General features: G+C 39.5%; 1 protein-coding gene and 1 long non-coding RNA gene across 3 annotated transcripts; one reads left to right on the top strand and one right to left on the bottom strand.

The window, feature by feature from the left end:
• The first annotated feature begins 60,276 nt into the window (after positions 1-60,276).
• On the top strand, positions 60,277-265,898 carry tox2 (TOX high mobility group box family member 2). Of its 2 annotated transcripts, XM_088338842.1 has the most exons (10): positions 60,277-60,492; positions 118,325-118,417; positions 147,534-147,593; positions 184,036-184,362; positions 226,649-226,936; positions 228,354-228,584; positions 251,480-251,560; positions 260,728-261,138; positions 261,928-262,079; positions 262,441-265,898. In XM_088338842.1, exons 1-10 carry the CDS (start codon positions 60,400-60,402, stop codon positions 262,481-262,483), a joined length of 1,779 nt encoding a protein of 592 aa, XP_088194968.1. In that variant the 5' UTR covers positions 60,277-60,399; the 3' UTR covers positions 262,484-265,898. The 2 variants fall into 2 exon arrangements, with proteins under 2 accessions (XP_088194968.1, XP_088194969.1); XM_088338843.1 differs by lacking the exon at positions 226,649-226,936 and having other exon boundaries at positions 60,280-60,492.
• On the bottom strand, positions 259,790-278,865 carry LOC148364662 (uncharacterized). The gene is made up of 3 exons (XR_015850774.1): positions 278,818-278,865; positions 260,219-260,337; positions 259,790-260,119 (listed from the first exon to the last, which is right to left on the bottom strand). It is a non-coding gene; the product is annotated as an uncharacterized LOC148364662 (long non-coding RNA).
• Positions 278,866-288,358: the final 9,493 nt, after the last annotated feature.

Below are 288,358 nucleotides of genomic sequence, written 5' to 3'. Positions count from 1 at the left end.
TATCCTTAGCAATTACGCCTAGCACACATCCAAAATACATTTCACCCCATCCATCAAACCATATTTAGGCCTTCCTCTCATTCTATGTACAAAACATAATTAGGAGTTGCAAATTGTTACATAATGCTGGTTAAAAATTTTTTTTACTCCTTTAAGCTCCAAAAGGTATAGGTTTAGTAACAAGTCCATGATTTATGATCCCACTTTTGTGTAACACAAAAGCTTCACAAGCACACGCACTAACACACGCACATGTGCAAATGCACACAGATGCACACACGAACACAACCTCCATACCTGGCTGCAGATATAGTACTGTTCAAAAGGCAACCATCCACATCCATCATGAAAAACACAAACATTGCACCTCGGTGATTGATGAGCCACGAACACACGCGTGACTCAGACGCCACACAAGATTTATAGCCTGCACGTGAAAAAAAAATTACAATCTAAGGGATTTTAACCTATGTAATCATACCTGCAGGTGCTAACAAGAATGTTGCAGTTGTAAGTCATGAATTTTATTGTGAACATATGCACTTGAGAATATTTCCCCAATATTGGAAAAGCAGTGAATAAAATTTGTTAACCACATGCGAAAAAGGTATTACTGACAATAATTGTTTTTTGATAGAAAGGCTAAAAACTGTGTAATTTTGAAAACAATAGTTGTACTTCTCTGTAATTAGTGAAATGAAATGAAATGATCTGCATTTATATAGCGCTTTTCAAGTCAATGACTTCCCAAAGCGCTTTACAGTGTGCTTCACATTTCCCAACAGCGGCCTTGTATTGCAGCCATGTAAGACGCTAACCTGCTTATTGGGGGTATTACGGGTTCAGTGTCTTACCCAAGGACACTTCGACATGTAACACGGACGAGCCGGGATTCGAACTGGGACCCCTTGATCCCAAGACGAGCGCTCTACCTCCTGAGCTACTGCCGCCCCGCATCGTTGAAACAATCGCTAATTTTGCAAATAATTAATTAGAACATTTTTCCGTGCAGTGGTGGCCTTACTGTATACAGATTTATCAATGGTCTGCAATAATGGCCCTGCCAACATCTGATGAATTTGTAGTAAACATTGACGAAAAAATACTGGCTGTCCACATGATATCTTGTGCAATAATGGACTTTCAGTACGCGCAGCACGGTTATTATTGCATTCTAGTTATATAAGCAGTTAAAGTCATCATCGCATACCAACAGTGTGTAAAATTTGGATTATTAATCATTTAGAAATATAACGAGGTCTAAATATAATGGAAGCTAGAGCTCTTTTTGGTGATAGAAAGGAGTGGAGAGGTGTTGTGAAAGATGAGTGGGATTGTGGACGCGTTCTTAAGGATGGGCTGGGCACCCGTATGATGCGGCAGGGGTAAACCAGTGAAAGCTGTCGGGCCCTGCTGTTGAACAAAAGAGTGTGTTGTGTCACCCTGACCCGAGTGACATGGCCGCTTTCTGGTGTCCCATTTAATCTGGAGGGACGAAAGCATGACCAACTTGGGTGCGGAGGTGTCTAACTTGTTTGGGCAATTGGGTTGGCCATGGTCCAAAAATTTTTGTGTGTTTTTTTGTTGTTGCTATTTATTTCCCTTTTATTTTCTTTGTTATTGTATGTGTGTGTCTTGCTGTCGGTCACCCCTCTTGAGGGATATGACCTAGGTAGATAGATAGATAGATAGATAGATAGATAGATAGATAGATAGATAGATAGATAGATAGATAGATAGATAGATAGATAGATAGATAGATAGATAGATAGATAGATAGATAGATAGATAGATAGATAGATAGATAGATAGATAGATAGATAGATAGATAGATAGATAGATAGATAGATAGATAGATAGATAGATAGATAGATAGATAGATAGATAGATAGATAGATGGATAGAAATATAACACTGTATTGAAAAATTTAATCCAGAGGAGTTTTCTCTTTTCTAAATAGAAAAAGAACGAATCCAAAATCTTTGAGAAGTAAAAAAAAAAAGAAAATCCAGCAAAAATACATTTCAAAAAGAACAAATGAGCTAAGGAAAACAATAAAAAAACAGCCTCAGGTCGTTAACAGAATCGTTGGCATTTCGGTTTCTAGCTAGCCAAGAGCACAATACTATTTGTTTTGAAGAAAAGATATATATTTGTGAAAAAGGTTGGAGGAGACACAACAGAATTAAACCAGTGACGTGCAGTTAGGGGTGAGAGGTTAGGCACCTTGTTGAAATATAATATGAGGCATGCAGTTCTCTTGCCTTGTGACAGAGTGCAGTAGTGAGACCAACAATTCTGATTTGGTGCACATCTCAGCCCCCAAAATAGAATTATTAAAAGTATTAACAAGCTAACAGCAAGCTAAGCCATCCAGATTTTTTGGGGTTCTTGTTGCATGGATTTATTTTTTCATAATCGATAAATACCTATTCATTGATACTTTTATTTAAAAGGAGCAACGCATAGACTTCATTTATAAATCAAGACAGTTAAAAAAAATTCTATGCTATTGCTTTTTTACCCTTCAATCGAATTACATAAAAATGTAGGTTCATTTATTTGTAAATATGACTTGGCCTCACCAGACCTAAACCTCACTGCACGTCATTGAATTACACAGATTTTTCCAGAGCATGATGTTACACATTATAATTGTATGTTCTTTGAATAGAAAATGGCCTTAATCTCACTAACTCACAAGGCGTATATACATTACAGTATATACTTATAGTATATGCTGTATTTAACAATCGGTTTATTCGCTGGATCCTGGAAAATATCTCTTTGACTTTGTTAAATCATGTGTGTCAAACAAAAGTAGTGATCTTTGTAAAAAAAAAGAAAAATGCCCAGTAATTATTATTGAATTCAATCACAAGTGCAATATGGACAGTAATTACAACACACAATTGAGAAGTACATGATTAAAATCATGATTGTTAATTTGCCAACAACAGCATACTTTTACCATACTAACATTGCAGTCATTTGATGGCATGTATTTATTCAATATGAGTAATCCAAACACTATTCATGTAACTTTAGCCTTTGTCGCTAATTCATGACACAGATCAACACTAGTTTCCCCCAATAAACAATGGAATTGATTAGTTATAATTAGTCATAATTTCATAATTAGAGTGCATTCTTATTTATTTATCTGATATTCTTATTTACCATATTTTCCGCACTATAAGGCGCACCTAAAAGCATTTATTTTTTTCAAAAGCTGACCATGCGCCTTATAATACAGTGCGCCTTATATATAGATCAATATTAAGTCGCAAAGTCTTGCAACTAAGGCAAACAGCCGCCGGCTAGATTTTCCCCCGAAGGCGAAGTAGTCCGCGGTGTATGCTGGGATTTATATACCGCCGTTTCATTTCCTAACCATTGTGTCAATCATCATTTGAATCAGTCACTATTGGCTAAAGTTATTCGGAGGTAAAGGGGGCGGATCCTTTTTATCATTTACAGGCTCGCACAGGCTAAAGGGGCGAAACAAAGCCTGTAATTGGCTGAAAAAGGTGAATGTGAATCACACGTTGGGTTGCACTACGGCATAGAGAAAACATTTTTTTACTATTCTGTATTGGTAAATATTTTACTCTCCTGGATTTACTACACTCACGGTTGTAAGAAGACCATGGTTACATATCATTATTGAACGTGATGGCTGCAAGAGAACTTAGGTGAGCTATGCGGCTTTATATTTTCCCGGTATCTTGTTTTAGAACGATCTTGATGTTTCTGTGATGAGTCTATTTTTAAACTAAATTCAATTCAAAGTGATTATTGTCATATGCACAGTAAAGGACCCAGTTTCCCTGCACAATAAAATTCTTACTTTGCTGTTCACACAGTTGCCAGCAAAAAATAAAATGGAAACTAAGAAATGTTTGCCATTTCTTGAATCCCAAGACTTTTACCTTCCGAATGATGTGGAACGATGCATTTGAGTGATTGGTGACATCGTACAGACACTGTTTCTGTACATGTCTGAGACACCTATTTGCTTCTTTGCAAGCTTTCGGAATGTTAAGGGGGTAATACGTTTGACTGAACTATCTGACTGTTTTGTCGACGTTCCCATTGTAGCGCCTTATAATCCGGTGCCCCTTATGTATGGAAAATATAGGACTAAAAACTATTTTTTGGGTGTGCGCCCTAAAACCCGGTGCGCCTTATAGCTCGGAAATTACGGTACCTTTAAACAGAAATCATGTTTTTGAAACAGCTGTTGTTTTAACGTGGAGCTGCTCACTGTTTCTAGCATGTCAGGAGCTGTCTGTTAAAGGAGCTTCCATTAGGGCCAGCCTGGACTGCAAGGATGTCTGTTGCAGTTAGATCATCAGTGAGGTCAGTCCAGTGAACATTACTGCATGGCTGAGTGACATCCCCTCATCAGTGCACAACCAACTAACTGTGCTCTGACACTAATGTGTGTGCAGACACGGACAATAAATCCTTATTTCAATAGAAGTGGGCTTGCTGATCCGAAGAAAGAAAAAACCTCAAGTGATCTCATTGTATTCCACAGGGGGATTTTCTTTTTTTCATATTTACGACATACGCATGAGGGTTTTTCAACTCAACTATGACTAAGTATGTCTACTTGTCAAAAATTGTCAATGGCAAGACAATACATAAGATGATTATGTTTTTTTGAAGGATTAATAACGGTGTCAGTCATGTATCTCAGAGTTAAAATACGCTTGAACACACTCTTGTTCACTGCTGCTGTTAACCACTGCCCATTCCTAGAGAATCAAATGCTGACCTGCCAACACCACACAATGATTAAACCTCCAAACCACGGTTGTCCAACCTTTTTCAAGCCGAGAATACCTTTTTGTAACTAATTAGCGCAAAGGGCACCCAGTTTGATATACATTACTAAAATAACAACCCATCATGGTATTTTTATGTTATTACTGTGTTATTACCAGTTTAATTATTAGAAGTAGGGTTGAATAAATTCAGTCAACTATTACAAACAAAAAAAAACATTTTACCAGAAAATAACAATGACCAAGCACTGTTGAGCTATTTTCTGAAGAGGTCCATGTGCAAGTTAGCTTTCCTTGGGGCACACCCTGGTGCCTGAGGGCAGCTTGCTGAAGACCCCTGCTTTTAACAATGATTAACAATGATTATTTAAGTGAAATGAGTTAAAACTGAAAATGGGCAGCACGGCTTGGCAGTGGTTAGGTCGTGCACGACAGTTCTGAAGTCATGGGATCAAACCTTCCTGTGTGGAGTTTGTATGTTCTCCCCGTGCTTGCGTGGGTTCCCTCCGGGCTCTCCGGTTTCCTCCCACATTGCAAAAATATGCATGGCAGGTTAATCGGCTGGTCCAAATTGTCCCTAGGTGTGAATCAGCGAGTGAGTTGTCTGTCTCTGTGTGTCCTGCGACTGGTTGGCAACCAGTTCAGGGTGTCCAGTTCAATTTATTGAGCAATATCAAGGTCCAATTTACAAGAAGAGAAGAAGAAGAAGAGAAGAATTTACTTTTATTGTCATTCTTTGTAACAATGCACACAGAACGAAATGTCGATACACCTGACCCGTACAGTTAAACTGTAGCGAGCCGACGCTGCCGCAGCCAAACAGGGCGCCGCCATTTTAGACCCAACTGCTGTGTTGGGAGTCATTAGGTGACCAAACCCCCCAATTCCAACCCTTAATGCTGAGCGCCAAGCAGGGAGGTAATGAGTACCAATGTTGTAAGTCTTAGGTATGACTCGGCCTGGCTTGAACCAGCGACCGCCCAGTCTCAGAGCGGGCACCCTACCATCTAGGCTACTGAGCTACAAGACAGAAACTTAAAATAATATAGGTTAACAAAAACAACAGTTACTTTGTGGAGAATGAATATGTATCTGTAGCAATGTAGCAATCAGTCATATTTTGTCAGAGAATCACGATCAGGAAAGCTGGTAGCTGGATTTGAACCCACAACCATCTAGCGAAAAAAGTTTTTGCAAAACTGTCTATTGTAGTGATTCATTTTGTATTAATATTCACAGCTGTTTTTTGCTATCAAACTGTTGCTAGGCAGCACATTTATCACGCCATAAACCATGTGACCTTTGCTCCAATATCCCAATACTATAGGAAACGTGCACAAACTAATGTACAATTTGGACTTTTTCCAAACTACACCTCATTTATGCATAGAAAAACAATATGCATGCCCTATGGTTGCCACACATGTACTGACCTATACACTCTAAACAAAAACCCTGGTGCGTTTGCGTGTGTATTTGAGTGTGCCGCAAGTGCACGATTGGATGGAATGGATTTTATTTATCATCATCACCCAACAGATCTTATGTTAAATAAGTCACACACTGGACGAATGTTGGGACTTGTACTCGCAAGTTTAGTAATCACTTTGTCTCAATCCGTTTTTGAGATTACATTTAAAAGACACTACCTGAGTTTATGATAATTGCCCGTTTTATTCAGGAAGGAATATGCATAAATAAGAAATTCATCTTTATTTGTGTTTGAATACAAAACAGACAAACAGTCTGATTCATTCGATATTTTGTGAGAGTGACTATCAGGAGACCAGAACAAACCCGGATACCCCAGAGCATTTGTTTCAGTTATTTATTTAGGGAAGCGATCGGGGCTTGCGGGAGACGAGATGGCTGTCAGTCGTCAACAGAGGAGCTGGAAAGAAGGCTTCGGATCGGGTGGCCAATCGGAGGGCGGAAGTCAAGCAGGTCGAGTTTACCGGGACTGGAGAGAGATCGTAGCGTGGGACGGAAGCAGGTCGGTTCGGAGGCAGGCAGAAACAGATAAACAGAGTTCTAGACGAAACGGGCAATCAGGAGAGTCACACAGAGTTACAATCGTAATACTGTGACGAAGAGGTCTGGGCGCAGCGCGCTAAAGAACGAAGCGTCAGCCAATCAGAAGGCGCCCACATGATTGCTCCAGGTGACCAGAGTTAGCAATAATGACAGTGACAGCAAATGAATGGAGTTCACTGCTAACAAAGACAGACAAAAAAAATATTACAAGATATTCTGCAGATTCATCAGTTTTTGTTTGTTTGTTTGTTTTAGATTATATTTCCATTCATCCATTATCTGCACCGCTTATCCTCAGTAGGGTCACGGGGGTGCTGGAGCCCATCCCAGCTATCTTCCGGCAGTGGGCAGGGGACACCCTGAACTGGTTGCCAGTCAGTCGCAAGGCACAGACAGAGACAGACAACTCACTCGCTCAATCACACCTAGGGACAATTTGAACCGGCCAATGAACCTGACAGGAAGGTTTGATCCCATGACCTTAGAGCTGTGCCGCACACGCGCTGCCGTGCTACTCTTAGATTATCTTTAAATTACAAAATCAATTCAAGTCACATTTATTTGAATAGCCTTTAAAGGGTTGTACAAGCCCCCAGCCAAGGCAGGTACAACATCCGCTACATGAGTTAAAAAAAAATAGAGAAAAAGTAGAAATGAGAAATTTTGAGAAGGGACCACACATGCAGTAATCTTCTCTCCAGGACAACAAGGATGCAATGGATGTTGGATGGACACACATAAAAAACACAAAATCAATACCAACAAAAAAAAGACAATGACTCAAGTTGTCCAAAAGTCCAGGACATCAACCATCTAAACCAGCTGGTTTATGCAGAAGGCTCCAGGTGATGGTATATATTTGGCCCAGATACTCATCTGTTGACTCTGAGGATACACAGTTAGCAGCATCCTAACTCATTCAACTAACTCAATACTAAGATGTCAACATAAATCATAAGCTATAGAATATACAGGTGCAGTAAATTTGTCTTAAATCTGGATTTAAACACTTTCATTGAGGTTGCAGAGTTTATCTCTGAGGCTCTCATAAAATATTTCTTCCTGGCTCTTGGAATCAGGATCATTTAGCAATTTGCGAGTGGTCGAAACATGCCGGAAAATTAAGTCAGAGACATAAGAGGGAGCAAGATTATGCAGCCTTGTGTATGTTAGTAACAAAACCTAAAGTCTCATTTTAAGTAGAGAATAGAGAAGTCAGTGCAGGTCAGCTAAGATAGGCCTTATTCTATCAAACTTTCTTGCTGCAGCATAATGCTAAACTGCAAAACTTGCTAGATATAATAATCTCAGAGAGCAATACAGACAGTAGTCAAGGCCAGACGTAGCAAATGCATGGATTATAGTTTCAGCATCGGTTTGAGAATATACCCGGCAAATCTTTAAAATATTGCGGAGCTGGACAAAAAGCTATTCTAGTAATACATTTCCCATGCAACTGAAAGCACAGACAAAATGTGTTGCTCGGTGACATAATACAGAGCAGTAGTTAAAGCAATCTCAGTGGCATTTATCTAAGTCAGTAACCTCAGCAAAGTAGTCAGCATACTCCCGCCTTGACTCGCAAGGATCAAGTGAACCGGTGGCTGGGAGGAAGTCATGCGGCCTCAGACATGTAAGAGATGTATCAAGTGAAAACACCAAACATTGCGGCGGCCTGACCTCAAACGAAGAGGAAAGTTTCAACCACATTCTAAATGTCATCTTGTGACAATTACAGCAGATTTAAGGTAACATTACCATCCGCGTAAGTACTAATATAATCCAATGCCAGAGTTGCCTCAGGCGCCGAAATGAAGGCCGCTCAAGCAAAGTTAAACATTTTTGACGTTTTTTTCCTTCGTCCTGAACGAATTGTCATAGCGGAGGGAGGAAAACAACCATCTTGTCACATTGACTTTATCTCAGGATTGTCCTGTCCTATTCATGTCTGCAAAGGCTCCTCGCCATTATTTATCGACTTTCGTATTTCAGGATTAGTGTGTGAAACCTTGGAAAGTAAGACAGATTGGCGATCTACTCGCTGTGGTCTATAGTGTTAGCAGATCAACTGTTAGCATGTTATAACATCCTGTTTTCCAGGCAGCCTGACAAAACTAGCCAACTACGTGTTGATAATGAGGCAAGTTAAGTCATGTTTATTTGTATAGCGCTTAATCACAAAGAGTCTCAAATGGCTGCACAGACCACAGATTATTGCAAACCACAAACTATCATGACACCATCACCTGATCTAAAACCTACATGAGGGCAAATAATACACTGATATTGTCAACTTAAAATATATTGTATGCTATAGAATAGAAGTGTGTTTTAAGCTTAGATTTAAACAGTTCCACTGAGGTTGCAGATCGGATCTTAGGAGGAAGAGCATTCCACAGCACCGGGGCCTGAATGGAGAATGCTCTCGAACCTCCGGTTCTCTTCTTGGATCTTGGGATCACTAGTAGACCAGCATTTTCAGAAGGTTTTGTTTTCATGTTTAAAATGCTGAAATGAATGCAAATAAATACAACAGGTGAAATGATTCTTGTCAATATTAACTGTTCATAAAGGATATAGAGAAAAATTTGGTTTAATTTTCTGCACTAGCCACGTTGGCATGAGACTCCAAAAATACATATTAATGGTTTTTTAATTTTAAGGGTTATACTTTCTTTGAAATAGTAATAGTCCCTCAGAGTACAATGCAGTTATTATTAGGCTCCTTGGTATTTTTGTCTTTAATATTTAAATACTGGCATAAAAACTGTTCCAAATTTTTGCATATTTACATATCATATACATACATACATACATACATACATACATACATATATATATATATATATATATATATATATATATATATATATATATATATATATATATATATATATATATATATATATATATATATATATATATATATATATATATATATATAGTTTATACTATTGCATATCTGTTTTCCGTATTCAGACTCTTATGATCAATTATTTGGCATAGCTTTTTAATGAGACTGATTCGATCCAAGTAAACACAAGGTAGGGTCGATCAATACCACTCCGATACTAATAAATTTTGCTCGGAAATGTCATGATCATTGAATAATTGATCCTCTCTTCTCATGAGTTACTTTGTAATTATCATCAAATCTGCACAGAGATTTTCGGCACTTAAAATGTTTTATTTTGTAATAAATAACTACAATTCAAACTTTGAATGTGTATTAAAAAAAGAGTTTCTATTAACTCTGTTTCAAAATAACAAAGTCAAAATGACAGCTATATCTTCCATTGCACAATATTTTGAAAATAAAGTCAAATTGCCAATAATGAAAACAATACAATGTAAAAACTTTAACAGTGTAACAAAATACCATTTCTTCTTTATCAACTGCTTCAGAACAAAAGTCAAGAGATTCAAATAAAAGAGCAGCATTGTAATAAAATTACATTTACTGTATAACAATGTCACAAGACCTTCCGTAACACAATATTTTGAAATACAATCAGTAGTGAAAATAAGGTGTAAATGAAATTAGATGCACTACTCTCCGGTCTCCCGAAGTCCAGTATCAAGAGTCTTCAGCTGGTACAAAATGCTGCAGCGAGGCTTTTAACTAGGACAAAAAAGTCCGATCACATCACGCCGACTTTGGCTAACCTGCATTGGCTCCCTGTTAGCCTAGTTCAAGGTTCTCTTAGTATTATACAAAAACATACATAGACTTGCTCCCTCATATCTTTCAGATCTGATTTCCCCCTATGTTCCGGTCTGAAGCCTTCGTTCTGAGAGCGCCGGTCTTCTGGTGATCCCAAGAGCCAAAAAGTGTTCCGCTGGTTCGAGAGTGTTCTCCATCCGGGCACCGGTGCTGTGGAATGCTCTCCCCCCTGAGATCCGATCTGCAACCTCAGTGGAAATGTTTAAATCTAAGCTTAAAACACACTTCTACTCTATAGCATATGAATAACCTATACTTTTCGTGGACAATATCTGTGTATTATTTGTGATTGCAACATTCTTTGCTGTCTGGTAATCCCGAAAGAGGGATGCTACATGTGTGGTCCCTTCTCAAGGTTTCTTCATTTTCCTCATGTTAAGTTCTTTTGAGTTTTTCCTTGCCCTCATGTTGGTTCCAGATCAGGGGATGATGTAATGATAGTCTGAAAAATAGTCTGTGTAATAACCTGTGCAGCCCTTTGAGACTCTTTGTGATTAAGGGCGATACAAAAATGACTTGACTTGACTTGACTAGATCAAATTTGAAAGTTGTAATTAATGTATAATCTTACACCCCACTAAAACATGATTATAGTGATAGTTAAAATTGGAAGACTGTATCGATCCCAAGACAATAGTATTGATCCGATCCATGTACTTGCTTAGTATCGATAATATCAATAGTGTTTTAAAATCAATCCACCCACCTTTACTCAGCATAGTTTTCAGCTTTCCAGCTTTTACAAGCTTCATACAGATTGCAAGGATGTTGCATATATTAACTTCCTTTGTAGCTTTAACAGCACGTGGCAGAATTCATCTGACTTTGCTTCATGTTAGCAAACCTGGTGACTTTTGGATGAGCATGCCGCATTCCTAACAAATAGGTAAGCTTGTTAGGATTTTACAGTTTTCAGTTTAACTCTGTTCCTAACAAGCAAGAGAAGATACAAATGAAAAATGTATAAATGTCATTAATCTGAATTAAAGCTGAGTCTTCAGGTAGGCCTCTTGTTGCAGTAACTTTAGCAACTGTTACCATTGTGTGATTAGATTTATCCCCTTTCAAAATAAACCATGTTAACCAGACTTGATCTAAAATTGTGGTAAGGGGGTAAGTGATAGAACAACAAATACATTTGTGACATCAATCTGCAGTTGGTAGTGTTTTGGTGATGTCATCAGTCTATGTTACTTCGCTAATTTGATTCCCTGCTCATCCCCAGTCTGGACCTCATGTAATAGTATTATGTCTTTCATAGGATACCATTTTAACTGGAATTTGACCTTTTTCTGGGGAGAGATAATGTAGCACAAATGCAATATAATACCAGGCATACATTTGCAAGGTACCCTTGCTTCCTCCAGCGTGCATGTTATTTGTTTCTTTATTTTTAGCATACATCCCAATTCACACCAGAAAAAGTAGCATAGATATTACCTTGTGTCATCAAACCAGAACACTTCATAAAGCTTCTAGTACTCACTTATTTTACCATATTTTATATACTGTGTTGAGAGATATATGGAAACGCCTAACCCACAACCAATGCCGGAGTGAAAAATCGGGAAGAACGGGAAATTTCTCAAAAGGCCTGCTCATGTCAAGGTGGAGTTTGGGCTGGCTGGATGAGAAAAATAATTGAAACATGTATCTCTATCCTTACTCGTGTGTTCATTCTCTGGTCAGCTATTTTTCCACGCGCACAAAACAACGTATACAGCGCAAAAAAAGGGCTTGAAAGTGCAAATTCAGTACCAAATTCATCCAAAATTACAGTGCATGCAGGCAAAAACAACACAAATTACCTTGGTGGTGTGTTTTAAATGTGATATTTTGAAGTCTCACCAAGTTCAGTAAAGTCAGTAAAGTTTTTTCGAAAACGTCTCTTCAGGCTCGGCTCATCATTAAACGCCGGCTCTTCAGTGTCATGTTTGCCGATTGAGCGCAGCTGCGGCGGCTTAATTGGCGCCAACAGCCCGAACAGCTGATTGGTGGACACTCTCTTTTTAAACCCCCGGCTTCTTGGAAGCTGTGAGATCGTTATGTGAACTGTTGCCTTCAGCCCAGTAAGCCTTTTCGTCCGACTCCATTCCTGCCCTGCTTTTTTCTGCCTGATCTTTGTTGCCAACCTGTTTCCGGACCTGAGTATGCCCCGTTCTGCCTGCATGTTACCTGACCTGTTTCGCCCCGTTACCTGCCTGCCTCCTGCTACCGACCTCGCTTACGAACTCGACACCGCCTTTGATCTCCAGTCCTGGCCAACGACTTTCTATTCCCGCCTGTCTCCGATCCTCCTCGCTAGACACGGAAGTGCCACTTCCGCACCGCTCCCTCTTTTTGTCCGTCAGCCATCGGATCGTTGAAGCAAGCCTTTCTCTCCCTCTTTATCAATAAAAACTGAGAAAACGAGCGCCATTGGGTCCTGTGTCCGATTCTGGTCTGTGACATTCAGATTGTTTTTGTTGCTTTAATCCATATAATAAAAATTGTTATGTAACATTATGCACACAATTACCTTTTGGAGACAAATAAAGCTTAAAAAAAAACAAATACAAAAAAAAAAAGAAACAACAGAATAAAAAACAAAATGAATGAAAAAAGAGAACAAATAAAAAATAATAACACAGGAAGGAAAAAAATAAAAGGCTAGAAGAATCAAGACGAGAAAAAGGGATGGAAAGCAGAAAGAAAAAGAAAAAGGGGGGAAATGCTCGGAGACAAAAGTAAAAAAAGGCTCGGGGAAAGGGAAACGGAAAAAAAAGCAAGAACAAAAGGAAGGTCCTGTTGCAATACAACCTCCTCATAGAGGTCTACCATGTTATTGGGCTGGCATATATGTTCCTGTAGACCCTTTCCTGTACTTGGTTCCATATGACCGGAGCTTCTCTGCCTTAGAATGTGTGAAAACTAGGCCATGAAGCTCACTGTATTCATCCTGATGTAGCCTGAAAAGGAAATTCTCATGTCTATAGACAATGACATTGTCATCAACAAAGTTGCACAGACCAGTGCTTTGCTTAGGAGGATTTTGATGTTCTAAAGTACCACCAGAGGAAACCACAGTTAAGCCATTTGGCTGTGGTACCTCTGGCGCTACAACATAAAATTACAAAAAAACATCCAACTGACTGAATTAGTTTCACCATTGATCTGCAAATGAGGCAAACTCTGGTGAACAACACAACTCAGAAAGGACCCTTTGCGTACTAATGTGAAGAAAAAAATGTTTGGGTGGGGCGTATTTTGTAGAATTACTCTAGTTGTTTTTTGCAGTCTGATTTTTCTAATATTTCTGTACTCGGGGCGGCAGTGGTTTAGGAGGTAGAGCTCTCGTCTTGGGATCAAGAGATCGCAGTTCGAATCCCGGCTCCTCCGTGTTACATGTCGAAATGTCCTTGGGTAAGACACTGAACCCCTAATGCCCCCAATAAGCAGGTTAACGCCTTACATGGCTGCACGGCCGCTATTGGGAAATATGAAGCACACTTTAAAGCGCTTTGGGAAGTCTTGACTTGAAAAGCGCTATATAAATGCAGATCATTTTTATTTGTAGTTTTTTTATATTATTACTGTACTTTTTTGTAGTTTTTTGTAGTATTTCTACAGTGTTTTTTGTAATAATTCCATAGGATACTTTTTGTAGTGTGTCAGTAGTATTTTTGTAGTATTACCGTTGTGGTATTTTCATAGTATTTCTGCAGTTTTTTTTAAGTATTTCCATACTAAAGTCTTTGCAATATTTCTTTGATATTTTTACTTTTACTGCAGTTGAATTTTTATCGTATTTCTGTTGTTGTCAGGAACCAGAACAGACTCTCGGATCCAATAGCGTTAGTTTCAGAATAGTTTTTATTTGAAAGAGTTGTTGGAGCTGGCTTGGGATGTCGGCGCTTGTTGGTCGTCAGCCTCTTTGGGCGGACTGGCAGCTCCGTGACGGATAGACGGAAGGTGCAGCTTAGCGGGTAAGTCGATGGCCGGGGCGGGAGAGTAGGTCGAAAAAGTGGAACGGAAACAGGTCAAAAACGGGAGGCAGGCATGAATCAGGCAAGAGAAGTCGTGGGTACCTTGTAGTCTAGAGAAACACTCAGGGATACGAAGAGTACACTCGAACGTCCATCTCTGGATGCAGACCGCTTCAGTGGAGAACGTCAGCCAATCAGGAAGTGCGCTACAGCGCGCCAAACGATTGCCCCAGGTGACTTCACTTAGGCAATCACGACAGTTGGAATATTTTTGTAATAGCTTTTATTTATGATAGTAATATTTTTGTAGTATTTCGATAGGGTTTTGTTCTTATCAGAATGAAGACAAATAATATATCAGGTCCCTGTTTTAGAACACTAAATGTGATATCTTCACTTCTTTGTTGAGTGAGTTATTGAACAATGGTCCTGTGCACAAGCTCTTTATGCATCTATCAACACCACACCCACCACATTTCATTTGAACAAACACACTTTGTAACATTTACAGAACAATGGTGACAAGATGGGCCATTGAGTTGTTAGTTTCAAATAACATAGCCTTTTGGCTATCCGATGGTCATTCGGGAGGAGTAATAAAATTCCTGGGACTTTTAGTGTCAGGTAGCCTACTTAAAATGTGTGTCGTGAACAGGGTTGGGTAGGGTTACTTTAACTGGATTACTTTCAATTACTTTTGGATTACTCCAATACCAAATATGCTAAAAAAAGACAAAAGAAACTAAATATGAATAAAATTACTAAATTTTGTGCAGGCTTGGGGAGTAACGGAATACATGGAACGGCAAAAATGATGTTGGCAAGCTGTTTGGATTTATTTTCATTTGTTTCTGTCGCATTTTATGTTAGTTTTGCCGGAGATCAAAGAGATCAAAGCCAGGAGAGAAAGCTTACCACGTGTTGTGAGTCATAATTTTATTCATTTTTAGTTTCTTTTGTCTTTTATTAGCATATTTGGTATTGGAGTAATCCAAAAGTAATTGTAAGTAATCCAGTTAAAGTAACCCCACCCAACCCTGGTCGTGAATCTGCTTCATAAGAGTTTAGTGTAAAGCCTAACAACAGGTTGGGAAGCCAGATGCAATTTTGATGTCAAATGACCGATATTTTTGGTAGATATTTTTTCATCTATATCAGAGTCATTATATAATCTGCCTTTGAAATAAAATGGTTAAGTGTTTTCTGTTACCTTATCAACATCTACCTTTTTTCATACCGATAAAAATGCATCAGGGGAGCTTGTTGCTGTTCCATTCATTCAAATTCCTCCTCCATAGCTGAGTGGGCCGGCTTTGGGTAGAAAACTCCCAGGCGAAAAAGGGGCCAGCTGCGACCGTGCCTACATCTCTACAAATTCTATTACTACAACAAAAAAAGCAATCAGAATCATTATCAAAAATCTATTACTCAGCACACACAACCTCTTCAAGTTTCATGTTCATGTTTGCTTTTTTTTTTAATTCTCTTAGTAGCAAAAGAAGGTAGACGGCAAGGGATGACAGAGAGAATGTTTTATCCATGTATCCAAATTATTCAGGGAGTTTGATCTTTTCTCATAGATATATGTATGGTGATTGAGTAGAAATAAATCTAATGAGTTTATTTTACAAAAAATGTTAATAAGATGTGATTAGTTTATTAATGTAATACTCTGTTATGAAAAATTTGATTTTTAGCTATATTTATGTGAAAAGTAAGGGGACCAATACAGGTATTCCTGTGTCTGCAGTTAGAACCACCCGTGAAAAGTGAAAATCCGTGAAGTAGCGTCACACCTCCATAAAAGCCCCAAAGGGTCAAACTTACCTCGAATGTCGTCATTACCAAATAAAATAACAACTACAGATCTACTAACAGGGTTGGGTAGGGTTACTTTAACTGGATTACTTTCAATTACATTTGGATTACTCCAATACCAAATATGCTAATAAAAGACAAAATAAACTAAATATGAATAAAATGATGACTCACAACACGTGGTAAGCTTTCTCTCCTGGCTTTGATCTCTTTGATTTCTGGCAAAACTAACATAAAATGCGACAGAAACAAAATGAAAATAAATCCAAACAGCTTGCCAACATCATTTTTGCCGTTCCATGTATTCCGTTACTCCCCAAGCCTGCACAAAATTTAGTAATTTTATTCATATTTAGTTTCTTTTGTCTTTTATTAGCATATTTGGTATTGGAGTAATCCAAAAGTAATTGAAAGTAATCCAGTTAAAGTAACCCTACCCAACCCTGTCTACTAACAATAACAAACAACACATAACTGCAGTTAAAAGGATAGTTTTATTGTCATTATACAAAAGTAAAATGAAATTGGAGGGCTTCGCCTTTCAGAGTGAGGAAGCAATTTAGATAGCAGCTGGGTAGCTGCACACTAGCATCAGGTGTCTTCGATTTGAGCAAAGTCTCCGCGACAATTAAAATAAAAGAGCCCCAAATGTAGATGTTTCTTACGTGTAGTAGCTCTAGATCAGGGGTCGGCAACCTATGACACGCGTGCCACTGCTGGCACGCAAGGGGTTAACCAGTGACACGTGAGCGCACGGCAAAGTAATAATGATTATATTTTAAAAATGCGCATTTTTAACTGGAATGTAGTCATTTTCAGTTGCAAGTGTCATGGTTGCCATGGCGTCCAATTGACCGCGAACGTGTTGGTCACGGTTGCCATGGTGCCCAATTGTCCCCACCCGTGTGGCGCCAGCTGCGGCTCGTTGAGAGATTGGCTTTCTGTCTATATTAAGCTCAGCGCTCTCTTGCTTGCTTTGTCAGGCCGTCAAACGAACTTCTGCCCCACAAGACGTGGGTTCTGACTCTGTCCTGTTTTCCTGTTGATATCTCCAGTCCGGTATTGTTCCCGTTTATTTTTGTCCTGTTTAATTTTGGGTTCCAGTTTGGTTTCCGTCTGTTTTTGTCCTGTTGTTAGTTTCTCCAGTTTTTGTTCCCGTCTAGTTTCTCCTGTTTATTTTCGATATCCTGATTTGTTATCTATCTTGTCTGTCCTGTCCATTATCAACCCCATCTGTCCGGTATCAACTCGGGCAATTGGAATCGATCTCGTCTGTCTCTGGCTTCCTGTCTTTCAACACCAGACCGGCTGTCTAACGTGCATGACTCCCTATTTCCCGTAAAATAAAGGCTTGTGTGAGAACGTCATGCGATTGGGTCCTGATCCTGTTCTGGTTCTTGACAGCGCGCCGTGTTATTTAGAAGCTTTACGTTAGGAGATATCCATGTTTTAACCAAGCCAACGAAACACAAGCGCGCGACATATGAACGAATCATGACGGCTCCTCGAGCGAAAACATCTCGTTCTTTCCAGCAAGCTTGGACAGACGAATGAGGCTTTGTGCAAAAAATAACCGTGCTGTTTTGTGCATTATGCCTCGAGAGCGTTGTACCTCGCACAGCAAGTGTTAAACGTCATTATGAGACAAAACATAAACATTAATTCAAGCGTAAGTCTGACAAGGCGGAGACATTAAAACACGCAGTGTCCAGGTACGGAAAACAAACAGAGACCCTGAAAACCTTTGTCACTGCGGAAAACACCACCGCTGAAGCAAGGTATCACATTGCTCACTGCATAGCAAAGCACAGAAAACCATTTACTGATGGCGAATATTTTAAAGACGTGTGTGTGTGTGTGTGTGTGTGTGTGTGTGTATGCGTGTGTGCGCGTGCGTGCCTTCTGCTTTGCTGCTGTTACTTCAAGTTTTGATATTTTCTTCAACAAAATATAATCGATGAATGGTATGGTAGCTCCCTGCGACCCTAATAAGGATAAGCGGTACAGCTAATGAGATGAGATGAGATGGTAGCTGTCCATAGCACTTGTTTTTTGATTGTAGTTCATTGTTAATGAAGAATGGTTGATTCTGGTTAATTCTTGTGGCATAAAGTTGAATTCTTGGATGGCTACAGGCCTTTCCACTTGTTATTCACATTCATTTTTTAGTTGATTGATGAACAAGAATAGTGGAAGATAAACTGGTCATTTATACCAGTGTTTTTCAACCAGTGTGCCAGGGCACACTAGTGTTCCGTGAGACCCTGTCTAGTGTGCCGCTGGACTTTGCCCAATTCTATCTCTCCAAAAAATCAGGCCATTATTCAGTATTTTTGCAATCTTCAGAGGAAAAACTATAATAGTCATCCATATCAGTAGGTGGCAGTAGATTTTTATATACTTTTTATGTACTAATTATCTGCTCTTGAGGTAGCACAGTACATTTAATAACTTAATTTGTTTAACAAAGCGGTTTAAGATTGCACTGTAAAAAAATAAAAACATAAAGCACATCATTCTTTTTTATTTTAAGTATTATTTTCTTCTTTTTGTATACTGATTATCTGTTTATGAGGTAGTACTGTGAAATATTTGACATAACTTCATTTTCAAACATTTTCGACGGACGGTGTGCCTCGGAACTTTTTTATAAATAAAAGCGTACTTTGGTTCAAAAAGGGTTGAAAAACACTGAGTTATACGATTAAAATGTCTATCCATGTTGTATATTTGGACTGTTGTAAAATGACAGCTCTGTTGGATATTAAAAAATGTTGTGCGAGTCATTAATCTTGGTGTGGCACACTGATTTACAAGAATATTTGAAAGTGGCACTCCACACCAAAAAGCTTGCTGACCCCTGCTGTAGATCATTTAAAACTTGAACTGCGAGACCAAAACAACAATGGCGGATCTGCCTGAAGAAAAGTTTGGAGTGCAGTAAATCTTTGTTAAAAAAAAGTAATCCGGTAATAATGACAATTTTGTGGCAAAAAGGTTGCGTCCCGGGGACGCACGTTGATTTGAGACTATGCGTCCACAGCAAAAATGATGCGTCTAGGATGCAGGGACGCGGGCAAACGAGAACACTGTAGTATGTTGGGTAATTATTTCGAAATTTTAAATGACAAACCTGTCAAAGCGCACAAAATATAAGAAATTACTATTTAAGATCCAAAATTTAATACAAAGCACTGTTAAGAGTCTGGATTGTTGGTAGGGGCTTGCAATTGGAATTCATATAAATGCAGAGTACGGTTACCGTGACGACTGGACAGCAACTAGACCACTTTTGCAAACCCTCAATGCAGGGGTCACCAACCTTTGGAACTGAGAGCTACTTCTTAGTACTGATTGAAGTAAAGTGCTACCTGTTGAGTACCCATTTCTGAAACAACACATTCTTTTAAATACCCTTTGATAAAGCTTTTGTATAATGTTTTCGAAATGTAGTGGCGTTCTGTGAATTTTACCCTTGGGTCTTCACTCCAGTCTGGATTAGTGATGTGTCGTTTGCAAACACATTTTTCAGGGATTCTGTTTTGTTGACTCTAAATTTGTTGATTTGAGCTTTCCCCCATTACTTCAGCAATAGCAGTGATCATGTTTTTTTGTATTTTACCCGACACCCCCGCGAAAACCTGTGAGCAATGAGGGAAAGAAGCTCATCATAGTTACCCTTTGTATGATGTGCTACTCGTTGTTCGTGGGCTGAAAGTGGCAGAAAAAAAAACATTCTCCCTGTTGCGATTGTCCAGCTTTTCTCAAAAGGTCCATCTTGAAAATGGCTTTGACAGTATATCTGTGACCAAATCCATTTGTTTTATTCTTTGAGCCATTGTGGGTTGACAAAAATGCTATTTAATCAACACAGAGGGTTAACGGCGTGCTATTGTTTTGGTGAATTACTGCCCTCTAGCTTTGTGAAAGTGGTAACATTTCTCTAGGCCCTAAAGCAGGCCCATTTGAACTGATTTAAAATTTGATTGGCCAAACCTGCAGCGATCACGGCTATGCTACACTGCAGGATGCCTGCACATAAAATATTGAACGCGTCTGGGCCTATTCTTGAGCCTGGCAACAAGTAATCTTGAAATGTGCTTGGTTCAATGCTTAAATATGAAAGCACAAAAACAGCACTAATAATGAATTAAAAACAAAATAATAATTCTGTCAGAGACCAGAAACAGAGACAGGACCCACTTGCTGTGGGTAGGCAGGTCCAGTAGCATTCAGCCACCCACTCCAGAACCTCCCCCGTCTGCCAGTCGAAGCGAGGGTTGTGCAAAACCAATCACGTGTGTCCCAGGACGAGCAGTTGATCGGGGGAATGTAGCAGGTGGAAACGTATCCGCTCGCTGTGGTTCCCGGACAGTCTCATTTCCACTGGCTCTGTAATTTGCATTACCGTGCCCAATAGAGCTTGGGCAGGAACTGGGGTTGGAAGGGGAACAAGCTTCAACCCCATTCCCTGGGCTAAGGCCGTGTCCAGGTTGTTGACCTCTGCGCCCGAATCCACAAGGGTGGACAGGAACTGGGTGGACCTGGAGCACTGGCCCTCCGGTCTGGGAGATCGAGGTGTGGACGGAACTCAGTCGGACGACTTCAACCGTACGGTAAGATCCCCCTTTTGACGGGTAAGAGGATACCCGGTGTCCTTGCCCGCCACAGTACAGACAGAGGATCTCGGAGAATCGCCGCTGACGCTCCTCTAGAGACAGCGACACGCGATCCACTTCCATTGCCTCCGGTGGGTCTAGTAGGATCACGGGTGGTTGCTGGAACTCCGAAGTCGGGCCACTACATTTGGGCGAGCAGGAAAGTGGGTGACTCTGGCAATCCCTGTCACGGCATCGTCCCTGGACCCGACGATCAATCCGCGCCTCGTCGAGACTGGTCAGCGGAGAGTGGGACACCAACTCGTCCTTCATATAGTCGGCCAAGCTGTGGAGGTAGGCGTCCACTAACCCCTCCGCGTTCCAGTTACTATGGTTTGTTAGGGTCCAAAAGTCGATCGAAAAATCGGCGATCGTGCGTTCTCCCTGCTGTATGTTCATCAGCGATCTCGACATGTTGAATGATGAGGATCCCGTGTCGAACACCTTGAGGATCTCCTGAGCCAGGAGATCGAACGAGGAACACGCCAACGATCCCCGTTCAAATTCTGCCCTTGCCCAGGGTCGAGTCCTCCCGGACAGGTAGTTAATGGTAAAGGCCACCTTGGCCGCTTCTGATGCAAAGTTGCAGGTCGAAAATTAGTCGTCAGTTTATGAGGAATGCTCGTACCTGAGCGGCATCGCCACAAAACTTCTCCGGAGCGCCCACCCGCGGCTCCGCCGCTTCGATGGCGGACCCGTTCATGAACGGCACAGGCGGGGTGTGCGACGGCACGACAGGCGGAGAATTCCCAGGGCGCAGGGCCGATGCGTGCAGCAGACTGGCAAGAACATCCGGGAGCGCGTCAAGCCATTGTTGCTGGCGCTGAAGCAACTGTTGTTGCTGCCGAACAAGCCTAAGAATGGCGGACACTTCGCTCGACATCCGTCGGATCTCCCTCTCAGTCCGACGTGACCACTGCATTGCGAAGGGAGTTTCCGTTTTTCTTCGATTGGCGCTTGTGAGAGTATTCACTGTGTCCTTTGCTGGTCAGTCCGTACTGTCAGAGACCAGAAACGGAGACAGGACCCACTTGCGTTCGTTTTACTCAGCTTTATCTAGAAGGAGGAAAGGGCTTGCGCCGGTCACCGGTAGCAGATCGCTTGGAATGCGGAAGTGGCACCTCCGTGGCGAGCAAAGGCAGTGTCGAGAGCGGGGGAAGAACAGGTCGACGGCCGGGGTGGTGGAGCAGAAACGTAATCAAGTTCAGGGAATCAAACGGGAATCAGGACAGGATAAAGTCAGGGTCAAAAAGGGCTTGCCTAGCATGGGGCTGTGGTTCGCAAACGGACTGACAACGGGTGACAGGAAGACGGGGGTTTAAAAAGAGGTTAGCAGCCAATCGGCGTCCGAGGCAGTTGGCGCCAAAGGAGCAGACCCAGCTGCCTTGCATCAGCAATCATGACAAATTCATAATATCACATGATTCAGATGTTTTTTAGGCCACCAGAAAAAGGCCTTGCAGGCCTTCATGCCCTATCACTGTTGAAATGTCAAAAGAATAATAATTTCTCTCATGAATTGAGAACAAGAATATTAGCAATATGTGTTTCTTTTTTCTATAAACCTTGTCTTCTGTTTACATTTTAAAATCACGGGACCATAAATGCAGCATATAATGTTACAAGCCCATGGACACGTTGTTGGAAGAGGACCCAAATGCAGGGAAGCCAGAATGGAGGCAGTTGTACCCAACAAAAGATGGGATTTCTTTTACCAAAAACCAAGAGCAACAAAATATCCAAACTAGAGACAAAAACAGCAACTTTTCTATGAGTCTGTAAAATACCTTGATAAGCATAAAATTGGTTGCTGTTTTTGTTCAGTCCCCTCATTTGAAGGCTACTTTTATCACTTTTTTTACACATTTGCATATGAGTGAGTTGGGATTAATAATGCTGTATTTTCTGTTTCAAACTTATTTTACCTACAAACCTTATTTTCACTAAACAGTAACTTCCTCATCCTCTACGTCACAGGTGCCAAACAGGCGGCCCGTGGGCCGAATCAGGACCGCTAAGGGATTGAATCCGGCCCGCCAGACAACACTCAGAGAAGCGCAAGAGAAAAACAAGCTTCAGGTTGAAATATGTCAACTTGATGTTGCCAAAGCCAGGTCCCTCTCACAAAGACACTGTACTTATTTCTCTCTCTCTCTCTCTCTCCCTCTTGCTCTCTCTCTCTCTCTCTCTCTCTCTCTCTCTCTTTCTTTTCCACCCCTTTTCTTCCACTCTGTCTCTGTCTCTTTCACTCTCTGTGTCTCTCTTTTTCTCTTCCTTTGTTGCTCTTTGTGTCTTTCTCTGTGTATTTTAACCTCTTTTGCTCTAACTTCCCTCTTTTCTTTTCTCTCTTCATACCCTTCGCGCTTTCTTTTCTCTTTTCTCTCCTTCTGTCTTTCAATTTCTCTTTGGATTTCTTTCTTCCTCTCCCTTTCTTTTCCCCCTTCTCTCACGACTTTTTTATCTTTTGTTTCTCACGCTCTCTCCCTCTCTCTCTTATTCTTTCTTTGTCCCGCCCTCTCTCCTTTTCCCTCCCTCTTTCTCTTATTTCTTTATCTCTCCTTTTCTTTCTCTTTAATCTAGTCCGGCCCCCGACAGAATGTTTGTTCTATCGTGTGGTCCCCGAGTTAAAATGAGTTTGACACCCCTGCTCTACGTTATGGTCAGGGTTGGGTAGGGTTACTTTAACTGGATTACTTTCAATTACTTTTGGATTACTCCAATACCAAATATGCTAATAAAAGACAAAAGAAACAAAATATGAATAAAATTACTAAATTATGTGCAGGATTGGGGAGTGACAGAATACATGGAACGGCAATAATAATGTTGACAAGCTGTTTAGATTTATTTCCATTTTGTTTCTGTCGCATTTCATGTTAGTTTTGCCGGAGATCAAAGCGATCAAAGCCAGGAGAGAAAGCTTACCACGTGTTGTGAGTCATAATTATTTTCAGATTTAGTTTATTTTGTCTTTTATTAGCATATTTGGCATTGGAGTAATCCAAAAGTAATTGAAAGTAATCCAGTTAAAGTAACCCTACCCAACCCTGATTATGGTTAACTAGTAACCTTTACATTTGTTCTGTCACCCTGACATGCTAGATGCAAAAGCCTGTGAGGAGAAAGAAAACATGTCAATTGCGTTGCTCCTCTTTCAATGGGGCTATAGTCCGACACCATGAGCTACCACAGTCAACCGTTTTCATTCACTTGTGAAGGAAGTGAGTGATAATCCGGTCCCACTGACTAAATGATAACGATCACAAACAAAAAAGTCTTAAAGTATTTTTGGAAAATGTGCCGCAAGAAAGACGAAATTCAATGATGTTTACAGAGCAATACTCATTTACGGGGTAAATAATGTTAAACAACCAAGACAATGTGCAAGGTAGTTGTAACCATGGCAACAAGCAGAAGAATTGTGTACGGTTGCAGTCACGGAAACCATTTGAATTGAGCTGCACCTGTACGCATTGTATGGGAAAATAATGGGCTGGAAGCGGCTGGCTCTCGGTGAAAGGAAACACACTGTTAAAATACTAATTATAGCAGCTCAAAACAAAAAAAAAGGCAGAATGGACTTCTTAGTTTACAAAACACTTATAATAACTTTGCTTTATTCATTTAAACCAAGCATGTCCAAAGATTGGCGCTCGGGCCAGTTACGGCCCGTGATCAAATTTTTGATAATATGTAGCTCACCAGTAATGCTGACCGCAATATAAAATAAATTTATACCAAGACTAAAATAACCATTTCACCAGATGATGGCAGTTTAAAAAAAAAAAAAAAAGGAAAGTTGATTGTGCTCTGCGATTGGCTAGCAACCAGTTCAGGGTGTCCCCTGCCCACTGCCCGGAGATGGCTGGGATGGGCTCCAGCACCCCTGCGACCCTACTGAGGATAAGCAGTGCAGATAATGGATGGATGGATGGAAAGTTGATTGTAATGGCTGTCGGTTCTAGGACGAGTAGAAATTAAATCCAAAACAACTGCGTCTGCCCGGTTTGCCAAAAGAATGTGGCTGTTTTTAAAGAATATACCATCAAAAGATACTGCCAGACAAAACATCCTGACTACAAAAAGCTAACTGGAAAAGTATGCTGTGAAAAGGAGAAGCAACCGGAAGCTGTTTTAACGGCACAGCTATGCTTTTTCCCATGGGAGTCAAATGAAAACTACAAAAGCAAGCTACGAGGTTGCGATGATGATTGCCACGCGCTGCAAACTTTTTACAGAAGGTGAATTTATCAGAGACTGTTCCAGGAATGCCAAGCTGAATCGTCGGCCCTCACACATTTTCAGCTTACCAAATATGGTCTGCTTTCTTAAATGTTTGGACACCTATGATTTAAAGTCAAGTCACATTTATTTATATAGCCCCATATCACAAAAATGTCTCAAAGGACTGCACAGGATTATAATGACACAATCACCTGATCTTAAACCAATATGCGGGCAAGGAACAACTCAAAACCTCAGCGGAAGGAAAAAGCGAAACCCTGAGAAAGGACCTCAAAAGTGGAAATCCCCCTTCCAGGATGACCAGGGTGAATCACAATTAGCATTACTATACACAAGCATAGTAAACACTAGGTAACATGTTGAAAATGTGTCCGGAAAGTGCAGGACAGCAACGGCCCCCAGCCTGTAAACTAGTCCAGAAAGTCTATGACGGCCACGACGCAGTTTCCCATCTCTGCCAGCTGGTCCATGCAGGCGTTCACATGCTTCAGGTCAAACGCTGGTCCGCTGACTCATCTCCAAATCATCCTTCTCCTTCGTATCACCACCAGGCAGGCATTCGGAAAAAGACTAAACTATAACACTAGACCAATGTGTTTTATTATCATTTAAATAATGAAATGTAATCAGAAATAAATCATCCCCCAAGAAGAAATGCTGTTGCACAATGAATGAATAAACTGAACAAAAAAGCAAGGATTTCGTTTTTATCTATCGTTATAAACAGTATATTGTTGACAAATTGCTATATCAATACAGTATAATATAAAGGTTCAAATCATATGACCCCAAACTTCTGATTTTCGAAAAAAAAACCTGTCTTCATTCAAAAATTTTCGGTGTTTCTTTAAAAAACAAGTAAAGGGAAAATCAAACTAAAATATTAGCATGAGACGAAATCATCAATTGTGAGTTATACATCAACACATATAAAATATCCACCAAAGTTATATTTCCAATGGATACTACCCATTCTCATAAACTGATGATTTTATAGTGTAGTAGATGCTTAAAATAAGGAGAGACAACATCGATGGATTTTAAACCCAAAACTCAGACAAGAAATCCCAACCAGTTTTAAAAGCTCTCCTTTGGGCCATTTATAAAATTAAATCTCCCAGAATCTAGGTTTACAGAGCAGCTCTGCCCTATAGGGTGCAGGTATCATAGAACAGACACATGATTGGCTGATAGCGACAATTACACGCGCAGTGCATAATAACGGACAACAGAAAAGTGTTATATTCAAAATAGCTAACTGGTACCCCAATGCAAATTTGTTTCCAGGTGCCCAAAAACAGAATAAAGTTCCTGTTTATTATTAGAAAACAATAAATGGGCTGTTTATTACTCACAAAAGGTTGGAGGTCTGTTTAATTTAATTTATGTATGTATTGGCTTTTTATTTTATGGGTAGAGCTGTAAGTGGCTGTGTTTTTTTCCTAAAACATTTTCGGTGAGTTATTGTTTTCACTAGACAGGTACTGTCATTGAGAGCACAGCGGCGCAGTGGTTAGCGCGTGTGTGTCATGAACCAGGACGGACTCTCGGATCCAATAGCGTTTGTTTCAAAGGAGTTTTTATTGGAAAGAGTTGTTGGAGCAGGCTCGTGACGCCGGCGCTTGTCGGTCAGCAACCTCTTTGGGCGGAATGGCCGCTCCGTGACAGGTAATTGGAAGGTACAGCTTAGCAGGTAAGTCGATGGCCAGGGCGGGAGAGCAGGTCGAAAAACTTGGGACGGAAACAGGTCAAAAACGGAAGGCAGGCATGAATCAGGCAAGTGGAGTCGTAGGTACTTTGTAGTCTGGAGAAACACACAGGGATACAAAAAGTACGGTCTGACGTCCATCTCTGGACGCAGACCTCTTAAGAGGAGAACGTCAGTCAATCAGGAAGTGCGCTCCAGCGCGCCAAACGATTGCCTCAGGTGACTGCAATTAGGCAATCACGACAGTGTGTGGCACAGTTCTGAGGTCATGAGATCGAACCTCCTGTATGGAGTTTGCATGTTCTTCCCGTGCTTGCGTGGGTTTCCTCCGTGCACCCCGGATTCCTGCCACATTCCAAAAACATGCGTGTTAGGTTAATTGGCCGGTCCAAATTGTCAATAGGTGTGAATGAGCGAGCGAACTGTCTGTCCCTGTGTGCCCTGCGACTGGCTGGCAACCAGTTCAGGGTGTCCCCTGCCCACTGCCCGACGGGACCCCCGCGACCCTTCTGAGGATAAGCGGTGCAGATAATGGATGGATGGATGTACTTTCATTGCATACAGATCACACCAAAAGATATGAAATGAATAGTAGTTCTTTTATGTATCAGACAAACTATAAACCAGAGGTGTCCCGATCAGATAAATAAACAATTGAGTTGCCGAATCATGATGGCAATTGTATTAACTCAAAATGAGCCTAGTCGAGGAATTAAATTCATAAAACAGTTATTACAATCAATTCAGTGGTCATCAATCCCTGCACAGTATTCGAAATAATGTGCAAAGTTTGTACTCAAAGTGTAAGTACATTTTACTGTAGCCAGTGACATCCACATTTTTCTTGTGTAATGTTTTCCTTTCAGTTTTTGTGTTCTCAAGGAAGGTTATGCCCTTTTGGTCTCCTCAAAAGAAGGAAATCTTCATGCACCGTAGAGTTTAAATTTTGAGTTTCCGGATAAGGAAAGAAAAATGTCATCATGTTTTCCCATTCCTGTAAAAAAGTGTGTGATGTACTCTAGTCGACCTTTTAAACACACCAAACACAAACAAACTATCACACACACACCTCTTATTTTGTACCATTTATGGGCCAGAAAGTTGTCTGGACGGATAAGGACTGAAAAGTAAATTGAAAAGATTCCACACAACAGACTAATCGCTTTGGGTAAATTCTTATAAGACAACCAAATGTCAGTCTTTTGCACTCTCTAAGCATTTAAACATAGCACTTAGCATGCATATAAGGCAGGGGTGTCCAAACTTTTGAGAAAGTGGGCCGGATTTGGTAAACTGCAAAAGTGTGAGAGCCGACTATTCAGCCTGGCATTCTATCAAGAGTTTCTATTGAATTCACCCTCCTGAAAGGTTTGCAGTGCTTGGTGATCAGCGTTGCGGTCACAAGCCAGAAACGGTGACAGGACCCAATAGCGTTCATTTTTACTCAGTTTTATTGAGAAAGAGAGCAGTTCTTGCCTCCACGATCCGATGATTGTCGGACACGGGTAGCTGATGGCAGGAATGCGGAAGTGGCACTTCCGTGTCGAGCGAAGATAGTTGTAGGCAGTGGGAAAACTGGTCGAGGGGGTGAGGGTCAAACAGAGTTGCTGGATACAACCGGAATGTTTGATGTTTGATCTTACATTACACATAGTCCAGTGGTTTTTCCGAATTGCTCAGTCCACAATTGAATGGATTTGGGAGTACAGTCCATAAACATGCCCGATTAAAGTCGCTGTCGACGATAAAGCTCCGTTGGGGTGTGCAAGCTGCTGTTTATTGATAGCAGCGGGCAGAAGATTTAGCGCAAAACAGGTCGAAGGACGGGACGGAAGAGCAGGGCAGAAACGGGTCCAGAAACAGGTCGGCAACAGGTATCAGGCAGGAGAAAACAGGGCAGGAGAATGTCAGAAGGTACAGAGCTTGCCTAGCTGGAAGCATAGTTTCGCAGTCGGTCTGACAGCTTCCTCTTGGAGTTTAAAAAGAGTCACGGAACCAATCAGCGCTCAGGGCTGTTGGCGCCAATGGGGAAGTTGCAGGTTCCCCAAATCAGCAATCATGACAGTTGCGACCTCGCAGCTCCCCTTTGTAGCATTTTCATTGGACTCACAGGGTTTCGTGAAAAAGCGCTGCTGTGCCGTTAGTAAAGCTTCCAGTTGCTTTACATTTCACACCGTTCTCTCTCCGTTAGCTTTTTCTGGTAGCATGTTTCGTCTGGCTATGCCTCTTGATATTATATGCATTAAAAACAGTCAAAGTCTCTTAACAATTAACGCAGACGCAGTTTCAGATTTGAGTGGAAAAAAAAATACTCCACTATCCACCTGTCTTGGAAAAGACGGCCCTTACAGTCTACAGTCCTTTTTTTATTTACAGTCGCAATGTCAGAAATGGGGTGGGCCAAAATTTTAACAGAAAGCCAAGGGCAAGGTGGCCAAAGGGCTACTGCCATTATTTGGTGAAATGTATTTTACACTGTCAACATTACTGGCGGGCCACATGTTATTAGTTTTATGACAGAGGCCGGGTGCCAGTAATAATGTCATCACAGGCCGTAACTGTCCCCCTGGCCAGACTTTGGACATAGCTGACATAAGGTTTTGTGGTTTAAAATTTTCAACGAGTTGACCATTTAGATTTCTTGAACTGAACTGTTTTCTCGGGAAGGTAAAGTACTCTGGTCAGAATGCTCAAAACACAACGGTGTGTTGATATGCCTATCACCGCTTTTTTGTTTTTTGATTTTTGATAATGACAAAACTGTCATGTTCTGCACGGTTGCCCAGCTGGCCCCGCCCCTTGACACCGGCTGAGACGCATTGGACTGATGGCTTTTGGAGTACTTAAACCAGGGGTCGGGAACCTTTTTAACTCAAAGAGCCATAAAAGCAAAATATATTAATTTTATTTTGGGAAAGAGACATATATTATGAGACAAATTTACTAAAATGCTAAACACGCGCCCCAGACAAAAACTTAGTCTTCAGCACATTTATTTTTGATGATTTGATAAAAATTATTAAAAGAGAATAATGCCAGAGCCCGTGTCCCAAAATCAACAAACATACCAAATTAAACTTGTGTCTTTCTTGCAATTACTCAAGATCGGTTAAACTCACTTTGACCCTTTTTTTCATACATATTGGTTTCAAAACCAGATGAAAGCAGTTATTTTGTAAAAACGTCACAACATTCTGCAAAAAGGGAGCCTGATGTGCTTATCTATGGTGCAGACGGCGTAGGGCGAGAGATGGGAGGGAGTGCTTGCACTTTTTGCATAGCTCCACCCATCCCTCCCACTCACCCAATCAAAAAACTTTAAATTCTCTTCCGGTGTTTTGGCGTATTTACAGTGTGTTCTGTGGATTCATCATAAGGTATCTGAACACTGAAGACAGATAATATAGTGAGATTTTATATAACGGATTCTTTAGCGATGTACAGCCAGAACGAGTTTTTTTTTTTTTTTTTTCGTGTGACACCTTGACTGTAAATTGTAGTGAAAAATGTGCCCTATATATTCTGCCAAGCACTATTCCGAAACCAGCTTTGGTGTGGCTTTGTGTGTACCTGAACAGGATTAGTAGTTTACGTTTTGGACGAGATGGAGAAAATTAGCATGCAATCAAATTTGTCTCTGAGCCACAGGTACTCATAGAAAGAGCCATATATGGCTCGCGAGCCATAGGTTCCCGACCCCTGACTTAAACGCTCCCTTTGGGACTGCCTGTTGCCAGACCATTGCTTTACCTTGTTGAAGACCTGTTCATGCCTGTTTGATCTGAGTAATGCCTAGATTGTAATTTTGCCTGCCTTTGAACCTGCTTTGTTTTGTTTCTGGTCCGTTTGTGTGTTGGACAACTTTTATTTCTCAATTAAAGTGACAGATCGTCTACGCATATAAGTTCCGACTTCCTGCTTCCCAGTCCGTTTCGTGACAAAAACACACTAAAGGAATTGATATCTTGAAAAGTAATACTGCATATGCTCGCATACTTTGCATATAAACACGCTCACAAACTTTAGAAGACATTCTCAAGGTAACTTTTAGAGATCCTGTTTCTAAAAAGATATTCTTTGCTGAATAGGATCTGAAAATGCTGTAATTCACCGCAATTATCGATATACGGGTACCAGTGAGGGCAGCACAGCAGTGGTTAGTGTGTCTGCCGCACAGTTCTGTGGTCATGAGATCGAACCTCCTGTGTGGAGTTTGCATGTTCTCCCGTGCTTGCGTGGGTTTCTTCCGGGCACTCCGGTTTCCTCCCACATTCCAAAAACATGCATGTCAGGTTAATTGCCCTGTCCAAATTGTCCCTAGGTGTGAGTGAGCGAGTGAGTTATCTGTCTCTGTGTGCCCTGTGACTGGCTGGCGACCAGTTCAGGGTGTTCCCTGCCCACTGCCCGAGGATGGCTGGGATGGGCTCCAGCAACCCCGCGACCCTACTGAGGATAATGAATAATAGATGGAAGGATGAGTACCAGTGATGGACCAACGTCATTGTGGCCCCCGGCCTAGCAGTAGAATGAGAAGGTAGAGTTAAAAGCAAAAGCCTGTAATGCGGTTTGACACAAGGCTTTACATGTACAGTCTAGGAAAGTCATTTTAAAAACAATCTTGCTCTGATAAAAAAAAAAAAAAATCTATGTTGGCTGTCAAATATTAATGACCCTATAAAAGGCTTTGCAGAACGTCTGAATTTATAAACAGAAAAGGCGCCAAATTACTTTCCCATCTACTTAAGACCACACCCGAGATCACACACACTTATCCACGCACGCCTGGACAAGCACACGCTCACGTGCACGCAAAAACTGTTTATGTTCAGAAAGTATGTACGTGCGTGTGACCGTGTACGGTTTTGTGTTTGTGCAGCGCTTATTATTCGCTTTTCCACTTCCTTCCATGAGTCACCATCAGTGAAGGAAATTCTTTACAGCTGTACCTTTATGGTTTAAACACACAAACCCACACGCATGCACACACAAACACACACACTTATTTGAAAAATGATATCATCATGCATTTTTAGAACAAAAGCAGGAATCAGTGTGTGCGTTTTGTTTTCTGTTTTTGCCCGACTGGTAGATTCCTTGGTTTGTTTTCATTTCTTAACCTGAATTATGGAGCGGTTACATAAACCGCTGGCTTGTTGAAGTGTGTCATGAGTGGAGAGTGCCTTATGCAACGTTACAAGACGGTGATCAAATGTGACGCGCTTTTGTTGCCGCTTATCTTCAAATCCAAGATGCGTTTCTGCTGATGAAAATTGCTCTTGGTGGGGGAGGGTCTTAAGCGACTCTCCGTGATTGCTGCGCATAAGAAGTAGATCTCATCTTATCACACAGTTTACATATTTATTTAGTTATTTTGGATATATATGCAGTATATACTGGATGTGTTAAAGTTATAATATAGTAGAAACTCAAAATAAGAAGAGAAGACATAAATGACTGTACAAAAAACCCCTAAGATGCAAACATCCCAATCTGGTCTAAACGGCCTCCCCTGAGCCCTTTCATTTTTATTAAATCTCCTTTAATACAAAAAGCAGATCCGCCCTAAGATTCTAGAAATCAAAGATCAGCCACATGATTGGCCAATAGTGACACAGATGTAAACAGTGCATAGTCAAAATAATAATCAACGGAGAGAAATGAGTACAGAGCATCAAACAACCCGCAGGGGGCCAATAGCAAAAAGAGAACCACCGTAAATTCCGGACTATAAGCAGCTTCCCAAACGTTCAACCCTGCGGCTTATTCAGTGATGCGGCCAATTTATGTAATTTTTCTAACGGCCGCCAGCGGCGCTCAAGGACAAAAGGTAAGATTTAGACTGGTGGAATATATGCGCAGAGGAAGACTGCAACTTCTTCGCTTGTGCATAAATTAAATTAGCGTAAATATACCCTCATCATGCAAAATGCAAAAAGAAAGGCATATGACACAGCTTTCAAGCTAAAAGCAATCAAGCAGTCCGATAAAGAAGGAGCGAGCGTGTTGCTAGCGTGTTGCTAGCGTGTTTTGGAATAAGGGAGCGTGGGACGACGTCTATAAGACAAAGTTTCTTTACGTCAATGAGGAAGACGACTTTGATGGCTTCAGTTCTAAGGAGGAAGATGAGGACGGTTTACCGTGATTTTTACAAGTACGGTATGTTTTTTTTAACAGACCCGTTTACTGTGTCGCGAGCATGTTGCTAGCGTGTTGCTACCATTAACTGCCCTGTCACAGGCACCGTTTGGGATGAACGTTATATTATTATTATTAAAGCTTTGAAAACTCTCTCGGTGTACCGTCTTTCTTTGTAAATATGTGTAACCATGTATAATATGTATTTGCAACTGTATATTTTTGTAATGCATTTATTTCAGACACTTATTCTGATATGTTCTGCGCCGGCGAATCAAAAAGAAGGGGCGAAACAAATGCGGGGTGACGGGAAGTGGGGACCGGTAAAGGTGAGTGTTTGTGGACGCGGCAGACAATAGTGGATATATTATTTTCCCACCCTTACCTTTGGAAATATACACTTTTTTTCCTTGGATTACTTTCAACGGGACCCGGACTCTGCAGGTCTGCATCAAACCTTAAGTACCAGTATCATTTTCCGTTCATTTTGTCGGCTGTGATTTTTGGATTGTGGACTTTTATGAAGGACCTTCGGTTTCAATCGCGGGACCGTTTCAATCAGTTATCACTTCAAGATTTTTCAGTTCACAACAATATTGTACATTATACAAAATATTATTGCTGAAATAATTATATTAATCTATATTTTCACTTAGTTTTAATCATCACAGTTAACTGGTAATACAAAGCAGTTATCACTTCAGATTTTTCGGTTCACAATATTGTACACTATACAAAATAGTATTGCTGAATATTATATATTCTTGCAGTTTTAATCATCACAGTTAATTGGTAATACAAAGCAGTTATCACTTTAAATTTTTCAGTTCATATTTTCTTTGTGATTTGCTGTCCCGCCGCAGTTGTGATGCCTTCTCAAGGTCCAATCTATTATCATCCTCCCCATAGCGTAACCAGGAATATAATTCTGTCCATTTTTGCAGAAAAGTCCTTTTCTTGCTAGGAGTATTCTTTTGTTTATTTTCTTTCGTCGAATCGTTCGCTTTAACACACGTGTTTTCCTAGCCTCCGCGATCTTCCGAAGAATTTCTCCGCCGTTTTTTCGTGCCGGAATTATTGCCGTTGTTATCACTTTCTGCATTATGTTTCGACCTATTACTGAGATTGAAGAAATGACCAATTTTGTGTTGATTTTCACCTTCCCTCGACGACAACCACCACAACAATGACTTAATCTCGAAGCAACGAGATCTCGTTGGCGGAGATCCGTGTGCAGACAAAAACTCGGACCGCGAGACCAAAACAACAACGGCGGATCTGCCTGACGAAAAGTTTGGAGTGCGGTAAATCTTTGTTTAAAAAAAAGTAATCAGTTAATAATGACAATTTTGTGTCCAAAAAGTTGCGTCCCGGGGACGCACGTTGATTTGACACTATGCGTCCCCAGCAAAAATGATGCGTCTAGGACGCAGGGATGCGGGCATACGAGAACACTGTATATATATATATGTACCGGTATATATATATGTGTGTGAGAAAGAGAGAGATAGATATGTATGTCTGTCTGTGTGTGTCTGTGTGTGTTTAGAAAAACAACAGATTTTGGCAGATAATGACCTTTGACACCCATATGACCTCTGCATGTACGCTGCAGTACAATCAGACCCGTCACGACACCCCTGATGTTATTCTTCCTTTATGCAAATGTAACAGTCAAGAAATACTCAAAGAATCCTGACCTGCTTGCTTTTTTGCCTACTTTTGCGCTCAACCATATGAGTAGGCCAGTCAGGGCATCTCTCGTTTTCAGCCAGCACTGTGCGAGAGCAAACTTTTACGAGAAGAACTTCCACAAACTTAGCCATGCATTTAAAAAAAATACTGTAATAGTGTAACTATTTGTAGCATGATATCATACACAGCTCATCTATTCATTAAAAAGCTGCTAATTTTATTGCAAATGTCTAATGGGAAAAAAAGAGTTTTAGCCATTGAGCAAGAAATATAGAAGAAAGTGGGTGTTGCACAAGAGTCAAAGGTAAATATTGCAATGACTCATTCATCCATTCACACTCACATTCATACACTGATTACAGAGTGAGCAGTTCCCACCCATCTCCAAAGCCGACCTGAAAATAGTCATCCATGTCCAAGTGCAGTGCCAAATTACCAAAGCTTTGACAAACTCACTTTTGAATGTACCGCAACAGAAGCAATAACATAATGAAGGACTCCTCTCACTTCGGCCACCAACTTTCTCTTTGACCCGTTGCCCTCATGTAGGCGCTATAGGTTCCTTAAAAGAGGAACAGATGGCTTAAAGACAGTTCCCCAGGGCCATCACCAACCTAAACAAGCTTGCAAAACTGTAAAAATCAGTTCTATTGAAAATAGGTGTTGTATCGACATATAGGTATTCATATTGTATTTATTTACCAGCTCGGTGGCCTTGGGGGTAAGGGCACCCGCCCCGAGACTGGGAGGTTGTGGTTCAAGCCTCGACTGAGTCATATCTAAGACTTATAACATTGGTACTCATTGCCTCCCTGCTTGGCACTTGGCATTAGGGGTTGGAATTGGGGGGTTTGGTCACCTAATTGTCATGTCCAGCATGGTTGACGTGGCGACCGGCTGGCCCCGCCCCCTGGGCACCGGCTGTAGCAGATCGCCTAATTTGCGTGTGTGCTTCTTAAGGGGGGTTTTGGGTATTGCCGGTGGCTGGTTCATTGCGTTTTCTGTTCTGCATTAATCTGTTCTGTTTGACGTGAAGAAACCTGTGTTTGCCCGTTCTGAGTAAAAGCCTGTTTTGTGAGTATTCCTAGTCTGAGTTCCTGTTTGCCTGTAAGCCTGTTTTTGTTTTGTTTTGTCCCTGAGTGTTGGACAACTTTTATTTTGCTAAATAAAAGCAACTGGTCGTTACGCGATTGAGTTCATCCTTCCTGCCTCCGATCTGGTCCGGTCTCATGACACTAATTACTCCCAACACATCAGTTGGGTTGAGTGAGGGGGCTGGGAATCCCCTCCTCTGTATCAATCTCCCAGAAAGAGTGCACTAGGGGGATATGACTCCGGTATATATTTTTCTATATAGTACTCTTTGCCTTATTTCATGAAATTTGTTGCCTCTAAATGTCATTGCTGCACTTTTCATTGAACTATTGTGACAATACAAAATTTTTGATTGAACTATTATCACAAAAGAAAATTGCACTTACAACATACGTCAGTTCCCAAGCACGACCTAGTAAATATTTTTGCCTATTTGCCTGTTTATCTATTTTTTCTATTATGTCTTTGTTCCGTGTTTATTTTTTCACTACATTGTTATACATGACAATAAACACAATTATATTCGATTATGTTGTCTTGTATTCTGGAGTTTACATCAAATTTATTTGAACATGACGAAAGAATTACAACAATTTGTAAAGTCATATTTATTTGTAAAGCTCTAAATCACAGAGTCTCAAAAGGCTGCACAGACCACAGACTATTGCAAACTACAGACTTTTATTACACTATTTGATGAATAAGTGGTTATTTAATTGAATCAGCTAATTTGTTGAAATTTATAGTCTGTGATGCAAACGCACTGCCATGGGTTGAACCAGGACGTGTCTAGCAAATGAAATTGCAGGCCTAAATCCATCTCAGATATTAGCCAGTGAATTTTGAATCCCGCCTAACTGATTAATACTGAGGAAACATCATTTTTAAGATTTCATATTATGACTGGGGCCCAAAACTGTTTTCTTGCAGGCCACAAGTTTGAGATCCTGCATTTATTATAACCAAACCATGAGTTGTGTATGTATTTTTTATTATATCATATTTCCAAGTTAACTTTTGTTTATTTTCAATTTTCTATTTACAATGGTTTCAATAAAATAGGAAAAAAATACAGTTAGCGACTCTTTAATAAGGAATCCTATCACTGTTTTTCCTATATTCTAAATCATTATGTGTGCATGTGCATGTTCTCAGGAGTTAATTATTAAAAAGTACCGGTTACCAAATTGTTCGAATTAGTCATCTCATCTCATCAGCTGTACCGCTTATCCTCATTAGGGTCGCGGGGGGGCTGGAGCCCATCCCAGCCATCTCCGGGCAGTGGGCAGGGGACACCCTGAACTGGTTGCCAGCCAATCGCAGGGCACACAGGGACAGACAACTCATTCGCTCATTCACACCTAGGGACAATTTGGACCGGCCAATTCACCTGAAATGCATGTTTTTGGAATGTGGGAGGAAACCGGAGTGCCCGGAGGAAACCCACGCAAGCACGGGGAGAACATACAAACTCCGCACAGGAAGTCTGGAGCTGGATTTGAACCCACGACAGGTTCCCATGACATGAACTGTGCCGCACAAGCGCTAACCACTATCTGACTCCATTAACCAAACACAACCAACATTCACTTAACAATGCGTGCTAGTTTCTTGATTGAAAATGAACAAGAAACCATTTGGTGGCATTTCCACACGGGGGCAGATTTAATTTCTTAAACAATTTAACTAAGTGAACTCCATCAAATGTGGCCGAATTAGCCGAATTAGTGTCGCTCGAGTCTCTGTCAAGCCTTCTCTCAATCTTCTGCTTCCCTCTCTCGGCCTAAGTTATTTCCACAAGCTGGTGTGCCGGCTCCTCCCATGGGCATGCCAGGAAAGCCCCCACGTGGGGTCCATCCCCTCGCCTTGATTTCTGGAGAAACTCAAAACAGCAGAGCGTTTTTCAAAACAATGCCTGCCATCCTTCGTCAGAGTCCTGAGTTTCCCAGCCAAAACATTCCTCATTTGGAACAGCGTGACCTGAAGCCCACTCAGTGAAAATCTTCATTGCACTCGATAAATGTAACTTGTATTTAATCGTATAAGATCCTTTATAGTAAAATGTATAAAATCCTTCAATGTGTATGAGTTTTTTTGGGTTGTCGGGGCGGGTTTTTTTATATTAGTGTGGATTTTACTGTATTGTTTGTTTTTATACGTCACTTTGAGCGGCAATTTTCTACCTTAAACGTGTATTACAAATAAATGTACATTTGAATTTGGATCATAGAATAAAAGTAGAATGTAAGAAAAAGAAAAATGACAAAAGTACAGAACAGTATATTTTAAACACAACATTCTTAGCTGTCAGACAAGATTAAACAGAAGTACGGTAAACATTCATGAAAAATGATTTAAATCCACATACTGTTTTTCTTGTTCTGTTTAAAACATGCTTAAGAAATGTATTCTGGTATTGTGAAGCCTAACTATTCACATTGGCACGTGAATTTGATGAAAGGAAAATCCATATAAACACACAAGAGCACAAAATATCAATATTATAAAAAGGCAGAAACTGGAGGTCCACTTCATTTTCAATATCCTGTTTGCAAAACATCAGTTGAGTCATGAACTGGCCCATGACACATTCAAACGATGGCTTTAGCAATCGGAATGGAATTTAACCACAAACAAAGACCACCTCTGCAAGCGATTCCTCCTAATAGATGCCGTGTACATGTCGTCCACAGCGGACCCTGGTTTGCTCCATTCCGCCATGAATATGACCTTTTCGATTTCAAGCGACATGTCTGAAAAAAGGTCACTACTGTTTTTGTGATTGGAAACTATTTCTATGCTTTCCTTGAGACGGGTACAGTTGAAAACAAACACAAATATTCATTCAAATGTGACGAAGAACAAAACACGGCTCGGATGGATTGCAACTGAACCCGGCTGGACATCTTTTTTGGTATAAGCAAGCTCAGTATTGTTGCGTTAGTATTAAAAGTTAAAATGATAAAATACGCATTATTCTGGAGCTCAGTCACCAACATAGTGGACAAAGATTGATTGCGCGTAGGAAACAGTAGTATTACGCTTCCTGCGGGGAGAACACACGCACCGGTGTAGACGTGGGACGGACCTGCGATTATCATTAGCAATCGTTGGCAAGAAATTTCTTGGAAAACCAAATCTCTCTTTTTTTCAAACAAAACCTTCGTTTTGACTCCATCCGGTGACGGTGTGATTGACAAAGGACCAAAAACCTGAACTAGGTGAATTTTGTTGAATTTGTTTTTGGTTATGATTGTAGTGATGCACTAAGAAAACATTGCTCGTGGTGACAAATTGTAACATTTAAACAAAATTTGATATCTCTTTTTAATATTTGATGTCTCTGTCTTTTATATTGTTACCTGTCTATATAGCAGTGTTCTTGTTTGCCCGTGTCCCTGAGTCCTAGACGCATTATTTTTGCTGGGGACGCATCGTGTCAATCAACGTACGTCCCCGGGATGCAACTTTTTTGACACGAAATTGTCATTATTATTTTTTAACAAAGATTTACCGCACTCCAAACTTTTCGTGAGGCAGATCCGCCATTGTTGTTTTGGTCTCGCGGTTCGAGTTTTTGTCTGCACGCCGATCTCCAGTTCGAGTTGTGGAGTGAAAGTCCGTTTCTTTTTAGAGAACCGGCTTTTTCGGCTCAACTCATTAAAGAGAGCCGGCTCTCAAACGGCTCACTTGCTTTGATTCAGATTCAGATTCAGATCTACTTTATTGTCATTCTAGTACACGTGTATACAGAACGAAATGTCGATACATCTGACCCGCACAGTTTCCTCGAATGTACAGATATAAGTAAAAGTTGTATTGTATTATGGCTACGTATAGTATTTTACCATAGTGCCGATAGTGCAAGAGGAGTAGCTAACCAGATGTGCAATTAATTTAGATTTTTGTGTATCCTTTATTAATTTTACCACTCACCAAAACTAAAACTAGTCCAATAGCTTTTCTTCCCTCTGCTTAACAACATAGGTAGTATAACAGCTACAGGTCACTGATTTCCATTGTTAAGGTAGAACTTAAATGGCAATTCGTTTTATTTTTAAAGCTGATAGGGAACAGAAAACTCATACTTTTATCAACAAGATTAGTGCTAAGGTCTTTTTTAGCCAAATGCCTAATTTTTGAGACCCACATAGTGATTTACGATATCTAGTGAATAGGTTTGATAGGAAAATGAATCACTCATTCTGCAGTTGGATTCACTGGAGGAAAACATATTATAATCTTGCTTTTTTTAAAGTCTATTTTTTAATTGTACTGTTTTTAACTAGTTTTTCTAGTCAGACACATGATAGATAAATTATATCATGGTGCATTAAAAAAAAAAGAAAAAAAAATTGCATTTTATGCATTGTAATATATTTGTTTTACCGTTACTGCTATAAGAAGACTTTTGCATTTTTTTCTTTCTTGCATGAATGGAATATTTAAAATGAAAAAAGGTAAAAAGAAAAAAAAGACCTGCAGATGCATCTTTTGATAATCCTTTATTATTATTATTATCTCATCTCATCTCATTAGCCGTACTGCTTATCCTCATTAGGGTCGTGGGGGGGCTGGAGCCCATCCCAGCCATCTCCGGGCAGTGGGCAGGGGACACCCTGAACTGGTTGCCAGCCAATCGCAGGGCACACAGGGACAGACAACTCACTCGCTCATTCACACCTAGGGACAATTTGGACCGGCCAATTCACCTGAAATGTATGTTTTTGGAACGTGGGAGGAAACCGGAGTGCCCGGAGGAAACCCACGCAAGCACGGGGAGAACATACAAACTCTGCACAGGAAGTCTGGAGCTGGATTTGAACCCACGACAGGTTCCCATGACATGAACTGTGCCGCACAAGCGCTAACCACTGCGCCGCTGTGCTGCCCTATTATTATTATTATTATTATTATTATTATTATTATTATTATTATTATTATCATCTCATCTCATCTCATCTCATCTCATCTCATTAGCTACACCGCTTATCCTCAGTAGGGTCACGGGGGTGCTGGAGCCTATCCCAGCAATCATCGGGCAGTGGGCAGGGGACACCCTGAACTGGTTGCCAGCCAATCGCAGGGCACACGGGGACAGACGACTCACTCGCTCATTCACACCTGGGGACAATTTGGGCCAATTCACCTGAAATGCATGTTTTTGGAATGTGGGAGGAAACCGGAGTGCCCGGAGGAAACCCACGCAAGCACAGGGAGAACATACAAACTCCGCACAGGAAGTCTGGAGCTGGATTTGAACCCACGCAGAAGGTTCCCAAGACATGAACTGTTATCATTATTATTTTTATTATTATTGTTATTGTTATTATTGTTATTATTATTATTATTAGTCAAGTCATGTTCATTTGTATAGCCCTTAATCACAAGGAGTCTCAAAGACCAAAGATTATTGCAAACCACAGACTATTATTACACCATCCCCTGATCTAAAACCTACACGAGGGCAAAGAAAAATTTAAAAAGGAAATTGAAGAAACCTTGAAACGGTACTGTACATAAGGTAATCCCCCTTCCACGATGACCAGGCTGCAACTGATGTTGATGCAACAGATATTGCCCATGTGAAATAGAGGTAATTCATAAGCTATAGAATAGAAGTGTGTTTTAAGCCTAGATTTAAACAGTTCCACTGAGGTTCCAGATCAAATCTCAGGAGGCAGAGCATTCCACAACATCGGGGCCTGAAAGTAGAACGCTCTCAAACCTGTGGTTCTCTTCTTGGCTCTTGGATCACTAGTAGATCAATATTTTCAGAGCCAAGGCTCCGGACCGGAACATAGGGGGAAATTAAATCTGAGGGAGCAAGTCCATGCATGATTTTGTATGATTCCAACAGAATCAAACTTTCTTGTCTGAGTTAAAAGTCTCGCTGCAGCATTTTGTACCAGCTGCAGGCTCTTGATTTTGGACTTCGGGAGACCGGAGAGAAGAACATTACAGTAATCGAAACGCATGAATTATGATCTCCGCATCGTACTGGGAATTTTAGCAATGTTGCGAAGATGGAAAAAAGCTGTTCGAGTAATACTCTTAACGTATGTTTGGAAGGACAGATTGGGGTCAAATGTGACTCCTAAACTGTTGATTGAGTCACTCAGGGGGATTATTGCTATTATTATTATCATCGTTATACTGTGATTATTATTGCAGTGGTTGTCATAGTCATATGTAGTTAGTAGTTATTGATATTGATTATTGGAGTTAGTAGTAGTAGTAGTAGTAGTAGTAGTAGTGGTAGTAATAGTTGTGGTTCTAATAGTCTTTATAGTAGCACTTTTTATTACATATTTTTATCTACTTCTTCTGGTAAAATGCAAAAAAATCACACTTAAAATAAGCAAAACTGTCAAACATGGCAGATGGAAGATTGTTTTACTCCTTTATTATGATTATGTTTCACTGTTGGGTTTATTTCTCTCAAAAGAAAAATATCCACCCTAACTAATTCAATGTTTTGTTTTTATTAAAGATGAACGAATAAACTCACATTTACAATGAAAAAAAATCCTTAAAACTAGCAACATTTCCTTCAAATTGGGTAAGAATTCAACCTTTTCGTTGTTGGGATTGCTGATTAGCATGTGCGCAGCCAGCTTTGGTAATGATTTCATCACTTTTGTTTTTCATTTGAATGATCTGTGACCTTCAACTGATTCATTCAATTTACTGCAATATTAGGACTTTATTTCATTTCATTATATCCCGTTTTCCATTCTGTCATATCTTTCTGAGTGTGCAAGGCTTCTCTTTTTAAGTCTTGGGCAAAAGGGAATGAGAAAAGACTGCGGTTAAGCTGCCCTCCCCCACTCACAATGAGATGGAAACATTAATCAATTAGGTAGCTCTGAAAGGAGATGAAGCTGCCTCTGCTCTCAAAATGAAATGTTGGAGACTTCTAAATCCAGTCATAGGGCGTCCCCTTCACTCACCAGCCCACCCCCAAAACACTATGTACTCCTTTTTTGAGCCACTCTGCTTTTCCTTCTCCTGTTCCTTGCAAGTATGTGGTACAACGAGTATCTATCGTGTTTTCTGGACTATAAGGTGCACCTAATAAGCCCGATTTAACACAGTCCACCTTATATATCGCAGAATGAAGTGGATAAGATTAGAACTGCACACAGTTATTATAAATACGCGTTAACCTAGTTAAGTGCCCACTTGTTAATTTGCTTCGTAAGTCAAGTCATTTTTATTTGCATAGCAAATCAAAAAGGTCTCAAAGGGCTGCACAGGTTATTGCACAGGCTATTATTTCAGACTATTATTACACCATCCCCTGATCTGGAACCAACACGAGGGCAAGGAAAAACTCAAAAACCTCAACATGAGGAAAATGAAGAAACCTTGAGAAGGGACCGCACATGTGGTATCCCCCTTTCAGGATTACCAGACAGCAAAGGATGTTGCAATTGCAAATAATACAGATATGTTTACTGTCCAGATGGTTTGTTTTAGGGTTGCAAAAAACAAAAATTTTAACATTAGAAAAATTATCTGATTATTTTGTTAATGGTGATTTGTTTGAGATATACCCAAATTGTTCATATTTCACCATTAAAGGTGTATACATCCATCCATCCATTATCTTGTCCACAAAAAGTATAGGTTATTCATATGCTATAGAGTAGAAATGTGTTTTAAGCTTAGATATAAACATTTCCACATTTCCACTTTGTCCCCTGCATTTTCCATTTTTGGTTTCGGTTTTTGTTTCTGGTTTGGACTTGTCCAGGTTTGATTTTGGTTTTGTCAATAAATACCCTCTTGATTTTGAGAACACCTGCTTCAGTTCCATCCTTCCCGCATTTGGGTCCACCCCCCCAAAAAACCTGATCAATTTCATTAATATATGCCGAATACACACAGTAACTTTTACTTTAGTCTCTATTTTATGTGCCTTAAGTCTGCACCATATGTATGAAGAAATATGACAAAATATTATCCTTGGGGGTGCGTCTCAAAATTCCGTGTGCCTTATAGTGTGTAAAATGCAGTATTTAAGATTAGTTTATTTATCTAGGGGTAGATTACAAGCAATGTTCCCTCTGATTTTCCACGGGTCTGAGCGTTCACACAAAGTCGATGAGCAACGCTTGAAACAACAGTGAGCAACAGCAATCCCAAGTGTGGCAACTAAGTCATTATCAAACATGTCCAAAACTTGACATCAAGTTATATTTTGCTGAGTCTCCGGCAATGCAAAAAAAAAAATTTCACTTTTGAATGAATTGACTAATGTATTATTGCAAAGGTTGTACGGCCTACAAACGTCATTTATTTTTACAACACTTCTTTCACAGGTTTTCCATTTTTTTTCCTGGTATCTTTTGTCGCATAATATTAACTTTTTGGGGGGCTTATTTAGTCGGTTGCATGATACACAACTTTATTTAATCACATTTTTTAGTGGAAGTACAATGTTGGCAACAAGATTGACTTGGTATAATTGGAAGTTATTTGAATGCAACACAAACTTTTTCTTCTTTTTCCCCTTTTTTTTTCTACTTCCTTTAAAAAAAAACTCATTGTGTTTATTTTTTCCGAGCTGTTACTTTTTCTTTTTGTTCTCTATTTCCTTTTTTTCCTTTGGCTTTTTCTGAATTTTTCCTTCTTTTTTCTAGCTCAGGAGGTAGAGCGCTCGTCTTGGGATCAAGGGATCCCAGTTCGAATCCCGGCTCTTCTGTGTTACATGTCGAAGTGTCCTTGGGTAAGACACTGAACCCCTAATACCCCCAATAAGCAGGTTAGCGCCTTACATGGCTGCAAGGCCGCTATTGGGAAATGTGGAGCACATTGTAAAGCGCTTTGAGAAGTCATTGACTTGAAAAGCGCTATATAAAATGCAGATCATTTCATTTCATTTCATTTTCCTTTTGTTTCTTTTTTTCTCAGCTTTTCACTACTTTTTCATTTTTGTTTTATTCCCCGTTCCTTTAAGTCATTTTGTGCATAATTTTACATAATATTTGGTCATATAGGGATGAAAGAAGCAAAAACAACCTGAAGCGCCGTTCAGGACCCAATAGAGCCGGTTCCTTTTAGTGAGCCGAGCCGAAGAAGCCGGTTATCGAAAAACTGCGCTGGATAGATTTCCCTGTGCGCTGAGAATGTGCGGGCAGTGCGCGATTGCACACGCGCGCAGTTTAGAGGGAACATTGATTACAAGTGACCTTGAGTAAAAAAAAAAAAAAAACATTTAAAAAAATGGAAGTTGTTGATATTTTCTCTTAGGTAAAAATGACTTTATCGGTCCACTTGTGCATGTCTATAACCTGAACAAACATACGTAGTGTTGGTGGCAATGCAGCTCATTGACAGCAGCGACTCTGGGTTCAGAGGAACAGGGAGGGCACTTGTTTGAAAAGGCTATTGTGCAGTGGAACAAGAAGCATCATGGTATCATTATGGGAGGTCAGCAGCTAGCAAAGGTTGGTGAAGGTTCACCACTGAGCTTGCGGTGCTCACTGAAGCTCTGTTAGAAAATAATTTATGTATCATTGTTCAGTACATACTCATTGCAATTATAACATGGTCAGTATGCTGAACAGGGTTGGGTAGGGTTACTTTAACTGGATTACTTTCTATTACTTTTGGATTACTCCAATACCAAATACGCCAATAAAAGACAAAAGAAACTAAATATGAATAAAATTATGACTCACAACAGGTGGTAAGCTTTCTCTCCTGGCTTTGATCTTTTTGATCTCCGGCAAAACGAACATAAAATGCGACAGAAACAAAATGAAAATAAATCCAAACAGCTTGCCGACATCATTTTTGCCGTTCCATGTATTCCGTTACTCCCCAAGCCTGCACAAAATTTAGTAATTTTATTCATATTTAGTTTCTTTTGTCTTTTATTAGCATATTTGGTATTGGAGTAATCCAAAAGTTATTGAAAGTAATCAAGTTAAAGTAACCCTACGCAACCCTGATGCTGAACAAAATGAATCTTGCTTTCATACTTGTCAACCTCAGACAATAGCAAACACAACGTGGCACCTACTTACTCACAGCAAGACAGACTATGTTGAAGTTTAGCAACTTGTCGTCTGTTACCATTGGCCGAGGCGATTGAGATTATAGCCCAAATGGGCCAGACGAGATCTGTATTTTTCCAAAAAGGATTTTCAATTAAAAATTGTTCTACGGCGTACACAATTTGAAATAATAAAAAAGAGCGTATATAATACAGAGAAAATGTCATGGTTGCCATGGCGCTCAATTGGTCCCCGCCAGGTTCTGTCACGGTTGCCAAGGCGCCCAATTGGCCCCGCTCATGGACACCGGCTGAAACGCTTTGACAGATTGCTCCCTGGAAGTACTTAAACGCTGTTCTTCGAGCCATTTGTTGTCAGAGCGTCTGCAAGACTCCTGTTAAACTCTGTGTGAAATGCCAAGTCCTGTGAATTTGCCAGTGTTTGATCCTGCTTTATTTTTGGCTTGATCTGTTTGATTTCGACCACTCTTTTGTTCGGATTTCAATCCACTTCCGAGACCATCGATCCCTGGATCGAGTGTGCGTGCATTCCTCTTCTCCCTAATAAACTGTGAGTACGTTATGCGATTGGGTTCTCCATTCCTGTTTTGACAGGCACGAAACTTGAAGTGGTCACAAGAGTATTAAAAACACAAATTAAGACTTCTAGAACAACCACCCTAAAAGACTAACACTTCCACACACAAACAAGTTAAAAGTGCAACAACCTATCAATTAATCAGCATCTATCGTGTATGAAAAAGGTTGGAATTCTTTTTCTATTCTGTTTATAATGAATATACATTATGGACTAGAAAATAAAAATATCCTAAATTATCAGCTTCTCAAGATCATTCAATTTCATAGCCCCCATGTTAAAACATTTTTTTTTGTGATGAATAAAATAATGACATTGGAATAGTGGATCTCACAGGTAAAAAACATGATGTTTGACAAACATATTATAATTGTGTGTTGGTATATTTTTTGTATGTTTGTAATAAAACATATTGATCAATCTTAAGCAGAGGTCATCAACCTTTTGGAAGCTGAGAGTTATTTTTTGTTTGTTTTGATTAATGTGAAGGTCCTACATACCTCACCTCACCTCACCTCATTAGCTGCACAGCTTATCCTCAGTAGGGTCGCGGGGTGCTGGAGCTCATCCCAGCAATTATCGGGCAGTGGGCAGGGGACACCCTGAACTGGTTGGCAGCCAATCGCAGGGCACACGGGGACAGACAACTCACTCGCTCAGTCACACCTAGGGACAATTTGGACCGGCCAATTCACCTGAAATGTATGTTTTTGGAATGTGGGAGGAAACCGGAGTGCCCGGAGGAAACCCACGCGAGCACGGGGAGAACATACAAACTCCGAACAGTAAGGTCTGGATTTGAACCCACGCAAGACGTTCCCAAGACCTCAGAACTGTGCCGCACACGCGCTAACCACTGCGCCGCCGTGCTGCCTGGGTCTACATACATTCCTCAGATAACAACTTACATCATTACTTTGTTGTTAATCCCTTATTACGCAGTTGCAATTAATGATGTTCAGTCAACCACTAAAACAACATGTCAGTTAGAAATCAAATTTACTTAAAAATCGCAATAAAGTTATTTTCAGAACCTGTCCACGAACTGTTCAAGGTTTTTTAAGGGGCTACCTGATGCCCACTGGCACCACATTGGCCTTAGAATTAAATCTGTTGCTCATTTTCTCACACATCAAGTAATTAATTCTTACCTAAATAGTAATGTCATCAATACAAGCTGTATACACTGTGGCGGCACGGCGGATGGGTGGCTAGCGCGCCGACCCACGGTGCGGAGGTTCAGGGTTCAAGTCCAGCTAGTTTGCATGTTCTCCCCGTGTCTTTGTGAGTTTCCTCCCACATTCTCAAATTGTCCCAAGGTGTGAATTAGCATGTGAGTTGTCTGTCTTTTGTGTGCCCTACGATTGGCTGAAAACCAGTTCAGGGTGTCCCCTGCCCACTGCCCGAAGACCAGGGTTTGGTAGGGTTACTTTAACTGGATTACTTTTAATTACTTTTGGATTACTCCAATACCAAATATGCGAATAAAAGACAAAAGAAACTAAATATGAATAAAATGACTAAATTTTGTGCAGGGTGGGGAGTAACGGAACACATGGAATGGCAAAAATGATGTTGGCAAGCTGTTTGGATTTATTTTCATTTTGTTTCTGTCGCATTTTATGTTAGTTTTGCCGGAGATCAAAGAGATCAAAGAGATCAAAGCCAGGAGAGAAAGCTTACCACGTGTTGTGAGTCATAATTTTATTCATATTTAGTTTATTTTGTCTTTTATTAGCATATTTGGTATTGGAGTAATCCAAAAGTAATTGTAAGTAATCCAATTAAAGTAACCCTACCCAACCCTGTTTGTGCATGAGTAGATCAGCAGTTACTGAGATACTCAAACCAGTTTTTCTGGCACCAACAATCATGCCATGTTCAAAGTCAAATGTAAAATTTTTAGTTTTTTTGCAACCCTAAAACAAACCATCTGGACAGTAAACGAATAGTTTCCATTGTAAGCTGTAATTTCAGATTCTGTCAATTGCTGATAAGGTTGCCAAAAATTGTTTTTTACTATACAATACATGCTATAAAAAATGGAGTCCTAGCTTAAATCTAAATCGTAACATTAGCTGCTCTAATGTTCTATTTCTGGTCCACCCAAATCGTAGTCTAGTGCAGGAGGAGAGTGCTAAAAACATTAAACCTGTTGTTTCCTTTTAATAAAAGCAAATATAGTAGACATATATATTTAAAATCTTTCTAAGACTAGACACGTAGTTTTCGGGGTTTCTAACAAGTTCTGTACATGCCAAGTGATATTGTTGACCAAATCAGCCATGTTGAAAGAGGGCAACCTTGAAGACAGGCAGCGTTGGGTTTTTCAAGAAATGTTTTTGTACAGGCATGTGTATTTTTACAACATTGAGTCAAATTCAACAGGAAACAGAGGTTATTAAAGAGATTACTCATTCAAACATATAAACATAAAAAACAATCAATGTTTTTCAAATTGTGTCCCTAAAGACTCACCTTCTGTCTTTCTGTTGCCACATAAGGGTCTAATGAGGATTCATTTAGGATTTCCTTTCTCTTTTTTTTCCACGAACGACTTTGCTTTTGACTTTCCCAATAATTTGCGCTTTATTTCCATTCAAGCTTAATCAGAATGCCATTCAAGGCTCTTTAACTTTTCTTTTTCGTATTTCCCGGTGACTCCAGCGAGCTAAACGAAAAGCACTTTGACTCTATGAGGCCACTCATTTTATTCTCAATGCGGCATTTTCTCTTATTTTGACTTTAAAATTCAATGCGATGACAAACGGGAAAGACAAAGTGGATTTAAATAATAAGAGCATTCTGCAAAGACCAATGAAATGAAAGTGACCTATTCGGGTATGTAATGACTTTTCTTTCCAGGTTACCAGGAAGCAGAGAGGTTACTTCTTTGTAATGCCAAAAATAGACACACAACAAGTACACTTATAGCATTTAATTGCATGCTTTGTGTTTTTCACCACTCCGCAGCTGAAACTCACAAACAACCAGTTCTCATCGGACAAGAACAGCAAATACAGCATTTTATCAAGTCAAGTCAAGTCACATTTATTTTTATATCCCTTAATCACAAGATGTCTCAAAGGACTGCACAGGTACACCATCCCCTCATCTTAAACCAACAGGCGGGCAAGGAAAAACTCAAAATCTCAGCACGAGGAAAATAAGAAGCCTGGATGAAGGGCCTTACAAGTGGTTTTCCCCCTTCCTGGATGACCAGGGTGCAAAAGATTTATCACTGGATAACAGTACACAAAACATAAAGAAGATCAATAAAAGAAAACAATAGTTAATGTGTTGAAATGTTTCCAAAAAGTGCATGAGAGCAACGACGCTTCTGGTCGGTACAGTCGTTGGCATGCTTCAGGTCCAGATGCTGGTCAGCTGACTCATCTCAAATCGTCCTTCTCACTCGTATCACCACAAATCTGGCAGTCGGGAAAAGACAGGAAAAGAAAAGTATGAGGTGGGCATCAATCATATGTTATTGGATAGAAATGGGTCTTAAGTCTAGATTTAAAAACTTCCACTGAGGTTGCAGATCTTATCTCCAGAGGCAGAGCATTCCAGAGCACCGGGGCCCAGATGGAGAACGTTCTCGAGCCTGCAGACTTCTTCTTGGCTCTTGGAGTCACAAGTAGAGGGAGGACAATTTGAGATGAGAAGCTGCGTCGTTGCTATTATGGACTTTTTGAACTATTTTACACGCTTGGGGCATCGTTGCTTTGATGCACTTTCCGGACAAATTTCAACATGTTACCTAGTGTTCTCTTTTATTGATGTTTACTATGTTTGTGTACTGTTACTCAATGCTAAATCTATTCCACCCTGGTCATCCTGGAAGGAGTATTACCACTTGTGAGGCCCCTTCTCAAGGTTTTTTTTTCCTCACGCTGAGGTTCTGAGTTTTTCCTTGCCCGCATGTTGGTTTAAGATCAAGTGTTGGTATAATTGTAATCCTGTGCAGTCCTTTGAGACATTTTTGTGATTAAGGGCTATATCGATAAATGTGACTTAACTTGTAAATAAAATATACATTTCTCGACCTATGAATAATCATAAAAATTAACAATGTGATATATTTTTGCCCATTATTTAAATCAATGTTTATTTTATTGAATTAATTCCTTTTTTCTACTGCTAGAAAGTCCTGAATCTTATACATTGTCCCTTTAAAGGAAAAAACAAAATGGTTAAAATGTGCTACTTCCTAAAGTAAACCTGATAAAATAATTCTATAATTAATATTACTTTGAAGAAAAAACATGCATTTAATTTGTAATTATTTTTGAGTTTTGAGTTTTTTCTTGCCCTCATGTAGGTTTAAGATGAGTGGATGGTGTAATAATCACTGAAAAAGCTGCGGTCGATCATGGACAATTCATCACATCCACTACACAGCATCATCTCCAAACGGAAGAGCAGCTTCAGCGACAGACTGCTGTCACAGCCTTGTTTCACGGACAGACGGAGATCATTTCTCCCTCATGCCATGAGGCTCTTTAACTCCACCCGGGGGAGTAAAAGCCCACATTAAACCCCACCCCCACATTTGCATATTACCCTATCTTTATTACAGTGTGTATTTTGTGTAGCACTATTTAAATACTCTATATCAACACGTTACATTGGGTATTTATGTATTATATTCCTTTGACTTTATTATTGTTTTATTTTCAACACAAGGATGCTGCTGTGTGAATTTCCCTATGGGGATGAATAAAGTATCTATCTATCTATCTATCAATCTATCTATCTATCTATCTATCTATCTATCTATCTATCTATCTATCTATCTATCTGTCTATCTGTCTGTCTGTCTGTCTGTCTGTCTGTCTGTCTGTCTGTCTGTCTGTCTGTCTGTCTGTCTGTCTGTCTGTCTGTCTGTCTGTCTGTCTGTCTGTCTATCTGTCTATCTATCTATTCGTCTGTAGTTTGCAAAATAATCTGAGGTCTGTGCAGCCCTTTAAGACCCCTTGTGATTTAGGGCTGTACAAACAAACATGACTTGACTTGACTTAAAATTTACCAGAAATATCAAAAAGTATACAAAAGTAATCTTGTGACACGTAAGAAATAAATGTAGAAAATGTTTAATGGATCACAAAGCAAGTACTTTCCAGAATTTTGTTTAACTCCGCTAACGTAATTGTGGTTCATATTTTTTTTACTGCATAAAAGTCAAGCTGTCACGTGGATATAGGGAAACAGTAAAAAGTGGCTTTTCAATAACATATAAAGAATACAGGAGATTCACAGTCTCCACGCAATGAAAAGAGCTCTTTGCAAGTGTCAATCAGCCTGATGGAAAAAAAGAACTGTAAAAGGAGGACACAAACAAAGGATGAGTGGATGTTACAACTTGGAGGACACAGTCAGAAATTGACAGAAATTCTCTTCTTCCTTTTATTAAAAGTAATTTTCTTTATCTAAATGTCTTCACTCTCTCTGACTGAAAGGGTGAGTAGTATGCAAGAAAGGTTAATTACAGGACAACTAGAACGCAGCCAAAAATGCTTCCCCGTGTTTGTGGAACTTGTATGCTGTGCAAGAAAGCTGTCCTGGAAAAACATTTTGTACGCCAGCGTGTTATTTTCCACAGCGCTCGGACATTGTGTCACGGACGGGCGTGGTGGCGTGGAAGGTGACCGGACCAGAACGTAGGCAGGAGGCATGAAGGGAGAACTCAAATGCGTTGACGATCCATAGGTTTTATTTAATAAAATAAAAGTCGCCCAATACTCCGGGGCAAAACAGAACAATACAGAGTTCCTCCGGCACGAACTCAACAGGACAAGGCATAACAGACTAAAACAGGACAAGGCATAACAGAACGGGATTGTGAATAATGAGTAGTAATGAACCCGCAACCGCAGAGCCCACAATGCAGCCTTAAATCAGACACACAATTAGTGGAAACTGCTTCAGCTGTTGCCCAGAGGGCGGGGCAGACTGGTCACCAAGGCGACCGTGACAGAGCCCCCCTCTTAAGGGACAGCTCCCGAGGTCCCAAAAAAGAAAAAATTACAACCTCACGCCCCGGAATGGTTCGACGCTCACGATTGGGGCAACCCCGCTCCCTCCTCCGAACACGCAGGAACGGGGAGAGACAGGCGCCATCTGCGTCGGGCGGATCGGAATCGGCGCTCGGCAGGGGGGGGTCCGGCGGGCAAGCTGGACAGGGGATAACAGACAGGCAGAACTGACGAGAACAGGACAGGCAAAATCAGAACAGGCAAAATCAGAACGGGTAAACAGGACAGGCCTCTACAGAAGAGTCGCACTCAGGTCAGGCCTCTACAGAAGAGTCGCACTCAGGTCAGGCCTCTACAGAAGAGTCGCACTCAGGTCAGGCCGATGCAGAAGAGTCGCACTCAGGGGGTTATCAGATTCAGAAGAGTCAGACTCAGGGGGGGATCAGATTCAGAAGAGTCAGACTCAGGGGGGATCAGATTCAGAACAGACAAGACAGGACAGGAAAGACTGAACAAAATCAGTACAGGGAGAGTCAAGGCAGGCATGGGAGTCGAACAGGCAGGCATGGGAGTCGAACAGGCAGGCATGGGAGTCGAACAGGCAGGCTTGGGAGTCGAACAGGCAGGCTTGGGAGTCGAACAGGCAGGCTTGGGAGTCGAACAGGCAGGCTTGGGAGTCGGAGTCGGCCCGACGGGCAGCGGAGTCGGATTCGGACATGCACGCAGGGGAGAGGGAATAGCAGGCAATCGGCACGGGAGTCGGGCAGGCAGGCGTCAATTCTTCGTGGGACCCCATTCGAGGCACAGCAAGGGCCACGACGGGCGGGGCCGTGGTTCGAACGGGCAGGGAAGGCCAACTCAGTAGGCGCCTGCCGAACTGCGCTCTCCAGCTCTCCCCAAGTCGCGCTGGGATCGTTCGCTGAGTTCTATTTGTTGGCGGGTTCATTCTGTCACGGACGGGCGTGGTGGCGTGGAAGGTGACCGGACCAGAACGTAGGCAGGAGGCATGAAGGGAGAACTCAAATGCGTTGACGATCCATAGGTTTTATTTAATAAAATAAAAGTCGCCCAATACTCCGGGGCAAAACAGAACAATACAGAGTTCCTCCGGCACGAACTCAACAGGACAAGGCATAACAGACTAAAACAGGACAAGGCATAACAGAACGGGATTGTGAATAATGAGTAGTAATGAACCCGCAACCGCAGAGCCCACAATGCAGCCTTAAATCAGACACACAATTAGTGGAAACTGCTTCAGCTGTTGCCCAGAGGGCGGGGCAGACTGGTCACCAAGGCGACCGTGACACATTGTTCTGTACTTACATCCTGTTGTGTCCTCCGCCGTGTGTGTGAGGCTGTTTTATGAGAGTTACTGTGTGGACGTGTACGACAGAGTGGTCAAAACTCGTGGATAACATTGAAGCCACCAGAGGTCGAATGCTGCAGATTCAGATTCAGATATACTTTATTGTCATTCTTTTACACGTATATACAGAACGAAATGTCGATACATCTGACCCGCACAGTTTTCTTGAATGTACAGATATAAATAAATGTTGTACTGAGTTACAGTATTTAAGTACTGATAATATGCTAAATAATTTATAGCTATGTATAGTATTATACAGTAGTGCAAAGAGTGCAAGAGGAGCAGCTAACCAGATGTGCAAAATGGGCAGTCAGGTAAACAAGTCATTAAACAATAACAATAGCACTGGAGTACGATAGTGCAGAGGAGAACAGATGTGCAAGCGGAGCAGCTAACCAGATGTGCAAAATGCAGCGAGGCTTTTAACCAAGAAAGAAAATTATCACATTACCCTGATTTTAGCCAACCTGCATAGGCTCCCTGTTATCTTAAGATGTGATGTTAAGGTTCTGCTGGTAGTATACAAAATCATCGATGGATTTGCGCCCTCATATCAGATTTAATTTCCCCCAAAGTTCCGGCCCCGAGCCTTCGCTCTGAAAATACTGGTCTACTAGTGATCCCAAGAGCCGAGAAGAGAACAGCATCTTCGAGAGTGTTCTCCATCAGGCCCCCGGTGCTGTGGAATGCTCTGCCCTGAGATTTGAACTGCAGCCTCAGTGGAACTGTTTAATCTAGGCTTAAAACACACTTCTATTCTAGAGCTTATGAATTACCTATATTTCACATTGGCAATATCTGTTGCATCAACATCAGTTGCAGCCTGGTCATCGTGGAAGGGGGATTACCTCATGTGCAGTACCGTTTCAAGGTTTCTTCAATTTCCTCATGTTGAGGTTTTTAAATTTTTCCTTGCCCTCGTGTAGGTTTTAGATCAGGGGATGGTGTAATAATAGTCTGTGGTTTGCAATAACCTGTGGTCTGTGCAGCCCTTTGAGACTCCTTGTGATTAAGGGCTTTACAAATAAACATGACTTGATTTAACTATGAGTTTGTCAAGCACTCTACATGGTTAGTTAACTCTAATTAGCTTGGTCATCCACGTGGGCTTTTTGATTGGAACACTAACAATTCATACCATAAATTCCAGACTATGTGCTGCTATTTTTCCTTTCCTAAAACCAGCTCGGTGGCCTTAGGGGTATGGCGCCCGCCCCGAGACTGGAAGCTTGTGGTTCAAGCCTCGGCCGAGTCATACTTAAACATTGGTACCCGTTGCCTCCCTGCTTGGCATTCAGCATTAGGGGTTGGAATTGGGGGGTTTGGTCACCTAATGACTCCCAACACCTCAGTTGGGTTGAGCGAGGGGGCTGGGAATCGCCTCCTCTGAATCAATCTCCCAAAAAGAGTCAGAAATTACTCTAGCCACCTCCCACTAGGGGGATATGGCTGTGGTATATAATACATTTTTCCTTACATTTAAAACACTGTGGCTTTAAATACGGTGCGGCTTTATTTTCAGGACATGTTGCGGGCCCTTCCCAAAGATCTCTCCCGCTGCAATGCCCATCTGGCAGGTCACCTTGGTTGGCGCCTAGCAGCTGGCCTAGAACAGGTGCAGCACGTGTTTATGTAAATTGATGGTATTGCCATAATAGAGGACCACTTTACCACACAAATCACACCTGGCATTGTCCTTTTCTGTTGTTGAAAAAAAGTCCAGACCACTCAGCGCTTCCTCTTTTGTCTGTCATTTTTTTGCTTGTGTTGGGGTGGTGCATGGATTTGGCCCTGTCCCATGCCTAGCAAACAGCAGGCCACGTAGGGAGGGGTGCTAAAAGTGTCCCTGGCAGTCACACACTATGGTATACACCAAGGTTAGGTACAGACTGCAGAGTTAAATGCTCAATTCCATTGTTTTTGTGTTCACATTTCTAACTAAATGCGACTTGAATGTGATCTCTTGTGTGAACAACACAAGTGTTCTGCATGCACAGAAGAGGACAGAGAACATGCAATGTGCTCAATGTTTATGGAAGTACTCAAGGATGTTAATGGCGGAGCAAATCTAGCAATTAAAAATTATTGTGCTACTGGAAGCTAAACTATCTAACTCCAAAATGCTGGGAACTTCCACGCACGACACGGTCCCCCGCAAGTATGGTGTGGTTACATTCACAAAAGTCCAGTGAAGCCAACCTTGTTAAATATTTACTCCAAAACACACAATAATGCAGACAGATCTAAAAAAAAAAAAAAAAAAAAAAAAAATTCGCCTAAAAGCATTCCTGCCTTGTTTGACGATCTTCGTTGTATTCAATCTGTTTGGCTTCATTACTCCCTTTTAAAGATAACTAGACTCGTAAGATTATTTTCAATACTTATATCAGCTTCTGACCTTTTGATTTTGATCATTTACAAGCCTTAGCCTGTGACAGCCTATCAGAGCCTGTTTTGGAAAAAGCAGAAACAAAACAAAAAATGTCATGACCAATTCGGCTTCAAAAGTCTTTAGCCAATAGTGACCGATTCAATGTGGATTGATACTTTGGTTAGCCAATGAAATTCCCAACATAAATATGTACACATTTACACAGTGTATTCAAATCAGAGCAGAAGGAAAACGTGCGCAAAACCAATCATGATTCATTTTTACATACCATTATTACGTGCTACTTCACTAAGGCAGAGTGTTTGTTCTCGAAATGTCTCAAAACTTTTGAGTTGTTGTCACCATTGCCCTCACCTGTGCCCGCTCGTTTGGCACCATTTGGCGTTTTGCTCGTTGCCTGATTGGTTCCCCTCCGATTTAAACTCAACGCTTCCATTCACTCCTTGTCAGTCCGTCAACGAACCTCCGCACTTGCAAGGCAAGCATTTTGACTCTGGCATGCCGTATCGTGTATCCTGTATCCGGTATCGATCCCGTCTGTCCCGTATCCTGTTTCCTGTATGGATCACTGCTCACAGCCCCGTTATCCTGTATCCTGTATCCCATATCGATCCCGTCCGTCCTGTATTTAGTATCGATCCCTGATCCATGCCCCGTTATCCTGTATTCTATATGCGGTATCGATCCCTGATCCATGCCCCGTTATTCTGTATCCTGTATCTGGTAGCGATCCCGTCTGTCCCGTATCCTGTATTTTGAATCAATCCCCGATTCAAGCCCCGTCGTCCTGTATCCTGTATCCGGTATTGATCCTGTCTGTCCCGTCCTGTCTGGTATCCTGCTTGTTATCGATCCCGTCTGTCCCATATCCTGTATCGATCCCTGATCAAAGCCCCGCCATCCTGTATCCTGTATCAGGTATCGATCCCATCTGTCCCGTCCTGTCCTGTCTGGTATCCTGCTTGTTATCAATCCTGTCCGTCCTGTATCCTGTATCGATCCCTGATCCAAGCCCGCCATCCTGTATAATGTATCCGGTATCGATCCCTAAACCATGCCCCGTTATCCTGTATCCTGTATCTAGTATCGATCCCATCTGTCCCGTCCTGTCCTGTCTGGTATCCTGCTTGTTATCAATCCTGTCCGTCCTGTATCCTGTATCAATCCCTGATTCAAGCCCCGTCAGCCTGTATCCTGTATCCGGTATCGATCCCGTCAGTCCCGTCCTGTCTGGTATCCTGCTTGTTATAGATCCCGTCTGTCCCGTATCCTGTATCGATCCCTGATCCAAGCCATCCTGTATCCTGTATCCGGTATCAATCCCATCTGTCCCGTCCTGTCCGGTATACTGCTCGTCTGCCCCTGGCTTCCTGTTTTCCTGCGGCTGACAACTCTGCCCGGCTTCTTCTGCCCACCGATCGCCGATTTACCTTCCAGGCAGCGGTAAAACAAATCACGCTGGTAGTGTCCTGGAAAAACGCCGGCTGCCAGACATGAAGGACGCCAAGAATTCAAATGTGATATTTTGGGCGGTAAAAATATTAAAAAACGTTTGATTTTAATGTTACAAGTTTGGAAAAAAGCTGTTTTAGTAATACTCTTAACGTGTGTTTGGAAGGACAGAGTGGGATGAAATGAGACACCTACATTTTTGACTGAGTCACTTTGGGTGATATTACATTTGTCAGTATTCAGAGCAGTTTTTGAGAATTAGTCACGGCATTTAGACGAACCAATAATTAACATTTCGGTCTATTCAGAGTTGAGGCGCAAGAAGTTGAGTGGCATCCAATTTCCACAGTTTAGTCGGGCAGATTCCTCCATCGGAAAATATAGTTGAGTGTCATCTGCGTACAGGGTTGGGTAGGGTTACTTTAACTTGATTACTTTCAATTACTTTTGGATTACTCCAATACCAAATATGCTAATAAAAGACAAAAGAAAGTAAATATGAATAAAATTACTAACTTTTGTGCAGGCTTGGGGAGTAACGGAATACATGGAACGGCAAAAATGATGTTGGCAAGCTGTTTGGATTTATTTTCATTTTGTTTCTGTCGCATTTTATGATAGTTTTGCCGGAGATCTAAGAGATCAAAGAGATCAAAGCCAGGAGAGAAAGCTTACCACGTGTTGTGACTCATAATTTTATTCATATTTAGTTTCTTTTGTCTTTTATTAGCATATTTGGTATTGGAGTAATCCAAAAGTAATTGAAAGTAATCAAGTTAAAGTAACCCTACCCAACCCTGTCTGCGTAGCAATGGAAACTGATATTCTACTTGCGAATAATATTACCTACACAAAATGCCTCCAAATAGTTAACACTGCTCAAGACTTGAATTTTATTTCGTCCAATCGAGTCTTATTATTAACATTTAAAATATCAATCGTTGCGATTGGCTGGCAACCAGTTCAGGGTGTCCCCTGCCCACTGCCCGATGATTGCTGGGATGGGCTCCAGCACCCCCGCGACCCTACTGAGGATAAGCGGTGCAGCTGATGAGATGAGATGAGATATCAATCGTGTAACTATCTATTATAAGTGTCATCATTACATACCTGTCAACCTGTACGTTTTTGCTGTGCAAAGTACGTTTATTATGCATTTTAAGACGTGTACGACGTACAAAAAAAACTGTACGGAAAAACGCAAATTTGTCAATTATGGGTACCATCCGGTAAACACCGACTATGATGAAACGGCAAATCAATCAAGTCAAACGAGTTCGCCGCGGTAGCCTCTATCTCAGTATCTTTTTTTTTTGGTTGCAAACGAAGCGATCGGTTAGATGCTACTGCATACCTGTCAACCTGTACGGTTTTGCCGTAGAAAGTATGTTTTTTTATGCATTTTAAGACGAGTACAACGTACAAGGAAATCTGTAAGGAAAACGCAAATTTGTCAATCGCACGCGTCTGCCACTTGGGGATTTCCCATCATGCATCATTCCGGAAAAAAAAATATGGTGTACGATTATTTATTGTACGGGCATGGAGCCCTGGAGGTTGACAGGTATGCTACTGTTCACATGCATCAAACGCCTCAGATTTCATGTGGTAGTTATGTCGTGAAAGGAAGTCCGTCTCTTTTTAGAGAACCGGCTTTTTTGGCTCAACTCATTAAAGAGAGCCGGCTCCCTGACGGCTCACTTGCTTTGATGCATTATATTACAAATCAATATTGTTGTTTAAAGAAGTTAAGAAAAAAAAGGAAGTATAAAAGGAGAAAATGAAAAAAGACAGGTTTGTGGTTATCCCTTTAATCAGTATATTACCAACAATAATATAATGCAAAAAATGAATTAATAATTTGAATAAGAATATGTATTATTCTACTCAATTTTTGAACGTTTTTTTTTATATTAAACCTCATTCATGTCGAGCAACTCAGTATCTCACAACCAGGGTTGGGTTGGGTTACTTTAACTTGATTACTTTCAATTACTTTTGGATTACTCCAATACCAAATGTGCTAATAAAAGACAAAAGAAACTAAATATGAATAATATTACTAACTTTTGTGCAGGCTTGGGGAGTAACGCAATACATGGAACGGCAAAAATGATGTTGGCAAACTGTTTGGATTTATTTTCATTTTGTTTCTGTCGCATTTTATGTTAGTTTTGCCGGAGATCAAAGAGATCAAAGCCAGGAGAGAAAGCTTACCACGTGTTGTGAGTCATAATTTTATTCATATTTAGTTTCTTTTGTCTTACTAGCATATTTGGTATTGGATTAATCCAAAAGTAATTGAAAGTAATCAAGTTAAAGTAACCCTACCCAACCCTGTGTACAATATACCATGTTAAACTACATAAATAAACACGTTTGAAAAAAAAGTATGATGTAAGATTATTTTGTAAGGGAAAATACAACATTTTGTAAGGGCATGGAGCCGTGGGGCTTGACACGTATGTCATTATAGCGTTTTCCCACCCCATTTGTGATCATTTCAAAAGCGCTTCGATTGAGGAAACGACTTCCCCGTTTGGCCGCAGGGGGGCGCAGCTCGCCCATGCTCCTGGAAGGGAAAAAGTCGCAACTGCAAAACAGAAACCCAGATAGATCTCTCGCAATGAGCAGAACGAGACAGTGAAAGTGAGAGAGCGAGAGAAGCGAGTGAGAGAACAGGGCACATTCGACAGGATCGCAACTCTCGCCAGTCCCGCGGACCCTGCTATGGACGTCAGGTTCTACCCGGCTCCCCCTTCCAGCGTGGGTGCGTGCACGTTAGCGCCTGACTCCACTTTGGACTATTATCACTCCGGCAAGGTAAACAACAAAAAAACTCATTTTACTTTCCCTCGCCTTACGCGTTGCATCCTTCACAAAGCTGTCAAGTGCTTCACTTTTTTTACCATAACGAACTGCGCATGAATTGCGTTGGCGCCATAACTTTTATGTTTAGTATAATTTAAACCCAAAATCATTTGTTTTAATGCCGAATGGGTTTGATGAACTCAATTTTCCCAGACGACCTTCAAAGCATATTGTGTGACAATTTCTAGTTCTATTTTCGTGACAAAAAGTATACTATTGCTTGCTTTTGTAACAAATATTTAGCCATATATTGGCGATGCTAACTGTTTGACAGAATATGCATGCGCCATCCCAGCACCCCAGCGAGGGCAACCTTTAACTTGAAGGGTCATATACTGAATTTCCATTAAAGCACTGTGCCCCTTTATGATACGAGCAGATTTGCTTTCAAATTGTCCTTGAAGCCTTGATATCAGCATTTTCTCCCCTCATAGCTTACCATCAAACAAAGGAGAACAGAGAATTATTAAATTATTGTTACAAACAGCCAGGGTTGGGTAGGGTTACTTTAACTGGATTACTTTCAATTACTTTTGGATTACTCCAATACCAAATATGCTAATAAAAGACAAAAGAAACTAAATATGAATAAAAGTATGACTCGCAACACGTGGTAAGCTTTTTCTCCTGGCTTTGATCTCTTTGATCTCCGGCAAAACTAACATAAAATGCGACAAACAAAATGAAAATAAATCCAAACAGCTTGCCAACATCATTTTCGCCGTCCATGTATTCCGTTACTCCCTAAGCCTGCACAAAATTTACGTCATTTTATTCATATTTAGTTTCTTTTGTCTTTTATTAGCATATTTGGTATTGGTGTAATCCAAAAGTAATTGAAAGTAATCCAGTTGAAGTAACCCTACCCAACCCTGTTAAATTATTGTTACAAACAGCCAGGGTTGGGTAGGGTTACTTTAACTGGATTACTTTCAATTACTTGTGGATTACTCCAATACCAAATATGCTAATAAAAGACAAAAGAAACTAAATATGAATAAAATGATGACTCACAACACGTGGTAAGCTTTCTCTCCTGGTTTTGATCGCTTTGATCTCCGGCAAAACTAACATAAAATGCGACAGAAACAAAAAGAAAATAAATCCAAACAGCTTGCCAACCTCATTTTTGCCGTTCCATGTCATCCGTTACTCCCCAATCCTGCTCAAAATTTAGTAATTTTATTCATATTTAGTTTCTTTAGTCTTTTATTAGCATATTTGGTATTGGAGTAATCCAAAAGTCATTGAAAGTAATCCAGTTAAAGTAACCCTACCCAACCCTGCAAACAGCTGCTTAAAGAAATGTGGTGCCACTTAAAGGGACAGTGCGTATTGTTCAACCACGAGATGTCACTGTTTTGTGTCGTGCAACTTAAAATGAGTGCTAAAACTCACGAGGAAAATAATAAACTAGAGACTGAATTGGACCAACCTGAGTCATTTTCTCCTCATTTTTTTTTTGCCCAGCCTTTCACCGTTTTTTTTTCCTAATAGCAGTAAGATATTTATGTCAGCTCCCGTGAGGTGAGCTTTGTGTTATGTAAAATAAATATGAATTTCTCAACCTACGGCTGTTTAAAATTTGTATATGTATCATTGTTCATGTAACTTGGCTTGTTTTTTAATTCAATATTGTTTTTGTAATAAATGGAGTTTTATTTTTCAGACCAACACTAAATAATACACACTATCCCTTTAATGCTAGTGCTATTAAGCATTTATGCTGCAGCTTTATTATCTTTCAATCCTTGATCCCCCGCATGAAACTATTGATTTTAGTGCCGCAGAGACGAGATAGGAGATGAGTTGAAACATTTTCATAAACCACTTGTTTGGAATATTTATGGAGAAAAATAGTAGCTTTACAGTCACGCCCCGATGTAAAATAATCCTGTCTTACTTGGTGAATAAGGCAGGCTCACCAAATTCGATTTATGAGGTCATTTGTGTTTTCATTTTATGAAATATTTTCTTTTTTGTTGAAATACTCATTTCATTTCAATTTTGAAGTTGATAACTAAACATTTTATTTCGTTTGAGTTTAAGGTACCGTATTTTCCGCACTATAGGGCGCACCGGGTTATAGGGCGCACCTTCAAAAAATAGTTTTTGGTCCTATACCTTCCATAGATAAGGCACACCGGATTATAAGGCGCTACAATGGGAACGTCGACAAAACAGTCCGATGATTCAGTCCAACTGATTACCCCCTTAACATTCCCAAAGCTTGCAAAGAAGCAAACACGTGTCGTAGACACGTGCGGATGCGGTGTCCGTACGATGTCACTCAAATGCGTCATTTCAAATATCATTCGGAAGGTTAAAGTCTTGGGATTCAAGAAATGCCAACCATTCCTTAGTTTCTATTTTCTTTTTCGCTCGCAACTTTACTGTGCATATGACAATAAACACTTGGAATTGAGTTTAATTCACTCAACTCATCACAGCAACATCAAGAGCGTTCTAAAACAAGATACCGGGAAAATATAAAGCCGCATAGCTCACCTAAGTTCTCAAGTTCAATAATGATACGCAATCATTGTCTTCTTACAACCGTGAGTGTAGTAAATCCAGGAGAGTAAAATATCTACAAATACAGACTAATGAAACATGTTTCTTTATGGCGTAGTTAAGCAAGCTTGCTATTCAGTAATCTTTTTCGGCCAATTGCAGGGTTTGTTCCGGCCCTCTAGCCTATCCGAGGCTCCAAATAACTTCAGGCAATAGCGATCGATTTAACGGATGATTGACACATCTTTTTCGGCCAATTGCAGGGTTTGTTTCGGCCCTCTAGCCTATCCGAGGCTCCGAATAACTTTAGCCAATAGCGATCGATTCAAATGATGATTGACGCATTGGTTAGCCAATGAAACGCCGGTATATAAATCCCAGCATACACCGCGGACTACTCCACGTTCGGGGGAAAATCGATTCGGCGGCTGTTGCGTAAGTTGCGAGACCTTGCGATTTAATATTGATCCATATATAAGGCGCACTGTATTATAAGGCGCATGGTCAGCTTTTGAAAAAAATAAAGGCTTTTAGGTGCGCCTTATAGTGCGGAAAATACGGTAAATATTCTGTGATGCATGGTAGTAAGGGATGGAGACTAGGTATAAAATCTCATCCTTTTCATTGTCTTATTTTTATGATATTGGTATTTCTTGACGGGGTGTTTCATGTAATTTGAATTGTGTCTCCTTTATGGTATACATATTACCCGTTTTAGAAAATGTTTAGCGGTGCAACGTGAGCTCTTTTGTGACTTTCTCTTCAAACCTGCTTTCACGATCTGTGCGGCTATTGTTTATTAACGAGGCTGCGTAGTGGTTTGCGCTCTGATGAGCAATGTTCCTTAACAGCCAAAGAAATAACATGAATGCATTTTTTAAGCTCCATCGTGTTAGGCACACAACTGCATCCGCTCCTTATTCCAAGAGTTTGTTTTTAGCAGCTGATGTGACGAAGGCATCATTTTGTGTCTAAGACCCACCATTCGTCCTTTTAATTGCACAGTGTAAAAACAGATAATTGTCACGGCGTTCTTTTCGTTCAATGGCTTTGGTTAGCTACATAAGGCCGTGTACGATTACCGTTACGAAGCAAGCAGGTAGACGTCCGTGTCGTATTACATGGAGCAACAGCTGTGGCCGAGCTTACAACTGCGTAACTGTTGAATAGCCAAGTGTCCCGACTTGTTATGACCTTACTTCTGAGCGGACGATCCTTTCTATGTAACGGTGGATGATGTTGTGATAGGTTGAAGTGAGTGGAAGAAATTGATGGGATTTATGAGGAAAAACTTCGATTGGAATGGCAGATACTGTCTCTGTGGTGTACCCCATGTGGTGTATGGTGCTGTATTTAGTGCAGTGTTACCCAGCATTTTTACTGACAAGCAATGTTCCCTGTAATTTTCCACGGGTCTGAGCGTTCACACAAAGTCGGTGAGCAACGCTTCAAACAACAGTGGGCATCCATAATCCCAAGTGTGGCAAGATAATTCATTATCAAACATGTCCAAAACTTGACATCAAGTTACATACCAGCTCAGTAGCCTAGATGGTAGTGTGCCCGCTTTGAGACTGGGAGGTCGCTGGTTCGCGCCTCGACCGAGACATACCTAATTGGTATAATGGCGGCGCCCTCTGGCTGCGGCTGCATCGACTCGCTACAACGGGTCAGGTGTATCGACATTTCGTTCTGTGTACATTGTTACAAAGAATGACAATACAAAGGAAATTATTATTATTATTATTATTTTGCTGAGTTTCCGGCAATGCAAAATTATTTTTCTCTTTTGAATGAATTGACTCATGTACTATTGCAAAGGTTGTACGGCCTACAAACGTCGTTTGTTCTTACAATTCTTTCACAAGATATCCATTTCTTTTTATTTCCTGATATATTTTGTCGCATAATATTAAGATTTTTGGGGGGCTTATTTAGTCGGTTGTAAGATACAGAACTGTACTTAATCACATTTTTTAATGGAAGTACAATGTTGGCAACAAGATTCACTTGATATAATTGGAAATTATTTGAATGCAACACAAACTTTTCCTCTTTTTTTCCGTGTTTTTTTTCTACTTTTTTTTTTAAATTCCTTTAAAAAAAATCTAATTGTGTTTATTTTTTTCCGAGCTGTTGCTTTTTTCTTTTTGTTCTCTATTTACTTTTTTCCTACATTTCTTTCTTTTCTTTTTTTCTGGATTTTTAAAAAAAAAAATCCTTCTTTTTTTCTCTTCCTTTTGTTTCTTTTTTTCCTCAGCTTTTCACTACTTTTTCATTTTGGTATTTTTTTCTTTTTTGTTGTATTCCCCCCTTCTTTCAAGTCATTTTGTGCATAATTTTACATAATATTTGGTCATGTTGGGATTAAAGAAGCAAAAACAACCTGAAGAGCCGATTAGGACCCGAAGGAGCCGGTTCTTATTAGTGAGCCGAGCCGAAGAAGCCGGTTCTCGACAAACTACTAACTTTACTCAACTTCGTTATACTTCGACTCGACTTCAAAATACAGCATTTAGGACACAAGGTGAGGGGAACCCGTATATTTTTACCTTCATGCACTGTAACTTTGACTTAAGTCGCTTCTTAATTAGTAATTTTGAGCCCTCATTTTTGTGCGCTGGCTAGATTTTCTTGTGCGCTGAGAATGTGCGAGCAGTGCGCAATTGCGCATGCGCGCAGCTTAGAGGGAACACTGCTGACAAGGCTCGCCTTTTTTTCATTAAAAAACTCTCAAGGAACACCTTCCATGGAAACGCTTTCATAATTAATTCCAGGCTCCAGTTACATGTGTGTTTTCAAAGCATACACTTTTATGTTGCCCGAATTGACGGTAGAAATATTTTCTTATCATTTATGGTCATGGTTGATCAGGTGGTAAGACGGGTCAATTATTTTGGTTAATAACTTGAGATTTTACTATATTTGTAACATATTTTTCAAGTTTTAAAGGATTGTTTTCTTGATATACTAGAAAAATAATTCCTTAAGTAGCTGTATGTAATTAGGAACCTATTTAACTCATGCAGTGCTTGAAGATTTCAACATATTTAAAAGTGAATGCAGCTATCAGCAGCAGACAAATGTTTCTTTTTTTGAAGTTCTTAGGCTTTGAAAACAAAACTGGTAAACAGTAAAAGGAGGTAACCTCCAGTGTTCATTGTACCTCTGAAAAGTGATGGGTCCCGGGGACTCGCATGCTCAAAAATCTATGGGTCCCAACAAAAATCTATGGGCCCTCAAAATTTAGTGTTATCGAGGTTGAAATTGTAAATCGGTGACAAATATATAATAAAAATCTATATATTCATTCAGTTTTAATCATCAAATTATTAATTCATTTTCTGCATCAAATTAATGTTGGTCATATACCGATTAAAGGGATAACCACAAACCTGTCTTTTTTTCATTTTCTCGTTTTATACTTCCTTTTTTCTTAACTTCTTTATACAACATCATAATTTGTAATATAATGCATCAAAGCAAGTGAGCCGTTTGAGAGCCGGCTCTCTTTAATGAGTTGAGCCGAAAAAGCCGGTTCTCTAAAAAGAGACGGATTTTTTACTACACAACTCGAGATCGGCGTGCAGACGAAAACTCGAACCGCGAGACCAAAACAACATCTGCCGGATCTGCCTGACGAAAAGTTTGGAGTGCGGTAAATCTTTGTTAAAAAATGCTAATGACAGTTTCGTGTCAAAAAACTCGGGCAAACGAGAACACTGGAGGTATGTAACTAAGTAAATATAGTGTCTCTAAGAGCTTGTCAAAATAACACATTTGTACTTCTTATGCGTTGTTAACTTGACATGAATTTGTATGTGAACTTGTAAACTTAAAAGTGTTTTGCCTGGTGGGTCGTACAGCTGATCAAAGTTGTACGCTGGTTTGTCAACCGTATTGAACGGCGCCATTTCAGTAGTAACCAATCTGTTAGTGTGTGTTAGCTCCTCTGCCCTGAAACCTTGAATGAATGAATCAATGAATAAAAGAATGAATGAAACTTTTATTTCGAACAAGACAAAAGCAAACACAAAACAAAAAATCGAACAAAAAACAATGTATATGTTTGAATGGGAGTAGGCATTTGCATCCCACATCTAGATCCCCTGTGTATTTACATGTAAAAAATAATTAATGGATATATATATTTACATTGGCTCTGTGGATACACAGTCTCTTCATTTTCATCATTATCATTATCGTCACTACTTCCATCAATTTTTATATCACTTTTTTTTTAACCATCATCACTGTCATCATTGCTGTCTCCATACATTTTCAGCATATTATATAATTGAAGTATCTATTATGAAAGAATAGTTCCCTTGGGTGTTCATGGTGAAACTGACTGCTATGTGGTGTGTGGTGTCCATCATACAAGTATATTTGGACCTGCTACCTTAGGGGGCCCATCCCCAGGAAGCAGGACCACGATTCTCGAGTGTCCTGATCTTTGCATTAAAAAGACAAGGTATGGGAGTTTAAGCTTAAGCCAGAGGCCCCCAGCATCAAGCATCAAGCTCCCACCTGCCTGCCCTAACTAAGATGTGCAGGATATGTCTGTGTTCATTTTAAGTTGTAACTGATGGTATCCCCATTTATTTATTTTTATTTTTACCATCATCGCCAACATACATGTCATTATAGGTTTTCTTGAAACAAAGTTTGAAGACCACTTCTTCAGTATGTCACAATCACATGTATTGGGAACACCTGTGCTCAGGTATTTGGCGCCAACAGGCAGGACAGCTGATTGGCGCACCCTGTACATTTAAATCCCCAGCTTCTGGTAACACTTTATCCGATTGTACTATGCGATCTGTTGCCATCTGCTCAGAAAGCCCGTACCTCCGACTCTTTGCCTGCCTCCTGTTTTTCTACCTGATCTCCGTTGCCGACCCGTTTCCGAATTTGCCTACGACCTGCCCTGCCCGCCTGACTCCTGATCTCTCTTCCGAACACAACGACGCCCTTCTTCTCCAGCCCCAACCAACAACACGACGACTACGCCTGTCCGCGACCATTCCCGCCAAGCCTTCACCCGCCTGTCAAGTCTCGACAATCTGTCAAACAACGGATAGAAGATTCACGTCTTGTCATTCCTTCCTTCCAATAAAAACCAAGAAACGAGTGCAAGTGATCTCAGTTTTTCTTCCGTCCTGCCTGACAGAACAATCGGATCAAGTGTTACCAGAAGCTGGGGATTTAAATGTACAGGTTGCGCCAATCAGCTGTCCTGGCTGTTGGCGCCAAATACCTGAGCACAGGTGTTCCCAATACATGTGATTGTGACACAGTATTTTGGGGCATACCGCTGTTGCTCGGTATGAACCAAAAACGTGTCCCAAATAGTGAAGTGGTACGTGGTTTGAAACTAAAAGTAGCGCTGCTATAACAGATAGCCCATGTCATTAGCGTTGATGTCGTTTCCTCGATATTTCAGTCAAGGGTGGTCACAAAGGGGTGTGGAAAGAAAAAAAAAAAACAGTAATTGTGAATGTGAAAAATATTTGGGAATATGAAAAATATTGTATATAGATTACCGTAAATTCCGGACTATAAGCCGCTACTTTTTTCCCAAACCTTCAACCCTGCGGCTTATTCAGTGATGCGGCCAATTTATGTAATTTTTTTAACAGCTGCCAGCGGCGCTCAAGTACAATAGGTAAGATTTAGACCGGTGGAATATATGCGCCGAGGAAGACTGCAACTTCTTAGCTTGTGCACAAATTAAATTAGCGTAGACATATCCTCATCATGCAATATGCAAAAAGAAAGGCACATGACAAAGCTTTCAAGCTAAAAGTAAACTAGCAGTCCGATAAAGAAGGAAGCAGAGCTACTTCACGTGAACTTCACTTTGCGAGCGTGTGGCTAGCGTGTTTTTGAATAAGGGAGCATGGGACGACGTCTATGTGACAGTCTCTTTCCCATACTAGGGTAGACGACTTTGATGACGTCAGTTATAAGGAGGAAGATGAAGACGGTTTACCGTGGTTTCTTTAAGTACGGCATGTTTTTTTTAACATACTCATTTACTGTGTTGCGAGCGTGTTGCTAGTAGAGTTTTGCTACCCTTCACTGGCACGGTTTGGGATGAAAGTTATAATATTATAATTAAAGCTTTGAAAACTCTCTCGGTGTACTGTCTTTCTTTGTAAATATGTGTAACTGATGTATAATATGTATTTGTACCTGTATATTTTTGTAATGTATTTATTTGAGACACTTATTCTGATATGTTTTGCGAATTAAAAAAGAGGGGCGGAGCAAACGCGGGCTGACTGGAAGTGGGGTAAAGGTGAGTGAGACCTGTTGTCGCGGCGGACAATAGTGGATATATATTTTTCACACCCTTACCTTTGGAAATATAGACTTTTTTTCCTTGGATTAGTTTCAACCGGGACTCTGCAGGTCTGCATCAAATCTTAAGTACCGCTATCATTTTCAGTTCATTTAGCCGGCTGTGGTTTTTGGACTGTGTACTTTATATTCAGTTACATTTGCGGGACTTAAAGCTGGGTTTGGGCTAATTTTGTGATTATGCTATATGTTTTAATGTGGGCGCATGCGGCTTATGCACAGGTGCGGCTTGTGTAAGTACAAAATCGTTTTTCCTCTCAAAATGTGGTGGGTGCGGCTTATAATCAGGTGCGCTCTACAGTCCGGAATTTACGGCAGATGAATATGTTATATTTGTCACAGACATATTTTCCTTAGCTTTTTCGCATTTTTACATACCAGATATGACGTCACAAAAATCGATTTCAGGGAGAAACGTCGATTTTAAAAATAGCCCAAAATAGAATCACGACATATACACGAATTGATTCTTTGTCCCACCCCTAACAGGTATGCGTTTATTTATTGTTGTCATATTCCATCTTCAAAAAACCTTCTGTGTTCTTTTTGGGGAAAAAATATCCGCTCATACCGCAGTAAGGTATAAAAAGAATGAGAGTGCATGATTTTGAGATTGACAACGGATGCAATCAATATGCACTCAACCTCAGTATTTTATGCATCAGAAACGGAGTAAGAAAAACATTTTTATTTTTTCTTTATAGCCAGAGGCCATCACAAGCTCCTCTCAGTTGCATCCAACTTGTCCACCAATGCTCGCACAATCACCGTGAGTCATCTTTACATGGAGCCCCGAGATCCCTCCTAATCTTTGTGAAGCCCCCGCGCGTCCTCCCTGAGTGGGAGGCTTGTTTGCCAGCGCTGAAGGCCACTTTCTCTATATAAATGCCTGTTTTAGCAGCAGGGAGGACTATTTGTCAAATGCATTATGACTTGTGCATATACCCCCTCCACCTAGGGTACATCACTCTGCCGCGATGTGAAGTTGGATAGATTACTGGAGCTGCTCTCTTTTCCAGCTACCCTCACCCAATCCTTCTCTGTAAGCGAAAAAGTGAAGACGCCTCTAATTACTAATTAATTCTCTCCCTATATATCTAATACATATAGTAATCCCTTGCTGTATCACGGTTTACTTATTACGGTTTTGCTACTTTTTTTAATCGTACATTGTGTTCTGCATTCTGATTGGGTAAACAACCGCCCCACCCCTTTTCTGCTTCTGTCTGCCTATGTATCATTGACGGTCTGAGTTGTACACATACATAAAACCGCTTGACGAACCTACATTTTTTATATGTATATATATATATATATATATATATACCGTAAATTCCGGACTATAGAGCGCACCTGATTATAAGCTGCACCCACCACATTTTAAGAGGAAAACCGATTTTGTACATACACAAGCCGCACCTGTACACAAGCCGCATGCGCCCACATTTAAACATGTAACACAAACACAAAATTAACCCAAACCCGACTTTAAGTCCTGCGATTGAAACTAAAAGTCCTTCATTAAAGTCCACAGTCCAAAAATCACAGCCGGCGAAATGAACGGAAAATGATACCGGTACTTAAGGTTTGATGCAGACCTGTAGAGTCCAGGTCCCGTTGAAAGTAATCCAAGGAAAAAAGTGTATATTTCCAAAGGTAAGGGTGGGAAAAATATATCAGATGAACATATTTACTCACGCAACTCCTTTTTCTTAAACCAACTTTTTACCCCCTCTTCTTTCCTTTTCTGTCCCTCACCTTTAGCGGTCCCCACTTAAACTCGGCATCCCGCGTTTGTTCAGCCCCTCATTTTTCGTTCACCCGCAAAACATATCAGAATAAGTGTCTAAAATAAATACAAATAAATACATTACAAAAATATGCAGTTGCAAATACATATTATACATGGGTTACACATATTTACAAAGAAAGACAGTACACTGAGAGAGTTTTCAAAGCTTTAATAATAATAATATAGCTTTGACAGGGCAGTTAATGGTAGCAACACTCGAGCGCCGCTGGCGGCCGTTAGAAAAATTACATAAATTGGTCGCATCACTGAATAAGCCGCAGGGTTGAATGTTAGGGAAAAAAGAAGCGGCTTATAGTCCAAAATTTACAGTATATAAGCAACCTCAAGTTTCTGTCAAAGCAGTCATGTCAACAAACCGACAAAAGCACTAAAATTGATATCAAATTTGAACTTATGGACCCACTATACTTGCTCTGAAGCCACATTTGGTGCTCCCGTGGCTCTTTTTCCAAAATTTTTGATAATGGGAAAAACATATGGTTTTTAGGGCTCCAGACATATTTCTTTTGTTGTTTTATTGGTCCAAAATGGCTGTTTCAACATTTAGGGTTGCCGACCTGAAAGTAAATGCAGTTTTCAAAGTATCATGTGAAGTAAAGTGGATCGTGTCTTTAATATAGTTGTGCATTAAAGCAGCAATATCATTTTTATAATCAGTAGCTAGACAGTATAATTTTTTTAAAACAAAAATAAATTATGAAGTACTTTTATTTGATAAACAAATACTTGGGCCTGTAAATCAGGGTTGTTTTTTGGTTTCAATGTACACTGATGGCCATTTTATTAGGTTCACCATGCTAGTAATGGGTTGGACCCCCTTTTGCCTTCAGAACTGCCTCAGTTCTTCCTGGCATAGATTCAAGAAGGTTCTGGAAGCATTCCTCAGAGAGTTTGGTCCGTATTGACATGATGGCACCACACAGTTGGCGCAGATTTGTCAGCTCCACATCCATTATGCAAAACACCCTTTCCACCACATCCCATAGATGCTCTATTTGATTGAGATATGGTGACTGCGGAGGCCATTTGAGTACAGTGATCTCATTGTCATGTTCAAGAAACCAGTCTGAGATGATTCCAGCTTTATGACATGGCGCACCATCCTGCTGAAAGTAGCCATCAGAAGTTCGGCACTTTGTGGTCAAGAAGGGATGGACATGGTCAGCAACAATACTCAGGTAGGAACCAAGGGGCCCAAAGAGTTCCAAGAAAATATTCCCCACACCATTACACAACCAGCCGTTTATACAAGGCCGTTTATACAAAGCAGTGGTTTATACAAGGCAGGATGGATCCATGCGTCTATGTTGTCAACGCCCAATTCTGACCCAATGATCCGAATGTCACAGGAAAAATCGAGACTCATCAGACCAGGCAAACATTTTTCCGATCTTCTATTGTCCAATTTCATGCTCTTGTGTAAATTGTAGCCTCAGTTTCCTTATACATTTATAATGACAATGTATTCACAGTGCCCTCATTTTGTGTTTAGTAAATTGGCCAGTGCAAGATGACCGGTGTGGTCTTCTACTGCTGTAGCATATTTGGTATTGGAGTAATCCAAAAGCAATTGAAAGTAATCCAGTTAAAGTAACCCTACCCAACCCTGGTTGTGCATGAGTGGATCAGCAGTTACTGAGATACTCAAACCAGTTTTTCTGGCACCAACAATCATGCCATGTTCAAAGTCACTCTAATCACCTTTCTTCCCCATACTGATGCTCGGTTTGAAATGCAGATGATCCTGACCACCATGTCTACGTGCCCAAATGCACTGAGTTGCCGCCATGTGATTGGCTGTTCAGAAATTAGGTGTTAATGAGTAGTTGAGAGAGGTGTACCTAATAAAGAGGCAGGGGAGTATATAATAGACCAATAGAAAATTGATTAAAAAAAAAAACTCAGCGGGTTTCGACTTTTGCGATTCTTTTGGGGTCACTACCCCAATATATACCTGTAAATGTATATATATATCAGCATTTTTGTGCAAATCAAACTTGCAATATTTAGTGTACATACCTATTTGATGTCACTATAATTTAAGTTTGTGTTAGCTTGCTTCAAAATATTTTCGGGCCATGAATCAAATGGATTACCAGGGCAAGAAGGCTATACGTTCAAATGTGCTAAACCAAGTCATTGTTTGTCATGACTCCAAAACGTTAGCATTGCTGCTTAAGCCAACAGACCTTGCTCTAGCATACATAATCATTGCTAGTTTATAAACTGTGACTTCTGTATCACCACATTAGGCACATTTGGCTTGAAATTGTGCACAAAACCTTTCTATAAACACCCATTGAAGGTGTGTGTATGTTATGTTTGGAACCGAGACATGATTGAGACAAAAAAAAAGCAAAATTCCCAGCGATGCCTGGTTGTGTTCTCACAGATGAAGGAATTAATTACACGGAGGCGAGCATTCTTCCGCCAGCAGACATTTTGGGGGTTTTCACATTGTGCCCATTCACAGTATTCTGCTGACTGGCCACTACCGACTCGACTCGATGTGAACTCATGCGCGGCCGGGATACGGAAACGGCCATGCGGTGTGTTTTTGGAGGCTTATAGCGACACAGTGATTATAGCGTTTAGCGTTTGTGAATCTTTCTAGTAATGTTACCCGTTTTTTTATGATCGAGGAAATGATGTGAATAGGTCATGTGGTCAAGCTTCGTGCGTGGCCCCTGGGGTTCTTGGTGTCTGAGTTAATTAGTTGCACTTCAACACTAAGGAAACGTTGCACCATTTAGAACACGCTTTCATTTAGGATGCCTGATGGAGTGCGTTGTACTTATCATTTGTGTCCTTAAACCATACAGTAAGTATTTGTATGAAAAGTGCAAAGGTAACTTTTGATATGAGACAGCCGTGACCATCACAATTGGCTTTTTTCCATGATACTTTATTGATGTATTTGCCTTACGTACAATTGTTTAGCTTAATCCAAGGTGATATCAAGTAATTATGGTGATGCACAATGTTTTAAAAATAACATCAGAAAGTGCAAGTAGTGTAAACAATACAAGGTAATGACCTTTAATTGTACAACAAATAAAATACTACTATAACAACTGTTAACGAAACTACAAATACAGTCTAACAATGTCAACTAAAATACCTTCTATTCCGCTATATTTTGAAAATACAGACGCTGCCCTACTTACGAGCGGGATAGGTTCCGGACGATCATTCGTAAGTTTAATTTGTTTGTAAATAGGGGCGGCAGTGGCTCAGGAGGTAGAGCGCTCGTCTTGGGATCAAGAGATCGCAGTTCGAATCCCAGCTCCTCCGTGTTACATGTCGAAGTGTCCTTGGGTAAGACACTGAACCCCTAATGCCCCCAATAAGCAGGTTAGCGCCTTACATGGCTGCACGGCCGCTATTCGGAAATGTAAAGCGCTTTGGGAAGTCTTGACTTGAAAAGCGCTATATAAATGCAGATCATTTCATTTCATATCAGTGCTATATTTTGTATGTTTAAAGTTTATATAAGTATGTTTAAGACTTGTATAAGTAACCTGTATTGTATTGTACTAACAAATAAACATTTTATAAAATAATATGCTCTATAAAGATGAATTAAGTTGAGTTTAACTTACTTTTGGGAGATGCGCGTCAAAAGGTCTTCTTCTCCGTGGTAAAAAGTGGTCCAAAAAAAGCATTCCAACCATTTTCTCAACCCCATCAAGCTTTCTTATTCCACTTTCATTTCAAAACAAACGGTTCGCCCCCTCTTTACACTTTACACGAATCATATTGAATAGATGCACAAGATATTAATCAATAAAAATGTCAAAGTTCTTTGCGCACTGGTCATACAGTATAAAATGTTTACGCACAAACTGGGAAGAGGAAGCGGAGTTCTTCTTCGGGGTGTAGCCGCGGAAAGAAGCACTACAGTACGGTCCTGTACTCGGAAAAAGGTGCACACAATACAAAATCTAACTTACAGCAATGTCGGGATATTTTTCGACATCCTGAAAAAAAATGTTCGTATCTCCCGTTTTTCGTAAGTCAAATGGTCGTAAGTAGGGTAGCATCTGTAAAGTCAATAGTTTAAATAAAGTGTCAAGACAATTGGATCCAATTTAAAAGTTAGGTATATTAAATCGTACTGTCCATTAACAACATTGTCATTGTAATAGTTAAACGATCCCAAGACAATAGTATAGATCCAATACAAGTACTTGCTGGTACCGATAATAATAAAATTGGTATCGATCCACCCACCCTTACTTTGTAGTGGGTCTTGTAGCTGTTAGTTTGCTTTTAAATATTCTCAGTGACTTGCGGTCAGCATGTAAAAGGGATACGGCTGCAAACACATCCCAAGATGTCGGGAGTAATTACAGTTTTGACACTGATTTCGATTGCAAGCCCGCCCTGGCTGGCCCGACCGGTGGCCCTCATTTAATCACATTAACCCGAATTAGCTATCCCGGGCCCCTCCCCTTGAAGCCCATGCTGTACAGTCCGCCTTGAATCTTACCAACCTGGCGTCCACCATGCCCTAGTGCTCTTTCTTATACAGTAGTTTTTCGATTGGTTCTGGGGGAGAGGGTATTGAGTGGGCAGACCTGCAATGGTGTAAAATGTCATCCAGCCAAGTGGAAACCAAAAAAATATATAAAAACAAGACCGGCCGCCAGATGTGTTCTGGCCTCGATAAAGTCTTGAAAGACAGCCGTTTATTATTCTGCTGCCTTTGGTGTGGTTCAAACCCGACCTGCAGGGAACGCTGAGTGAGGCCTTTCACTTAGCTATGAAAAACAAACAGGAGAAGTACAGTGTGCATGCTACACTGGAGATAAGTGCTGCTTGGCTCTATGCAGAAAAAAGGATCTATATACATTTATAATGACAATGTATTCAAAGTGCCCTCATTTTGTGTTAAGTAAATTGGCCAGTGCAAGATGGCTGACCGCAGAGGTCATTGTTGACATTTAGCTTACTTATAGGCAAGAGACTTTATTATAATGTTTACATCAGGCTTTCCAAAGCTTTTTTTGTGTTCAAGTTAGAAATGTGTTCTTCCCTGAGGGCTGAAAGACTGTAATACCTGTTATGTACTTTACTTGAACTAATGATAAACACAGCAGGCATTACCAAATTTGGAAAGAAATAACATGTATGTTTTGTTTAAAGCAAGATGTGTCAGATGATTAATTTGATGCTTATTAGAATTGCTTAGCACATTTTTTTGGGCTGATACTAACACAAATCGGTATTCATTTGTACCACATGAACCCTTCTAGTTGTATAGATTGTTGAATTTAATTAAAATAAAATCTAATGGCATTGACAGAGATAGATGTTTCAATATGTTTAAACTGTGTGGAGTGAATACGATAATATTAAGTGTTTGATAGTTGTTATCTAATACAGTGGTTCTTAACTGGTCTGATTTATGACCCCACCACTCCCCCATAGTGAAAACCTGTGACCAAGTCATTCAAATTAATCGAGTGAAAGGATTGTGCAGTTTAAACCAGAGCTAGAGCATATAGTCTCTTTTATTTAGAAAAAAACTAAATGACCAGCAAATTCAAAATGACTTCAAGTACTGTATAATACAGGTGCTCCCCAACTTACGAACATTTGAGTTACGAAAAACGATAGATACGAACATTTTTTCTCGTGCATCCATTCAATGTGGTTGGTGTAATGTGTAAAGAAGAGGCGAGCCATTTCTTTTGAAATTAAAGTGGAACAAGAGAGCTTGATGCGGTTGAAAAAACGGTTGGCGCGTTTTTTTTTGGCCACTTTCTAACTCGGAGGAGGAAGTCGCCTAACTCTTGAAGCTCATCTTCCATAAGTACCGTATTTTCCGCACTATAGGGCGCACCGGATTATAGGGCGCACCCCCCAAAAATAGTTTTTGGTCCTATATCTTCCATACATAAGGCGCACCGGATTATAAGGCGCTACAATGGGAACGTCGACAAAACAGTCAGATAGTTCAGTCAAACTTATTACCCCCTTAACATTCCGAAAGCTTGCAAAGAAGCAAATACGTGTCGTAGACACGTGCGGATGCGGTGTCCGTACGATGTCACTCAAATGCATCGTTCCAAATATCATTTGGAAGGTTAAAGTCTTGGGATTCAAGAAATGCCAACCATTCCTTAGTTTCTATTTACTTTTTCGCTTGCAACTTTACTGTGCATATGACAATAAACACTTGGAATTGAGTTTTATTTAAAAAAAGACCCATCACAGAAACATCGAGATCACTCTGAAACAAGATACTGGCAAAATATATAGCCGGAGTAGCTCACCGAAGTCGTTGCGTTCAATAATAAAGTGCAACCATGGTCCTCTTATATCCGTGAGTGTATTAATCCAGGAGAGTAAAATATTTACAAATACAGAATGGTAAAACATGTTTCCTCTATCCCGTAGACAACCAAACTTGCTATTCACATTCATCTTTTTCGGCCAATTGCAGGCTTTGTTTTGCCCCTTTAGCCAATGCGAGCCTGTAAATGATAAAAAGGATCCGCCCCCTTTACCTCCGAATAACTTTAGCCAATTGTGATCGATTCAAATGATGATTGACACATTGGCTGGGAATTGAAACGCCGGCATATGTATCCCAGCATACACCGCGGACCACAGCGCCTACGAGGAAAAATCTAGTCTGCAGCTGCTTGCCTTTGTTGCGAGACCTTGCGACTTAATATTGATCCATATATAAGGCGCACTGTATTATAAGGCGCATGGTCAGTTTTTGAAAGAAATAAAGGCTTTTAGGTGCGCCTTATAGTGCGGAAAATACGGTAAGTTAAACTTAAGTAATAATAACTTTATTTATCTTTATAGAGCATGTTATTTTATTCAATGTTTATTTTGTAGTACAGAACAATACAGGTTACTTATACAAGCCTTAAACATATATAAACCTTAAACATACATTTCATACAAAATATAGCACTGAAGCAACTTACGAACAAATTCAACTTATGTAAGTCTACATTGCATATAAATTACCTTCTAAAACTGCTCAGTCACCTCAAACAATAGGGCAATGGATTAATTCACACTGAATTTTCTCTTTTAATGGTAACGGGGAAATTGGATTATTGGCCTTGAGAGTGCTTAAAAAGTTCTTGAATTTTGCCATGTAAAAAGTGTACGAACCCTGAAGAATGCACCACTGTGTATTAGGTGCAGCCATCGCAAGCCTGGGCAAACGCGATCAGTTGTCTTAGCGTTCTTTGGCATGTCCTATGCAAACAAAAGTGAAATGACTGCTTCACATTCACGCCGGGCATACACTCTAACTCAGTGAGGGATGCGCACACTTTCTCACAGGTGGACATAATAAAGCTAAAATATTATACCTTTTTGTAGCTGAAATGTTTAGAGGATGTTTTTTATCAGTTAATACTACAATATGTGTATTGTCATTCTTCTAGGTATTCATTCATCTATGGTCTTCATGTCTGACGATCTGAATTGGGTAAAAGTTGCATATTGGTCAATAAAAACACAATTTGTATTATTATAATACAAGCCTGGGCAAACTACAGCCAGGGGGCCACATATGAGTGTCAGTGTTTTAATCCTGCCCCCCCCCAAAAAAGGCTAAGTAATAAAAATGTGTTTTTGTTTTGGTGCCTTTTTTATTTTTAGTATTAGGGTTAGCCCTTTATGTAGCCTTATAAAAACTGTACTTATTGATTTATAGCGCTCATGACCAACATTTGAATAGCTGGCAACATTTTCCTGGTCTTGTCATTAGTTGTGATTGCTTCAGCAAGGCACAACTACATTGCCAAGTGCTGTAAGCACAGGGCAATGTAGTTGTGCCTGCCGATATCCATCACCACGACGACATAACAGACGATTCAAAAACCCAGAATTTCCCATTCATCTGAATGGGACCATCTCAAATCATCTTGCCAATACCGGGGGGTGTGGGGGTGTGAAGTAATAATGTACAAATACAGCTCTCCCAATTAAAAACTTTCCCCTCATCATCTTCCAGATCAATCACAACTCTTACAATTGCCGCGGGAATTGTCTAGTTTTTATTACGTTTTATATATTTAATTTACAAAAATGAATTCTGGACTAGCCCTGTTGCATTTTGAGTTTTTCACTTGCAAATGATAAAATTTTGTGCTTAAAAAGTGCAATGTTATATTTCTTCAATTACTTTTATTTATAGTTTTTGTTAAAAAATAATTTAACATAATTTTTGAGGGGTTCAAAATCAATTGGATTAAATGGTCCCTTTCTGAAGAAACATACAATGAAATATAACTTGTGCATGTAAATGCAAATGAGAAAGAGTGGATAGGCTTACATTAGAGGTAAGATGGGGTATAAAAGATTCAGCCCGACCCGAGTCGCAGTTAAATAAACTCGTACCCGCCCAAACCTGACAGATTTACTTGATTTGATAAGCGAGCCCGAAGCTTTACTTTGGCCGCGCTTACTTCAGTGCCGAACTGTGTGTTTCAGCTAAGCTACGCAGCTTGGGGTTCAATTGGGGTGCCTCAAATCAAGTGTGCACTGCAAGTGCAGCGCCAAAATGAACAAAGCAGTTTGGCACCAAAGTGCAGATTTTGGCTACATGCAGCGAACAAAAGTGAAAGTGAAACTGAACTAAATGGCACCGAAAAGAAAATCATATTCTGCAGATTACTAGCTGCATATATTGAAAGATTTGGCCAAAAAGCAGAAAGTAAGTTTGTAAAGGATGTAAGCTAGTGACAAGAAGCGGAAATGATGTCTGATGTGAGGGCGGTGTAAGAAGGAGGTTGCGTGTCTTTTACCCCAACACAGAGGATGAAAATTTCTTTGGATTTAGTGATTTGGAGTTAAACTGATAGTTTTGTGAACATTTTCTTTATTTAAATAATTACTTGAGTAAACGTAAATGCATGCTTTGCAGATCATCCACGAAAGGGAACAGAAAAAAACAAAACTGAGAGATAAGTCCGGCCGGCCGGGCTTAATGATTGACATTTTAAGCCCGAACCTGGCCCAAAATCCGAAATGGGCCCAAGATTTTACCTCGAGTTTATATTATCTTTTTTCCTCGGTACAGCTGAGGTCAGGTTTGAGACCATGCAGGCATACACAAAAGGTAAAACACCCCAATCAGCCATTTTTTCTCCTCCTGGCCCGGCCACCAAGCAAAATGTTTTAAACCCAATGTGGCATCAAAAAGTTTGCCCACCTCTGTTTTAATACAAGTCCCACTATACAGAAAAATTCAATATGTCAAAGTAGAAAAATCCTCCTAGTGGGTAAACATACTTTTTTAATAAATGAGTTTGTGCTTTTAGAGAGGGTTCTTCTGTAAATTGGATGTGTTGGTTGGTTGGTTTAGGTTGGTACTTGTGTGAGTGAGTGGTTGAATATCATCGCAAAGCCGCAGACCACCCACCCCTGGGCCCCTTACTGCTCGCCTTAGTCTACCCAACCTTACCGCTCTGGGCACTTAGAGGGTTTTGTTCGCAGGGTTTTTGGATGTAGCTTCGCTGTTTGACTCTGCAGGAACTCTATTTGTTGTCTGTTGACCGCCGCAGAGCCACAGAGTTCCTCTGACCTTCCGTAATAGCATCAAATGAGGGCGAGTTTAACAGTTTTTGTCTACATGGATTACACCGTCTTGGATGTGATCATCTCAAATCCTAAATTACGCTGCATAGCTTGTAAATAAATACATACTGAAAGACTGTATGTATGCTGAATACATATTTCCTGATGATTCATAAAGATGTCAGCAAAACTGCTAGAGCTGTGTTCAAAGCCACCCCCATTTCCTGTATTGATCGCGGACGCACAAAACACGCTTTGTTGGCAATAACTAACGACGTGACGTGTTTCGTGTCCTCACCGTGCAAACATAGAGTGGCATTGACACAGGCTGTGCAGGCATGTGGCCGTGTCACTTGCCTGTATACATACTCGGTTTATTGTTCGTACAATGTAGAGTGGTCCGATATTTCGCATTGCAGCTTAGTTCTCCAGGCTGGAGAGTCTCAAATTCACAACCAGTAGACTGTGTTTTTACAGTCCGATACACAGGTTTGGGTAGGGTTACTTTAACTTGATTACTTTCAATTACTTTTGGATTACTCCAATACCAAATATGCTAATAAAAGACAAAAGAAACTAAATATAAATGAAATGACTAAACTTTGCGCAGGCTTGGGGAGTAACGGAATACATGGAACGGCAAAAATGATGCTGGCAAGCTGTTTGGATTTATTTTCATTTTGTTTCTGTCCCATTTTATGTTAGTTTTGGCTCAAATAGACCAAAGCCAGGAGAGATAGCTTACCACGTGTTGTGAGTCATTATTTTATTCATAGTTTCTTTTGTCTTTTATTAGCATATTTGGTATCGGAGTAATCCAAAAGTAATTGAAAGTAATCAAGTTAAAGTAACCCTACCCAACCCTGCCGATACTAGTGAGAGAGCAAAACAAAACATTTCAAATTTAAATTTGGAACTATATTTTGAAAAGCCCCTGGGAGACACTTGTTAGCGCTAAAGGGTAAAAGCTGCATGCGGCTCCGGAGCCGCAGGTTGCCAAGCCCCCGAACTAAAACTAAAGCTGCAGTAGAGGTAGAATGATTCAAAGGAGCATTCTAAAATATACGAACTCGATTTGGGCTGGATATTTTTTTAATGTGAATTGTGTCGCTTCACTTGTCAGTCAGAGCTGCACTGTGTTTGTTTGCAAGAGTTGCAGCTAGTGTCTGTTTGCCATCCAAACTTCCATCTTGGCGCCTGACTTTCTAAAGTTTTTTGTTTTTGAGATACAAATAAACATTCTGTAAGGTATAGCATGTATGAAATAAAGCGCTTGCATATTTTTGGATTGAGGGACAAGAATCCGTTGCGGCCAATGAGCAGCATTTGTTTATTATTTGGCTCAAGTTGATTCCTTTTTTTTGGCATGCACCTCCCAATACGAATTTAATGAACTTCACAGGAAAGAGTTACAATATAGTAAAAAAGGCCGAGCTTGGCTATCAGCATGTCGGCTCTGTCATTTTTTTGGGGGGCAGTTTTCTTTAAGAAGTAGCTGAAAGCTATGGTAAAGACTTGAAATGATTTTCATTTTTTTTGTCTGACTGCCAATCATATGTTAGGCTACCTTCAGTTTACATTTGAAATATTTATAAATGGTGTACACTAATGCAGTATACAGAGACACCTTGCCACTTCGCTTATCCCTGGTTAACGATTTCACGAACTGTTGTTGTGCATTGTGTTTTGCATTCTACCTTAAATTCCGGACTATAGAGCGCACCTGATTATAAGCCGCACCCACCACATTTTAAGAGGATAACCGCTTTTGTACTCACACAAGCCGCACCTGTATATAAGCCGCATGCGCCCACATTAACCTGAACCCTACTTTGAGTCCCGCGATTTTAATTGAACATAAAACACACAGTACAAAAAAACTACAGCCGGCGAAATGAACGGAAAATGATACCGGTAGTTATGATTTGATGCAGACCTGCAGAGTCCGGCTCCCGTTAAAAGTAATCCAAGGAAAAAAAGTGTCTATTTCCAAAGGTAAGGGTGGGAAAATATATATCCACTATTGTCTGCAGTGTCCACAAACACTCACCTTTACTGGTTCCCCACTTCCCGTCATCCCCCGCGTCTGTTACGCCCCTTCTTTTTAATTGGTCAGTGAAAGACTTATCAGAATAAGTGTCCAAAATAAATACAATTAAATACATTACAAAAATATACAGTTGCAAATATATATTATACATGGTTACACATATTTACAAAGAAAGACGGTACACCGAGAGAGTTTTCAAAGCTTTAATAATAATATTATAACTTTCATCCCAAACCGTGCCTGTGAAGGGTAGCAAAACGCTACTAACAACACGCTCGCAATGCAGTCAACGGGCCTGTTAAAAAAAATATACCGTACATATTAGTGTCAATAAAATTGATCAAAAAAAATAAAATAAAAAAATCACAGTAAACCATTCTCATCTTCCTCCCTATAACTGACGTCTTCAAAGCTGTCCTCCTATAGTATGGGAAAGAGACTTTGACATATAGACGTCGTCCCATGCTCCCTTATTCAAAAACACGCTAGCAACACGCTTGCAAGGTAAAGTTTGCGTGCAGTAGCTCTGTTTCCTTCTTTATCGGACTGCTCGATTGCGTTTAGCTTGTAAGCTGCGTCATGTGCCTTGAACTCGAGCGCCGCTGGCGGCCGTTAAAAAAATTACATAAATTGGCCGCATCACTGAATAAGCCGCAGGGTTGAACGTTTGGGGAAAAAAGTAGCGGCTTATAGTCCTGAATTTACGGTAATTGGCTAAACAGAGGAAGGTGCTTTCTATTGCCAAAAGAGTTGGACGTCTCCACTCACTAAAGCTGCTCAGGAGTGGCTCTATGGCTTTTTCAAAAAATGTTTGATAATAAAAAAGATACAGTACAGTATATGGTTTCTGTAGGACAGAACCGAAAGGGAAACAGTTTTCCATAGCATCCACATGATGGGGGCAATGTATCATGTAAGTGAAGTGGATCTAGTCCTTAATTCATAAAGTTGACATTCATTCATTATCTGCACCGCTTACCCTCAGTAGGGTCGCGGGGGTGCTGGAGCCCATCCCCGCTATCTTTGGGCAGTGGGCAGGGGACACCCTGAACTGGTTGCCAGCCAATCGCAGGGCATATATATATATATATATATATATATATATATAACAATACATCTATACTGTACAACATAGGCTAGATTTAAGTCTTTATTTACAATTTAAACACAAAACCCCCCAAAACTTCAGCCCAAAATGACTCTTTTGAAACAATTGCAGTAGTCGGTGTGCCTAAATATTTTTTTCAATTAAAAAAGTCTGCTTTGTTTCACAAAAGTTGAGAAACACTGCATATGCACACAATGCACACTATCAATCCATTCTGCCATTGATTTGGTCGAATCATTTCCTCAGATTAATTTATCAATTACAAGATTTTTTTCCCCTCCTTTTTAAATCATGCTTGCCCTTACTAATGTTGTAGTTTGCAGAAATGGATTATAACATGCATGCTTGTGAAAACGAGGACCTGTTTACTGTAATGCGTACCAGAATGATGCACACGCTGTGAATTAAAATGTGTTTTAAAGGGACTTTTCTGTCGTGGTTTCCTCATGTTTGACGTTTCAAAGCCTTGCCGCTTTTTAATACTTACTGCAGGTTTTTGTTGGCTGACTGGCTGAGCAAAAGATGCTTTGCAGTAATATTTTTTAAAGAATTCTTGTTACGGCATGTACAAACTTGCACAAAGTGTAAATCGAAATGTGTGGAAAGTAAACACTTTCAAATGTTCTCGAAACAGTCGACAGCAGTGAAATCAGAGGCGCCGGTTTGCACATCAAACGTCAAGCAGAAAATGTTTTTGCACACATCAGCCAAAAATGCGCAGCAGATTTCACACCAGCTGCTTTATCACTTCACGGGCAAAATAATTACATTCAAAGAAGATGAATACGCGCGTGTTCAAAAACATTTAAAGTTTCTGCGGATGATGCATGAAAGGAGGGTCAAAATAAGATTTACATTTGACTTTTGAACACATTTTGAAATATTTAAACATACATCAAAGTAGTTTTTAAAACATGATTTGAGGGACGGATACTCCGGCGGATTGGTATTTCGGTGGAGAGACAGACGATCTTGCAACTTTTCTCTCTACTTCAAAGAATCTTCAAAGCCTCTATAGGTGGACAACTGATTTACACTAATACGTTTATTGTTTAGTAGACACTCAAAATAAGGAGAGAAGACATCAATACATTTTGAACAGGAGAGCAGGAGAAGACTTTACAAAAAAACCTTCACAGTGCTGAATTCCAAATCTGTTCTGAAGATCCTCCCTTGAGCCATTTTCTTTAATTTAATCTCCTAGGTTACGAAAATCAATGGTATGGAAATCAAAGAACAGCAACCTTATTGGCCATTAGTGACAATGATGTAAAACGTGCATTAGTCATAATAACGAACAACAGTGAGGAATAATAGTCAAAATAACAAACAGGCATCCTAGGCACTATCCTTTGCAGGTATCAAATATTACAAACAGAAACAAACAGAATAAATCTATTAAACAGATGTTTAACATGTACACAAATGTTTTCCTGAATTCCTAATGTGAAAAATACCAACTAGGGATGGCTTGCTTTTATGTTAACCTCACGCCAAAAAGGCACCACTGATCCCCTCCCCCTATTTTTGGTTTTATGCATGAGAGGTAGGAAGATTGTCTGTTATTAATATTTATATTTAATTTCCAATATTGGAGTTATTAATATTAATTTAAATGCCATAATTTAATGGTTGGCATGCCAAAATTACCTTAACTTTTTTACTAATTATGAGATCTACAGGTTCGAGAGCGTTCTCCACTCGGGCCCCGATGCTGTGGAATGCTTCCCCCTGAAATAGGATCTGCAACCTCAGTGGAAATGTTTAAATCTAAACTTAAAACACATTTCTATTCTAGAACACATGAATAACCTATATTTTATGTTGACAATAGCTGTGTATTATTTGTTATTGCAACATCCATTGTAGCCTGGTCATCCTGGAAGTGGGATTACCTCATGTGCGGTCCCTTCTCAAGGTTTCTTCATTTTCCTCATGCTGAGGTTTTTGAGTTTTTCCTTGCCCTCATGTAGGTTTTACATCAGGGGATGGTGTTATAATAGTCTGTAGTCTGCAATAATCTGTGGTCTGTGCAGCCCTTTGAGACTCCTTGTGATGAAGGGCTATAAAAATTAAATGAAATAAAATGATCTGCATTTATATAGCGCTTTTCAAGTCAATGACTTCCCAAAGCGCTTTACAATGTGCTCCACATTTCCCAATAGCAGCCTTGCAGCCATGTGAGGCGCTAACCTGCCTATTAGGGGTTCAGTGTCTTACCCAAGGACACTTCAGCATGTAACACGGACGAGCCGGGATTCGAACTGGGATCCCTTTATCCCAAAACGAGCGCTCTACCTCCTGAGCTACTGCCACCCCTAAGTCATAAACATGACTTGACTTGACTTGACTCGTTTTGACAAACTCATTATGTGGTATCAATACTAATAATTGGTAAATTCAGATAACAAGACTAATTTAATACAACCATTGTTTTCTAAATGTAAGTTTCTAGCCTTTTTCTCAAAAAACAACTATCAGACATAAAAAAATCCTAATTTTAAGGAGAAATTCACTGTTTTGAAGTAAAAAAAAAGTTGACCGACGTGAAATGTGCAAATCCAAGGAGAAAACATTTTGAGGGAGTCCGACCGGGGGTTTGTAAAACTTGTAAAACCCATATTTTTTTCACACACTAGACTGTAGAAGTGCCAGATGTCTCTCTGGGGATTATCTTAGCCTAGATGTTAGCTTCTTCGGGAGCAAACTAGACCTGTAAAGAATAAATCACCACTGTAACTGAGCCGAGCAAAATGTAACCTGCTTTCATGCAAGCGACTTGAGACTGAATTCAGCCAAGCTAATGAACTCATTATATATAACTTAATACTTTGTTGGGTTTTACAGTGTCCTGGAACATGTCTCCTCCACATGCTTCTAACCTTTTTAACTACCGACCCATTTTCAATCCTGAATTATTGTCAGTACAGTGGTATCTCTAGTTATGAAAGAAGCGTGGTACCCTGAAAACTTCGTAAGTAGAGCCGCATTTTGAATGTAAATGCGCTAATCCGTTCCAGGCCCCGCGAGAGTATGTTTTTTGATGAATCATACAGCATCAAAACATGAAAAAAAATAAATGTTAAAATTATATTACCGCACAATAACCATAAAATGAGGGGCACATAACAAAAAAAGGAAATCATAGAAAATATTAATTTACCTTTTGCCTCGCGTTTCTTGAAAAACCAATGACCTCTGCTTTGCAGGCTTTTGACAATCCCTTTGGAATACGTGAGGCAGACATCACAATGAGCAATAGCCCGACTTGTCAACACTTTTTCCGGTGGATACCTTTCTACACATTCTGAGACTTTTGCTAGAATTTTGCTAAAAGGTCTTTCATTTGGGATAGTTATTTGATAGATACGTCCTCCTCCCAGTCATTTTGCTGAAACCCCTCCTCGTCCTCGTCTCTGAACTCTGATCAGTGGGAGTTCGGCAAAGAGCATGCTGGCATAACGCATGCGCACCAGATTCTTGGTCTGTTTTTTACATTCATGAAACTCTGGGCGCGTCTAATGGAAGCGCGTACTCTCTGTATTTTTGACTTCGTATCCTGGAACGCCTTTGTAACTGTAGCCAATATTTTCTCATTCAGGTACTTCGAAAATTTTACCCTTTGTATGTAGAGACATTCTTAAGTAGAGGTACCACTGTAATGCCATTCTTGCAAGAGATTAACATTATTCTCCACAGCCTCTAGACAGGAGATGGTATCTTTAAAATGTGGTGTTTTAATTAAGATAGCTCGTAGAGCTTGTAACTTAGCAAAAACTACTGATAAATTGACAGATAATGAATACATGGAGAGTAAAAAACAAAATGGACCACAAAAAGTAAACATAAAAATCCCTTAAAGTTATTCATGGAAGCTAATTACAGCATCACATCGCCAACTTTCGGTTTGGCTAGCTAGCTACAATACCATTTCTGCGCATTCGGTCCATGGCCAATCAAAACAACAATGTGATAAAAGAATTCTAAAAATGAACGAGGAACTACGTACTGCGCGCCAAGCTCAACCAACTGGTAGATAATTACTGTTGTCTTTGCGACGGTAATGTGCCGTCAAACGCCCCTCGGAATTTCTCCGGAAACATTTGACTCCCACCCTCTTGTCACTCCTTTCTTTTCGGCCATTATCCTCCGCGAGCTGCAACTCATCAGCTCGCGTTAGTCGGTGTCGCGCAACTAAGTGGCCGTGACAACTCCCTCTGATGTTCCAGCTGCCGCAGATTTATGGCATTATTAAAAGGGCCTGTCGTGTGATTTAAAATGCTAATACTTCCCGAAAGTCGCACGCCGATTCCTCGTTTCTTCTTTTGGTTGCTTATTCAATTACACGGAATTCTAAATGAGGACTGATTCCTTAATTATTGCAGCAGATTGTTCTTTTCACTGAAACAAAACAAAACAAAAAAGCTATTTGCATTTTTTTCAGAACAGCAAACCTGTTTGAAGGGAAAGTGTGTATTATTTAGTGCCTGGTTGTAGTAAAGGAACATTCTAAAAAGAAAAACAATATTGATTTAATTAATGAGCAAACATTCATGAACTATCATATAAACATGCATTTTTCAAATACTCTGAGGACGAGAAGTTTGCAATTATCAATTTATTATTGACATAACATCTGCCTCACCTAAAGAGAGCTGACATATGTGTCTGCTGACTTGCTGCAAGGGAAACTCAAAAGTCAAGAGTAAAATGGTGTGTTTATGTCATTTTGAGTCTCCATAGTTTGTATTCATTCTTCTTTTTTTAGCACTTGTTATCGGTTACCACCAGGGGTATGCAACCTAAAATCTCCAAATAATAATAATAATAATAATAATTTCCTTTGTATTGTCATTCTTTGTAACAATGTACACAGAACGAAATGTCGATACACCTGACCCGTTGTAGCGAGCCGATGCAGCCGCAGCCAACAGAGGGCGCCACCAGCGACCTCCCAGTAGCTAAATGGTCCCCACCCCAAAAATACATATTATATATATATATATATATATATATATATATATATATATATCGGTGGTTCGCGCCCCGGCCGAGTCATTCCTAAGACTTAAAAAGTGGTCGGCGGCGCCCTCTGTTGGCTGCGGCTGCATCGGCTCGCTACAACGGGTCAGGTGCAATCGACATTTCGTTCTGTGTACATTGTTACACAGAATGACAATACAAGGAAATTATTATTATTATTATTATTATTATATACATTTGGAGCCGCAAAAAATTAAAAGCTTTCTTTAAGCATATATATCTATATATATACACACACATACACATGCTTTATATATCTATATTCATTGGAAAACGAATATTTGTGGCATTTTTTTTCCTCTTCGAGAAAACCATATCATTTTCCATTATCAAACAATTTCGATAACGCGCCAGGAATAACGCGCCAGGAAGCCACCAGGGAGCGCCAAAAAGCTGCATGCAGATCCAAATCAGCTTGTTGCTGACCCCAGCACTAAACCATACAGTAACATCTGGTGGTCAAAAAAAACCTGTAGATTTAAGAAGTAATTGATTGTGTTACCCATTACATGGATTTGATTAACTGCACCCAGAATTGGAGACAACTAGTGTTCATGTAACAATCTCAAATGAGCATCACAATTACTTCTGTAGGCTGTACATATTTTATGAAAATGCTAACATGTCATTCACCTGATAAGTGTTAAATTCCAATTATTCCACTCCTACAATCTGGTTTCACAACTAAAATTATATTATCAATTCATAAATATTCATCAAATGTAGAAGCAATTCTGTTGAAATTATACATTACTAATATTGTTTTATTGTATTTCTGATCTATAAGGTCCACCAGATTATAAGACACACATTTAAATTTCTGGCAAAATTGGTGGTTTTTAGATGCGCTTTCTCATCCGGAAAACACTGTAACTTTAAGTACGTATTTTTAGAATTAGCCAATCAAATATATATGTAATCGCACAATGCTCTTGTTCAAGGATGATGTTTTTGTGGTTAACTATTTTATGTCACTGTGTGACATTTGACGTGATAAAATCTGATATAATAATGCCAGAACCCATGTCCCCTATAAATACACCACTTAAAATTTGTTACGTAAGAATGTTAAGGCTTATTTTAACCATCATTTTTGTCATCAATAATGGTTTCAAGGTGAGAGCAAAGTTCATTTGTTAAAATGTAACCAAATTCTGCAAACAAGCATCCCGACGTATTTACCTTCGGCGCAGACGGCACTGGGCGAGAGACAGGAGCGAGTGCTACCACTCTTTGCATAGCTCCACCCATCCCTACTGCTTACCCAACCAAATTGCTCTATCTGCTTTGTTAGAGGTTTAGGGTATTTGAAAATAGTTGTGTGGCTTTTCATTATAAAGTCGTTAAGTATTCATAACTAGCACATTTGACTCTGTTTTCCCTCCTGCAAATGTAAGGTATTGTTTATTTTGATTGAAATATAATGAATGGAAATGTAAATGGTCTGCATTTATATAGCGCTTTTCAAGTCAATGAAGACCTCCCAAAGCGCTTTACAATGTGCTTCACTCTTGCCCATTCACACACACTCACATACCGATAGTAGCGTCAGCCATGCAAGGCAACTACCTGCTTATTGGGGGCATTGGGGATTCAGTGTCTTGCCCAAGGACATTTCAACATATAACACGGAGGAATCGAACCTGTGACTTCTTGATCCCAAGAAGAGCGCTTTATCTCCTGATCTACTCCCGCCCTAACAGGGTTCAAACAGTTGCTTGAAATCATTGAACATGCTAGAATTCTATTGTTGTGTATTCAAGGTTTGAAAAGTGCTTGAATTTTGGGTCAAGTCCTTGTTAATGCCTGAATTTGTTTCTCAACAAGTGTGACGCCGGCAGGGTTGGGTAGGGTTACTTTAACTGGATTACTTTTAATTACTTTTGGATTACTCCAATACCAAATATGCAAATAAAAGATAAAAGAAACTGAATATGAACAAAATTACTAAATTTTGTGCAGGCTTGGGGAGTAACGGAATACATGGAATGGCAAAAATGATGTTGGCAAGCTGTTTGGATTTATTTTCATTTTGTTTCTGTCGCATTTTATGTTAGTTTTGCCGGAGATCAAAGCCAGGAGAGAAAGCTTACTACATCTTGTGAGTCATCATTTTATTCATATTTAGTTTCTTTTGTCTTTTATTAGTATATTTGGTTTTGGAGTAATCCAAAACTAATTGAAAGTAATCCAGTTAAAGTAACCCTAGACAACCCTGGACGCCGGCACAGGGAAAAGGAGAGAGGGCGGGACAAAGTAAGAGAGAGAGGGAGAGAGCGTGAGAAACAAAAGAGATAAAAAGAGAAGTCGTGAGAGAGGGGGAAAGAATCGGAGCGGAAGAAAGAACTCCAAAGAGAAACAGAAGGAGAGAAAATAGAAAAGAAAGCGCGAAGGGTAGGAAGAGAGAAAGAGACAAAGAGCAACAAAGGAAGAGAGACACAGAGTGAAAGAGACGGAGACAGAGTGGGAGAAAAGGGGTGGAAGAGAGAGAGAGAGAGTGAGAGAAATACAAGTACAGTGTCTTTGTTCGAGGCACCTTTCTTTGGCAACATCAAGTTGACATATTTCAACCTGCAGCTTGTTTTTCTCTTGCGCTTCTCTGAGTGTTGTCTCACGGGCCGGATTCAATCCCTTAGTGGGCCTGATCTGGCCCGCGGGCCGCCTGTTTGACACCTGTGGTATAGAGAAACATCAGCCTCGTCGGAGCCGTCGCTTTTGCTAATAATGTGTTTTCTCAGATGCTTTTCTCATTCTTCACAGGCTTTTCAGTGGATCGTGCGCACTTGGCCTGAGTTGAACCTCCCTGCCTGGAAATTACTCTAGCGCAAAAGTAATTCTCATTAAAGTAATGAGAAAGAATTTTCCCCCCTCCCTTGATCTCTTGATCTTTTTGAAGAGCTCTTAAGCTTAGCTGCGTATAATATCAACTGGATGCGTTGTGATGATCAGCATGCGGTATTTTTGGTGTACGTTTGAGGGGATTATTTTTTATTAAGTATCGTATTTTAGGGATTATAAGGCGCAACCCCCCCCCCAAAAAAAAAATTAAAAAAAATCCAGAAATGTGAACGTGCGCCTTATAGTCCGGTGCGCCCTGTCTATGGAATAAAATGGTGATCTGTACAGGTGTAGTATGATATTTTGCAATTCTTATTATCAGTCAATACCTATTAATGACCACATTTAAATGACAGTAGTGGCAATGGGAATTGAACCCGGGTAGCGGGGGTAACAGCACCGAATCCTAACCACCAGCCTACTATGGATATTTATGACGTGGGAAAAGGCAGTAGGTCTTACCATATTATCACACAATTTTTTTCTAACGGTACCAGATACAGATGTCAGAAAAAAGAGGAAACAGAAAGTAAGTAAAAATCTCTATAAAATCTTGTTTCACTCTTTCTTAGCTCAAACGAAGCATTGTAAATGACAAATATTGTTTAAGACATGCGGTCATGTGTTTATTTATATATTTCCCTGGACGACCAAATTACTTCCCACAACGCCTTGCTCTTCATTAGTTTAGAATCTCATGCGCTTTGTAATATTCTCATGGCCCGGCCCAATAATAACATTAACAATGTTATACGTGACTAATTATTTTTTCTTGACTGGACAGACACACAGGCAAACAGTCAAAGTCAAGTCATGTTTATTTGTATAGCCCTTTATCACAAGTAGTCTCAAAGGGCTGCACAGACCACAGATTGTTGCAAACTACAGATATAATGCTATTTTGACAAACTCTCTGAAAAGTTACTCAAGTAAAGTATGTAGAGGCTGCCTTAAATGTATTATTTAGCCCCTCCTAGTGGTAAAAAGACTTAACTCAGTAATAAGCAAAACTCAGTGTACTATAATAAACCTGCACTATTTAAAACACTCTTAATTCGAGAAATTATTATATATTTTACATCACATAGGCCTCATGTGGTGGGAGCTGACGTAGTTTGTTGCATTCACCTAAAAAAAAAATCCACAAATTTAAAGGGGCAGTGTGTATTATTTGACTACCAACAAAATGGTGGACAATTATGTCAAATAAATAAGCAAAACAAAAAAAAGATAAACATACCTAGATCCTAAACGAAAACATTATCACCACCCTCGCTTTGCTAGCGAGTAATAAAGACCAGGGTTGGGTAACATTAACTTGATTACTTTCAATTACTTTTGGATTAATCCAATACCAAATATGCTAATAAAAGACAAAATAAACTAAATATGACTCAAATTATGACTCACAACACGTGGTAAGCTTTCTCTCCTGGCTTTGATCTCCGGCAAAACTAACATAAAATGCGACAGAAACAAAATGAAAATAAATCCAAACAGCTTGCCAACATCAGTTTTGCCGTTCCATGTAATCCGTTACTCCCCAAGCCTGCACAAAATTTCATAATTGTATTCATATTCAGTTTCTTTTATCTTTTATTTGCATATTTGGTATTGGAGTAATCCAAAAGTAATTGAAAGTAATCCAGTTAAAGTAACCCTACCCAACCCTGATAAAGACTAATACTTGGGAGCGCCTTATAATCTGGTGCACATTATAGTGCGGAAAATATGGTACGTAGCATCATATTTTTGGTAGTTCTTTCACGTTTACAATGCATTAGCCTGAGTGAGCATCCGTAGAGCTTACATCAATTTTTGGGGGTTTAGCGTGTGGCGAGTCCCAGATGTTGGCTGGTTTTAAAATGTCTGCCTTCGCAGTTATCAGCCCATCACGGCGTGCCAGGTGTCGGCCTGTAGGGCCGTGAAAAACGTGCTCTGGCGCTGTTTGCAAACATATGGACGCACGTGGCTCATGTTTGATTAAAAAACGCATTTCAATTTCAAAAAGTAGCTCTCCCCCTCCTCTCCTCGTCCTTGTTTCAGTGATGATTTTATAGCTCTGGCTCGCTTTTAAAAAGGCACAACGCAGCACAAATTTCTCAGGCAGCAGCTTTCATGAACATCTTCCTGAAGGAATGCAGCGAAGACTGATTTTCTTTTAAACTTTGATTAGGCAATACACATTCGTAAATTAGTGTGCTTTAAAGCAAGTAAACAACACGTATTACCGCTAATACTACTGAATCTCGCACTGTCAAACTAGCCATCAGAAAACCTGAAATGATGTAAACCCACATTTTCTTTACAATATGTCTGTCACGAAGCGGAACGGGACTGTCTTGAAACGGGTCGGGAAGCAGGAAGTAGGAACTCATTTGCATAGACGATCTGTCTCTTTAGTTGAAAAAGAAAAGTTGTCCAACACACAAACGGACCAAAAACAAAACAAAGCAGGCTCAAAGGCAGGCAAAATTACAATCTAGGCATTACTCAGTTCAAACAGGCATGAATAGGTTTTCAAAAAGGATAAACAATGATCTGGCAATGGGCAGTTACAAAACGCGCGTTTAAGTACCCATAGGAGTAATCAGGAAATTGCAGGTCAGCCAGTGTCAAGGGGCGGGGCCTTCTGGGCGCCATGACAACCTTGCAGGACATGACAATGTCCCATTCAGATTAAAATGTTTTTTATGGTCTACGCACAGGAACTTACCTGTTTTTATCCATCTCATGATAATGACATTACATACATGATCAATTCTTAATTATTATTATAATAGATATTAATAATGTGTAATTTGTAGTTTTTAGAATGATCAATTATATATCTGCAACCACTCAGTGCATTTACTCGAGAAAGCTGTTTTGTGGTTGGCTGGTTGACTGTTATAGCCCCACTTCCTATAGTAACCAAACTTAATAATTACCAATAGTGGGCTGTCTGGGCCTGCAAAGCCTATTCTGCTGGCCTAAAACATATCAAAATCACAGACTGATGTTTATTATATTTTGACCATGAATATTTACTATATGAGTCCAAATTCCTTGCATCGATTTTCCACTGATTGTGCTGCTTTCAGATATGTGTTTCCATATTTAAACAATTACAAAAAAGAATCACATTTCAGCCTTTTTTTGGGGGGCCAGGATCAGCCATCTAACTGAAGGTCTTCACAATGAGTTCTTCGGACCCTGTGACATAAAATAAGTGTCGCTAAAACCGTTGCCTCTAACCAATCAGATTTTGAGCTGGCGACACCAAGGCCTTCTCACCGTCGTTGGGAAAAGTCAGCTAGTTTATTCATCACATAATAATAACACTGTAATCACTTAGTAATTACACAACAGTTGTTAGTGCAGAAATGCAGCTCACAAATGTGACACGAAGATATGTCTTTAGTTTAGCTTGAGTTACTGTGATAATATAATTTTAGTTGCTAAACCTGATTGTAGGTCAAAACATATGAAAAAAATGATCACACCCAGGGATAAAAAATACAGGTAGATTGTTGCTGCCTCGCTCATTTTTTTCGTTAACACATTTTAGTTAGAATATAATAACTTATCGTAGTTAATTTAGGTGGGCATTTTAGCCAAAGCAGAGAATGAAAAGAAAACAAGAAAAAAAGAAATTAGCTGCAGGAGAAATTGCTCGGGAAACGCTGACAACTGTTGTAAGTTAGCATGTAAAAATAACCAAAATCCTGCTAGCTTCTAGAAATTTCAGGGCAATTTTATTTTTGGTAAATACTTCCAGTTTTACAGCATTCTTCTCCCTTTTCCATTTCGTGTATAAATTCAATAGGTTCGATTCCCGTTGCATATAATGTAAAGGAAATTTGTCCAGCGACCCTTTTCAACTGATCAATCAATGTACTAATATTTCCTGTAAGTGTAAAAATGAGCAATGGTTATACGCAAATAAATTCAGTAGCTTTATTGTAGTTTTAATTCCATGCGCCTTATAGTCCAGTGCGCCATATAAATGAAAAATATATGACAAAAGACTGTTTTTTAGGGGTGCGCCTCAAATCGGGTGCGCCTTACAGTGCAGAAAATACGGTACTATAAATTCAGTTTGAATATTATTATGTTTTCCTCATATGTGTGGGTGTGCTCACATTTATTAAAATAAAAACACAATAAGTATTTTCCTTACGCAATGTTGTAATGGGTGAAAAAAAAATACACAAGTCAGCACTGATTCGTAAATACTAAATACGACAGTAACCTATGTTAGCTTACAAGTTATCCCCTTACTGGAGTTAGTTATTTTCCTAATTAGGTGTTGCAAGATTTGTCTGACACTTGCCTGAGGGTTAGCAGTCAATTTTTAACCAACAGCCGAGGAACATTTAAGTGCCCGACATCGACTTTTCACTATTTCTTTTTTCAGTCGTCTGCCTTTCTGCAAAAAAGGTTGCTCATTAATGATGGGCCTCAGACAGAGCAGAGGGATGGACAAGCTTAAACTATTCATACTGAACTGATCACAATTCAATAATTAGAATGAGAGGCCAAAAAAAAAAAGCTGGATCGCATCACTGGCTGCAAGCCGAAGGGCAGCAGTCCATTAAGAGAGTGGAGGGTGATTAGACCTTGGCGACAAAGGCTGTACTTTGCCATTATTGTTCCCAAGAGGCATCAATCCACCTACTTTTGCCCATGTACAAATGTGAAGGCGAGTGCTTGTGTCGCGTCTCGGTGTTACTTACTGGCTTAACGCAGTCAATGTGTTTGCCTTGTCAATCCGGCCAATGAGGTAGGTAACACTTTGACATATTTTAGCTGTGTACTAGGGCTGCAACTAAAGATTATTTTAATAGTCGGCTAATTGCAGATTATTGCAACGGTCAGTTAAATAATCGGATAGTTATTCATTTTTACTCAAATTTAGCATGAATTTGATCTATTTATATGAAAATTTGTGATAAAAACAAGACAATGGGTACAATGAAAAATACACATTTCATTGAAGATAAGTTCTTAATCACAAGAGGTCTCAAAGGGCTGTACAGACAGGGTTGGGTAGGCTTATTTTAACTGGATTACTTCCAATTACTTTTGGATTACTCCAATACCAAATATGCTAATAAAAGACAAAATAAACTAAATATGAATAAAATGATGACTCACAACACGTGGTAAGCTTTCTCTCCTGGCTTTGATCTCTTTGATCTCCGGCAAAACTAACATAAAATGCGACAGAAAGAAAATGGAAATAAATCCAAACAGCTTGCCAACATCATTTTTGCCTTTCCATGTGTTCCGTTACTCCCCAAGCCTGCACAAAATGTAGTAATTTTATTCATTTTTAGTTTCTTTTGTCTTTCATTAGCATATTTGGTATTGGAGTAATCCAAAACTAATTGAAAGTAATCCAGTTAAAGTAACCCTACCCAACCCTGTGTACAGACTACAAACTACTATCACACCAGCCCTTTATCTACATCAATTAGGCACAGTGCTGAGTCAGTAGGGACATAAATGCGTGAATACACTTTTGTCCATTTTTAGGCAGATAAATAATACATTAAAATCAAGTTAACATTTTTTTCATCCCTTTTACTCAAAAACATGCTCATTGGGAGCAGTAATACAGTAAATCAAGATATTATGTGCATTTTGTGTAGCAACTGCAAAGCCTGTTACAAAATAACTTAACAATTCTCAACAGTTTAAAACAGAACGGTTTTAACAACTGCCATTTGTCGTTTTTAAGGTTTTATCAACTGGTGTTTGTTCTTCGAGCTGCATGCATTCATTTCATTTAACGCCAAGCTCTCTTTTATAGTGAAACATACGCGTGGGAAATGTACAATCTTGTCATTAAAGAAATATTGGCTTAAATGTTACTTGAATCTTACCATGGTGAGTTTGACTCATTTTCTTACAACTGTCCTTCGTGCTCTATAAATGTTTGTATGTCACCAATCTCCTTCCATGATATACAAAGTCTGTTATACACACGTTGAAGGAGTCTTTTTATCCGCCGTATCCAGGCTAAAGTGCTCCCAAACTTTAGAAGTTTTGGAACACATACAAGATCTTGACACTACCATTTCTGTATGTTTGTTACCGCTAGAGACAGAGACGCGATTGCGTATGTGTGACTATCAGCAGAGATTTTCTTTATGGAGAGATGCCTGAGTCTGGTGTAAAAGATGTTTGGAGACATTCCATTGTTTTCTCTTCCTATAATAGATTTATTTGACAACATCGATTGGCTATTGCAGCCCTACTGTGTACCTCTTCATTACGCAGATATGTACTAAGGAGATGGCAAAAACTGTTTTGGAATGTCCCTAGGACAGAGATTTGCAAGATTGGGTTATGAATGTAACCTGATGTTCCAGATGGTTTGTTTTAGGAATTTATGAGAAACTGTTTGGACAAGTGCTTTCAAATAAAACTTAGGAGATTGGACAAACATCCTCTTGGAATCGTGTGTTGCAAGCCTCAATTTTCCTCAAAGTACACTAGTTGGTGACTGAGTATATTAGAGATAATGGACTTGATATCCCCTCAAAATTAAGTCAATGAACCATTACATTGCACAGATTGGTATTCAACATCAGATTTACAGAACATGAAACAGTTTGGGCGGGGAGGCAAAGCACTCATCTTGGGATCAAAAGGTCGCAGGTTCAATTCACAGCTCCTCCCTGTTATATGTCGAAGTGTCCTTGGGCAAGACACTGAATCCCAACGCCCCCGATAGCAGGTAGTTGCCTTGCATGGCTGATGCTGCTATCGGTTGGTTAGTGTGTAAAAGGGAAAAGTGTGGAGCACATTGTAAAGCGCTTTGTCAGGTCTTCATTTACTTGAAAAGCGCTATAGAAACGCAGACCGATTACATTTGGTTGGCACGACTATCACAACCTGAAACATTAAGGACACGTAATCATTACTTATCAATAATTCCTCTCATTTTAATTTGAAGCAGCCAATTTTTGGGAGTATGAATTCCCTCATAAGAGACTAGGGAATGAATTAGCCTCAGAAATATGCCCTTACACTTTATATGCATGCTAGGTTGAAATGTTTATGACAATTTTAAGTCTCCTCTTTTATGGAAGCTTGATTAGTTGAAAACTGTTTTGTTGACGAATCCAGTGCACCACCCCTAAAAAAATCCATGCAAGGAAAAAGAAAAAAAGGATTTACTCTTAAATTATACAGAAGCATCTAGTTTGATTTCGATGTAAATGTATGCAAGCTAAATGTTTTTGCAAAATCTTTGTTTGAGGTGTCATAATTGCGCAATTTTTCAAACGGGTGACAATCTGAACTATGTCAGAAGTCATTTAAAGGGTTGACATTGCACTGCAAAAAAGAAAAAATCCAATTGGAGGAACATTTAGGTTATTATAGGTTTGATTTTGTCATACAATAGAGAATTCCACTTTTTAGTTTTTAATAAGAAAAGATAAGTTTGCACTACATTGCCAAAAAATAAATTATTAAATACATTTACTGTATTTAAGCATGATTTAACTAGTTCTAGTATCTTGTATAGTATATTGTATTTTACCTTGCTTTTGTAGTTAAATAAGAAAATTGTATTTGTTTAATTTGTAGTTTAGTGTCAACACCTTGAATTGCTGTAGTTAATTTTGATTAGGAAAAAATGGTACTAAAATAAGCAAAACGATCTAGTAATGGTATCAAGTATTTCACATATGGTTAACAAATAAGGGGCAGAACACAATTTAGATGATGCCCTTGCAACATCCATTGCAGCCTGTTATTCTGGAAGAGGGATTACCTCAGGTGTTTAGTTTTTCTTGCCCTCATGTAGGTTTTAGATCAGGGGGATGCTGTATTAATAATATGTACCGTATTTTCCGCACTATAAGGCGCACCTAAAAGTCTTGTTTTTTTTCAAAAGCTGACCATGCGCCTTATAACACAGTGCGCCTTATATATGGCTCAATATTAAATTCGCAAGGTCTCGCAACTACGAGAAACAGCCGCCGACTCCATTTTTAGCGCTGTGCATACTGGGAAATATTAAACGATTGGTAGTTGCCGGGGCTCGTGTTGTATTTGTTTACTATGTGGCAAAATGGCTACCCCATTAAACTGCTTAATTCATATTCAACAAATACAGTATTTGTCTGAATCCAGGGTTATGACTGGTGAAGATGTAAAGCACAATTTACCTTAAACAAACGCAGAATTATTCAGAATGTCACGTTTGAGAGAGAGAGAGAGCGAGAGAGAGAGAGAGAGAGAGAGAGATTCTCTTTCATACGTGCATTTGTATAAGAAAATGGCTCCTGTTAAGAGACACGCGTACAACGCCGAGTTTAAACTCAAAGCGATCAGTCACGCAGCACAACACGGCAATAGAGCGGCAGCGAGAGAGTTAAACTTAAATGAATCGATGGTACGGAAGTGGAGAAAGGATGAAGATAAGCTCCGCCAAGTAAGGAAAACTCAACAAAGTTTCCGTGGCAATAAAGCAAGATGGCCAGAGTTAGAGGAGACACTTGAACAGTGGGTTGTTCAACAAAGAGCGGCAAGCAGAAGTGTCAGTACGATAACTATACGTATGAAGGCAACAGCGCTGGCACAAAAACACCGGACGTGTTGGATGGCCCATTCACTGAGATATGGTCAATTCGAACACAGCAGAAGAAGAATTCGAGGGATTCGTCGATGAGGAGCTTATAGAGTGATCTTTGTTTTTCTTTTGTGTGTTTACGTTTTACATTTTACAGTTATTATGTTATTGCTTTGCACTCGTTGTTTTTGCACATTACGAGTGTCACTTTATTGCGATTGCACTAACGTTTCATTTAAAATAACAGTATCAGACGTTTTTTTCTTTGCGTGTTGACTAAATGGACACAAAATAAAATGATATGTCGATGTTGTTCAAAGATGTCAAAGATGTGTCACGAAAATGCTTTACCTCAGAGAAAATAATAAAACGGCTGTTTATTTATTTTGGGAGTGAATGGAGTTGTGGAAAGCTTGTTTGTTAATAAAGTTTGACCTTTTTGAATATTTTGTTGACATTCCCTTGAGCGTGGCAACATCTAGAGGTTGCATAAAGTAACTACATTCTCTACTGTAGTCAAGTCGTCACATTTATTTACCGTAAATAGCCCTTAATCCCAAAAATGTCTCGAAGGACTGCACAGGATTACAATTACAAAATTGCACAATTACCTGATCTTAAACCAGCATGCACTTATAGCGCCTTATAATGGGGTGCGTCTTATGTATGGCATAAGTTTTAAAATATATCATTCATTGAAGGTGCGCCTTATAACATGGTGCGCCATATAGTGCGGAAAATACGGTAGTCTGTTATAGTCTGTGCTCTGCGCAGCCCTTCGAGACTTCTTGTGATAAAGCCTTTCTAAAAATAAAAATGCCATGGCATATGTTTGTTTCTTATAACATTATTTTCAAACCGGCTTCTCTGTTAAAAAAAGAACAAATATTTGTAGATTTTTAAGGTCTGGCTAGCCTTCCTCCACCACACAGGTGTGTCCAATAGTCCCACACCCGTACCTAGTTTTAAACTCATAAGGCACCCCCTTGTGGACGGAGGTGCACCAGACCCTAACGTTAGATAAGCAAAATTATCTAAAACGACAGATTGTTTTCCTCAATTCAAGTACAATGTATGATTTGTCTTATTTTTAATCACGATTGTAAATCAGTTTCAGAGTTAAAAAAATACAATTCCAAAAGCCCATTGCTAAAATTATGTTTCATAAGTAAATTATTTTGAGGATTTGCCGTGAAAATTAGGTTTCAAGAGAGTGATATATCAGTAAATATATATATATATATATATATATATATATATATATATATATATATATATATATATATATATATATATATATATATATATATATATATATATATATATACAAATTTATTTATTATAGGTTGAACAATACGCTTTTTCTGACTTTAGACGACCTATTCAGGTCAAAACGTAACAACAGGCATGCAGACTGCTCTGCTTCGGAAAGATTTGAATATTGGCACCCCCTGATCTCAACTAGAAAGGTCATAACCCGCAAAGTGGGGGACCAACTTTGGCCAGAGGAGAAAATGTCAATGGGAGAATGGCCGGAAGCATGTTGGTGACAAGGGAAAAAGCTGCTTGTGGTATTCTAGAACTTCATCGAGTATAAATAGGGCATTGGGCAAGTAGGCAGGAAACCAGCACACTAAGGCTTCAAGTCGGAATTTCTTCTGGGGAGCAGAGATAAGGGACTTAACTCCCTCCTGTCTGGGTCGGCTAACTGCAACATGCCACATATGATCGTTCGTCATGCGTGTGGACATTGACACAGGAAGACACGATTGAGGGATTCGATACACTGATTTGAGTGAAGCCACAAGAGTATTTGAATTGTATTTTCAGGTCCACTTACTAGGACCAAAGGGACTGTGTTCCCTCTAAGCTGCGCGCATGCGCAATTGCGCACTGCTCGCACATTCTCAGCGCACAAGAAAATCTAGCCAGCGCACAAAAATGAGGGCTCAAAATTACTAATTAAGAAGCGACTTAAGTCAAAGTTACAGTGCATGAAGGTAAAAATACACGGGTTTCCCTGACGTTGTGTCCTAAATGCGGTATTTTGAAGTCGAGTCGAAGTAGAACAAAGTTGAGTAAAGTTAGTAGAGTTTGTCGAGAACCGGCTTCTTCGGCTCGGCTCATTAAAAGGAACCGGCTCTTTCGGGTCCTAAACGGCTCTTTGGGTTGTTTTTGCTTCTTTAATTCCAACATGACCAAATATTATGTAAAATTATGCGTAAAATAAATTGAAGGAAGGGGGGAATAGAACAAAAAAGAAAAAAATAGCCCAAAAAAGTAGTGAAAAGCTGAGGAAAAAAGTAACAAAAGGAAGAGAAAAAAAGGAAATATTTAAAAAAAAACAGAAAAAAAGAAAAGAAAGAAATGTAGGAAAAAAGTAAATAGAGAACAAAAAGAAAAAAAGTAACAATAAAAATAAACACAATGAGATTTTTTTTAAAGGAATTTTAAAAAAGTAGAAAAAAACACCTCGAAAAAAGAAGAAAAAGTTTGTGTTGCATTCAAATAATTTCTAATTATACGAAGTGAATCTTGTTGCCAACATTGTACTTCCACTAAAAATGTGATTAAGTACAGTTCTGTATCTTAAAACCGACTAAATAAGCCCTCAAAAATGTTAATATTATGCGACAAAATATATCAGGAAATAAAAAGAAATGGATATCTTGTGAAAGAATTGTAAGAACAAACGACGTTTGTAGGCCGTACAACCTTTGCAATAGTACATGAGTCAATTCATTCAAAAGAGAAAAATAATTTTGCATTGCCGGAAACTCAGCAAAATGTAACTTGATGTCAAGTTTTGGACATGTTTGATAATGAATTATCTTGCCACACTTGGGATTGCTGTTGCTCACTGTTGTTTTAAGCGTTGCTTACCGACTTTGTGTGCACGCTCAGACCCGTGGAAAATTACAGGGAACATTGCAACTTTACCAGCAAGTATGGTTTTAGGCCAGTAACACATTAATTGGTTTGTCAGTTATTTCGTATCGGGAACATTTGCTCGAGATACAGGGGATCCTACATATGAGCATGATCTTGGAACAAATTAATCTCAAATATAGAGGTATCACTGTATAACAAGATGCAGAATTCAAATCAAAATAACAAAATATTCTTGGACTTTTTTCGGATCATTTATTTCAATATGGAAATGCTGAGCCGTCAATTTGCGGATATCGTAGTCAACTGGTATTGGGGGGGAATTAGTTTTTGGTCAAAGCAGTCTTTTGACCCCTTTATTTTTAGACCTTCAGATATTTAAAGCTCTCACGGGCCACAGAAAATAATGCGGCGGGACACATTTGACCTGCAGCCATTAGTTTGACAGATCTAATCGATAACTCAAATGGAGGATGTTAAGATAGAGTGGCTATTCAAAGCGCTACAATAATTAAAAATTGTGAAAATGTTAAAAAAACAAAACCATTTTTGAAATTTTGCTGGTTTAGAGGATGAAATTTAGATTTTCCTTTCAGCTGTCAAACCTGACAAACTGTTTCTGACCGACATGTATTGTGGACTCGAGCGTTTTTTTTTTCTATACTCATTTAAAGAGAAACATAATAAAAGTTTCAAAAGGGAGGTGAGTCATTGCTTTCACAGGAAGTCTTGGAACTGCCAAAACATTCACTGTCAACCAGTTGCACTGAAGCAAACAAGTATCAATTCAGAGCATTTAACATGGTTGCCGAAAAATGCAAGGCCATCAGTATCGCTCCCATAAATAAATTATTTTCAAGACATTAATCAGTTTTAGCCTAATCCAATTACATTTAAAAAGTGAAAAAACATGCATGGAAAGTTCCACAAGCTATTCTGTTTTGAAATCTGTGTTTCTAAAGATGCTAGGTGCAAATAACTCAAAATTGTAGTTTTTCCGTTTATAGAGTTTTTTGTATTCCGATACTCGTTTTGAAATTGCTCTAAAAATGGTTGGGTAGACAGCAGTGTTGGTAATCTTACTGAAAAACAGTCACGAGTTACAGTTACTAGTTACTTCATTTGAAAACTAACTCAGTTACCTTCAGACTACTAATGCCAAAAAGTAGTGCGTTATTCTGAAAGTAACTACAGACACTCCCTTACTTACGACCATTCGACTTACGCAAAACGGTAGGTACGAATATTTTTTGGGGATGTCAAAAAATATACGGACATTGCTGTAACTTAGGTTTTGGATTGTGTGCACCTTTTTCCGAGTACAGGACCGGACTGTAGTGCTTCTTTCCGCGGCTACTGCCGTGTGGCGCTGTCACCCACCATACACCTCGAAGAAGAAATCCAGCTTCTACTTCCTAGTTCGTTTGTAAACATGCTGCACTGTATCTCTAGCACACTAGGAGTTTTGACGTTTTTATTGTTTAATATCTCGGGCATCCATTCGATATGGCTGGTGTAAAGTGTAAAGAAGAGGGGAGCCGTTCCATATGAAATGAAATTGGTATAAGAAAGCTTGATGCGGTTGAGAAAAAGGTTGCTCGCTTTTTTTTCGTTGTTTTTACCACGTAGGAGGAAGTCACCTAACTCGTCCAAACTTAACTTTATTTATCTTTATAGTCAAGTCGTGTTTATTTATGATGCCTTTAATCACAAGGAGTCTCAAAGGGCTTCACAGACCACAGAATGACAACGCCTAATGTGTAGCTTTGTTTTTCAGTACTATGCTTTATCATTCAGCGTGCTTTGTAAAATTCAGATTCAGATTTACTTTATTGTCATTCGTGTACACGTGTATACAGAACGAAATGTCGATACATCTGACCCGCACAGTTTCTTAGAACGTCAGCCGGGATAGATAAGATTAACCATGTCTTCGTCAGAATTTTAGCGCATTAGTTCGTCATCTCGCGGTTCGATGCCTCTTCCAGTTGTTAAATGGTCCAGTTTATTGTCCAGAGAGCGAATGTTAGAGGGGTTAGCCTTTAGCCTAGCTGTTAGCCCGGCCCGCTTCGTCGAGGGGTTAGCCTTTAGCCGAAGCGGGCCGGGCTAACAGCTAAATTACAGAGCAAACTATTTTTTTTCAGTTTCAAAACAATACAGTTTACTTGTACAAGCCTTAAACATACTTATATAAACCTTAAACATACAATACATACAAAATATAGCACTGAAGCAACTTGCGAACAAATTCAACTTACGAACGATCGTCCGGAACCTCTCGTACATAAGTAGGGCGGAGTCTGTTCGGTATGTTGAATAAAACAACTAATTTTTTCACCTTCGCTGTAACAGACAATGAATAGTCACTCAATTCCATATAATTGATTGATTTGTTTCTCATCAAACGGGCGGCAGTGGCTCAGGAGGTAAGGATCAAGAGATCGCAGTTCGAATCCCGGCTCCTCCGTGTTACATGTCGAAGTGTCCTTGGGTAAGACACTGAACGCCTATTACCCCCAATAAGCAGGTTAGCGCCTTACATGGCTGCATGGCCGGCTATTGGGAAATGTGAAGCGCTTTGTAAAGCGCTTTGGGAAGTCTTGACTTGAAAAGCGCTATATAAATGCAGATCATTTCATTTCATTTCATATGTAGTTTCAAATTCTAGTATATTATACAATTGAATTTAGAGCCACGCAGTAAAAGAAATAGAAGTTAATGCGTACACCAACCTTTAGATGGTATCCATCAACCGCCTAGTGCTAGTGTACCCTTTCAACAATTATTTTTGTATACATCTCGCTACGTAACAAACAATACTACGCATCTCTATACATTTTTTAAAAAAATTGTTGAGTAGAGAGCACAGTTTAGACCCCGTTTCAGTACTCGACTGGTTGAGTTAGTCAAATAAAAAGGAATAGGAATAAATCTGTGTGAAGACATTTATTGCTCACTTTTTCACCATTTTCTGCCACTATTTTATTCTCAGCAGTGACCACTCACCGCCTACCTAGGCCTTGGCCACTCTCTTAAGTGATTGCTACATTTCATCATCTATCGCCCCATTGAGGTATCATTATGCAAATGATAGGCAATTCAATTTCAGTTGGCCGCACGGGAGGAGGATTCTAATTAGGACTAGGCACTCAAGATGGGGAGAAACATGGCCGAGCAGAAAGAATGAGAAATTCAAATGGATGGAGGAAAAGCATAAGTGCTCCTTCAGGAATCGACTATATCAGCCGTCTTGTGTCGAATATCACACAAAACCGTTTTGTCTGTACGTTATACAGATTTAGATATATTTTAGAAAAGTTGGTACCCTGGCAGAAGGGAACGTCCCATTTGAATTTTGAGACTGTAAACTAGTTGAATAAAACAACTAATTTTTTCACCTTCGCTGCAACAGACAATGAATAGTCACTCAATTCCATATACAGTGGAACCTCGGTTTTGTCTCAGTTCGGACAAATCGGTGTTCGACCAAAAATTTTGAGAAATTCTTGCTTCGCTGTTCGGTCAAAAAATCGGAGTTCGAACGCCGGTACGCTAGGGTGCGATGCTGAGCGGCGTACGGGTGTTTTAGCCCCTAATTATGCCTCCGAAGAAGGTCGGTGCAAGCAGGACAGGTGAAAAAAGACAATTGTTCATAAAACTATTGCCTTTAAGAAAGACATAATAGCTAAATATGAAAGAGGTGTACCAATTTCCGATCTTGCTAGTGAATACAGCATGGCTAAGTCTACTATCAGTACGATAGTAAAGAATGTGAAATGGAGTGATGCGGCTAAGGAAGTTAGCGCTATAAGCAAGCAACTGCCGCAAGTGTTGGAAGAGGTTGAGAAACTTTTGATGATTTTTCTCTCCCCACCGTCCACCACAAAGGTAAGAAATCCTATTCATAATCCTTTTTTTAGAAATTTTTTTACACGTTCATGTCCGTACAAAAGATTACGCTTAAACGAACATAGGATTAGCCTGGGTTAGCTTCATGTTTTCGTTCTATCTAAATATTCAGGGTGTTGGAACGGATTAAAACGATTTTACATTACTTTTAATGGGAAAAACGATTTTCCGTGATCGACCAAATCGGTTTTCGAACAGGGTTCTGGAACGGATTATGGTCGAGAACTGAGGTTCCACTGCAATTGATTGATTTGTTTCTCATCATTTGAAAAAAAAATAAAGCCACCATGAGACTAACACAATTTTTGCAAGGTACGAAAATGTTTTTAATTTTGTGATGACATTGTAGAGATTAAAGGAAATGTTATGAGAGTAAACTAAAATGGCTGTGCGCCATTGGAGCAAAACTATTCTCGGAATATGTAATTGCCACCTTATATATTGCTTGGAAAATATTAACCTCATGATGCAAAGGATCCGAGGAGAAAACAAAATAAACCTGGAGACTGGAATATATATACATATATATAATAAAATTAATTAGAAATATTTCCAAATCAAGAGAAACTCTTTCTAGATCATTTAAATCTATAAAACTACACCCTTTTCCCTCTTTAAATTACATTTTATTTAAATGCTACAAATACAGTACATTTGAATATTATGTTTCTCTTATGGTTCTAATTTTCTAAAACATTTGTGTTTAGCTGAAACAAGGTTTTAGGATTAAGATTAAGTGTTATTAAGACAAAATGTGAGATATTGTAGCCGGTGTGTAAAAATAAGTATCTTGGGTTTTTTTTTTGTTTTTTTGGTCATTTGTTTTTATGGAATGATTACAATGTTTACAGTTTTTCCACATTTATTTTAATGTAAAAAGGCATAAAATAAAACATTAAAAAAATAGATAAAGGTTTTTTTCCACATGATTTGTAGCAAAAAGCTAAAAATAAGAGTAATTAGTTCTGTACAATTTTTTTAACAAGAGTAATTAAAAAAAAAAAACCTTTCTCTTAAAATATGAAACTACTATTTCCATTGAGTTTTTGTTGTCCTTCTGCTAACTGCTGTTTCATAAAACTTGTAAATCATGCAACACATACTCCACAAGTCTCTCTTTGAAAAACAAATAAGCTGTATGGATTTTGGAACGTTATTACTCTCTGCCGCCATATCTTTGCTTAAAGTCATGATTGCAGCCTTAGCTCATCTATGATGCTCTTGCAAGTATGGGCATTTCTGAGAAGCGCTCAAATAAACTCTTCTTTTTTATCTTCTTTGGGGTTTTTGGTTGGCGTTTGGACCCTACTTGAAGTATGCTTCTTACTACTTTCATCATTTCTTGCTTCTTTTACAAATAAAAAAATGAAAAACGCGGAGCTTGCATGACGTCAACTCTCCAGCACTATCCTCGCTTATAATATGTTCCGCCTCGGACAGCTTCGCTAAACGTACGATGAAAACAGATAGGAAAATAAAGCATCAGGGCTCTTTGAACTTCGTTGGGCGTTGTTAATACATACTTAATAGAGAAAATATTTAACCTTCAACTTTTCAAGGACACCTTAAACGGCTCACCCCACCTATAGTTCACACATTATTATTTATGTTTTACATCCGCGCATACTGCGTTAGAATATATGCAAGCATATGAAAGCTGTGCCGCGCACAGAAAGAGCGGAGAGAATTGAGCTGAGCTCAGGGCTGCCGACAAATCTCACAATTGGAGTCTTTAATTCAAAGCGGCGTAACAGACTTCTCTGAAACTGAATCAAGTGGCTGTCGTCAGCACATCAGCTCGTCCTCCTCCTTGTCGTCTCTTCCTCTGGCTTGTTATCCTCCTCTCCATCACACTGTCATGTTGCTCTCTCACTTTTTATTCGCAATGAGAATTACTAAGTCAGTCCTTTAGCAGTAACGCGAGACAATATTATAGAGAAATTATCCCGACATGTCCGTGTGCATATGTTAGTTTGTTATTCAGACGAGCTGGGACTTTTAAAGGTACCCCCAAATTCTTAAACAGACTAAATGTGAGGAAATAGTATAGTACATGGATATTGCATAAAGATCTCTATGTATTTCATTGATATATTCCAATTATTTTCCGATATAACAGCAAGTCACGCCCTGAACAGTACCATGAGCTTTTAAATGATCTCCAATTCAATTGGTAACTCCTGCTGGTGGTTCTTTGGTAACCTCCCAGCAGTTTTTTGCACTTAATGCGTTTTTATACTTCCAGTAACATTTTAGAATGCATTTCCTTTCCTCACAGTTATGTCTTGCCGCCATCACTCAGTCCAAAGGGTTCATTCTATAAAGAAAAAACTGATAATTGAGTTATCAGCTGCATTTTGTATACCTTTTTTGGGACACCATGTATAATGGTCGAAATGCACTCACAATTAGAATGTTGTGCCACTCCCGTGGACTGCGCTCAAAGCCAATGTGCAAATCAAAGGAAAGATGGGGCTTAAAAAATTTGCCCGACTCGACCCAAGTCGCGGGTGTATAAACCCGAACCCGCCAGAACCCGACGGATTAAGTTGATTTGAGCAAGAAATAAACCCGAAGTTTTTATTTGCTGCCGAAGTAAAAAGTGTTACTCCGGCCATGTGTAGATCAGTGCTGAACCGTGCGTTTCGGCTGAACTATGCAACTTGGGGTTTACTTTGGGCCGAGTCCCTCAAGTCAAGTGTGCACTGCAAGTGCAGGGCCTAGATGAACAGTTTGGCGCTGTGCAGTGGACGAAAGTGAAACCCAACAAAATGGCACCGAAAAGAAAATCATATTCTGCAGATAACAAGCTGAAAATAGTGAAAAATTTGTCCAAAAAGTAGAAAGAAAGTATGTTAAGCTTGTAAGCTGTTGGCAAGAAGCAGTAATGACATCTGACGTGGCGGAAGTGGAAGGAGGAAGCCGCGCGCCTTTTACCCCAACATCGACGAGAAACACTTCTTTTTGGATTTAGTAATTTCGAGTTTAACTGATAGTTTGGTAACCATTTTTTATCTAAATAATTATTTCAGATTCAGATTCGAGTAAAAGTAAGTGCATGCTGTGTTGATCCTCCACGAAGGGAAAAAAAACACGAGAGAAACTGGACCAGCCTGATCCAATGATTCTGGCCTGAAATGTAGGTTGGGTTCGGGCCCGGGCCCAAGATCTTACCCTTTGTGCAAATAGCTGGCTACATTTTATGTACGTGCTATTTTTTCTTAATTATTCTTTTGAAGATACCTTCATGCAACAAAAACACTTTTTTATTTGTCCGTATTGCAAGTTAAGTTTTAAAATGTATGAAAATTTAGCGCTTAAAAATGGATTTATATTACTTTATCCATCCATCCATCCATTATCTGCACCGCTTATCCTTAGTAGGGTCGCGGGGGTGCTGGAGCCCATCCCAGCTATCTTCGGGCAGTGGGCAGGGGACACCCTGAACCGGTTGCCAGCCAGTCGCAGGGCATATATTACTTTACTGATATTTTATTTATAAAATAATTTAGGAGGAAATATAACATGTAAATATAGATGTCTGCATGCATATTCATAAATTTATTTCAAAATAATTTAATAAGCCCATTTGATCTTTTTTTTTTCTTATATTCCTGAGGTATTGTCTTCCAGACTCTGTATTGGAAGATACAAAAAATCCAATTAACCTATCATTTTTTTTCCTTGTGGCCCCGCCCCTCAGATGATTTTTTTAAGTTAAAATTTTTGCCAATCCCTAAATTTAAGTGTAGCAGTTGTTACTTTCAGAACATTATATCGCCAACGTTTCTTGCCATCACACAAAAAATCGGTATGACGGCATGCAGATGGTGCGCGATGTGTTGAAGGAAACGAGATAACATTACAGTCACAGGATTTCCTATTCAAGTCGTTTTCCCAAGATTCATTCCCTCCAGATGCTGCAGGTAGTTAAAAAAGAAGAAACGTCTAAATCTCCTGGCATCCATCTGTTGTCATTTGGCGGCCGAGGTTTTGTTTGGCTGCGCTGGGCAGTTGTGGCGTTGTCGTAACGGCGTGTCGTTTTGTCGACGGCAAACCGCCTCGTGAAAAAGAGACGAGCGGTTTTCAACACCGCACATGAGTGAAAATGGAAAAAGTCTGTCTTCTTTTCTCTGGGCTGTGTGGGACACACTCGGCAAATTCACTTCCAAAAGTGGCCATTGGTTCCGCTCAAGTTGAGTTCGTGGCACAAAAGCACGTAACAAAACAAGATTTCAATTGTAAAGTTTTGCACCACTACGTGTTTTTGCTGAATTATTGGGGTCACTCGCCTAGAGGTAAGATTGGGCCTAAAACAGTTTAGCCGGACACAGCACGAGCCCGGCAGATTAACCCTGATTTGCAGGACGGAGCCCGAAGCCACACAAAAATCTATATTTTATTTGTGAGGACTCATAGAGATTAGCGGTCAAGTCAAGTCATTTTTATTTGTATAGCCCTTAATCACAAAGAGTCTCAAAGGGCTTCACTGGTTTATACACAGACTATTTTTTCAGACTAACATTACACCATCCCCAGATCTGGAGCCAACATCAGGGCAAGGAAAAACTCAAACACCTCATCATGAAAGAGGTGATTTATGATAACAAATTATAGCCTGTCTTTTGAAACAAAATCTAAGTTAGACATGACTGTATAAACATATACAGCTTTTATATTTCTGGGTTTCCAGAGGCTACATTAACTGACAATTTTTCATCATTGACGGATACTTCTAAGAGTTGACGAATACAATTTTCAGGCCCTTTGTCATTTTGACGTGTTGAAAATTGAGCTATATACCAAAGCAGGAGTACGTCTCTAAGAATCTACAGTGACAGTGAAAGAGAAAGAGGCACAGAGACAAATAAGAACAATGACAGATGGATAATTATGAGAAAAAAAAGTCAGTGAAAAGGAAGCCTGACCCTAACGTAATGATTAACATTTAAGGCCCGACCCAGGCAGAAATTCGAGTTGAGTTAGGCTCGGACTCGAGCTTCAGCTTAAGATTTTACCTCTACACTGTCCTGATGGACCCCTTAGCAAACTATTTTTTTTTAAATTATTTTTATCATCAATTTAAAAACCCATTATACTCCATTCCGTAAGATGGTCATTCTAGAACCAGCTTTAAGGCTCATTACAAAATATGGATCTATAATACAAATCAATTTACAAGATTCTGATATTTGACTGCAGTTGTTTAGGTGGGAATAGTTGTCACAGATTAGTGTTTTTTACCTCAGGCATGGCAATCTTAACTGTCACTAAACGCACGGACATCATGAGGATAAAAAAATACATACGTAAATATGACTGTTTTCTATACATTTTGTTTTTGTCTTTGGTTTAATATAGTTATCCAAGTGTAACAAATTAAGGGGTCAATAGATTATTTGTACAAATAATCGATCGACGAAATAATCTGAAGGCATGATTGTAATACTTTTATCAAGATCGTCTCACACCACATCAGTGTTTAGTTTTATAAAGAAAATGGATGATAATCAATCTCTTATTTTGTGGTTTAGCTGTATGACATTTTAAGAGAATTATTTGTACCATTTTAGAGATTCATGATATTTTAACCGACACTCAAACACTCAAGAACATGTATTTTATACTATTCTAGCAGAAGTGAAATAACAAAAAAATGAAACCCTGTACTCAATTAAAAACTCTTGGTGACAGAAAGATAGATTCCTGCCCAGTTCAACTGGAGGCGCAGTTCAACTGGAGGCTGTCCAAAAATGGCACCTTACGCAGGTAATTAGTTCTGAACTACTGGAACTAACTGGTTAGCTTCCAAATGACCAACCAACAAACTAATAGATTATTCTTTGACATTGATGTGATTAGAGGCAGTTATGAAGCTTGTTAGTTAGCTAGCTAGGTACTGTAAGTTCAGTTCGCTATTCCTTTTTAAATATATCTTGTCTAATGGAACTTGAAAATCAGGACATCCAACACTTTTGACATCAATGCAAGCGGACTAACGTCAACATTCGTCAACAAATCATATTGCTACATACAAACAAACTGTGCTATTCAACTCCAGACCTGAAGATGGCAATAGCGGAAATGACAAAATTCCATCACCGGTACACAGCAAGGTTTTTTTCACAGTAGCTCCGCTGCAATACTTGTTCAAAATGCAAGCCGACTCGATAATAAAATGTATAAGTCTTCCATATGCACTGTTACTCTTTGCCATCTTGTTAATGCACTTAAAGTGAAAGATTATGGAGGAGGCAGGACGTCTTTTCGTAATGACTTCCTGTTCAAACTGTAACACAATAGTGTCCTGTATGCTTTAATCAGGGTTGGGTAGGGTAGGGTTACTTTAACTTGATTACTTTCAATTACTTTTGGATTGCTCCAATACCAAATATGCTAATAAAAGACAAAAGAAACTAAATATGAATAAAATTATGACTCACAACACGTGGTAAGCTTTCTCTCCTGGCTTTGATCTATTTGATCTCCGGCAAAACGAACATAAAATGCGACAGAAACAAAATGAAAATAAATCCAAACAGCTTGCCAACATCATTTTTGCCGTTCCATGTATTCCGTTACTCCCCAAGCCTGCACAAAATTTAGTAATTTTATTAGTTTCTTTTGTCTTTTATTAGCATATTTGGTATTGGAGTAATCCAAAAGTCATTGAAAGTAATCAAGTTAAAGTAACCCTACCCAACCCTGGCTTTAATGGTATACATGATGGAAAACTTTTGCCTCTTTAGCACACTTCCTAACATACTATGTTGGTCATGTACAGTATGTTTTATATCATAACATTTGGATACATTGAACTTATAACACCACTGTAAATAGTAATTGCATTTAGACTGTAATTGAGTGCTTGTCTTTATGTACATACACCATATGTTCGGATGTCTATAACTACTGCACTATTCACCCAGACTCACAGGGTAATGCGATTTAGTTTCTTAAATATCAGCAGTGTTTTCCACTCCTACTTCATGTCATTCATTGGCCATGCATCACTAAGTATGTACTGTACATACAAAGCGCTCTCCATAATGTATACACACAGCATGTATACATACAATCGCTGAGTGATGGGATTTCCCCTCGTCTGGGGCAGCACATTCCTCTCATCAGTGTGATGGGATGTGTGTGAGTTTTTTTTCTTTTTTTTTTGCTATGCCAGGAAGAATGTAGCCTAAAGAAAACACATGTTTTGTATTAGGTGCAGCACATCTGCGCCCCGCGTACTATTACGTGAAATAGCTAACGTTACAGGTAACTATATCCCTCAACTGTGCCTAACGGCTTTAAAGTGCCAGGCTAAGACGTTGTTGGAATTGTAAAAATCTTATACTGCTTATGGCTTGGAGGAATTATTTGTAATGAGAAGAACCATTACTTAGAACGAAATTGCGTGAATCGATGGTGAAATTAAAAGAAATCGTCAACAATTTTCTACATGCTAACAACATTGTATCCGAAAAAAAAACACTCGGGAATCATAATCTCCCATTTTAGTACGGCATGTTAAGGGTGGATGGATTGATCCAAATATCAATATTATCGATACTGAGCATGTTTTTGGATCAGATTCAGACTATTGTCCTGGGATCAATCCCATCTTACAATTTTTAGTAGTACTATTTTAATGTTGTTTGTAGATTGTAAAATTATACATACATTATTACAAATTGGATCCAAATGTGTTTAACCTTTATTTCCACTACTGACTTTATTTTCATATTATTGTTCAATGTAAGTTATTTTAAGTCAAGTAACATTTATTGATATAGCCCTTAATCACAAAAATGTCTCAAAGGACTGCACAGGATTACAATGACACAATTACCTGATCTTAAACTAACATGCGGGCAAGGAAAAACTCAAAACCTCAGCGTGAGGAAAAAAGAAACCTTGAGAAGGGGCCTCACAAGTGGTAATCCTCCTTTCAGGATGACCAGGGTGAAATAGATTTAGCATTTTAGTTGTCTTGTTGACATTTTCAAACATTACTTGTGTTTTCCTTGCATTGCATATTTTTGGTTGATTCTGTTACCTTTTGTTGAATCATTTGTATAATACAAGTACTTTATTTATACTTAAGATTTGTATTGTAGTTATTTAATGAAAAATAAACCAGTTCCATTTCCTTAAATCTTTGTGCTGTGTTCATCATGATTATAATAAACTAGTAGTGGTTTATTTCTGATAGTGTTAAGGTTTTTTACATTGTATTGTTTACACTATTTGCACTTTCTGACTTTCTTTTCCAAATATTGTGCCCTGGAGGGATTGTAATTGTCATTAACATTGTTATATTTGAATTTTAGTTACATTGCTAGATAGTTTGACTGTCTTGACTTTTGTTCTGAAACAGTTGTTGTAGTTGAAGTATTTTATTTTCTATACTGTTTAATGTAGTAGTTGTTAGATGAAAAATAAAACATTTGTATTACATTTTTGTTCTATAACTATGATAAACTTACTAAGGGGTTAGGGGTATTCAATTATTCAGTGATTATGACATTTCCAACCAAAAGGTATCAGTATTTGATCGCAATCAATACATACTACCCGTGTATTTACAAGGATAGGATTAAACCAAAAATTGCTATTATCGCCCAACCCTTCTGCATTTTCACTTGTAGTATGCGAGGGCTGCGCTCCATTAGCTAAGCATCCATTTAATATGCACATTATTCCATCACTACTAATAGTTTACTGCATAGTGCACATAGCATACTGTTGTTTTCATCCCCTTGCCCATTATCTCCCATTCATGGCATGGGAAATAAGCTCTGGAATACATTGCTTGTGGGTTTTGCTGCACCGTAATTGCATGGTAATCACTCTACATTCACAGCAAGCCCATAAACGCAATCTGTTTTTAGCACATATAATATATACAGCGAGCAGGCTGCTTATGTTTGTGTGTGGATTTCGTTTTTCACTCGAAGGCAATTCGAACGCATGTGTGTGTGTTATACATGTATGTCCGTTTTTCACCCTTTAAACATAGTATTTTTTCTCAACGTGTAAGAATTACCGAACGTATTCACGATCACTTTACGACTGCATGTATCAATAACAAGCAGGCCGCGTCCGTGCAATAGCATGGTACAGCTTGTTTGAAATGAATGTTTGATTACACTTTCTGTTGTAGTTAGATTACTTCACTTAAACGTAAGACTGCAAAAAAAAAGCTTTCACTGACAGTTAATTTCTCTTTTATTTGATATATTTGTAAGCAGCTTTTCTGTTAAAGAAAAAAGAGTTTTTGATGTAACGAGATTATTTCAACTATCTTAACTTATTTTAAGGTAAAATAAGGAAATAATACTGTAAATAAATAGGCATCTTCGGATAAAACTTTTCCTCCCTCGGATCTAATACTAACTTTGCAGCCTACAGTATTGTCTGATACCAATTATATCCAATCAAATATTCAGAAACTCTGCTGTTATTGGCAGTTTTTTTCTAATCCAAACATGATAAATTGAGTTTACATTTGGACAACTATGGTTTTTAGGTTAATTTCGGTGATAAGTTTATAGTTTTGTAGGCACTCACAAAAAAGGAGAAAATACATCACTGGATTTTAAACTGGAAAGAAGAACAGGAGAGGACTGTACAAGAAACCTCCAAAATGTCAAAATTGAAATATCTTCTAAAAGCTGAGCCCTGAGCCCTCTCCTTTTATTAAATATCCTAGGTTACAGAAAGCAGATAGGGCATAAAAGGTGTGCAAGACAAAGAACAGCAACATTATTGGCTGATAGTAACAATGATGCATTGTCAGTGCATAATAGAAAAAAAAACATCTGTGAGGTATAATTGTCAAAATATTGCACTAGCATCCTATGCAGTCTCCTTTGCAGGTGTTCAATATTAAAAACAGAATAAACATATCATTCTCGTAACATTTATTAATTGTTAGAATATTGAAATGTGTCACTGCCTATGGTCATTATTTTGTAAGTTTTCTAGTCATACCCTTTTCCTTTTAAATAAATACATCACTATTTTAATCAAGTTAAAGTTAGTGTCTGTAACTTCAAAAATGTTTTTTTTGGTGAAATCATCATTTCAGCCCCTGTCAACCTGCCTGTGTGCCACATGCACCTATGAGTATTTTTCAGAAGCGCTTGAATAAATTCTTAGTTTTTCATCTTTTTTGGGGCTTGGGTCGGCATTTGGACTGCTTTTGAAACAGTCCATTTCTTACTTTCACCATTTTCATCGTAGAATAAATGAAAACAACCAATTAACCCCCCTGCTTCCCCTGCCTCCTTTTGTCCGGCCTAATGCGCTATGTGGCCTTGATAAAAGCAGATAGGCGCGGAATTTTTTAAAAACTTTTTAAGGACACCTCAAACTATGCACCCCACCTTTAATTATTTAGTGGTAATCAAGGCACCTTATATCTATCCATATATTGGAATGTACTTATCTACGCCTTGTTTTAGTCACTTGTCATTACAATATATCAATTTATCTAGTCGCTATACAGCTGCCATGTTCTTATCAACCACCTGCAGGATTCCGTTTGGACAAATGATGTGTGCTTTGGGAATTTTCCACTAACTCCCATGATCCTCTCCTTTCCTCTATAAATGATTGTCAGTCATTATGAATGTGCACATGCCCAGAAAATTCAGTTTTATTGACTTTTTGTAATGAAAACCTCAAACTGCTCGTTCCAGCACTTGTTTTTACCTGTCCTGTGACCCTAATGTTGATCCGAACATGCTTAGGCAGAAAAAGTATATTCCCTGTTCAGAATCCAGAAAATAGTCTGTTTTTGCAAGGGTCAAAACTAGTAACCAGACAAGTGTTTGGCCTTGAATAGGACAAGCAAGTAAAGGAAGATGGATAGACTGGTAGAAAGTGTTTTTTCAAGTTTTATCATATTCACTATTCATTATTTGAATTGATGTATTTGTTTATTTAGAGATGGGGAACAAACTTACAGCTGGTACTTTGTACTCTGGCCGGAGACTACAGAACTAAGCGCATGCACCATTGAGAGGTTCTGATAGGGATGCAATTTCTGAATCCCAATCTGTCTCTGAATCAATCCTGTTTTCTGACAAATAAGTAGTGTTTTTTGTGTGTTTGTTTTCTCAGAGCAGATACAGTGGTGCAGATCGAGGCGTGAGGCTCTATAGTTCTCTGCCCATGCGCCCCAATCCCGACGGCAAGAGACTGCCATCCTCTGGGGTAAGTCTCTTCTGGATTTTGTAAAAAATAACCGAAAGCTGAGAGTCAGTCATGCTTCATTTGTGGGCTTAATGTCTCGACACGTAACTTTAATCGACATTTTTTTCTTGTCTGAATTAGTTTTAAAATACATTTTAATCTAAATTTTGAAAACAATATGGAAAAATATTCTTGAATTTGCATTTGTAACCATCATCGTCAAGTAAAATACTATAGATCTAAAAAGCCTGTATGAAATGGAAATAAAAACTGGGTGATTAAAATCAAAATTTTGATTTGCAGATTGGGAGGAGGGTTCTGTTGCCCTCAAAATCTAATGTTAAAATCTCATTAAATAAAACATGGAAAGGTTTATATTAACTCCCAAAAAATTCCTAGGTAAACATTTATTAAAGTTTCTACAAACTCTATGAATGGATGCATACCGATAGCAAGTTCTGGAATCCTTGCCAACCTTATTCTTTTGTATTTACTTGTTTTACAATCAGGAAGGAGAGAAAAGTAAATATATAGATTTTTTTTAATTTCCAAGAAAATATACTATGTTGGGATTTATCGGTTTGTTTGTTTTTTTGTCACTTTTGGACGGAAAGGAAAGAAAATGATGTGTTAGTGGTAACATTTTGTTGTATCAGTTGATACTTGAGAGTATTGTTGGCAGGAAATACTACCCAAATAATCCCAAAACAGTTGAAAGAAAACCAAACATTCCTCCAGCCCACCAGCGCGCCATGAGTTTTGGGAAGCAAATACGTTTTTGTACGATATCACCAGTCACTGAATTAGGCCATAACACATTAATTAGAATGCTTAAAGTTACACTTAGGATTCAAGATATACTGACCGTTTACAAATATACCTACCACAGAAACACCACAATCAGTCTGAAAGAAGATACCCGAAAACAATAAAGCCTGGGAAGCTCACCAAAGACGTCGTCTTGCTGCCATCACATTCAATGATAATACGAAAATCCCCTTAAAGCATCTCTGCATTGATGGACATTCTTTGTTGTTAGCCATCTGTTTAGCCCGATAATTTTCATTACAAATAAACAGACTAGTAAATATACGTATATATTTGGGGCGGCAGTAGCTCAGGAGGTAGAGCGCTCGTCTTGGGATCAAGGGATCCCAGTTCGAATCCCGGCTCGTCCGTGTTACATTTCGAAGTGTCCTTGGGTAAGACACTGAACCCCTAATACCCCCAATAAGCAGGTTAGCGCCTTACATGGCTGCAAGGCTGCTATTGGGAAATGTGGAGCACATTGTAAAGCGCTTTGGGAAGTCATTGACTTGAAAAGCGCTACATAAAATGCAGATCATTTCATACAAAAAGTACAATCCACATCAGTCTTTACGGGTCTGTATTGCTAAAAATGACCTGCCTTCCGACCAGTACAAATGATGATTGACACATTGTTTATCCAATACAATTCTGAATAAGTCTATATGAAGATGTCCCTATTATTCACGTTAAACCCTGAAATTAGAGTGCGTAATGCTACTAGTGATCCATTTTAACGCACAATTTTTAAGTGTGCACAATCATTAATTGACTTCTACAAGAGAATTCAAACGTTTACAAATTTTCAGCAATGTATTAAAGAATTGGCCAAAATAAAATACAAATTTGCTAATATTGTAGTGTAGAAAACTTGTCGTCTCTAAATGGCCACTTTTGGAACACCTAAACCTACGCTTAGAAAGTGTGTAAACTACAATGTTTAGTTTTTATAATTGTCATTAAATTTGACAAAGGACCATGTAAGGCTTTAAGCTATGGTCTCACCTGTTTTCCAGGTAAAAGGCTCATGCTACACTCATCTTTAGGCATTTATTGGCAAAAAAAAATCAATCAGACGAGAATAAAAGCCTTTAATCTGTATGCACTAACTTAGGTTATTCAATGTTAGTAGCACTTCCAGTGATTATTTCATTTTAGGACAAAACTGAAGAGTCTTACCTTTCAAAAGAGAACAAAACCGTCCAAATGGTTCAAGGACAGCATCCAATTTACTTTGGGTGCATATTAGAATGAGATTTTAGGCACAGGAGATAAATTACTAAATTTTGTGCAGGCTTTGGGAGTAACGGAATACATGGAACGGCAAAAATGATGTTGGCAAGCTGTTTGGATTGTTTTCATTTTGTTCCTGTAAAATTTTATGTTAGTTTTGCCGGAGGTCAAAGAGATCAAAGCCAGGAGAGAAAGCTTACCACGTGTTGTGAGTCATCATTTTATTCAAATTTAGTTTCTTTTGTCTTTTTTTAGCATATTTGGTATTGGAGTAATCCAAAAGTAATTGAAAGTAATCAAGTTAAAGTAACCCTACCCAACCCTGGTTGTCACTTAGCGAAACTCTATAGAAGTGCCTGTCAATCATGTTGCCTTAAAACCTCCCGTAACCAAACAGAACTGTGTGAACTTTCACACGTGTGAACAAAAACTTCCCCCCGAAAAAAGGTGGGCCCCTGCAAGAACCCTCCTTGACGTCGCTTTGTGTGTGTCTGCCTGCTTTGCAATGTTGCAAAGGTGTGAAGCCAAAAAGGCCACTGTTACATGCCGTCCTCTTTCAATCCCAACTGTTTTGTGTTCGGCATCAAAGTGTGAAACGATTTCATGACAAAGATTTTCCGAAACAGATTGCACCGCAACTAATTGAAGTTTTAGCCATGCTGCACTTGCAAATGCTTTGACTTTGACAAAGTGCTGCAACGCTACTTTCCGCTCTAAACACCACCACTGTCTTTAGGACATCTTTTACTACTGCGTGCAAATCATAATTACCATCTAGCTTACCTTGCTTTTATGTGACAAAGGAGAGTCAACGCCAGGAACAATAGAGCAAAAAGAGACAATTTAATTTCATCTGGCGTTGCAGTCGTCGCAAGCGCTTTTTTGAATTAACTGCCAGCTGCTTCGGGGAACGTGCAGAGCTGCGAGTGCATCAATGCAGATTGTTAGTGCCCACCTTTTTTTTGTAATTACAACAGAAATTGTATTGATGTTTCTTGCCCTACATTATTTATGAAGTGAGAGGGAGAAAGAATGCTTACAAAGCATTTTTAAGTAAGCCACCTGCTTGGTATCCGACGAAAATACTGTTAGTCATTTGGTCAAAGAGAGGTAAACAAATCAAGGAAAAGACGCGCATTATGTAGTCGAGATCGATAACACCGGCAGTGGATTTGCAAATTGTCAAGTCATGCACGGATATCCGAAGAGCATGATTGGATCATAAAGCCAAGCATGTTAAAATCATAAAAATGGACAAATACAAATTTAGTACAGCTGTAAAGAGACACGATTGGTACTGCAGTGTTATCTGTGACTAAGACTTGATTTGGGCCTTTTTGTTTAACAACACTGCCCTGCGATTGGCTGGCAACCAGTTCAGGGTGTCCCCTGCCCACTGCCCGAAGATATGGGCTCCAGCACCCCCGCGACCCTACTGAGGATGAGCGGTACAGATAATGGATGGATGGATGTTTAACAATTTTATAAAGCAGGGATGTCAAACAGGCGGCCCGCGGGCCGGATCAGGCCCGCTAAGGGATTGAATCCGGCCCGAGAGACAACGCCGAAGGAAGCGCAAGAGAAAAACGAGCAGCAGATTGAAATATGTCCACTTAATGTTGCCAAAGCCAGGTGCCTCTCACAAACACTGTAATTGTATTTCTTTCTTTCTCTCTCTCTCTCTCTTTGCATCCCTTTTCCTCTCACTCTCTTTCACACTCTGTTTGTCTTTTTCTATTTCTATGTTCCTCTTTGTCTCTTTCTCTGCGTCTTTTTGCCTTCTTTTGCTCTCTCTTCCTTTTTTCCTTATCTCTTTTCTCTTTCTTGCTTTCCTCTTCTCTCTTTCTCTCCTTCTCCTTTGTCCCACCCTCTCTCTTTTTCTCTCCTTCTCTTTCTTCCCTTCTCTTTTCTCTCCTTCTCCTTTTCTTTCCATATTCTGTTTGGATTTCTTTCTTCATCTCTCTTTCTTTCCTCCTCTCTCACCATTACTCTTTTGATCACTTTTGCTTCTCGCATTCTCTCTTTCTCCCTTTCTTTGTCCCAACCTCTCTTTTTCTCTCCCTCTCTTTCTCTTCTTTCTTTCTTTTTAATCTACTATTCCGGCCCCCGAGAGAATATTTGTTTTTTTGTGTGGCCCCCGAGTTGAAATGAGATTGACACCCCTGTTATAAAGGTACTTAAATTGGCCACCAACCCCTTTGACCCCCTTGCACTCAAAACAAGGACTAACAAGACAGTTTATTCCCCAGGGCCATCACCACCCTTAACAAGCACACAAAGCTGTGAAAATTATAGATATTGCCTATGTATAGAAAAATGATATTCATATTTTCTTCTTTACTCCTATATTTTGTGCAATGTTGCTGCTATATGTCATTTTTATTGCACTAACTCACTTACAACTCTCGCCAGTGTCCAAGCACTTCCTTGTAAATACTTTTGGCTATATATCCTTCAGCGTTTACCTTTAAATTATTAGTATCTTTTTTTTCTCTTTTAAGTCTTTAATGCATGTCAGTCCTGGAGTGTCACGTTCAATCTCATAGGAAACAATGTGTTTTACCGTGTTATCAGTAACAATAAAGACAATTCTATAACTATCCAAGTGTTTTTACAGCAAAGTCGCAAAACATAATACTGGACAAACTTGCAAGTCTGTTTCACGGATTTGTGGAATCATACCCTGAAAGCAACTCCTCACTATCAGAAGACTGGGAAAAATAAAAATGATCTAAAATTGCAAGGTGGAAAAATTATTCAAAATGTATGGAATAATGCCTCAAATAACAAGTAACTTCCATTAGTCTGTTTAAGGAACAAAAATAAACCCCCATCCGAACCTGAAGTAAAATTATTCTCAAAAGTTACAAAACAGTAAACAAACTGCTTTGAAAAAACTATTAATGTCAAGGATCGTCAACCAGCATTTGCTGGATAGAAACACAATTTCAAGATACATTTTTATGAAACCAACATTGACATTGTTCACGTTACACTCAAACCTTTAACCCCGGGGGTCTCCAATTCAATTTATTTAAGGCGCTGCTGGAACAGGGGTGAGGTTGGGCCTATTGGGGTTTTCAACAAGAAAAGCTTCGAAAAAAGCATTTTACTGTTCACAAATAAAAACATTGATGATGAGTATGAAAATCAATCAGTCAGTAATATGTGAATCCATGAATCTCCCCACATTAAACTTTCCATTTAAGACAAGAGCCTCAAACTATCATCCTAATCGTGGCCCCTGGGCCGTGAATTTGAGTCCCATATTTTAACTAAACACTCACATACAAAAGATAAAAACCTAAAAATTAAAAGTACACATATAAGGAAATAAGTATTTCTTTTTAACATGTCAAAATACACCTATCTTTTAAAAATGACCTTTTCACATTAATATTTATTTTATACATATTTTCATGCTACCCTAAATTAAACAATTTCAACTCATGGTAATTTCAATAAAATGACCCAGATGTGGCAGCACGGCGGCGCAGTGGTTAGCACGTGTGCGGCACAGTTCTGAGGTCATGAGATCGAACCCCCTGTGTGGAGCTTGCATGTTCTCCCCGTGCTTGCGTGGGTTTCCTCCGCGCACTCCGGTTTCCTCCCACATTCCAAAAACAAGAATGTCAGGTTAATTGGCCGTTCCAAATTGTCCCTAGGTGGGAATGAGCGAGCGAATTGTCTGTCCCTGTGTGCCCTGGGACTGGCTGGCAACCAGTTTGAGGTTGTCCCCTGCCCACTGCCCGAAGATAGCTGGGATGGGCTCCAGAACCCCCGCGACCCTACTGAGGATAAGAGGTGCAGATAATACATGAATGAATGAATGAATGAATGAATGACCCAGATGTGAAGCCAATTCACAAACAGTCTGCTGTCTCAAATTACTGCAAAATAATGCTGTGACAGGCTCAATCATTTTGAAAAATACTTTTTAGCTTACCTATTGTGCAATTGAAAGTTACTATTTGACATTTTCCTCAATTACCTCTGCGGTGCTCCAGTTTCCTACCTATGTCAAAACTTGAACTTGAACCTGCCTAAATGAAAATATTGAAGTCTAGCACTTGTCCTTTTTAGTCTAGCTTAATTTTCTGTCATGCCCCCCGTTGGAAGAAGAAAACCTCTTTTGTCACCTCTGTCCATGCCAAATCATCACCCTTTTTAGGTATGTCTTTGCTGAAAAGAACTCAAACGTCTCAACGGCGTGATTGCACCTGATGCCTTTAATTGATGACTTAATTTATTTGGTTTCACGCTGTTTGCTGCCAACATTTTAAACATTCCAAGTGCACCCGTATTTCACCTAACACAGTGGTCACATTAAAGCTACATACGCTTATCACACTTCCTCTTCTTAGCTTTTGCGAGACTTTCGTTTTCCTCATTATCCTTGTCTCTTCTGTCCATCTCATCCTTATTAAATAAATTTTAATAGGATCACTTGATCTGCAAAACCTTCAAACTCATTCTGTTTGCTATGTACAGTATGTTCAAAGCGCTGATGCTTCACCACGAGCGCACACTCTGCCAATAAGAGCATCACGGAAGTGCAATTGAACATCATTCCAAGATAGTAAAAAGAAAGACAAACAAAAAGAAAAACACTTCTTGGTGTCAAGTGTGAACTATCAACCGGGCCTCGCGCATCCCACTATTTGAGAACCACTGGTCTATTCTGACCTGTCCTATCAGCAGACAAAGCACTTAACATGCAAAAGGAAGCACTGACGTTTTTCCATTGCCCTTATCAGTCACTAAATTGAGAGCTTGTGTCAAGATGCACTAGCTGCATGAGGTTCCTGTGCCCGCCACCTTTTCTCAGTCCTCCCTCTTACTTCCCGTTTTGCACCCCCCTGTCCTGATCTGGATCTCTGTCCGCAAGAAGTTCAGTTAAGAGTGGTTTTGGTTTTTCCGCCGCAGCCGTTTTGCAAACCTCCAACTTTGACATCTCCTCATTTCCTGTCAAGGTGCGCAAAAGAAACCCTCCCCCACTGAGTGCAGATAACTTGACCTCGATGCTTCCCCGTGAGACAATAAGAACATACTTGAGGCAATTGAATTTGTCAACTGGATACTTTCTGGGATGCTTTACCTCCTATCTGATTTAAAGCATATGTTTTTCATTGCCTTTTACAAATGTCAAAGGAAATGATTTATTCCATTTATGATTCCATTCACGTCACAACAGAACAATATTGGATTAACTTTAATAATAACCTTTTTCCAAAACCTTCAATTAGGTATCACTGTACATCTATTCACTCCAATTAAACAACTGAAATTTGAATTATTTTTATTTTTTGTAACTTAAAATATATTGTGTACTATTTAGTGGCTCCTAGTAATAAGAAAAACGTCATAAAAAACATTTTTTATCTAAATAATATGCAAAAATACATAAACTATCGTTACGTTTACATTCAAAATAAGGAGAGAAGACATCAATGGATTTTGAACTGGCAAGGAGTACAGGGAGAGAACCCTTAAGACAAGAAAGGACAACCAGTTCTAAAGGCCCTGAGCCCGTTCTTTTATATTACTTTTCCTATGTTACAAAAAGTCAATACGTCTTATAGGGTGTGGTAATCAAAGAACAGAAACATGACTGGCGGAAAGTGACAATGATGTAAACGGTGCATAATTCAGAAAATAACAACAGTGCAAAATAGTATTCAAAATAATGAACTGGAATCCAGTGAAATCCCCTTTGCAGGTGTCTAATATTAAAACAGAATACACTTATCAAATATATAAACGAGCCTTAACATAATCTTTACCTAGAACCTTTACCTAGAAGGAGCTCCTACAGTGACCCCGCCCACCCCAAAAATGGTGATAAGATGAGCAAAAATATGAGAAGTAAAACGCCTATCAGTCACTTTGAATTTCTGTGGTTTATATTATTCCTTGTGTAATTTTTGCACTCTACAATACGGCAATATTTAGTGGTGAAATGTTACACAGAGTGCCTTTAAAATAGCTGACACTCCCCCAAAAAAGATATCTTAATAATTTGAAAAAGATTTAAATAAATACACTTTAAAAAAAACATATAATTTTACATAAAATAAACGTGACCAAAGTGGATAAACTATGTTTTACCGAAGCCACAAAAATGGTCATATATGATACCATACAATATATATATATATATTTATATATATATATATATATACCACAGCCATATCCCCCTAGTGGGAGGTGGCTAGAGTAATTTCAGACTCTTTTTGAGATTGATTCCGAGGAGGGGATTCCCAGCCCCCTCGCTCAACCCAATTGAGGTGTTGGGAGTCATTAGGTGACCAAACCCCCCAATTCCGACCCTTAATGCTGAACGCCAAGCAGGGAGGCAACGGGTACCAATGTTTAAGTCTTAGGTATGACTCAGCCGAGGCTTGAACCACAACCTCCCAGTCTCGGGGCGGGCGCCATACCCCCAAGGCCACCGAGCTGGTAAATACCATACAAAACATCCCTAAATAATAGTTTACAAAAATTAAATCAATACATTTAATTTAAACCCTCAAATTTGTTTATGCTAACCCATATATTTGGTCATTTAGTGGAAAACAATCCAGAACATTGGCTCAAATTGGTCCAAGTAGTTGACTAGAAGCCTTTGCCCTACTTCATGTTAATTTTGTTTTATTGTCATGTGCGATGCAATCGACTTCAGTAGCATTTTGTCACAGTTCCCTTCGGCTATGATATAAATCACTTCAAGTACTTTGAAAGGTTCCCTCCAGTTCTTTATGAGTCTGGCAACTTGACAAGCCGCCCAGCTTTTGTTGTTCTCTGCCTTCATGCAAACGCTCTTCTCTCATCGACAAATGAACGATTATTTCTCTTCGTCATTTTACATCACATCCTGTTCTGATTCCAGAATTAGATACAGCAACCCAATGCAACCTCTTTCTTCACATTGAAAACGACTCTGATTTTCTCCACTCTCTTAATGACGACTATGTGCCCACTCATTATTATGTTTCCAGTTGATACATTTGTTTTATTATTAATATTGGACATTGCAACTGAGATTCCATTGGTTGCCAGTTGCTTCTTTTCACTCTTATTGTGCACTGTTTGTTGATTTGACTATTATGAAAGGTTTACATCATTGCCAATATCTACCTATCATGTTGCTTTAGGGTGGATCTGTTCTTGTAATCAAGGACAATGGTCTGTAACCATTGGGCCAAGGACCGTTATGGGGCCGTGTGTTGTTTGGTACTGGACGGTACAGAAAGAAATGATAAATGGTAAATGGTCTGCATTTATATAGCGCTTTTCAAGTCAATGAAGACCTCCCAAAGCACTTTACAATGTGCTTCACACTTTGTTCATTTTACCTCTGAAAAGTGATGGGTGCCGGGGACTCGCATGCTCAAATATCTATGGGTCCCAACAGAGATCCATGGGTCCCCAAAATTTAGTGTTATCTAGGTTGAAATTGTTTATCGGCGACAAATATGTAATATAAATCTATATTTTCATTCAGTTTTAATCATCACAGTTAATTGGTAATACAAAGCAGTTATCACTTCAGATTTTTCAGCTCACAAAAAATATTGTACATTATACAAAATAATATTGCTGAAATATTAGTCTATATATTCATGCAGTTTTAATCATCACAGTTAATTGGTAATACAAGGCAGTTATCACTTCAGATTTTTCAGTTCATATATTCTTCGTGGTTTGCTGTACCACCACAGTTGTAATGCCTTCTCAAGGTCGAATTGTTTGGTAAGATTCACCTTCATAAGCTGGTGTTGTGTTGCGATATTGAGGCGGTTTTGCTTTTTTGTGAGGATGCTGTTTTGGACGCTGAAACCCCTCTCACAAATTGCAGTATGTATGGCTGATGTCACTGCAAGTTGCGCCAACAGAATGAGTTTTGGAAAATCATGTAGCCTCCATTATATCCTCCTCATAGTGCAACCAGGAATATAATTTAGTTCATTTTTGCAGAAAAGTCCTTTTCTTGCTAGGAGTATTCTTATGTTTATTTTCTTTCGTCGAATCGTTCGCTTCAACACATGTGTTTTCGTTGCCTCCGCGATCTTTTGAAGAATTTCTCCGCCGTTTTTGCGTGCCGGAATTATTGCTGTTGTTATCACTCCCTATTATGTTTCGACTTATTACTGACACTAAAGAAATAACCAATTTTGTGTTGATTTGCACCTAATACGAACTGTTTTTTCGGAGGCATACTTCTCTTTCATTCGACGACAACCACCACAACAATGACGTAATCTCGAAGCAACGAGATCTCGTTTGCAGACGAAAACTTGAACCGCGAGACCAAAACAACAATGGCGGATCTGCCTGATGAAAAGTTTGGAGTGCGGTAAATCTTTGTTAAAAATAAGTAATCGGGTAATAATGACAATTTTGTGTCAAAAAAGTTGCGGCCCGGGGACGCGCGTTGATTTGACACTATGCGTCCCCAGCAAAAATGATGCGTCTAGGACGCAGGGATGCCGGCAAACGAGAACACTGCACACACACACTCACACCAAATTTTTTTTGCTTGTATTGAACTAAAATTGTTTTGCGCATTACTCTGAGGCATCATGGCAGGATATCACTACAGTTGAACAAAGAATGGTCAGTCTTCAAATATCACTGACCTCATTTGCTCAACACTAGCTGCAGTGGGAATCGAACCCGTATTACGGCGGTGAGGGCCCCGAATCCAAGCCACAGACCCAGTAGGATTGGCAATGTCAAAGCAAAGGGCATTCAATTTTATCTCATCATCACAATAGTTAGACTCACAGTGGCACATTGAACAATATTCTAATGGAGCATTATAGGAATGCGTTCAGCCAAAACAACATTGCATAACGATTGACTAATCACGTGCGCCTTCAAGATAAAAAAGGCACCGTGGGTAAAAATAGTGTGATGATAAGATCAAATATATTGCCTTTTCATACATCAACTATATCTGTAGTGATCCAGTGATCATTATAGTTTTTTATAAATATTGTTATTGTTATGAATACTGATGTTATTAGTGGACCGAGCTGCGAGAATATTGTCGGACTTGAAACAGAAAAGACCACTGACCAAAGGGATTCAATAAAAAGAAATGGCCTTTAAACATGGTTAGGATTTCATACCTGAAGTTTTATCTCTCTCATGTTCCCCTTGCAAGTTCAAAATCAATCGATGTCCTCTCTCCTTATTTTGAGTTTCTACTAAACTATAAATGTATCACAAGTCCGTCTTGTCCCTTACCACATATCACATATCTTAAACATACCTTAAATGTACCACATATAATATTTTCTGGAGCAGGGGTGAGTAACGGGGTGAGTCAAAAATGGCAAAAGGACCCGGAAAGCAAAATATATCAGTTTTTTTTTTTGCATGTACTGATACAGTCCTGAATCTGATACCTCTTCAGTACGTGTAGACCTGTTCAATTTTTTTTCCATATCTTAATAGCCATTTCAAGAAGATGAATCTCTCAGTCTGGCTTATTTTTTTTTAATTGTTGCAATTTTGGGACATTCCATTTAGGCAAACTATTGTAGAACAGTAAAGATTTAACTATATTATCCTTTTTTACTTCTCTATGAATTAAATATTTTATTAAAATGGGTTTGCAAAACGCTGAGAAATGAAGCAAAGTAACACATTAATACACAGATTGCTAGCTCATTTGATTGTTTGTTTTTCATAGAATTCGATAAATACCTTGATGAATAAAATAAACACATTACAAAAATAGTTATTTAAATTGTGGGGACACTTGGGCAAAAGTGGTACCAAATAAACATGTTTTCATTAGTTGTACTTTCTTTTTTGCCATTTTATATATATTATATATATTATTCATATTCCAGTTAACATCGGGCAGTGGGCAGGGGACACCATGAACTGATTACCAGCCAATCACAGGGCACAGTTAAATACATTTCAGCTAGATTAATTATGTGAGTATTTGTGTTTAAATTCTACAATGATACAATACATTTGTGAATAGTGCCAAGTTCCTGGGCACAAAAGCAGAACAAAAAAAACCTTGTGTTGAAATGCAAAATTAGGCTAATGCTACTTTGTTTTTGTAGTTGTATGTAGCAGAAAAACAACTGCTCTGTACACGGGCTTATTTTTTCATGTTTATCCACCACCGTTGTTGTTGTTTGGGCTTTACCCATATTTGGGGGGGTGAAAGTTCACAATGTGCTGTAGCGATAAGACAGCAGGATCATCTAAGGATTGCTTTTTTTTTTTTTGCATTGAAACTTGCATCTGCTTCTCTTGCTGTCTCTCTCCAAGATGATTTGGAGCCTTGCATAGTCAATTATGTAGAGAGAGAGAAAGCGAGAGACATTCGAGGCACCGTATTCCATATTTTGGTGAGATATTAATATTGCATGAGAACTGTTCTGTAGCGAATATCTAAGAGAGAGAGCCTATTAAGGAGGCAGGAAAAATGTGACACACATGCAGGCACGCATCCACAGACACACACACACACACACACACTTTAAGAACATTCCACTATAGCATCATGAGAAGGTTGTTTTAATTAGTGTATTGCAGATTATAATAGGACATGCCTCAATTTTCCTGTTACTGGGCCAGCACGGCTGAGTGATTTACCGCTTTAATTGTGCTAAGAATCAACTATTCCTGTCAGTCAACTGTGGAAGCAAACAAAGGAAAAACAAGACAATCTTCCTGCAACCACCCTCCCTCTAAAAATGTCACTAATACATTAGAGATACATCAAAGCCTGACAGAGGAGTTGACAGGGTATTCATTTTCTCTGCCTATTCCAAATGTCAGAGACGGGGTTGGATTTGGGTTACTGAGTGGAACTGGTCAGTGATTGAGGGCTCATTTGAGGACGGTATAAAATAGTGGAATTTGAATTAAGCATGCTTCTGCTTATGCTAAATCAAAATAGCCTTAGAAACAGGACAGCAATCTTGTGTGTTATTTGTTCATTGAATACAACTTCCCAGGGTTTCTTTAAGATAACATAAGCCAGACGGATCAACCGGTCATTAAAATCGCTGATGAATAGAATAGATCAGATCAAAATAAAATAGAATAGAATAGAATTTAGGTATTGTCATTGCAAAAAGTGAAATGCAAAACGAAATGAAAAAGTGCCATCCTGATGTCAAGTCAAGTCATTTTTATTCGTATAGCCCTTAATCACATAGAGTCTCAAAGGGCTTCACAGGTTATTGCACAGACTATTATTTCAGACTATTATTACACCATCCCCTGATCTGAGACCAACATGAGGGCAAGGAAAAATTCAAAAACCTCAACATGAGGAAAATGAAGAAACCTTGAGAAGGGACCGCACATGTGGTAAAATCCCCCTTTCAGGATGACCAGGCTGCAATGGATGTTGCAAGTACAAATGATACAGAGATATTTAAAACAAAAAAATATAGGTTATTCATATGCTATAGAGTAGAAGTGTGTTTTAAGCTTAGATTTACACACTGAGGTTGCAGATAGAAACATTTAGAACATGCGATACCACAGTTAAGATAATAACTTGAAGAAAAATAATTAATATTGAATAAAAAAATAAGCAAATAAAAACTATAAAAAAAAATGTCAGTGACAATGTTTTACATTTTTAAAATTTTTAATTAACAAAATATGCAGCACACTTAAAAACAGTCAGAAAAATTGTGTAAAATATGTAAAATCATCATATTTTAAAGTAAGATTTTCTGTTTGCTTGTTTCTGTATTATTGTGTTCATCTTGATTATTTGCAATATAGAATAAATAATCCAATCACCCAGCCATGCATGTTTTTGGTAAGCGGGAGGAAAGCAGAGTGGCTGAAGAAAACCCAGTCAGGCACAGGGAGAACATGCAAACTGGGAGGCTGGTAGTTGGAATTGAACCCAAGACCTCCACACCGTTGATCTGCACGCTAAGCACCCAACCGCCGTGCCAAACGCAAGTCAATTTTTTTGAGCAAATTTTGAATCGGAACTAAGGGCTTGTACGGCCTTTTAAGAATTTCCTGTAATTTAAAAATGTATAAAAACAAAGAAAAAAAAAACACATTTTTGTGACGCATCCTCGGTTGAGTAAACTCTCATCATCTCATCTCATCTCATCTCATCTCATCAGCCGTACCGCTTATCCTCATTAGGGTCGCGGGGGGGCTGGAGCCCATCCCAGCCATCTCCGGGCAGTGGGCAGGGGACACCCTGAATTGGTTGCCAGCCAATTGCAGGGCACACTGGGACAGACAACTCACTCGCTCATTCACACCTATGGACAATTTGGACCGGCCAATTCTCCTGAAATGCATGTTTTTGGAACGTGGGAGGAAACCGGAGTGCCCGGAGGAAACCCACGCATGCATTTAATTATTTTATTTTATTTTAAAAACGTTCTCATTAGACGGATGCAATATAACCCCATCCCCCATCCCACCCCATTCAAAAAGTGTATCCAATGGTAAAATTGTACATTCCCACCCCAACCACACAAAAGACATGCTTCTGCGCGCTTGCTTCATAAGGAACTGAAAAAGCCCCCGTGAGCCATGGCCTGAAGTCGACACAGTCAGTTAGCCCGGGCACTCGGGGGCTTCACGCTGAGCCCACCCCGACACTGAACAAGCGCGTGGTGACCTCACAGCACCAGCTGGGCCTTGAAGACTTATTTAAACGGCCAATTCTCTGCGGCAGTATCATCGGCCATGCTGCAAATAGGGCCCTGCGAAAAAAAAATGCATGGCTGATGCCAATGAGCATAGAGAGTAAAGGAAGGGAGGGCGAGCAGGGAGGAACTCAACACACACATACACACATGCCATATCAATGTAGTTGGCTCTCTCAGAAATTCAAATGGAAAGAAGCGAGTGAGCGAGGAGGAGGGGGGGGGGGGGGGGGAAGCAGCAGAAGATGATGAAAAAGCAGAAAGAAACCTCTGGCTTCGAAGGGGAGGGGCCTTCTCCAGAAAAAGAAAAGCAACCATCTATGTATTAGTGCTCTGTAAATATTACATGAGCTCTGCATTTGCTCACTTGTTTGGCATTACTTCCACTGGATGGCTATATTATTTTAGAAACCAAGCCTTGTTTATGGAGAGGCATGACCTACTTCCACGTTCTTTCTTTCTCAGTAGTGCTTTCTCTTCCTCTCGTTTGCAATCTGCAAAGATCCGCGCCTCTCGTCCCGGCTGAACAATTACAAGCCAGCGAGACTCAAACGGAGATGTTTGTAGAAAACAACATGTGTATAATTACGCTTTAATGAGATCTTGTCAGTGCCGCAGTTAGATTGGCAATATAATATTCTGGATGGATGCGAGTGTGGCAGGGGATGTAGACGTCAGATGCCTCCTGGGGGTGTCCGATGTTTCGTTGACACAACTGGACCCAAAGTTTCGAATAACTGCACATTATTAACTCACGTGCAAATGTGTAACAAAAAAGAAGATTGATCAAATTTACCAAAAGAATTGAGGACTTTCACCCAAGGATATTTAAGACTTAAAGGTGGGGTTTCTAACTTATGTGTCCTTAAAACGTTTATCATTAAATATTCACTCTACTAAGTACGTGTTAACATTGCCCAACTGAGTTCAAAGAGCCTTTTACTGTATTATTTTTTCCCCACTGCTCTTATCTTACATTTATCATCAATATTTCAGCCACGAAGCGCATTACGCTGGAGGGAAAGTGATACCACGCGCGTCATCTCATTTTTCTTTTATTTCAGGATGAAAATGGTGAAAGTAAGAAAAGGACTGTTTCAAAAAGTCCAAATGCCAACTCAAAACCCCCCAAAAAATGAAAAAGGAAGAGTTTATTCAAGCGCAACTAAGAATTTCACATACTTGCATGTGCAACAAACTGAACTGCAATGATGACAGCCAGAAGATGTGTCAGCAAGTAGAATATTTTGAAGTTAAAGACACCACCTGTAAAGTATTTAAAATGGGGCTTTTATTTTTCGTTCTAAAGTTCTATTTAATTTCTGGACCAAGTACAGGAGGGGTCACAAACCTTTTTCGAGCTGAGGCCTATTTTTTGTTACTAATTAGCGCAAAGGGTTCCCAGTTTGTCTAAAATAACAAAATATCATGTTAATACAATGTTGTACTATGTTATTACAGGTTAATATTTGGAAATAAGGTTAAATAGACTCATCCATCCATCCATTATCTGCACTGCTTATCATCAGTAGGGTCGCGGGGGTGCTGGAACCCATCTAGCTATCTTAGGGCAGTGGGCAGGGGACACCCTGAACTGGTTGCCAGACAGTTCCAGGACACACAGAGTCAGACAACTCACTTCCTCATTCCGGCCTAGGGACCATTTGGACTGGCCAATTAACCTGACATGCATGTTTTTGGAATCCGGGAGAAAACTGGAGTGCATGGAGAAAACCCATGCATGCACAGGAAGAACATGAAAACCCCGCACAGGGATCTGGTAGCTGGATTTGAACCCATGACCTCAGAACTGTCCCACGGATGCGCTAACCACTCAGTCAAGTCAAGTCAAGTTTATTTGTATGACCCTTAATCACAATAAGTCTCAACAGCTGCAGTCCTGCCCTAAATACACTTTACTAGAAAATCACAATGACCCAGCACTGGTGAGTTGTTTTCAGGGCAGGTTGTCGGACACCTCAGCATTCCGTAGGGGCACCACGCTGGAGACCCCTGAACTACAGCATCTACTTGCCAGGGATTATTATTAAACATTTTGTCAAAATACTGACTGGAAATTAGCTTGCTAAGTTGTAGCTCATAGTTAACATGAGCAGGCATGTTTGCGCTACTTTAGTTTTCAGTTTTCAATTGTATTTAGTCGGTCCCAACCTCTCGCCATGTTCTTACATATCGGCACAATGCAAACAAAAGCGCAACCTTATTTCTTCAGCAAAAAAAATCCGGTTATTAAAATTCCTTTAAAGAAATATTCAATAATGGGCTAAAACATCTATGGATTTAAATGAATGTGGAATACTTACACAGATGCAAATGTATTATACTTTACATAAAGCTGAGAAAATAACTGCTTGCTTGACAATCAATAAAACAAAATTCAGCATTTTATTCCGACAACGGACGGGCAAATAAAAAGTGACCTCGGTTTTGTGGGAAAGCGCTCATGAATAATAGAGCTCGGAGCTGGAATTCCGCGCGTGACTGTGACTTATCATTTCAATTTCTCCATCTTGTGCTCACGTGAAGACTCTAGCCCGTGTTTCATTAAATCTGTCCAATCCACTTGCATATATCAACACCCCCCCCCCCCACGCACAATTGGAACCTTTCAAGGCCCCCCGACAAAGAAACACGCCTGCACCCTCCATTTTCTTTTCCACTGTGAAGTCCACTAATTCAGCTCATTTTTTAGTTTTACTGTGTATATATTCATGAGCAATCAAGTCAGCATGTAACCAAAACAGAATAGAAGTAGAGTTATAAGGCGCACCTAAAAACCCCAAATTAGCCAGCAATTTGAAAGTGTATAATCCAGTGGACCTTATATTATATACTGGAAAATATAGTGGATACTGTACCATTTGAGCTACATGGTTACAATTAAATTATACTGCATACGGTAAAAGGTAAGATCTTAAGTCCAAAACCAACCACTTATCCCGAACGGGCCTAAAATGTCAATCATTACTCTGGGTTTGCTTTGGGCTAGGTTTATCTCTTGTTCACTTTATTTGTTCACTTTTTTTTTTTTAATTATCCACGCTCTGTTCGTGTCCGCCATTATTTTGAGTTCCTTCTTTTTGTGGTGGAAGAAAATGCCCCAAAAAAGTCAAAACTTATATATTTTCACAGTTGCGTGCAACAACATTTAGTAGTTTCAAATGGTCTTCAAGATGTGCTTGCAGTTTTTTAATGTAAAAATTCTGCGATTTTGAAAAAGAATATCAAAAAATTATGAAGTTAAATAAGAAATAACTTTAATTATGACTACCAACCTTCCTGTGCGGAGTTTGCATGGGCACTCAAGTTTCCTTCCACATTCCAAAAACATGCATGTCAGGTTAATTGGCTGGTCAAAATTGTCCCTAGGTCTGAATGAGCTAGCGAATCGTCTGTCCCTGTGTGCCCTGCAACTGGCTGGCAACCAGTTCAGGGTCGTCCCCTGCCCACTGCCCGGAGATGGCTGGGATGGGTTCCAGCACCCCCGCGACCCTACTGAGGATAAGCGGTGCAGATAATGGATGGATGGATGGATGGATATAACAATGTAATACAGTTTTAATTTGATATGTCCATGATGTTCAAACAACTTTATGAGACTAATCTAATTACAGTACCTCGGTTTTCAAACGCCTCTCAGTTCAAACAAATCGGAATCCGACCAAAATTTTCGAGAAATTCTAGCTTCGCTGTTCGGTCAAAAAATCGGAGTTCGAACGCCGGTAATGCGTGAGTGCGTACGCTAGGGTGCGATACTGCGCAGCGTACAGGTGTAGATCGCTCTTTTCGTGACCAACTGTTATCGCGTGCGGACGTGCTTCGTTCTGCTTTCACTTTTAATATAGTTGTACGAAGTGTTTTAGCCCCTAATTATATCTCCGAAGAAAGTCAGTGCAAGCAGCAAAGTTGCTACAGGTGAAAAAAGAAAAGTAGTGCGTACAACTATTGCATTTAAGAAAGAAATAATAGCAAAATATGAAGGAGGTGTGCGAGTGTCTGATCTTGCCTCTACCTTCTACTGACCACCACAAAGGTAAGAAATCCTATTCATAATTATTTTCTTTATCCTTTTTTTTATTTTTACACGTTCATGTTAGCGTAATATTTCGTACGGAAGATTACGATAACGCAAACGTACGATTAGCCTGGGTTAGCTTTAAGTTTACGTTAAACATTTAAGGTAAACATTCAGGGTGTTGGAACGGAGCCCAACATTGAGGGTGTTGGAACAAAGCCCCCTTTCCAATGAACCGCTCACCACTTGTTGTGGAGACCCGGGTGCTAAATGACTTGTAAACGACCTGATTTTTTTATTTTTACACCTTCATGTTAGCGTAATCTTTCGTACGGAAGATTACGATAACGCGAATGTATGATTAGCCTGGGTTAGCTTTAAGTTTATGTTAAACATTAAAGTTAAACTTTCAGGGTGTTGGAACGGATTAAAACGATTTACATTATTTTTAATGGGAAAAATGTTTTCGGTGATCGAACAAATCGGTTTTCGAACAGGGTTCTGGAACGGATTATGGTCGAGAACCGAGGATCCACTGTACATATAAGTATGTTTCTCTGACTCATTATTGTTCATACGACTGTCGGACTAAATATTTCACACCCCCATTATCCGAACAGTCTTTCCCATTCGTGTCCTTGCATTCATGGGGAGAACAGTAAGCATTGAGTGTTTTGAAGGTGTCATCATAATCAGAACTCATTATCAGCATTTGTTTTCCTTGCGTTTTAACAGCAGCACAATGACAGGATTGTTAAATCAGTTAAAGCAGTACATCTCGCCGGGAGGGTAGGCTTGGGGGGCGGGGGGTCTCATGCCTTTTAGTTCGAAGCAGTCAAAAAGGATCTATCAAAACAACATTTCCTATCTTAATCTGATTCATTCCCTAAATATAATCCTCCCCGACCCCTCCTTTTAGCTCAGTAACCTTCCTCATTATGTCAAGCCGTCATCCGCTGCCTCTTGAAAGGCCCCTCGGTGTGATGGACAAGACCATAAAGCCCGGCAATAAAGCTAAGACGAATGTTACATCTTAACACTGATAGAGGCAATTAAGTCCATCATAAGCAAGAGGGGAAAAACGTCTTCTCCGGGGAGTCTTTCGCTCGCTCGCTCGCCTTCTTTTCATTTCTCCTCTCAGCTCACAGCTGACAGTCCATTACAAATGGAGCTCATGTCTTCCATTTATTGTTTGATTTCCTGTTTGCTTGTGCCCCCCTCCTGCCTCCGTCTATTCTTCATTTACTTGCTGTGTCACGCGTTTGAAGCCCATTTTATTAATCGTTTTTTTTTTCTTCTGTTTTATTTTTATTATAACAAACGTTGAAACCTTCCTTTTTATGTATGCATTGAGGGAGACAAGGTTCTCCTGCCACTACTGCTACTATTACTATGACTACTACTACTACTATAGCTTATAATAATACAAATACCTGATTATAATAAAACTAATTGATGTTTTTTATTAGTATTTGCATTATCCAATATTTGGAACACTAGAACTGTATTAAAAAATGTAAATAATAATACAAAATCGCTGGCACGCTGACCACATGCAAACTCTGCACACGGAAATCAGAGCTGGAATCAAACTCGAGTCCCCTGAAGTGCAGACATGCTAACCATTATTATTTTTATCATATTACATCCACACAAGGCAGCACGGCGGCTGAGTGGTTAGCGCATCCGCGGCACAGTTCTGAGGACATGGGATCAAACCTTCCTGTGTGGAGTTTGCAGGTTCTCCCTGTGCTTGCGTGGGTTTTCCTCTGGGCACTCTGGTTTCCTTCCACATTTCAAAAACATGCATGTCAGGTTGATTGGCCCAACCAAATTGTCCCTAGGTGTGAATGGGCAAGCGGATTGTCTGTCCCTGTTTGCCCTGCGACTGGCTGGCAACCAGTTGAGGGTGTCCCCTGCCCACTGCCCGAAGATGGCTGGGATGGGCTCCAGTACCCCCGCGACCCTACTGAGGATAACTAGTCAGATAATGGATGGATTATTATAATTATTATTGAATTATCGTATGTCTTTTTGTTTTTTTCTTCAAATACTGTCATAGATAAGCTAAAAGCATTTTTTTCAATGTATATTAAATTATGCTTATTTTTTGAAAGAGGGGTATTAGATTGTAAAATATATGATTTATTTATATAAACTTGTTGAAACCCTTTTCCCCATCAAACCACTTCGCCAACCGTATTACTTTCACTATGTGTTATTTATTTTAAGTCTATTTTTATTATGCTAATGATAAAAGTATTTTGTAGTCTGCTAGTCCAAAATATATCAAATGACAAAATACACATTTTCAATGAAAACCATGAAAATTGGGGGGAATAAATCAAACCGTGCTTATTTTTCTATTGACGTTTCTTGTCGCTTGGATATTTATGGTGTTGGACAATTGCAAAAACACAGCTTTTATGTGCGGTTGCAACGTTGTCCAAGAACCACTTTCGACTTAAAATTGCTCTCCTAAATGCTACTTACAAAAAAACTTTCTGAAATATGATTTTCAATGTCCAGGCGACCATAGTGAGGGTAAGCGGCGCAGATAATGGACGGATGGATGGATTTTCAATGTTTGACAACTCTGTTATGTAGATATATAGGTAGTTGACATGATAAGTCATTTTTTCAGCTTTAAAACTACAAAAGGGAATATGTTATGTCCTCTACAGAACCTTTGGGTGTGGTTTTAGTTCTAGTGAGGGGGAAAAAATCCAAATCATAGAAAGTGTTATCTTCATCTGGCAGGGATCAACGCTGTGTATTATTGGTCAGGTTTTATTACATAAACAGTGCAGCCATGTTTGCAGAAAAGATATCACATTGAACCTGCACGTAGGCACACAACACACAGACACACAGAGGTGAAATTCAGCAATGGATAAATTCACAAAGGCAATCTATAGTGTGCATTGCACCATCCCCCCCATTACCCTCTCTGTTTGGTTATGCATCTATTTGTGTGTGTGCAGCCAGTCACTACAAGCACTCTCAGGACCACAATCCTGACACAGGTATTTGGATTGTGGGGTAGGGTTTTTGTTCCTTTTTGCAAATTTAGTCTATGAGTTCACACACCTGTAAGTAGATTCAGATTTCAATAAATCTGGCGTGCTCGTTCATAATGAGGACATACAGTCGTAGCAAGGTTATAGATTTGTTCTTGGTATTGGTGGGCATATAGCACATTTATTTAAGTGATCACATCTGATTGGTGGGGACCCAACACTGACTGCTTCATATTGGTGGGGACACATCCCCTGTGGTAATGTCAAAACTATGCCTTTGAGTCACAGTATTTTAGAATTGGCGCAAGAATTTGTGAATGACATCAAATATTTACTTTTTTAAAGCCTTCTATCACATTGGCTCCTGGACCAAGGTCACCAAACAGGTTTAGATAGAAATTTAATTTTGGCAAACTATCATTTTAGAATATTTTTTTGAGATATATTTTGACCTTAAAGCCAAGGTGTGTATTATTTGACCACTTGATTTCACTTTATTGTGTCGTGCATCTGAAAACGAGAGCTAAAAGCCACAAAGATAGACAATCCTTACTATAGAGACTCAAAATGAACAAACGGCACCATATTTCATCTCATTTATTCAGGATTTTGGTTTTCCAGGTACCCTTAAGCAGCAAGATGGTGGACAATTTTGTAGGCTTTCTCTAGGTGGGGGGTTTCTCGACTCACAAGTATATAAAAAAAAATATGCTATTCCAGGTGTTTTCGCTGATTATTTAAATAAATATATTTTTTAAAATCAACAAAGTTGTTTTTTTTTACCACCGGGAGGCACTAAACCAGGGAAAGCGCTATATAAAATGCAGATCATTTCATTTCATTTCATTTCATCAACCTTTTTGAAGCTAGGAGCTACTTTTTTGATACACATTTGTAAAATAAAATGTTATTAATATGTTGTTACTATCTTAATACTCGGTTGTAATTAAAATAAGTTAAGTCAACCACTAAAACATCATGTCAGTTATATAACACATTTAAGAGAATCGCGATGCCCCATTGTCACGGGCCACTCAGGTGTTCCCTGGTGGGGATCACATTGGAGTACCCTGCGCTAAACTATATTGTCCCGTTAAGATAGACCTCGTTAATCACATGACTTTTACTTTTTTGAATAAACTGTAAAATAGGCCAATATTTTGGGGATTTTAAAACGAGAGATCCCTAGGTTTTTGCGGTTAACGGGGACCAGAACCACTTTGGAAAAGTGAAAATCCGCAAAGTATAATCACACCTTCATAAAACCCCCCAAAGAATTAAACTTACCTCAAGATGACGTCATTAGAATATACGACTCTAACAAAATGACAAATATGGATCTGCAAATAATAACTTACAACACATAATTGCAGTTGAATGGATGGTTTTATTGTCATTATACAAAGGTAAAACATATTTGGAGAGCTTCCCCTTTAGGAGTAAGAACGCAATTTAGGGATCGGCTGGCTAGCTGCTCGGTAGCATCAGGTGTCTTCGATGTGATCCTAATGTCGCTATTATAAAAAAAAAAAAGTGTGAGTGCAAAATGGAGCGGTTTTTCACGAGCTGTAGCTCCACATAATTTATTTCATGGTTAATGGATCTGGCGTTGCTGAAATTCTGGCACTGCAAGGGAAGCTTGTGAGGGTTGTTAGCTTAGCTGTAGTAGTAGGTCAGACCTGCAGCCTCGCTATTGTTTTCATTCCTGATGCTACCTCAGTGGATACCCAGACCTGATAACAATCTCAAGAGCACCTAGTAGTGATCAACCATTACCTTGCTCTCTATTGACTTTCCTCAGAGTCCGATTTAATTAACTAATTCTTTTCAGTGTAACGACCCGCTAAAAGCGAGCAGATTTGTTTTGATTTGGAGATGTAGAGTGCGCATGCCCATCCCACCTGTTTGACTGACAGCTTACACAAACCTATCACAGTCGCACATGCAAACGGTCACGCCCACCCCAATACACAAACACAAAATCTACCCCATGCAGCACTTAGTCTGCTCTCTCTGACCACAACGAACGATATTGCACGGCAAACGGAGACGTACAACCATTCACTCACTCATTCCTCGGGACAATTTGGAGTCGCCAATCTGATCTGCAATGCATTTCTCTGGGATGTGAGAGGAAAATGGAGTGCCTGTAGGAAACACACGCAGGCACTGGGAGAACATGCAAACTCCTCATGAGGGAGGCTGGTAACTAGAATTGAATCCCGGACCTCCGGACCGCAGGGCTGTGCGCTACCCACTGTGCCGCGGTGGCGCCCTGTTTAAGATTGCACTGCCAAAAAGAAATACAGTGGAACCTCGGTTCTCGACCAAAATCCGTTCCAGAACCCTGTTCGAAAAGCGATTTGTTCGAACACCGAAATCATTTTTCCCATTACAAATAATGTAAATCCTTTTAATCCGTTCCAACACCCTGAAATTTTACCTTTGTTTACCTTTAAGACACAAATAACATAAACATAAATGTAACCCAGGCTAATCTTACGTTCGCGTTATCGTAATCTTCCGTACGAAAGATTTACGCTAACATGAACGTGTAAAAAATAAAAATAAAAGTATAAAGAAAAGAATTATGAATAGGATTTTTTTTTACCTTTGTGGTGGTCAGCCGAAGGCGCAGGTGGACGATGGAGAGGGATGGAGGAGGAAGGAAAATTATTGTTTGGAAGGAGAGTCCCCTTCCTTAAAAACTTCGGGAGCTCTTCTGTCTGAGGGGTGCTCACACGTTCAAATCTCTTTTCTACGGATGACTCGGCTACAGGATGTTCTTTTCTCTTAAAATATCTATCCAATGCCACTTGCTTCTGCCTTCTTTTTAGCACTTTACGGAAGTGGTTCATGACAGTGTCGTTAAAGTCATTAAAGACTTTGGTGGCTGCAGCTTCATGTGGATGTGGAGTTCGACGAAATTCTGTAACTCGGCCCATTTGCTACACATTTGTTTAATCTCGGACGTCCCCTAGTGTAGTGGAGGTGCAATTGCACCTGAGAAAATTAAAAGGAGTAAAAAAATGTGATGTGAAACATCCACCCCTAGACGGTACCACTGCACTACAGTTAGCCATAGCTGTATCGCGGAATACTTAATGTGCTTTTGCGACTTCTCGTATTTTCATCACCCGTACGCCGCTCAGCAATCCACCCTCGCGTACGCACTCACGCGTCGTACCGGCGTTCGAACTCCGATTTTTGTTCAAAATAAGACGCAAGAATTTCTCTAATTTTTTGTTCGGACTCCGATTTGTTCAAACTGTGAGTCGTTCAAAAACCGAGGTTCCACTGTACATCAAATTACTGATTTTACTGATTATTTTCTTGTATTACTAAAAAAACGGGAAAAAATGAAACACGTGTTTTATTGATTTCTACTTGTATAACCTTTGCTCAAGAAACAACAACAACACATACTGAAATCCTCTTATACTCATTTTGTGAGTAAAAATGCTATTTTTTTTTCAAACCCTCTGAGTATTATTAAAATATATATTGTTTTACAATACACACATGCAATTAAAACACCTTTTACAGCAATACATTTTCCTAAAATATCCCCAAATTACTAGTTCTCCTTACAAATGCTTTCCTTTTTGTCCTCTGAGTATTATTTTACTCTAATATTGCTGGAGTTTATTGAATCTGTAGAAGACGTCATCTCTTGGCCAAATCATTTTGGATTTTTTTTTCTTTTTCAGCCTGGATGTTTACCTAAGCCGCTAGGTTCAAATGGAAATAAGAGAATAAGTCACTGGCCACATTGACGTCAGACTATTAAACTCAATTTAGCAGCGAGTAAACACGACTAACCTGCGAGTATGCGCAGCTTTCATTCCTCGCCGAGATCTCCAATGGAACATAATTACAGCCCACTTAGCCCAAAGGGCCGCTTTGTGACCACAGAGAGGCAGGAACATTTTTGGAGCCTTCAATGTATATATTGTGTTATTCTGCCCTCGGTGACTCCGCTTCGCTCTTTGCTAAGATATATAATTATCTGCTCCTTTCTTCATTCTCCATCACCCATCGAGTACCGGTTTGCAGGTGTTGCAAACTCTGTGGCCGCGCATGTAAAGTCGTTCTAGGAAAGCAACAAAGGAGGCAATTTTTTTTCCCCCTTAGACATCCGATGCAGGATGTGATGATTCCTCCCCGCGGCAAATAACGGCACTCTCGGAATGAAACCATTCACTGTTAAAGGAATGCTTCTATCACAGGGACAATGAAAACGTTGAAATGGAATTGGTGATTTTATTTGAATAATATCACAAGAAACTGGGATGCTTGTCCAAATGTTATATACACTACCATCCATAGGTTTGGGTTCACGCCCACAGTTGTGTGTTTTCCATGCTAATCAAATGAGTTGCAAAAAGGAATTTAATTTCTTGTTGAGACGAAGGCTGGAAATAATGATTATTTAAAAAAAAAAAAATTCTATCCTTCAACCTTAGCTTTCGTCAAAAAATAGAAATTCCTAATCGAGAAAGGTATTTTACACTTAATGGAACATTTAAGTATGTTGTGATATACATTTTTCTCACATTGTTTGGTTTTAAAATCAAATGCATAATGCCAGTGTTTTAATTCGTATGAAAATATTTATATTGAACAATTGTGACTCTTTTGAAATACTTTCCTTCATCTTATGGAATCGTATCATCACTCTGAAGTTACATATCGTCTTGTTTGGTCCAAACATTTACCTTTTAAAATGAAAACAAAACAAATTATGAAATTAGAGGTGTCATAAGAAAAACGTTGTCATTGTCTTACTTTTTGGCATTTTTTTTAATGTTCACATTGTATTATGATGGATAGATACTTAAGGTACTTAGATACATGCGTAAATAGATGCGTAGATACAGTGGCTTGCAAAACTATTTGGCCCCTTCAAACTGTGTGCCTTTTTGCCACATTTCAGACTTCAAACAAAAATATATGAAACTGTAATTTCTTGTGAGGAATCAACAATAAGTGGGACACAATCATGAAGTGGAATACACTTTATGGGATATTTTAAACTTGTTTAACAAATAAAAAACAAAAAAGTGGGATACATGCATGGATACATAGAAAATAATAATTTCTGTGGACAAAAAGCCTAAGTTATCCCAATAAAGGGAATCAAAATATAACTTTACACTTTGCTTGGAATTTCTTTTTCATTTTCAATTTTCAATATGCCTCTTTGTGTTGTGCTGAATCAGTTCGTCTCTCCAGCCAATCATGAACATTTACACTTTTTGTTTATTTTGGGGAACAAAAGAAAAGTAACAAAAATAAAGCCTGATAGTAGTTCAAATGTTCCTGTTATACACCAATAGATGAAAGCTTCAAGTTAAAGAATGTTTGTTCTTAACACGCAACATAAATCTGTAAATTTGTTCCCAATTATTTCCAGCTCCTTCTCATATTATTTGGATTGGTCTTTTCGATATTCAGTCTTCATTGTAGCACTATGATCCAAGCCGCTAGCAAACTGGCCTCTCCACAAAAGCTCACCATCAAGGCCAACAATGTGCCAGCAAGCTCGAAACAATTTTGCACTTTGCCTCACGAATGACAAGGGGCCGATGTTGATGATTCACATTTCCCGATCAAACACGAGAGAGTTTTCAGGTCTTCCTGAGAAAACTGAGGTGTGCCCGGGAGCTAAATGAAAAAGCAGCGCGTGGGTGAACGTTTAAGTTGGTGTACCGCGGCAAGCCAGCGGAGACCAAAGTGGCAACGGGGCTGGGGGTTTATTTGGCTTCTTCTCGATTAACGGCGAGGTCGCAGCCGGAGGCTTGCAGATTGCGAGACGGACAAAACAATGCGAGCGTTGCAGACGTCCGACCAGATGTCCTTCCGTGTGTTTGTGTCACAGTCTTGGCAGGAGCCACTTTTGAGTAGTCAGAGCTCAATGGCCGACAAGGCTTCGAGTGAAATATGTTTTGCCCGACACGGCCGCTTAGTCTTAAACTCAAACATTTGAAGAGGTATCTTATTTATCGAAAATAGGGTACGCCTAAAAAACCCAAATTGGCCAGAAATTTGAAAGTGTGCCTCATATGCCACAAAGTATGGTAGATATAATTGGAAATGCATAGTTACAATTGAACGATACTGCATACGGTAACTGTTCTGCCTTTGAGAAACACATAGGATAGAATAGAATACAATAGAATAGAATATACCTTTATTGTCATTGTTATAAAATGGGTTAACATACTCCAGTTCACACATTCACGGTGAGGTAAAAAAAAACAAGAAGATAAAGGAACAGAGAAGATAAGGTTATAAAACAAGGAGGATAAGGTTATAGTTATAATTTACACAAAATTTACCCACACAATGGTTGGTTGGGCTGGGTATTGTTTTCCGCATTTTCACCTTTAGACTGACCTACCTGATTGCTTGTTAAAGATTGTGTTCCTGGCCAAACTGATCTAAGAGAGTAGAATATCCTTCTGAAAAATCTGCTCAGTCAGCAAAACCAAAAATGCCTGGTCAGCTTCTTTTTGCACAATTTTACATCTGGGATAACCTACCTAACTGCCTGTAAAAGATGGTGTTGATAGTCAATGTTATTCTGGCTTGGGCATTGTTCACATCTAGGGTAACCTACCTGACTGCACGTGAAATATGGTGGTCATATCTTCATATCATACACCCCTATTCTCTGGTGGACAGACAAAGAAAAACAAACACCAAAAACAAACACATACATATTTAGTTTCCAAAAGATAACATTATCAACACCCTTGTTTTCCTTGCGGGTGATAAAAATTGTCACGTTGTAATCGGAGAAAAAAAAGAAGCATGTTTGATTCTATTAAAATGTCAATTTATACAGAAAGCGTCTATATAAGTCTGGCAGTTTTTTTTTCACATGAAAGTTGTCATTTTATATGACAAGTCATAAAAAGAGAATGTATCTTTTTTTGTTAGAAAGGAAAAACAAAAAGCAATTTGGGATGAATTTTTTTAAAGTAATAATCACAAATCCACATTCAAGAAATAAATATGAAGCGTGGAAACACTGCAAGACGGATGAAATGCCAGTTGACAGACAGAATTTCACTCGTTGCGCTTTTACCACTTTGTCGCTCGCTCACACAACACAGCCTGTAGCTGCAGGCACGCTGCGAGGGAAAGTGTGATCTACACAAGCTTTGACAAAGCCTAATTAGGCGTGTCTCTAATGAACTGTAATTAGTGGCACACAGCGGAGCGCCGAGGTCCGTAAGCCGACAACTTGTAGTCATTAGGCTGCCGCGTCGCTTTGGTTCCTCCGCTGGCTGACTGGTGAGATGTTTGCCTTTCCCCGTTGGGACGCATCCCGCTCATCTAATTGTTTCCTCTCTTATTTGCAGTTTGATGGTGACAACATGTACATGAATGAAAACAGCCATGAGTTCCTCCCGCCGGGTCAGGTGAGTTTTGTAAACACTGCAACATGTGCTGAGTGGATGATAATACCGTATTTTCCAGACTAGAAGACGCACCTAAAAATCCCAATTTGGCCAGAAATTTGAAAGTGTGCCTCGTAACACAAATTGTAACACCAAATTATTAAAACTGTTTGATTTAGTGGAGTTTTCCACTTCCCAACTACTATCCAAAGTGAACAAATACATACTGCTTTGTCCTTGTTTTGAGGGACCTGTGGCGCCTACCAGAGTCCAACAGGTCAAAGATATACCGTAAAATCCGGACTATAGAGCGCACCTGATTATAAGCCGCACCCACCGCATTTCGGGAGGAAAACCGATTTTGTACATACACAAGCCGCACCTGTATATTAGCCGCATGCGCCCACATTGAAAAAATGCAACACAAACACAAAATTAACCCATACCCGACACAGTCCAAAAATTACAGCCAGCAAAATGAACGGAAAATGATACCGGAAATTAAGGTTTAATGCAGACCCGCAGAGTCCGGGTGCCCGTTGAAAGTAGTCCAAGGAAAAAAGTGTACATATCCAAAGGTAAGGGTGGGAAAAATATATATCCACTATTGTCGGCCGCGTCCACAAACACGTCTCACCTTTACTCCACTTCCCGTCAGCCCGCGTTTGCCCCGCCCCCTTTTTTCTCATTTGCTCGTGCAAAACATATCAGAATAAGTTTCTAAAATAAATACATTACAAAAATACACAGTTGCAAATACATATTATACATGGTTACACACATTTACAAAGACCGAAAGAGTTTTCAAAGCTTTAATAATAATATTATAACTTTCATCCCAAACCGTGCCTGTGAAGGGTAGCAAAACGCTACTACCAACACGCTCGCAACACAGTAAACGGGTCTGTTAAAAAAATATACCGTATATGTGGAAACCACGGTAAACCGTCATCATCTTCCTACTTATAACTGACGTCATCAAAGTCGTCTTCCTTCAGTATGGTAAAGAGACTTTGTCATATAAACGTCGTCCCACGCTCCCTTATTCAAAAACACGTTTGCAAGGTAAAGCTTACGTGCAGTAGCTCTGTTACCTTTATCGGACTGCTCGATTGCGTTTAGCTTGAAAGTTGCGTCATGTGCCTTTCTTTTTGCAACTTGCATGATGAGGATATGTCTACGCTAATTTAATTTGTGCAGAAGCTAAGAAGTTGCAGTCTACCTCGGCGCTTATACACTATTGCACCGGTCTAAATCTTACCTTTTGTACTCGAGCGCCGCTGGCGGCTATTAGAAAAATTACATAAATTGGCTGCATCACTGAATAAGTCGCAGGGTTGAAAGTTTGGGGAAAAAGTAGCAGCTTATTGTCCGGAATTTACGGTACATTCTCTGTTTTTCACTGAAGAATTCCTAGTAAACCCACTTACAAGTTACTGTGTTTGTCCCATGTTGTCTATAAAATGCACTTGTCTAAATGTTAGGAGGAATTTTCGTAGTGTTTTCACTTCGAAATAAATATTTGCCGTTTGGAAGAAGCCCCAAAAATGCAAACGACAGCAAATGTGTTAACCCTTTTACATTCACTGTTTTTGATTAGTTTTGCAGTTAAGCACTGCTTTCCATTTTGATTCAGCGACGATGCGATCGAGAGTGAACGAGAGGTTTGGGAGCATAGCAAGAATGCCCGACTAAAATTCCTGCAGCAGCACAGCTGGTCCCGAACAACTGTCTGAGCATATGGTTGTGTTTGGACAGGCAGATTTGTCTGAGTTTGGGAAATAAGCCCATCCGACATCCACAGGGGAGTTGGAAATTTGTCTCTGTCAATTGTAATTACCGCCGCTGACTCCCAGCCTGCGCTAGTCGCACGTTGCTGTTGAATTTACTGCTTTTTTCTGGGTGGTTAATTTCTTAATGCGCCACTTTGTTAAAAGTGTGGCTTCGAGCCCGGAATTAGATGAGAGTTGATGGTGCGGTTTTCATTTTTTTTTCCTCTCGCGTATGGTTTATGAAGTAAATTTGGAGATAATTAATAGACAGATGTCAGAGCCGTTATCAGACATCTTTGCCTGCCTGTCAAAGAAGTCTTTGGATCCTCCCTCGGCTTTTATCATCCATTTGGAAGTCGGCGTCTTCCAGCACTTGCCATTGAGCGATTACAAGATGTGCTGATGTGCACTTTGCGTTTTTCTGCAGATAAAAACCTCGCAAATGCGGTGTGGGATGATTGACAAGGGGCAGAAAGGTGGGGCATGGGGTGTGGGGGGTCATCGAAGCCAGTCGAATGGCGTGAAACCGATGATTTTTCTTCACGGCCTGCGTTATCCCCTGTTTACTCCCAATGACCTCATATTTGACACGAGCTATGCTCTGTTTGTTATCTGGCCGAGTTTGAGCTTCCCTTTGCAGCTGACAGTTCGAGTCGGAGAGGGCAAGTTGCAAACGATTCTTGACATGTATGCCACTTTCTAGCGTGCAAACTTGCTTGGCTGTGTGTGATGTGCGTCACTTCATGCTTACATGTTAGGGTAGTACGCTAGCTAATGCTACTGATGAACCTCATTTTGAAGTACTTTGTGTTGAATCATTTTAGGGTTTGCATTCATTCTGTTGATATAAACATTTTTCTTTTTTTAATTTGGGGTTTTAATTCTTGGGGCTGTTTATTCAAGTGACATTGAGTTTTTTTTTTTTAAAAAACTTTAAATGATATATCTCAATTATCAGTAACAAGAAATATAACAATTTTCATCATATTGCAGCAATGTGCTGCAACGTTTTCTTCTGTGCCCAAATCTGCTTTTACAAAACAAAAAGCTAACAATATATTTCATGTTCAAAACTAGCCCCAAATAGAATTAAATGCCACAACTAGCTTTCTGTCTTTGCAAAAAGTTACTGTCATTGTCCTCTACACCAAAAAAGCAACTTGTTCTTGTATTCCACATATCAGCATCGTGTTTTACTACTTGGAAAGTCAGCATTAATATTTTTTACATCAAAGATTACAGTTTTCCCCTTCTATGCCCAAAATTACTGTCTTCCACGCCAATTTATTTATTTTTTCCTCCCTGGAAACTATTATTCCTGTTTTCTATGCTTAAATGTAGTTTATTCCTTTATACCAAAACTAGCGTTCTATTCTTCTTTTCCAACTACTATCTTCTGCCCTATGCAAAAATCACTGTAAGTTCTTCTTGTATTCCACATCTCAGCATTGTTTTTCTACTCGGAAAGCTAACATCGTCTTATTCTACACCAAAAACTATAATTTTCTCCCTCCACGACTAAAACTAGTTGATTCGTTTGTTCTGTTTTTAATATTGGATTTGTAGGGAGGTTTCATAGGATGCCAGTTCATTTTTTTACTATTAGTGTATTGATTCAGATTCAGATTCAGATATACTATTGTCATTCTTGTACACGTGTATACAGAACTAAATGTCGATACATCTGACCCGCACAGTTTCCTTGAATGTACAGATATAAATAAAATGTTGTATTGAGTTGGAGTATTGAAGTACTAATAATATACTAAATAATTATAGCTATGTATAGTATTATACAGTAGTGCAAAGAGTGCAAGAGGAGCAGCTAACCAGATGTGCAAAATTGGCAGTCAGGTAAACAAGTCACTATACAATAACAATAACACTGGAGTACGATAGTGCAGAGGAGAACAGATGTGCAAAGGAGTGGCTAGGTATAAGAGAACTGCCAGTAGTGCAAAAAAACAAAACAAAACAGACAGATGTACAGATTACCGCTTTGTAGGCTTACTATGTGTGCAGCTGTGTAGGCTTACTATGTGTGTGATTGACTATTACATCATTGTCACTATCGGCCCATCATGTTGCTGTTCTTTGATTACCACACCCTTCAAGATCTGCTTTTGTCACCTAGGATATGTAGTTCTTATCTGAATGCGTCCTCTTCCCAAGCTACAAATGTATTGATGTCTTCTCTCTTTATTTTGAGTGCCTACTAAAGTTAAATTTTTCGCCAATGTTCACTGTTTCTACGCTGAAAACTAGCGTCAAGTATTTAATAACCGGAAAATAGTTTAATCTTTGAGATTGAAATCACCTACTTTAAAAACTAGCTCCATCATTTATGCAAAACTTATCATTGTGTTCTCTTAGGAAAGCTAATGCTGTCTTTTTCTACGACACAAACTAGCATCTGTTTCTTCTGTTTCGAACGCTAACGTTGACTTGTTAGATGGCAAAATTGGCTCAGTCTACTTGAGTTGTATTTTCAGTCACCTTCATATCAAATGACACCACGAGTAGTGCGCTACTCACGTTTCAGCTTTATATGTATTTTTCATTATGCTTAGTAAAAGTTTCCTTCAGTTTGCGTACAATTGCAGGGGACAATATTATGCAGATTAGTTGCTCTGTTGTGCCAAGACAACGTTCTCATAAAAATCTTTTTGAAATTATGAAGCTCATAAAAGATTGCCTTTGCTGAACAATTTGACAAGAGCTGGTCAGGCAAGCGTTGCAGCGATCCAACTATTTGTATACAAGTTATTAAAAAGCCAATTTTCCATAATGTGTTTCTTTTATCTTCTAAACGACTTTGTCATTTTCTCAGTTCGCTCCATTGCAAACTGAATTGTTTAAAAAAATGGCTACGAAGGGAAAGTTAGCATACGGAGAAATGAGAGCAATGTAGATGCTTTTATAAATTCAGTTAATTCACCACAGCACCGAATACACTTGAGCTGTAATGCAGCAGCTTAAAAAAATTGAACAGAAAGCGAAACCGTAGCGCCTAAAGCACACTTTCTTGTGTTTGCTGCTTTATCTTCCTCTAGTTCTTTGACTCCCCCTCATTTGCTCCTTTTTCTCGCTAGTTTCTCTCTTTCTCCTTCACACCTCATTGCATTGAAATGCATTTGGGTCAGCAGCTCAGTGTGCATACTGTGTAGAGAGTGTGCATGCAAAAGCATAGTGTGTTCAAAGCATCAACCCCCCCTGTGTGAATCTGGCCACGCCTTTCTTTTGTTGTTCATCGGTTTTATCTACTTCGGCATATGCTGTTTATAGAACTGGACTTTATTCCTCCTAAAACTGTTAATTGGTTATTATTTGTTAAATTCTAGGTTGCATATTTAGGAAGATTTTATTCATTTTAATTACTTAATCCCATTAAATAATAGGGGGATTAACTCATTAAATAAAAAATGCATGCATATGTACAGTACAGTGGGCACCTGTGAGGAAATTACAATGACAATTTTCCATGTTGTTTAATATGAAAACAATAAAATCATCATTCAAGTGTTTTTGTTTTTGTGGGGTTAGGGTTTTGGGTTAGGGCTTAGGTTTAAGGGTCACTAACCTCTTTTAGGCTGAGAGCTACTTACTGATTACGACACAAGTGACCGATTTGATATGTGTTTCTTAAGTGGAAATTTAACATGGTCTTTCTATGTTGTTACTATATTATTACAATGTTATAATTAATAAAGTTGATTTAAAATGGCCCAGTCAACCACTAAAACATCATTGCAGTGAGGAATCAAATTTCCTGTTTTCCTGGTGAGCTATTTTCAGAAACTGTCCACGGGCTATTCAGATGTTCTTAGTGGGCTACCTAATGGTTTTCTTAATCTGTCAATATGAAATGTGTTATTGCTTTCATGAAAAAAGCAATTTTTCATGCTAGCATGGACTAATCTCAAAATAAGCCTGGTCAAAAAGCATTGATTTTAAATGCTGTAACCCTGATTGAACTTGAAATTTAGCTAGTTTTATTGTTGAATATTGTTTTATTAGTGATGGTAGAATGGTGATGCTATTGTCTGGTTACCCTTTTATGAGTTATTCTTATATTAAATCTAAGTTGTAGGCCAATATCATTCGCATTTGTACGTTTTTATTATATTTAGTCAACTTTCTTGTTTTTTAGATAGTCGTTTTTTGTAAACTGTAGGTCAAAAATATTCCTTCTAATTTTAACTCTAGCAGACAAACTTGTATTTGTCTACTTTTAGTCAATGAAAAGTCAAATATCTTACTTTTAAGTACTGCATTAGTCAGGAGAATCATTTTAAAAAATATTTCTGACTACTATTTGCATCTGAATCGGAAATCCAGAGAAAAACAAGGTTAATGAATTAATTCAGAAGAGGCTCTTTTGGGGTGGGGTTGGGGGTCTGCATTTGGGAAAGGGAGAAGATGGAGCTTCAACCAAATCACATTATTTTTGTCTTGTCTTTATTTGTTAACTGCGTGTATTATTTAGCACCTCCAATCGGTTAAAAAAAAAATCTTCATTCATATAAGAAAAGACACACCATAACATGAACTATCATAAAAACATACGTTTTTTGAAAATACTCATAGGTTGAGAAATAACTATTCATTTTACGTGAGTCTCATCTAAAGGTAACTGACATAACCGTCTATCATCTTGCTGCTACAGCTGCCCAAAAACATCAAAAAGGCTGGGCAACAAAAGAAAAGCAAAACGCTGCAGGTTGGTCACTTTAAGTCTCCTTAGTTTGTTTTCTTCTTTCGGCTTTTTTTTTTCACTCCTTTTCGGTTGCAAGACCTGATGCAGTTACATGTAGTAGTCAAATAATACACATTGTCCCTTCAAATCCATATATTTGAATCCATTCTTTATTTAGTGAAGTATACTTTCATCATAATTTTATTTTATTAGGTAAATGCACAATAAATTTTGTCCTACTTTTTTAAAAAAAAAAATTTCTTGTCCAATTCTGGTGAGCAATGTGTGTTGGCCAAAATATTTCTGTTTAACTCATTCAATGCAAGACGTCAATTTTTACCATGTTGACTCATTTTCGAACTTCTACAGAAAATGCAGTTCCGTAGGTGTATACAGATATGACACAGCGAAAGAAAGCTTGAACCCTCTTCTTTCATTGAAGAAAAAAATATGTTTTATCGATATTATCAAACAACATTTGAACATTGCTAAGTTAGAAACTACTTGTTTTCAAGAAAACCTCTGAGAAAAACACCTTTTTGTTGAAAGATGCTTTTAAAGCAGAACTTTAATTTTCAGCGCGCTAGATTTTCTGTCACACGATTTCGGTCCACCCACACTCTCTCAGTCACTGGATAGAGAAAGGAAAGCAACACAAATAAGAGGAGATCCTCGATGATTAAACAAAGATCTGATCAATGCCAATACTGCCATCTAGTGGTGATTCATCATATTGAAATAATTCCCATGGGCTTGATACTTAACTGATCAGCGGCGCCAAAGCCTTTGGAATCTCATCTCATCTCGTCAGCTGCACCGCTTATCCTCAGTAGGGTCGCGGGGGTGCTGGAGCCCATCCCAGCAATCATCGGGCAGTGGGCAGGGGACACCCTGAACTGGTTGCCAGCCAGCAGGGCACACAGGGACAGAAACTTGCTCGCTCATTCACACCTATGGACAATTTGGACTGGCCAATCCACCTGAAATGCATGTCTTTGGAAAGTGGGAGGAAACCCACGCAAGCACGGGGAGAACATACATACTCCGCACAGTAAGTCCCGTAGCTGGATTTGAACCCACACAGGACGTTCCCAAGACCTTAGAACTGTGCCGCACACGCGCTAACCACTGCGCCGCCGTGCTGCCCCTGCCTTCGGAATGGTTTTTGTTTTTAATAATACAACTAAAACCTATTTTCATGTTTTGCCTCTCTGGAAAAATGCTTCTAAAAACATATCTATTTGTAATAAGTAATGAGTGTTGACAAAAGTAATACTTCTAACATTTGCAAAAGGACACACCTAGCTGTTATCTGATTGGCTGCCATGTTGTTAGAGAGGTACAATTCAAAATCCAGCTGGAATTGCTACATGTAGATTTTATGTCAGCCAACAAGTTAGAATCCAATGCTTACCAGTGACAAAAAAAGAGAAAGCAAAATTAGACTTTCTGTGCATTCTTCAAAGGAAGTTTTAAGTCAGTATTGAGTTAATAGTTTTTCTCATGTCCATCCCCCTGACGGCCATTATATGAAACAGATGGATGTGTAGCGTTATTAGTCTTCCCCTGTGACCATTCCTTGTCTCCAGACAACCACCATCCCCCAAGCCTTCAATCATAAAAACTTCATAGTTGGCGGTTTAATATGAGCAATGAATTTGGAGTGCCTCTTTTGCCTCCTTGCGAGACCTTCGACTGAAGTGGGATTTCTCTGGCTGATTGTGAACAGAACAGCAGACGCATTCAAAGGCAGCGTTCTCACAGCGGCGTGGGCCAACCGGAAAAGAAACTTCGTCGGCACTTTACCTTGACGTTTTTTTGCTTTGATTTCGTCCTCTCTGACTTAGGAATACGTTTAACAATGCTGCCGTCTGAGAGAAATATTTTGCGGCAGGATTTGAAGGAAAACGAGAGAATGGGAGGGAGAAGGCCCAGCGAGTCGGATGAGCCGCTCCGGGGGAATAATTCCGCTAATGGAGTGACTGTTTGGATATTCAGCTGAAGTAGTAATCGAAAATTATGATCTTGCAATTAGTGTAACAAGGTTTTATTGATTGGCTGGGCTTGCATTCCTAAAAAACGATTCCCGTTGCTTAAAAATTTGTGCAAATGCAAACTCCTGTATAACACGCACCCAAAGTTTGAATTCTTTTTTGGGTACAAATATGTACGCTTCATACAGGAATAAGTACGATAGTTGATGATTGTATGTGGAATTGTAATGCCACAGCAGGCCATTGGGACTTTTTGTCTGAAATATTACAATTTTGCCCCGGAAAATCCAAATTTCCTAAGTTCTGTTGACATCCAAAGATGAACTGATGGTCAAAATTTGCTTCACGTACAACGGTAGCTTTCTTTCATTCCTAGGTCTTTTTTTTTTCTTCATTTATTTCATCCCTGCCAAATAGCGACGGTCAAAAGAGGCAAAACTGAACAATCAAGAAAATGTCGTCTTGACATTCTGCATGCATATGTGTAAAGTACTTAGTAATGTCATGAGCTCTCTCTCTACCGGTAACCAGCACCAATCACCTCCCTGCTCTGTCACTGCACCCTGATCTGTTCTACCAGTCTGTTCTCGTTTACCACAAGCTGTTCCGAATTCCCTGCCAATCAAGCTTTGTATTTAAAGCCTTGCCTTACAGCCTACCTTTGTCAGATCGTCTGCAAAGCTACACCTTGAACCTGTTTCTCTGCACTCACCTACCTTGTTGCTCGCTTTCTTCTTGGTTCCATCTTTCAAGCCATCTTCCTTAAAGGTACAGTGGTACCCCGGTCCTTAACCACCGCAATGCTCAACCAAATCGGTGTTCGACCAAAAAATGTGCGCAAAAAATGTTTCGATGCTCGACACGGAATTCAGTGCCCAACCAAACGAAAATACCCGAGTCAGAATAGTTGAACTGAATGAGATTTGGCGCGTAACGAGTGGAGCCGAGATGTACTCGGCGGAGCAAGTTAGCCTAGCTTTAGCGCCACTTCTATCCAGACCGTCAATGAGTGAAGGGGTACGTCATTTTCGAAGTAATTTTTTTCCTCGTTTTTGCTTTTGCGTTGCTTTTGAACATGGGTCCCAAGAACAACAGCGATAAAGGGAAGGAACATTTTTATTGACAATGTCATGTTGCACTTTAGAATAATAGTGCAAAAGAGGAAGAATCAGCTGACAATGGACAGGTTTCTTATTAAAAGAGAAGATGAAGGCTAAGCTGTAACCTTCCCACACCCATTCTTGTATACCATCACACCACTGTTCAAAGGTATGTAACCGGTACAAAATAGTTTATTTCTTCTTTTTTATGTTTATTTTGTATTATTAACACATTTATGTTCTTTAAGGTTGTTTTAGATATACGTTTTCTTAATATTTCAGATATTTATTTTATGAGTGGAACAGATTAGAATACATACCATTGTTTCCTATGGGACAAAAAAATTCGGTACTCAACCAACAACCAGGAACGCCTTTTGGTTGAGGACCGAGGTACCACTCTAGTCCCAAATCTCCACTTTCTTTTTACTCCAAGACTTTCTTAACGTGATTTTGTATTTATTATTATTCAGCCAGTATCAACCATCAACATGATATTTACCGGAAATCATTTTGTCACGCGAAGCTATCGACGTGACTCGTCGCCTTCGATCGGCGCCGGGTTTTGTGGTTGTGCAGTTGTGGTCCTCATCCGTCTGATCCGTGACAAGTAAACCAACCAACGGGACTAATGTGCCTACTGACTCAGTCGAAATGGAAGGTTTACATTGTTATTGTGTGATCTGATACTCAAAATTTCGGAACAAAATAGTTTTTACCCACCATCAATATTGTCACACGCTACTGCTTGTCAATGCTGAGGCCTGGCTTATTTTTAAAGAGCAGGGTGACGCTCCACACTGAAAAACAACCGAAACAAGATGATGTAGGTGCTGTATCTGAGCCAGGTAGCCAGATGCAAGTGGCAACCAGGGGAACAAGTACTATCTATTTCATGTGGGGGAGCAAATATCTACCTAAATGAAAAACCCGCTTGGAGAGAGATGGGTGCCGCCAGGCCATATTTGCTCATGGCACACCACAGAAAGTGGTGCACCGATGACCATGGCGGTTAAGGGATCTGTAAACCGTGAACATGCGGCGTGCCAGTTTTGCAAATTCGGAGTCGCCATCCGGCTTGCGGCATCAAAGCTGCAACATTATGGATTGCCAAGTTGAAAGGAGTGCATTTGCATATTTCGTTTACTTTTAAGTCCATAAGTTGCCCTCGAGTAAAATGCAGGTACAAGAAGGAAACATCTGGTCGTGAATGATTAAATTTATGTTTTAGCGGCCGGTTTACTGTGACAGATCACTTTCAGTATATGTCTTTAATTACTGCTATATTCAAACAACTCATGCTGATGCTTTCATCTACAGTTTATGAAAAGACTCAGAAAGGGATCACTTTTGGTCATATGGAATTTATCGCTTCCCTTTGATTAAAACATACTGCAAAGAAATTATCCCAACTCTAAATACAAAAAGGCTGCAATTAACATCATAAATATACAGAAAACAATAAGCCCTTAGAAAAGTAAACAGCCTTAAAGGGGCAGTGTGCATTATTTAGCACCTCCTAGTGGCAAAAAACATATTTAAGTAATGTTTTTTTTTTATTATCCTTACACAGTCGTTAAAGAGATACTGTGTTTGCATAATAATCTGCATGCCAGATCAGTGAAAGTGTTTTTACACTGCAAAAAAAAATCTCACCCAAGTGACAGATTTGAAAAAAGAAGTAAAGTCTTTATTTCAGTTTATACTAACTTTTTTTAATGGTGGAAAATAAACAAAAACATGAATCCTGGAAATAAGATAAGCTAATCCTTTATTCACAAATGTCCACAATGGGGACATTTGTTTTGAATTACAGCTAGAATACGAACAGTTTAAACAAGTATTGAATAAGTAAAATTGTGTGTTTTTTCTGATTATATATATTTTAATTTATATTTAATTTTTTTTTCAAACCAGCTAAAAATATACAGACACTCCCCTAAATTTTGTATTGTGTTTTCTGGGTGCAGGGCAGTACTGTAGGTCTTCTGTCCGCCGCTAACGGCGTGTGGCGCTGTGAAAAGTCACCCAGCATTCACCCCGAAGAAGAAATCCGGCGTCTACTTCCTAGTTCGTGTGTAAACACGCTGCACTGTATCTCTAGCACGCCAAGAACGTTGACATTTTTATTGTTTAATATCTTGTGCATCCATTCAATGTGGTTGGTGTTAAGTTTAAAGAAGAGGCGAGCCGTTTCTTTTGAAATTAAAGTGGAATAAGAGAGCTTGATGCGGTTGAAAAAATGGTATGATCCTTTTTTGGCCACTTTCTACCACGGAGGAGGGAGTCGCCTAACTCTTGAAGCTCATATTTTAAAAGTAAGTTCTTTATAGAGCATATTGTTTGTTATTTTATTATATTCTTTAGTACAAAACAATACAGGTTACTTATACACGCCTTAAACATACTTCTTAAAACCTTTAACATACAAAATATAGCACTGAAGCAACCTACGAACAAATTCAACTTACGAACGATCGTCCGCAACCTAGGTCGTTCGTAAGTAGGGCAGCGTCTGTATTTTCAATTCTAATTTTTACCCTGGAGAACCCCAAAACCCCTTTCTTCTTTGGAAAATTATGACTTGGTGGTCCTCCAGGGTTATGGGGGATATTTCTTATTTTATTAGATAAATAAAAAACACAACATGTACGATAAATGAGACAAACTTTCTACCAATGGGGTTTTCTTTTTCGTGCAGCAGTTGTTTGTTTATACAGGCCCTGCATTAGTTTGGCATATATACAGCTAACCTTCATCCTCAATGGGTAGCAAGCAATTTAGCAGGAATATATAGCTACAAGGATAAATATGTCTTTCCACTCATTGGACAATTTGTTGAGAGGGCCTGCACAAACACATTAAGGTTGCCCTTAGTTTCATCTTATCAGCAAAGGGTTGGAAAAGAGGGCCTTCAACAAATTCACGCCCGTGTGAAGTGCCGTGTCGGGCCGATACCTTTATTTTTTTCAAGAGAGCTTTTAAATGGACACGATGCATTGAAAGAGGACTTGTAAATGGCTGCACCAAGGCCACAGAGGGAAAGCCAGTCAGAGAGAGAGAGAGCATAAGAAAGAGCTCTTTCCATCTCAGTGCTGCCGCTACAAATATGCCTGCACATCCTTTTGCTTTGTCTCCCTGTCCCTGCATTGTCAGCACGAGGGCTATAGAAATATTTTGGCAGGCTGCTGGTTGTTTTCGTTTTCACAAAAGATGTATCCAAGAGGGGGTGGCGGGGGATAGTGAGTTGCAGCCGGTGGGAAACGGCGAGGTGAGACCACGTCAACATTTGATCTAAAGGGGGACGGGATTGGTGCATAGTGGGAATTAAAATAGTTAAATATTCCAATGATGTCTTTGCATGTATTCTGTGGTGAGAAAGTGAGAAACTGAACTAAAGAAAGTGATTTCCGTTATAAGCAGACGAGAGTGATAAAACAGCTTCTTTTATAGCAGGTTTTCACTATTTTGATAATTAAAGGAGCTGTACAGAATTTTGAACTTAGCTACTCTATGACACCATCTCCTAGCTTGTGTCATCACTGCAGCCTCAGTCAGCTAATTCATCATGCACATGAAAGTACCAGCATTTCTTATATGCGCTTGAATACTCTTCTTTTTTCTTTTTTGGGGGAATTGGTCAGCGTTTCAACTCTATTGAAGCAGACATTTTGTTCTTTTCACCTTTTTCATGCTAGTCAAGTCATGTTTTTTTGTATATGCCTTTGTTACAATGAGTCTAAAAGGGCTGCACAGACCAAAGATTATTGCAGACTACAGGCTATTATAAGACCATACCCTGATCTAAAACCTACATGAGGGCAAGGAAAAACTAAAAAACAACCTGAGGAAAATGAAGAAACCTTGAGAAGGGACCGCAAATGAGGTAATCCCCCTTCCAGGATGACCAGGCTGCGACCGATGTTGCAATAACAAATAATACATAGATATTGTCAACTTGAAATCTAGGTCATTCATAAACTATAGAATAGAAGTGTGTTTTAAGCCTAGATTCAAACAGTTCTACTGAGGTTGCAGATCGAATCTCAGGGGGCAGAGTATACCACAACGCTCTCAACCTGCGGATCTCTTTTTGGCTCTCGGGAAGGGAACCAGTTATATTCAAACATTTATCTGGTTACCAACACTTTAAGGCAATCATCTGAAGTTTTCTTTTTTTAGCAGTCCAGGCAGGCGTAACATAAAAAACAAAGAAGCGCACACACACATAAAGAATGAAAGATGTCGGCACAGCGGATGTGTAGTAAGTGCTCAGCTCCACATGCAGAGTTTGCATGTTCTCCCATAGCCTAAGTGTGTTTTCCCCGCGCACTTTTCCTCCCAAACTGTCCCAAGGTGTGAATGAGCGAGTGAGTTGTCTGTCTCTGTGTGCCCTGTACTGGCTGGCAACCGGTTCAGGGTGTCCCCTGCCCACTGCCCGAAGATAGCTGGAATTGGCACAGGCACTACCGCGACCCTACTGAGGATAAGCGGTGCAGATAATAGAAAGATGGATGAATGGGTAAACATTGTTACTTTCATTGTCATCTTTATTAGGTATCCCGACTGTGGCTCTAGAATAGAGTACTATCTATGCTGAAGGACATTGGTCATGCCATCTAAGAATCCCCAAAATACAGCAATGCTGTAAGTTTGATTTTTGAAATCAGGAGATAGAATAAGAGCTTGCTCTGCCCGGTATTGCAGTACCTCCGCAAACGGTGCATTCGCACTGATCGCTGCTTGGCTCTGTGGCTTGGACCTTGACTCAGCCTCTTGGCTGAGAGCAAGTGTCTCGGCCCCTTGGCTTTATAGCGTATTATGATTTGACCGATTACGGATAATGGATAATTGATAAAGAATATAGAACAATAAACCTTACAGAACCCCCCCCCCTCAGTTTAAAAAACTATGTTGAAAAAAATGAAAACCACAACAATGAACATGAATATAAACCCTGCATAGTATATTTCCTGTAAACTGTAATATATGTGTGTAATTTTAAAATATATTAACATGTCATGGTCTATTTAGACTACACATGTTGTAAATATACAACCTGGCCAATTTGACTGCTGTGAATTTTGTAAAATTAAGACATACTGTATATGCAGAATGCTTTCATGGACATTTGATGAATGTATTACTTACAAAAGACAGGCTCCTCCTGAGTCTTCACAAATAAAAAATATTTTGGGTTTGCTTCGGGGTAAGTCCTGCAAATCACGTTAGTTCAGGGGTGTCAAAAAGGTGCCGGATCAGGCCCGCTAAGGGATTGAATCCGGCCCACGAGACAATGCTCAGAGAAGCGCAAGAGAAAAACGAGTTGAAATATGTCCACTTGATGTTGCCAAAGCCAAGTGCCTCTCACAAACGGTGTACTTGTATTTCTCTCTCTCTCGCTCTCTCTCTCCTTTTCTCTCTCTTTTCCCTTGTGCGCTTTTCTCTCCCTCTCCGTCACTCTCTCTGTCTCTCTCTCTCTCTACCTCTCTTGCTCTCCCCTTCTCTCTCTCTCTCTCTCTCTTTCTATTTCTTGCTTTTCTCTCTCTTTTTTGGTTTTCTCTCTTTCTTTCTCTTGCTTTCTTTTCTCTCTCTCTCTTGCCTTTCTCTCTTTTGCTTTTCTCTCTCTCTCTCTCTTTCTCTCACGTTTTTCGCTTTCTCTCTCTCTCTCTCGTTTTTTTCTCTCTCTCTCTCTTGCTTACTTCTCTCGCTCACTCTCTTGCACTTTTTGCTTTCTCTCTGTATCTATCGCTCTCGCTTTCCTCTCTCTACCTCTCTCTCTCTCTCTCTCTCTTGCTCACTCTGGGTTTTCGCTCTCTCTCGCTTGTCTCTCTCTTTTTCTCTGTCACTTTTTACTCTATCTCCTTTGCTTTTACCTCTCTCTCACTCTTCCTCTCTTGCTTGCCCCTTCTCTCACTCTTCTTCTTAATTTAGTTCTCTTACTTTCTTTCTCTCCTTTTCCCTTTCCCTATCTATTGTTCTCCCTTTCTCTCTTTCTCTCTCTCTCTCTCTCTCTCTCTCTCTCTCTCTCTCTCTCTCTCTCCTTCCCTCTTTCTCTCGAATCTACTAGTCCAGCCCTCGAGTTAAAATGAGTTTCACCCCTGCGTTAGTTAGTTGGTCGGGCTCGGGCTTGTCAGGCTTTAATACTCGCAGGCCAGGCTTGGGTCAAGCTGGATTATTTAGGCCAGATCTTATCTCTAAAATGAGATGAGACAGGTAAGGAACAAGGCAAACAAGGCCAGGAATCAATGAAAAAGAGAAGGGCTCGAGGTTGCGCCCCTTCAATTCAAACAGCAGTAGGAAGCCGTAAATCAAGCTAATGTGGTCAAGGTGTAATCCAGAACAGCAGGGTCAAGACGCTGGCGCAGGTCACACAATGGCGGGAGTTTTTAAAACGCAAGCGCTTTAATCAGCGCCACGATCCAAAGATACCAGTGTCCTTCTCCCAAAATACTTCCTGTCAATAACATAAAGCCAATCACCGCACGCAGTGATCCAGACATCCTTGGATTTTTGTTTTCCGGAGTAAATTGGTAGCTCTGTATACGAGCACCTCTAAACACATGACTTTTAGTATACACATTTAATTTGCAACAAATATCTCTTTTTATGAAGGGAAATCCAGGTCACGGGCAGTCCCAGGGGCTACCACTTGAAAACGCTTCAGACCACTCACCGCTCCAGACGCTTACCGCCAGAATCAGCTCGTCCAGTTTGCACATGCAAAATACTACAGGCAAAAAATAAATTAAAAAATATGTTCTGTTTAGGTACACTCATTTAAAGTGACGGCAACTTTAATTTTATGTGCACAGTAAGTGATTGCATACCATCGACAGTCTCCCTTCAATTGCTCCCCATATTAATGATTTCAATATATTAAACAATAATACACCTTACAAACCCATTCTGGCACATATTTACTCACAGCAAGACAGAATATGTAGAATATATTGACAATATTATCTATGATGACGTTGTCGTCTGCTACCAGTTACCGAGACTATCTGGATTCGAGCCGAAATGGGCAAAACAATATCTGTCTTTTTAAAAAAAAAAGACACTTGAATAAAAAAATGTTATACGTCGTGCACGATTTGAAATCATTGAAGAAAATAACTAAATAAGGGGAACACGATAAGTTGAAAGGTATGCGATCTCTGTCACTCTTGCAGCTGTAAGTACCTGTAAGTGCTCATAATAAACTCACATTTTATTTAGTTATAATCGCCTTATAAATACATAAATACTATATTATATTTTTTTAATTAATATTAGAATTGTTTTTACTGATCATAAATATGTATTGTATAGCTATTTGGGCTTCACTTGTATAATTTTGAGAGGACAAAGACCATTTAGTTTTTAATTGTTTTGTTTCTGGAAAATTCACTCCTTACAGTAGCAATTTGAGCTACAAGCACAATCCCAGAACGAATTAAGATAATATGAAGAGTTACCACTGTATTAGTCATCCCTCCTGGAAAAGGTTGGAATGAGACTTTAATTCACAACACGGAAGAGCAAACGTGATAGATTTGTTAAAGGTTGGACATAAAAGAGTTCAGGGATCATGTTCTACAATGGCTCATCAAAAACATATGGTGGGTAGACGAAGGGAGGGGGAACCTAAACCAAGTCTACGAGGGCAAAGAAACTGTGAGAAAGTCAGATCACTCTTGTGCCTTATCTTCAAAGTCCAAAATTCTGAGGGGGGAAACTGAAAACTACAGACACGACACACAAAATGGATTTCAGAAGTCAGTGCTTAAAAATAAATGCGAGATTACAGTGCGAATATTTTTCAAAACAGTTTTTCCGCTTTACAGTGGAGATTACTCAAACTGTTTAGGTTAAAAAAAAATCCAGCGGTTGAGGAGAATGAATGAAGTGGATTTCATAAATGGCTGCAGGGAGGAGATCAAAGAGCAAGTAGTGGCAAGCGGTCGGGTTTGTCTTTGAGTAATTTAGCGAAGCGTAATTGCTAGCCTGCTGCGGCGACGGCGGCATACCATACCGAGACTATTTCGTCGTCCAAAGAGCCCTTTTGTGACATTCATCCGAGCAACAGAAAAGTATTTACGATCCCTCAGTGATCGCACTGCGAAAAATAAAATGGTAAATGGTCTGCATTTATATAACGCTTTTCAAATCAATGAAGACCTCCCAAAGCGCTTCACAATGTGCTTTACACTTACCCATTCACACACACACACTCACACACTAATAGCGGCCGTGCAGCCATGCAAGGGTCCTACCTGCTTATTGGGGGCATTGGGGATTCAGTGTCTTGCCCAAGGACACTTCAACATATAACACAGAGGAGCCGGGAATCGAACCTGTGACCTCTTGATCCCAAGACGAGCGCTCTACCTCCTGAGCTGATGCCGCCCTAAAAATCGAAATAATTGGAAATAAAACTCTACTCATCTTAAGTTTTTTTTTTTAGACCTCACATATTTATCTATCTATCTATCTATCTATCTATCTATCTATCTATCTATCTATCTATCTATCTATCTATCTATCTATCTATCTATCTATCTATCTATCTATCTATCTATCTATCTATCTATCTATCTATCTATCTATCTATTTTAACTTGTTTTTAAATGAAATGATCTGCATTTATATAGTGCTTTTCAAGTCGACTTCCCAAAGCACTTTACAGTGTGCTTCACATTTCCCAATAGCGGCCGTGCAGCCATGTAAGGCGCTAACCTGCATATTGGGGGTATTAGGGGTTCAGTGTCTTACCCAAGGACACTTCGACATGTAACACGGAGGAGCCGGGATTCGAACTACGATCTCTACCTCCTAAGTCACTGCCGCCCCTAACTAAGGGTATTAATATAGTCTCGGATAGCAGTTGGTCGACCTTTTTGTCATTTGAAGCAAATTTTCCATTTTTGGTTGATCATATTTCATAAAATGGGCAAAGTGATCTCCATAACAGCTTGATAAGATAAAGCCTAAATTAAGGAATATCTATATTTCTATTTATTTTTCCCCCAAAACTAAACTAAATATTTAAAATACACAAATTAAACGAAAAAAAAAAATGTTTGCCAATAATGTAAGCAAGATTCAAAGCATTTTAACTAATTTGAAATTTTCAGCACAATTTTACGAAACAGAAATTGTTTTACTGAGTGCCAGATTATTTTGATACTTTTGTGTCATTTTACTAATCTTCCTTAATCTTAAAATTGGATATCATATCTACAATCTAATGAAGGATATGTTCTGTCTTTTAATGATTACTTGTCATATTTTACTAGGGAACCTTTTCAAAAATATAGTGTAAGGAAAAAAATACGATTAAAATAAACAACATTCTCTGACATTTTTCACTTATATTTAGCTGTTTGTTTTTGTAAAATAATACCAACAATTCCTATTCGGCAGATTTTTTTTCCCTTATCTTTCAAATTTTAACACCTTTTAACATAAGATAAGCTTTAGCGAAAAAATAATGCAAATTTTTAGGATTACTTTATACTACTACGGTACTTTATTTAATATTTAGTACGTACTCACAATATTTAAACCCACACATCAAGTCCTCCATTCATACAACCAAATTGGACAATAGTGTAAGTTATCTATCAAAAAATGCCTCTCTTCTCTCTCCGTTTTGTCGGAGTTATTGTCAGGTCCCTGAAGTTCCCTTTAATCCTCGAGGAACGATGACAAGTTAACACAATTTAGTCCATTACCATGGCAACCACCGATGACAACAATACAAGAAGACAACTTCTCACGTCTGTAGTGCAATCTGGCACTATTCTCTACATTATGGTTGTCCTGGCGCTATTGTCTAGAAATATAGGGCTCGCATTTCACTATATGTATTTATTATTGCTCGGTAGTCCCCATCTTGAATGGGTACATGATCTGAAAACGTTTAAACAATTTGCAGTAGAGCAGAAAATGGCTTCACGGGTGGGGATCACGGCGTTCTTTTCAATCATATTGCAACAAACATGACATCACAAAATGAAAAAAAATCACCTGTAAAAAAGGATTTACAGGTTGAAGCCAAAAACTTATTAGAGACCCGTCCCCAAAATATGGAAGCTTCTTCTATCAATCAAAAATAAGCATGAGTGGTAGGTACGTTTTCCATTCTTGTTTTTTGAATCACGTAACCATTCAAGATGTGCCAAGAAAAACGCTATTGAGAACTGTGTCGCTTAAAATGTGAGCCTTATATTTTGCAGTGCCAAGGCAACCATACTGTGGGGAATAGTGTCAGATTGCAACACTTTGGTGTTGTCATTGGAGGTACCTGACCAAATTGCATTCGCTTGTTATCGTTCCTCGAGGATTAAAGGATACTTCAGCAACCTGACATTGCCGATGATGATACTGAAAGAGAAGAAAAGTGTTTTTGATGGATAACTTCCACTGCTTTTCAATTCGGATGTATAAATTGAGGTCTTGATTTAAGGATAAAAAAATGCTGAGTATGTTTTAAATATTCAATAACGTTCTGTTAAACCTCCCTTCCTGCTCCTGCGATATAATAAACGAATAATGCTGGCAAAAAGATGAACTCATTTTTCTCAAAGGGGGTCATAATTATTTTTAGACATCACCAGTGTTTTAAATTTAAGATGCATATGTTGTGGAAAAGAGCAGCTCGCTGTTTTCCCCCATGCAGCTACAAAAGAATACACTGCGCTATATTTTAAGCATCTAAAATGTGTTACAAAACGGCTTGTAGTGCAGAATTTACGGTATATGAAATGAGGGGGAGGGGATATGTATGAAATATGCACAAAAGCTTCTCATGAGTTATTCCGCAGACAGGAACTCATTGAGAATTTAACACCCCTCCGTTTGTTTAAAGCACAATAATTTGTGGGTGACAGGATCCTAACAATTCTGCGAATAATGCCGCGTTGTCTGCGTGAATGCGCCATCAGCGCTCCCTTTGTTATTCTCCACATTGTTCCAGTCTCTCCGTCCACACGCAGCATCCTTTTTTTTCATTCATTTTTTTATTTATTTACCATTTACCTTTTCCTTTCAACAATAATTTGTTTTGTCGTACGCACACAGTAGCGCCATTATGTGCATGCTAACAGCCGGTTAGGCGGTGGGACGAAGAGAAGCAATACTTTTTTAAAAACAGTTTTTTTTATGATTGTATGTGAATTGTGCGCCTGAGCACCTGCTGTGTAAAGCAGATAGTCTGCAAATACATTAGAGAAGCGAAAGATGAGTAAAGAAAAAGCGGGAAGTAAAATTGTACCTCAGCCAATGCAATATGAAATGTTCCCTGTCAGGCAGTGATTATGCGTCTTATGTGAAAAATCCAGTTCCTCCCTCTACCTGCTTGCTAAATACACAGAAGACGCAACCTGACCAAATCACTCAGAGTTTGTTCGTGGGCTTATCTTAAACAATTATCTTGGAATGCTAAATGAGTCGATTGTGATTCTTCATCACTTATCTTTTCGGGAAATGGACAGCACTCTTCAAGTGTCTATATGACTATCTTAAGTGATTATTCTTAGGTTTGTTGTTGTGTGTTTAGCAGTGATTTTTTTCCTAACCCAACTCACCAACACAATTGCTAAATTTGCCAACGGCTCTTTTTTGGTTGGCCTCGTCTCTGATTGGAATGAGGCGGCGTACAGAAAAAAGATGGAGACATTGACAAGAATGTGTTCGAAAACTCAACTCATACCTAATACTGTCAAGAACCAGAACAGGAAACACGAATGGAGAACCCAATCGCGTAACATACTCACAGTTTATTAGGGAGAGGAGGAATGCGCGCACACTCGATCCGGGGATCGATGGTCGCGGAAGTGGGTTGAAATCCAAACGAAAGAGTTGTCAAAATCAAACAGATCAGGCCCAAAATAAAACAGGATCAAACACAGGGAAATTCACAGAACTAGGCATTTCACACATAGTTTAACAGGACTCTTACAGATGCTCTGACAACCAACGGCTCAAAGGACCGCGTTTAAGTACTCCCAGGGAGCAATCTGTCAACGCGTTTCAGCCGGTGTCCATGGGCGGGGCCAATTGGGCGCCGTGGCAACCGTGACAGAACTTGGCGCCACACGGCTGGGACCAATTGGGCGCCATGGCAAGCGTGACAGAATACGATGAAGATCTAAGAATGTCATACTCGACTTCAGGAGGAAAGGCGCAGACCCAAGTCCACTTTTGATCAACAGATACTGTATAGAGAGCATCGACTCCTTCGAACTATTAGTGTGCACATCTCGGATGAATTGCCCTGGTCTACTGACACCAGAGCTGTGGTAGGAAAGGCCCAACAACCTAGAAAAGAAGCTGCTGGTGTCCGACAGAGCCACAGTGGAGAGCGGCTATGATAGGCTGGACGTGCATCTGTAGACAGAAAAACCTCAGTGTCAAAAGGGCCCAGAAATTCATCAGCTGCTCCCTGCCCAGTTTGGAGGAAATTGCCGGCTTGTGATGCTGCAGCAGAGCCAACCCACCTTTTTGACCAGCCACCCTCTTGCATACACTACAGATCTCTTAAAGCACTGACAAACAGGCTCAGCCACATTACTTCAGGGCCACTACTAAGCTAAACAAGCACACAAGACTGTGAAATAATGTATTCAGAAATTTTATTTCCTGAATTCATATTTTGCAAAATGCTGGTGCAATATTAATTTCACTATTTTCATTTCACTATTTTTTGACACACTCACAACTGATGCCATTCACCAAGCGGCAACTTGTAAATATTTCCAATCGTAACACCCTTTTTAATGTATTTTTGTATTTTAAGTCTTTATTAATAAGCCTGGGAAGCCATGTCTCGTTGCAAGCATTATTGACTACATGATTATAATTTGACTTAAGTCCCACATAGTGACAACCAGTGTTCCCTCTAAGCTGCGCAATTGTGCACTGCTCGCACATTCTAGGCGCACAAGAAAATCTAGCCTGCGCACAAAAATGAGGGCTCAAAATTACTTATTAAGAAGCGACTTAAGTCAAAGTTACATTGCATGAAGGTAAAAATACACGGGTTCCCCTGATGTTGTGTCCTAAATGCGGTATTTTGAAGTCGAACGAAGTTGAGTAAAGTTAGTAGAGTATGACGAGAACCGGCTTCTTCGGCTCAGCTCACTAAAAAGGGTCCTAAACGGCTCTTCAGGTTGTTTTTGCTTCTTTAATCCCAACATGACCAAATATTAAGTAAATTTATGCACAAAATGACTTAAAGGAAGGGAGGAATGGAACAAAAAAGAAAAAAATACCAAAATGAAAAAGTAGTGAAAAGCTGAGAAAAAAAGAAACAAAATGAAGAGAAAAAAAGAAGGAAAAATTTAGAAAAAAAAAAAAAAAGAAATATAGGAAAAAAGTAAATAGAGAACAAAAACAAAAAAGTAACAGCTCGGAAAAAAAAAACACAATGAGATTTTTTTTAAAGGAATTTTAAAAAAAAGGAGAAAAAAACACAGAAAAAAGAAGAAAAAGTTTGTGTTGCATTTAAATAATTTCCAATTATATCAAGTGAATCGTGTTGCCAACATTGTACTTCCACTAAAAAATGTAATTAAGTACAGTTCTGTATCTTCATAAGCCCCCAAAAATGTTAATATTATGCGACAAAATATATCAGGAAATAAAAAGAAATGGATATCTTGTGAAAGAATTGTATGAACAAACGCCGTTTGTAGGCCGTACAACCTTTGCAATAGTACATGAGTCAATTCATTCAAAAGAGAAAAATAATTTTGCATTGCCGGAAACTCAGCAAAATGTAACTTGATGTCAAGTTTTGGACATGTTTGATAAGGAATTATCTTGCCACACTTGGGATCATGGTGGCTCAGTGTTGTTTCAAGCGTTGCTCACCGACATTGTGTGAACGCTCAGACCCATGGAAAATTAGAGGGATAATTGGACAACGGTTTTGAATGATTATACCCTTTGACTAAAATGGTGTCAGGCCAGTTTTTTTTTTACTCCTTCAATGATAGCAGCAAAAAATATCAGCAAGTTTATGAAGGAGTTATTTTTTTTTACCTGTGTTTTCGTGTGTGAGTGTTTATTTTTGATGAAGCCTCTCTCGCAACCTCGGCTCATGTCGGGCAACCAACCTAGCTGGGCTTCAGCCGGGCTCCGTGCCACATTAAATTAGTCGCTGAGCCGAGCGAGAGATGCCCTCCTCTTTTCGCGACATGTATTAGTACGCCGCTCAGAGCCTCGTAGCGCCCGAGGTTAAACACAAATTATATAATTTCTGTCGCCCAATCAAATCACGCCGAACCCTCATGACTTGCCGGACACATAATGAAATATGACACGGCGCAAACCCGGCTGACGTTAATCGGCTCTGACGCTCCATCAGACGGCGTGACCCCTCGAACCCGTCTGTCAAGCGAGACGAGCGCTGGGAACAGGAAACAACGCCGGGACGGAAAAGAGACATCAAAGGCAGAAACCAATGTGGCGGAGGATATATGAAATTTGATAAGATTGCATTTTTTCCAAGTGTTTTTTTCTGGGACTTTAAGATCTTGCAGTTGTCAAATATCTGTAAAAAAATATCTTGAATAAGACTCACACAGGGCAGCACGGCGGCGCAGTGGTTAGTGCGTATGCGGCACAGTTCTAAGGTCTTGGGAACCTCCTGTGTGGGTTCAAATCCAGCTACCGGACTTCCTGTGTGGAGTTTGTATGTTCTCCCCGTGCTTGCGTGGGTTTCAGGTGGATTGGGCGGTCCAATTGTCCCTAAGTGTGAATGAGCAAGCAAGTTGTCTGTCCCTGTGTGCCCTGCGATTGGCTGGCAACCAGTTCAGGGTGTCCCCTGCCCACTGCCCGATGATTGCTTGGATGGGCTCCAGCACCCCCGCAACCCTACTGAGGATAAGCGGTGCAGCTAATGAGATGAGATGAGACTCTCACACAGTGTGCAGTGGGAAAGTGAAATCAGGTTGAATGTTTGTGTTTTATTTTCAGCTTTAATTCCCACAGAATTACTCTTCCTTCTGGAGTCAGGTATGAACAGATAAAAATATGAATTGTTTCAAATCCTAATATTAAAATGAATTCACAAAAACGTAAGCATATAGATACATGGATGCTAATATGGATACATTAAAAATAGAAACGTGAAGAAAAAAAAAACATACCGTAAATTCCAGACTATAGAGCGCACCTGATTATAAGCCGCACCCACCACATTTTAACAGGAAAACCGATTTTGTACTTACACAAGCCGCACCTGTATATAAGCCGCATGCGCCCACATTAAAAATATGTAACACGAACACAAAATTAACCCAAACCCGACTTTAAGTCCTGCGATTGAAACCGAATGTCCTTCATTAAAGTACACAGTCCAAAAGTCACAGCCGGCAAAATGGTAAATTTAAATTTACGGTAAGTAATGCTGAAAATTCCATACAAGCCACAATTTTTTTCCCGGTAAATTTTAACTCTGCAGCTTTGACTACGGTGCGCCTTAGTGGTTTTTTTTTGTTTGTTTTTTTATAGTGTAAGAAAAATATTTTGCCCAGCATTGGAAGACTAATAAGTGAATGAGTAGTTAAGAGAGAATGAAGTTGTATGATTAATCACAACTTCCAAGTATTAAACATGTTTGCTATTTTGGTACGTGGGCAACAGAGTAAAATGGCAAGCTGCCCTTTTCCACGATGCATGCACTCTACATACAAATCACCGCGGTAACATCTAAAAACATTTATGACGCCCTTGTAGACGATAAATTAGCCCATTTTTGCCAACATTATTCCAGCAAAACGGGGCGTTTATTCAACACTGACTATATACTCACGATATTTTAACTTTTTAACCCACAAATCCAGTCCTCAATTTATACATCCGAATGTAAGTTCTGAGGTCGTGGGAATCTCCTGCGTGGGTTCAAATCCAGCTCCCGACCTAACTGTGCGGAGTTTGTATGTTCTCTCCGTGCTTGCGTGGGTTTCCTCCGGGCACTCCGGTTTCCTCCCACATTCCAAAGACATGCATTTCAGGTGAATTGGCCGGTCCAAATTGTTCCTAGGTGTGACTGAGCGAGTGAGTTGTCTGTCCCCGTGTGCCCTGCGATTGGCCGGCAACCAGTTCAGGGTGTCCCCTGCCCACTGCCCGATGATTGCTGGGATGGGCTCCAGCACCCCCGCGACCCTACTGAGGATAAGCGGTGCAGCTGATGAGATGATGAATGTAACAGCAGTGAAAGTTAGCAGTGAAACATAATCCATCCATATATACCAAAGCCATGTCCCCCTGGTGGGGGTGTCTTGAGTCAAAAGACCACTCACATTCCCCAAACATTCATTCCTCTTCGCTCTTCCCAACCTGACACCGAACATTAAACCCACAGCACCACAAGGGGTATTTGGCTGTGCCATGCAACCCTTCATTAGCAGAGAGGCTTCCATTAAATTAACCGACTTCTCATTCACAGCACGAGAAACCTAACACAATACAAAAATAAAATACATCTAAATAATAAAAAAAATTCAAGAATAAAAGATGAATAAAAGAAAAAAAGGAAAGTGCCTTGCATCAATAACATAAAAACTGATCAAAGTTACAGCACAATAAAAAAAACATGTGCTTGTTAACCGGAAATCGCAGACTTTTGCTACAATGGAAATCTAATACGATCGTCAAAGCGGTATATTCACGCGCAAAGACTCTCAAGATAAAGCAGCCGTAGACTATATACTTTATTGTCATTCTTGTACACGTGTATACAGAAGGAAATGTCGATAAATCTGACCCGGACAGTTTCCTTGAGTGTACAGATATATATAAAATGTTGTATTGAGTTGGAGTATTGAAGTACTAATAATATACTAAATAATTATACCTATGTATAGTATTATACAGTAGTGCAAAGAGTGCAAGAGGAGCAGCTAACCAGCTGTGCAAAATGGGCAGTCAGGTAAACAAGTCACTATACAATAACAATAACACTGGAGTACGATAGTGCAGAGGAGAACAGATGTGCAAAGGAGTGGCTAGAATCACGATTTATGTTATTCTTTAAACTGAAAAAAACGTTATATTCTTTCAAAAAAATCTGTGTTTTCGAGGGGAGAAAAGTGGTATTCTAATGCAGTGGTCAGCAACCAACAGGCCAAGGTCTGGTACCAGGCCGTGGGTCGTTTGGTACCGGGCCACATAGAAAAAAACCATGATTGCCTTATTTTTGCTTGTGTGGTGTATATATACGTGTATACATCACCGTAATTGAGCAATTCATTATCATTCGGTAATTATCACTGACCTCATTTGCTCAGTGGTGGATCTAACAGGAATCAAACACAGACCGGAGTGGTTGTAGTACCAACCCCTAACCGTTATGCCACTAGGATTGCAGATGACGTAGGAAAAGGCATTTGACCTTATATCATCGTACTATTTTTACTCTCAGTTCCACATTGTACAAAGTTAGAATGGAACATTATGGGAAAGAATGTAGCACCGTGAGTAAAAATAGTGTGATGATTGGGAAAAAAAATCGAATTCCTTTTCTTATGTCACCTACATCCGTAGTGGTCTAGTGATTACACAGTGGATTTGGGTTTATTATTATTATTATTATCATTTTTGTTATTATTACGTATGTTATTATTAGGCCGGGCGATAAAATTATAGTCAGACAATAAACCTCTTCGTGGTACGAAAAATGTTGCGGACAACTGTTATAACGCATAAAACTGTAGTGTTACTTTGTGGTCATCTGTACAAGTGACTACTCAAGAGTTTGTTATGGGTCTCGAAAAAAATTGGATCCGACATCTCTGAGTCTTCAGGGTCGAAACTCGGTTTCCAGAGTGACAGATAACCAAATTGTGATGTGAACTGGAAAAATTGCCATTCAGGAAGTTACATAAAGCTCACATTGTTGCCAGACAGACATACAGTAGATAGTGACTAGTGGGGTTACTTGTTCGTATTAAGTGTATCTCAAGTCTTTCACCTAAGTAAATTTGGTAAGGAGATAATTTATGCCAGATTAAAAAACTGCTGCCTAGCTTTCCATTTTCTCTTAATTAGTAAGTAAAGCATGAACATCTACATCAGTGGTGTGCAAACTATGGATCCCCTGAACTGGAAAACATTGGAATTTTGTTTTCTTTGCTTATTCAATAAACCTTCTTGTCATTCATTTGAACTGTCATTGAAATTCAAAGTGTATTACTCTGTAACTTATTCTGACACAAAATAGATTGATTTTTTTGGGGGGCGGCAGTAGCTCAGAAGGTAGAGCGCTCGTCTTGGGATCAGTTCGAATCCCGGCTCGTCCGTGTTACATGTCGAAGTGTCCTTGGGTAAGACACTGAACCCCTAACACCCCTAATAAGCAGGTTAGCGCCTTACATGGCTGCAAGGCCACTATTGGGAGACGTGGAGCATATTGTAAAGCACTTTGGGAAGTCACTGACTTGAAAAGCGCTATATGAATGCAGATTATTTCATTTCATTGTTAATTCTAAATCAGTGGAGATAAACGTAAATTTTGCTACTAAAAATAGGTTAACAACAAAATTAAAGTAGATGACCGGCTAGCAAACAGAAAAATTAATAAAACATCTATCCATCCATTATCTGCACCGCTTATCTTAGGTAAGGTCGCAAGGGTGCTGGAGCCCATCCCAGCCATCTTCGGGCAGTGGGCAGGGGACACCCTGAACTGGTTGCCAGCCAGTCGCACACAGTGACAGACAGGTCACTCCCTCATTCACACCTAGGGACAATTTGGACCGGTCAATTGACCTGACATGCATGTTTTTGGAATGTGGGAGCAAGCCCACACAACCCACGGGGAGAACATGCAAACTCCGCACAGGAAGGTTCGATCTCATGACCTCAGAACTGTGCCGCTCACTCGCTAACCACTGCCCCGCCATGCTGCCCGAAATTCAACATATTCAACAAAATAAATATTCCCACTCCTCAAACCTAGAACAAGTCCCGTAGCTTTTCTTTTCTCCGTCTAACAGCATGGGAGCTACACTCAGGTATTGCTGAGGTTTGTATTCGATATTGTATCGCTATATACAAAAAATGTACCGTAAATTCCGGACTATAGAGCGCACCTGATTATAAGCCGCACCCACCGCATTTCGGGAGGAAAACCGATTTTGTACATACACAAGCCGCACCTGTATATTAGGCGCATGCGCCCACATTGCAAAAATGCAAAACAAACACGAAATTGACCCACAGCCGGCATAATGAACGGAAAATGATACCGGTAGTTAACGTTTGATGCAGACCTGCAGAGTCCGGGTGCCCGTTAGAAATATTCCAAGAAAAAAAGTGTATATTTCCAAAGGTAAGGGTGGGAAAAATATATATCCACTATTGTTGGCCTCGTCCACAAACACGTCTCACCTTTACTCCACTTCCCGTCAGCCCGCGTTTGCCCCGCCCCTTCTTTCTCATTTGCTCGTGCAAACATATCACAATAAGTTTCTAAAATAAATACATTACAAAAATATACAGTTGCAAATACATATTATACATGGTTACACATATTTACAAAGAAAGACGGTACACCGAGAGAGTTTTCAATGCTTTAATAATAATATTATAACTTTCATCCCAAACCGTGCCCGTGAAGGGTAGCAAAACGCTACTAGCAACACGCTCGCATCACAGTAAACGGCTGTGTTAAAAAAACAAATCGTACTTCTAGTACTTCTAATTCTCCTCCTTATTACCGATGTCATCAAAGACGTTTACCCCAGTATGGGAAAGTAATCAAAAACACCTAGCAACACCCTCCCAAAGTAAAATTTACATGCATGTAATCCACCGGTCCGAATCTTACCTTTTGTACTCGAGCGCCGCTGGCGGCCATTAGAAAAGTTACATAAATTGGCCGCATCACTGAATAAGCCGCAGGGTTGAAAGTTTGGGAAAAAAGTAGCGGCTTATAGTCCGGGATTTACGGTAATCAACATTTTTTTCTCCTCCTGGCCCTTTCAAAAAAAAATTAAGCCAATGCGGCCCACGACTCAAAAAGTTTGCCCACCCCTGATCTACATACTCTGATCCCCTTTAGTTATTACCGCGTCATTGCCTTCACGTGGTCCCTCTTATGAAAGCACTCGATCCACGGGGCCACATCAGATCTTCACTAGGACCTGCGGTTGATGTCGGCGAGATAACGGTATTACTGAGCCGATCAGGCACCAGAAGAGCTTCAGGAAAAGCAAAGGTATAAAGTAGCTGTAAGCAAATGTCTGGTGCTCGTCACCCTTGGCTCTACTCCCCCCAAGAAAGCCTTTGTAGTGCTTCTGACATGATCGCGTGGCAGAAGATCAGCTCTGGCTTTAATTAAGCCCGACTTGACAGCGCTCATAGATGGATGGTGTTGCAGAATGGGCCTCTGTGTTCCATGTAAAGTAGGACTCTAGGAACACTAAACAAGACCATTTGTAAATAAACAGGGGGAAAGATGAGATAAAATGTGCCTGACTTTTTCTGGTTGCCTCTTTGGAAGTTGGTAATGGAAACGTGAGTGGGGTTTCAAGTGTAATTCAGTGCCGTGACAAAGCTTTCCAGTGGGCAGAAAAAGTGTTAAGCCAGATCTGTCCCACTTTCAACAGAGGTAATAAAGTGCACTCCATTTTGTCAAATGAACTGTGTTGAAAAAAAAAAAACTGTTGTGTGCCTCGAAACCTCGCCAAAAGTTTTATCAAAGGATATGCTTAAGCTGGAAACGCACGTTCAGATTTGCCCTGTTATGATCCCAATTCACTGTTTCTATCATGGTCGGAGAACACCTGATATGTTTAACCCATGTTAAGGTGTTAAGAGTGTTTTTTTTTTCCACTGCCTTTTTTCTCTCTCTCTTGCTATCCCTTTTTTCTTTCTATCTATCTATATCTAGATTAATCTCACTTTCTCTTTCTCTGTTACCGTATTTTCCGCACTATAAGGCGCACCGGGTTATAGGGCGCACCCCGAAAAAATAGTTTTTGGTCCTATTTTTGACATACATAAGACGCACCGGATTATAAGGCGCTACAATGGGAACGTCGACAAAACAGTCAGATAGTTCAGTCAAACTTATTACCCCCTTAACATTCAGGAAGCTTGCAAAGATGCAAATACGTGTCGAGAACACGTGCGGATGCGGTGTCCGTACGATGTCACTCAAATGCATCGTTCCATCATTCGGAAGGTTAAAGACTTGGGATTCAAGAAATGCCAACCATTCCTTAGTTTCTATTTTCTTTTTCGCTCGCAACTTTACTGTGCATATGACAATAAACACTTGGAATTGAGTTTATTTTAAAAATAGACACTCCATTCCATCCATTATCTGCACCGCTTATCACAGAAACATCGGGTTCAGTCTGAAACAAGATACAGGGATAATATAAAACCCAGAGTAGCTCACCGAAGTCGTTGGGTTCAAAATAATGTGCAGCCAATGTCCTCTTATATCCGTGAGTGTAGTAAATCCAGGAGAATAAAATATTTACAAATACAGAATAGTAAAAAATGCTTTCTCTATGCCGTCAATCACGTGCTATACACATTCATCTTTTTCGGCCAAATGCAGGCTTTGTTTTGGCGTTTACGCCAATGCCAGCCTGTAAATGATAAAAAGGATCCGCCCCTTGACCTCCGAATAACTTTAGCCAATAGTGATCAATTCAAATGATGATTGACACATTGGTTAGCCAATGAAACGCCGGTAAATAAATCCCAGCATACACCGCGTACTACTTGGCGTTCCAGGGAAAATCTAGTCGGCGGCTGCAAGTTAGTTGGAAGACTTTGCGACTTAATGGTGATCCATATATAAGGCGCACTGTATTATAAGGCGCATGGTCAGCTTTTGAAAAAAATAAAGGCTTTTAGGTGCGCCTTGTAGTGCGAAAAATACGGTACTTTATCAATTTCTGTATCAATCTATCTCTAGCAATCTATTTATATCTATTGATCCATCAATCATTTTTCCATCCATCGATCTATCTCTCTACCAATCTATCTCTATTGGTTTATCGATCTATCAATCCGTTTGCCATCCATCTATCTGACTATCCATCTATATATCCCCTTTTTTTTTGTTTCTCTCTCTCCCCATTGGCTAGTGTACATCACTATGTTCTAAGAGTTAAACAACTTTATAAAATAAATGTTTTTACTTTTTAGCGCAATATATAAAACTATATTATGATATGTTTGAATAAGATATCTATTTATTTATCTCTATGTCTCTTTTGCTCTCCATCGATCTATGGTTTGGACTCTTTCTTTCTCTTTCTTGCTTTATCTATCCATCCATCTATCATCCATCTCTTTCTCTCTTTTACTCTTTGTTGACCAGTGTACGTCACAGTATTCTGGAAGTGAAAAAGAAGTTTTAACTAAAAATTTTTACTTTTTCCAGAAACATGTGAAATTATATTTGACTATCTTTTTTTGCACTATGATGACTATTTTTGCACCAAATGCATATGTTGACCATTTTTTGCACTATGATGACTATTTTTGCACCAGATGCATATTGCTCAAACCCTACAATACCAAACTGTATGTAACATCCTATATGCCGACATTTCTTGGGTAAATTTTGTGTAAATTATAACTATAACCTTATCTTCCTTGCTTTATAACCTTATCTTCTCTGTTCCTTTATCTTCTTGGGTTTTTTACCTCACTGTGAATGTGTGAAACTGGAGTGTCATGCCCAATTTCGTTGTCACAATATGTTTACCCATTTTGTAACAATGACAATAAAGGTATATTCTATTCTATTCTAGTCTATTTTATACGTTTGGATAAAAAGTCCGTCTGTTTATTCATATCAATGATCAACATTATGCAGTCAATTTTTTTCTTTTTAATCTATATTTCTAGTTCCAACTCTTCACGAGTTGATGACATAAATCTAATGAATACACGGCGTAAGCATGTTTTTCCCTGGAATGCCGGTACTTGCAAACATCCCAACAATAATCTAACGAGAAAAAAGTGCAGCTAATGTGCTATTAGCCGCAGTCAATAGCATCTCCAGAAGGCCTTGACTGCGCAGGCAAAGCTACAGAGGGAGGATTAGACGTCTTGTGCCAAAATAAAAAGACAAGCTGGAGCACTCCCCAATCGATGAGATTCCCTCTCTCAGTCCCACGCCAACTGTCTCTTCATCTGTTTCCCTCCGAAGGGAAGGTGAGCTGCAATGCAACTGTTTCTTTGCAGGGACACCGAGCTTCATTAAAATGTCACATTCGGCCACAGTCACGGAATAATCTATATTGTTCATAACTGAACAGTGCAGTGATGATTGCTTATTCATTTTTTATTGAAATTGCGAATATGACAGCACCTTTGAATGCCCCCCACAATAAACAAAAACAAAAAAACATACATCCTCAATGGAGGTTTATGAATGATTTATACTGCCCCAATCACCTGGGGACGTCCTTGGGGGTATTTACATTTTATCATCAAGGGCAATGCATGAGACATTGCGGTCGTACTATTCCAAAGCAGGAAACTATTGCCGCTTCTGCGGACAAACTGCAAACAAAAAAAGATGATGAAGGCTCTGGATGATCACTGAAAGATGGCACCCGTCGCAGCACAATGGCGAAGGACGCGCACAATGGCTTACATGTTTACAGCCCACCATCCCATTTCCTTCCAACAATTATGAGGGAAATTGAATCTCAGGAAATGTTGCTTTTCTCATCCATTAGACCAAACAATAACACAAGTACTCCCTAAAGGTTTTCGCGAGAGAAAAAAAACACATTTGTCTTCAAAGAACGCATGCCGAAATCTCATGTTGACTTTTGGAGAGGCAGGAGGTGATCAGCTTATTTTATACACATTAAGGGGAAGGAACGACAATAATGAAGATGTGTTTCATTTTTCATATTGATTGGTTGATATTTACAAATGTTTAAGTTCATTTTAGTTAAATACTGACCTAATACTTTTACAGTAAACCTTTGTTTTGCACAGGCGGTTGCGCTTCCAAAAATTCCCACGGAATCAAAACCCACAAAGTAGTATCAGTAACATTTATAATTATTATTATTATTAAAATATGTGCCTTTTCCTACATTATAAATGTGTTTATCATTTTACTTAATTATTTGCATGTATTTACCTAGTTGATGTCGTAGATATTTTTTAGAGTATTTAAATATTTCCTAAAATTTCATATAATATATGAAATACTGTAGCATGTTTATCTTTTCTGAGATTTTTTTACTGCTGTTTTTAGTTTGATTTTCATCTTGTTGGGGTTTTTTTTTTTTTAGAATGCTTTAATTTAAGATTATTTTTGCAAGTATTAGTCAGAGGAACGGTTGAACAATGCGATCACCTCGAAGAAGAAAAATGACCAGTTGCATTCTTTTTTCTCGTTGTCACCCCTCTTCTCTTTTTTTTTGTTCTTCTCCTAAAAGTATCTGCTGCAGAGATAAATGACCACTCCACCGCCAAGCATGACAGCCTACACAAAGATGATATTGAATTGATTTGAGAAATGTTGCCGGACTGACTGTTTGATGTATGCTGCATGACGTGAATCATAAAAATTCTATTAAAAAACCCTTGAACGGCTGACACCGGAATATTATTTGTGATGATTAATTTGACACAGTCATTACAATGAGAGTCGCTTCAGCTGGAGATTGCTTTTTCGCTCCCTGTTGACTCTCCTGGCTATTTTTTTTTTCTTTTTTGTCTCTTTGTGGAGCTGATTAGACATGATGTGTTTGCATTCAAACGATGAATGACACAAAACAAAATCTGAATTGAAGTAAAATGAGTAAAAGTGTTTTTCAAAGTGCACCTCAGGGGAGGTGTATCAAGTCAGACTGACTTGTATGGAAAGAACAATTTGCTTACGTATCTGAAATCTGAGAGTTAGAGCGAATTTCAATCAAAGTCCGCAAACGTTTGATTTGCAGATGTCTTTAAAAGATTATCCTTTGCAATTATCTTGAAGTAGTTGAAGAGTGGCTTTACCATTCTTTTTTCCAGATCTGTTCAGAAAACAGTTACTTCAGACAACCCAAAATGTTAATTAATTCACTGCCGTTGACGGTTATAGAACAGAAATCTTTTACAGGACTTGCAGTTGAACACAATTCATGACCCAAATGGTCTACACAGAAACAGGGCATGAGTACTATACTGTATGTGTTTGGTGGGTCAGATTCGCCGTCATGTTTGGGAAATGCAACAGCCCTCGTCATATTTTTTTCATTTTGGGTCATTTGGGAAATCAGTTATAGTCAAATCATGTTTATTTGTCTACCCCTTAATCACAAAGAGTCTCAAAGGGCTGCACAGACCACATATTATTGCAGACTATTATTACACCATACCCTGATCTAAAACCTACATGAGGGCAAGGAAAAACTCAAAAACCTCAACATGAGGAAAATGAAGAAACCTTGAGAAGGGACCGCACGTGAGGTAATCCTCTTTCCAGGATAACCAGACTGCAATGGATGTAGCATTAATAAACAATACACAGACATTGTCTACATGAAATAAAGGTCACTCATAAGCTATCAAACATAAGTGTGTTTTAAGCCTAGAGTTAAACAGTTTCACTGAGGTCGCAGATCGAATCTCAGGGGGAAGAGCATTCCACAGCACCGGGGTCCGAATGGAGAACGCTCTCGAACCTCGGATTCCCTAATTGGATTGCTTGGATCTGGTTAGAAAAAGGCCATCGGAAATAATAACATGGTCGTGTGCCGGTTTTCTGAATACGGAAGAAAATCTTTGCCCTCAAACTTTTTTGTCCTAGTTTGCTCCACCTTTTTTATATACTTAATTAAATAAGTAAGAATTGTTTCCTACTCAAGGCTGAATTAACCTTGTTTGATTACTGTTGTCGATGCAATTATTATTCCATTGTATTTTTTTTTTATTCCATTGTTGAGAGCATATAATTTTGTTCATTTTGTTCATTATTTTTCTTGTTTAGGTTACTAACCATTCTTCTTACAGTAAAAAGTAATTGCGAATTATCAGTGATGTCAATTTCAGTTTGGCTCTGCTTTCAGTTTTGAGTTGGGCCGAATCAGTAAAAGAATATTAACTTCAAATGTTCAGCTTTGTCTTTCAGTATTATGCATTTATCCTGCATTAGTAACCCACCGTAATTATTACAGTCACAAATGACAAGGGATCTTTTTAACCACATCTATTAAAAATAATGGGGAAAAGATTTTCATGAAGGCTTTGAATGCTTCAACTTGTTTATTTTGACAATTGAATGAATGCAGTTTTACAGCTGCACCAACTCGCCAAGCTATGCAAACTTAACACTGCCCTCTAGCGGCCGGAGAGAGCATTTGGTTTGCATTTATTTAGAATATATAACTTTTGATAGAGACTGGCTTTTCATTTTAACATACTCAGAAACTTATTGCGGGCCTGATTAAAGCATCAGTATGCTTGGTATGCCTGGTGTATATGCTCACATAATTTGAACTATGGGATAGAATTCTGAAAACATGTTTGATAGTTATTTTGCATTTTATATTATTTTATTTTTTTCTGATAATGTGTCCCGCAAAAGTTAGTGCTAAGGAAAAGTGTAAAACCGTGACAACAACAATTGAGTCAGAAAGGTAAATCATTGCAAAATACAAAAATAATGTCCATATGTATGTCAAATAAGTGACAATTTAAAGGTACAGTAAATAGTTTCAATGTTTTAAATTGTCTCAAGTAGGTATGAATGGGTGTGTGAATGGTTGTATGTCAGTGTGATTGGCTGGCAATCAGTGCAGAGTGGCCATGTGCCCACTGATTGTCCAGCTTCCCTGTAACCCTAGTGAGTGTACTCAGTTTCGAAACAATGTCTCACCCCCCCAAGATTTTTCTACTATTCCAACATATCTTCACTGTTTTCCTCAGAATTACCCATCTCAGACTGGCGGCGGTAACAGCAGCAGTGGTGGAGGAGCAGGAAATGGTGGATCTGGTGGCGGTAGTGGTGGCAGTAGCACTGGCGGAACAAACGGAGGTGGTGATGAAGACTACGAGATCCCACCCATTACTCCGCCCAACCACCCTGAGCCGCCTCTCCTCCACCTGATGGAGCACGACTCTGCCGGCTACCTCTGCCACTCGTTGTCGCACAACGGCCTCATCAACCCTTATTCGTACCCGGAGCTGCCCACTCTCATGATGTCCAACATGCTTGCGCAAGACGGGCAGCTGGTCTCCAGTCAGATGCAAACGGTGAGTACAAGTTCCAAACACACTACTGTGGGATATAACTTGAGCCGTTCACACCCAATGACGGGTGTGGACATTAGAAATGGCCAAACAGCCTCAATCACGGCAATCAAAGACTTTTAAATATGTGCACCGCATGTCAGCAAAGATAAGCGCCACTCCTATTTGCTGACTGCCATTTATCAACCAGAGAACATTTGAAAAAAAAAAATATCCCTGTTTTTTGACTCAAAAAATAATTTACAGACTCACTCGCTGTCTTTCACTTGTGGCATCCGCTTTTTCTGTTTTTTGTTTGTTTTTTTGTGACGCAATGCATGTTAGTGTGCATTATAATATACATTACATATTTGGAAGTGTGATAACTCTGCCAATTCTGAATATTTTACACCAACCCCTCAAAATGTTCAGTGGCATCAGACCTAACCATACACCGGGTCCATGATATATCAAAGATTATGAACTATAATGGATGTCTATACGTCCAAGTAATGCACATAGCATGTTTTGTGTATAGTATGTGGTCGGCTCCCAAATGCAATAACATATAAATCACGGCACAATGCCATTTTGAGCATCTACATGTTTTCACATCCCAGGGGTGAAAGTTGAGGCCTTAAGTGCGTACTTATTAATCCTCTTAACATGAAAATGTACATAATACGCAGGGTTGGGGAGGGTTACTTTAACTGGATTACTTTCAATTACTTTTGGATAACTCTAATACCAAATATGCTAATAAAAAACAAAATAAACTAAATATGAATAAAATTATGACTCACAACACGTGGTAAGCTTTCTCTCCTGGCTTTGATCTCTTTGATCTCCAGCAAAACTAACATAAAATGCGACAGAAACAAAATGAAAATGAATCCAAATAGCTTGCCAACATCATTTTTGCCGTTCCATGAATTCCGTTACTCCCGAAGCCTGCACAAAATTTAGTAATTTTATTCATATTTAGTTTATTTTGTCTTTTATTAGCATATTTGCTATTGGAGTAATCCAAAAGTAATTGAAAGTAATCCAGTTAAAGTAACCCTACCCAACCCTGAAATACGTACCTGCATGCCAAGGTGGTTAAGGCAATAAGATTGCACTCCCCTGCATTGAAAATACAAAATTGAAAAATAGCATCTGGGTGTCTTTGCAGAAGTTTAAAGAAGCTTTAACTCTTTTTTATTATAAGTATCAAATCTAACAGTGAAGTTTCAAAATTCTTGTACAGTATAAGGGAATCATCAATCATTTAATATGATGCTAACATATATGTTAAAAAGTACCGTAAAATTGGGACTAGAGAGCGCACCTGAGGCGTGTTCAGGAGAGTGAGTGATTGCTATCGCGAGCTATCGCTAGCTTCTGAACGGCCAGTGATTATTGAGCGCTCGCGTGCCCGAGTAATCACGGGAGAAAGACCGCTTACTTTGATTTCCAACATGGCGTCGACAGTGCAGAAGATGGAGGATCTCACCCTGACGAGTGCTGTTGGCGATGTAATATATCGTCTTACATTGCCTGGTAATGTTTGTGAACAATGCAAGACAGGTATGACCCTTCCACTGCGTTTAGGATAACCTTAACTGTGTCAATATGCGAACTGTCGCTCATATCAGCCAACTCGCTCAAAGCAAGCTGTAGAACGAAATCCATTGTACTGTCGTCGGCCATTTTGGATCAGTAAGGCAATCACAGTGAGCGATTACAAAACGTTCAGCAGTGCGCGGCAAGCGATTATCAAGAGACTACATGTCTGATCACTCTCCTGAACACGCCTCTGATTATAAGCTTCGCCCAGTAGTATTTTGAAGGAAAAAACATGTCGTACATACATATGCAGCATGTAACCACATTGAAACATGTGATATTTACAAAGAAAGATGGTACACAGAAAGAGTTAATAATATATGGTACCTTAACCCCTTATTGTTCCGACGGCCCGCCGGTGAGCGGCCGGACTTTTGATAAACAAATAGGTGTCTGTACAATGTCCCCAGTTACTCAAATACTTCATACCAAATATCATTGGTACGCTTAAACTCTCGGAATTTCAAAATGTACTCATCAGAGAAACATCACGATGAGTCTGAAACAAGCGACCCGAAAGCTGTAAAGCCGAGGTAATTCATCAATACGTCTCCTCGGCCGTCTTCAACTTCTTTGAATCTCCGCGAAAATGGCTTCGTCCCATCAATGACAATCCATAGAATACAACCGTGTAAAATATTTACTACAAAACACACAATAATCCAAAAGATCTAAATCAAATAGCCTGCTGCCTCGCAAAGCTACCAAAGCGTAGCGGAGTAAGGTTCATTTGTGCGCAGAAGGAATTTCTATTAAATCTCCGTCTCACTTTGATACATTCTGTCGAACGGAGTAATTAAGCAAAGCGCCAAGTTCAAACACAAGAAGCCGTCGATATGAATTGAATGAAATTGTCCCTTTATGAATCGGCATAAACAAAATATTAACTACCGTAAATTCTGGACTATAGAGCGCACCGGATTATAAGCCGCACCCCCCACATTTTAAGAGGAAAACCAATTTTGTACATACACAAGCTGCACCTGTATATAAGCCGCATGCGCCCACATTTAAACATGTAACACAAACACAAAATTAACCCAAACCTGACTTCAAGTCCCGCGATTGAAACTAAATGTCCTTCATTAAAGTCCACAGTCCAAAAATCACAGCCGGCAAAATGAACGGAAAATGATACCGGTACTTAAGGTTTGATGCAGACCTGCAGAGTCCGGGTCCCGTTGAAAGTAATCCAAGGAAAAAAGTGTATATTTCCAAAGGTAAGGGTGGGAAAAATATATCAGATGAACACATTTACTCACGCAACTCCTTTTTCTTTAACCAACTTTTTACCCCCTCTTCTTTCTTTGTCTGTCCCTCACCTTTAGCAGCCCCCACTTAAACTCGGCACCTCGCGTTTGTTCCCTAATTTTTCGTTCATCTGTGCAAAACCTTTCAGAATAAGTGTCTAAAATAAATACAAATAAATACATTACAAAAATATACAGTTGCAAATACATATTATACATGGTTTACACATATTTACAAAGAAAGACTATACACCGAGAGCGTTTTCAAAGCTTAATAAATAATAATAATATAGCTTTGACAAGGCAGTTAATGGTAGCAACACTCGAGCGCCGCTAGCGGTCGTTAGAAAAATTACATAAATTGGCCGCATCACTGAATAAGCCGCAGGGTTGAAAGTTAGGGAAAAAAGTAGCGGCTTATAGTCCGGAATTTACGGTACATCAATTAGCAATTTTTTTTTTTTTCAAACTATTGCCCAGCCCTGCTTTAGAGACACGGAGAATAGTTTATTTTCATTCACATAATATGCAAAGGGCCCAATAAGCTACTTGATCTACCTGTTAACATTTAAGCCACAGAAAGCAGCAGAAAACAAAATGATACGAAACTTAATTCATTATCGTTTTTTTTCCGTGCGTCTTATAATATAACCATCATATTGTTCAGAGTTAGCAACCAGTTAATCTGAAGTCTATCTATCTATCTACCTTGGTCATATCCCTCAAGAGGGGTGACTGACAGCAAGACAAACACATACAATAACAGAGAAAATAAATGGGGGAAAAAAATAGCAAAAAAACACATACAAAAATGTTTGGACCATGGCCAACCCAATTGCACAAACACCCAAACAAGTTAGGCACCTCAGCACCTAAGTTGGTCATGCTTTCGTCCCTCCAGATGAAACGGGACACCAGAAAGCGGCCATGTCACTCGGGTCAGGGTGGCACAACACAATCTTTTGTTCAACAGCAGGGCCCGACAGCTTTCACTGGTTTACCCCTGCCGCATCATACGGGTGCCCAGCCCATCCTTAAGAAGCGTCCAAATCCCACTATCCTTTCACAACACCTCTCCACGCCTTTCTATCACCAACAAGAGCTCTAGCTTCCATTATATTATTATTATTTTTATGATTATTATTATATTATATTGTATTACACAATATTTGAACAGTATATACACTGCGAAGCAGAATGTATTAGACCAGTTATCATTTGCAGTATAGGGTCCATCAGCACGTGGCTTGATATACCAGGAAATATCACTATATTTTCCAAAGCAGCAGCCTTTAACTCACCCGGAATTGGATTCATGTCATTAATCTTCCCACACGATTCATATTTTGGCCGTGACCTTTACCACAGAAACATTGCTCGATCTTTTTTAACATCTTCAAACACGACAAGCAGGAATATGCACGTAAGCTTCAATTCATGAAGAAGGTTAAGATTGTATTTATTAGGAGGAATAAACTCAAAAATTGGCTTTGCTGCAACCGCAGGATTTCTTTTCCTTAAACCTACTCTACATACCTTTCGCAGTTTTCCAAGCCATGTGAAATTGGGTATGCATGGCGAATAGATGCGTAAGAATGAGAAAAAAAATTCCAAGCAGGCATTAGAGTGCCACAATTTTGGACATTTCCACATGTTATCAAACTGTTAAACTTTGTTGATTTGCTATCAAACAGGCGACTAATGTTGACTCAGTTGGTCTCCCCTCACCCCAAAATCCCCTTGTGCCTCTAGTTTTGGTAGAGGGACATAAGGAATGTTGCGGAAATAATGATCATTAAATTGTGCAGATAGCAATTCAAGTCGGAAATTGTTCATAGTTGAGTCTGACTCAGGATCTAAAGCAGAGACTTAAATGGACATTGTTGGATTTAAAATTATGTTTTTTCAAGATCATACATTTTTCAATAAAATCTCATTTTTAATACATTCGGGCAGGCTATAATGCCTGTTTCATTATATATGTTTAACCTTATTCTGTTGTAAAAGTCTGTCTGTATTTATAGATGTATGTGTGTTTTTATTTATGTCTGTTTGAATTTTGTTTTACTTAACTTGTTTCGCTAGTAAATAGGGAAAAAAAATAATTGCACAGCTGTTACTACTGTATATCTAAAAAAAGAGAAAAAATGATACCAGTACAGTAGACCCATCCACCCATCCACCCATCCATTATCTGCACCGCTTATCCTCAGTACAGTCGCGGGGGTGCTGGAGCCCATCCCAGCTATCTTCGGACAGTGGGCAGGGGACACCCTGAACTGGTTACCAGCTTGTCGCAGGGCACACAAGGACAGACAATTTGCTCGCATTCACACCTAGGGACATTTGGACCGGCGGATTAACCTGATAATGCATGTTTTTGGAATGTGGGAGGAAACCGGAGTGCCCGGAAGAAACCCACGCAAGCACAGGGAGAACATGCAAACTCCACTCAGGAAGGCTGGTCGCTGGATTTTAACCCACGACCTCAGAACTGTGCTGCACACGTGCTAACCACTGCGTGCTGCCCTACAGTAGACTGTTGGATACAAATTCCCTGCCTTACGACGTTTTCACTTTACTGTGTGCAATGAGAGGTTTTTTCGGGCCTTAGTTACGATATTATTCTCACTACTAGACAATAGACACCATCAACAAATAATTTTGTGTGCCCAAAACTTCTAACCTTCCTATATTCGTACACATTAAGAGTAATTTCTCTAAGATGCATGTCTTCTATTGGTCGAAGTCATATAAAATGATAGTCTGCTAATGATTTGTTTCAGGGCATCATGAAAATGCCAACATGCTATTGGCTGAACTACCTCCCATTTTTCTGTGGCCTCAATTAGTTCCGAATCTTGCGTGCTTTGTAAAGACTGCGCTTCGGTGATAACAAACTGTATTTTTTTATACTACATTTATTTGTTATGGGCCTCAATGCTTGCAGTGATGCCAAAGGATGAAGCAACACCTTGATAAACATCGAAACAAAGGTTGTGATTATCATGAATTACGATGAAGATACAGACGCCGTTACCCTCGATTAGAAATATGACCCTAACCGATCAACAATTACGACAATTGTCAAAAAATAAGGAAGCGATTCCAACAACAAAGTCCGCTAAGGGCATTACAATTCTTGCAAGTGGAAGTTCTAAAATTTGTTTTTATTTAGATCAATGGTTCCCAAACTTGCAGGCTGGCGCCCCCTTGGCTCCCCAGTGAATTCCTGGCCCCACATATACGTATAGTACTTACTATATACTATTTTCTTATTTCAATGGTTTTTATCTGGGGTACTGGTGGTTTAGAGCTAGATACCATAGGTTTTTATGCCCACTCTATGGAGATTCCCACCTCAGAACAGATGAATGTGTTTCCCAGTAGACTGCTGCACTTTGAATTATCAAAATTATATATGGATGTTCTTAATGATTTTGTTTTGCTGAAAAACAACATCAAATATAGTAAAAGAAAAAGAAAAGTAATACTTAAACTGTGAAGTTATCTACCAACGGGGCAAGATTTTATTTCTAATTTTTTGAAATGCAATGACTTTATGTCCCCAACAGCACCTTCTTCTGTAGCTTCATTTGATGTGGCTGTTAACTAATTTTAACCTATTGACAAATGGGCAATACCAAATGTCAGGGGTCTCCAACGTGCTACCCGCAGGCACCAGGTAGCCCTCTCAGAACACCTGAGTATCTCAGAAAATAGCTCACCAGTGATGGGTCATTTCAATTTTCTAGTAAATCTGATTTCCAACTGACATGTTTTAGTAGTTGACTTCTAATAATAACAACCTAGTACAACATAGAAAGTTGTTATTTTAGAAACATATGTGAAAATGGTAGCCCATGGACTGGTTGCCAGCTAATCACAAACTAAATGTTTGGGTTTTTAGACTTAAACTCCAAGAATGCATGCTTCTTAAACCAGTTTTATGATGACACATTTTGGTGGACCTACCAGACCAAAGTAGGCACACATGAAAGTTTCATTAAAGGATCATTGAAAAGACATAAGAATTGATAGATAGATAGATGGATGGATACCTTATTCATCCCCGCAGGGAAATTCACGCTTCCAGCAGTCTCCCTTGTTGTTTATTAACAGATTAACATGATGCCCTCGGGGTGCTTGTTGCAGTTTAGCGGAGTGGATGACGTCACACGCTAGTCCAAAAGTTCGACGTCCCTGCAGCAGATGGAAATCTTTGTGCCCAGGGATACACCACCTCGTGTTAGCGAGTCCATCTCCTTTACGCTTCCCGCAGGCTTTCGTGTCTCTGTCTAACAGCACTCAAGCCGGGTAGCTCCGGATAGCAGCTCCGGTCCGGGTAGCTCCGGGTGGCTCCACGTTAGCGTTAGCATCCGGGATGCTAGACGTGAGCCACGTTTCTGTAAAACACAGCAAACTGCACTCCCTGTGCGCTTTGATGTTTTTCACCAGCACAGCCAGTTCGTCGGTCTTATTTGGTAGAGACTTCACATTTACCATGATTACGGACGGTTTTGAAGACTTATAACGCCGCAAGCCGCTTAGCTAGCTCCGGCTCTCCATCTACGATAGGGCCCCCTCGTCACGCCAGCACGAGAATTCTTCAGGGCAAGGAGTTGATTCCTCGAATAAACGCATCTATGTGCGTTAAAACCCATGCCCGTAGGATAGAAAGAAATCCAAAGTGTAGTTGTCAAACGGGACGAAAAACACCGAAGATAGAAGCAGACAATAAAAACAATAAATCACAAAAAGTGCGAGATAACAGGGAGCTGCTGGAAAGGCTGACGCTTTGATCTGCTTGCTTTTGAAATCAACCATTTCAGTCATCGTAGTTTGATCTTGTTACTAGGTGCCCTTAAAAAATGAACATATTCATTGGTCTGCTTGCAACCAAATAGTAGTTTTTAATATATGTTTGTTGCCAAAATCTTAGATTTAATCACAAGAATATGGATGCCATATTTGGTATAGCTGCAGTTTCAATTGCATAATGTTTACTGTTTATGTTTTTAATTGAGATTTCAGGTGAGTGTTTACAGCTTTTTTTACAGACAGCTTATTTAAAATCAAGGGAAAGCAAAGCTGATGGCAGTTCAGATATTTTAAATAGCTTTTGGATATTCCTTCAGCGCGCACATTTTTCCCCTTTTCTTCCCTCTGCTCTTTCAAGCTTCACAACTGAAAATCCAAAAGGTCTAAATCAAATAGCCTGCTGCCTCGCAAAGCTACCAAAGCGTAGCGGAGCAAGGTTCATTTGTGCGCAGAAGGAATTTCTATTAAATCTCCGTCTCACCTTGACACACTCTGTCGAACGGAGTAATTAAGCAAAGCGCCAAGTTCAAACACAAGAAGCCGTCGATACGAATAGCTTCACGGACAGTAAAGAGGGTTAATTCTTAATTTTGTTCTCTCCGAGATGAGATAGTTTCATTTTTGTGGGGGTGGACGCTGCACCGTGTGTTTGTGTGTGTGTCTTTGTGCACCATAAACAATATCTCTGCTGTTGAAATGGATCTACTACATCTGGAGGTCAGGGGCTTATATTCAATCTTGAGCTCGTTGAAAAAAAAATCCATTAGGGTTCATCTTTCCTGCATCAGCCATTCTATTGTGGTGCTGCAGTGAGATCTGTTTTCATCAGGCAGATTCAATACGTGAGCTGGGCAATGAAAAGATGAGTGCAATAGACTTGGATAGAGAGAGTGGAGGGGGGTTGCAAAGAAGTGACTCTTATTCTAAATGAGCATATGTGGATTTCATCATTGTGTATTTTTGAGGTAATTCACTCGAGCGAAATAACATCAAGCTCGGTATGGCGCGTCGAGAGCGTTTTGTCGCAGGTGCTGGCATAAAAAGCATAAAGTAAATGGGCTAATTATGCGGAGAAATGAGTGCGAACCTTTTGCATTGATAGGTAAACATATTCAGAGCTATTAGACGCACGGGAGACGGCGCATGTTTTGAAGAAACTGAGTTTAAATTGAGTTTTTCGGCGGATGGGTTTACACCCAAATGGCACATATTAGGAGTAAATGATGTAAAATAAGGAGAGAACGTTGATGTCTCTTTGCTAAACAGAGCGCAAAAACAACAACAATGTGCTAGCAGTAATAAAACAATGAGCTTTTTTGACACCCGGTTGCCATGATGATGACAGATATGCTTTTCTCCATAAAGCATTATAAAAACACGGGTTTGTGACTTTCTAGCATGCATTTTTTTAAATACATTGGAACCTCGGTTTTCGAACGCCTCTCAGTTCGAACAAATCGGTTCTCGACCCAAAATTTCGAGAAATTCTTGCTTCGCTGTTAGGTCACATAATCGGAGTTCGAACGCCAGTACGCTAGTGTAGATTGCCCCCACCCCTCGTGAAGAACTGTTTTCACGTGCGGACGTGTTTTGTTTTGCTTTTGCTTTTAATATAGGTGTACGAAGTGTTTTAGCCCCTAATTATGCCTCCGAAGAAGGTGGGTGCAAGCAGCAAATTTGCTACAGGTGAAAAAAGAAGAGTAGTGCGTACAACTATTTCATTTAAGAAAGAAATAATAGCAAAATATGAAGAAGGTGTGCGAGTTTTTGATCTTGCTATACACCCTCGTGAGGGATATGACCATGGTAGATAGATAGATAGATTATCCTCAGTAGGGTCACATGGGTGCTGGAGCCCATTCCATCTATGGGCAGTGGACAGGTGACACCCTGATCTGGTTGCCAGCCAGTTGCAGGGCTAACAGAGACAGAAACTACCACAAAAATACTACTAAAGTACTGCTACAAAAATATGAGCCAGTTTTGCCCCCACCAATCATTCTTTTCTTCACATTAGCATGCAAAGGGTTATTACTGAGTTGTGTTGTACTCTCCAGAGTTTGCCTCATTTGCAGATCAATGGTGAAACTAATCTAGCCAGTTGGCTGTCCTTCGGGCATTCTATCTAGGAAAGCTAAATGGCTTGGCTGTGGTACTTCTAGTTTGAATTCGTTTTTATTTTTATTTATTATTTGGGACAAAATATCAAAATGTAATTTATATATTTATTTTATTTACTGTCTATATTTAGGTAACTCAGGTGCTAAATCTATCAATTTATGTGTTTTCATATTGGACATCTGTAAAAGAGATTGTATAAGATTTTTTTGTTTGTTATTTTGACTATTATACCTCACTGTTTACATCATTGCCAATACTATTGCTGCTCTTTGATTACCACAACCTTAAGGGTGGATTGGCTTTTTGTAAGCTAGGAGATTGAATCAGATTTAAGGACTCAGGGGGGCTTCTAGAACAGATTTGGAATTGGTATTGGCATTGTGAGAGTTTTTTTTGTCTTCTCTTGTTCTCATTGCGTGTTCAAAATTCATTGATGTTTTCTCTCCTTATTTTGAGTGTCTACTAAAAGATACACCCCTCAATCTACCAACAAGTTTGAAAACGCTAATATGCCACGGGCTATGCGTGGACGTTCCCCGCCGTGATCATACGTTCATCATCTGCTCACCATTCAAACGGCACACTGGAGGAGGCACACTGACAAGAGCTAATGTATCACGCGCCATTGAGCAAAAGAGGCCCAAGGACATTTAAATTTCGGAGGTGTCTTTTTCAATAAGACTTAATAGAAAAAGAAACACTCTCCTTCAAATTGATAGCGGCCACACAAATGTGAGGCTTTAGGCAACCTTTAGACATTCAAGTATCTGAAGGGTATACCTCTTTTCTTGCTGTCCTAAGTTCGGAAAAACAGATGGACAACAGGGCCTTAGAGATGAGCATCGTTGCCCGGCCTCTTTGATAAGATCCGTGCAACTTGAGCACGGCTATTAAATGTCTAATGTGTTTTGGAATCTGGGGAAGCAATGACAGTGGGGCATGGCCAGAGAGGCCCTGTTGAGTGCAGTGGAGCGTCAAAGAGGATCTTCAAATGGCGGCTTCTGAGCCCTCAAACTATGAAATGAGACTGGATATTCACACAGGAAAGACATTGACGACATTTAACACAGGGTTTGTACAGGTGCTGGAAATCCTTAAAAATGCTTGAATTTTAATGTATTTTCGAGGATTGAAAAGTTATTGGATTTTGGGTGAAGTGGTTGTAAATGTTTGAAATTCTTGCCATGTTCCTCAACAAGTCTGCTTAAAAATGACACCGACACTGCTTTCTGGTGGCTTCGTTTTGTCATTGCATTTCTTCCTCCCTCACGATTAGATGCATGCTGGCATCAGTTTGTATAGCATGTCCTTTGATATTTCATCGCCCCCTACGGGTCTAGCCCATGAGGACAGGTACCTGCTTCACCTAAACAGGGAACAATAAAATGTGTATTAGGGCAAGGATTTTGTGTCAATTATAGACGTTTATTATGGGCCATGCGATAAATTAAGATAGCGTTTTAAGTGGTAATTTCTAAGGGACCGTCAACAGTGAAGAAGGCTGTCCAGAGTCGTGTCCTCATTGGTGCCCCGATGACCCATGCAGTTCAGGGATCTGTGAATTTGTAAGGAAATGAACTTCCAGCAACTGAAAATGTAAGCTATATTTGACTGTTAATTTTACGCAACACCTATATGAAGAGGGATTTGTCTCAAAAATAAATATATTAATGATTTACTCAGGATCTAAAAATCATATGTCTTGATAAATGCACACCCTAGATTAAAAATCACATATATAAATCACAGATATATTAGTGTCTCTACAAAATTCATGACTCATACCAGATTTCTTCCTTTTATGGACCTGGAGCAATTGGCTTTGAAAGTCCTTAAAAGAGGTCTAAAAATGCTTTATTTTCAGTTTTTAAGTTTTATTTGAGCTTTTTACAAGATTTTACCATAACAGTTTTTCAGCTGTTTGTTTGGGATATCGGCTAACTCACAAGCTAATTTCATATAAGATACAGTAATGTTTATAATGCAAAGGTTTGTATACAAATAATGAGCTACCTCTGAACAGCTTTAATTATAAAATGCTTCTTTCAATTAAACTTGTGTTAAATATGTCATTATTTAAATGTGATGAACGGTTCGATGTCGGATGTCGCATTTTTTTACACTTCAGACAGCTTTGTTTTTTCTGTTGAGCGATGATGTGCGCCTGGCAGGTGTCAGCTGCTCAGCTGGTGTGAATAAGATTTGCGCATCCATGTGAAGACAAGCTGCTGTGAATTGCCGTAAATTCCAGACTACCTCACCGCTACTTTTTGGTACATTTTAAACATTGAGGCTTTATCCATAGTGCGGCTTTTTTTTTTTTTTTTTTTAATTTGTGAAGGGAAAAACATTTTGCCCAGCAACCGTAGACAAATACAATGAATGAATGGTTCACAGAGGTGCAATTAAATTGATCGATTGATCACAACTTCTGTTTTTGTTAATCAGTCACTTGTGCTAAACCTCACCAACATGGAAAATACTACAAGAAAAGCGTATGATGCAACATTTAAGACAAAAACGATCAGAAGAAGAAGGAAATCAAACTGTGACTTGGAAACTTGACATAATTTCATTGGTGAGAAGAAGGAAGAACTAGGGATTCATATTATACAAAACGGGAGGTTTAACAGTACTTTATTGAATATTTACAATTTTCAACTTTTTCACCCACAAATCAAGTCATCTATTTATACATCCGAATTGAACAGCAGTGTAAGTTATCTATCAAAAACACTACTGTTCTCTTTCCGTATCATCCGAATCATTGTCAGGTCACTGAAGTCTCCTTAAATCCTTGAGGAACAATGACAAGCGAATGCATTTTGGTCCGTTAGCTAAGTAAGTACCAATGACAACAACACAAATACTTTGTGTTGCAATCTGGTACTATTCTTCACAGTATGGATGCCCTGGCGCTGTCGTCTAGAAATAATGGGATCACAATTTATACAACACAGCTCTCATTTGCGTTGTCTTTCAGCATACAGTGGAACCTCGGTTCTCGACCATAATCCGTTCCAGAACCCTGTTCGAAAACCGATTTGTTCGATCACCGAAATCATTTTTCCCATTAAAAATATTGTAAATCGTTTTAATCCGTTCCAACACCCTGAATGTTTACCTTGATTGTTTAACGTATACATAAAGCTAACTCAGGCTAATCGTACGTCCGCGTTATCGTAATCTTCCGTACGAAAGATTACGCTAACATGAATGTGTAAAAATACACAACAAGTGGTGAGCAGTTTATTGGAAAGGGGGCTCCGTTCCAACACCCTAAAAGTTGGGCTCCGTTCCAACACCCACATAAAGCTAACCCAGGCTAATCGTAAAAATAAAAAAAGAACGATAAAGAAAAGAATTATGAATAGGATTTCTTACCTTTATAGTGGTCAGCAGAAGGCTCAGGTGGACAGCCGTTGCTTGCTTATAGCACTCACTCCCTTAGCCACATCACTAGATTTCACAGCCTCCTTATTCTTTAGTATCATACTGATCGTAGATTTTGCCATGCTGTATTCCCTAGCAAGATACGACACTCGCACACCTCCTGCATATTTTGCTATTATTTTTTTCTTAAATGCAATAGTTGTACGCACTACTTTTCCTTTTTCACCTGTAGCAACTTTGCTGCTTGCACTGACTTTCTTCGGAGGCAGAATAAGGGGCTAAAACACCCGTACGCCGCTCAGCATCGCACCCTAGCGTACGCACTCACGAATTACCGGCGTTCGAACTCTGTATTTTTCACCGGACAGGGAAGCAATTTTTGGTCGGACTCCGATTTGTTCGAACTGAGAGGCGTTCGAAAACCGAGTTTCCACTGTATTAGTAAATATGTGCTAACTTACATTAGAGCTGCTTCAGGAGTGCACTGGCACAGTGTAGTTTGTGTTATGCAGCCAAAGTCGTCAACGCCCAACGCCTGACACGGTTGGTGCTAGGTTAGTGTCGGGAATCAGCCTGCATCTTAAAATCCAGTGCGACTCGTACAAAGACAGAATTGAGTTTTCTTCAGGTGCGCTCTGTAGTCCCTGATTTACAGTATTTTCGAGAGGAAAAAATGGGCAGAGGTGCGTTTTAATGCCTCCCCCCTTCACTATCACTGCTTCTGCACACAAGAAATATGGAGGATTCAAGGAAAGCTGATGACAAAAGATGGAATTGCATGTGACTTTTCCAATTTCAAAGTATAATATATTTCTTGATGGACTTTCTATTTTATGAATCTTCTCTCTGGTCTTAGTTTGCCTTCCTTTCAAATGAGAGGAGGGGGAAAAAACGATTCTTTGAAGTCATTTAAAGTCGGGGATTAGAGAGCATGTGCAAAAAAATGGTGGTGCTCTCTGTACTCATCATTGAGTCATGGCTGCAGAGTGGAACTTTATTTGATATCGCAATTTTGAATGTTCATTTTGAATAACTAAAACTGTACAATAACTCTAACACAGGGGTGGGCAAACTAAGGTCCGCGGGCCACATGCATAAATGAAATATAAGAATTTTATATGTGTGTGTGTGTGAGGGTATGTATGTAGGGCTGGCACGGCAGCTGAGTGGTTGCCGCGTCTGCGAACAGTTCTGAGGTCATGGGATCAAATCCAGCTTTGTGCCTTTGTGGGTTTCCTCCGGGCTATATATAAATTTTTATTTTATTTTCTTTACTAATGAAATTAAATAGAAAGTACAGTATAGTCAAGACATTGAAAAGGTTATAAATTAATATGTATTATTAAGTTTTAGTTCTTAAAAACAAGGACATCGTGTATTATGTTTCTTTATTTCTGCATCTTTGGTAACCATTTTGATTAATCCATCATAAACAAATATAGAATGAATGAAACAGATCATGTACATATAGATAACATGTACATATATATTCAGGGTTGGGTAGGGTTACTTTAACTGGATTACTTTCAATTACTAACAATTAATAAAATAACTAAATTTTGTGCAGGCTTGGGGAGTAACGGAATACATGGAACGGCAAAGATGATGTTGGCAACCTGTTTGGATTTATTTTCATTTTGTTTCTGTCGCATTTTATGTTAGTTTTGCCGGAGATCAAAGCCAGGAGAGAAAGCTTACTACATGTTGTGAGTCATAATTTTATTCATATTTAGTTTCTTTTGTCTTTTATCAGCATATTTGGTATTGGAGTAATCCAAAAGTAATTGAAAGTAATCCAGTTAAAGTAACCCTACCCAACCCTGTGTATATTAGATGCAAATAATAAGAATTAGATAGGTCTACATCAGGGGTTTCCAACATGGTGTAGCCCCCTCACAACCTTTGAGTAGCCCGCTGACAGATTCTGAAAATATCTCATTAGCAATGGGTCATTGCGCTTCTCTTGTAAATTTGATATCTAACTGACATGTTTAGTTGGTCGACCTAATTTTTTTGATAATTACAACTGTGAAAATGTGAAAAGAAATATGCTATCGCACAAAACTGAAACTATATGACTTGTTTTCTTTGTTTTTTTTTCAAATTGTTATTGCTCTTACTGTATTTTCATTGCACTACTCTTTTTCATCTCTTTATTATTATAATTTAGGCCGGTTTTCTAAGCACTACGTTGTAATTATTTATTTAGCCTATTTATCCTGATGGATTTTTTTCTCTTTAAAGTCTTTATCATATGTTTTACCCTGGAGTGCCATGTCTAATTTCGTTGCGTACTATGTTTTACAACGTTTATTTCAATGACAATAAGGACAAATCTTTTCAAACTTAGTGATACATGGTAATAGCATACATTGTTATTTTTTAAATGTACATCAAAATTTTAGCCTTTTGCGGAAATCAGTAACAAAAATTAGTCCTCAGCTTTAAAACGGTTGGTGATCCCTGGTTTACATTATCGTTTTTCCTCACGAATTGCCAATGTATGAGATCCGAGACTATCAGCAGATACAAAAAAAATTAAATTGTTTTATTTCCTCCTGGTCCTACCCCTCAGCCAATTATTTTATTCCAACACAGTCCGCGACTGAATGAAATGTGGCAAATATTGTTGAATTCATATTAATAGAATAGAATATAGAATAGAATATACCTTTATTGTCATTGTTACAAAATGGGTTGAACATATTGTGACAACGAAATTGGGCGTGGCATTCCAGTTTCACATTTAACAGTGAGGATAACAGAAAAGAAAGAAGATAAAGGAACAAAGAAGATAAGGTTATAATTTACACAATATTTACTCAAGAAATGTGGGCATGAAGGATGTTACATACAGTTTTGGGATCGTATTAGTGCAATAGGCAACATTGTGCAAAGTGAGCACAGGCATGAATACAATTTTACATCTGTATGAGGTAGTGTGTTTGCAAGAGTTTCAGTTTTTTGTGCAGTGTGTCTTAAGGGTGGTAATGGCTCTGTGCAAAAATAATCAACATTGTACAAAAATAGTCAACATTGTGCAAAGTGAGCATAGGCATGAATACAATTTTACATCTCTATGAGGTAGTGTGTCTGCTTTTCTTGCAATGCATGTGCCTAAAAGAATATCATACCTTCCGCCCCCAAACCCATTGCTGCAATAAGGATTATTATAAGCTGTCAATAAATCTTTTTGGAGGACTGAAATATTAATTTTCCCATTATGACTATGCACAATTACACTCTACTCTAGTATTAGAACCACTACATCAAATATGCTAGTTGTTGTCAAAAAAAATCTATTGATTTGATTTGTGTTATGATTTGTATTGTATTAGCAAAGTGATATCTGATAACAACTTTATTATATTTATGGACATTTTATTTTTAATTGTATTATTTGTTTTTGTATTGAGTGACCTCAACCCTAAAAGGTACATTTATGGTACAAAATTCATGTTTTTTTTTCACTTCCTCATTTTAGTACTGCACTGTAAAGCCTGGCTAATAAAAGGCTCCTATTAATATGGTCTGTTGCCTAGCGACGGCAGGCAGCGAGTAATAGCATTCTGTGGAAAAATAGATGACCGATAAGGAAGAATTCAATTCTTTTCTCATCTCCTGGGAGAAAGTGGCTTATATATTTTCTCTTCTTCTTCTCTCTCGTGTTTTTCTTTCTGGCAGTGTGATATGAAACTGTAGTTGTACATTAAGAAATATCGGTTATTCTTCAATCTCATAGTAAACGAAAATGTATTGCTGATTAGGTTGGCGGGTTTTCTTTTTTGTGTGCATCTTCAAAAGTCAATTCATGTCTTAAGATAGTCAGACAATAGTCTGACTTAATTTCCTTCATTTTAATTTAAAAATTCTAAGGAGAGGTTATTATATTATCGTGTCCCATAGAATTTTGTGTTACCCTGGTGGGTTGACATTCTAGGGGGTGCGGTAGAAAATGTTTTACACTTTTAATTTAAACCCATCGATCGGGTGCATATTTAGAGCAAAATCAAAAGGCCCGAGCTATGATAATGGGGGGTCCTTGTAAACTATTAAACCATAAATATACTAGTTATGAAAGGCAATGACCTAGGCCAGTGTTTCTCAACCAGTGTGTCGGGGCACACTAGTGTGCCGCTGGAATTTGCCCAAAAAAATCAGGCCATAATTCAGTATTTTTGCTATCTTCAGAGGAGGAACTGTAATAGTCATCCATATCAGTAGGTGGCAGTAGATTTTTATATACTTTTTATATACTAATTATCTGCTCATGAGGTTGCACAGTACATTTATTAACTGAATTTGTTTAATTAAAGCGGTTTAAGATTGCACTGTAAAAAAACATAATTAAGCACATCATTCTTTTCTATATTAATTATATTTTTCTTCTTTTTATATCCTAATTATCTGCTTATGAGGTAGTACAGTGAAATATTTGATATAATTTCATTTTCAAACATTTTCGACGGACGGTGTGCCTCGGAATTTTTTTATAAATAAAAGTGTACCTTGGTTCAAAAAGGGTTGAAAAACACTGAAGTCACATCCATAAAGCATGGTAAATGAGTCAGGAGTTAATGGGGAAAAAGAATAAAAACAACTAGTGCTGTTCCGATGCAGTTACTGCGCTATTTTAAGTTATCGTTTCGGCAAGTAAAAAGACTACATCTCTGATATGAGTGACAAATTGAATTGAATGTAATACTCATGTATTTGATTTGGTAAATAACAGTATAAAATATCATTACCTTTGTTTTTGTGATTGTGGCTATGTCAGGATGCTGGTTCTTCTTCGATGGGTTACAGGAGGATATTGTAACATGCGACTCTTGCACTACAGTTAGGCCCTGTGGCCACCAAAGTGTTTTCCTGCTCTGAGTGAATTGTTCTAATTGCTTGCAAGAGCGGCGCAGCGTTTTGATGCTGGGTTAAAAACGATGAAAGTGTGACAAGAAGCAGGGCATGTTTTCTGTGTGGAACACTCTGCGCTAACCTTTTTTTCTGGTTGGTTTGAAAAACGTTCCATTTGGGGAAATGCGACGCTTGTCGATGTCACATTTTATTCGGCCATCTAATCACATTGCAGGCGGGGCGGGACAAATACAGCAACGACCGAATGTCATCCTTGTAAGTGATAATGCGTGATTTAACACGGGATGGAATTGCTTCTGACTGACATACATAAGACAGATACACATCTGGTAAATTCATGAAGTTTATAATCTCAACTTTTATATGAAATGTTCAAAGATATGCAATCTAAATACCTGTGGCCACACGACACACATCAAGCCGATAGTGAGATTCTTGCCAAACTCTTCTCAGCATTGTATTATTAATGGCTGTTGGACTAACTGTGGTTCGTAAGGCCTCACGTGCAGTCATCCTAAAATGAGTTGTTTCCTACTAGCTCCTCTGATCAATAGATAGTTAGATACTTTATTCATCCACGCAGGGAAATTCACATTTCCAGCAGCATCCTTGCGCTGAGAACAATACAATAATAAAGCAAAAAGAATACAATATACAAATACCCAATGTGACGCGCTAATACCCACTGTAGCGTGTTGTATAGAGTATCTAGTGCTACACTGAATACACATTGCAATAAAATACGGTAATATGCAATGTAGGGAGTGTGGTTTAATGTGGGCCTTTACTCCGCCGGGTTGAGTTAAAGAGCCTCATGGCATGAGGAAGAAAAGATCTCTTCAGTCTGTCCGTGGTACAAGACAGTGACAGCAGTCTGTCGCTGAAGCTGCTCTTCTGTCTGGAAATAATGGTGTGTAGTGGAGGTGATGAAATGTCCATGATTGACCGCAGCTTTTTCAGTGCCCGTCTCTCAGCTACTGTTGTCAGGCTGTCCAGCTCTGTGCCCACAACAGATCTCGCTTTCCTCGCCAGTTTATTGAGACGGGGGCTCCACTGAAAAGCAGCAATGGTTCAATCACATCTCCTGAAGTTGAGGGGCACCCCATTCTTTTAGCTAGGCACAAGCACACGTCCGTTAGGAATTTACCTTACCATCGCACAATGGACTTCCTGTCGGGTGGCTGAGTTTTCTGCAAAAAGCACGTTGCACAAAACGCCTTTTCTGGTTGAGTGAACACCATTAATGGATCTAAAAAGAAAAAAAAATCTATACCCTTTACAATAAAATTAATTTAATTTGCTTTAAAATGGCAAAACTTTTGTAGTAGAGGGACTTATGACTTAGAATTTAGGAGATATGGGAACTTCAACTGTGCCCAAGACTTTTGCAACACATTGAATATTTTAAAATGTTATCATACTTTTTTTAATAATATAAGTTTACGAGAATCTGGTAGGACCAATCTTCCTACGTGTGGGAAACACTGGAATTACTTTTAAATTTCATCTACTTCACATTGACAGTGTAATTTTTATATATAGACAAACACAGGCTTCAATCTGGAAGCCTCGCTCCCAAAAAAAGGGAAAAAAAAGCACTTGCAATAATATTGCTTATCTGGTCCATCGCAGATAATCTCCGCGGAAGAAAATGCTCAATTTAGATAATTTATCCCATCGCATTTCAAAAACAACCATGCGAAAGAAGAGCCGTCGCGCACCTGTTGTTGTTGTTTCTGCCGCCGTCGCCATTTTTCGCTCGCCGCGGCAGATGTGATCAACGGCGCCACTCAAGTGAAGAAGGAACAGATGCGGCCGCCGCAGATCACCCGCGTTACGAGGCAGATACACGCCGCAGATAAGACGTCTCATATTGGAGCCCGCCAAGGGCCCCTGCTGGGCGTTATCATGCCATGAAATCATGTCCGTATTGCACTGTGGCCTATCATCTCATTCCGCTTTCATCAGCGAGAATATTTTGCCCCCGGTGGCGACGGATGGCCGGCCAACGTCATCTGGCTCTGAATTGAGGGCCCCACCCTTGCAATACACAAGACAAGCTACAAGAAAATCAACAACACTGAGCGTTGAATATAGGGGATAGCCTAGTCCAGGGGTGTCAAACAGGTGGCCCGTGGGCCGGATCAGGCCCGCTAAGGGATTGAATCCGGCCCACGAGACAATGCTCAGAGAAGCGCAAGAGCCAGGTGCCTCTCACAAATGCTGTACTTGTATTTCTTTCCCTCTCCCTTTCTCTTTCACCCTTTTTCTCTCACTCTCTCTGTCTCTCTCTCTCTCTCTCTCTCTCTTTTTCTTTCTTTGTTACGCTTTGTCTTTTTCTCTTTGTGTCTTTTTACCTTTTGCTCTCTCTTCCTGTCCCCTTCTCTCTCTATCCCCTTCTTCTTCTCCTCTTTTCTCCCCTTCTCTCTTTCTCTTTGGATTTCGTTCTTTCTTTGTCTTTCTTTCCCCCTTTCTTACTATTTCTTTTTTTTGTCTCTTGTTTTTCACACTTCCCCTCTTTTCTCTTTCTCCCTTTCTCTCTTTCTTTGTCCTTCTTATTTCCCTCTCTTTCTCTTATTTCTTTGTCCCTTTTTTTCTTTCTCTCTAATCTACTAGTCCGGCCCCCGAGAGAACGTTGGTTCTATCGTGTGGCCCTCGAGTTAAAATGAGTATGACATCCCCGGCCTAGTCAATGTGTGGTAGGGGCCCCAAATTGTACGAAAAGGTCATATGAATTGCAAAGTGTTTGAATTCATTTCAGGTTCCTGCCATTTTTCTACATTTTACTCATTGAAAGAATCACAGCTGCTCAGAATTGTGGTAATGACCATTGTTCTGTAGTAGAATTTGCTCCCTAGTTTCCTCGTTTAAAAGTAAGTCAGTTACACACCAGATAAATGACACCAAAAAGTAGCAAGTTACTTCGGCAGTAACTATAGTTACAAATTACCATATATACTCGCAGCAGACCCTCTAAAACTGTTTTTAAATAGTCACATAATAAAAGACAGGAAACAGACCAACCAGTGGAAGCAGTGGCCACTTCATATTTCTTGGGTTTGTGCAATCTTAAGAGCTTGCATACAAACTCTTGGCCGAGACACTTCCATTTTGTCTCCGGGCTTTAAACCACTCGAAGATCAGCTTCTCCATTTCTGGGTACTCGCCATGTTTTGATCCCCTGCTCCTATGTTTGGCCTTCGGTCCATTTTTATGTATCCTTTTTGAATCGTCTGACGCGGTTTTCTTCTACACCAGACTTGCTGCTTCCTGGTTGCTTCTTTTTTCACCCGTCTCAACACGTTTAGCTTCAAGTCATCAATATAGGAAAAACCTTTTTTTTTTGGTTTGCCAGGCATGGTGTATTGCAAAAATACTTTTACAAATAATATTTTAAAATTTAAAAACTTTACCAATAATTTGGGTTTTGTTTTTCCTCTATAAACCATGCCACCCCCACCCCCTTCCCACACTCTGCCTAAGGTTCGCTATAGGTAAAAAATCAGACATGTGCATATGAGCTGACCACCTGATATTGGTATTTTATCTTATAGTATGGCTAAATTCGGCTTGTATGCAAATAAATATCTTCAAAATTCTGGGGGTGAGATAAGTAAGGTTAAGATGAAAGATTTGTATTTTCCGGACTATGAGGCGCACCTAAAAATTCCAATTTGGCCAGAAATTTGAAATTGCGCATTATAACCCAGTACACCATGTATACCGTAGAATACCGTGGATACGATTGGAGATTCATACAGTATTTATAAGCATGTGTTACTACCTCATTTGTCCAATAATTGACCAATGTTTTGCAATGTTTTTGGTCGGCACATTTCAATTGTTCAATCACTGCACTAATTTGTGCCGCAAGTGCATAAAGAGCCCAAGGCTTATACACGAAAAACATGGTAGCTTTTACTGTAGTCTCAGTTTTATGCGCCTTATATTTCGGTGTTCCTTATGGGTGAAAAATGTATAACAAAAGACTATTTTGGGGGGTGCGCCTTATAATCCGGTGCGGAAATTACTGTATATTAATCACCGCATTTGTTGCCCCTGCACAGACCCTAAAATAGGGTTGCGAGGGTTTACCAGTATATGAATTTGTGAACAAACTATGAGTCCAAAACCCGGCGAGGACGGATCACATCGTCACTTCAGTTTAAGCCTTGAGCAGCCACTTTCTTGTTTTTCTCTTCATTATTTCTGCATCTATGCTCGCTTTTATTGTATTCGTTTATATGTGAGAGGTGACGGTGGGGGATGTCGAACTCAAAGTGCGTTTGACACAGCAGCGAGGAACCTCATTATCTGAGCATCCCCCTTGTTTTGCCGTCTGCTTGTCAGGCCTTGTGTGTCCTCCTCACAACTGTCAAGTCAGACGGGACACGGAATTGTCTGCGGCAGGCATGCCCCGCTTTTTTGGGGGTGAGCGCAAAGCCCGGGCCGAGAAGGGAGGGCGTACATGAGCAAGGAAGAGAGAAAAAAAGCTGAGGAGGTTCTGACATCAGCTGTAATGAGCATCATGGAGGATGTCGTCGCCAAGGGGGACATCATGACATTACTACCTGCCTTGTTGTCACGTTGCCCTGAGCGTTTTTTTCCCCCCTTTTAAGTCTTTAGCGGTATAGCTGGTTGCATACAACCACCCGGAGACATCTTCTAACAACAATCACAGGATCAATTATTATATGACATTTTTTACAATTTCAACTCAGCTTCATCAGAAAAACCAAGGGTTCAAGTAAGGCAACATACCTTACACAGCTAGTTGTGTAAAGTTGTTATTAGCCTGCTTTGAGAGGCCTTTGTCTCATGCAAATAAGCAACTGCAATATCGGGGATGAGTGGTTAAGGGTTCAGGGGTCAGGAACCTATGGCTCTTTTCGTGAGAACAAATGGCTCGGAGATAAAATGGAAACTGCGCAACTATTTAATGTAATGTTTTATGCAGAGCCCATTGTCACACAAGCAAAGCCAATTAGCACTAACTGCTCAAAGGGTTCGGTCCAGTATATATGGGACACAATTTTAACTACAGCAGACCCTGTTTTGACTGTAAATCGCTAAATAATCCTTTATTTGGAAGCTTATTAAGCAATCTATGTTTATTGTTTAGACACTTTATGATGAAAAGCCACACAACAAAATTTAATTACCCAAATACTCTAGTAAAGCATCTAGAGCATTTTGATTGGTTTGCGATAGGAATGGGCAGAGCTACACACAAGTCTTGCACGCTCCTTCTCCTTGCCCAGCGTTGTCTGCACTAAAGATAAATACGTTGGTATTCTCGTTGGCAGTATTTTGTGACATTTTTATAAAATAACGTTGCTCGCACCTTGTTTTGTTTTGTTGTTTTTTTTTTTTTTTTTTACTTAATTGCTAAACCTGCACCCCAGACAAAAGCTTAGTCTTCAGCACCTTTATTTTTGATGATTTGATAAAAATTATGAAAAGAGAATAATGCCAGAGCCCGTGTCCCAAAATCAACAAACATACCCCTTTAAACTTGTCTCTTCTTTGCAATTACTCAAGATTGGTTAAACTCATTTGGATCCTCTTTTAATACATATTGGTTTCAAAACCAGATGCAAGCAGTTATTTTGTAAAAACGTCACAACATTCTGCAAACAGGGAGCCTGATGTGACTACCTTTGGCGCAGACGGAGTAGGGCGAGAGATGGGAGGGAGTGCTTGCTCTTTTTGCATAGCTCCACCCATCCCTCCCACTCACCCAATCAAATAACTTTAAATTCTCTTCCAGTGTTTTGGCGTGCTTAGTTTGTTCTGTGGATTTCATCATAAGGTATCTGAACACTGAACACAGATTATATAGTAAGCTTTTATATAAAAGATTCTTTAGCGTTGACCAGCCCAAAAAAAATCTTTTTTTTTTTTTTTGGGTGTGACACCTTGACTGTAAATTGTGGTGAAAAACGTGCCCCATATGTTTTGCAAAGTACTGCTATGGAGATCAGTCTTGGTTTGGCTTTGTGTGTATCTGAACAGTGTTATTAGCTCAGGTTTTGAACGGGATGGAGAAAATTTGCATGCAATCAAATTTGTCTCTGAGCCACAGGTACTCATAGAAAGAGCCATACATGGCTCGCGAGCCATAGGTTCCCGACCCCTGCTCTACACTCTTGCAAGAGCAAGTAACTGCGGAAGGGAGACCATTTTAAGTGGTATATTTTTATTCATATAGGACACAGGCTCTGGCAATATTATTATTTCGTGGTTTTTATCAAATCATCAAACATCACACAGTGAAATCAAATGTGCTGAAGAATTAAGTTCTGTCTGGAGAGCGGGTTTGGTGTTTGTTTAATAATGTATCTTAACTATATGGTTTGGCTCTCTTAAAAAACATATTAATATAAATATTTCTTCTTTTATGCCTCTGGGTCGAAAAGGTTCCAACCCTTAGGCTAAGTGATAAAATTATTTTCCCTTGGAATGGTGTGTTTTATTTCACCACTAGATACAGTTTAATTGTGTAGTGCAACGAAAAGGGAGGGCTAAAAGGCACAAGGAAGAATACAAACTATAGAGACTCAAAGTTACCAAAGTGCACCATTTTACGTTTTTTTGCCTAGCTCTTTGCAAAGTTTTTGTTTTTTGGGGTCATTTATGGTCCATTAGTGCCATCTGCTGGACTTTTGCAGTAACGGAAGGTTTGATGTGCGGTTTCTTTTACAGTGATAACACTGCCTAGGATCCACTTTCGACTTAAAAATGGTGTCATTAAATGCTACTACAAAGAAAATGTCAAAATCTAAAAATTTTCATTATCCATTCTGAAATATTATTTTTAATGTTTGGTAGCTCTACCTTAGGACTCTTTCTAATAGGGAATGCATCAAACTGGAAGATGTGGTTATTTCTTCGCAACAGCATTTAAAGTTGCCCCTCTGTTACATCACAGTGTCACTCTTGATAGATAGACACAAAACTGGAACAAATTGCCTTCTTGTTTTTGAAAAACAGTTAAACAGTTTCATTTAGATTTTATGACATTGCCGACAAATGTTTTTTGTGATTGCTACAAAAGCACAAAAATAATGTTCAGTTATTTAAATGTTCACACACACACGCATGCCAAAATGTTGTTTAGCGTGATTCTACAATTGGCAATCAAATGAGTTTTTTTTTATGTCCTTGTTGGAAGAAATAAAAGCATTTTAATAAAAATAACATGTTGATGAAAAGGAGCATTCATCACAGATCCGATCGAACAAACAAACAAAAAAAAACACAACAGACACAACACTGGAACAGACAGCTTTACAATAGCTGTTTGAAAAAATAACACAAGTGTTTTGGTGTCTGGCACATCTTTAGAGGCAGCCAGTTGTCTTCGACAAAATGTTAGTGTGTTATCGACTTGGCTGTGACTACTGCGGTGTCAAGGTCCGTTTCAGCAGCAAGGCAATTTGGAGATATATTTGCGCTAAGTTTCCTTTTCGCTCCAGTTTTTGCTCATTTGCGAAGTGTTTCTGTTTGCATGCCAAGGTGACGTCATGTGAGTACGTTTGTGCATGAGCACAAATGGGATTTTTTTTGTTTTCTGTTTCTGTTTTTTGTTTAATCTTTGGTTTTTGTGGTTTTTGTCATGAATTGCCTAAAAAAAAATCTACGTGATTTATATTTGAGACAACCAAAATAGACATCTGGTAGCAACCCACACAACCCTTTAAAGAGTATAAGCATTATCATGCTGGTATGTTCGGGACAGCAAAGTCCCTAAACCAATTCAAACTGATTATAGTAAATTGGGGGAAAAAAGGGGGTTGGGAGCCACCTTGAACTTGCTTTTGGTACAAATTAGCATTTGAAACGTGAGACACCCTCGCCCGAATCTTAAATAACTTGTCTTTACTCAAAGCAACTAAATACAGGTGAATTAGCTAGACAGTTTTAAATACTATTTTAAATATGACACTTAATAAATCAAGAATTTCATCCATCCATCCATTATTTGCACCGCTTATCCTCATTAGGGTCGCGGGGGTGCTGGAGCCCATCCCGGGTATCTCCGGGCAGTGGGCAGGTGACACCCTGAACTGGTTGCCAGCCAGTCGCAGGGCACACAGAGACAGAGAACCATTCGCTCGCTCATTCACACCTTGGGACAATTTGAACTGGCCAATTAACCTGATATGCATGTTTTTGGAATGTGGGAGGAAACCGGAGTGCCCGGAGGAAACCCACGCAAGCACGGGGACAACATGCAAACTCCACACAGGAGGTTCAATCTCATGACCTCAGAACTGTGCCGCACACGCAGCACACCACTGCGCTGCTGTGCTGCCCTCAAGAAATTCAACACTCCCAAAAATATGCAATAATAAATCACATGCTCAATAGAATTGTTTCTTTCAATATGACATGATTGTTGGGTTTCTTGTGCTGTACCAAGAGAGAATACAAATTACCCACGGTGCTCAGTCAGTAGAGACATAAATCCATGAATAAACCTCTGTCAATTTTCTAGGGACAGAAAAATACATAATAAATTAAAATAAATCAAACATTACTTATCCTTGTAAACCAAAAACTGGCTCATTAGTAGCAGCAGATCAATAAATAAAAAAATATGGTGTGTATTTTGTGAAGTACATTCAATGGCCAACTGTAAGACTGTAATAAAAGTACTTGACGATTCAGTTTGAAATCCAACCGTTTAATTTTTGACATTTCTGGTTTTAACAACTGATGTTTGATATTCTCACTGAATTTATTTATTTTCTAATACGTATGTCAGGCACAGTCTTGCATAACGCTCAAACTCGTTTGTATAGTGAAATATACACGTATAAAATGTACAATGCATGTCATCAAAACCGTATTAGCTTGAATATTACCTGAATCATACAGAGGTGAGTCAGACTGTTCTCTTTTAATGTCTGTGCATCACCAAGGTTATGCCGTGATTTGGAAGGTCTGCTTTGAAAACTTTGAAAGTATGAAAGTAGTCTTTGTATTTGCCATATCCAGGCTAAAATCTTTCGAAGTTTTGCGCATATAATCTGCCTGGTGCCTTTTCTGTATGTTACCGCTCATGGCAGAGATGCTATTGCGCATAAGCATCACTCAGTAGAGAGAGAGTATGTCTGGCGACAATAGTCGACAAAGGAAATTATTAACTATTTTCGAGGCCGAATGAGTGAATGGTTGGGTGTCCTCTGCCCACTGACCGAAGATAGCTAGGATGGGCTCCTCCACCCCTGTAACCCTAGTACCGTAAATTCCGGACTATAGAGCGCACCTGATTATAAGCTGCACCCACCACATTTCGGGAGGAAAACCGATTTTGTACATACACAAGCCGCACCTGTATATTAGCCGCATGCGCCCACATTGAAAAAACGCTATACAAACACGAAACTAACCCATACCCGATACAGTCCAAAAAACCTACCCGGCAAAATGAACGGAAAATGATACCGGTACTTAACATTTAATGCAGGCCTGCAGAGTCCGGGTGCCCGTTGAAAGTAATCCAAGGAAAAAAGTGTATACTTCCAAAGGTAAGGGTGGGAAAAATATATATCCACTATTGTCAGCCGCGTCCACAAACACGTCTCACCTTTACTCCACTTCCCGTCAGCCCGCGTTTGCCCCGCCCCTTCTTTCTCATTTGCTCGTACAAAACATATCAGAATACGTTTCTAAAATAAATACATTGCAAAAATATACAGTTGCAAATACAAATTATACATGGTTACACATTTTTACAAAGAAAGACGGTACACCGAGAGAGTTTTCAAAGCTTTAATAATAATATTATAACTTTCATCCCAAACCGTGCCTGTGAAGGGTAGCAAAACGCTACGAGCAACTAGCTGTTAAGAAAACATACCGTACTTGTAGTAAGCACGTATAGCCGCCCTCATCTTGCTCTTTATAATTGACGTCATTAAAGTCGTCTTCCTTCAGTATGGGTAAGAGACTTTGTCATATAGACGTCGTCGCACGCTCCCTTATTCAAAAACACTCCAGCATTACGCTCGCAAGGTAAAATTTACGTGCGGTAGCTCTGTTTCCTTCTCAATGGAACTGCTCGATTGCGTTTAGCTTGAAAGTTGCGTCATGTGCCTTTCTTTTTGCAATTTGCATGATGAGGATATGTCTACGCTGAATTAATTTATGCACAAACTAAGAAGTTGCAGTCTAAATCTTACCTTTTGTACTCGAGCGCCGCTGGCAGCCATTAGAAAAATTACATAAATTGGCCGCATTATGAATAAGCCGCAGGGTTGAAAGTTTGGGGAAAAAGTAGCGGCTTATCGTCCGGAATTTACGGTAAGCACAATTTTTTGAAAAATGAATGGGTGAGAAGAAGTCATCCAAGGCAAGCTATATTTGGATTAATAGATGTAGAATCATGCTAAAAGATCTTAAAACCATACAATTTCACCTTTAATCCACACAGTGACAATACATTTTTCAAGCGGCCTCAAATGAAACTCCCTGTGCTTCTTTTGACTCAGCATCTGTGCGATGTCACATAGAAAGCATCGTTAGCTCCCGATGCATGATTCATAAACGGGCTGGCGCATTAATTCAGTGTAAATGACCCCCCCGGGCATGCAAAGCTTGATAAAGCAAAGACACGATGGGGAGAGGAGGAGGCGGCTCGCCGTAGTTAGCAGCGCCGTGCCCTCGGGGCCAACCAGGAGTAGCTTTGAGGAGCTTGCGAGGGACCCACATAACCTTCCTCCCCACCCCTTGCACACACGAATATTCTACAAGCCCTCAGCCTGCAGGCTCGTGTTTACTGCGCTTTTTGAAGGATGGCTCCCGAGCGCGCCTCTAATTAAAGCTGTCACGGCTGGGTGCCTGCAGGGATAATGTTCTATTATTATAGTCATTTGTTTCAATTAAACGCTGGCTGATTTTACAATAGCGGCCGTGAACCTGCGCGAGTGAGCCATCACTCTAAACAAGATGGCTCCAGTCAAGCAGCCAGGAGGAGGCGGAGTGTGCGTGCTGTCACGTGATCCCCGCGCATTAAAACAAGTAGGGGGGGAAAACACGGGAGGGAATGTAGCTCTTTAAAACAGTCCAAATATTGAAAAATATGCAGTTTTAGCATGTAACATACTGAATTTTATGCTGCCAGTTTATCAATTACCGTAAATTCCAGACTATAAGCCGCTACTTTTTTCCCAAACCTTCAACCCTGCGGCTTATTCAGTGATGCGACCAATTTATGTAATTCTTCTAACAGCCGCCAGCGGCGCTCGAGTACAAAAGGTAAGATTTAGACCGGTGGAATATATGCGCCGAGGAAGACTGCAACTTCTTAGCTTGTGCACAAATTAAATTAGCGTAGACATATCCTCATCATGCAAATTGCAAAAAGAAAGGCACTTGACGTAGCTTTCAAGCTAAAAGCAAACGAGCAGTCCGATAAAGAAGGAAACAGAGCTACTGCACGCAAACTTCATATTGCGAGTGTGTTGCTGGCGTGTTTTTGAATAAGGGAGTGTGGGACGACATCTATATGACAAGGTCTCTTTCCCATACTCGGGAAGACGACTTTGATGACGTCAGTTATAAGGAGGAAGATGAGGACGGTTTACCGTGGTTTCTACAAGTACGGTATGTTTTTTTTAACAGACCCGATTACTGTGTTGCGAGCGTGTTGCTAGTAGCGTTTTGCTACCCTTCACTGGCACGGTTTGGGATGAAAGTTATAATTATAATTAAAGCTTTGAAAACTCTCTCGGTGTACCGTCTTTCTTTGTAAATATGTGTAACCGATGTACAATATGTATTTGCACCTGTATATTTTTGTAATGTATTTATTTGAGACACTTATTCTGATATGTTTTGCGAATCAAAAAAGAGGGGCGGAGCAAACGCGGGCTGACGGGATGTGGGGTAAAGGTGAGTGAGACCTGTTGTTGCGGCGGACATTAGTGAATATATATTTTTCCCACCCTTACCTTTGGAAATATAGACTTTTTTTCCTTGGATTAGTTTCAACGGTTACCCGGACTCTGCAGGTCTGCATCAAACCTTAAGTACCGGTATCATTTTCTGTTCATTTCGCCGGCTGTGGTTTTTGGACTGTGTACTTTATATTCAGTTAGAATCGCTGGACTTAAAGCCAGGTTTGGGCTAATTTTGTGATTGTGTTACATGTTTTAATGTGGGCGCATGCGGCTTGTATACAGGTGCGGCTTGTGTAAGTTTTCCTCTTAAAATGTGGTGGGTGCGGCTTAGAATCAGGTGCGCTCCATAGTCCGGAATTTACGGTATATTTTCAGCTAAAGTCCAGCTTTGGAAATATCGTGGCTCAATACTACAGTATTGACCCATATTCAAATTATTTACTAACACAGGAAGTGTTCAATTACCGTATTTTCCGCACTATAAGGCGCACTGGGTTATAGGGCGCACCCCGAAAAAATAGTTTTTGGTCCTATTTTTGACATACATAAGACGCACCGGATTATAAGGCGCTACAATGGGAACGTCGACAAAACAGTCAGATAGTTCAGTCAGACTTATTACCCCCTTAACATTCCCAAAGCTCGCAAAGACGCAAAGACGTGTCGAGAACACGAGCGGATGCGGTGTCCGTACGATGTCACTCAAATGCATCGTTCCATCATTCGGAAGGTTAGTCTTGGGATTCAAGAAATGCCAACCATTCCTTAGTATTTATTTTCTTTTTCGCTCGCAACTTTACTGTACATATGACAATAAACACTTGGAATTGAGTTTAATTTAAAAATAGACACTCCATTCCATCCATTATCTTCACCGCTTATCACAGAAACATCGAGTTCAGTCTGAAACAAGATACAGGGACAATATAAAACCCAGAGTAGCTCACAGAAGTCGTTGTGTTGATAATAATGTGCAGCCAATGTCCTCTTATATCCGTGAGGGTAGTAAATCCAGGAGAATAAAATATTTACAGATACAGAATAGAAAAAAATGCTTTCTCTATGCTGTCAGCCACGTGCTAAACACATTCATCTTTTTCGGCCAATTGCAGGCTTTGTTTTGCTGTTTAAGCCAATGCCAGCCTGTAAATGATAAAAAGGATCCGCCCCTTGACCTCCGAATAACTTTAGCCAACAGTGATAGATTCAAATGATGATTGACACATTGGTTAGACAATGAAACGCCGGTAAATAAATCCCAGCATACACCGCGTACTACTTGGCGTTCGGGGGAAAATCTAGTCGGCGGCTGCAAGTTAGTTGGAAAACTTTGCAATTTTAAAATTGATCCATAAATAAGGCGCACTGTATTATAAGGCGCATGGTCAGCTTTTGAAAAAAATAAAGGCTTTTAGGTGCGCCTTATAGTGCGGAAAATACGGTACCCACTGTTTCAACACCAAACCTCCGAAAGCAGGGGTCTCAAATTCACGGCCCAGAGGCCACCTGTAGCCCGCAGGAGGATAGCTTTAGCCCTGCGCCTTATAGGAACAGTGTGTATTATTTGACCACTAGATGTAGCTGTATTTTGTCGTGCAACCTCAAACAAGGGCTATAAAGCACAAAATAGAATACAAACTACGGAGACTTAAAGTGACCAAACCACACTCGTTTTCTTTTTTTTTCTTTGCCAAGCCTTCTACAAGATTTTTGGTTAATCGGGCACCCGTGGCAACAAGATGGCGGAAAGGTTTGTCAACTCCCTCTCGGTGAGAATTATGTTCTGTAAAATGTGAGTATTTTAAGATAATCACATTTAACTGATAGTTTGTGTAATACTTGAGGCACTAAAAAATACACAATGTTTCCTTAACATGAAAGTTTAATGTTATTGCAGCTCTTACTTCCGTGGTAAATAGTCTTGCGAAGCTCGAAACTCCCACCAATTGACTAGAGTGCGTTGTAGAATGACGTTAAAGAAGAAAAAATATGAGCTATTAAAATGCAAATTGTGTCCGCACTTGGTCTTCAAAGTTTTTGAAAATCAGTGCTTGCTGTTACACTCATCCCCGAATCACCAGTCACCAACTAAATGTGGTTCTTAGACTTATTTGCTGTATTTCTTTATTCATTTAGGTCTTCATCTATCACGGATAATAGGGACCAGAACCCCCACAAAAATTTGTGAAGAGCGACACAAATTTCGTCTATTTTGCCCCTGCTTTCAGCTATAGTCGACCGGGAGTATTGGAACCTGGCCACACGGTTAAGTTCATTTTAGGAGGGCCACAACGGCTCGCTAAGTGGAAAAAGAAGGCTTTGTTATCGTGTAGCCACAGTCAACTGGCAGCAAGTCTTGAGTTTGTGCTTAATAGTATTTTTTGACATTTTTAAATGAATACTTTTCAACCCATAATGCACCGAGGCCAAAGTACAATGTGCAAGGTGGCAAGCGATTACTAACTCAAAATTTATTTTTTCATTTTTCATTTTGTTAAAAAGAAAAAGAAATAATGTTTTCAAGAACAGCGGAATGTTTTGATAAGAGTTTTTCTTGTGGAAAAAGCTGATGCGTCTCATCCACACCCAGACCCGAGCACCAGTGGCCCCCCTGGTTAAGTGAAATTGAGACCCCTGTCCTAATGGCAAGCGTAAGATTAACAGTGCAAATACCATAAAGTAAAAGCTACAACTTTGGACTTTTATTTATTATTTCTTTTAGATAAATACAAAGTTTAGTAGACACTCCAAGTAAGGAGAGAAGATATCAATGAATTTTGAACATATATATATATATATATATATATATATATATATATATATATATCTGCACTGCATTTTTTTTATATAGCGCTTTTCAAGTCAATGACTTCCCAAAGCGCTTTACAATGTGCTCCACATTTCCCAATAGCGGCCTTGCAGCCATGTAAGGCGCTAACCTGCTTATTGGGGGTTTTAGGGGTTCAGTGTCTTACCCAAGGACACTTCGACATGTAACACGGACGAGCCGGGATTCGAACTGGGATCCCTTGATCCCAAGACGAGCGCTCTACCTCCTGAGCTACTGCCGCCCCATATATATATATAATTTTTTTCTCTTATTTGTCGGCATTATTGCGTGTTTTTGAGTACGTAAATATTTTACACAGTTGGATTTACTACACTCATGGATGTAAGAAGACCATGGTTACGTATTATTATTGAACATGATGGCTGCAAGATGACTTTGGTGAGCTGCCCCAGCTTTTTATTTTCCCAGTATTTTGTTTCAGACTGATCTTGATGTTCCTGTGATGAGTCTATTTTTCAATTCATTTCAGTGTTTATTTTCATATGCAAAGTAAAGAACCACGTGTCCCCGCACTATGAAATTCTTACTTTGCTGTCCACACAGTTGCCAGCGAAAAATAAAATAGAAACTAAGAAATGGTTGGCATTTCTTGAATCCCAAGAGTTTAACCTTCCTGATAAGATGTGGAATGACGCATCTGAGTGATTGGTGACATCGTATAGACACTGTGTCCGTACGTGTGTGTCCGTAGATGTCTGAGACACGTATTTGCTTCCTTGCGAGCCGTAGGAATGTTAAGGGGTTAATAAGTTTGACTGAACTATCTCAGCGTTTTTTCAACGTAGCGCCTTATAGAAAATATATGACAAAAAATATTTTTGGGGGGTGCGCCTTATAACCCAGTGAGCCTTATAGTTGTGAAAATATGATTTTTTATGTATATATATGAGTGCAAATGGCAGACCCTGTTCTTGCATTACTTTTGTCAAGAACTGTACGTATTCTTAATCAACTCATAATTTTTGCATATTAAAAAGTGAAAGTGAATAGAATATACTTTAAAGTTTTTAGAATGACGGACTTTATTTTCAGCTCACTTTTAACAGGTGAATATTAAATAGATGATTCATTGAGTCAATAAAAAAGAAAATGACGCAAATACTTTAGGAGCATTCGGAGAGAAAAGATTTTCCTCAGGAGGACGTGCCAAGGTGAGGAGTTTTAGCCCCTGCTTTAAATCCGTCTGTCTTCTTTTGTATGTGAACGGCACCTTGCTCTCATCTCGGTGCTGCTGGTCAAATCCCCTTAGCTAAATGAAAGCGGCGCAGGCAATTGGAGGTGAGCCGGAGCGCCCGGCAGAAAGGAACAATGCCAGCACGATATCCCATCTCGGGCTGCACATAATTGGAAAGCCTTTCGTTATTTGACTCACATTTGACTGCGATGTACAAGGCAGGAATGCAGGTCTTGGGGGAAGAGACGGCCAAGGGGCACAAGAGCGCTTGTTACCGTCTTTCCGGTTCAAGATATTTGAGGGATGGATATAACAACGTTGGCGGGCATTGAATTTATTATTCTAAAAATAAGGCCTTAATTGACATTAAAATGTCATAAATCCAATTTTTGAAAGTCCTAAAAATGTAATCACGTTGATAAGATTTTTATTTGTTAGAACTAAAAAGATTTTGTAACATTTAGCAATTGTCTTTTTTAATAATTCACCGATTGTATAGCTTATGAATGACCTATAGTTCATGTTGTCAATATCTGTGTATTATTTGTGATTGCAACATCATGTGCGGTCCCTTCTCAATGTATCTTCATTTTCTTCATGTTGAGGTTTTTGAGTTTTTCCTCGCCCTCATGTAGGTTTTAGATCAGGGGATGGTGTAATAATAGTCTGTAGTTTGCAATAATCGGTGGTCTGTGCAGCCCTTTAAGACTCCTTGTGATTAAGGGCTATACCAATAAACATGACTTGACTGATTTACCTTTGCGGCAACATCTTGTGACCACAATAACGGAACTATCAAAGCAGGAATTGGTTTGGACACATGGAGAGGCTGGATGAGGAGCGAATGTTGAAGAGGATCTACAGAGCAGAAGTAAATGGAAGGAGACCAAGAGGAAGGCTGTGATTGACGTGGATGGATGGTGTTATGAGTGCACTGCAGGAAAGAGGTCTAAATATAGTAGAAGTTAAAGCTCTTGTTGGTGATAGGAATGAGTGGAGAGGTGTTGTAAAAGGATAGTGGGATGTTTAGACGCGCTCTAAGGGATGGGCAGGGCACCTTTATGATGCAACAGGGGTAAACCAGTGAAAGCTGTCGGGCCCTGCTGTTGAACAGAAGAGTGTGTTGTGTCACCCTTTTCGTTTCTGTTCCTTTTCCCCTTGGTTTTTACTTCTTTTTTTTTCTTTGCTCCTTTTTCATTTTACTTTTTTTCCTGCTTTTGTTTCTTTTTTCACTTACATAAGAAGCAGTAGAACACATTCAACAGGAGTCGCTGTGCCCCACAACTCACGCCCACTCCAGGCACAAAGAAACTAAGAAGCCTAACTTCAGCACCTGTTACCGCCCCTCTTTCTGACTTCACGCCACCCTAAAGGGTCTACACTTAAGCACACACAAAAGTAATAGACACTATGGGCTAGCAAATGCAGTGCCCAGACTGCCGTCGTTGGGTGGGCAGAGCCTATCCATGGGTGGGCACTGCCCATCCATCCCTGCTGTGCTTACCCCCTCTCTCCTGAAAAATACTAATGATTTGTCAAGATTCAATAATAGTTCCGATTTATTTATGAGGACATTGTGTAATATTTGAACACTACACGTCGCCCTATAATGTAGTCCAACCTAAAACGAGTGCTATAAAGCACAATAAAGAATACAAACTATGGAGACTCATTTTTATCCCCAAACACATCGCTTTAGATAATGCACAAATGTAATGTGGAAAGCATGAAAGTAGTTATTCTGAGAATGGGGTATTTTTGTTTTTTTCAATGGGAAGAAAGAGTAAGTTCAATTCTAACAAAGGACCTTTTTTGAGGTTGGTATTATGTCTTGCATCCCCTTATCAAAATACTGGTTGTATTATTTCATAATCATTTTTTTAATGCATCTGTTAACTGGCGAAGCGCTATATGACGTGTTCTGTATTTGCATTTCCCCTCAATCCCTTACTGTGGTCCTTCCTCCCGTGATTTCACAGTAGCTTAAGTCTCTGCGGAGTCTTGTTCATGGATTTTAATTTGATGTCTGTCAATAGAAATGTATTCAAATCTCCACTGAAAGGAGCCAGCTTCATTGCGGGGATGTTTGCTTCCGCTCTGAGCAAAATCATCTCCCTGCCAGAGAGTCATTCATGCTAAAAGCAGAGAGCGCTCTGACCGATAAATTCCTGTAACTCAATGTTCTCCCTCATCTCTTCGCTGGGAAATCTAACAGTGCCATTATGAATTAGCATACAGTACCTATGGCAACCGGCAACCTCTGTCTCCATTTTTCATAATGTTTGTACAGTCGTCAGCTGCCGGCTTGAAATGCCTGCCGCTCAATGCCGAGGTCAATAACGTTAGACGTTCTTTAAAAAGTAATTCAATGCGGTTTGTTGTGAATTAATTACACTCGTTGATGATTTTAACGTCTTTGGGAAAACGTACCGACGCATAACGAGTTTTCGGAAATGCCACCGACCTGGCAGACCTAAAAACAACAAACAACTTGCCAGGCTGCGTTGATAAATGGAGTGTTCCTCAAGGCTTCTATTGTAAGCATGCGGGTTTTCTTTGCCCTGAAATATAACATTTCCTTAACATCATGTTTCTGAGCGTGTGCAAGCGGTTAGAATTTGGTTGGCTCCTCGCCATGTTTGCAAAATAAAGATGGCAAGTTTGCTCTAAAAACACGAGCTTAATTAGCTAGCTGCCAGATCCGTTGCAATTACCTAAACTCAAGATAACTTACGAGGACTTTTAGGTGTCTGCTGCAATGATTTCAAACTAGCTGACAATTCATTTACAGTGAGCCCTCATTTATTGCAGGTTTATATTCTAAACTGAATCCATTGAATACTCTACAATGCATTAGATTAAAGAATAAGACTTTTTATCAGGCCCAGTAATTAGTTTACAAATAAAAATACTGTATACTAAATAAAATATATTTATGATCAATAACTACTATTTTTGGGACTGTTTAGCTAATCAGAATGCAGAACACAATGCTCGATGCAAATCTGAAAATTAGCAAAACTGAAAAGTAAGCAGCGTTATAGAGCAGGATCACTATATCCTTTATCTGCCATATGTTAAGTCAGTTATCCTAGTTCAAAACGTTTGTCCATTGGCCATTGCTTCTCAGGCTGTGAAATATGTTTCAAGGTGTGCCCAAACTTTTTTTGTTTTGGATACTAAAACATATATATTTGAAAATATTTGTATATTATTAAGTTAATTTGAGGTTTGTTTACATATATATATATATATATATATATATATATATATATATATATATATATATATATATATATATGACAAAACAGATAAGTTTTGGCTGAACTCTTTCCCATTATGCTCCATTACGTTGTACAATATGGCACTGTGAGTAAAAACAGTGTGATGATGAGATAAAAACTAGTGTTTTTTCCTATGTAATCTACAATCCTAATGGCCTAGTAGCTAGGATTTGGTGTTTTCACCACCACGGTAAGGTTCGAATTCCTGTTGCATCCAATGACTGCACAAAAGTGGTTGGCGGTATCTGTCGACTGGCTATCCATCCATTATTTGCACGGATTTATCCTCAGTAGGGTCGCGGGGTGCTGGAGCCCATCCCAGCCATCTTCGGGCAGAGGACACCCTGAACTGGTTGCTAGCCAGTCGCAGGGCATTCGACTGGCCAAAAATTGCTCAAAACCTTGCTTTAAAACCTCGTATAAGACACACCCTCAGATTTTCTCTTGGGTGAAAAAAATACGTTTATACACGAACAAATACGATATGAGAAAAAACAAGGCTACTACAAATCGGTCCGCAGTCCGGTGATGACTTGCTTGAATTGGTTCACAAAACTTTTCATCTCTTTCAAATTATTCTCTGCATGTAAACATAATCATTATCTTAAGCAACTATCGCACACCATTTTTTTTTATTTACCATCCACTAATCACACTTGTTAAGTCTCCCGATTTGGTCGGGAGACTACCGCTTTGGCTACGATTCTCCCGCCTACCGATCTGAGAGCAACATCTACCGATTTTTTAAAATATCATTTTTTTTTAAATTTTTGGGGTTGCCGAAATTTTTATGTAAACAAAGTTTTGCCGATTAAAATGTAGCCGAATTATCCATTGTCTTTATCATCGTCTTTTTCGCCGTTCTGCTCCGGTAAAAGCTTTGATCGAGACTCTGCAATCATAGAGTCGAACTCCACGTGATCTAATTCCTTCGAGAGCACCAGTCAGGTCAAGTCAAATTTATTTATATAGCCCTTAATCACAAAAATGTCTCAAAGGACTGCACAGGATTACAATGACACAATTACCTGATCTTAAACCAACATGCGGGCAAGGAACAACTCAAAACCTCAGCATGAGGAAAAAGACAAACCTTAAAAAGGGACCTCACAAGTGGTACCCCCCTATCAGGATGACCAGGGTGAATTACATTTAGCATTACAGTACAAAAACATAGTAAATACAAGGTAACATGTTGAAAATTTGTCAGGAAAGTGCATGACAGTAGCGACGCCCCCAGCCTGTAAACTAGTCCAGAAAGTCTATGACGGCCACGACGCAGCTTCCCATCTCTGCCAGCTGGTCCATGCAGGCGTTCACATGCTTCAGGTCAAACGCTGGTCCGCTGACTCATCTCCAAACCGTCCTTCTCCTTCGTATCACCACCAGGCAGGCAGTCGGAAAAAGACAGGACAATACAAAATATGAGGTGGGCATCAATCATAAGCTTTGGAATATAAGTGTGTCTTAAGCCTCGATTTAAAAACTTCCATTGAGGTTGCAGCTCTTATCTCCGGAGGCAGGGCATTCCATAGCACCGGGGCCCGGATGGAGAACGCTCTCAAGCCTGCAGACTTCTTGACTCTCGGAGTCACCAGTAGACCGGCATTTTCCGAGCGCAGACTCCGTGCAGGAACATAGGGGGCAGACGAATAAGAGTGCTACATATGACTATGTTAAAGAACACCAGAAAATTTGGAATAATTAAACATTGTAATAATCACATGTAAATATAAAATAACAATAAAGTAGATTGAAAAACGAATTTTATTGTTGTCTTTTTGAATCATAATAATAATAATAATAATAACTGTGTCCCAAAAAATCTCCCAATTTCCCATTTATGAAACTTAACATGTATGACTAATTCATGTATTGCTTTTGTTTTTTTTCAATTTCGCTACGACGAAGCGCTTCATTAGTTGCGGGGCACGGTCGCTCAACTCTCAGCCGTAATGTGGAAGCAGTGAATGCAGTGAGCTATGAGAACTAGTATGAATGATGACGGCGGGGGAAGGGAAAATTTATGTACGACTCACAAACCAGCGGCGGCGGCAGAACAGTGAACGGTTCTGTTCTGCTTTCCGAGCGGAAAAGACGCAAAAACCAGACGTTATCTGACGTCAAATCCGCCTGACGAAGTGGACGATAACATAGAACAAATCGAGTGTTGTGAATATGCAGCAGCAGCGGTTTGGTTTTTGGTTGTTTACATTAAACATGGTGGCTCCTCTTAAAGGGTGACCTTTTTTTTTTCAGTGTGGGCCAGGAAGCTGTTGCTATGGAAATGGAAGCGCGGTGGCTATGATAGGCCATTCATGTTTGATTAATTGGTTTTTCAACGCTTCTCGGCTTGTGAGGACCCATAAAGAGCAAGCCCGTGAAAAATGGAAAATTAATAGGTTTCTATTTCCTACTCCCCCCCTTTCACTCTTTTATTCACTTATTTTCATGAGGCTATTTCACCACGAAGTGTTTTGAATTATGACTGAAAGTTATTCGAAATGCAAAAGGAATGTTTTTGTTCATTTGTTCAAACGCAGAAAATGATGAGTTTGAGCCTCATGCGGCATCACTTCCTTGTTTTTCGTCTTCTTTTTCCTTTTTTTTTACCCAAGCAATCCGCTGGAGGCCCATTATGATTAGAAGGCCTTCATCTTTAAACCTCTACTTGTGTTTATCAAGACCTCATACACACACCTCGATTTGATCTTTTCCAGCACTGGCACTAATGTGTAATGTATTATTAAAGTCATAAATGTTTAAAAAAAAAAAAGCATTAACAAATGCTGGTTCATCACTTTCCGACGGAGTAAATCGTCAAACGTTTCTCCATTTACGTCTGCATTAAAAGCATCCCGTCTCGCGTTCTGTCTTGACGCATCTATGAAAAATCCTTCTGATGTCGCTATTGTTCGGGGTCTTTTAAAAGCGCTAAGAGCTCCACGCCGTGAGAATCGTCCACGGGAACCCTCATAAGGACAATAGAAAACGTTTTCCATCATGCTGATCTTCAATCTGTAGAGAAGGACGGTATCAAAAAAATGGGAGTTAATGTGATCACGTTGTAATTGAATTTTAGATCCGTACGGCTTATTGATCTGTCTTCTTGCAATTGTATAAAGTGTCTCTATCTTTTTCCAGACCGGAAATGAGTAAAAACTCTTTTAAAAATTATTGTCATTAAATAGTTGTTGCTTAAATTTAAGCATAAGTATTGTCCTTGGTAGTCAAGTCATGTTTATTGTATAGCCCTTAATCACAAGGAGTCTCAAAGGGCTGCACAGACAGCATTATCTCCAGACAGAAGAGCAGTTTCAGCGACAGACTGCTGTCACTGTCTTGTACTACGGACAGACTGAAGAGATCTTTTCTTCCTCATGCCATGAGGCTCTTTAACTCCACCCGGCAGAGTAAAGGCCCACATTAAACCACACCACCTACATTGGATATTACCGAATCTTACTGCAATATGTATTCTGTGAAGCACTATTTAGTTACTCTATATAACACGCTACAGTGGGCATTTGCACGTCACACTGGGTATTTGTATATTGTATTCTTTTTGCTTTAATATTGTACTGTTCTCAGCTCAGGGATGCTGCTGGAAATGTGAATTTCCCTTCGGGGATGAATAAAGTATCTATCTATCTATCTATCTATCTATCTATCTATCTATCTATCTATCTATCTATCTATCTATCTATCTATCTATCTATCTATCTATCTATCTATCTATCTATCTATCTATCTATCTATCTATCTATCTATCTATCTATCTATCTATCAGACCACAAACTATTGCAAACTACAGACTATTTTTACACCATCCCCTGATCTAAAACCTACATGAGGGCAAGGAAAAACTCAAAGTCTGAGCATGAGGTAAATGAAGAAACCTTGAGAACAGACCGCACATGAGGTAATCAATCCCCCTTCCAGGATGACCAGGCTGCATTGAATGTAGCATTACCAAACAATACACAGACATTGTCATGTCAACATGAAATAAAGGTCACTCATAAGCTATAGAACATGAGTGTGTTTTCAGCCTAGATTCAAACAGTTCAACTGAGGTTGCAGATTGATTCTCAGAGGGCGGAACATTCCACAGCACCGAATGGAGAACGCTCTCGAACCTGCGGATCTCTTCTTGGCTCTTGGAATCACTAATAGAACACATTTTCAGAGTGAAGGCTCCAGTAGACAGCATTATCATAAAGTATAACAATTCGTAATGTGTGGTCTTTACCTTGCGGCAACTAGATCCATCCAGTGACCATTCTTTAAAAATATTCACTCTCTCTCATTCCTTGTTTGTTGTTTCCTTATTTTACGGCAATCCATCACAACCGCACTGTGTGAAAAAAACATTACTCCAATTGGGGAAACTGTTTCGTTCTAAATTTTTGGGTATCTCATCGGACAATCTCTAACTTGTAAACAATTTGTCTATTTATCCTGACATTCGTTTATCTTATTTTTGTCACTTTTAAGTGTTTATTACGTGTTTATTGAAAGTGCCAGATCTCATCTCATCGCAAACAATGTTCTACGCTGCAATGACTCTAAAGGCAATTTGCTTCAATTCTGGTTCTGATATAGGGTATTGTGGCAAGTAGCAATACCTTAAAATTCCTGGGATCTACACGATACGCAATCCCTCAAATTTTCATCATCTGGCTTTGCTGCCACTTAGATAAACACTTTAATTATAAATTTGAATACATTTTAATATTTTTTAATAAACAAATCTTATCGCCAGAGTAGTATTTTATCTCTAAATGAAGATTGAAGTAAAAAATATCCTCATAGCTCTGTTTAGCGACGCATTAACAGACTATCAAAAAGGTTTTATCCCCCTGTACAATCACATTATTTTTGTCATATTCATAATCCAGCCTCTCTCAAATTGACAAATGCAATCTCCTTTTCTATTTGCATATTTGGCTGATTGGCATTTGCATATTCTTGGGTTGCAGAGAAGATGATACTGTAGTAAAGCTGGTCCTCTTCTCTCACCCCAGATGCACGAGATGGCTTTGCACCACCACCACCTCCACCAACAACACCGTCACCACCACCACCACCAGCAGCATCACCCGGACGTTCGTTACGACCCTGCCCGTAACCAGGCCGTGATAAATCGCTCACCTCCCATTCTGGGACAACCCATGAGTGCGCTTTCCCAACTGAACGCTCAGTATGGCCGGGGAACGCTTCCGCTCGGTTCCCCTTCGCCTCCCGGAAGCAAATCGGCCACGCCCTCCCCCTCCAGTTCCAATCAAGAGGAGGAGATTGATGCTCATTCTAAGGTATTGACTGGAAGTAGTAAACCTCGACATTTTTGAGCAAAGATTTTCTGATTCGATGTATGAATACATTTATATATTTTTTTGTTTCTTATTTACCTCAAATTCAAACAGAGGATCTGTTTCATTGAGGGATGGGTTTATAGTTAAGTAAAAGCTCAAAATAAGAGAAATCCTTGAAAATGTTTTAATTTTAATGTTGTGTTTTCAAGGTTTGAAAAGTGCTTGAATTTAGTGCGAAGTGCTTGTAAATGTTTGAAATTGTTGCTGGGTTTCTCTGCCGTCTGCCTCGATAGACCAGGCAATAAATGAAGACAAAAGCTGGTATTAGTTTGTATGTTATTCTACTATGAATCATCATCGCGTTCGAAAAGACTGGTGCTCGTTACATCTAAACAGGGCACTATGAAATGTGTATTAGTTCAAGGGTTACGTATCAATTGACTTGGGTGCTTGGAATGTGACGAGAACGACAAAAACTAGCAAGGAACCAAGGGGAGCGTCCCGAACAAGGAAAAAGGAAGAGTTGGGATACGAGAAAAAAATGCTTGGGAAATAAAGGCAGGTGTGAACTGCTATGATAATTTGCAGATCAGTTCATATATCAATATTCATAAACTCACTCGGGATGCTGCGGAAACTTAATGCAGAAGCATAGATTAGTGTGATGAAACAGCCGTCCTTTATTACGTCATGTTCCTGTACACGGAAAGGTAGGCAGCGAGGCAACAGTATCCAGAACACCAAAGGAAAATATAACTCAGAAGTGAGAAAGAAAAATAAAGAGAGGGAGAACAGAGTGACAGAGAGTGGATGTTTGAATGGATGGATGGTTTCTGAGTAGAAATGAGAGACACTCAAATTGGAAATAATGGATTAACGTGTGATGCAAATCTTGATAATATACTAATGGACTAAGATAAAGTACTTGAAATGTGTTTCGCACATCCAAAGAGCTATCTCAAATTATTCATTTTTACTAAGCATTCATTTGAATTCTAAATTGTCCAAGCAATTTACCCAAAAATTGCCTATCGGCCAGCATTTGAGTGGAAGTGCTTTGTTTTCATCAGAGACAACACTGAGCTTCACATACACTGCCAGATGCAAATGAGTGCTTTGGTGCGCTTAAGACTATTAGATATTAGAAGAGCAGGCCATCCCGGAATATTTCCCCTTGTTCACATGTGCGAATAAAAATGATTAGCATCTCTCTCGCTCTCTCTATCGGTAAGTAATTCCATTTGCACTCTCCTCTCCGTTTTGTGAGACCACCGTCAAAGCTGGAGCCGATCCAGCAGGTGATTTAAAATTCCCCTTGCCCAGAAATGTCCATTTACACTGTACAGAAGTTTTTTTTTAGTTTGTCTTTCTTTCAAACTGTGCTTTCAATCTCTTCGATTTTTCTTCTTCTTTCCAGATGACGGGCGAAAAACGGCCATCCTCAGAGATGATGAAGCCCAAGCCCAAACCACAGAAGAAGAAGAAGAAGAAGGACCCCAATGAACCCACCAAGCCCGTGTCGGCGTACGCACTCTTCTTCAGAGACACCCAAGCAGCCATCAAGGGGCAAAATCCCAACGCCACCTTCGGAGATGTGTCCAAGATTGTCGCTTCCATGTGGGATGGCCTTGGCGAGGAGCAGAAACAGGTTGGTCTTCCGGCGCATTCTGTTCGGGCAGTGAAAAACCGATTGATTTGTCACACTGTCACAGACCAATGGTCACCTTTTTCTATTACGATTGAGTTTGAGCCATATATCAAAAATGCGAAACTCCCTTTATTTAAAGGTGGGTGCATGGTTTGAGGTGTCCTTAAGAAGTTGAAAGTAAAATATTGTCTCTGTTAATTATGTGGTAACAATGCCCAACTTAGTTCGAAAAGCCTTTATTAAAAAAAATCCACCTTGCCCATCTTCTTTTATCTAGAGCTGTTTGGTGCAGAAAAGTGAGGTGGGGTGGAGAGTGATTTCATGCTCGTGCTTGCAGTTTTCTGTCAGTGTAGCAGTAAAATGGTGAAAGTAAGAGAAGGACTTTTTCAAATACAGTACAAACGCCCACCCAAACCGAAAAATGATAAAAACAAGAGTTTATTCGAGAGCGTCCAAGAAATGTACGTACTTGCACACACCACGCATCAGCTTCAAGGAGGCTGCAATGATGAGGCAGAAGATGGCTTCAGCAAGTAGAACATTTTTAAATTCGGGACAGCACCTTTAAGTTTTGCATTTGAATACTTTGCCAAAGCCTTCCGAGGAAGTCTGTATTTCTTCTTGACATACTGTATTAACCTTCCAAAATTTCTCAAAATGTCTAAAAAACACAAAACATTTCTGTTTACGTTCACCCATTCAAGTGGGATTTTTCATTTTAGAACATTTTTATCTATGGGTGGATGTGTAATCTGATTATATATTTCAGTGCTAATACTGAAAATACTTTGAATCTTCAGTAAGTTACTACGTCAGTTTATAGCAAATTATATTCCGAAATTTGATTTTCAATGTTTGTAACCCCTTACATTTCTTTTGTGTTTATTTCAGAATGTATTTCTATTTTCAATTTAATCTTTATCATTTCCTTTATACATTTTTAAAATGTTTTTTTATTTTATATCAATTTTTTTTTAATTATTATTATTTTTTTAAATATTTATATTCACACTTTAAAAGGCAGGCAGTGAGGCAACAGTATCCAGAACACCAGAGGAAAATATAACCTAGAAGTGAGTGACCGAGTAAGCAAGAGAGAAAAATAAAGAGAGGGGAAGCACAGTCACAGAATTCAGAGTGGATCTATGGATGGTCTGTTTTTTGTTCTTCTTTGTTATTTTGACTGGTTATTATTAGTAAACTCAGATAATTCATGAAAAAAGATATGTCAGAAAATAAATTCAGCACTTTGTTCTCCAGAGTCCTTCAATAACAAACTTTGATGAAAAGATTTCTGCCTGTATCCAAATTGAAATAGCATATCCCTAGTAGACCCACAAGTCGTCTTAGAACGGAGTGGAATTAAGACACAAGAAGGGTTGTTAACCAAAGTATATTACATTTGACAACCAAAAACCTCTCAAAATGCCTTCGCAATAAATCATTTTGTAATTCAAAGCAAATAAGCATTTGAAAAAGTGTAAAAAAAAAAAAAACCTACCAGGCAATTTTCTTGTTGGCACATATTTTCTATTTGCGCTTTGAGTAATAGCTCTCCGCTGGTTGACAAAAGGCCTCAAGACGACTGTTTGCGTGTGGCTAAACGCACCCGAGATGCCGGACTTTCCAGATCTGCCCGTCGCTTTTATTCCCAGTTAATTTTTGCCGCCTCCGCCACTTCTCCACGCCATGAATCTTCATTTGGCCGTCTGACACTCCCGAATGTGAATTCCTCATTTCCTGTCCTTTTATTTATATGTGTCGCCTGCTGATCTGATCACGCAGAGGGAATACGAGATTAGCAATTGCATCCGCGTCCTTGCTTTGGCCTCAAGGACATCTGCTGCTCAAGTGTTATTGTTTGCCGGCGCACTTAACCCGCCACGTGCTGGATGCTTTTAAAACATTACCTGTGAGGAGTAGAAAAAGGGCAGACCTGCCATTTTTCTGCAAATTTTCCGCCAGGCCTTTGTTTCCTGGTTTGGCAGTTTAATAAAACGGGTCACCTCGTGATGGCGCTAATGACGTTTTGATGGGAAAAAGCAATAAGGCCATCATCACGGTGATTGCTCTTTGAGGATGACTAATGGTTAGAATCGTTTGAATTCATAAATCACATAGGGGACAAAAAGATTTATGCTCAGAAGTGCTAATTAACATGAGAAATGATTATGGAGTGAAAGCAAAGAATACTTTTTCCATAAATAATCCCAGTATCGCAGTGGATACGACAGGCGTAAAGTTTAGAGTAGGTAACCAATCTTGCCATATGTAGAAATAAAGGTTTATAGAAATCAATTCTACAAATATATGCTAGTTAAATAAATGAACACATAAATAGGTTATGCCATACCTAAATAATGCACTTTATTTATTTATGTATGCAATTTGTCATCTATTTATTTCTGTGTTTAGTCTTCCATGTATTATGTTGTGTATATTGTTATGTATTTTGGCATTTATTTTGTCACCAGCTAGCTTAGCACTTAGCGCTTAGCTTAGCCCTTGTTAGCTATGTAACTTAGCACTCGCTATCTAGCTCAAGGGATGTTGTAATTTTGGTCTGTGCACCCTTTTATGACTCTCTGATTAAGGGCAACACAAATAAATGTAACTTTATTTGTTTTGATTTACTTTGTTTTCATATATTTTTGTGTATACATCAAAAAATGTCCTTCAAATGAGGGGGGGGGGTCAAACTGGCTCAACTTTTCGCCCATTGGTTGATCGGTAAAGTAGCCGATTGGTTCATCACTGATAAACCAATATGTAAAAAGCTCAGCTTCCTCATTTGAATAAAGTTTTGTTGTGACAGAATACACGTCAAAATGCATGACAAAATACAAGACAAAAACAAGACAAAATAAATAAGAAAATACACGACCAAATACTCGACAAAATACACGACCAAATACTCAACAAAAAACATGATGAAACACGACAAAACACTTGACAAAATAAATGACAAAATACTCGTCAAAAGACACGACAAAATATACAATAAATACACCACAAAAAGCATGACAAAAAAAAAAAAATACACGAGAAAATACTCGACAAAATGAATAACAAAATACACGACAAAATACATTATAAAATACATGAAAAGATACACAAAAAATACAGGCTACGATCCAAAAAATGAACGACAAAACAAACAAATACATGACAAAACACATGGAAAATTACACGACATGACATGATAAATACCAAAATACATAACAAAATGCATGAATAAATAAGTCAATTGCATTTATGTCATATACTGTATTTAGGTACGTAAAATAGACCGCAATGGTGGCTCGAGTCCTCATTTTCGAGTTGTTATATAAAGCATGACTGCCCACTGCGGATGCATCCAATAAGACAGATTTATTAGACTAGCAATGTAAATATCAGCTCTTTCGGCTCAGCTCACCGCAAAACACATGAAACATAAATTAAAATATTCACAGATCTGCTAAGAAATGAGTAAAATACAAAACAATTTTAGATGTTTACACACTGGTTAGATTTAAAGTCGAACAACGACACAATCTCCCTGAAAATGCAAAACAATAACATACAGACTACAATAATTAACTCTTCAGTGCTATACATAGTGAAATGCAAATTTAGCTATTTACAATTCTATTTTTACTAATTTAGACACAGATTCCTTTAAAAACACACAAAGAATATAAATCAAAATAAGTTGGAAAAAAGAAGCACAGGTTCAGCAGTCTATTGACTGTTTGAATGCACTCTGTTTCAGAGCAATCAATATTATAACCTTTTATTGTCCATCCATCCATTATCCGCACCGCTTATCCTCAGTAGGGTCGCGGTGGTGCCGGAGCCCATCCCAGCTATCTTCGGGCAGTGGGCAGGGGACACCCTGAACTGGTTGCCAGCCAGTCGCAGGGCACAGAGGGAAAGACAATTCGCTCGCTCATCCACACCGAGGGACAATTTGGCCAATTAACCTGACATGCGTGTTTTTGGAATGTGGGAGGAAACCGGAGTGCCCGGAGGAAACCCACGCAAGCACAGGGAGAACATGCAAACTCCACACAGGAAGGTTCGATCTCATGACCTCAGAACTGTGCCGCACACGCGCTAACCACTGCGCCGCCGTGCTGCCCCTTATTTTTCTTATTTTTCTATATTCAGCACTTTATTTCTTTTTTTGTCTTTTGTATTCAACTCCAATATTAATCTATACCTATAGAGCCTTTTCTGTGTTTGCAATGTCGGGTCTAAATGAGGGCAGACCCTGAAGGCCCAATGGCTGACCAAGGAAGGCAAGCAAAGGCAAGAATTAAAGTTTTTGCTACTGCAGCAGGAGAAGGATCGTCAGAGGGTGCGAAGTGGCACGTTCGGCTCTTTGGCTCCTTCTACCTAATTCCGGTGCAACAGCGCATATTTATTGTAGAGTCACGCATGCGCAGATCATACAATGGAAAAGTACTGGAATGCGTGGATCTTTGGGTGAGGCTATGTGTGTGTGTGTGTGTGTGTGTGTGAATGATTACTTGTGTATTAAAAAGAAAAACAGGTTAAATAAGTTAATTTCATCAGGTTAAACAAGTTAATTTTTTAGCAAGTTAATTTGTAACTAGGAGTCTGAGAAATACACAATAACTAAGAGTAGCAAACAAGTGTGACAAATTAAAGCTGAGCGTGCATTCTTGAAGCAGAATGGCAGAATTCATGTCTGTATATAGCAGCCCATTGACACAAAATGATTGTAGATCATGGATACTGTAGCAACAGCACCAAATAGCACAAAGTATGTGCTAACAGCAAGATAGCGACGTTATTTTAGTCTCAAACTCAACAACAACAAAGAAACCTTCTTTTGATCTGCGTTAGACTTCATCCTTAGAAGGTACAGTGGAACCTCGGTTTTTGAACGCTTCTCAGTTCGAACAAATCAGTGTTCGACCAAAAATTTCGAGAAATTCTTGCTTCGCTGTTCGGTCAAAAATTCGGAGTTCGAACGCCGGTAATGCGTGAGTGCGTACGCTAGAGTGCAATGCCGAGCGGCGTACGGGTGTAGATCGTGTAGATCGCCCCCACCCCTCGTGACCAACTGTTATCACGTGCGCACTTGCCTCTTTTTGCTTTCTCTTTTAATATCGGTGAACGGAGTGTTTTAGCCCCTAACTATGCCTCCGAAGAAAGTCGGTGCAAGCAGGACAGGTGAAAAAAGAAAAGTTGTTCGTACAACTATTGCCTTTAAGAAAGACATAATAGCTAAATATGAAAGAGGTGTGCGAGTTTCCGATCTTGCTAGAGAACACAGCATGCGCCTTCTGCTGACCACCACAAAGGTAAGAAATCCTTTTCATAATTATTTTCTTTATTTATTTTTTTATTTTTTTTTACACGTTCGTGTTAGCGTTATTTTTCATACGGACGATTATGATAACGCAACGTACGATTAGCCTGGGTTAGCTCTATGATTACGTTAAACATTCAGGTAAACATTCAGGGTGTTCGAACTGAGCCCAAAATTCAGGGTGTTGGAACGGATCCCCCTTTCCAATGAAGCGCTAGCCACTTGAGGTGCTGAATGACTTGTAAACGACCTGATTTTTTTATTTTTACATGTTCATGTTAGCGTAATCTTTCGTACGGAAGATTACGATAACGCGAACGTACGATTAGCCTGGGTTAGCTTTATGTTTACGTTAAACATTCAAGGTAAACATTCAGGGTGTTGGGACGGATTATAACGATTTGCATTATTTTTAATGGGAAATATGATTTCGGTGATTGAACAAATCGGTTCTCGAACAGGGTTCTGGAACGGATTATAGTTGAGAACCGAGGTTCGACTGTACTGGAAAAATTGAACAGTTGGCCGTGAATGTGCTTAAAAAGTGCTTGAATTTTGCCATAAAAAAAAGTACAAACCCTATTTATTTATGTGTTCCTGTATATGGCATATATTTGTATTTATTTCTTCGTTTGGTAGGATCAGTATTCCTTAGTTTGCCGTTTGAATCTGTTACTTTGAAGAACAAATGTTCACAACCAACAGGCTGTATTTAATTCTAATGAAAGTATACAAAAGATTAATGATGAGTACTGTAACTAATAGAAACACGGTGAATAAATAAACGGTAAATAATCAAATCAGCGCAAATTTCCCTCCCTGTGGCTTTGTGCTACATTCAAGGACACCGTCAACTGCAATTTCCAATTAGCTGCTGTATACTGTTATTATTATTCAGCCACAACAGAGGTTTCTTTGTTGTGGCCTTTGTTTTCTATTTGCTATAGTGTAGTCAACACTCTCGTCCTTGAGTTTTCCTCTTAGCATGTTTATGTTTATACTTTCCTTTTTATTAGTAATTTTAAAACACCAGATTGTCTTGCTTTTAATTCCCAGAGGCTTTTGAATGTGAGACCAATGTTTTGTTCTTCTTTGGGGAGTTATTTTTTTCCTGAAACTAATGTCCTATTGATATTGACCTGCAATACTTAAGAATTGTGTTTTGTTTCGGGTGGGGTATAAGATTTTCTTTTCTGTTTCTTAAATCAAAAAAAGGACGCTGCTGGTTATGTATTGTGAAGGTTTGAGCAGAGGTCAAGTCAAATGATTTGCTGTTAATATTGTGTTGTTGGGGCACCTACTTGACGAAACATGGCATTTGGTGTTTGTAGAAAATAAGGTAGTAATCAATATCGACATATTTTCGTTATCTGTTGGGCGGCCATTTTTAGATTTGGTGGTGACCGATGATGACAACAATGTTGCTCAGGCTTCAGCTATTGAACTTATACATGGCTATGCTTAGTGGCATGTGGTAAGGTTTGTGTCTTGTCAGATTTTAAAGTAAATGAAGTTACTTTGTATTCATCATGTGATTGGAAGAGCAAGAAAGCAATATTTAAACTGTGACACAGAAAAACTAAATCTTTAATTGTCTTGCCTTATCGTATAAATGAAGTCAATGCACTGCTCCTTTTGAATTAAAGCTATCTATACATAGGCAATCCTCCATCATGAAGAAATGCTCATGAAATGAGAACTGAAGTACTAGATGGTTTGACTTACTGTTAGCTTGCTAATACTATTACCGTAAATTCCGGACTATAGAGCGCACCAGATTATAAACCGCACCCACCACTTTTTCGGTTGTTTGCCATTTTTGTTCTTACACAAGCCGCACCCATGTATAAGCCGCGTGCGCCCGCATTAAAACTTGTGACACAATCACAAGTTTAAAACAGACCAGGCTGTAAGTTCCACGATTGTAACTACATAGATAGTGCCCAATTCTAGAGTTACATTTGGTATCATAAATGGAAAATGATACCCGTAATTAACATATGATGCAGACTTGTAAAGTCCGGGTCCCGTTGAAAGTAATCCAAGGAAACAAAATGTATATTTCCAAAGTTAAGGGGTGGGAAAAATATATATCCACTATTGTCCGCTACGACAACAGACAGATCTACCGGTAACTCAGCTTTACCCCAATTCCCATCAGCCCGCGTTTGCTCCGCCCCTTCTTTTTGATTCGTCCGTAGAACACAAAATAAATACACTCTAAAATAAATACATTACAAAAATATACAGTTGCAAATACATATTACACATGGTCACACATATTTACGAAGAAAGACGGTACACCGAGAGAGTTTTCAAAGCTTTAATAATAATAATATAACTTTCATCCCAAACCGTGCCTTTGAAAGGTACCAACACGCTAGTAGGATCACGCTCGCAATATATCAAATGTGCCTGTTAAAAAACAAGCATCCCGTAATTCTGAAATTCCCGGAAGATCGTCCTAAACTTCCTCCTCAGACCTATAGCCATCAAGGGCGTCTTCCTCATCACCGGAACGTACCTTAACATTACAGACAATGTATGCCTAAACTTAGGGTTTGAAGTCTTTCTTGCCGCACATATTCTACTGGTCTTAATCTTACCTTTTATACTCCAGCGCCTCTGGTGGCCGTTAGAAAAATTCCATAAATTGGCCGCTTCACTGAATAAGCCGCAGGGTTGAAAATCTGGGAAAAAAGTAGCGGCTTATAGTCCGGAATTTACGGTACTAATGCTATTGTTTGGGGCTTTGATGGTCGCCAAAGAAGAATCCATGGCCTCAATATTGCCCCTTTGCCATGAGGCAAGATAATTGCATGCCTCACTTTGCATCTGCAAATGCTCAGCACAGTAGTATGGTGTAAATACTACTCATTTTGAATTATCATTAGATAGATCATAATCCATTTTGAAAAAAATGCCCTTGCAATTAGACACTCAAAATAAAAAGAGAAGACAGCAATGGATTTTGAACTTGCAAAGGGGACGGAGAGACAGAGTTCGTACCCGTGCCTAAAATGCTTGAATTTTAAAGTTGTATTTTAAAGTCCAAGAAAATGCTTGGATTTTGGCTGAAGTGCTTGAAAATGCGTGAAATTGTTGCCAATGCCATGTTCCTTGGAAGTCTGACTGTCACGGTCGCCATGACGACCAGTATGCCACGCCCCCGAACTCAAGCTGAAGCAGATCAGCTGATTGCTGGTCTGCTATTTAAGGCTGGATTTTGGGTTTGGCGGGCGCTGGCTCATTACACAATCCCAGGTCTGTTATGCCTTGTCCTGTTTTTAGATTTAAACATTTTCCGTCTGTTATGCCTTGTCCTATTGAGTTCGTGCCGGAGGAACTCTGTACCGTTCTGTTCTGATTGTAAGAATGTTTTTGTTTGTCTTGTCCCTGACTTTTGGACAACTTTTATTTTGTTAAATAAAACTTATGGATCGTCACGCAATTGAGTTCTCCCTTCCTGCCTCCTGCCCCCGTTCTGGTCCGATCACTCCTTCGACCCCACCACGCCTCGTGACAGAATGAGCCAGCCACGACAAGAACTCAGCGAACGATCCCAGCGCGATTTGGGGAGACCTGGAGAACGCAGCTTGGCAAGCGCCCACTGAGTCCGACTTCGACTCCCTGCCCGTTCGAACCACGGCCCCGCCCGTCGTGGCCATTGCTGTGCCTCGAATGGGGTCCCGGGAGGAATTGACACCTGCCTGTTCGACTCTCATGCCTGCCTGCCCGACTCCCGTGCCGATTGCCTGCTATTCAGTCTCCCCTGCGTGCCAGTCCGACTCCGCTGCCTGCCAGTCCGACTCCGCTGCCTGCCAGTCCGACTCCGCTGCCCGCCAGTCCGACTCCGCTGCCCGCCAGTCCGACTCCGCTGCCCGCCAGTCCGACTCCGCTGCCCGCCAGTCCGACTCCGCTGCCTGCCAGTCCGACTCCTCTGCTCCTGTTTTGCCGGTTCTGATTTTGACTCTCTCATGTTTTGCCGGTTCTGATTTTGTCTCTCATGTTTTGCTGGTTCTGATTTTGACTCTCTCATGTCTTGTCTGTTCTGATTCCGCCTGCCCTGCCTTGCCTGTTCTGATTCCGCCTGTCCTGTCTGAATCGCCACTTCTGAATCTGCCTGTCCTGAGTGTGACTCTTCTGAATCGGTCTGTCCTGAGTGCGACTCTTCTGAATCGATCTGTCCTGAGTGCGACTCTTCTGAATCGGTCTGTCCTGAGTGCGACTCTTCTGAATCGGTCTGTCCTGAGTGCGACTCTTCTGAATCGGCCTGTCCTGAGTGCGACTCTTCTGAATCGGCCTGTCCTGAGTGCGACTCTTCTGAATCGGCCTGTCCTGAGTGCGACTCTTCTGAATCGGCCTGTCCTGAGTGCGACTCTTCTGATATTGCCTGTCCTGTTTATCTGTCCTGTTCTCGTCGGTTCTGCCTGTCTGTTATCCCCTGTCCAGTTTGCCCGCCGGACCCCCCCCCTGCCGAGCGCCGATTCCGATCCGCCTGACGCAGATGGCGCCTGCCTCTCCCCGTTCCTGCGTGTTCGGAGGAGGGAGCGGGGTTGCCCCAATCGTGAGCGTCGAACCATTCCGGGGCGCGGGGTAGTATTTTTTTTTTCTTTTTGGGACCTCGGGAGCTGTCCCTTAAAGGGGGGGCTCTGTCACGGTCGCCATGACGACCAGTATGCCACGCCCCCGAACTCAAGCTGAAGCAGATCAGCTGATTGCTGGTCTGCTATTTAAGGCTGGATTTTGGGTTTGGCGGGCGCTGGCTCATTACACAATCCCAGGTCTGTTATGCCTTGTCCTGTTTTTAGATTTAAACATTTTCCGTCTGTTATGCCTTGTCCTATTGAGTTCGTGCCGGAGGAACTCTGTACCGTTCTGTTCTGATTGTAAGAATGTTTTTGTTTGTCTTGTCCCTGACTTTTGGACAACTTTTATTTTGTTAAATAAAACTTATGGATCGTCACGCAATTGAGTTCTCCCTTCCTGCCTCCTGCCCCCGTTCTGGTCCGATCACTCCTTCGACCCCACCACGCCTCGTGACACTGACTCTATAATCCATGAAATAAATGAAGTAAACATTTTTAAAAAGTGCGTGAAAATGACACCAACACGCCTGCTCTGGTGGCTTGTCAATGTGCCGTTGTCGTGTGAAGCGTCACCGCCCCCTACTGGTTGTACCCAAGAGGACAGCTCTATTTAGAAAACTGACTCTTATGTCATTAGAGACGTTCGGCTCTTTTGGCTCCTAAACAACTCCTCAGATCAGGGATGATATACTATCAATAATAATAAACATTATGCGCCAAATAATTTAGTAATTAGTAATTCCCTGTGTTTTAAAGCATGATATATAAATTAAAATACAGAGCTGCAAAAAAATGTGTAAAATACAACACAAATTTAGCTTTTTACACACTGAACAGATTTAAAGGCGAACAACCGAAAATCCCTGATGATGCAAAACAATCAAATATAAATTAAAAATATGAACTCTTCAGTGCTATAAATAAATAGTAAAATGCAAAAAAAAAAACATTTACATTTCTGATTCAACCAAAATAGACAAGGATCTTAAGAAAAACACGCCCAAATATTTGAATTGAAATAATTAAAACAAAAAGCAAAATATCAGCAGTCTCTAAGATTAAAAGATTGGATACACTCTGCTTCAGAGCCATCGATAACATTAAAATGAGTCAAATTTGCTCATTCTTATGCTTTTTATACTTACAGTATTTTCTTTCTTTTTTGGTCTTCCGCATTGAACTCAATTATTACCCAACATCCATAGAGCCTTTTCCGTGTTTGTAAACAAGTGTGACGTATTAAAGCCATGCGTGCATTCTTGAGGTAGGATGGCAGAAATGATGTCAATTTATAGCAGCCCAATGAAACAAAAAGATCATATATCATAGAATGAAGAACACCTCACAATCGCACAAAATATGCGCTAGCAGCAAGATATCAACTTTCTCTTAGCCATAAAAGTCATTAATAAAAAGTGTTCTTTTTATTTTTGCTGGTTTTCTTTTTATAACATCTCTTGGTTACAAAACTATAGAACTGATCCGGATTTGGAGGGTTTGGAAAGGGTTTTGAAATCAAAGAACAGCAACATGATTGGCCGATAGTATTTTATTCATAAGAATCATAATATAGTGTGAAAATTCATCAATTTTGAAAAGAAAATAAACAAAAATTGAGCTTTAACATTGAATAAATATAAACATTATCTCCAGACAGAAGAGCAGTTTCAGCGACAAAATGCTGTCACTGTCTTGTACTACGGACAGACTGAAGAGATCTTTTCTTCCTCATGCCATGAGGCTCTTTAACCCTACCCGGCAGAGTAAAAGCCCACAGTAAACCACACCACCTACATTGCATATTACCGAATCTTATTGCAATATGTATTCTGTGTAGCACTATTTAGTTATTCTATATAACACGCTACAGTGGGCATTTGCACGTCACACTGGGTATTTGTATATTGTATTCTTTTGGCTTTATTATTCTATTGTTCTCAGCTCAGGGATGCTGCTGGAAATGTGAATTTCCCTTAGGGGATGAATAAAGTATCTATCTATCTATCTATCTAAACCGTTGAATATGTTTTTTATTTTATATTTCCATGATGACAGCTGAGGCATGGCCTCCCCTAACTGCCAGTGTCTTTGTTGCCAAATACTTCTTCTTCTATGTGAAAAATTAGCGCACCCTCGTAAACAGGAATATTTATAGTTTCATGATGAGGCACTGCCTCACCTGCTTCCCTTGACTGCACCTCACTGACTTCCACTTCACAAGTTCAAACCAAAATTGAACTAGAATGTATATTTTTTAAGAATTTTTGAAAGTAGCATTTTCGGGGCTAACTCCAGGGGCTTGTATGTTGGTGAAAACAGAAGTAGCAATCATAATCAGATGGAATGTGCAGTGTTCATTTTACCTGTGAAAAGTGATGGGTCCCAGGGACTCGGACTCTCAAAAATCTCAAAGATCTATGGGTCCCCAAAATTTAGTGTTATCGCGGTTGAAATTGTAAATCGGCGACACATATATAATATAAATCTATATATTCATTCAGTTTTAATCATCACAGTTTATTGGCAATACAAATCAGTTATCACTTCAAGATTTTTCAGTTCACAACAATATTGTACAGGTACATTATACAAAATATTATTGCTGAAATAATGATATTAATCTATATTTTCACTTAGTTTTAATCATCACAGTTAACTGGTAATGCGGAGCAGTTATCACTTCAGATTTTTCGGTTCACAATATTGTACACTATACAAAATAATATTGCTGAAATAATTATATATTCTTGCAGTTTTAATCATCACAGTTAATTGGTAATACAAAGCAGTTATCACTTCAAATTTTTCAGTTCATATATTCTTTGTGGTTTGCTGTCCCGCCATAGTTGTAATGCCTTCTCAAGGTCCAATTCATTATCATCATCCTCCTCATAGCGTAACCAGGAATATCTCATCTCATTAGCCGTACCGCTTATCCTCATTAGGGTCGCGGGGGGGCTGAAGCCCATCCCAGCCATCTCCGGGCAGTGGGCAGGGGACACCCTGAACTGGTTGCCAGCCAATCGCAGGGCACACAGGGACAGACAACTCACTTGCTCAGTCACACCTAGGGACAATTTGGACCGGCCAATTCACCTGAAATGGATGTTTTTGGAACGTGGGAGGATACCGGAGTGCCCGGAGGAAACCCACGCAAGCACAGGGAGAACAGACAAACTCCGCACAGGAAGTCTGGAGCTGGATTTGAACCCACGACAGGTTCCCATGACATGAACTGTGCCGCACAAGCGCTAACCACTGCGCCGCCGTGCTGCCCACCAGGAATATAATTTAGTCAAATTTGGCAGAAAAGTCCTTTTCTTGCTCAGAGTATTCTTTTGTTTATTTTCCTTCGTCGAATCGTTCGCTTCAAAACACATGTTTTCCTTGCCTTGTCTTCTGAAGAATTTCTCCGCCGTTTTTTCGTGCCGGAATTATTGCCGTTGTTACCACTTTCTGTGTTATGTTTCGACTTATTACCGACACCGAAGAAATTACCAATTTTTGTTGATTTGCACCTAATACTGTTTTTTCACTCGACAACCACCACAACAATGACGTCATCTCGAAGCAACGAGATCTCGTTTGCCGAGATCGGCGCGAGACCAAAACAACAATGGCGGATCTGCCTGACGAAAAGTTTGGAGTGCTGTAAATCTTTGTTTAAAAAAAAAATTTAAAAAGTAATCGGGTAATAATGACAATTTGGTGTCAAAAACGTTGAGTACCCAGCAAAAATGATGCGTCTAGGACGCAGGGAGGCGGGCAAACGAGAACACTGAATGTGCTAAATTTGCTCTTTGAATTAACAATGGCAAAGCTTTTTCAAACTCCGGTAAAAATCATCGTTGAACCTCTCTTTGATCACAAGTTAGAGTCGTTTCGTCTTCCCTCCCAGGGCTCATCAATCAGCTGGCTGTCGGCAGGGCGCAGTGTTATTGTCCCCTGTAATTAAGTGCTTATCAAACAAGCCAATTTCATTAAGCCACAATTAAGAGGCTAATTCCTGCGACGCACCTCGGTGTCGGGGTGACGACAAAAAACGTACGCTCCCGCCTCTCCCCACTTTAATTGACGCTGACCCGAAGATTCCCCATATTGGCTAATGAAGACGTTCTTTTTGTGGTAATTAGACATCCTTAGGCGAGGGTAATTTATTTAAAAAGTCAGTGTCGCTGTACAAATCATTAGCGGTGTTGAAATTAATTTGAAACGAAAGCTGGCGAGAGTCATTAGAGACGTTCTGTTTTAAGTGGCTGCAACAGTCATTTTTTCTTCCGAGCTTTACACAGATGTTATGAAGCGTCTTTTGAATTGAAGCGGTTCAGGTAAATACAAAGGTAACATTAGCGAGTATTGCGCCAGCATTAGCTGATCAATTCAATCTCAAGTAAAGAGCACGGGTTGCCATGCTAACGGACTTGGCCATCGGGAACTCTGGGTTCATACGAGTGCTTGAAATCTATAAAAATGCTTAAATTTTAATGTTGGGTTTTTAGTGATTTAAAAGTGCTAGGTTTTTGAAGTGTTTGTATATGCTTGATATTGTTACCCTGTTTCGCAACAAGTTTATTTGAAAATGACACCGACAATGCTCTATGGTGGCTTCGCTTTTCCATTTCTCCCCTTATTATTAACGGCAGCTCTCATTTGGTCACAGGTGTCAAACAGGCGGCCCGCGGGCCGGGTCAGGCCCGCTAGGGGATTGGATCCGGCCCACGAGACAACGCTCAGAGAAGCGCAAGAGAAAGAGAGCTGTAGGTTGAAATAGGTTCACTTGCCTCTCACAAACGCTGCACTTGTATTTCTCTCTCTCTAATCTCTCTTTCTCTCCCTCTCTCTTCCTCCATTTTTCTCTCACTGTCTCTATCTCTCTCTCTTTCACTCTCTCTGTCTCTTTTTCTTTTTCTTTGTTCCTTTTTTTCTCTTTTTCTCTATCTCTTTTTACCTTCTTTTGCTCTCTCATCATTTTTCCCTTTACTCTCTTTATCTCTCTTGCTTTCCCCTTTCTCTCTTTCTCTCCTTCTCTCTTGTTTTTTCTATTTCTCTTTGGATTTCATTCTTTCTCTTTCTTTCCCCCCTCACTCACTATTTCTGTTTTTATCTCTTTGTTTCTCCCGCTCTCTTTCTCTTTTCTGTCCAACCCTCTTTACCTTTCTCTCCCTATCTTTCTCTTATTTCCTTCTCTCTTTTTTTATCTTTCTGTCTAATCTACTAAACCGTCCCCCGAGAGAATGTTTGTTCCATCGTGTGGCCCCCGAGCTTAAATGAGTTTGACACCCTTGCATTAGTTTGTATGGCATCGTCCTATGAAGCGTCATCGTCCACTGTTGGTCCTGCCCCGGAGAACACTATGAAATGTGTAATACTGCAAGTATTATGTATCAATTATGGACATTTATCATGGGCCATGCAAAAAATAATGCCACGAACAAGCCCTTTTGACTTTGTTGCCATAGTGACAACGGATTTACAGGTTTTGTTCATGAACAATAAGTAAACATATATTTGGTTGCAGCTTGTCGGTTTCTGGAGGTAGAACATTTTTATGTGTTTATGTGAAATTGCTACTGTAGATGACCACCTTACCACACAAATGACATTGTCTTTTTCTGTTGTTGAAGAAAAAGTCTGCACTGTGCTGCACTTCCCGTTTGCCTCTTTAATATTTACAATAGAATAGAATATACCTTTATTGTCATTGTTACAACATGGGATATATTGTGACAACGAAATTGGACGTGACACTAGGGCCACATTTTACAGTGAAGATATAAGGAAAACAAAGAGATAAAGGAACAAAGAAGATGTTTGTACTGTCCTTGTTGTATAAGTTCTGTTTTCCTCCGGAGGGGAGTGTATGAGGGTGTGAGGGACAGACAGAGATGGGCGGATCCAACTAGATGTTTGATCTTACTGTACATACGGTCCAGTGTTTTTTTTCCTAATTGCTCAGTCCACGTATTGAATGGATTTGAGAAGTACAGTCCTTAAACATGTCCGATTAAAGTCGCCGGCGATGATAAAAGCTCTGTTGGGGTGTGCAAGCTGCTGTTTATTGATGGCAGCGGGCAGGAGATTTAGCGCTATGCTAACATTAGCATCCGGTAGAACGTAAACAGCAAGCACAATGACCACAGTTAGCTCTCTCGGTAGATAGAAGGTTCTACACGATACTGCTAAAAACTCTATATCGAGTGAGCAGTGTGTGTCAATGATTCGGCTGTTATTGTAGCGCATAGTCCCCAACCCCTGTTTTTACCGGGGTCTCCGTCTCGTTCGTGCCGGTGAAGCGTGCGTCCTGCTAGTTGGACTGCGGCGTCGGGAAAGCCAAGACTCTGTGATGACAAAAATACTCCAATTTTGGACGCTGTTGGTGGAAATCCGCAGCTCAAATTCATTCATTTTGTGGGCGATGGATCTGGCGTTGGTTAGGAACATGCTTGGGAGCGCTGGTCTGTGTGGTCGCCTTCTTAGCCCCTGCCCGACTGATAAGGGTGCGTGCAAAGATTTGGCCCTCTCTTCTGCTTGCCAGGCAAGATGTAGCAGCAGGCCAGGTAAAGAGTAGTACTGAAAGTATGTCTGTCGGGTTTAAGTTAAAGAGTGGCTGAAGGCTCAGGGTAAGAGAGAGAGATCAAATTTAGTAAAGAGGTAAGGTATCGATCCCAGGACAATAGTATGGATCCCATCCAAGTACTTGCTTAGTATCGATATCTGGATAAAGCCGCCATCTCTATAGCTTAGTGCCACCAAATATATGCTTCTCCAAAAAGCTTGCAGTCCATTTCTTTGGATATGTAACGGAATAAAGCTAAACATCAATTCTTTTGACCTAAGATTGTGTTCACCTTGTTTGCTTGAGTGTCTGTGCGTGTTTGTTTCCGTGTTAGCTGTGGCTGACAGCGTACACAACGCGTGTAGTAGTAGCGCATGAATGCTTAATGGTTATTCGAGACCACCTCTCGCAAAGAAAATGACCCCCCACCAAGATCGGCACTCCCAAGGCTGCAGGATCACTACTTAGCCGTGACAACTTCACTTCATGGAAGCACACTGGGGGGAAAATGAGATTTGAGAGCAAACCTAAATCAAAAGGGTTTTTCATTTAGCGCTGTTGCTAACATCATGATGGTTGTTTTGTTACAGCTCTTGTAAATATGCCAACTGTGTAAAAACTACATATCACGCACATAAGTCAGTTAACTACTAGTCTTTTAGTTTTTTGTAAATCTATTAGTCAGTTACATGGTTAGTAAATGGAAGTATTTGACCTGAAGTCAGTGTCTGCTAGTTACTCCTCCAATTAATTGTGATTTTTTTGAATGAGTGAGTGACTAAATGAGTCATTCTGGCAGTATGTACGTGAGCAAAGAATTAAAGGGACAGTGTATATTGTCTGATCACTAAATGCCGCTCTATTGTGGAATGCAACCAAAAACAAGTGCTTCAAAGCACAAGGAATAATACAAACTATAGAGACTCAAAGTAACCAGAATGTAACATTTTACTTCTGATTTTTTTGCCCAGTGTTATGAGGTTTTTGGGTACCAGTAGCAGCAGGATGGCGGAAAATTATGTCAGCTCATTTCCTGTGAAATAAATATGTGTAGCAAATTAAAAATACTTGAAAAAGGTGGAATGTTTTTATCCAAAAATGTCTTGTGGGAAACCTGATTTGGCCCAACTTCAACCCAACCCTAGTTCCGGCGGCCCCCAAACGAATTGTGTTTAAGACCCCTGATGTAAAATAAACTTAATTTTTTTAACATATGAGTACTTTTTAAAAATGCTTGTCTATATGATAGTTCATGTATTTTTGCTTATTATTTAAATCAATATTTTCTAATGAATCACTGAAACAATAGAGTGGCACAGATTTTGTGTAGGATTGCTAATGCTATCCTCAGTGTTTCTAAATAGCGCCTTTTGTGCTGTCCGACAGGGTGAGGTACCTCATTCGAAAGCTGCACAACATTTGTTTGACAAGTCATTGCCAATTGTGTTGAAAAGTATAGCTGTTTGGTTCTTTTCTTCTACTGTTTACTGGCCTCAGCCACTGTTTACTACAGTTTACAGCAATCTGTCATGATGTCATCACGTTTTTAAGTCATGTGCAGTGTTCCCTCTAAGCTGAGCGCGTGCGCAATTGCGCACTGCTCGCACATTCTCAGCGCACAAGAAAATCTTGCCAGCGCACAAAAATGAGGGCTCAAAATTACTAATTAAGAAGCGACTTAAGTCAAAGTTACAGTGCATGAAGGTAAAAATACACGGGTTCCCTGACGTTTTGTCATAAATGCGGTATTTTGAAGTCGAGTCGAAGTAGAACGAAGTTGAGTAAAGTTAGTAGAATTTGTTGAGAACCGGCTTCTTTGGCTCGGCTCACTAAAAGGACCCGGTTCTTCAGGTTGTTTTTGCTTCTTTAATCCCAACATGACCAAATATTATGTAAAATTATGCACAAAATGACTTAAAGGAAGGGGGAATAGAACAAAAAAGAAAAAAATACCAAAATTAAAAAGTAGTGAAAAGCTGAGGAAAAAAAGAAACAAAAGGAAGAAAAAAAAGGGAAAAATTAAAAAAAAAGCCAGAAAAAAAGAAAAGAAAGAAATGTAGGAAAAAAGTAAATAGAGAATAAAAAGAAAAAAGTAACAGCTCGCAAAAAATAAACACAATGAGACTTTTAAAGGAATTTTTAAAAAAGTAGAAAAAAAACACGGAAAAAAGAAGAAAAAGTATGTGTTGCATTCAAATAATTTCCAATTATATCAAGTAAATCTTGTTGCCAACATTGTACTTCCACTAAAAAATGTGATTAAGTACAGTTCTGTATCTTACAACCGACTAAAAAGGCCCCCAAAAATGTTACTATTATGCGACAAAATATATCAGGAAATAAAAATAAATGGATATCTTGTGAAAGAATTGTAAGAACAAACGACGTTTGTAGGCCGTACAACCTTTGCAATAGTACATGAGTCAATTCATTCAAAAGAGAAAAATAATTTTGCATTGCCGAAAACTCAGCAAAATGTAACTTGATGTCAAGTTTTGGACATGTTTGATAATGAATTATCTTGCCACACTTGGGATTATGGTTGCTCACTGTTGTTTCAAGCGTTGCTTACCGACTTTGTGTGAACGCTCAGACCTGTGGAAAATTACAGGGAACATTAGTCACGTGTGTGCAAAGGGTCAATATCTCTTCATAATACTCTGGCCATTCCCAAGTACGTCCATAACCGTTGCCTCACTGAGGAGTTTTACATTAAACACGGGGAAAAAATTGTAATAATCTTGGCTCATTATTTCTCTTACGTCCCAAAAAGTAATTTGAAAAATCGCCTATTATGATATTTTCCTGTTTTACCACGGTATTATTTTGATGCAAGTAAAGCAAAACTATCATCATAAGGATTATTTTTCTATGTTTTTAACTTTTTGTTCTAGCTAAATAAGAAAAATATTACTCAAAGTGGGCTTTACATTTGTCAAAAAAACGGTAAAGATACTGTTAAAAAAATGAAGATTATAATACGAAACTAGTGGTCATTTTAAGGAGAACTTCACTTATATTTGAATATAAATTGTTTAAAAGTAGAGTAAAATATGAAAACAACTTGTAAAAACAGAAATGAGAACAGTTATCTGCCACTGGGGACAAGCTGTTTTTTAAGATGTAGTGTAGATCAAGTGCTGTGATTCTTCATTGATGCTACTTTTTCAAAGCTGGATTTTCTAATCTCGAATACACCTTGAAGTGTCTTCAAGAACCTCAGCCCCAGGGGTTCTAGCACCTCCATTTGAGAACTCCTGAGTTAAAGCATTAGGTATGCAGCTACTCACAAGCATAAGGGCCTGGCGTTGGTGGGCATTGTATTTAGGCAAGGCTGTTTGGGGCCGAATTTTGTTGAAAAAGCGCCAGGGAGCCACTAGGGTGTGCCAACGAGCAGTATGGCTGCATGCAGCTCCAGAGCTGCTTGTACACGAAAGCAGATGTTTAACAATTTTGTTAGTACCGTAAATTCCGGACTATAGAGCGCACCTGAGTATAAGCCCCACCCACCACATTTTAAGAGGAAAACCGATTTTGTACTTACACAAGCCGCACCTGTACATAAGCTGTATACGCCCACATTAAAAAATGTAACACACACACAAAATTAACCCAAACCCGACTTTAAGTCCCGCGATTGAAACTAAATGTCCTTCATTAAAGTACACAGTCCAAAAATCACAGCCGGCAAAATGAACGGAAAATGATACCGGTACTTAAGGTTTGATGCAGACCTGCAGAGTCCGGGTCCCGTTGAAAGTAATCCAAGGATAAAAGTGTATATTTCCAAAGGTAAGAGTGGGAAAAATATATATCCACTATTGTCCACCGCGTCCACAAACAGGTCTCTCTGTTCCTCACCTTTACCCCACTTCCCGTCACCCCGCGTTTGTTCCGCCCCTTCTTTTTCATTCGCCCGTGCAAAACATATCAGAATAAGCGTCTAAAATAAATACAAATAAATACATTACAAAAATATACAGTTGCAAATACATATTATACATGGTTACACATATTTACAAAGAAAGACGTGTTTTCAAAGCTTTAATAATAATAATAATATAACTTTCATCCCAAATGGTGCCTGTGACAGGGCAGTTAATGGTAGCAACACGCTAGCAACACGCTCGCAACACAGTAAACTGGTCTGTTAAAAAAACATAACGTACTTGTAAAAATCTCGGTAAACAATGAAACCTAGCTAAAATCACTCCCAGAACCCATACAATGGGTATATTTTCCTGAAAAGCAGGTCAGTCATTTCGTAGCCTATAAGCCACATACAAACAGACACACATACATGCAAATCGGGATTTAAAAATACATTTATATTTGATTAGATTATTGTTTTTGGTAGAAAGTTAACCTGTCAGTTATTGGCGTAGTTAGTTGGTTTGTTGTGTTAAATTTCGGACATATACTTGAACATTGTTTTTGTTTTTGACTTGCTGTTTTGTTTTTATTATGTTCAAAATAAAGTTTGGTTCATTCATTCAAAAAAGTTCAGTTGTTTTTTTCAGCTATATGTGTCATAGAGTTGTTTAAAGTCAGAGTCAGACAGTGAGATGGTTAGTTATCCAGTGAATTGTCAATAAATACAGTGTTAACCAGTGTTCAGTTTGTTGCTAATCAGTTTGTTTGTTAGTAAGTCATTGATAAGTTTAATCAGTTTTTTATGTTGGACACCTGCAAAGGAGATTGCATAGGATTCCAGTTTGTTATTTTAACTATTGTACTTTACTGCTGTTCGCTGTTTTGAATATTATTCACAGTTTACATCATTGTGACTATCGGCCACTCAGGTTGCTTTTCTTTGATTGCCACAACCCGGAAGGCAGGTCTGCTTTTGTAACATCTAATAAAAAGAAACGGCTTTTAGAACATGTTGGAATTTCTAAGTTGCTTTTTGGGTTCTCCCTTGTTCTGGTTGCAAGTTCAAAATCTAATGTTGTCACGAGACCGGACCAGATCGGAGGTAGGAGGCAGGAAGGGTGAACTCATTCGCGTTAACGATCAGTTACTTTTATTAAGGAAATAAAAGTCGTCCAACACTCAGGGACAAAAACAAAAACAGGCTTACAGGCAAACAGGAACTCAGACTAGGAATACCCACAAAACAGGCTTTTACTCAGAACGGGCAAGTACAGGTTTCCTCAAGTCAAACAGAACAGAATAATGCAAAGTAATGCAATGAACCCGCAACCTGCAATCCCCAAAACCCGCCCTTAAGAAGCACACACGCAAATTAGAAAATCTGCTACAGCCGGTGCCAAGGGGGCGGGGCCAGCCGGTCGCCACGGCAACCATGCTGGACATGACAAATGTTGATTCTCTCCTTATTTTGAGTGTCTACTTAACTATCACCTTATCAGTCGTGTAGCTAGCAAAACCTGTTAATAATTCAAATATTTGTAAATATGTTTACAAATGTAAGCTACAGTATACAATTAGTTCATTGGAAGTCCTGTTAATTCTTTGGCAAGTCAGGCTCATAGTGTATTGGTTGTTAATCTTGTAAATTGGGAGGCTAGTTAACCTGCTGCCCTCTTGTAGGTGCTTACTTACAACAAGGACTAAAAGGCTCAAAGAGTTTCTTCCCCAGGGCCATCACCACCCTAACCAAGCGTCTATGGTAAAAATGGGTATTTATATCTTATTCGTTGACTTATTTTAGAATGTTGCTGCTGCTAAATGTTTTTGCACTATTTTTCATTGCATTATTGTTATGCAGGGTTGGGTAGGGTTACTTTAACTGGATTACGTTCAATTACTTTTGGATTACTCCAATACCAAATATGCTAATAAAAGACCAAAGAAAGTAAATATGAATAAAATGATGACTCACAACACGTGGTAAGCTTTCTCTCCTGGCTTTGATCTCTTTGATCTCCGGCAAAACTAACATAAAATGCGACAGAAACAAAAAGAAAATCAATCCAAACAGCTTGCCAACATCATTTTTGCCGTTCCATGTATTCCGTTACTCCCCAAGCCTGCACAAAATTTAGTAATTGTATTCATATTTAGTTTCTTTTGTCTTTTATTAGCATATTTGGTATTGGAGTAATCCGAAAGTAATTGAAAGTAATCAAGTTAAAGTAACCCTACCCAACCCGGTTGTTATGATGCACTTTAATTTGGGCCAATCTTCAAGCATTTGTAAATATTTTCGCCTATTAATCCTGACTTTCTTTTTATCTGTTTTTTTCCTCTTTATTCTTTATGACATGTCTATCCGGGAGTGCCATGTCTCATCTCATTGTAAACAATGATCTTCACGTTGCTATCAATAATTGTTCTTAATACCCCTCAATGTTTTACTGTGATACTCAGGAAACATCAGAATTTTGTCTGAACGTGTTTTGCCCTCCTAATGCGTGTTTAGTTTCTAATCATCCGTCACTGTTGTTGTTGTTTGTTCCTGCAGAACTACAAGAGGAAAACAGAAGCAGCGAAAAAGGAGTACCTAAAAGCATTGGCTGCCTACAGAGCCAGTCTGGTTTCCAAGGTAACCATGTTCGTCTGTGCATACATGGATGTGTATGTGTGTAGGTCATGCCTTTGATATACATGGGTGAGCGGTGATATAAAGGATGATAAATTAAAGTGTGAGTAGGAAAAAGAAGCCTTGTTTGAGTTTCTATTTGAGTGCGATGGAACATTCAGATCTGACACTCACTATATTTTACTCGGATCTGTAAAATAAAATGATTTTGTCTCTTAATTTCCTTGCAGGGTAGTGTGAAAAAAATATTTAATCATGACAACAAAGCTTATTTTATTAATGAAAAAATATTTGCTTAACTCATTCTAAATTTATCATTGTACTTTTCCATGGAAATGAAAGGATCTAAATAAGGTTGATAAATTAAAAAAAAGATTTGCTCATAGATAATTCAGAAAAATATGTGTTATGTGTTTTAGTGCTGTGCTTTTCAAGCTGCGGGGCACGCTAGTGTGCCATGAGACCTTGTCGAGTGTACCACAGGAAATTGCCCAAATGTATCTTTGCAAAAACTATGCCAATCTTCAGTATATTTGCCTTCTTCCTACAATCAGCCGGTTAAATGTAAGACATAGTTATCTCAGTTGGTTGAAGCAGATTACTATTTTTTGTTTTCTTTTTTTTATACTTATTTTCTCATTAGATGGAACAGTATATTTAATAACATATTTTGTTTAAAGAAACTGTCTAGGATTGCAATTGAAAAATAACAAAATTAATTAAGTTAAAAATCTTGCACATAAATTTGCTTATTTTATTTTTATTTTTTTTATTATACCAAAAAATACATTCGCTCAGCTTTATTTATGTAAGTTTTCTAGAAAATAGTAACAGTAACACTGGAAAAACTAAAAATGTAGTTGTATCCAAAATTTAACCCAAATTATTACCCACAATGAATAACCGGTATTACCTCTTGAGCTACGGTGACCGCAAATGATAATTACTGTCAATTAAGGTATCATAATAATTTTAGTTTGAAGGGACATTGTGCATAAGAGACTCAATTCATAAAAAATAACATATTGATATTGATCTGAATATCAAGCCCAAAATAACATGAATTGCATAAAGTGTTTTTTTTTTTTTTAAATACTCCTAGGTCGAGAAATTTGCATTTATATTACATAACATGAGCCTCACCTACAGGGAGTTGACAGAGAATATTGCCATCTTGCTGCCACGCGTACTCCCAAAAATCATTTTTCAAAGGAGGGAAAATGGTGGACCATGGTCACTTTGAGTTTCTGTAATTTGTATTATTTCTTGAGCCTATTAGCACTCATTTTTGGTTGCACTACACAGTACTGCGACATCTGGTGGTAAAATAATACTCACTGTCTCTTTCGAAATAACTTTCTCTTAAATTATTGTAAATTTATGTTTGTATTTCTAGCTAAAATCCATCTAAATTATGTAAAAACGTCAAACAATATGTGTATGGAAGTAATTCCAAAATATATTTATGCTTTTAAATATATATAAATAACAGAAAAATTATAGGTTGGTCGTTTTGGTTGTAACATTTCTCAGAATTCACTGTGTGAATATAACTTGTTTTTATATTCCTAAATATAAAAACAATCTTTCACACACACACACACACACACACACTTGAAGTAACGTTTCAATAATCAGTCTATTTGCATCTTTTGTACGTTTATCAGTCTTGTACTCTTTTATTTTGAAGTCGCATTTCCGGTGTATTTATCTGTTTCCTGTGTGAAAGAAGTTAACTAGACACACGGGGGCGAGCAGTGTGGCCAGAGCCCAGCCGGGGCGAGAGGTGGTGGCCGATGGGCCACCGGACAATGCTAATAAATTTTATTTACCTTAATGCTTGTGTTTTTATTTGAATAATTCTGCCAACATAGAGTTTATATAAGTTTTAACTTTATCGAAATAATTTTTTTTTAAAAAATGCAATCAAATCAATCAAACTTTTTTGTGTAGCACCTTTCAGGCAATAAATTGCAACTTAAAGTGTTGTATAAAAACATTTAATGTACAATAAGAAAATAAAATCCCACTCTTTTAACCCCACCCATTAACCCGCTGCAGGAAGGATTTTCGAACAGCTAACCATACCCTTCCAGTATATATATATATATATATATATATATATATATATATATATATATATATAATACCGTTTTCAACGTTGAAATAAGCCTTTCAATCAAGTGTTTTTGAGTAAATCTTAACAATCATCAAAAAAAATGAGTAAAAATACATGTTAAATGGCATTTTTATTTTTATTCTGTTCACATATTCAAGAGGAGTAATTTACATGTGTTTTGTAAGGGTTCCATAAATGCCACTTTGTTTGTTTTTATCTGGTTCCCATGTGCTCCTTCACCTCAACAACATCTTCAAACTTTTCTTTCGGAAGCAAATTTCATTCCTCCACGTCGCCCCTTTCGCATTGTTTTCTTTTCAAAGTGACATTCGGATGCTAAGCTCCGCCCGGCCGTGCCGCGCCTCGTTTCTTCCCGCCGAAACAAGCGCCTTGATTAAGGCATGAATAGTTCATTCATCAGCCACTTGACAGCGGGCGCTCTTTCGACTCAAAGGCGCTCGTCTAAGCTCAATTATATCTTGATTGACGCCATACATTGACGGGATTCAAAAATACAAACTTTGTCAGCCAATCACATCGCGGGACGATTGAAACCAGACATTCTACTCTTTAGTGTGAGTAATGGAGGTAATCGTCGGTGTGCGTCCTCGCCTTGCACCTGTTGCCTTTGTTTTTGTTTCATAAACAAACGCCGCTGATGACTCTTTGAGGCTAGAAACCAAGAGAGAAAGTCTTTTCACCATCAGCGCTTCGAAAATGACTCGGAGCCTCCATCGGCTTTCCCGAGATGAATCGGAGATCGATTGAATGACCGATCCCCTTTGAGTAAAAATTCCCTTTCCCTATCTTTCTCAAGTCACTTTTTCATTTTCCAATTGGCCTCGCGATCACCACTCCTTCCATTCATCCGTCCCTTCATCTCTTTGCATTGATTATTCTGAGGGAAGGAGGTGGAGGTTGTACATCTCTCCAAGCTCCTTGACACCTAATGACAATCCCTGCTTGTGTGTCATACAGACTCTGTTACATTTACTCGAGTAAGCTTTGGGAAATGATGTACTTCTAGGAGTATTTTTAAATCCTTATACCTTTGCTTCAGTAAATTCCTGAAGAAAAAACAGTACTTTTACTCCACCACATTTGGCAACATTAAGTCGTTACTTCATTACTTAATGAATCCGCTCCACGTAAGTACGCGCAGGGTTGGGTAGGGTTACTTTAACTGGATTACTTTCAATTACTTTTGGATTACTCCAATACCAAAGATGCTAATAAAAGACAAAAGAAACTAAATATGAATAAAATGATGACTCACAACACGTGGTAAGCTTTCTCTCCTGGCTTTGATCTCTTTGATCTCCAGTAAAACTAACATAAAATGCGACAGAAACAAAATGGAAATAAATCAAACAGCTTGCCAACATCATTTTTGCCGTTCCAAGTATTCCGTTACTCCCCAAGCCTGCACAAAATTTGGTACCGTAAATTCCGGACTATAGAGCGCACCTGATTATAAGCCGCACCCACCATATTTCAAGAGGAAAACCGATTTTGTACTTACACAAGCCGCACCTGTATATAAGCCGCATGCGCCCACATTAAAAAAATGTAACACAAAATTAACCCGGACCCGACTTTAAGTCTCGCGATTGAAACTGAATATCCTTTATTAAAGTACACAGTTCAAAAATCACAGCCGGCTAAATGTACGTAAAATGATACCGGTACTTAAGGTTTGATGCAGACCGGCAGAGTCCCGGTCCCGTTGAAAGTAATCCAAAGAAAAAAGTGTATATTTCCAAAGGTAAGGGTGGGAAAAATATATATCCACTATTGTCCGCCGTGTCCACAAACACTCACCTTTACCGGTTCCCACTTCCCGTCAGCCCGCGTTTGTTACGCCCCTTCTTTTTAATTCGCCCGTCCAAAACATATCAGAATAAGTGTACAAAATAAATACAAATAAATACATTACAAAAATATACAGTTGCAAATACATATTATACATGGTTACACATATTTACAAAAACCGAGAGAGTTTTCAAAGCTTTAATAATAATAATATAATTTTCATCCCAAACGGTGCCTGTGACAGGTAGCAACACGCTAGCAACACGCTCGCAACACAGTAAAAGGGTCTGTTAAAAAAACATACCGTACTTGTAAAAATCACGGTAAACCGTCCTCATCTTTCTCCTTACAACTGAAGCCATCAAAGTCATCTTCCTCAGTGTCGGAAAGAAACAGTGTCATATAGACGTCGTCCCACGCTCCCGCAGCCTCACTCACGCTGTCACTGTCGCTGGTGTGCCCTCCTCTCCGTCACGGCTTTTCGGAACCTGTTGGTGATGTTGGATTTTTTGATGCTGCCCCATGCTGTCAGGATCCACTGGCAGACTTGCGAAAAAGTTGCCTTTCGCATGGGGCCAGTTTTAGTGACAAATTTCTCGCCGCTAGTCAAGCAAGAAGTTGCAGTCTTCCTCGGCGCATATATTCCAGCGGTCTAAATTTTACCTTTTGTACTCGAGCGCCGCTGGCGGCCGTTAGAAAAATTACGTAAATTGGCCGCATCACTGAATAAGCCGCAGGGTTGAAAGTTTGGGGGAAAAGTAGCGGCTTATAGTCCGGAATTTACGGTAATTTTATTCATATTTAGTTTCTTTTGTCTTTTATTAGCATATTTGGTATAGGAGTAATCCAAAAGTAATTGAAAGTAATCCAGTTAAAGTAACCCTACCCAACCCCGAGTAAGCGTCTGTCCGTCTCCGCTAAGGCGCACTTATTATGACGGAGACCTCTGGCAGGCGCTACCATGTTTAACTTTTTAAATGTAGCAGCCTCGCCATGTGACCATATTCAACTTCACTCGGGGGAATATTGTTTAAAGATGAAACAGACCGAAAATGTCGCTTAGCAACTCCGACTATGAAAACACAGAAGAGAAGGAGCTTCCCTGACCTCATATCAAAAACATGTTCCCCTTAAAAGCATGCGAAACACCAGTTACAAGATGCAATGTCTCCTTTGTTTGCCTAAACAAAAAGCTGGTTGTTCTGCTTGCAGAGCCTGTTAAGACAAGTATTGGGGCTACTTGGTGCTACATGTGCTAAATCTATTCATGTTATTTAGACTTTATTTATTTTGTTGTTCATTAAAGCACTTGAATTCACCTTGATTATTTTAGACTACTGCTGAATTATTGTTGATTGCATGGACTTTGATCATTTGATTGGTTGTTTTAAAAAAAACACTAAACACGACGTCGCTACAGTTACTCAGTAATTGAGTACGTTTTTTACCAAGTACTTTTTTACTCTTACTTAAGTTTGTATTTGGATGACTACTTTTACTCTGAAGTAACAGTACTTGAGTAAAAGCTTTTGCTACTCTACCCACCTCTGATACACACACATGCAAGGAAGGTTTGATAGAATACAGAAGAATTGACAGTTTGTGGTGAAAGGCCAGATTAGTGTTTTTTATCATACCTTTTTCTGTTCTACGTGTCAACAGGGTTGGGTAGGGTTACTTTAACTTGATTACTTTCAATTACTTTTGGATTACTCCAATACCAACTATACTAATAAAAGACAAAAGAAACTAAATATGAATAAAACTATGACTCACAACATGTGGTAAGCTTTCTCTCCTGGCTTTGATCTCCGGCAAAACTAACATAAAATGCGACAGAAACAAAATGAAAATAAATCCAAACAGCTTGCCAACATCATTTTTGCCGTTCCGTGTATTCCGTTACTCCCCAAGCCTGCACAAAATTTTGTCATTTTATTCATATTGAGTTTCTTTTGTCTTTTATTAGCATATTTGGTATTGGAGTAATCCAAAAGTAATTGAAAGTAATCCAGTTAAAGTAACCCTACCCAACCCTGCGTGTCAATGACATGCGGTAAAGTTCATGTCTTGTGAGGCGCAGTCAAAATCACAACTAAACAAACCCAAATCGTATTCAACATTTGATACCAGCTCAGTAGCCTAGATGGTAAGGCTTTGAGACTGGGAGGTCGGTGGTTCGCGCCCCGGCCGAGTCATTCCTAAGACTTAAAAAGTGGTCGGCGGCGGCCTCTGTTGGCTGCGGCTGCATCGGCTCGCTACAACGGGTCAGGTGCAATCGACATTTCGTTCTGTGTACATTGTTACACAGAAGGACAATACAAGGAAATTATTATTATTATTATTATTATTATTGGGATATAAACTGTAGCATAGAAAAACGTGTTTTATTGTCTTAACTTAAAAATGAAGTCAATGTTGGGGGAAGGGAAGGATTTTATGTACTATGGACATCAGTATCTGTATCAATATTGATATATAAGAGTGGAATATTGGTGTAAAAAAGTGGAGTCCAGCGTCCAACTTACACATATTTATACCAACAAAAATGTTTTTGATCAGCTTTTACAAAAGACAATAATATTTATATTTACGTATTTCTTTTTTCTTGTATTTCTATTTGATATAAAAATTCACGCTTTCTTTTATTCGTACACTTTTTCTTATTTTATTGAGTAATAAATATAAAATATATATGTTGGTTTTTTTTTTTTCATCCAAAGGTAAATGCATCCTTAGTTATCTTGCCGCATAACCAGACAAGCAATTGGAAAGTAAACAAAGCCCCAATGTTTTATCCATTGAGTGAATGTAGGCGGTATATGTTTGGTTTCGTGTATATATAGAATAGGAAAAAAATCGAGGAGCTAACGGCAATAGCGCTGGCAGAGAGACGCAATTGTTTGTTGGAACAATGGAGCGCGCTGTTGGGTGCACTTGGTCTCTTTGTGCTGGCACGTCGCCTCACGCTGGCATACATCACATCATTCAAACTTTGCTGTTACAAAATTACACGCATCGGACAGTTCTGGCTCACTCGGAGATAGTCAAGTCGGGACAATCTACTCATTTACTGCCTAGGAATGAACATTTGTTGAGGGGTCAGAGTTGTAGAAAAGGAAGAAGTAGATGGATTTCGGATTTCGACAGTCATCTGGGGACTTTTTAAAACAAAGAAAAAGGTTTTTCATGTTTTTAACTTCTGTAATTTTCTGTTTTATGATTGAAACCATCCAATTTCAAGTCAACATCTTAGTTTAGTCAAAACAGTTGGACAAACTAGTTAACTAATCGGCTAGTTCTTGTCTCATCTTTGCAGTTACACGGCAAAAACTGTAGTTTGAATTAGAGTTTACTTCCACATCCTGGAATAAACAATACAAAAGCCCTACTAACCACTCGTGTTTTGTCTATAAAGTTATCACAAAAACATAAGTATTCCATTAACTTTTGTGGTTAATCCTTTCCATAGTCTCCAGTAACAAGTACACGCACATTCCAGCTTACTTGCTAAAAAGCTTTTTGTGTATTGGTTGATTTCACCGGGACATTTCTGTTTTATTGATCTGAAACCTAGCATGAATGCTAGCCTCTACTTCTTTGCCAAGAACTAGCAACATCTATAACTATGAGGAAAATTAGCTCCTCTTAAACATAAAAAGTATTTCATTTAGAAAATTAGCGTGGTCGTCTTTCACTCTGAAAGGTAGTGTAATCTTTTTAAAATGATTTTGCCAGATGGTTAAACAAGCCACACAAAATACAACCTAGACTTAATTTTGATATATATATATATATATATATATAGTTGTTTTCTATTACTTTTGCATTATGAGTAATGTATACTCAGTGAGGACTTACAAGCCAGAAAATATGGGTGTAGCGTCAAAAAAACAAGCTTGAATGTCTTTGGAACAACACATAAATTGTTATTAACAGCAAAACAAACAAAAAATATATGTAACAGAAGTCCAGAAAGGCTTACATTTGGAATGTGTGTGGCTTTATCACTTAAACACTTGGGTCGTAGGGGCATCATTTCCTGTGGTGTGTCTTGGAGAAGTACAGCCTGGTGGCGCCGATCCCTCTCCAGGTCAACAAATGTTTCAAAGCCGGTCTCGAACCGGGGAGCTTTCGCGTGTTTTAACTAAATCGGTTAGTTGGGGGTCGTAAACAACAGTTCAGTATAGGCAAAGTTCAGACTATTGAAGTCAAGTCACATTTAATTGTATAACTCTTAATCACAAAATGTTTCAAAGTGACGGCACAGGCCACAATGACACCCTCCCCTGATCTGAAACCGGCATGCATTCATGGAAAAACTCAAAAACCTTAGCATGAGGAAAATAAGAATACTTAAGAAGGGGCTATGCAAGTGGTAGTACTACCCCTTCCAGGATGACCAGGCTGCAATAGATATGGCATTGGGTGACAATACACAAAACATTGTCAATATCAACAATAAAAATAGGTACTATGTAAAAGTATCTAAGAATAGCAAGACAGCAACAACACAGCTTTCTATCTATGCCATGGTTGATACAGATAATGGCACGCTTCCGGTCCAGGTGCTGGTGCGCTGCCTCATCCCGATGTGTAATTCTTCCTCATTTCAACACCAGCCAGGCAGCCTGAAAGAACATAAAAAAAGTATGTGGTCAGCATCAATCATAAGCTATGGAATAGAAGTCCGACTTGAATTTAGAGTTAATCACTTGAGGTTACAGAACTTATTTTAGGGGGGATAGCGTTCCCCAGCACTGGGGCCTGGATGGAGAACGCTCTGGAGCCTGCAGATTTCTTCTTGGCTCTTTGAGTCTCAAGCAGACCAGCATTTTCCTAGCGGAGGCTCCAAGCAGGAAAATATGAGGAAATTAAATCAGAGAGATAAAAGGGGATAAGTCCATGCAAACTTTTGTATGCAAATACCAGAACCTTAAGGTCACATCTTAATCAGTGCAAATTAGCTAAAATTATAGTTATATGAACTTTCTCATTTTTTATGTCGGACAAACCAAAAATAGTCAGCGAGAGCCCACAATCATTCATTCATTTTCCAAATGCTTATCCTCATGGGAGTCAAAAGCATGCTGGAACGTATCCCAGCTGACATTGGGCAATTGACACCCTGGGTTGGTTGGCAGCCAATCCCGGGCCACCAACTACAACCTCTAAAACAAGCGGGTTGCATTTGCCATGAACAAAAGGATGCAATTCTAAACACTGTTGTCCTCTGCAGACGTACAACGACCCAGTGGAGCCAAAAAGTTCCCAAACGAGCCAAGGGTCCCCTCACATGATGCCCGCCAACCCCTCCTTGTACAGTGTGCCAGCCCCTCCCCAACCTTCATCACCCTACCTGGGACCGGGAGCATTCCCCCTCGCCGATCTGCAGAGCTATGCCGGCCACGCTCCCCGCCACGCCCTCTCGCAGACGCTCAGCCAATCGCAGATGCTGCCCAGCATTAGTGCCTCGCCGCCCTCCCCCTTTCAGATAAGCCCACCCCTCCATCCCCACCAGCAGCTTTCCCTGCACCAGAGCTCGCTGCTCAACCAGCCAATCCGCATGCAGCAGGCCCAGTCCCAACCAATCATCTCTCACCAGATGGGCCTGCAGGCTTCACTCCACTCCCCGCCTCCGGGCCAACAGGTATGTTACAAAAATCTGAGCTGAACAGCATCCATTTTTTGGCAAGTCTGAAAAATTTCTTCAGACATAGCCACTTACTTACTGTTGAAAAGTTTGTGGATGCTTAGAAATGTTCTCATATTTCAAGGAAAAGCACTCTTTTTTTCCCATGCAGATTACATTAAACTAATCAGAAAAGGACCCAATACACATATAGAGACCTATTTCCAGCAACCAGCACTCCAGAGTTCAAAATGTACATTTTATTTGCTAATTGCGTTTGAACAGTTTCGCTTGTTAGAGAAGCTATGAAACTGACCTCCTTTTCAGCTAGTCAAATATCTGGAGCATCACATTTGTGTGTGTGATCAGAAAAAAGACAACTTTTTTGTGAAACTCAAAAGTCTACTCTTGTTTTAAAAATGAAAATGCCAAGAAACTGAAGATCTACAACGTTGTGCACTGCTCCCCTCAAAGAATAGCACGAAGACGCCTTAGCCACAGTAAAAAGAGGCAAAATGCCAGGTACATTATTGTCTGTAGTTTGAGAAATGGACGTCTTAAAGGTCCTCAACTAGCAGCTTGGTTAAATAGTACCTGCAAAACACCAGGGACAACATATTCATTTACCTTGGCCTTGGCCTCCAAGGCAGAGTGGCAAAGAAAATGCTGTATCTGAGACTGGCCAAAAACATTGGACAACACATTTGATGAATGAAAGTGTGATTTTTTTCATGGAACACACAAAATTGTCTAAGTGACCCCAAACTTTTGAACGATAGTATATTCAACAAGCTCCTCTTCTTTAAGGGATTTCCACACCTCCAGTCTGAATATCCAAAGAGCATCGGCGGACCGCAGTCACCAGGAGGGCCCGGAGGTCCCGGACCAGGTCCAGGTGTTGTCCCAGGCCACGACTGGGATGGGGAATACTGCAATCGGGAGTGTGGAAACCACTGCAGGTAAATGCGAATGTGAGGATATGTTTGGAGATTGTTGTGTTCTTGCTCGCAATAGACAAATGAAGCTTCATGAGCCATTTGTGATATTTTTGGCTCCTCTGGATTGCATCATTGGTTTAAGATGCACTATGAATGAAATCCATTTCCATTACACAAGCCTTTTAAATGACACCAGGAGCTCTATTTGGGGGAGTAAAATATGTATTTCAAGTGCTTCACTAAGCTTACCACAGTTTTGAGATGTTTCCCTCCGTCAACACACCTAATTTAAATGACCTGCGTCTTGGTCAGGCTTCTCTGACATTTTTTAAGGGTTCAACCTTTTTTCAGTCTGAATTTTTGTTTGTGTTTTCTTTTTCAGTGGCAACATGATAGGAAGGGATAAGGCCCTCTACCTCACCTGAGCCCCACCGGGAGGTCAAAGTGACCGACAGTCTCTCTCCCCACTTCCCTCTCCTTTACATATGTGTACATACGAGTACTTAAACCCACAAACACGCCACTCCACGCCAACTTTTCTTCTTGTGACAGGACTTTCCTCGGAGAGACCGGATGAGGGGCATCAGGGCCGCTTCCTGTATAAGCACTTACAAGGACCCCATGCCTCCCTTCTGGTCACTGTGTGGCAGGCAAGGACGGGATATGAAACCCTAGTCCTTTTTGGCCCCTCAGGGACCCCATCCAGCTTTAATTAGACAAACCTTGTTGTTGTTGCTGTTGTTGTTGTTACTCATTTTATTTATTTCTGCCTTGCTCCTGCCTCAACTCCCACAACCACCTCAGATATTTACTCCTACTTATTTGTTTGTTCTTGCTTAAAGGGGACATATTCTGCCCATTATTGATGTATATATACAAACACTTGGATATCTGGAGTGCCTGTCCACCAATTGAGGTTGAAAATACCGAGTCAATCTGCCGATTTTAATTAAACGTGCCTGAGCCAGCCCTAAAGCACTTCTGCCCCACTGTGATTAAAAAAAAAGGACTAATTTGCAAAACAACATTAGATGTTTTTGACATTGAATATGTTTACATGCTGGGAATAGTCCGATTTGATTGGAATTGAGTTTTAATTACAAAAATCCGTTTACATAACAGGTCACATAACTTTGTTGACTCGTCTAGTATGTTTACAGGTTGTGCTCGTACGATGCTCATCAGAAACATGGATTTAAATTATACATTTACACTGCTGTTCAAAACGTCACTTGTAAATGTCTCCATTTTCTGATGGAAAAGCACTGAGTTTTTTCAATGATAACGTGAAACAAATGAGAAATACATCCCACGCATTGTTAATGTGGTAGATGGCTATTTTAGCTAAAATGTCTGCTTTTTAATGCAATATCTACTTATGTGTATAGAGACCCATGTGCAGCAACCAGCACTCCAGTCTTCTGACAGTACACAGTGTTTGTTAATGTCGTTAGAACAATTTACCTGGTTAGAGAACCTATAAAACTGTCCTTGCCTTCAATCTAGGCGAGTATCTGGACCATCACATTTGTGAGTGTTATTAAACTGTCATAATGGCCCCAAAAAATAGAGCTTTCGTGTGAAACTACACAATCTATGCTTCTCATCTCATCTCATCAGCTGAACCGCTTATACTCAGTGGGGTTGCGGGGGTGCTGGAGCCCATCCCAGCAATCATCGGGCAGGGGACACCCTGAACTGGTTGCCAGCCAATCGCAGGGCACACGGGGACAGACAACTCACTCGCTCAGTCACACCTAGGGACAATTTGGACCGGCCAATCCACCTGAAATGCATGTCTTTGGAATGTGGGAGGAAACCGGAGTGCCCGGAGGAAACCCACGCAGGCACGGGGAGAACATACAAACTCCGCACAGTAAGGCCGGGAGCTGGATTTGAACCCACGCAGGAGGTTCCCACGACCTTATAATTGTGCCGCACACGCGCTAACAACTGCGCCGCTGTGCTGCACAATCTATACTTGTTCTAAGGAATTCAATTCTCAAGAAACTGAAGATCTCCTGCAACAGTGTGTCCATTACAGAAGGGCACAAACAGACTCTAACCAGAGAAGAAGTGGCAAGACAACAACTAAATTTTTAGTCTCTAGTTTGAGAAATGGACAACTTGCAGGTCCTCAACTATCAGCTTGGTTAAATAGTACCTGTAAAACGCCAGTGTCGACATCTACTGTGAATGGGCAGCTCAGAGATGCTGGCCTTCAAAGGCAGAGTGGCAAAGAAAAAGCCATATCTGACTGGCCTACAAACGGAAGAGATTCATATGGGCAAAAGAACACTGACATTGGACAACTTATTTGATAAATGAAAATGTGACTTTTTTATGGAAATCCAAAATAGTCTGGGTTACCCCAAACTTTTGAACGGTTGTGTAAGTCTATGTATACTTAAGCATTTTTGCCATAGTGGAAAACAATACATTAACTGTTGCAGGGAGATTGATTAATTAACATTAAGGTCTTATTTAGTGAATTAGCTACAGTTAGCATGAACTGTATAGTATAATTCTGTACTACGACAAGGTTTATTGATGCACCAATTAATAAGAGCAATAACTTAAGAAAAAAAGTGAGCATAGGGCATTGAATTAACAGTTTGAGTTTAACATGAATAGGAATATTGCCAATGAGAATAATTTGACCTTAATCTAAGCATTAGCAGTCCACATGGGTGCATATTCAGCTCACATGGCCTTGCAAAACCTGAATATTAACAATATTCTCATTTTAATTGGACTATTTTCTGCATGTGAATGTAGTTTACACGTTAATTTACACACTGATAATAAACTATTTAGTCGCTTGATCCTAGAAACACTTCATTCTGATTGGTCCAGAAACCTGTATTCTGATGACAAAACGCATATCACCTACATCTAATTGTCGTCAATGATTTCAACTTTATGAACAGTGCTAAAATGGTTGCTGGTTTTCAGCAGGTTGCCATTTGCTATTGTTTTAAACTCAATAGATTAGATTTACATCGGGATTCAAACTGGATTTCATTTGAAGTATTAAGAAAAATCAATATATAATAGATCCAATCGTATTCTCAACCCGATGATGATTAACCCAGCTTTGCTTTGGTCCAATTATTGGGTAAGCAATTTCAGCCAATTTGGGAGTGTATATAGCATGGTTAGAAATATGCTGTAAAAAATGTATGTTGTAAAAATCTGTAATTAGAGTATATGAAAAGCTTGTAATTTTCCTTTCTTAGGGTTTACCTGAGAACGGAGTTAAAATGTTGAATGCATAATATGTCTCCTTTAAGGGCCAACAAATTGTTACAAAATGATCATGATTTTTTTGTTTTTGTTTCTATTTGTATCTCTTTTTTTTCATATAAAAGACCCTTTGAGGTCCAATGAGCTGTCACACAGTGTGATTGTAAATACAACTTTTATGGGATTAAATACAGAAGATCACAAAAGGTTCTTTGTCTCAAAAAAAAAGACAAGTGCATCATTGAAAGCAAGTGTGTGTGTATGCTTGTAGGAGTGCGCGTTTGTTTTGTTTTTGAATTATTTTGAATTGAATTCATCCTTGTTTTGAATGGCACACCAAAACACAATAATGACAATGATGAAAACTTCATGTATTCTTTCAAGAAACCAACACACACAAAAATATTGTTTTGTCAATTTTATAAATTACTGTATTTTTATTTGTTTTTTTTAATAGGTTTCTGTTTTTGTTGATATTTTTTTAATCTTTGTGTGAGGGACACCAAATGCATTTTGCTGATATTTTCAATGTCTTGACTATTTTAAGTTGTGTAAAAAAAATGAAGAAATTAAAATAAAGACAATAAAGACAAATGTGGTTTCATTGTCTGTGAAGTCAGTCGCATTCAGAATTTTGGAAATTGTATTTAATGTTCCGCGGGGCAATTCTTGTCAACAAATGATACATTATATTTTATAATCAAACCATTTTTTTCAGTTTTAAAATGGGCATTATTTAAAATTGTATTATTTGTTTTTGTTTTTTAAATGTGGTTTTCATTGGTTTAGCCGTCGCGTCTTTCTTGTTTTGTTTCTCCTTGCAACTATTTCGAATCATTTGTTTTTCCATTTAAGTCAGCTTTTCTATTATAAAAAACTGCTATTTACTTTTTTAAGAAGAACAAAGCATGTATTTTCTTTTTTTTCTTTTTTTGGGGAAAAAGCTACGGTTTTATTTTGTGTTCTGCATGTGATTGTTTGATTCCTGCTAGCAAGAACAGGTTTTTTTTTTTAATTTTTTTGTTGGAGGCTGGGGAAAAAATGATCAGTTCCTTCCAAGGTTTTATTACAGACTATTCTGGACATACATGAGCTACAGACAATGGCTATAGGAATTCGCAAATGCAAAGATTGATGTGGTTTACCATCATTTTGATACAAAAAGGACTGTCCATAACCTGATAGTTAATCTTTTACAAAAGTTAACCATTAAACATTAAAGTGGTTCTACATTCGAATTGAGCCCTGTCTTACTGAAAATAGCCCAACCATCTTTGGGGAAGTCGCGCTCAAACTACTTGATTTTTTTCCCCTACAAATGAATCGTATTTTGAGAACAGAGACGAGAGCTGGACTACACTTGATGTGATTTTCCACGCTGGCATTATTAAGCAAATCACATCTCATGAGCTGAAATTGATGTTTTTTGTCTCTCATTGTGGATTCCACTCAAAGGTAAAAGGCGTTTATGGGCTCTACTTACTACAAAAATAACCCAAATGAATTTACATAATTATGACTAAGATAAAAATGTTATAAATGAAGAAATATACAATCCTGATCAAACATTGACCGTGACATATATCAATAGTACAACCATAGCTACATGTATGTATGGATATATTAAATTAAATTGTCTTTATTGTCAATAATATTGGAACATTGACAGTGAAACATGGTATGAGATTAGACATGGCACTCCAAGGTAGACATGTAATAAAGACTTAAAAAGAGGAAAAAAGAGAAAAGACTATCAGGATAAATAAGCAAAAATATTTACAATGTAGCACTAAGGGACTGGCCTAAATTATAATAATGGTGCACTAAAAAAGAGTGCATCGAAATAAAAATACGTTCAATAACACTTAGCAGCAATAGCATGTGGCAGCAACAAGAAAAAAACAAAATAAGTTATCACAGTTTTGTGCTTCATTTATGGTGGTGATGGAAGAAGCTGCCTCCATCCTTGTTTTAAGGGACCGTGACATCTACCATTCATCCATTATCTGCACCGCTTATCCTCACTAGGGTTACAGGGGTGCTGGAGCCCATCCCAAGTATCCTCGGGCAGTGGGCAGGTCACACACAGAGAGACAACCATTCACTCGCTCATTCACACCTTGGGACCATTAACCTGACTTGCATGTTTTTGGAGTGTGGGAGGAAACCGGAGTTCCCGGAGGAAACCCACACAGATATGGGGAGAACATACAAATTCCACACATGGAGGCTGTGGTGGCTGGACTTGAACCCTGAACCTCTGCACCGTGGATCTGTGCGCTAACCGCCATGTCGCCCTATTTATATATAAGAAGAGATATCACGTCCCCCCTTTCCTTTCATAAAAATCCCGTATTGCAAGAGATTTGGGGATGTATTTCTAAATTGTGGTCATATTTTGTTGGCATGGTTTCAAAGTAATTTCTGTAGAAACCGTCAATACGGTGAAGACAAACATGCTAATTGATTGTGGGTCATCACATCGCGGCTGAGAAAAACCAGAGTGAAAAGTACCTGGTGCTGTTTTGTGCACGCTTCGTAAAAAGAAAAATACTTGAGCCTAAGCTACCTAAACTATTCTCCCCCCTCAGCATTTACTAATATGAAGAGAAGACGAGTCGGATGGAGAGATCTTTTGGAGTCATCACTGCCGTGCAGGGTTGGGTAGGGTTACTTTAACTGGATTACTCTCAAGTAGTTTTGGGTTACTCCAATACCAAATATGCTAATAAAAGACAAAAGAAACTAAATATGAATCAAATGATGACTCACAACACGTGGTAAGCTTTCTCTCCTGGCTTTGATCTCTTTGATCTCCGGCAAAACTAACATAAAATGCGACAGAAACAAAATGAAAATAAATCCAAACAGCTTGCCAACATCATTTTTGCCGTTCCATGTTTTCCGTTACTCCCCAAGCCTGCACAAAATTTAGTAATTTTATTCATATTTAGTTTCTTTTGTCTTTTATTAGCATATTTGGTATTGGAGTAATCCAAAAGTCATTGAAAGTAATCCAGTTAAAGTAACCCTACCCATCCCTGCTCCTGTGTAAAAGGCCAAAATAAGGGAGCGACCATCTGTTTGAGCTGGATCATATGCGTGATGAGAACAAATCAGTGAAACAATGCAACTTTCAATTAAGAAGCTAAAGCTATCAGGAAAAACTTCCAACTTCCATCCTCGACTTTATTTATAAGAGTGCTTTGACGGCAGCCAGACAATAATGATGACCGCAGTATTAAAAAAATGAAGTCATCATTTCACCAGATGAATGCAGAAGCCCTTCGGCCACCTTGCCTTTAGCTTTCTTTGAGAATTTTAGTCCACTCCATTTCCCACATGGCGACTATGAAATTTGAAATTTGTGACCTTTTACCACATTTCAGACTTCAAACAAAAAGATATAAAACTAAAAATTTTTGTGAATAATCAACAATAAGTGGGACACAATCATGAAGTGTAACACACTTCATTTGATATTTTAAACTTTTTTTGACAAATGAAAAATTAAAAAGCGGGTGTGCAAAATTATTCAGGATGCAGGATGGTTTCGGGAACAGAATGAGAGTTAAAACGCTTGCCTTGCAAGTGCGGAGGTTCGTTGACGGACTGACAAGGAGTGAATGGAGTACTGAGTTTAAATAGGAGGGGAACCAATCAGGCAATAAGCAACAGCTGGCGCCAAACGGGCGGGCACAGGTGAGGGCAATGGGTAATCGTGACATTATCTGCATCACTTATCCTCAGTAGGGTCGCGGGGGCCATATATATATATATATATATATATATATGTACACGCTGGCTAGGTGGTACCTCACACCCCCAAAGTGCGGAGGTTCAGGATTTGAATCCAGCTACCAGCCCTACTGTGCGGAGTATGTTCTCCCCGTGCTTGCGTGGGTTTCCTCAGGGCACTCCGGTTTCCTCCCACATTCCAAAAACATGCATGTCAGGTCAATTGGCCGGTCCAAATTGTCCCTAGGTGTGAATGAGCGAGTGAGTTGTCTGTCTCTGTGTGTCCTGTGACTGGCTGGTGTCCCCTGCCCACTGCCCGGGATGGCCCCCGCGACCCTACTGAGGATAAGTGATGCAGATAATGTCACGATTACCCATTGCCCTCACCTGTGCCCGCCCGTTTGGTGCCAGTTGTTGCTCGTTGCCTGATTGGTTCCCCTCCTATTTAAACTCAGTACTCCATTCACTCCTTGTCAGTCCGTCAACGAACCTCTGCACTTGCAAGGCAAGCATTTTGACTCTGGTTCCCATTCTGTTCCCGAACCATCCTGCATCCTGTATTGATCCCGTCTGCCTTGTTCTGTCTAGTATCCTGCTCATCTACCCCCTGGCTTCCTGTTTTCCCACGCCTGACTTTTCTGCCCCGCTTCTTCTGCCCAGCGATCTTGGAATCGCTGGCGTTTGTGTCCCTGCACATGACTGCTCTGCTTCCGCAAATTCAGATTCAGATTCAGATATACTTAGTTGTCATTCTTGTACACGTGTATACAGAACGAAATGTCGATACATCTTACCCGCACAGTTTCCTTGATGTACAGATATAAATAAAATGTTGTACTGAGTTGGAGTATTGAAGTACTAATAATATACTAAATAATTATAGCTATGTATAGTATTATACAGTAGTGCAAAGAGTGCAAGAGGAGCAGCTAACCAGATGTGCAAAATGGGCAGTCAGGTAAACAAGTCACTAAATAAAGTTTGGTGTGAAAACGCGTTTGGGTCTACCGTCTGTCCGGGTTCTGACAGATAATGGATGGATGATAAAATTAATCAATTTTTAGATCGCGAGAGATCGGTAAAAATGTGGTTGTTTTTACACTTTGATCCTTAACACTGGAAAGTTAATGTACTTCAAATAAGAAGGCATCACCCTGTCCTTACGTGGCCATATTCTTTCTTCTCTGAAGCATTCAGAGCGCCACGGTGATGAACTCATCACAGCATCAGCATCAATTCCAACAAATCCAATCGCTCATTAGAGCGCTAATTGCATTTGCGAACCGCTCGCCGCTAATGACCGAAATCCCGTTTTCCTCTCGCGCCCACGCCGGCTAACATCTCCTAGCTGGTCCTGGAAAGAGGCCCCGTTTTCATTTTGATTTTCCTTTACCTTCAGGTTTTTATTTTATTCCGGGATTAATCAAACCGAGGCAATCGTCGCCGAGGAATGTCTATTCCTGTCTAATTGAATTAAGCGTCGCGGCGTGTGTGATTTTCTGTGTTTGTGTTTGGCAGCTGCCATCTGTTTGCCTGAGAGCAGCTCTATTAATAAGCCATTCAGATTGAGATGGGCCTGTTTTTCACCCCTCTCTCTTTCTGCATCTATCTTATTACCATGGAAATTGTCAGAAGCTGCCAACAGCCCACAAAGCAGGAACAAAAGAAGGCCGTTTTCAAAATCCACCTGTGCCAAAAAAGAACAGGACCGCACTCTAATTAGGAAGGCAAACAATTAAGACGCTTCGTTTATCGACGGGGGAATTCGCACGGGAGCATATGCTCGTGAATAGCTCGGCATAGAGGACAAAAAAAGAGAAAATAGAATAGAATAGAATATACTTTTATTGTCATTGTTACAAAATGGGTTAACATATTGTGACAACGAAATTGGGCATGGCACTCCAGTATCACATATTCACAGTGAGGATAAAAAAAAAAGATAAAGGAACAGAGAAGATAAGGTTATAAAAACTAGGAGGATAAGGTTATAGTTATAATTTACACAATATTTACACAATAAAATGTCGTCATGTAGGATGTTACATACAGTTGGTATCGTAAGGGTTGTGCAATATGCATTTGGTGCAAAAATAGTCAACATAGTGCAGTCAACATTGTGCAATAAACATAGGCATGAGTACCATTTTACGTTCGTATGAGGTAGTGGGAGTTTTCAGTTTTTTCGTGCGGTGCGTGTTTAGGGTGGTAATGGCTCTGGGGAAGAAACTGTCTCTGAGTCTGTTTGTTTTTATTTTGTGTGACCTGTAGCGCCTGCCGGAAGGCAGCAGGTCAAAGAGGTTGGTGGCCGGGGTGAGAAAAGTCCTTGACGATGGTTTCTGAGGTAGCGAGAGCAGGCAATGTCCTCCAGACTGGGCAGAGAGCAACCGACGATTTTCTGGGGTGATTTGATGACCCTCCGGATCATTTTCTTGTGCACCCAGCATACCACACTGTAATGCAGTATGTTAGAATGCTCTCCACTGTGATTTTGTAAAAGGACACCTGCAGCTGCTGTTTTATATGATTTTTCTTGAGCACTCTCAGGAAATGGAGACGCTGCTGGGCCTCAATGTGGCTGTGACGTCATGTAAAGTGAATGAAGTCTGAAGTATCACAAGGTGGAAACAAACGTTTTGCTTTGCCCTTCATTTTTAATCATCAAGGTGAAGAGAAACAAAGCTGCTGTATCAGAACTGTACCTCAAGGTATAATAGCTTGAAATGATATCAGGACTAATGTATAGCATTATCTTTGTGGCTTTATGATGAAGTTGAGAATATTTGAATTTAGGAGTCTTTATCCTCTGCATAGAACTCTGATTTCATTGAAAAATTTAACAAGCTTCGCTACTTCACAGATCTTTATCGTGTTCGAGTTCTACATTAAGTCAAGTCAAGTCAAGTCATTTTTATTTGTATAGCCCTAAATCACGAAGAGTCTCAAAGGGCTTCACAGATTGTTACACTATATTACACAAACTATTTTCAACCGACAAGAGGAGTAGGTTATTCGTATGCAATGGAGTAGAAGTGAGTTTTAAGTTTAGATTTAAACATTTCCACTGAGGTTGCAGATCGAATCTCAGGGGGAAGAGCATTCCACAGCACCGGTGCCCGGATGGAGAACGCTCTCGAACCAGCAGAAGACTTCTTTGCTCTCGGGATCATCAGAAGACCAGCACTCTCAGATCGTAGGCTTCGGCCCGGGACATAGTGGCAGATCAGATCTGAAAGATTGGTTAAAGAGTTGCCCCCACCCCTTTCCTGCCTTAGAGTCAATAACATTGCGATCTAAGTTGTACATGTTACTTAAAACGGCTTGATGAACACGCAGATATTTCTCGATTTAAAGTTTCTCTTAAAAACACTGTCAACAAAATTCTACGAAAGCACCAAATGGCAGCGAAGATACTTTCTATCGCCAACAAATGTGGATGTCTCGACCCGCTAAACTTGCTCTGGGAACCACATGCCGGTTGTTGACACTCCTTACTAGCTCCCCTGTGCTTTTTCAAAAATGTTTTATATAGTTGAAAAATATATGGTTTCTGTGGGACAAACAGAAAATAATTAGTTGTGATGGCTTCAGCAAGGCACGACTACATTGCCATGTGCTGTAAGCAAGCGAAGCAAGCACAACTAATATAATCCCCTGTTTTACTATTATTATTATTATATCTATCTTCTGGCAAAAAAGTTTGGCGCGCTACTCCTCCCAGAGCTTTTGGAGTAGCCCAACGATTCATATACCAATTCCGGCCCGACCGGGAATCCTGTGCTATATCTTTTTATAGCGATACGAGTCTCCGCGGCCCCCACAGAACCAATTAAAAAATGACAGATACATCTATCTGAGTTAAAAACTTTATGCTAACTCATTATGCTAACAACCGGGGTTATATATACATCCCGGTATCATCTTCCAGATCCATCACAACTCTTACAATTGCCGCGGGAATTGTCTAGTATTATTATTTTCCAATGTAGATACAGTACGTGTTTCCTTTTACCCCTTAAGGCAGGGGTGTCAAACTGATTTTAACTCGGGGGCCACACGATAGAACAAACATTCTGTCGGGGGCCGGACTAGTAGATTCAAGAGATAGAAAAAGAGAGATAAAGAAATGAGAGAAAGAGGGAAGGAAAAGGAGAGAGGGCGGGACAGAGAAAAAAGGAAAAAGAGAGAGGGAAAGAGCGTGAGAAAGATAAAAAGTCGTGAAAGAGGGGGAAAAGAAAGGAGAGGAAGAAGACCCCCCTTCAAAAATAAACAGACTCAGCAGATGTGTTCCAATATGGCCGTTACCCTATGACCTTTTGATTGACACCGCTCTCTGCCAATTGCTAGCTTGTTTTCACAGTCCTTAGCCTGCCTTGGCTTCTGAATGCCTGTATTGAGAAAACAGACATGATATGATTTAGGGCAATAGTGACCGATTCAAATGTTGATTGACACTTTGGTTAGTCAATAAAATTCCCATCATAATTGTATGTAATTTTGCGGGATGTATTCAAATCAGAGCATATATGCAACCCGCATCACGCTCAATTGTGCACTGTTCGTGATGAATATTGGAAAGAGAAGTCAAACATTTACAACTCTTTCACAATGTTTAAAAATTGGCCAAAGCAAATTGCACGGTTGCAAAGGTTTTAAGGCTGTAAACCAAATGGCCAGTTCTGAAAACACATATCTTTAGAAACGTTTGTAAAATACCATGTTAAGTTATTCAGATTGTGATGAAATCTGACCTAGGCTTCATGCTATTGTCCCAGCTGTTTTCCAGCTGAAATGCTCGTCTACACTCTTATGCCATCATGTTAGTCCCTCTCTCTCTTTCTTTTTTATCTATCTTTCTTCTTTCTCATTTTTCCCCCTTTTCTGTTTTTTCCTCACTTTCCCTTTGCTCTTTCTCCCCTTTATCTTTATCTATATTTCTGCTTTGTCTTTCTCTCTATTTCTCATCTGTCCTTCTCCCTTCCTCTGCCTATCTGTCTCTCTTTCTCTCTCTCTCTCTCTCTCTCTCTCTCCTTTTCCCTCCTTTTCTCTCTTTTTTCCTCACTTGCCCTTTGCCTCCCTTTATCTTTATCTATATTTCTGATTTGTCTTTATGTTTCTCCTCTCTCCTTCTCCCTTCTTCTGCCTTTCTGTCTCTCTCTCTCTGCCCCTCTGTCTCTCTCTCTCTCTCTCCCACGTTCTCTCTCTATCACTCTCTTTCTCCCTCTCTCTCTCTCTCCCACTTTCTCTCTCTATCAATCTCTCTTTCTCTCTCTGTCTCTCTCACTCCCTTTCTCCCACTTTCTCTCGCTCTCCCTCTCTCTCTCTGTCTCTCTCCTTTTCCCTCCTTTTCTCTCTTTTTTCCTCACTTGCCCTTTGCTCTTTGTCTACCTTTATCTTTATCTATATTTCTGCTTTGTCTTTCTCTATATTTCTCCTCTCTCCTTCTCCCTTCCTCTGCCTTTCTGTCTCTCTATCTCTCCCTCTTTCTCTCTCTCTCTCTCTCCCACGTTCTCCCTCTCTCCCTCTCTCTATCTCCCACTTTCTCTCTCTATCACTCTCTCTCTCCCTCCCTCTATCTCTCTCTCTATCTATCTCCCACTTTCTCTCTCTGTGTCTCTATCACTCCCTTTCTCCCACTTTCTCTCCCTCTCCCTCTTTATCTCTCTCTCTCTCCTTTTCCCTCCTTTTCTCTCTTTTTTCCTCACTTGCCCTTTGCTCTTTGTCTCCCTTTATCTTTATCTATATTTCTGATTTGTCTTTATATTTCTCCTCTCTCCTTCTCCCTTCCTCTGCCTTTCTGTCTCTCTCTCTCTCTCTGTCTCTCTCTCTCTCTCTCTCTCTCTGTCTCCCACTTTCTCTCTCTATCAATCTCTCTTTCTCTCTCTGTCACTGTCTCTCTCACTCCCTCTCTCTCTCTCTCTCTCTCTCTCTCTCCTATTCTCTCTTTTTTCCTCACTTGCCCTTTATCTTTATCTATATTTCTGATTTGTCTTTATATTTCTCCTCTCTCCTGCTCCCTTCCTCTGCCTTTCTGTCTCTCTCTCACTCTCCCACGTTCTCTCTCTCTCTCTCTCTCTCTCTCTCTCTCCCACTTTCTTTCTCTATCAATCTCTCTTTCTCTCTCTCTCTGTCTCTCTCACTCCTTTTCTCCCACTTTCTCTTGCTCTCCCTTTCTCTCTCTCTCCCCCCCCCTTTTCCCTCCCTTTCTCTCTTTTTTCCTCACTTGCCCTTTGCTTTTTGTCTCTTTTATCTTTATCTATATTTCTGCTTTGTCTTTCTCTATATTTCTCCTCTCTCCTTCTCCCTTCCTCTGCCTTTCTGTCTCTCTCTCTCTGCCTCTTTGTCTCTCTCTCTCTCTCTCTCTCTTTCACACACACTTTCTCTCTCTATCACTCTCTCTATCTCTCTCTCTCCCTTTCCCTCCTTTTCTCTCTTTTTTCCTCACTTGCCCTTTGCTTTTTGTCTCTTTTATCTTTATCTTTATTTCTGCTTTGTCATTCTCTATATTTCTCCTCTCTCCTTCTACCTTCCTCTGCCTCTCTCTCTCTCTCTCTCTCTCTCCCCCACTTTTTCTCTGTATCAATCTCTCTTTCTCCCACTCTCTCTCCGACTTTCTCTCTCTATCACTCTCTCTCCCTCTGACTCTCTCTCACTCTCCCTCCCTCTCTCTCACTTCCTCTCAGTCTCTCTCACTCTCTCTCCCTCTCTTTCTCAATCTCTCTCACTCTCTCTCTCACTCTTTCTCACTCTCTCTCACTCTCCCTCTCCAAGCAGCACCACGAACAAGGAACGGCAATCTTTGGCTTTGTGTTCAGTATTCCGATCACACATGGCTCTCTCCTGCAGTAATACTTTAAAATTCATAACTACATTTAGGAGGGGGGCGGGCGGGGGTAGCGGGGGTGCATATCGGGGTTCCCTGATGGAATATTTCCATCCAGCTTACTTGTGCGAAAATACAATTTGCTTCGGCATATTTAACAAGCCCGAGGAAGGAGTAAGTGGGGTGCGCGGCCAAAAAGATCAAGCTACTGTCTTTGAGTCTTTCATTCCAGAGAGGGAGCGTGATTAGGAACTTTTCTTGAATTGAAACTATTTAGTGCCATTTCTCACGCTTTTCTCTCCCACTTGATTCCCTATTACACGGGTGACAAACATGTGGCCCGTGGGCCCGCCGACAGATTGAATCCAGCACGCAAGACAAAGCTGAGAGAAGAGCAAGAAAAAAACAAGCTGCTGACTCTCTTTTGCCCTCTTTAATTGCTCTCTCTCTCTCTTTTCCCTTTTCTTCTCTCTTTCACTCTATTATATCTTTTTCTCTCTCTCTTTTCCTTTTGCTCTTTCTCTCTTTTTCTTTTTTCTTTCTCTGTATTTCCCTTCTCTCCCTCGGTATATACATATATATTACTCTTTCACGCTCTTTCTCTCTCTCATTCTTATCTCTATCTATTTTCATTCGTTCTTATTTTTAGCTCTTTATTTCTCTCTCTCTTTCTTATCTCTTTTGTTTTCTCTCTCTTTTTTTTCCTTTACTCTCTCTTTTTTCCATATTTTTCTTCTTTCTATCTTTCTGTATCTTTCCCTTCTCTCTCTGTATATACACCCCCTCTCTCTCTCTCTCTCTCTCTCTCTCTCTCTCTCTCTCTATCTATCTTTCTCTCTCTCTTTTGGTGTTTCTCATCTCTCTTTTCCCCTTTCTTCTCTCTCTCTCTTTCACTCTTTCTTCTATTTTTCTCTCTCTCCCTTTTGCTCTTTCTCTCTTTTTCTTCTTTCTTTCTCTATATTTTCTCCCTCTCCGTCAGTATGTACATATATATTACTCTCTTTCACTCTTTCTCTATCTCATTCTGACGGTTTTTCATTCGTTCTAATTTTTAGCTCTTTATTTCGCTCTCTTTTGTTTTCTCTCTACTTTTTCACTTTTACTCTCTCTTTTTTCCATATTTTTCTTCTTTCTATCTTTCTGTATCTTTCCCTTCCCTCTCTCTGTATAAACATACCCCCCTCTCTCTCTCTCACCCTCTCTCTCTCTCTCTCTCCTTCTCTCTCTCTTGGTCTTTCTCATCTCTCTTTTCCCCTGTCTTCTCTCTGTTATTCACTCTTTCATCTCTTTTTCTCTCTCCCTCCCTTTTGCTCTTTCTCACTTTTTCTTCTTTCGTTCTCTATTTCCCTCCTCTCCCTTGGTATATACATATGTATTACTCTCTTTCACTCTCTTTGTCTCTCTCATACTGCCGGTTTTTCATTCTTTCTCATTTTTAGCTCTTTATTTCGCTCTCTTTCTTATCTCTTTTGTTTTTTCTCTCCTTTTCCCCTTTTACTCTCTTTTTTTCCATATTTTTCTTCTTTCTATCTTTCTGTATGTTTCCCTTCCCTCTCACTGTATATACCTACCCCCTCTCTCTCTCTCCTTCTCTCTCTCTCTTGGTCTTTCTCATCTCTCTTTTCCCCTGTCTTCTCTCTGTTATTCACTCTTTCATCTCTTTTTCTCTCTCCCTCCCTTTTGCTCTTTCTCTCTTTTTCCTCTTTCTTTCTTTATATTTCCCTCCTCTCCCTCAGTATATACATATCTATTCCTCTCTCATTCACTCTGTTTCTCCCTCTCTCTCAGTCTGCCGTCCTTTTATTCTTTCTTATTTTTATCTCTTTATTTCTCTCTTTCTTATTTCTTTTGTTCTCTCTCTCCTTTTCCCTTTTACTCTCTCTTTTTTCCATATTTTTTCTTCTTTCTATCTTTCTCTATATTTCCCTTCCCTCTCTCTGTATATACATATATGTTTCTCTCTCTTCCTCTCTCTCTCTCTCTCTTGTCCTCTCATTCTTTCTAATTGACATCTCTTTCTCTGTCATTGTCACTCTATTTCTGTCTCTCGCTTTCTCTCTCACTTTTTTCTTTCTCTCTTTTTATTCTCTTACTCTTTAGTTGTCACGTTCCCTTTCCCTCATTTTATTTATATTTTTTTCTCTATTCGTCTCTCTTTTGTGTTTTCTCTCTCTCTCTTTCTCTCTCTCTTCCTATTCTCTCGATCTCTATTTCTTTCCGTCGGTCTCCCTTTCCTCTCCAACGTGCTCTTTGAATTGGAATATGAATTGCTCATCTCATGCTTTGCTATTAATCTCTCGGCCGTTTTATTCACTCTCCTCCTTTTGTGTTTAAAACCGAGGGAGCGCGGGTAGGCGGGGGGAGAAATATTGGATATTGTAGGATGTCCTATTCAGAATTAGGTCAGCTCCAATCAAATCTTTAAATGTTACCCCCCACCAGCACAATATCCTTGCTGCAATTCCACTTGAGAGAGTATTCATGAGTTTCTTTGTGATTGTTTCCAAAGGGTACACAGCGACCCCTGTTGACTCTGGGTGTACAATGACAGGATTCTCCCGTGGCGAGCTACTGACACTTGGCGGCCATATTAATACAATAAATAAATTGCAAGGGGACGAGAAGGCGCTATCATTTCAAAACATAAGAATACATTTCGGGTTGTCCTCATTTCAAGGATCTTTTTTTCTACTGTTTCATACAGCTTGCATGGAAATGTGAATAAAAGCTCAATTTCGTTTTCTTTTTATAATAATATTCTGAAAAATAGTCTGTGTAATATAGTGTAATAATCTGTGAAACCCTTTGAGACTCTTCGTGATTTAGGGCTATACAAATAAAATGACTTGACTTGACTTGACTTTTACTGTTAAGACTAATCTATGAAAAAGTCATCCCATTAAAAGTGTAATAGTCTAATAATTATTATAAAAAAGAAAAAAGGAACCATACCTGTAGCATAGTGTGGGTGTCAACGTGGGGCTGCTGCTAGGACACGTTTACTTCCGGGTTGTTTAATTTTTTTTTTTATTCCAAACAGTCAGGTTTATTTATTTTACTTATTTATTTTTGGGTGTGAGTATTTTGGATATTGTACATTTTATGTTGAGTTAATGAAGTTCTTTAATTTTATTTACTTGAGTTGTATTAAAGTATATTTAAAAAAACATCTACTTTCTGGTTGTGTTGCCTTCAGGATGAATCAAGTAGCATAGACTGTAGTAGATATAATTTAAGGCAGTGGTTCGCAAACACTGGGCCATAGATGGGTTCTTAATCCTTTATTTTCTTCCGTTGATCATCTGAGAAACGGTAACATTCATCCATATCAGTAGGTGGCAGCAGAGTACAATACTTTCTCATTATATTCTAATTATCCCCTTCATGAGGTAGTACAGGGACATTTTTTCAATAACTTATTTTGTGGGATGAAGCTGTCTAAGATTGCGCTGCACATAAATGAATAAATAAGTAAATAAGTAAATGAATAAATAAATACATGAATGAATAAGTAAATAAATACATAAAAAATGAATACATGAATAAATAAATACATTAATACATGAATAAATAATTGAATAAATAAATACATGAATGAATGAGTAAATAAACACATAAAAAAATGAATAAGTAAATGAATACATGAATAAATACATAAATGAATACATGAATAAATAAGTACATGAATAAATACATAAATAAATAAATAAATTACGCATCTTGCACATACTGTAAATTTACCTATTTTCCATTTTTTTCTTATCTTACTTGAGAAAACAGAAAAAAACTTGAATGTGGTGGAAAAAAAAATTACTTCCACTGTCAAATGTTTGCTCGTAATAAGGATCATCTTTGCTAATTTCTTCAAGAGGTCCTCCTCCGTGTTAGAGAGTGGCCCAAAAAAGTGATCCCACCATTTTCTCAACCGCATCAAGCTTTCTTATTTGAGTTCCAGTTGTTTTAAAAGAAACGGCTCTTCTTTACACTTTACACCCACCATATTGAACGGATGCACGAGATTGGCAGAACCCAGAACAGATACAGGACCCAATCACACAAGCCTTTTATTGTACGGGAAATGAGGAGTCATGCACGCTAGGAAGCCGGTCTGGCTTGGAAGGACGGGAAGCCAGTGACCGACGAGAACGATAACAAATCAGGATAACGGAAATAAACAGGAGAAACTACACGGGAAAAAAAACTGGAGAAAATATAAAAAAAGACAAAAAACAGACGGAAACTAAACTGTAACCCAAAATCTAACAGGACACAAATAAACGGAAACCATACCGGACTTGAAATACCAACAGGAAAAGAGTCAGAAGTCAGAACCCACGTCTTGTGGGGCAGAAGTTCGTTTGGCGGGCTGACACTGAAGCAAGAGAGTGCTGAGCTTTATATACAAAGAAAGCCACATGGGTGGGGCCGATTGGGCACCATGGCAACCGTGACACACACGGGCGCGGCCAATTGGGCTCCATGGCAACTGTGACACACACGGGCGCAGCCAAGTGGACGCCATGGCAACCGTGACACACACAGGCAGGACCAATTGGGCACCATGGCAACCGTGACACACACAGGCGCGGCCAATTGGGCACCATAGCAACCGTGACACACACGGGCGCGGCCAAGTTGGCGCCATGGCAACCATGACAGAGATATTAAACAATAAAAACGTTGTTATGGTTACACACAAACCAGGAAGAGGTATCGGATTTCTTTGGGGGTGGATGCTAAGTGACTTCTCACAGCGCCACACGCAGGTAGTGGCGGAAAGAAGCACTACAGTACTGTCCTCTACTCATACAAAATCTACCCTACAGCAATGTCCGGATATTTTTCGACATACCAAAAAAAATGCTCGTATCTACCGCTTTTCGTAAGTCGAATGGCCGTTAGTAGGTAAGCGTCTGTATCTAGTAGTTGTTCCAAAACCTTTGTCCTCAGCCTGCATATAGTCGGTATTTGGCAGTCATCTGAAGAAGAATCATGTGTGCCAAATAAAAGTAGGCCTGCTCCCGGAAGACATCTTGTTATGGATTGAAGGTTTGCTTTCATTAATTCACCCGAATTTGTTTTTTGTCTCATTCACAATTAAGGTGGAGTTTAACAAGAGCAAGCAATTTATTATTTTTAATGACGTGTTTGATGGGGTTGCGTTACAAAGTGCAGTCATGGTATAATGAATGGCTGGATTATTCGTGAATCCATTCGGAAGCATACTTGACAAGTGAAACAAAATGGATGCCACCATGAGTTTTAGAATAAAACGATAAAACAAAAATCTACGTCACTTCACGTCAAGTCATATTTATTTGTATAGCCCTTTATCAAAAAAATCTCAAAGAGCTGTACAGAGTAAAATATGACCTCAGCTCTATAAAATATTTTCGTGTGAATGGAAATATCTTAAGAAAATCTGGAAAAAGTAAATATGTAATTCGGTTTGAATAGAATCCAAATGCCAAATCTAATTATATCCAAGATAAAAATGATATTGTGATATAAAGTTCATACTCAAAAAAATAATGTTCTTGGTAATTTAGTTTTAAAGTTACGTTCTGTTTTAATTTCAAACCCGATGGAAATGTATCCAAAATTAAATTTTATATTTCTTGTTTTCCTTTAAAAACATGCATTGACAAGCCTTTTTAAAAATACCTATCAAAATAAATGATATAATTTATCACCAGGCAAGGGATTAGGATTTATTCCCCAAGAAAAATCTGCTGGGAAATAATTACATTCATTTTAAGATATGTTTTTAATGTGTATTTTGTAAAGGTTACTTGTTTTAAAATCCATGTATGAATAAAAAAAAATTATAAATATTGATCCATTAATTACAAATTAAAGTATTTCCCTCATTTTTCGCGACAAGTGTGTTACAAAATGGATTGTTAAATTCCATAAAGCAGAACTTTTGTGGGTGTTTATTTATTATATTTAAACCAAAGAACAAACCCTATTGACAGGCTTAAGCATTTGTTAAAAAAATAAAAGTTATATACAAAAAGGTTTTTTTTCCTTTTATAAATTACTTTGTTACTGTCAAATTAAAAGTTCAAAAATAATCTCGCTGCCATATTGTACGAGTGATTTTTTTTAAAAGGGTTGGAAATTATTTCAGGACACCATTACTTTCTTGACTTATGATACTTTGTCTCCATCATGTGGACGTTATTGGAAAACAAGTAGTCCACATCTGATAGGGACGCATCTTCGGGAAATGAACATTTTAAACAACAAATAAAAGTACTGTACTTTATTTCTATTTTTAAAAAGGTTGCTCTTATGTTCCAACTATTGATTCCAAACAGGGTCAAAAATTAGTTCAGGAAACTATCTACTTTTTTTACTTCAGATGGTATTTTGTCGCCATCATGTGGACGTTTTTGGGAAAACAAAAGTGTGGCATAAATGGTAAATGGTCTGCATTTATATAGCGCTTTTCAAGTCAATGAAGACCTCCCAATGCGCTTTACAATGTCCTTCATATTTACCCATTCACACACACAGTCACACACCACAGAAACGGTTTCACCTTCCTTTAGCATGTAAAGAAGTCCAACTTTGTTGCGATATAGACTCATCTTTGCCTTTGATGCTTTTGTGGGTTCGGAGCGTTTCGTTGACGTGATTGCTTTTAGAGAAACTCGAAATTGAAAAAGATTTGAGCGTATTTAGATTGTACGATTGCGACGTTATTAACGCAGGGGCAGACACAGGCAGAAAGGGGCGGGGCGACTGTTCAGCTAATCAGAAAAAAAAACACAATGCAAAGTAGCCAAAATGCGATAAGTAAACCGTGATACAACGAGGGATCACTGTATATTTGATGGTCACGTTTCACCTTGAAGCAGGTTGTCGCAAATCACTGTCATATTGCCTTTTTATACGCTCCAAGTTGCTTTCTATTAAACCTCCATGGCATTAAAATCCAATTCTACACAGAGTCCTTTAAAATGAAAGTTTTTATAAATGTTATCATACCTCCCCTACAAAAATCAAACTAGTGTTCATATTGTTTTCCTCTTTAAATGTCAAACGTGGTCGAATTATAGGTTTTGTTTTTACACAGGTTTACTCTCAACCTACCGTAATTTCCGGACTATAAGGCACACCTAAAAATCCAAAGTTTCCAGAAATTTGAAAGTGCCCTTTATAATTCGGTGCGCCTGTTGGAATAATGTACATAAGTTATTCGACTTTACTATAATCTATGTGTATTATATGTTGGCTTGAAATATTGTGCTTACAAAATAGGATGTTCTCACAGCAAAAGTTTTCCACTGCACCCTGGTATGATTAAGTTACAGATGTGACCGCAGGCCAAGGTTCTTTCCTGAAGATAGCGTGAAAAGAGTTATTTAGTCACATTGCAAATAACAAGTTGTTGTGCAAGAACTGGTTTCAACTGGAACAATTAACCTTTAACCGCACCCCTTTCCCTTAGCAGTTGAAACCACATTGTAACTAGGGCGTTCCTTTCTAAATAAAAGGCAAGCAGAAAGAAGACTGCTTCAGAGTGAGTTTGGAGGATTGTAACTGAAGCAGTCTCCTGTCACTCTCCTTGCAAGTAAAACCATACACAATTCTCTGTGTCTTTTTGTATGCAGGTGTTGTTACAAGTGTTGGGTTGAACCTGACAGCGCCTCATATCCTAGAAAATACGGTGGATAAAATTGGAAATGCAAAGATACAATTAAATTATACTATCTGTTGTAACTGCCTTTGAGTGGTCTTTGAGTGCCCTCTAGTGATTAAAATGTTAATTGTACAAATATGCTTGTTACATTTTAACCAGTGATAAAAGGGGTTCTTACAACTGAAATGCAACAAGTCAATTTTTAGGGCTCTGTCAATTGTTTAAGAGCCTTTCATTCAATATTTTTTGTTGTTGTTGTATATCTTGAATCAAATATTGGTTCACAATCATTTGTGCCAGTGTGAGGTCACTGTTTTGCCTTTGAGAAACATAGCGTGGTCTTTGAGTGTCCTCCTTTGGATAACATGTTAATTGTTCATTGCAAAAAGGAAAAAAAAGAAGAACGTAGAAGTCTGATGGGTGCACTGACGGTAACTTTGGAAAGCTTCCTGTAAATCCTTCTTTGATGTTGCTCGTCGTTTACTAGCTGTTTAGCTGGCAAAAAAGGAGATACTTCGGAGTGAGGACTGCACAGTAACAATTTATGCATCCATCCACTTATCCTCAGTAGGGTCACGGGTTGCCAGAGCCCATCCCAGCCTTCTCCGGGCAGTGGGTAGGGGACACCCTGAACTGGTAGCCAACCAGTCTCAGGGCACACAGAGACAAACAACTCACTCGCTCATTCACACCTAGGGACAATTTGGACCGGCCAATTGACCTAAAATGCATGTTTTTGTAATGTTTGAGGAAACTAGAGTGCCCGGAGCAAACCCACGCAAGCACAGGGAGAACATGCAAACTCCGCATCGGAAGGCCGATAGCTGGATTTGAACCCATGATCTCAGAACTGTGCTGTAGACACGCTAACCACACAGCTGTCGTGCCACCCAGTAACCATTTATGATCGAAAGATTACTCATGGCGAAAACAGATGTCCTAATATTAATATATATTTCATTTGATTTTATTTATTTCTTTTCATACAACCCTAGTTTTAGGTCTATGGTGGATTTAAACTGTAAATATGTTATTCTACTGTTGCATACTATTCTTGCTTAGTGTGCCATTCTCGCCTAGTTCAATAATAGTAATATTGTTGATACGATAACATGTTGTTGTGAGTTTAAACAGGTGTTGATACGATAACATAATGTTAGTGAAAACAGGTCTCAACTGTTTTTTCTCACTCCCCCCTCCCTTTAGCAGAAGAGACCTTATGTAAATTAGGGCGTTCCTAATTTAATAAAAGGAAAGGACAAAGGAGACTCCCAGTTAGAGTGACTTCGGTAGACTGTAAGGGCAGTCTCTGGTCATTTCTCCTTGCAAGTAAAGTTATACTCACGTCTCTGTGTCTTCTTTGAGTGCAGGTTTTATTATAAGTGTTGGGGTTAACCTAACAGTCTATGTGCCTTATAGTCCAGTTTGCGTTATTTATGAAAAATATATTTTAAAAAAACTAATATTTGGGGGGTGCACCTTATAATGTGGAAAATACGGTCCTCTTTAAACCTCTTTTGGTCACAAATAATTGTATTCCCTCATTGTTGTGAGATGTCAAGTTTGCTTTATCTCCTCCAAGGGAAGTACCAAACCTTGCTCCACATTCTTCTCCATGCCAACATCGCCTCCGCCGCTCCACCTTCATCCAAATATATTCCACCCTCCCCAAGCTCCACCCTTTCCTATCCCCATCCCCTCTTCAGCAGATCTGACAGGCTGATTGCCAATTTCAGCAGAGTTCAGTGGGAGCCGATGCGAGAGCACCCCTGCCGTTGCCACGGTAACACGGCAACAAGAGGAGAGCAGAAAAGAGGAGTGAGGCGGGGGGAGGTAGTAGATGTGATCAAATGCGATGGTTTCGATACAGCTCATATTGTTCTCACACAAACGTGCACGCACATAGCATCTGCTCCATGCTGATAACGCGTCCTTGTTGCAGTAAAAGCATGTAAAAGACAAAACAGTTGGAAAGTGGCAGACATCATTTCCTCCATCACACACTTAGGTGCCCACCATCATTATCGTAGACATCTGTGTGAATGTCTTGAACGCTCCAGGATAAAAAGGGTGTTATGATACTCACCGGGGACCGTATTAGGTATACACAGTGTGGGAAATTGACAGCCCTGGAAAAAGTGATGGACAACAGCATGAGTATTTCGAATGGCGGACCGTGTCGTTCACACCAAGGCCTTCAGTAGTGCTACGTCAAAATAAATCCCACCCTCAATAACCGTTTAATGGATTTAAAACGTTTACTTCAAAAAAACATCAATACAGTGGAACCTCCCTTTTCAATCGCCTCTCAGTTCGGACAAATCGGTGTTCGACCAAAAATTTTGAGAAATTCTTGCTTCGCTGTTCGGTCAAAAAATCGGAGTTCGAACGCCAGTACGCTAGGGTGCGATGCTGAGCGGCGTATGGGTGTTTTAGCCCCTAATTATGCCTCCGAAGAAGCTCGGTGCACGCAGGACAGGTGAAAAAAGACAAGTTGTTCATAAAACTATTGTCTTTAAGAAAGACATAATAGCTAAATATGTAAGAGGTGTACGAATTTCTGATCTTGCTAGTGAATACAGCATGGCTAAATCCACTATCAGTACGATAGTAAAGAATAAGGAGGCTGTGAAATCGAGTGATGCGGCTAAGGAAGTTAACGCTCTAAGCAAGCAACTGCTCGTTTTGGAAGAGGTTGAAAAACTTTTGAGGATTTTTTCTCTCCCCACCGTCCACCACAAAGGTAAGAAATCCTATTCATAATCCTTTTTTTTTTATTTTTACACGTTCATGTTAGCGTAATCTTTCGTACGGAAGATTACGCTAACGCGAACGTACAATTAGCCTGGGTTAGCTTCATGTTTACGTTCATGGTAAACATTCAGGGTGTTGGAACGGATTAAAACGATTTTACATTACTTTTAATGGGAAAAACGATTTCGGTGATTGAACAAATCGGTTTTCGAACAGGGTTCTGGAACGGATTATGGTCGAGAACCGAGGTTCCACTGTAATAACCTTGTGAAATTTCACTATGATTTAGAAAATGAATCTGGCCACATCATACTCACCCCTTTTGTTGTGTGTGCCAGAATCCATCCTCCTTTCTGTCCTCGAGAGGATTTCAATTACTCTGTCAAACATATTATGTGTGTGTTTCATTTAAATAAAGAAGCTATTTTCTATCACCATGAAAGCTGAAAGTCAAAAAGTAAATATCTTACTTGGTTTAAATAGAATCCAAATGCCAAATATAATTATATCTAAGATAAGAATTATATTGTGATATACTTGAAAAATAATGTTCTTGGTAATTTAAAGTTACGTTCTGTTTTAATTTCAAACCCGATGGAAATGTATTCAAAATTAAATTTTATATTTCTTGTTTTCCTTTAAAAACATGCATTGACAAGCCTTTTTAAAAATACCTATCAAAATAAATTATATAATTTATCTCCAGGCAAGGGATTAGGGTTTATCCCCCAAGAAAAATCTGCTGGGAAATAATTACATTCATTTTAAGATATGTTTTTAATGTGTAATGTGTGGGGGCAGCACGGCGGCGCAGTGGTTAGCGCATGTGTGGCACAGTTCATGTCTTGGGAACCTCCTGCGTGGGTTCAAATCCAGCTCCAGACTTCCTGTGCGGAGTTTGTATGTTCTCCCCGTGCTTGTGTGGGTTTCTTCTGAGCACTCCGGTTTCCTCCCACATTCCAAAAACATGCATGTCAGGTGAATTGGCCGGTCCAAATTGTCCCGAGTTATGAATGAGCAATTGAGTTGTCTGTCCCCGTGTGCCCTGCGATTGACTGGCAACCAGTTCAGGGTGTCCCCTGCCCACTGCCCGATGATTGCTGGGATGGGCTCCAGCACCCCCGCGACCCTACTTGAGGATAAGCGGTGTGGCTAATGAGATGAGCTTTTGTAAAGGTTACCTGTTTTAAAATCCATGTATGAATATAAAAGAATATATAAATATTAATCCATTAATTATGTCAAACATATTATGAGTGTCTTTCATTTAAATCAAGAAGCTATTTTTTATCACCATTAAAGCTGAAGGTCGAGCCCGCCCGCGATATAAGATGTTTATGTAAAGCTAGGAGCTAATGTAGTGTTATTCGCAGGAAGGAGGGGATTTTTTTTTTTTGATAGAAAATGCACAACAACAAATCACTAGGAAATATAAATGATAAAACAATTAAAACAATGTAAAAAATCAAATTATTTGGGTAACAAATCATTTTTTTAGTCTGAAGAGTTTGCACAGGAGGTGTTGTATATTGTTTAAAATTGATTGAAAATTGTAATGGTCCAGATTTTGGCCCTTATTATCTAGCCCGGCCCAAGCCTTCATGGGGCCCTAAGCAAAAGTAGATTTGGGGCCCCCTTTTACTCGGTAATTTGCATCCATACTAGAACTCATTCCATGTTATACTCCAGGGTTAAGGGCAACTATTTATGTAGTACTTTTGTTGTATATGTGTACTATTTTGTAGTATTTTTGTATTGTTACAGTAGTTTTGTGATAGTGGAAGCTAGAGCTCTTGTTGGTGATAGGAATGAGTGGAGAAGTGTTGTAAAAGGATAGTGGGATGTTTAGACGTGTTCTAAGGGATGGGCAGGGCACCTGTATGATACAGCAGGGGTAAACCAGTGAAAGCTGTCGGGCCCTGCTGTTAAACAAAAGAGTGTGTTGTGTCACCCTGACCCGAGTGACATGGCCGCTTTCTGTGTCCCGTTTCATCTGGAGGGACCAAAGCATGACCAACTTAGGTGCCGAAGTACTTAACTTGTTTGGGTGTTTGGGCATTTGGGTTGTGTTTTTTGTTACTTTTTCCC

This window comes from Urocampus carinirostris, chromosome 6 (assembly GCF_059441175.1).
Source record: "Urocampus carinirostris isolate Australia breed hairy pipefish chromosome 6, RoL_Ucar_1.0, whole genome shotgun sequence".
NCBI lineage: Eukaryota > Metazoa > Chordata > Actinopteri > Syngnathiformes > Syngnathidae > Urocampus > Urocampus carinirostris.
Note: the sequence above shows the minus strand (reverse complement) of the source record. Positions and strands in the feature narration are given on the sequence as shown.

Coding starts and splice junctions, on each gene's coding strand:
- tox2 (XM_088338842.1), top strand. CDS start 60,400: ATGGACGTCAGGTTCTACCCGGCTCCCCCTTCCAGCGTGGGTGCGTGC. Junction 184,363..226,648: donor TCTCCAGTCAGATGCAAACG/GTGAGTACAAGT, acceptor CTCTCACCCCAG/ATGCACGAGATGGCTTTGCA. Junction 228,585..251,479: donor TTGGCGAGGAGCAGAAACAG/GTTGGTCTTCCG, acceptor TTGTTCCTGCAG/AACTACAAGAGGAAAACAGA.